General features: G+C 45.3%; 8 protein-coding genes across 18 annotated transcripts in view; all 8 read left to right on the top strand.

Moving 5' to 3' along the window:
* The first annotated feature begins 4,712 nt into the window (after positions 1-4,712).
* On the top strand, positions 4,713-8,140 carry LOC119442772 (centromere/kinetochore protein zw10 homolog). Its single transcript, XM_037707790.2, has one exon. It carries the CDS (start codon positions 4,867-4,869, stop codon positions 7,030-7,032), a length of 2,166 nt encoding a protein of 721 aa, XP_037563718.1. The 5' UTR covers positions 4,713-4,866; the 3' UTR covers positions 7,033-8,140.
* Positions 8,141-19,871: 11,731 nt separating this feature from the next.
* LOC119442770 (RCC1 and BTB domain-containing protein 1-like) lies at positions 19,872-56,297 on the top strand. 3 transcript variants are annotated; one of them, XM_049662386.1, is made up of 14 exons: positions 19,872-20,009; positions 20,094-20,187; positions 22,999-23,263; positions 24,839-25,077; positions 26,042-26,132; positions 32,773-32,840; positions 36,380-36,487; positions 41,451-41,593; positions 42,447-42,637; positions 42,812-42,867; positions 43,499-43,569; positions 47,882-47,935; positions 52,391-52,619; positions 55,962-56,297. In XM_049662386.1, the coding sequence occupies exons 3-14, from the start codon at positions 23,017-23,019 to the stop codon at positions 56,100-56,102; spliced, it is 1,638 nt and encodes a 545-aa protein (XP_049518343.1). In that variant the 5' UTR covers positions 19,872-20,009; positions 20,094-20,187; positions 22,999-23,016; the 3' UTR covers positions 56,103-56,297. The 3 variants fall into 3 exon arrangements, with proteins under 3 accessions (XP_049518343.1, XP_049518341.1, XP_049518342.1); XM_049662384.1 differs by having other exon boundaries at positions 19,873-20,009; positions 20,094-20,183; positions 22,989-23,263; XM_049662385.1 differs by having other exon boundaries at positions 19,896-20,187.
* A 2,860-nt stretch (positions 56,298-59,157) lies between these two features.
* On the top strand, positions 59,158-98,176 carry LOC119442767 (transcription initiation factor TFIID subunit 6). Its single transcript, XM_037707783.2, has 12 exons — positions 59,158-59,431; positions 59,806-59,892; positions 65,607-65,760; positions 68,268-68,324; positions 69,826-69,989; positions 70,875-70,940; positions 72,356-72,433; positions 75,304-75,405; positions 79,611-79,735; positions 85,483-85,741; positions 89,784-89,954; positions 96,247-98,176. The coding sequence occupies exons 1-12, from the start codon at positions 59,282-59,284 to the stop codon at positions 96,739-96,741; spliced, it is 1,908 nt and encodes a 635-aa protein (XP_037563711.1). The 5' UTR covers positions 59,158-59,281; the 3' UTR covers positions 96,742-98,176.
* Positions 98,177-99,655: 1,479 nt separating this feature from the next.
* LOC119442769 (protein boule-like) lies at positions 99,656-143,460 on the top strand. Of its 4 annotated transcripts, none has more exons than XM_049662381.1 (12): positions 99,656-99,897; positions 102,924-103,034; positions 107,660-107,751; positions 114,796-114,850; positions 119,591-119,650; positions 119,742-119,760; positions 123,140-123,270; positions 124,196-124,303; positions 124,582-124,620; positions 127,575-127,718; positions 135,738-135,935; positions 139,968-143,460. In XM_049662381.1, exons 1-12 carry the CDS (start codon positions 99,895-99,897, stop codon positions 140,142-140,144), a joined length of 1,137 nt encoding a protein of 378 aa, XP_049518338.1. In that variant the 5' UTR covers positions 99,656-99,894; the 3' UTR covers positions 140,145-143,460. The 4 variants fall into 4 exon arrangements, with proteins under 4 accessions (XP_049518338.1, XP_037563715.1, XP_049518339.1 ...); XM_037707787.2 differs by having other exon boundaries at positions 99,657-99,897; positions 127,575-127,836; XM_049662380.1 differs by lacking the exon at positions 99,656-99,897 and adding an exon at positions 100,609-100,715 and having other exon boundaries at positions 127,575-127,836.
* A 16,213-nt stretch (positions 143,461-159,673) lies between these two features.
* Positions 159,674-180,706, top strand: LOC119442765 (26S proteasome non-ATPase regulatory subunit 11). 5 transcript variants are annotated; one of them, XM_037707779.2, is made up of 10 exons: positions 159,674-159,819; positions 161,734-161,835; positions 162,208-162,332; positions 164,006-164,077; positions 165,305-165,362; positions 167,718-168,007; positions 168,870-169,043; positions 173,205-173,366; positions 178,721-178,772; positions 180,352-180,706. In XM_037707779.2, exons 1-10 carry the CDS (start codon positions 159,735-159,737, stop codon positions 180,492-180,494), a joined length of 1,263 nt encoding a protein of 420 aa, XP_037563707.1. In that variant the 5' UTR covers positions 159,674-159,734; the 3' UTR covers positions 180,495-180,706. The 5 variants fall into 5 exon arrangements, with proteins under 5 accessions (XP_037563707.1, XP_037563706.1, XP_037563708.1 ...); XM_037707778.2 differs by having other exon boundaries at positions 159,679-159,819; positions 161,731-161,835; XM_037707780.2 differs by lacking the exon at positions 159,674-159,819 and adding an exon at positions 160,008-160,184 and having other exon boundaries at positions 161,731-161,835.
* Positions 180,707-182,674: 1,968 nt separating this feature from the next.
* On the top strand, positions 182,675-192,910 carry LOC119442763 (uncharacterized). The gene is given in 8 exon segments (XM_037707777.2): positions 182,675-182,861; positions 183,158-184,342; positions 184,344-184,788; positions 185,581-185,649; positions 189,644-189,763; positions 191,470-191,524; positions 191,612-191,643; positions 192,812-192,910. Coding segments are annotated over 7 exon segments (1,905 nt in total). The 5' UTR covers positions 182,675-182,861; positions 183,158-183,197; the 3' UTR covers positions 192,851-192,910.
* A 346-nt stretch (positions 192,911-193,256) lies between these two features.
* Positions 193,257-221,871, top strand: LOC119442762 (2-hydroxyacyl-CoA lyase 1). Of its 2 annotated transcripts, XM_037707772.2 has the most exons (18): positions 193,257-193,387; positions 196,464-196,568; positions 199,141-199,181; positions 200,189-200,269; positions 205,073-205,145; positions 206,405-206,482; positions 208,232-208,439; positions 208,858-208,993; positions 209,312-209,417; positions 211,143-211,226; positions 211,777-211,785; positions 212,937-213,038; positions 213,895-213,948; positions 216,566-216,666; positions 217,336-217,494; positions 217,782-217,892; positions 218,480-218,666; positions 219,795-221,871. In XM_037707772.2, the coding sequence occupies exons 1-18, from the start codon at positions 193,331-193,333 to the stop codon at positions 219,825-219,827; spliced, it is 1,725 nt and encodes a 574-aa protein (XP_037563700.1). In that variant the 5' UTR covers positions 193,257-193,330; the 3' UTR covers positions 219,828-221,871. The 2 variants fall into 2 exon arrangements, with proteins under 2 accessions (XP_037563700.1, XP_049518334.1); XM_049662377.1 differs by lacking the exon at positions 211,777-211,785 and having other exon boundaries at positions 219,795-221,870.
* An 11,525-nt stretch (positions 221,872-233,396) lies between these two features.
* Positions 233,397-258,483, top strand: part of LOC119442760 (uncharacterized) — a 275,001-nt gene continuing 249,914 nt past the window's right edge. Inside the window, exon 1 of the mRNA XM_037707766.2 lies at positions 233,397-233,884. Coding sequence (XP_037563694.2) covers positions 233,837-233,884 — 48 coding nt within the window. The 5' untranslated portion in view covers positions 233,397-233,836. The remainder of the gene's footprint in view (positions 233,885-258,483) is intronic.

Here is a 258,483-nt window from a genome sequence, read left to right as displayed (position 1 = left end):
GCCACCGAGCATTCGCCTGTAAAAGCTCCATGCAGCTGCGGTAGGGTCTGCGACGCGACAAGGTGAGCGGGGCCGCTCATTTGGGAGAAAGCGACGGTGGCGCCACCTGGATTTTCAATAAAAGATGCCTCAGCGCCATGGATACGGTGGCTAGATGGGTAGGTGTGCCGACCGCCGCTTCTGGAGCGTAGTTCACCGCTTCTCCGCATCATGACGCAAAATTGGCGCTGCGGACAGTAGAAAGGTTCAGCGGCGCGCGTCGTCTGCTACAGGGGGCTGGCGGACTGGCGGTGAGCAAAAAAAATAAAGCCCGTATTGGAATAGTTGTATGTCATCTGTTCGTGTCAGTTTCAAAGGTGAAGAGCTCCGCATCTCTCGTACTGTTTGTAAGTTCCTAAGCGATGTGGAATGTTCCAGGTAGGAAAGATGACCGGCGAGATTAGCGGCGGCGTTGCTCCACCAAAGAAGACCACCAAGGAGACCTACTGCTTCGTTCCAAACTGCAAGTCGGGCTCTAAATTTGTGAGAAAGACAGCGGAATTGTTCCGCTGTCTGACAGCGGAAATGTTCGCCCCGGGCTGCTCAGTAGCTTGCTCAGTATCGGCGAAGTTTATGAGCAAGCCGTACACCGAAAAGCGTACGTCGATGAGCTCCTCGACATTGGAAATTTGCAAGCTGCACATGAGGTGCTCAGCGCCTGCGACATCGAGCAGCGCTGCGCTGCTACAGGGAAAAGAAAAGTGACTCGATGCTTATATTCTATATAGCAGGCTATGTAGCAAGAAAGTTCCTGCAAAGAACCAAGTGCTGCGATTGCTCAGGGACATTACTGAATTCAACAGAATGAGTAGGTCAGGCCTGTTGCTCCCTTCTGAAGCACTAAAAAACTGGTAGCATCGCTCGAAAACGCCTTCAAGCTGTGCTTCAGTTTAAATATGAGTTACGAAGGAACAGTATCGCCGACTTTGCATCCTTTCTGCAGCTGAATCCTCCGAATATGATCGGCTGTGAGCGGCACAAGAAAGAGCTAACAAAAGATGTTGTGAAATTCTATTCAATTATACTCCTTTACTTTCTTGTCAAGGACAAGAACATGGGGCGTGAAAGCAACAGGGAGAAGAGGAATCACCTGAAGCGGAGGCGTGTGCTGTGAATAAATTAATGTTATGATGTGGTGGACCAACGTTGAGACGTTGCTGGCGCGCTAGGCTATTTATGTTGGTGCATCTGCTGACTAAAGTTATGAGAGCGTTTCTTGTATTTTAAATATATTCTTGAATGTAGCCCAAGACGTATTGCTTTATTTTATTGGAACCAAACAGTGAACCATGTGCACTTACCAACACAATTCGTCTCGTAACAACTTAAATACCGTAACTGAGGCAGCAATAAACATAATAGCTAGATTTCTCGAAATTGAAACATAAGAAATTACTAAATTTCACGTAAACACGTTTCCATATACCGTATAAAACCACTGCAGTATTGTGTTATGCATGGAAAAAAATGCATCTACGTATTTAATGCAATGGGCTGGAGCGCCGCATTTGTACCAATAAATGTGACCAATCGCCAAGCTAGAAAATTTACTTCAGCATTTCGTTTTTTCTGACTAGACGACAACAACAAGTTCCTCATTCTGGCTTGGCCTACACTGCTCAGAACGGTATTATAACGCGCACTTCAAAGATACAATCAGAGGCAAGCGATACTATCAGACACGCAGCTCGTCTACACAGCGCAGCCACCGTTGCGCGCCGCTGAACCTTTCTACTGTCCGCAGCGCCAATTTTGCGTCATGATGCGGAGAAGTGGTGAACTACGCTCGGTCGGCACACCTACCCATCTAGCCACCGTACCATGGAGAAAGGAAACCTCCATGCTCAGCGCAGAGCCCTCGTTCGCTTGCACAAGGCTCATCCTTCGCTTGCACAAGGCTCATCAGAAAGTGCGAAAAATCGCTGTTAAATTATTCGAAAAGTATTCGAAAAAAAATCGCATTTACAAATAGTGATTATTCGATTCATCATTAGTCGGAAGTCTCGAATATTCGCACACCCCTACTAGAATGTACTAGAATTCTAGCACGAGGTCGCGGGATCGAATCGTCGGAGAGCGCGGCACGTGTTGCAGTGATTCATGATGCCGAGTGGTGGCGCGCGCGTCGACACTAAGATGCCTCCGCTGCTGCCGGAGCTAGCGAGTGCGCTCGGTTTGCATGGTTCTGTTCGGTTCTTTTAGCTCCACGGCTCATTTCTGTTTGCATTCACGCTGTGCAGTTGTACCGTTGCCATGCCGTAAGAAGCCATGGCAAGTCGCACAACAGGCTATGTTTCTGCTAGAAAAGCAGAAAAAAAAAAAAAAAAAAAACATCCCTTTTCTCGGTGCCTGATGACGATGAGGCACTTAAAGCGTGGCAGCGGCTCGGGCCCCATGTATATAAGGCCTTAAACAGGACTTGGAAGATATGCGAGCTGCACTTCGAACCCCAGTTGAATCATCTACAGGGTGTCCCAACTATCATGCAACACGATTTAAAAATATTGTGATGTCCCGTGGCTGAACAGAACCAAGGCAATGTTGTTTGCCGTCGCTTGTAGATACTCCGATTATTTTTTGCATTCCGCTTAATTACATAATTAGTCTTAATTAATCAACTTCTCGAATATTACAATTAGATGAAAAGGGTCAATGTGAAAATTGTAGAACAACTTAATAAACTATCGATACAACTTTGATTTGCTCAATACGTGCTACATAAAAGTGTTTTTCCGAGCGTGAAAGAAGCCAGCGAATATACGCAAAGTGCCTCGAGCGGCCAGTCGCGCGGCAATTTTGCGTGTGTTCGCGGGCTTCTTTCACGCTTGAAAAAACACTTTTATGTAGCACGTATTGAGCTACAGAAAGCTGTATCGGTCGTTTTTCAAGTTGCTCTACAATTTTCACATTGACACCTTTCATCTAATTTTAATATTTGAGAAGTTGAATAATTAATGAAGACTAATTATGTAATTAGGGGAAATGCAAAAATAATCTGAGTATCTACAAGTGACGGCAAACAACATTGCCTTGGTTCGAATCTGTACAGCTACTATATTGTAAGTATATTCTAGGCACTATACAGCTACGGCGCATTTGCATATTTTTAAATCTTGTTGCATCATAGTTGGAACACCCTGTATAATGGATCATATAATAAAGTACATTGTATATCGTCATTTTGAATATTCTTCATGTCCCCGCCGTTCTAGTTCATTAGCGACTAAAATAAGTTTGTTTACTTAACTCCTATGTGGAATGGTTTCTAAAGCATCATATATTGGTATTAACCAATTTGACGAGCAGGATGCAGTGCGTCGCAATAATATGACCTAAGGAGCTCTTCACGGCGAGCCCAGAAATCGGTGCAGCTTTTTTTACCCACACCACTAGCATAATCTTCTTCGCATTAGCTGAAATCATTCTTTTTTTCACTCCCGACGATTCGGGAAAGCACGTAGAACGCGTGCGACCGAGACGAGCGAAAAATATTTGTGCCGGCCGTGACGTGCCCGAATCTAATGCATTTTAAGACTTTACCGCTCATCAGAGGATAGCTGCTATTCATTTATTGTCTCCTCTATGAACAAGGCACGATATGCATTAGCTTCACGCTAGTTATGTCAAATATGCGACCGCTAATTGCGAACAGAAACGCCCGCTTCGAAACCCGCGGCACCAACCGCCGTGCTTCCGCGCCCGGGGAGCGATCTGGATGGATAGATGGATGAGGCTGAACCCTTTAAACCGGGCGGTGGCATACGCTACCTAGCCCTGACTATTAACCTATTTTGTACTTTGTGGTGGGGGAAATTTCACCCCTGCCTTGATTTTATCCACCGATCAGATAACCTCTGTTTGGTTATTTCTACCCGCTTAAAGTCTATTTTCCTTCACTGTCCCTAAACCCCAATGCTTTGAACTGCTGTCGACTGCAGTTCGTTGTCGACTGCAGCGCCGCCGCTGCTGTCATGATTGCTTGCAACACTCAAGGAGGTTATAAAAAAACTTTTTATAGTTTTTTTATAACCTCCTGAGGTTATAAAAAAGTTTTTTTTATAACCTCCTTGGCAACACTCCGCCACCGCCGTTGCTCTCACCTCCCCTTTCTAGACACCGTACCCGTGTGCTTGCGTTGTAGTGCACGGTAAAGAACCCCAGGTGGTCAAATTAATCCGGAGCCCTCCACTACGGCGTGCCTCATAATCAGAACTGGTTTTGGCACGTAAAACACCAGAAGGAAAGGAGGTACTCCTACTTTGGAGTGTGGGCTTCAGAATCCGGATATCACCTTTCGATCGCGATCGAGCCACATCGGGATTGCATTTTTTGGTCGTGTTTGGCTCATTTACGCAGCCTGCTGTGTAGCGAGCTAATCGTGGCCGAGAACTCATGGAGGAAGAAAAAAAAAAAAAATCTTCATGGAGAATTTCGATCAGGATCGGGCTCTCGAAAGCGGCCGGGCACCGCGATTTTGGCGCTCTCTTTCTCTCTCTTGGAGATAGTGATTCTCACTATGAGTAAATTTAAATAAATGGCAGGGGTTGAATAATGTCACAATCAATTTTTAATCACGACCTAAACGTAAGAACTGTGCTGTTGAATAGGGAGAGGAGGGGAAGGGGGGGGGGGGTAAGTACGTGGAAAAAAGAACTCTCTATTCTCTATGTATGGATGTACGAGTAGACCCGTCGAACCAGTCGTGTCCCTTATACTGCTGTCTAGCCGCGTGAAGGCATATGGTAGCGAATGGTCACGACGCGGTAAACGCGTCAAACCTACCGCGACGACTTCCTTGAGTTTCGATTGTCGGTGTTTTTTGCTATCATGTCGCTCGTTGCGGAAGTCCTGCAGCCTAAGGAACCCTTAGAAAAGGGTAACCTTAAAGCTACAGTGTCCCGACTGTCTCGCAAGATCGACGACTTGAAGACAGACATGCAAAAAGAGCTGGTTTCCAAGTATGACATGTTCTTGCCGTACTACCGAGACGCCGAGCATTTGATGCGATGCTTGAAGGCGGCTGTCGAAGATGTGGAAGAGGTATTTAAAAATATCGAGGACCACGTTAAGCCGCGTCTTGTGCAGTCTACGACCGAGTTCGAGGTCCTGTCTCGCGAATTGGCTACCATCGAGCAGCAGTCGTCGCAGATACGTCGCTATGCGCGCCTTCACGAACTGCTGGAAGAGGCGGAGGCGCAGTTCGTGTCGGAAGATCTGCTGGCCTGTTCACAGCTACTGGAGGAAGTCGGTAGCGTCGTGAGCGAGCTCGAAGGCGGCCCTGAGGTGCAGCTCGTCGACGCGCTGCACACGGAGCACATTATTCGTAGTGAACGGCTCATCTACAAGCTGTCAGAGGTTTGGAAGCGTTACATAATCTGGAAAGTGGGCCGGACGCCTCATGTGACTGAGCTTACGGTTGCCACAGTCCAGAAGGAAGAGGCGGAGGCGTTCGCCAGGCTTGTGGAAGCTGTTCAGAGGCAGGGACAGCTCCGCGAGAAAATGTCCCGATTCGGCCGCTCGCTACTGGCTGACATCGTCACACCGATGGTCAAGTACGAGTCCATCATCGTGACACCCTTGGATTCCTCGACGTTCCGCGTCGAGTTTAACGAATCGAAAGCGCCGCTCGTGAAAGACGTACTCGCGAATTTGTCGACGCTCTTTACTTTCCTCACAAACCGTTTGCGAGCGCACGACGTTATCGGTGTAGACTTGATTAAGGTCATGGGCAGTGTCATTGGTACCGAGTTTTCCGACACGGTTGCCAAGTGCTGCCTCGAACCTGCCGTACCCAGCGACGGCAGCCGTCTGCACAGCTATCCGGCCAGTGCCCTGCTTGATTTTCACAACCAGTTAGTTGCGACGAACTTCCTCTCATCTGAGAAGACTGGATTTTCCAACCTTGTCTCCAACCTAGAGGCCCTGTGCATTAGCAAGCAGAGCCAGAGCATCCTTCTGCAAGCAAGAGCTATTATGAAACAAGAGATGCATGACACTGTCGTGGTTGGAGAGCCACCATTAAGCGGGAAGCAGATGTCATCACTAGAACATTGCTTACATGGGAGCCCATTCAAGTTCCCGAGGTGCCAAGTGAGCAAATTCGTGGAAGAGCTGGTCGCCTTGCTGAAGACAATGGTAGATGGAGCCAAGGACAGTTCTGATAGCGGCTGCACTGAGCAAGCCTGGCAGGTGGGTGCCGTACGCCACATTTGTGAGCTTTACTGTTGTGTCGCTCCTGTACACCACCAGCATGCAATCGAGACCATCCCAGTGCAGACAGCTATACATCACAACAACTGCCTCTACTTGGCCCATGAACTACTCTGCTTAGGTGTGTGGTTTCATGGACGTACGACACTTGTGGACGTTGCGTCGAGGATCCGTTGGATTGGAAGGGTTGCCCTTTGCCAGCAGGTTGACAGTCAACGAAAGCACCTCTTGGATTTCTTGAGTGAGGTGTCAATATCAGAAAATAGCCAGGGCCTTGATGCAGCACTGCGGCGTTGCTTGTTCCACATTGAGCAGCTCAAGAGAGTCTGGCTAGATGTCTTGCCAGTCACAAGCTACTTGGAAACTGTCGGTAGCCTCCTCAACTCGGTGCTTGAGCATGTTGTCAAAAGTGTAGTTGGCATGGAGGACATTGCATCCACACTTTCAGAAGAACTAGCTCAAGTGTTTGAGAAGGTTGTTGACCAAGCTGTTAACATATTTGACATTCCTGCCTGTTCGTCGGATGCAAGAATTCTTGCCTCTGACTATGTGGCCAAGTGGAGGAAATTCTGCGAGCTCAAAAACCTCCTTCGCTTTAATTTGAGAGAAGTCATGGACCGATGGGCTGATGGTAGGGGCCCCCTGGCAGCATGCTTTATGCCTGATGAATTGAAGCGGCTGATCAGGGCACTTTTCCAAAACACAGACAGACGAGCTGCTGCACTGGCACAGATTCGATCAAGCAGCATTTACATGGAGTCTCAGCCTGTCCCACCTAATTAATACTTCGTCCTTTCTTAGTACTTTCACAAATGTTTTTTTTTTTAAGTGCCATATTGTGCCTGCCTGTGGAAAGCGTTGAAAGGATGTGATACATGGATCAAATTCTGCTGTCAATCATTATTTGCATAAATTTTCTTATGGTGCTGAACAATGGGAGTGTTTATGTCTTTTGTGTTCGTGTAACAATCATGGAAGTCTTTTTGTCCACGCAAACTTGGCACCAGAGCAAAATTTGTTGGTTCACAAAAATGTACTTTTATGTGGTTGTAACTTTCACTACGTTTTTAACAAGGTTTCTTGAACATGAGCATGATTCAGCTCATCACACACTTATATATACACTCAGATGTTGCACCTATGCAGCCCCCTACTCAGGCCCTATGGATATCCAGCAAGCAGTGTGTTATCGTCGCTTTTGCAATACCAGGTAATAGAGTGATATTTCTCATATTGCGCATTCAAAAATTGTGCAGTTTATCACCAGTTATTTCTTATAGTCAAAGTGTCATGTGTTAAATGCGTTGCGACAATATATTGGACACTTATCATTGAGTTCTGTTTACCTTATTGTACGTTCCTTTGCCCATTGCACTCTTGTCTAAGAACTAAAGAAACGATTAAGCATTCAATTTAATTTCAAAGCCAGTTTTTTATGAATATTCATATCTGATTAGTAATCCTTTCCATGCCTAGGACAAGTCTCGATCCTCCAGGTGTTTCCTTTCACCTATTGAGTGCCATCATTTTTGTGTGAATGCTGCGAAATTAGATGTTACCACCTTTCCAAAAAAAAAAAAAAACTAACTTTTTAAGGGTGCAGTTGGTGGAAGCGCAGCGCAAGTTTGGCTAGCCTAGGATTGAAAACTAGTCACACAGAGTTAGGAGCAGCGACGGCGTGTGCCTTTGTTAATGGCGGAATCGTGGTATTTTTGTACATTTCTATGCCTCAAGTAAACAATTAGACATGGAAAATTGTAGCAAGTCGTTGTCAGAGCTTCAACTTATCATTAACTATTACAAGGAAGATTTAACCTCGTATTCAGAAATACACCCTAACTTGGAGCCACAACTCTACTTGGTCAATTCCAGCACAAGATAACACCTGGCGTGATCGTGCCTAGGTTGCTCATTGCGTTTCCTTTGGTGCGTTCCCATCAAGCATTATCGTTTCACGCCACGCCGATAAGGAATTGCATGGAGGTTAAAAAAAACCACACTTTTGTTACAAGAAATATTGTGCTTCATATAGATTGTTTCTGTCACCATGCCAGTAACTCAAAAATGTGAAAGAATGATGGACAGTAAGACACAACAGTAAATAACAAATCAACTACTGATACTGTATTGCAATAATGAAAGCTGCTCACAATGTACCAATCACAAAAAAGTTTGGGAAATTTTGGTGGTTTTCTGATCTGAAAGTTGACATGGTAAAGATTAGGTTAACTCTTCGAGCACTCTCATTTAGAATTCTAAACTCATCCCACATAATGCGAGTTGAACTAAATGCAGAGCAAAGCAGTATTCATTATTTTGGTAATTCAGGTTGTATTAAAAAATGCAGAAGAACATAGATAACCACTGAAGACAGTCCTAGTTGTTCTGCTTATTATATAGCAGCTTTGTAATTAGCATTTTTATAACTGCAGTTTAGGGTGAACAAAGGTATCCAGGTAAAAAATTGAACTCTGTATGCACATATGAGAGTGTATCAATGATCCTTTGGCCAGTAAACATAAGCAATTAAAAAAGAGATTGAAAGGTGGGCAAGATTTTTCAGTATAAACAAGCAAAGGCTTTCTCAGCAATATCAAAATACTGTTTGTAAACTAAAATATTGCTTCCAGTCCATGCATCCAGAATAGTGGCAGTTCTCTGCAGGACATCGAGCAGACAATATTTGTTGACATTCCTGTTAAAGATTAGCGACTCTTATGAGGTATTCTTGTTTATATATTGTGTAGTAATCAGCTTTCTCAAGAGCATTTGCAGTTTCTAGATAACTGGAAGGGTCAGAGCTACAGCCTGTGAAGTATGCGTATTTAAAAATACAACCTAAGGAACTGCATAGTGACAGTAGTTGCTGTGATCTGCGAACTGCAGCTTCAGTGGTGCAAGAAATTTCTACTGGGACCCTGCAAGTCATATATGTAGTACTTTGAACATGTTACAAAGCATGACTACATTGTACATTTGAAATGTGCATTTCATTGCTAAAATTTTACATTGCAGTTGGTCACTGCAGTGTCTTCTTTAGGAAGTTTGAACAACAAGAAAATACGGGTACAAAAAAAAAAAATTCATATCAATGCTCGCAGTAAATTGTAAGACTCTTTTTCGTTTAAGCACTGCTTTTAGCATGGCTTATTTAATTACCTTTTTGCAGAGAATGATGAGGACTCTGATTAGAGATGTACAGACAAGCTGCATGTTTATAAACAAGCCAGATATGCAAAATGAGCAGACAGCCATGTTGACATAAAAGATTTTTCAGTGTACTAGTAGACAATGATGGAGGCAGAGAAACATGCACGGGTGTTGTGTGTGTTCGAGAAGTACTGTTGTATTGCCTGAAGAGGAGGATCATGCCATCAGAAGTGCAAGCACTTTTTGGTGCTGTACTGTAATCCTGGAGACATGCTAGAAGAATATACAAGGTACTACTGTCAAAATACTGGAGAGAGGTCTGTATTTGTCAGGACTGGTTGCATGTCATTGTGCTGGAGGTTGTTAACCCTGGCCAGAACAAAAGGAAATTAAGGTAATACCAGCGACTGTCTCCACAGTAAAGAGTTTTTTATGGCAACGGGCCCGTGTGCAGCTGACCTCTGGAAGGAGAAATGGACTTGCCATACTGGCAACATCAATCTGTCCAGTCATATACAGCAGACTTTGGATAAAAGGCCGTTATTCAGCTGGCAAAACAGCACGTGGGTGTTGCTCTGTCACCATTCTTGTCTACTGTGCTGCAGCCAGTTAAATGTAAACATTGAACCAACTTATCCAGATTCAGCTACTTCTGCTACGTTGCTCCAGTTGGCTTTTCAGTACCTTGAACAGTCTTCTTTGCCAAGTAACTTCTGAAAACTTGCATGATCATATCTATTTATCTTACGTTCCAAGTAAATTCAAGCCAGTAGAATTTGTTGTAAGTTATTGTTGTTTGCACATAATTTTTACGGCTGCATTGCATCTTCATGATATTGCACTCTAAAGCGTGTGTATGGCTTGTAGGATGCACTTAGTTGCACTGCCATGTCTGCTCTCACCATATTTGCTGTTCCCTCAGTAACGCAAACTAGAATTTTTAGTGCCGTCATCTATTTCTCCGTTAGCGCAGCTGCTGTTATATGTGCAAGCTGTTTTTCCTAGCCTAAGCATACAGATTTTACTTTCTGCTTCTGCCATTGCCGTGAACTATCTTGAAGCAATGGAGACAGCCATGTTTCTCATGCCTTGAGTAAGTACTCAAAACGTTTTCCATGTGAAACAGCCTTGTGCATTAAACGTAACAAATGTTTTGCAAATCGATGCTCACTGCATGGGGTATGGCATCAATTAGGTACTTTCTTTTTTTGTTATGGTTTAGTCAGTGTATGTTGCACGCAGTAGTGCTTTGTCAGTAACAGTAGGCTAGAAAGGGTGAGACAATACTTTTTTTATTGCGATAGCAATTATATGGATACTCCAAGCGCATTTCTACCATCACCGTTATCGTCACCGTGAGGTTTCACATAAAGTCCAACAGCGATAAAATCGTCGCCATGCGCCGTATGCTGTAGATGAGAGTGAGCACGATGTCTTCCGTCGTGCGAAAGGCCGTGGGGGGATGAGAGGGAGGGAGGAGAGGCGACGTTTAGCCGCGGCACCAAATGCGTATCTTGCGACCGGGTGCAAGGGGAACTGGCGATCTCCCAAGCGAAAGGAGGAAAGTGGGAAGGCAGTGCAGGCGGGAGGAGGTGCCGCTTCTGCTCTGCCAGCAACTGCGTACTTAGCGCAGCTGAGGGCTGTCGCGCGCACCATATTTTGAAAGCGATCTCCACACGGCTCTTACCTTTGTATGCGCTGTGCTTTAGCCCATCAGTTTCCGTTGAAGCGATAGACCGCACGAACCTTCAGTCGCTGCTGCTGCCGTGCTTGCTCACGCCAGCGTTTTTGACAGTGGTTGTCTGCAGTCATCGAGTGTGATCTATTCATATTTGCTTGTGCGCACTGACACCATGCTTGTTAATTCAGTAAGTGAATGTGTCCAAGTTTATGCAGCCGATAAAACTACTATCCTTACTCCGTATAGCTCTCTACTAGTAAATTTGCTATCGCAATTGATGGTTCGCCGTTCAGGCAAAACTGCGACATAAAAAAAAAAATGCATGCATGTGAAAAAAAAAGACAGCAGACTTGTGCGGCTTTGCAGAACCGTAACCCAATTTCCAGCAGAGCTGTTTCTTTCAAGCAGTTCAATAAGGGTTTCCCATTGGCTGTAGTTAAATCACATGCTTTCAAATGTTGCAAGTATATGACTGGTTCGTTTGAAACCTTGCCTGCATATAACTCGATTGTTAAGAAATTTTTACAAAAGGAGCAATTCATCCACACAAATTTTGCTTTGCCAGAACAATAATCAGTTCACCCAGGGGAACAGGAAAAAGCAACTACATATGTATCGTATAACGCATAAAATTGTGAATTATTTTCAAAGCACAATTAACCTGCACACCGCGAACTTTCGGTATAGATCACCCACAGAGGGGTGCCCCCATCATCTTGGCCATTTTCGGCCTTCTGGGAATCGGGGATATTTTGTAAGCATTTCATGTAATAACTCTTAATAGGCTGAAAATGAAGGTTACCTGCTGCAGTGGCTATGGTGTTGCACTGCTAAGCCCAAGGGTGCCATATCAAATCCCAGCCACGGCAGCCACTTTTCGATGGGGGTAAAATGCAGGAACACCCGTGTGTTGTGCACTGAGTGCAATTTTAAAGAACTCCAGGTGGCCAAAATTAATCCGGAGCTCCCCACTACGGCGTGCCTTATAATCATATCGTGGTTTTGGCACGCAAGAGCCCGGAATCTTAATTTTTAAATTTAAGATGAGGGTTTAGCAAGTCTTATTCACACTTCAAAATTTGCATGCCTATCACCCCAAACACTTCCCATATGTCCTCAAACTATAAACTTTGCAAGTGATCTAGGTTTTTCAGAAAACATTGATAATTAACAGGGACATAACGTTTTTGATGTGTACGTAATATATGTATGTAGAGTAGACATAAAAAGGCCATAATCGTCAACCAAATCATGTTTATATGCCAAAACTGTCCTGGCCAAATCAGTGTAGCAGCACAGCCACTTGATCTCGGGCAACTGTAGGTGAACAAAGGTGAATTGTGGGCTACTGATGAGAGGACTTTCGAATGGTGTACATGACTGCAGTGTGCTGCAGAAAAGTGCTGCCACTGTAGTGTCTGTAGTGCTTCCAACCAATGCTTGCAGTAGAGTGCACTACAAGTAACAATTACATGTTCGGTTTCCGTGTTTGGATCATATCTCAGTAAAAGAAAAATAATTTTTATACCTTTTTTATATACTATTTTATTGTGCGATCATGCAAGAGAAACAAATACTAAGACTATCGGGAGAGGTCAATGGAGACGCATCAGCTGGCCACTCGCCTGTGTCAACATCACATTTTTTCTTATACTCATGCTATCGACCATCACACAGCAGAGTTTCTCTCTAGCACCTCTTTTCTTTGAAGGATTTTTTCAAATGTTCGAGGGCTCATGGGTAAACCCTGGCCAAGCATCAACTACTTTCAGCCAGGTACGGATTGTCTGTTTGCTGGGCATGCAGAATATCCTTGAGACATAATTGTACAACGCACTGGGCGAATGGTAATACAGTGTCACTTGCGAATTTACTAAGCTTTTCACTGCAGTGCCTTCGACCTGGTGCTCGGCTGACGTTGGTACTCCAATTTTAATTACCTGCTTCAATAGCTCACCAAACGATTCTAATACCAGCTCCCCTTCAGGAGAGAGTAGCTGCTTTTCCTTCATCTCACTGATAAGTTCTTTAAGGGTCGCTACTTTCTCTCTCTTCTTAAGCTTATATTTTGTGCGTTTCAGCTTCCGTCTTGTCTCAGATAGTATCTTGCTTGTGTCCAGAAGCTGTGTCCTTGGATACTGCAAGGTGGAGTACATGTGATCACTCCTAAGGTGCCGAGGAGATGCTGCTGCCTGTAATGAAAGGTTTCACCAGTATAGGTATTGGTGCAACAACTGGGACGTGACACAACTAACATTATGTTTTCACTACAGCTTATACTACAAGCTAAATTGGTGCTGAACAGCTAAATACTGCACACAGCAGAGAACATGTTGTAATGAGGGTATTGCATAAAGCTGCAGTATTTTCAACAGTAGCTTCTCCTCTGTGGAATTTGCGCTGAGTAAGAACTTGATAGTTCTTACTGATAGTTTGAGAACTGATAGTTCTCAAAAATATATAGTTATAGCATAAAAGATTTAAAAAATAATAAAAATTAGCACCGTCAGCGCTAGTACCATTGTTTCTTGCCTCTTACCTGCACGTGCCTCCGCGGCGTCTTGGCTTGCGAAGTCTGCATGAGGGAGCTGCTGTGGCTAGGTGTGGGCATTGTCTAAGCGAGAAGAAAAGGCCATTCAAATGGGGAACTGTGGAAATGAATGCAGTTCTTATGTCGGCTTCTTGCACTGTTCTTGCCTAAAAGTTTTCAAATATAGTGCCCAGAATGCACCAGCGCTTTGACTGCTTTTGCTTTTTACCTGCAGGTGCTGTTGTGAGACCCTTCGTATGGCTGCGTGCAGCATCGTAACACTTGGTGGAGGCATTTGAAGTGGTAACGAGAAATATTAAGAATTACCCTTGTCTGCGAAGATGCTTTCAATTTCTTAAGTGCAGTGGTAGCTATCAATATTGGTGCAAGGCTAGCTCCCACATCTGTACGGCAAGTGCCATAGCTTTAAACTGAATTGTTTTGCACGAGGTATCTGATATGTATACATTAGATGTGATCCATTTTTGGATTGACCCCAGTGTGGAGAGAGCATAGTTTTTTTTTGCGTGGATTGTTTTTTTGTTTGCTTCTGAATTGATCAAGCAGCAGTTCCATCATGCAAAGTGACTCGTGACATTTATCAGCTTTCGTATTGCAGAAAAAGAACATATTTCCCGACCCATTGTGCGCTCTCCAATTACTCGCAAAATTTCTCAGAGTAGTCTACCTATACTGACTTGCTTGACCTCCACTATAGTGTGTTGCATTTTGAAATACCATTCTTTCCTTAAACAAAATCATTTGACACTTTTCATAATTTCCGTACTGTGCACTTCTGATACTGCGCATTCACCGTTTTAGCTTGTTGTTTCTGACTAGATATGTATTCTTCAATTTAGAGCTTAAATTTTACCTTTGTAGCATACAGAAGGGCTTGTTATTGCATATCAACTGCATACAGGGAAACATATTTCATTGAACATTTGCAAAGATCCAACCGAACGTTGATAAATGCAGCTTGCACAGCGATTAGACTGAATGAGCCACAAAAAAAATTCATCCCTATAGGTAAATTAAAGCACACTTTAGTATGATGTACAATATATGTTACACTAATATGGTGGGTTGTCTTTCTTCTACAGCAAAATAATCAGTGTGCGAGTGAGTGAGTGAGTGAGTGAACTTTATTGGGTCCACAATAGACGCGAGTAATCTCGACGTCACCTGGCTAGGCCCACTCGGGGACCATCAGGTCAAACCTGATGGCCCTCTCGCGGGCCCTCTGGACTGCCAGGATTTGAGAGGTCTGATCCTGGGCCTTAATAAGCATCATCATTTCCTCTTGGGTGAAAGGGGGACCGGCAAATGCGCAGCCCCACAGGACATGCTCGAAGTCCGCATAACCACCACAGTGTCAGTGTGCGAGAAAAAAAATTTCATACCCCTTGGGGGCACTGATGTAAAGCTGCCCACATGATCGACTTATTTTACCTGCGAGTCTACCCAACAAATATTTGTGTCCAAGCTGCTTAGTGGTACTTGAGATTATGCCAGTATTGCATATGAGCATGTTTAAAAAAATTCAATTTTGAAATTGTTCATAGGGCTATGATGTGCATATCTGCAGTTTATGGACATCCCATTCAAGAAAAAGTTCCTCAAACCAGTTAGAAATTTCTAATTGGAACAGATTGGATATTTTCAATTGTGTTGACTCGCTGAACTGGACTCGCTGGGACCAACATTAAAAATGCAGGAAAAAAAAAAAAAAAAGCCTAGATAGGCCCTAACCTTGATACGACAGGGATATACTTGAAACGCCTTTCGAGAAACATACTCCTGCATGAACACACTACGGCAATTATCTTCATTGGCACACCCAACACTCACCAAGAGATGGATGTCAAGTGCTATATATGTGAGCAAAATTAGGTTGACCAAGTGGTGCCAATGGTTCATGAAAAATTGGTAAAATTTGAAGACAGATTTTTAACTTGACAGAAAGCTAAATGCTTAATTATTTCCATTGATCACACCAAAATACCAAGATCTTTTACTTTAAAACTAACAATATAATTGTGATATTATTATTATAACCATTCTGTTGTTTTGCGAGATTACTCAGTGACTTCCAATTGGGTCCAATTGGGACCAACTGGCATACCATGCTCCAGTGATGTCCAATTGGAACCAACTGAACTTCTCATGAAGCCCAATTGGAACTTGGGCCTCCGATGATGTCCAATTGGAACCAGTTGGGTTCCATCGAGGAATCCAACTGGACTCAATGGTTTTTCTTGACTGGAATATAGAGAAGACCAACGCTCTTAAATTAAGAAGTGTTGGAGAAGACTCAGCATCAAGTGCAAGTGAACGGTGCCACAGGCCCAGAGTCGATCATGCAAATGGATTCGCTGCACACCTTTGTGCCCAGAGAAGATATGTCACATGGAATGGCATGCAAGGATCGAAGCGTTGGAAAATATCGCACAGTTAATAAAACGCCTGCAATATTAATATGTGGGTTCGTGCACTCTATTTCGTCCGTATTAGGTACTCACCTGTTGATTGCTTCCTGGCACAGAAATACTCAATACAGCATCAGGCTTCAATGATGGTCCAAAGTTCAATTAATAGATTCTGTGACTTGCCCGTAGATTGTACAATTCCGGTAGGGGAAACCTGCAAATAATGACACCACTCAGCTTGTCCATTGTCTTCTTTCTTTATAGCTTTGCAGACAAGGCAATAGGTTAAAAAAAAAAAAATGCTCTACTGTGATGCTTCTCAAACGATTACGATGAATCACGAATTCAGCTGTCTACCCGCGTGATGTTCTGAACAAGTCAGATACGTTTACTTACGTTACGGAGGCTAGATGTACAGTCAACCACAAAAGTTTGCGGACCACGCGAGCGCGTGCCAGACTGCCTATCCGCGCCACCTAGCGGTACGCCACCTAGCGGCGACAGGGGCGCTCTCCCGGATATGAGCCCTCTTGGTACTCGCCTGCCTGTTAATTTTTTATTCCCGTGCATGACATTGTTAGTTCGTTGTGTTGACGCAGAGCGCTGTCTGCGATAAGACCGCCACATATCTGACTTGATAGCAGTATCGGAGCAATCACTGCAACCTTTGTCGACTGGTGTGCCAGTGGGTAGATAAGTTTCACGAAGCGCTGCGATGATTTTTTTACGCGACGTTTACTGGCGCACTTTGGTTGGCAGCATCTTGGTCCAATGAGTGTTGCTGCTTCTGCGTCTTGAGAGAAAGGGTAGGGAGGTGTTTCACTGTCATCAAAAATAAAGAAAAAGCGGATGCATAGAAAATTTTCTTTCACACATAGGCGCATCTTCGCATCAGTCGCTGAAAACGTAGTAGACTTGCTTCAGGCCACGTGGTGATTGCCTATTTGGAAAGATGCCGCTGCGTGTTCCACTTGACGAAAGAAGGCACATTGTGCGTTTATTTATAGAGGGAATACCTCAGCGCGAAATCTGCCGCCGAACCAACAGGAGCCGGACTGCCGTGAATAGGATTATTCAAGCTTTCCGCGACGATGACAGATTCACAGATATGGAGCGCAGTGGGCGTCCAAGGGCCACGACTGAGGAAGAGGACCGCCTGATTACGGCCGCCATCGTGGCTGATCCTTTTCAAAGTGCAGAGGATATCCGAGAAGCGCTCTCGCTCACTGTATCGTCTGAGACTGTAAGAAGGCTGAGTGAGCTTGGCCTGCAGTCTTTCGTAGCAGCACAGAAGCCCTGCCTCTCAGACAGCCAGCTACAAGAACGACTCATGTTCGCTACAGCAATGAAAGATTGGACAACAGAGAAATGGGGCGATGTCATCTTTAGCGACGAGTCAACTTTTTCCACGCGCTGGGACCAACGGAAGCGGGTTTGGCGTCCACTAAACTGCAGGTGTGTTTACAGTGTATTGGCAGTTAATTCACGAAGCTAATTCTGCATCACAACATGTTTCACGTAAAATGAGCTTTTGGACATTACGAGATTTTTCTGTAGTGGTATTATGTTGAAAACATTAACGATTGTTTCAAAGTACTACTTACTCTGAAGCTAATTAAAAGCTGCCAGTGGGTCTTTCAGTACTATCTAATGATGTTTGCACGTTTTCTATTGCAACTCTATAACAGCTATGCATTATAAAGTTCATACGCAAGAGGAATCACAACATTTTTAGACGCGCCGCTGGAACCCAATTGTATGCTATTTCTTGCAGATATCTGCCTAATTACACACAGAGTGTTCTATCCAGTGGACGGTGTTCCGTGAGCGTGTGGGGAGCAATCAGCAAAGATGGCCTTGGTCCCCTTGTGCGTCTGGAAGGGCCCTTCACTGCGTCACGGTACTGCGACGTCATCACTAGACACCTCGTTCCGTATGCGCTGGACGGTCCCTTCAGCGACGGCTGCTATTTTTTTCAACACGACCGCAGCCCGATCCATAAAGCACGTATCGTCCAGTCATTGCTAGAAGAACATGCTGTTTGCCAGCTTGAGTGGCCTCCATGTGGCGCCGACTTGAATCCCATAGAAAATGTCTGGGGCATGTTGAAGAAACGGCTGTCCACACGAGCCAACCGCAGCCGCACGGCCGATACGCTGTGGCAAGCGATCGCACAAGAATGGGAAAGCCTGCGCGGTCGACCGGAGATTACTGAATCTTTGTACGAGTCGATGCCCACACGCATCAATAAGGTGCTAGAAAACGGCGGACATTTCACTTCCTACTAGATCATTGAGAGACCTATGTTTCATGACACTTCTGTAAATGTCTTGTGAATAAATTCATCCCCTTCAGACACGAATTATGATGCACTGTCTGCAAATGCGTCAAATGCGCATGGCATCATTTCAAGACGCTCACTATTACATTCCAAGAAAGAAGACGAAGCAATGTGCTGTTTTGTGCGAGTTTCAGTAAAAAAAAAATTAATTAGCGTATAACTCATTATCTAATTATTCTGAAATCCGTCAGCTTCAATGCTTGCATAAAAAGAATAAACTATTAGGCCCGAAACGCATGCGCACTTGCTTTTTCGGTTGTATTCGTGTCGACCGGAGAAAAAAAATACTCTTGACGTTGGTCTTGGAACGCGGCACGTCGAACGGTTGTCTAACATGGTAGTGTCTCCAGCAAAGTGATCATCTGCAGCAATACGCAGGACAATGAAGTTAACTGACCGCTAGTTGTCCCATCAGGAAGCGGACACGAATGTGCACACTGAGTTTTAGGTCATTTGAAGAAACACGTGGCGTGGGACGTGCCTTCGAAGTTCGAGTCCCCAAACGAGGACGCCGTGTCGCAAAGGGTTATAAAAAGAGTCATCGCACCCGATTATTTCTTATTTTTCTAAATGTAACCACTATAGCAGCGCGGTGGTTCGGGCTTTGCGCAGCAAAACCTGGGCGCAGGCGATCAAATCCCGGCCGCTACTGTCACTTAAGCGATGGGGGAGGAACGGAAAAATTCTGCCTACTGACTAAGCATCTGTGTCCCATGGCTGCCTCACCGCTCACTCACGCACTCACGAAAAAAAAAAAAAAAAAAAAAAAAAAAAAAAAAAAAAAAAAAAAAAAAACCACAGCATGGCTACGCGAAAATAGAACTGATAACAGCCGAAGAATACGCTGTCTGATTACTTGTACTGATATTCTGCTCTCAAAATATAAGCAAGTAGCCCTGGCTAACAAAGAGCGCGTCACGTTGAAAGAGATAGGTAGAAAATATTTGCGCACAGTGCGAAAATAGACAGGCCATAGATTTAAGGAGGGATGCGTCTTCAACGTAGCGCTGCTGTCGATCGCTGGTGACGTAGCGGAAGTGTCGCGAAGAGGCTCTTGGCCACGCGCTCGCGTGGTCCGCAATCTTTTGTGGTTGACTGTACGTACTTACGTGTAGTTCTGAACAAGTCAGACACGTTAGTACAGTACCTAGAATTCTAGACACTGTAACGTTAGGCACGAAGGTGCCATGAAGGTGCCATCAGCCGATGGCACGCATCCGAGAACACAAACAAAAAATATCCAAAACCGAAACTCGCGCCATGCGTTATTGAATGAATGTGTACATCGTGAATTGCATAAATCACCTTCATAAAGTCATCAGGTATTCGTTGCGCTGGCCACATTGACAAGCTACAACCACGACCTCATTGGCCTCAACCACGACCACATTGACAAGTTACAGGAGGCATTGGTTATATTACAGTGTACTAGAATACTATAGTTATATTAGCTATGTTGCCTACCATGGTTCTCCGCGTTCTCCGAAGGGTCCGAAGCTACCGAAGGGCGTCGCTACCCTCGCTACTGTATCTGCCGCGCGCTGCCGCATACGCGCAGCAGTCGCGCATCTGGTGTGTCAAAATCACTCTTGTTTAATGAAAAGCGCATAAGAGTAAACTTTCATTTGGGTAATTATGATTCACAATCGTAGTTCGTCCTAACGGATACTTTTCTTCACTGTTTTTAGGCTAGTAATACTCGCGTGCGCACAGGTAGTGGCGTATTGCTGAAGGCGCAGTGCGCGTTTCTTGTGGAGACAGGGCCTTGGCGACAAGAGCGGTAATCACGTCGGCTGTTGACAGGTGGGTGTGTGGTTGTATTACGCATAGTTATAAGTAAAAATTTCAGCGTGAACACGACGCTCTGTCATCTTGAACACCTCTGCATGTCGTTGCAAATTGAAGGAGCGCTTGCGTTGTCTACACCGTAGCGTTTCACGGCACCACGATTAAACTATTATGTTTTGCTTCTTGAAAGTGAAACGTGCTTTTTTATACATTGCTTTGTCTTTGACTGCTCCTTATCAGCTCCTTTCTTACTCCAACATAGTGTCGCAACGTGTTTTTAGTATCATGCGTCAGCTGTCAACGTCTCGTTCCCGCCTATGCTCACGTTGCACCTTTACTGGTAAGTAACAAAGACAGCGAAAAAACTAGGTGTTACTTAAGAGGATGACCTCGCCTTATCTTTCAGCTTGCGCGTGAGTAGTTTTACACGCTGACTGACTTAATGCAATGATTAATCATTCCTCTCTACTTATGCGCTCTTCGCTCCAAAGTGAACTGTTGAGAACGCGAGCTGGCTGTAGTCTCGTTTGGAAGTTTCATACAAAAGCTAGAGACACCGTAGCCAATTTACCATAGTCGCATTAAGTGCAACAACATTACTCATAAGTCATGCGTAGACGTAGTAGCCGACATGACGGCACCCTCCCGCGCACTTGTGGCTGGCCTTATTTGTTGGTTCCCTGAGAGGCCCTGTGTCGAAACACGAGGTACAGTACCTCGTACGCCAGCATCTGCAGAAATAATTTTCCCCCTTGATGCTTTTTAAGAATACTGATCTGGTTTCTACTCAGCTTCGTTTTTCTGTTTTTGAGGTGCGAGTTAATGTCCTGTCCTTCACCTACAAGGTTCTTTTTGACTTCTGTTTAAAACGCGCATTTTATTATGCCATCAGTATTGACTGTGTACTGAAGTGGAGCTTTGTTTTGATAGGGGCATTGAGTATACAGCATAAACATTTTGTCTGCGTCAGGCAAGAAAGTTATGAGTTCTGTTTGAGTTCTTTGTGCCTTAACACTTCACACCAAACTGATTGAATAAACTGGAGCGCTGTAATCGGCCAGAGGGACTGCACCAATGCCATATCAGGCTTTTATTCTCCCTTGGCTATTTCTTTCTTCATGTTCACCATCTTCCATCTGTTTAGTATACACTTAACTGCACCTCATAGTTTTTTGTTGTTGTTTGTCTGGATTCCATAAATTCTGTAATCACGTTTCGAGCGAGACAGAGAGCTATGAAAAGCTTGAAGCTTATGGCATATTTGACTCAAGTAGCACCACAGATTAATGTAAAACACCATTCAAGTGACCCACTGTTGTAGTTCAGTGGCTATAGTGTTGCGCTGCTGAACACGAGATTGCGGCTTCGGTCCCAGCTGCAGCAGCCACATTTCATTTGGGCCGAAAAAGCTAGAAAAAAAGAAAATGCTTGCGTGCTTAGATATAGGTGCACGTTAAAGAACCCCAGGTGGTTGAAATTCATTAATGAGAGAGACTCCAATAAAGGATACACAAATGGAATAAAGTAATCTAGCACTTAAAAGTCAATAGCGCCTTTGTCGGGCATAAAGCAGAAGCAATGCGCTCAACCTAGGCCCGAGAAAATCGTACATTTAGAGGAGTATGTTGTGGTAGAGGTTTCAAGAAATATTTAACAATTTAACACGTTCACTGCAGCTTTACTTCTTGAGGTCTCGATTTCTGATGTGTTTACCTACTGGTGCGTTATGCATCATATCTGTCCGATAGCGTTGTGGCTCCACAGCAAAGGTGTTGCTTGCGCACTGCAAGAGAGCCCTGTGCAACTGCACTGGGGGAATAACAGCCATAAACCATGTCGCAGTGGATATTATTAAGTACTAAGGGTGTTCCTGATGTTGTGAAATGCTTGCAAGTACTATTATGTGAGTCAAGTCCTTGTGTATACTGCATGTGGGGCACATTGGAGTACTACAGTGCTGAATTAGGCTTTATTACACATATTGGAGCCAACCTGGGCCCATGATAATGCTTAGTACTGGCGTAGCACTACTTGACACTCGGCACTCAGAATCACCAACTGAAGATGCCATTAGCTTTTGTTCCTGTTCGTTAACGACATAGCAGCTATCACCTGTGCACTTATTCTGTGCAACCAGCTGTGCTGTCACACAGAACCAACTAGATTCTGAAAGTAGAAATGACTTTCCTTGATAAATTTCCGAGACCAAATATTTTCAGTGACTGCAAGATACTGTATACTCACAAAGGGCAACATTGTCTTAGTATTATGGACCAAACCAAAATTCTTACATTTTGTTGCACTTTTTAAGCAATAAAACAGAGGAAGAAATAAAAAATTTAAACATAATGTACTTAATTCTTTCATTGATGCATTAAGATTGTTTGTCAGCACATTACCTTAATGTGATGAGCCACAATTTAAATGCAGCATGTAGCACATTATTGTGCAGTGATGAGAGAATTTTATTTGTAGTATTTCATGCACAAGCTTACTTGATTCAATGAAGTGCTTCTTGGTGGTGAGTGGTTGAGAAAACGCACCACCCATTGCGTTGTGCGTCTCCTCATCATTAGTTTCCAACCATTTATATAAATTGAGCGTAAGTTAATTATTCCCTTTTATGAGAGTCCCATTTGGTGTAATAATGTGATGCACTTTCCTTGTGCATTCTCTTTCTGTATGAATGCAATACACTAGGATGGTGATGCTAGGTGCTACAAAAAATGGCACAGCATGTTACTGTTTCATTTATGTAGACACAACTGTGGTCCTTCTACTTTATGGTTTCAAAACAACCCTAATTCATCTGCATTGCAGAGAAGAGCAGGAGGAGGAAGTAGTGGGCATGGCAGAGCGACTGGCTTCCCTGCCTGTCTTAGACCTGGGAACCACAACGGGTCTGGACAAATGGCTTATCTTCAGCAACCTTGACAAGACATTTGTGTCGAAGCTGCGTCTGGCATGTGTATTTGGCAGCTCGGGCAACGAGGCCTTGATGGTTACCCAGGATGATGATGTCTATGCACTCGGCTCTAACTCAAGTGGCTGCCTAGGACTTGGCGACACACATGGGAGCCTTGAGCCCCGAAAAGGTGCGTGTCATCGTCAGTGTTAATTGAAGTGTTTGCTTTCAGATGGTGCATTGCTGTGCTTGTCGTATAGCACTTTGTGTCGACAGTTGACATCAGGGGCGAGAATCATTTTTGCTGAACGGTGATATTCTGACCTTATTGCTGGCTTCTGGGTTAATATGGATTTTTTTCTCTTTTGCCACAGTATGTGGTTTTGAAAAGTGAAGTGCTTTCGATGTGCTAACCGCATAGGTTGGCAAACTCATTCATGATAGCTCAGACTCACTCAGGCCAAGAGCCATACATATCTGAGTCACGGTGAGTCCCAGTGAGTCTGAGTGGGTGTCGGCCTGAGCTTGAGTCCAGGTGAGTCCAAGTGATTGCTGCGTACCGGTCATTGAGAAAACACAAAAATGGGGTATTGAAAATTGTCCCTAGGAAGATGGCATAGGGGCTAAGGGGGAGGAGGACATTGCAAAAAGGGAGTCTGCTAGCCAAAGTCAAAATGCTCTGCAGGAAAGACTGGTGGGCTGCAGTACAGGTAGTTCCAATTGACCGCCATGGTGTTATTATATTGTTACTGCACCTTTTAGTGCAAACTATTTGTTCATTACAAAATGGGATATTGTGTGAAAAATCTTAAACAGTCGCCAAAAGTGTTTTGATCAATGATCGGTTTGACAACCAAAATGTCTTTGCCAATGCAAACCTGCCATTTTAGCTCTGTGGTTACATTGTTCTATAGATGAGTTGGAAAACCTGCAAGGTAGCTTTTCTACACTGCAGAAATTCATGCAGAAAGTTGGCGTAACTCCCCCTTGCTGCAAAAGTTGTGCAATGTAGTGTCTGGTGGCGTGTGCTTGATTTGTGGCATATACCGAGGCTGGATCCCTTTGTAGTCTGACCATTGACGCTTTATTACCCTTTAGATTTAATTATTTCCTGTAGGGCAACCTAAATTAGAGATTAAACTGGTCAGAGCATATTGTTGGGCAAGTTAGTTCATTATGGCAGCAAACGGCGGCAGAAAACATGAGGGACAAGTAGACCAAGGTGATAGCAAGGCGCACTAACAACTGACAGTTGTTAGTGCGCCTTGTGATTGTACTGGTCCTCTTGCTAGCCCCTCGTGTTCTCTGGTGCTGTTCACTGCTGCTAAATTTGAGATAAAGCTTGTTCGCGAGTATTTCACATATCGTCTTCACAGGCAAGAGAGATGCGTCAATAACATTAGCTTGGGTCCGTCACACGGCTTAGTGAAATGGACGCACGTGTGCCAATTGTATACAAGTACTGTTCATTGTAATGCTGAAAAGTGCAAAGAAAACAAGAATGGGACTGCAGTTAACAGCATGTAAAGTAAAAAGGACAGGTATTCTATGCACATTTGCTGTTCGGATTGCGTAGCGCTTACCGGTGAACATACCTGCCGTGACTCGGTGATTATGGCATTCTGCTGTTGAACATGAGGTCACAGGCTCAGTTCCCAGCCGTAGCAGCTGCATTCCCAGTTGGTCAAAAGTAATGCATTGTTCCCTCTCGTAACCCTTGTGTTGCCTTCGAAGGTTAAACCTCATGACTCACTTCATTGTGCAGTGGATGCCCTGTGTCGGCGGGGTCTACATGCGATAGCCTATGGCAGCGGCCCACACGTCCTGGCTGTGACGGAAAGTGGAGAGCTGCTCAGCTGGGGTCACAACGGCTACTGTCAGCTGGGCAACAACTGCAACACACAGGGTCTTGTGCCTTCCTCCATCTCAGCGGGTCTGTCTCATCGTGTGGCCCAGGTGGCCTGCGGTTCACACCACTCGCTCGCCCTCACCACCAATGGCGATGTGAGTGATAAACGCATGATGACTTGTGTGAAGTTAGCCTGTTCTCAACCTAAGTTGACAAACTGTTAGCCTGAATGTGTATTTATTTATTGAAGGTACTCATAAAAGCTAGTGCTTGCAATTTTGTGTAATGTGCTTATATATTTTAACATTTACTTTATGGGTTCAAATCTGGCCCTGATGAACCTGGGTGCTGCTGTAGGGCCACATTTGTTCTTTGAGGTTTTCCTCTGGCATTTATTTTGTTGTTCGTGGCTCTCGATTGCTTTTAGTGAGTTCGTGACTAATTGTTTGTGACATCTAGATGGATCCAACTGGTAGGAATCGTGTATTATATAACATCATAAATATGTAAAAACAAAAAAAATGAAATTTCAGAAAGCTGAATAGGAGACACGCAACACTTTACGTGTTTGACCTTCTCTATGCCTGGTGCATGTAAGGGTGCAACATTTTTCTTGCTGTTGCTGACAGGACGTCAGGGTGATAGCATAGGCTTTGTTTTTCTCAATATCTCTTCAAGTGCAAACCATAAATTTTTCACCATATCATTGTGGGAGCACATGCTTCTGTTTATTCTTACTCTATAGTCGGGTACAACTTTAGAAGGCAGCGGCATGTGCCCCCTCAAAGACGGATGCATACTAGCCTCCACCAATGGGCGCGCACTTAAGACTTGCGTCATGAGCCGGATGGCCGGTGTCCCCGCCGACGGAGAACATAGCAGCCCGCGCTTCAAGCCGGGGCGAGTCGCGTCAGCGGGACTATTTCTTTAGTCGCGGAGGAAATCGGCTGCTGTGCTTCGGTCATCTGGGCGGGGCCCCCCCTCTCCTGTCTTCTTAAGTTGTACCCGACTATAGTTGAATTTAATTTTGTTTTCAGTGAATATCTACTTTATGTAATCGTAACGTAGCAATGAATATGAGGCTGCTGCAGTGCTGTCACTTAGTCCTTACATTGGCAGGTGTATGCATGGGGCCAGAACAACTGCGGCCAGGTGGGTTCAGGCGCAACCACCAACCAGCCTACGCCCCGCAAAGTGAGCTCGGGGATTGGTGAGTGGACCGTACATGTTTGGCTGCACTGGTGCTTGCTTGCATAAATCTTGCCCTAATATAAACATTAATGCGCGAGCAAACTTTAAAGGGACCCTAAAGAGAAAAATAACTTAAACTGTATTAGTAAATTACGCTCCTACAATACCAAAAAGTCACTCTTACTGTGAGAGAAAGCTTAGTATCCCAAGTATCCCAGAAAAGGTGCAAAAATGAAGGACGTAGCAATCTAGCCCTAAAGTTTCTGCCCTGGCCTCGTTACTTTATCTTGTGAGGTCTCTGGCAAATGCTCTTGGGACAAATGAATGACAACAAAGTAGTAGGAAACAAACTAAAAGGTTCTTATTGCACATTCTATAAAATAATCCAGCCAGCCAAATTGTCGCAAATAGAACAAGCTGATGGGTGCTAACGCATAGGAGAAGTCTATTGACAATATGTTCACCTCATGCCGGACACCAACACCTAAGTCATTCGTAGGTGAAGTCTTGTGCATACAAGCGAATGAGGTTAGTGTGCATCTCTTCTACTCTAGCTGCGGTGGCTGAGCCGGTCTGCTCGCATCTCGCATCTTCAAACCCCACGCAGATTGCGTGGGGTTTGAAGGATAGCGGACCTGAGATATCTGATGGCTTCATGTGTGCTGTGTTCTCGAGCTCCTAGTTAGCGGTGAAACGAGAGGAAGCACTAAGGGGAATTCGCTCGCCGCTGCTGCCGCTCTTAATCATGCCAGCGTTTTGACAGCGAGTGTCCACGGTCATTAAGTGAGATGTAGTCGTGTTTGCCTGTGCACGCATGACAATGTGCTTGTTAATTTAGTTAGTAAGTGATTGTTCACAGCAGTTTAGGCGGTTTATAAAATGACTAACCTTACTTTTTACAGCTGTCTAATAATTTGCTATCACAATCAATGCTTTGCCTTTTGGGTGAGACTGACTTTTTTAAATAACCACCCACAGTGAAGACGCAGAAGCTTCTGTCGGATTGTATAATTTTCCAATCCAATGTCTAGGCTGCTTTAACGATGTCTGACAACTATAGATGCTCGTGAGTGCGTGTTATTTTTATAATTCTATTCAAATAATATCAATTGCAATTTGGTTTTTCCCATCGTTTGTTGCTTTTATCCATCAGCATTCTGACATCAAATGTATAAATTATGAGCAATCCTTGCCGTGTTGGGGGGGGGGGTTCATTCACACGCAGCACGCAGTGAATTTCAAACTGAGCTTCGACCAATGTTTGACTAGCAGGCTTGCACCGCTTGTGCAAATGCCCTTATTCATTACTGTACAATATTGTGCAACACTGCACATTACTGTACAGCACTGTACAGGTACTGTATAAACCACGTGGAGGCTCCAGCGCCAGTTGAATGTGCACTAGGCCGGCTTACTTGTATGAAACACAATAATCAAGTACGAGGAAGCTTCTGCATGCTCCCTGACCTGACAGCCATTGCCTTGCGAGCCTGAACGCAGTAAAAAAAAACAAACCATGTGCCTGCTGCAATCAGTAATAACGAATTCTCCTTTGCACGAAGGGATTTGCCTGTTTCCACATCTGCAAAGCAACTGCTTCGGTTTCCCACATAGCATGGTCATCACTGTGGCTAGTATTGACGCCAACAAATCTGCATAATTTTTTTTTGCATCTTCTGACTTACTGAAGGGGGGAACTAATAGCCAGGTGCATATTATGTATATTTCAGATTTCCTTTACTACAGTGTAGACCGCTTATAACGTAAGTCGCCGGAGTCGCGAATATTCGCACTATAAGCCCGCACTATAACCAAAGCAACAATTTTCAAGTCCCGCACATATGCAAAACATGTGCACCGAGCCGCCACTTGTATGCGACAGTCGAGGAATGCGACTAGAACGTTTGCATTCAATTTACAGTCGAATCTCGTTAATTCGAACCAACTCACGCGGCGGAGAGTAAAAGCTTAGGAGAGACCCCTTAATGTCGTGCGTGAAAAAAAAAAAAAAAAAACGTGGCGGAAATTTCATTTTTTCTCAAATGGCAAGGTCGCCGATTCTGCGTTGCGCCAGAACATGCGTGTACATGCCAACGTCTCAGCCACACTACCGTAGCCACGCGTAGAAAATGTCAGGGAACCCTTCTTTCTCCTTCATGCTTCCTCTACTTTCTAGTCACGTGTTGACCTTGCACGCTGCGACTACGGCGCAGAGGGAAGCAGCGGCGCTGTCCCAGGCCGGCCAACGAAACTGCTTACGCCGGCAAACGCCCGCTTCCCGATAACGGCAGAAAATGAAACTTCGGAGGGCTGGCGCCGGGCCGGCTGGAGCGGCGGCGCCTGCACGGCGGCGGGCGCGCACGGTGACAGTCGAAAGTGAGGGAGTTACGAGGAAGGGCGAGGGGAGCCACCGAAGCGGCGGAGTAGCCGAGGCGAAATCCGCTTTCCTGCCGCCCTCCTCCCTCACATTCCACGGTCTCCGCGTGCGCCCTTCGCTGTGCTGGCGCCGCCCGCTCTCTGAAGTTTCGTTTACTGCCGTTATTGTGAAGCGAGCATTGACAGTTTCGTGGCCCTCGCTCGCTATGCGCGCCTTTGATATTTCACGACTCGCACTCAAGATTCTGGTTTCAGCCTCACTGGCTGTTCGTTTGCACCACGTGCCCTTCTCCTCCACTTCGTCTCTCTTTCTTCTTCGAGCACTCCTTCGGGCGCCCGTTTGAGGGGAGTGTTCGCTGTCTCCGCTGACTTCCACTTCCGTACTCCCAGGCAGCCACACTGTAACTGGTATTTCGTTTCCCGCAACTGCACTATAAGCGATACGTGTATACATGGAGTGCTATGGGAAAATTAACGGGAGTCTGAAAAGACCGCACTATATCCGGTCCTGTACTACAAGCGGTTACGTTATAATTGGTCTATACTGTATAACCAAAGCAAGGATTTTCAAGCCCTGCACATATGCAATATAGACAAAGAATGCAGACACGCTTTGTACTATCGCACGTACATTGCGATTATCGCGATATAGCCGGTGCTCTTCGAGCTCGACAGCTTTGCACCGAGTCAAAACGAAGCAACTGTTTGCCGCAACCGCTGCGGAAAAAAATTTGACCGCTATCGACACGATTATGAACGGCGACTTTGCGATACTGAAGGCACGCACTCGACGCACGCACCGAGTCTGGACGAATTAACTACCATTTGCTGCAACAACTGCAGTCGAAACCGCAGTCGCTATTTATGCAATCATCGATGGCGACTACGCAGTTTTTTAGGCACGCGGCCGATGCGCGTACCGAGTAAAAACGAAACTACTGTTCGCCGCAACCGCTGCGGAGAAAACCGCGGCCGCTATCGACGCGATCGTGGATGACGACTACGCAGTTACGAAAGCCCGCGACCAATGAGGTGTTATGCACGGCGGTAAACGCAAGAATACAGGCTTTAAAGACACAAATAGGCTCGAAGCGTTCCGGCGTTGCTGTCATTCACGTACGATTTCAACTGATGGCTGTGGCGATGCGGACTCCGCTGCTTCGTTTCGGTTGGACGCTAGCGCTGTTCTTGCTCTTTTGCGGCGCTCCTCACTCACCGAGCTCCGAAAGTAGTCCTAATTAACCGATGTGCGACCAAATAAGTCCGAATTAACGAGAGTTCGATTGCACTGAATAATGCATACGCCGGCCGGGATCACGCACCTTGTTGAGAACCGTGCTCGCTCCCGCCCTTGTCAGCAAGATTTTCCCGTGGAAGCCGCATTATAACCGATATTTAGTCTCACTTGGCTGCACTCTAAGCGGTATAGCGTTTACATGGAGTGCTACGGGAAAATTACCGGGAGTCTGAAAAGACCGTACTATATCCGGTCCTGCACTATAAACGGTTGCGTTATAAGTGGTCTATACTGTATGTGGTTGTACTAAAAAAACAAATTATTACTTTCATTCATCTTCCTTGAGGTGCTTCTTCAAAGTTTCACACAAGAATTCTCAAAAACAGTGAGAAATTATTACTGTTTTACATCCATGGAAAACACCATAGATGAGGCTATAATTTTATCTATCACAGTTTACGTTGTGATTACTATGTCATTAAATGAAACATTAAAATGTAAAAGCACCAAGAATGAGCAGATTTCTAGTGGTGAGGAATGAGTTAAACCAATATTTTCTAAAGTAGTTTCATTAAGGCCTTCTCTTTCAAGGAAAGCCCTATAATATGTACAGTAGAACCTCGATGGTACGATCCTGTTTCGTACGATTTTCCGGTGCCAGCATTCAGGATCGAGAACACAAAAATTGAATCAATACATTTAAGCTTCTCTTTTACCAGTTGATACGACCATGGAAAACCTTTCAGCACCTACATTCCTTACATCGCCAAACTATGATCGTATGATACGATTTCCGGACGCTAGGTCCCCTGTAAACAAGGAAAGGCATGATGCGCACACAATTGAGAACAGTAGCCACCCGCCGCAGCAGCTTCCCTACAGTACTCGCCCGCCCATGTGTACTCACCGGCCCACACCGGTGCGTACTCGGTTTTCTATTCCAGTACTAGCAAATCTCCTCACGGGTTGTCACATGGCGCACTCACAGCTATTGCCACCAACCCGACCACAATAACAAACGTCACCTGTGTCGCAGCACGCATGGCATATAATGGCACTGGAAGGGTACTTCACGCTTTTAACCCTTCTTTGCATGAAGAAAAATTAGACATGCAAACTGTGGTTACCTTTACTTTTCTGTCGATGTGTGTCCAGAAAAAGTCAAGATTTTTTTTTTTTTCTGTGCTGTGAAATGTTTATTTCACAAGATACGAATGTCCGCTATAGTGTACAAGATGCATACCGGATCCAGTGAGCGTACGTACTGACAGTTTTTTTTTTTGTTCCAACAGGCAGAGTTCCTGCCACCACATTAACAAACATAAGCTTCACAACAAAAGTTAAGATGTGACGCACGTTACTCTGCGCTCTGGAATACGAAAGAACAGTCACATTTGCTGGTAATGCACAAGTGTACCTTGCAGTGGCATTGCCAGCAATTAAAGCGAAGCTGAATAAGACTGTGAAGTTTCATTAAATTTGATAAAGGCAGTCTTAATGAAGGTCAGAATACCCACTCCCCCCTTAAAAGTGGAAATTTGGGGTGGGGGAGCAGAGGGGTGCATGTGCCCAGTGTGGCCCCCGCCCCCCTGGCTTGCGCCTGTAATACCTTGCATATTGCGCAATTATATGCCGCTTTCCACTTGCCAACCGACATTTTATGTATTTGTGCTGTACATTATTTCTCATGGGAAAATTATTGATAATGCAATGACGGCAACTAAACTTGCTTGGGTAGGTGGCCTTTCATTTTGCTGCGGCAGGAGCTGCGGGTAACTCATTCAATTGTTCCTTCCTAATAGCTTGCGGATAACAATGCAGAAAGTGTTGCTGCATGAAAATATAAGGCAAATAACAAAAACAATCTAATTTAAAATGAAAGGAGCCAGTACTACAATGCGCAGAAAATGCTCCCGCACACGTTTTGTTGTTCCTGTCATGTGCACTACAGTGTAAATTTTAAAAATTGACACAGTACAGTTGAACCTCGATTTACCGAAGTCACCGGGACCCGCGAATTAGTTCATTAAACCGGGACCTTCGTAAAATCGGGTTTTGTAAAATCGAGTTTCAACTGTACTTGCACGTCTTGCCTCTGAAGGCTTCTTCTATCCCGTGTAGGCAAATATGTGTACCAAACCGCAATGCCACTAGAGTTATAAGTAAGAATGTAAGCACGTGTGTGACTTACCCACGGGAACAATAGGACGCTATTTTTGAAGCAGAGTTGGGTTAGAACGGTGGCTGGTGGTGCCTTCTAAAGCAACTATAGAATACTTCTGTTCTCCACTGAAGTTGAAACTATGCATAAGAGCTTCTCGGAAGCATTCAACTTGCTCCAAAAATCGCCGAAATTTGTCCACTGTATCGGACAGCATGCAAAAAGGGTTAATAGGCGATAACCCAAATGCGACTGTTCCCTGCTGCGGGCAGCACAAAGTGAGTGTCATGTCGTGCTCTGGCGGAATCGCATTCCTATTCTAACGTCACTCACCAGCTCGATTTCATTTTCGTTTTCCATCACAGTCTTAAAACACTACACAATAGGAAAACGACACCACCAGCTCAGACTGCTCGGGCACCACCAGCTCGACACCTGTTGGCGTCTCATTCTCCAATGATTGGTCCAATATTTCCCACCATAATGCCCCGCTCAAACATGCTGCTAACCCTGGCCGAATTGGGTGATCGCAAACAAAAACTTGCAGAAGCCGCAAAAATGACAATTGTGCCTATGGTCGCTCAAGCCTTGTGCTTGTGCTGCAACAATTCGTGGCACAGTTCGCTTATGTAGATGTTAACTACAGTCGAGTATGTCAAATTATTTAGTGACATTGGATTGTACGTTTTCTCAGTTAGTGTGTTCTTTTTTCTCCAGTTTTTCTCCCTTTCCCCCCCCCCCCCCCCACGGTATATCAATGAGGTTCTTCTGTACTTTGAGCTAGTAAATATAGTTTACAATTATTCTATCATTTCTGCCACTGTCACTGTCACTTTCATTGTCACTTCCATTGTTTCAAGTAATGGCTCCGCACACTTTTTATAGGTGGGAGACGTTGCATCGGTGTAGCCTGTGGCCAAACTTCTTCCATGGCCGTCATGGAGAATGGTGAGGTAAGTAAGGTTGAATTGTTATGAAGGCTGGTTTCTCAGTACTATTTCTTTGGTGACACAAGTGTCTGTGTAGTTGTATTCTTTCGTATTAGTCTAGTCATGTTAGAACTGTTATGTTATGGGAAACCAGCTGTGGTAGAATTGTTGCCACATACTAGTGTTTTGCTGGTGACCAGAACGTAGCATGTTGGTTTATAATTCAGGATGCCTTTGCTTGTTTTTCTGGTTAAAAATTTTTTTTTAGGACTATACAGGTTTTTTATAACAAGGTTATGAGTGTGGCAAACAAGGTGTTTTTGCAAAGGAGTTTTTAGGCGAGGTGGAATTTGCCGCGAATAACGCAAGTTTCAGAAAACTAATTTAAACATTTAAGTGTTTTTTTTTTTTTTATTGGACCCTTGGGGCCAATTGTTCCTATGGCAAATTTGAAGGCAGTCTTATTTGAATATGCCCATTTCTTTTTGATCTTAACAAGTGCCCCTAATTTTAGATGTTCGTAATGAAATTTCAACGCTCAGTCTAGGTATGTACCGTCAACCAAAAAAGTTCACGGACCATGGGATCTCGGAAAACGTCCAATTTCCGAGCATCCTGCAATAGTCAGTAAAACCGAGCATCACAATGTTGTTCACATATACTGGTAGAAGCTGTAAGTGTGAATACTAGGCTGCGTCGTAAGGATGCTCGAAAATTTGATGTTTTCCGAGATCTCCTGGTCCGTAAACTTTTTTGGGTTGACTGTACAGTTAAACCTGGTTACTACGTAGTTGGCAGGGAGTGTGGATCAGGTACGCACTAAGTGATGTACTAATTAACCGACAATGGCAGATGAATGGCTATAGATTTACCAGCCCCCAAGAAACAATGTTAATTCTCACTCAAACACACACGCAGACAAGTTTTATTTGCGAGCAGGCAGCAAAATCTAGATTCACTTGCCGCCATGGCAGCCTTGCAGCAAAAATGGCATCCTCAAACAGGCCAGTTTCTCGATCAGGCCCTACTTCTCTGCGAACGCCCTCATGACGCCAACGCAATAGCTGCGTCGGATACGAAAGGGCCGTTATTTACGTTGTCATTCATAACGACGTGGAAGTGCTGGAAGCTATGGGAGAAGGAAACGTGTCATGGCTACCACGTTTTGACGTTCGGTGGCGACTGCAGTCCGGGAAAGGTCTGCACTGCAATTTCGCTCGCTATGGTCTGTGCGCACAACATTTTGCCCATTCCATGCTTGTACGCGCTTAAAGATGAAGTAAATACTGCGCACTAATCGTTTGGCATGCATTAAGCGACTACGGCTTAAGCAGTCAGCCAATACACTAGGTTCAATGGCAACAGGGCAGGGGATTCTTTGCGACTGTATTTAAACTGGAATTACTTATTAAGGGGGTACATATTAATGAGGCTTTATTGTAATACTGAAATGGAGGGCACTGGGAGTGCAGAAAAGGCCACCTATTGTGTATCATAGACTGAAATGCCCTGTGACGAAAAGCGCACCTAGGTATGACACTGAACATCATGGCCAGTTGCAGCAGATACTGACACAGCATATTCTGCCTGGCAAGCATCTGCCTGTGTCGTGTCGTATCAGTATTTGCGGCAACTTGTCATTCAAACTTCGTCATGCACTTAGTCACTTAGCACTTCCGTCTGATGTAATATTAGGGTGGCGCATTCTGTGCTTCTGGTGCACTCAGTTTCGATCTTGCCTGGATGGAGTATTGAAATTTGATTATGAATATCCCAAATTAGGTGCAGTCTATAAGATAAAATATATATAGTGTGAGCGCATTTTGTGCATATCGTCGTCGTCATCTGTACATACGACTCATCATCTTGTGTGAGCGCTATTTGTGCATATTGTCGTCGTCATTTGTACATACGACTCATCATCATCTTTTGTCTCGTGCGGTGCTTCGTCTCTGACTCTGGCGGCTGCTCGGAAATAAAGGCATCGCATCGGCTGACGTCTCACAATATATATATATATATATATATATATATATATGCATAAAAATGTGACTCTTCAAACTTGCCATGTAAACTGCCCTAAAGGTTACAATAAAAAAAAGCTCATGAACAAATTCGCAGTTTTAAAGGAATAAGTGCAGTTTCAAAAAAAAAGTCTGGCTCCCTGAGTTTTGTATAGCTCGCTCCACTGCATAACTTTGTGCATTTTATGTCTACTATGACAGCAGGGATTCAATTTATTGCACTTTTGCTCTAATTTTATGTTTGATCACGCACACTTCACGACTTAAACTATGTGAAATTTGTTAGAAAAATATTCATATTTTCTCGTTAATCAAATCTCGTTAATTCGAACACGTTTAATTCATACTTCCGGTTTATTCGAACTGACGCTGTGGTCCTGTCAAAGTTATGTGTATTCCTATGGGCGAAAACGCCCGGTAATTCGAAGGCGAAAGCATTTGCGATGGTTAATACGAACATAGGGCACACCGACAATGCCCTCAGCAGCGCGCCAAATAATGCGGCGGCGCCTCCGACCGGCATTTCTCCGACACCTGCCATAGAGCAAAAGCTTAGAAGAAAACCCTCAACGCTGCGCGGCAAAAAAAGAAAACGGGAAAAAAAAAATGTGGCGGAAATTTCACTCTCAAATGGCAAGGTCGCCGTTTATCCGTCGCGCCGGAACACGCGTGTACAGTGCCGACGTCTCAGCCAACGCTACAGCTGCAGGCGCAGAGGGAAGAAGTGGCGAAGGCCCCCTCCGGCCAACTTCCCGATAACTGCAGAACATGAAACTTCAGGGAGCGGACTAAGCTAGCGCCAGGCCGGCGGGAGCGGCGGCGCCGGCACGGCGGCGGGCGCGCACGGAGACAGTCGAAGGTGGGGGAGCTTTGAGGGAGTTGAGAGGGAGGGCAAAGGGAGCCACCGAAGCGACGGCGTTGCCAAGGCCAAATCCGCTTCTCTGCCGCCCTCCTCCTTCACCTTCGACGGTCACCGCGCGCGCACGTCGCCGTGCCGGCGCCGCCCGCTCCCTGAAGTTTCGTTTTCTGCCGTTATTGAGAAGCGAGCGTTGGCCTGGCAGTTGGCAGTTTCGTGGCCCTCGCTCGCTACGTGCTTGCACGCCGCATTTCACGACTCGCACCGTTCGTACATCGTGCTATGGTGCACGAATACTACAAAAATAAGTCCTTCATTTAATTAGAACTTCTTTTAATTCGAGCAAATTTTCGGGCCCCTTCGAGTTCGAATTATCGAGATTCGACTGTATTTATGAATATTAACTATTTGTTCGAAGACCGAATCGAATAGAGCATTATTGTATTCTTTATTTGGTATTTTCTAATGTTTGCACACCCCTACTTGTCACCCCTGAGCATAGTCCTGTCAAAACAAGCTGAAGTAAGCAGCATGGTTTGTCAGACCACTGTATTGAGAATGTTATATGTTATTCATTGGGAGTAACAAGCCCTAAATTACTTAAACAAGCAGAACTTGTGACCCAGTTCAGTTTACATGTGATGTTCATCAAAAAACAACTTGTTTTTCTGTGATGCTTTCAGGTGTTTGGCTGGGGCTACAATGGCAATGGACAGCTTGGCCTTGGTAACAACGTCAACCAAACCAGTCCCTGTCGCGTCACTAACTTGCAGGGTGTTGTGATTCTAAAGGTGTGTACGCTCATATCTGCAACAAGCATTTACAGTAAGCATTCCTTGAGGCAAACATGAAAGGACTTTTGTCTAAAGTCCATTTTTCGGGAGATACATGTTTAGCTAAGCACTGACAGTGTTTCACTCGGAGATTTGTATCCTTACTGGCTACACACAACTATCTACCTTATGTGCATACTGGAAATACACACAACTATCTACCTTATGTGCATACTGGAAATGGCCGCCAAATATTTACATTTTATAGGCGTTGTGCAACATTTTCATTGTAACTGACATGCATCTGAGTGCAAATTGATAAACCAACATGCTGCTAATTGTTTTTTGTGGTTAGTGTAGTAGTGCAAAAACAAAAAGTAATATTATATTGGCGACTTCACCACTCTTTCCAACACTTCACTTCTCCATTTCCCTGTTACAAACAGCAGTGTAAAGCACACATATAAATGAAGTATGGTGTCTTGCAGTGCAGACACCATACTTGCCAGTTCGCAACGTATGAAGCGGGTTCCGGTCCCACAGTTGCGATGCAACAGCGGGGTTACCAATGCATTGGGTTCTATGGGAGCTATGCTGGGACTGGCCGAAAACCACGTAACAGCGGGGTTCTACTGTATTGGGTATTGTGTGCAAACACATGCATACATTGCAATATAGCTAGAATGAATGTGTAGTGTGACAAGGAAAAGTGGCCTTTTCATTCTATTGCAAGAATGGTGTTTTCTTGTGTTTATTTTTGCCAATAATTAGTTGTTTTTTGCAGTGAAGCTGTGAAGGGCTCAGTCTCCGGTGGTTGTGTCCGCGTGTGGAAAAAAAACTCATTGGCCGTATGTGCGAGTGAAAGCGCATGAGGGACGCACGCTTTCACGGGGAGTGAACGCACGGCTGAGAGCAAACGCGACTTCTTCCGTCTCACGAAAGGCCGTGGGTGAACGGGAGGGAGGGGTGCAGCACCAGCAACGCGCAGAACCGTTGTCGACGGCGGCGGTGTTTTGCCCGCGTTTGCACCGAACGCGCGCGGCATTGGTGACATATTTATGAAGAACGTACCAACCTTTGCTGTACACCCTATGGCGGTGTACTGTAGTGACCATAAGGCCATGGTCCCTGTGGTCACTAAATAAATAAAAACCATCGGATCATATATATTATTCTTTAATAGTTTGACCAACTTCGGGCTGTCCAGAGAGCCCACGACCTGGCCACCGACTTCCACCTCCCGGTCCCGTCGTGGACGCGACCCGCAGACGAGCCCCCTTAGGGGGACTTGCTCATCTCAGGACCAAATAAAGTTCAGTTCATTTCAGTTCTTTAATAGTTCAAGTAACCATTTACACCTTCACATCTTAATACAGTAAAATCTTGGTGATACGAATCTCGCGGGGTTGCGTTAAATATTTGTATCAGCCAAATTCATATCATCAAAACATACACAATATCAAGAAAAATGAATTTATTTTTACCAGAAAAGATTTCTAATAGTGGAACCCCATTGATACCTTCCTCGCTGCTGCGTCGCGTTTTCGCGGTCCCGACCTAAATTCCATTCACTTCCATGTACAGTCGAATCTCGGTAATTCAAACTCAAAGGGGCCCAAAAATTTGTTAGAATTAAAAGGACTTATTTTTGAAATATTCGTGCACCATAGCACGACGTACGAACAGTGCGATTCAAGCACATATCAAGCGAGGGCCACAAAACTGCCCACGTCGGCCAACACTCACTTTCCGATAACGGCAGAAAATGAAACTTCAGCGGGCGGCACAGGCACAGCGAGAGAGAGATTGTGGTTGTGAAGAGGAAGAGGCGACACTGGCGACGGGTGCGCATGGGGACCATCGCATTGTTGAGCATACACTTTTCAACATTGTTGAGTGACTCGGAAAAGCTGAGCCCACAGCCTTCTATGGACACGCAGTGGCGGCGAACAGCGCTCAGTGCATGAAGTGCATTGGAACACGTGGGCGGGTCGGAACTGGTTGGGTCCTCGCAGTTACTGCCGCCGGCAAGATCCCTAGCCATATCAGCAACGATGTCTTCGTCAGCGAGCTCTCCGGTGGTCGCAACATGGTCGTCGTCGGTGACGAAGTCTGTCTCTGCAGTCCCATCCCAAACGACACCCGGGAACTCGGACAGCTGGCTAAACAAATCGTCAAGTTCCTCAATTGGTTCATCGCAATTTTCGAATGAGCTTGTGCCAGCCTCGCTGAAAACACCGAGTCCACAATGACGGAAGCAATTCTGAATTGTTTGTTTTTTGACGTCATTCCACGACGCATTCAGCATCGTTAATGCGCCCAGGAAGTCCATTTTCAACTCCCGGCCAGTACGATGGTTCAGCAAAAGCCGTTGCACAAGGCGCTTTCTATAGCCTGCCTTCAGTGCACGAATGACACCTTGGTCTAAAGGCTGTAGCACCAAGGTTGTGTTCGGCGGCAGGAAACGAAGCTCGATATTGCTGATGCTTACCTTACAATGATGCGCAGAGCAATTATCAACAAGTAAGCAGATTTTTCCGCCTTTGCTTACCAGGTCATCGTCCCAGGACTTCAGCCAGCTGCCCAAAAAATTCGCTTATCATCCAAGCTTTTCCGATAGACCTGTAGATCACCGGAGCAGAAAGTGCGTTCTTTAGGCACCGCGGCGATTTGCTTTTTCCGATTACGAGTGGTCGAAGCTTGGTCGATCCATCGACGTTGGTGGCGAGCAACACCGATATTCGGGCTTCGTTAACTTTCCCGCTGTGGGACTTGTCATCGCGACACGCCAGCGTTTTGTTCGGAAGCATTTGTCAGAACAAAGCAGTCTCATCGGCATTAAATGTATCACGGGGATGGTACCTTGTTGTGATGTCGCTCCAATTCTCTTCAATCCACTTCTGCACGCTGCTGACTTCCACCGTGCGGCTTTTACCAGTGACAGCCCATCTCTTTCGGAGCAGACGAGCACTGCGTTCCGAGGACGCGACTACGCGCACAATCTTGCAACTTAACGAATGACAGAACACTGAAGCATTCGAGCAGATCACATGCAGGCGCACGTGGCCGTGAGTAAGAGAGAGAGTAGTCGAACTACTTTTTCTAGGGGTTGGCTGTCCGAGGGAGCAAAAGCAGCGCCGCACGTGCACAGTTAAGCTAAGCCAGTTTGACTGGGGAAGATGGGGAGGGGTAATGGCGGCTCGCCCGGTCGCCGGTCCCGTATACGGCGCTCGCCGCACGGGAAAGCCAACTTCTTGAGTAGTTTTGCGCTGCTTGAAGTGCGATATATCGCTATTTTTGTTCGATGTAACCATACTTTTTGCTATATATTCTCATTGTAACATTGCGGTGTTCAAAAATATTCAATATACGGGGTAATTCTATGTAAACGGGCTTGATATAGTCGGGTTCGACTGTACCACTGAGACTTAAGAAGTTTGCACATGGCTCACGTATTTCAGTGAGAGCATACTGGTGAGGTTAACTATTTGACCGCCCTGATTACTCGTGATTTTAATGCAGTAAGAGCTCGTTAACTCAGATTTAATGGGACCGAATGGAATGGCTGAATTAACCGAATGTCGAGTTATAGACGATAACGAAAAAAATAACAATAAACAAATGCTTGCTAATACAGCATGCATTTACTTAATGAATGAACAAATCCTGTTTCTGTTTAGCACAAAAGCAGTACGGAAGCTGCAAATCTTGTCATCTCAAGACGGATTAGCGCTTGCAGCGACGAACGCAAATGCAGCGCACTTGCAGCGGCGAACGCTTCCTTTGCAGCGCTGCCACACTGCAAGACCCACGTCTTCATCCAAGTATTGGTTTTGTCGTTTGTGCTCATGCTGTGTTTGTAGCCGGTGCACATTGCAACGTCCACAGCCGCGGTAGAAACGAGCTCGACGCCTGTTTAATACCACGTGCACATTCCGATAATTTTTTTACCAGTGAGCTGTTCGGCAACAGATCGTCCGTCCATCGCGATGTAGCCGGCATGTTTGATGCCAGCATGTGGGCCACGGTAGAATCACTCTTCATCCTTGACAGCTTCCGCCATGTCTGTGGTACTGCGCGCGCATTGTACTGCGTCAAAATGAAACCACGGTCACTGTTAAAGTGGTTATGGATTATGGTCACTATTAACGTGGCTAACGTGTGCACCCAATCAAAATGAAAGTGCTGTTTGCCGCAACCTTTGTGGACGAAAGCGTGGTCACTATCGGCACGAACATGGTGGATGGCAACTAGCGGCTACGCAGTTCTAAAGGCACGCAGATAATGTGGAGTCGTGTGTAGCGCTAAATGCCAAAATAAAGGCTATAAAGGCACAAATAGGCACGAAGTGTTCCAGCATTCTTGTCGTTCCTGTACGGTTTCCACTGATGACTATGGCAATGTGGACTCTGCTACTTCGTTTCAGTTGGACGCTAGTGCCGCTTTTATCTGTGCCATACATTTATGGTGCTCCACGCTCGCCGTACTCCGAGAATTTTTTAAAACCGGTGTGAGGCTAAATACATCCGAATTAACGAGAGTGAGAGTTTCATGACGACAAATAATGCATATTCCTGCTAGGACCAGAGGATGAGTCCAAATTATCAGATTTTCCGAATCTAATGTGGGTCGAATTATTGAGCGTTTACTGTACTAGCGGTGTAGAACATGTGTCACATTATTTACTAATGAGTATTCAATTTGAATTCAACATCAAATGCTCCTGAATCCTCTGCGGTGGCTTCATGGATGTGGCTCTGCGCTGCTGAGCACACCATTACTTTCTTGCCTCGTGGCCACTGTGGCCACATTTCAGCCATTAATTTGCACTTTAAAGAACACCACTTACTTAAAATTTATCTGTTTTTGGTGAATGGTGAAAAGTGGTTCTATAGTATTGGTTCTCTTGAAAAATGTTTTTTTTGTGACTTGCACAATTTGGGTTGTTTATTTTAGTACAGATAGGCTTGGTTTCATACAGGTTGTTTGTGGTTATGCCCACACCATGGCCCTCTCTGACGAAGGTGTGCTCTACACTTGGGGTGCCAACTCCTATGGTCAGCTAGGCTCGGGCAACAAGGCAAACCAAGTCAGCCCTTTCAAGATGCCCACCGACATTGGAAGGTTGGCTCAATTTTTTCTCCTTTCTTTTTTCCTTTGGGCCTGTTAGAAGTGTTTATGCTTGTACACTCTATTTCACTTCCCTACTGGAATTAATAAATTCCTATGCCATATGAGTACATTTTGTGTTGCTGTTCAAGTCCATGGCATGATGTTTATACCCACAACCATTTTCGGAGTGTGCATGATTGGACATGAATTGCATGCAGTGGCATCAGTGCAGTGAAGTTTTTGGCACCAGCCTGCATGTCTTATTATCAGTGACAGGCTCTAGACAAGCCAGAAAGCACCATGCAGCTCAAGCATATCGAAACATGCTTTCCAATCAAGTTCTCAAGTACTAGTATCACCAAGATCATTTAAACTTTCAAGCCTTATGCAATGGCATGCCACGACCGTGCTCCAGGAATTTTATTATTCTTGGTTTTTATCACAACAGGAAATAATCACAGCCACTTTCACTCACTGGCTGAACAATAGCTATATGTGCCAGTTTTGTGTAGAAATCGGATTACTTGGGCAAGGTGTGGCTATTGTAGTGGCGCTTCTTGTTGCTGCTGTTCCCATCGGACCGCTCTGAACTATTATTCACTGCATGAAAGCTTTGTCTGCAGTGGACCTGTAGAATAACTAAACCTGCTCTGTCAGATGACACGATGTGCTAGTAACGTTGCTAGTAATTTCTTGTTGCTAATGTTTCCAGTGGCATACTTTGTGCAGCCTTTCTTGAATCACTCTGTGCTCTGTAGTATGTCTTCTCATGTGTGCTTGCCATATTTAAAGGTTATTCCTTGTTTTGTGCTAGGCCTGCACATTCTTTCCCATCTGACCCAGTTTACTTTCTGCCCTTTTGCAGGATTGTGGAGATAGCAGCGTCACATTACAACCATATCTCGGCTATAATGACTCAGACGTCACGTGTGTACATGTGGGGCCAGTGCCGGGGCCAGTCTGTAACCGTGCCAACTGAGACACCCTTTCACTCTATTCATGACGTATTTGCCTGCTTCGCCTGCCCCACAGTCACTTGGAAACCAATGGTCTTGGGTACGTATGTTAACTGTATTTCCATGTGCCTCCATGTGAAATTGTGGTCCGTTTGAGCACTCTTAGTGAGCTATTATTGTTGAGACATTTTCGCATGGCTCTGTTCACTTTGTGTGTGCATGGTTTCTTGTCTTTTGTCTTATTGCATCATCTTTTTTCTCTCCCTCATTTAAGACATTTGCAACCCGAACACGGTTGCCAACAGTCTCAAGATGGCCTTCAATGACCCGGTAAGTTTGCTGCAATAAGAATGCAGATCTCTGATGAAGCATCCCTTGTCATCTCCTACCCTTCTACAATGCAAGTAGTACCATTCGACTAGTTCTGTAATACTCGTAGCCCGATTGCCTAAGCAGTAAGTAGTCAGCCTACAGCTATGCTATGCTGGATGAGAATCCAGGGGCGTAGCCATGTGCCCCCCCCCCCCCCCCCCTTTGAAATTTTTTTGTACCTGGCATAAAACGATCCACAACACCCACCTGAACCTTGCCTTTTGGACATAATCTGCAGCAGCATAACGTTAGGCTTTTAACATTATCCTTGTCTAGAACTGCATGCATGAATTTGTGCACCAGTGGCAGTAAGTGGGAGTATCTGTATTTTAGCTGACTTTGTCTGTTAAATAGCGAATTCTGTACATTAGCATGTGCATTAATTATTTGTCATGCGGGTCTGCCCTTGTATAGTCTTGAAAAGCATAAAGTAGTGATTGGACATATTAAGATGGGCATTAGCTGCTGCAGAATTCTTCCTTTACAAAATCTAGTAGTTTGCATTTGCGTCATTTTTAGCAGCCTACTGATATGGTTAAAAATATAGCGCTAATTGTATTGTTCATACTTTTTCATTTTTGTTGTTCAGAGCACCAGTGACCTTAAAATCTGTGTGGAAGGACGTGTGATTCACGTTCACAAGGCTATACTCAAGATCAGGTGAGTTGTGCAGGTGAAACTAAATATGCATTTATTGTAGCTTTTTTCGTTGTGCACACATTAGGATTGTGTGAATAGTGGATTTTGAGTTCGAAGCAAATAGTGATTTTGGCTGAATATTTTCGAATCGAATATCGAATAGTTGCCGTTCAAAAATCTTGGCCGCAAAGTGGCATGCAATGTAATTATTAGATACGTGCATTAAGTGAGCTAACTTGTGAGAATGAGGCCACAATTAATTCAAGTATGACTTTTTGTTGGAATACATTTGACAATGTTAATGTCATTCACTCATCACTTTCTTTCGGAATATTATACATAATTTCAATGTTTTGAAACTGTGTTTATGAGTTTTCCCGCAAATAAAGGTTTCTGAGCAATTATGAAGGTTATGAGAAATTTTTAAAGGTCCGAAACTGGTTTTTTTAACTTAGTGTCTGGACGGGGTGGGGTTGGTGAGAAAAGAGTGCTTGATAACGCTTACGTTAAAGTATACTAGAACTGTTAAGTGGCGCGACTGCGCTTCGCCACCTGACGCGTTTCGTGGTGACCGTAGTGGCAGCGCTGCAGTCGCTCACTACTTAAAGCTCCTCTATATAAAAAGTAGTGGCGCCGCTCATGTCGACCCTGCCGAGCAGATGATGGCTTACGCGCTACCAGAGGAAATCCGCGGAAAACTTCGATCGTGCCCTGTGGAGCAGTTTTTGAGGCGCGATTTTGCTTCGTCAGTCAGTAACTGGTCTTAATAATGCTGTTTTGGAAGTAGCAACGCGACGATGCGACACAGCGCAAATACCAAGTGTGCAGCAAGCGTTTGCGCTCGCCGGATAGTAAACAAAAAAACCTTTTGCCCTCGTCTTGTCGGTTGCGGCAACTGAAGGCACAGCAGCATGCCATCACAATGAAGTTCTTGTCCCTAACACGTTTGATCCATTTGTGTGTGCAGCACTTAACGTCGCACAGGCCTGAGAATGGCGGTTGGAGCGCGCTGGAAAAAATATATATATACAGAAGCACAAGGCGTGCTTTCACGTGACACGGATTGGCCAATGTGGGAGCGGAGGAGGCTGGGGCGACAGGAGGCAGCGAGGAGGAAACGCCGGGGTGAGCGCGGTCGCGGCAAGATCTAAGAAAGGCGCTACTTTTTATATAGAGGGGCTTTATCACTACAGAAGGTGCACCGCGCCGCGCTCGAGAACTGCTAGACGCTTCAGCGGCACCTGGCGCTCTTTTTGATGCAGCTTACTTTGTGTCTTTGTCATTCATGTCTAGTATGTGCTTTCGTAACCCTTGATAGATGAAACGTCAAAGCATTGAATGCTTGCTTCATAAACACCCTTCAGAGAGATTGCAAATCATTTCTTTGCTTGAAGACAAGTCGATTGCTGGTAGGTATAAAAATTATGGAAATAAGTATTGACTGATCGGTACAGTGGAGCTTCATAATCTTGGCGTCATTACCCGTTTCATTTGAAGTTAGCTGTATGTCAAATAGCTGCCGTGCTGTGAACACTATCTTGTTGAAAGAATGTTGCTGAAGGGTGTGGTCCTTGTACAGGCAATGCACTGTTTAAAATTGTTTTTGGCATTACCAGGGGGCTAAAAAATCTTACAATTTATAGGTTAGTGTACAAGCACTGCACTGCGTACAGAGAACGATCTTGTTTATGTATAAAGCAATTTAGTATAGAAAGCTTTCTCATAAGCAAGCTTCCACTTGCTTGCGCAGGAATTTTACTAACAGAATGCAATGGAAAGACAGCGCGCTAGCTTGGTCCAGCCAACTCCTCCCTCTTGTTTTTTTGACTCCTGTCTGGAGGAACGCGTTTGCTGAGATAAGGAGGAACGTAGCGTAATATCGTAGGGACTGCCTCTGGATCGAGTGTAGGCTTTCCTCGCGGGATTCGTACTTCTTTGCCATTTGCAATGTGCATGTAGTCTGTTATTATGTAATGCGGCTCGAAATGAAGATCGCAAAATCCAGTCTGCAGTGAGCGGGTTGTCGGCCCTGTGCAAATTTCTCTCCCATTGTCGCCTTCTTTCTAGATCGACAGGCGCCTTAAACAGGGAATGTGTTTGTGCATTTTTGGCCCGTGCATATCCAGTCCTGCACCCTAGCACGTAGCCGCAGTTGAGACACTGCTTCGAGCTCATGGATGCTTTAAACGTGCTGAGAACACTGCAACTACATGCTTCCGTCAGCCTCTACACGCGCGCGCCAAATGCAAACGCTCTCAGTATTGAGCGACGATAGCGCCGCCGCTATGATCGCCTGTTGGCGCGACACGTGGAATGCTGCACGGCCGCTTCGTTCGTTCCACTGCCCCTTCTAGTGCACTGTACCGGCGCATCTGGAGCTCGTTGCTCGGTTTCTTTTGGATGTTGGTAAACAAAGTTGATGAAATGACTAAAATTAACATACAGTCAACGTCCGACTTTTCGGACTCCCTAGGAGCCGCAAAAACGTCCAAAAAATCGGGCAGTCCAAAAACATGAGTGCATGCCTTTTACTGCTCCCAAGGGTTCAAATCGCCACAGGCACATCCTAAATAGCTCCAAAGGCCTGCCAGTACACTGATTAGGCGTATTAGTGCTTCTACTGAGATAGGAGATGGAGGATGCACGCATGTGTAATTAAGGAATACATACCGTGTCCAGTGACAATTGCCCCTTCCCACTCTTGGTATGCTTCACCGCGTTACACTGATGTACTGAGGCGAAGCTGACTTTCAGGAACTGTCATTACGCAATGCGCTGTGCTTCTCGAGCTTCAAAGCCATTGGTGAGGATCACGAAGGTGGAGTCGGCGCCATTTCAGTTCACCAACAGCTGCGAACTGTTTCAATGAAAAACACGGCACCGAACAGCAAGAAACTTGGTAGTGAACGTCAAAGTAACTAGGCCTAGCGATGTCGGGGTGGTGGCTACGGCTGCCAGCGGATCTGATTATTAGACAGTAAATGAACTCGCGACCCTTTGCCAACACTTCGAAAAGCATGAATACCACAACTGCTGTCAAAGCGAATATTGAATAGCGTAATATTCGAAACTACTAGTATTCGCACCACACTAGCACACATATAGTCACATCGCAAAGGGAAGTACCAGTGCCACTAAACCCTGTGCTTGATGAATACGAGGGAACAGCAACATGTGCCAAATCGGGAAAAAAATTTTTTGCAGCTAATGTTTCGCACAGTCCAGCAAGCCATACAAAATGGCACTGAGGGATTCTTTAAAGAGAACGCGCTAAGTGAACAGAAGTTCTTAATGCACCATCTGTGGACATGGGCAGCCACAGCAATTCTACAGTGTACAGGGCCGGTATTTTGTAGTGATGCCTTTCCGATGCTAATGACTTTTCGTGCTTGGTCAATGGTCACAGCGACGGTCCGCTCACGTTATCAACGGGATCAGCCGGCCGTGAGCGGTGGATAAGACTAGTATAGAATAAAGCATAATGCATCGCTATAAAATACCGGTTGTGGGGTCTCACACATGCTCTTGGACAAGGGAACGACAACACAGTAGTGTAAACAATCAAAAGAGCATTTATTGCGCCTTTCGTACACCAATGCACACTAGCCGAATTACAACCAATAGAACATTCACATGGGCACGTGACAAATCAAGGAAGTCCGACTCACCGTGACCGGATAGCAAGCGAATATGTTCGCCCCATGCTATGACACCAACGCCTAGTCCACGTCTACGGTCACGCGAACGGTGGTGCGTTCGATCGATCCGTGTTCGTCCATACCGGTGCCTTGCTCCTAGCCACGCGAGACGGTCTTGTGAAGCGTGGATCGGCGCACGCGAGGGACGTCCGCATCGCTCACCGATCCCCACCCCAAGAGGAACCGCGTTCTCCCTTTTGCGCCCGCCTAACCCCCCGCCGTCAGGTTGCGTTAGCAGCGCAACACTAGTGCCATCTCTCGCAACACGCTGCAACCACTACGACTGCCTCCGGCGCTTAGCCACGCGGAGAAGCCGGACTACAGGAGATGCGAGCTATGCGGAGAAAACATCAAGGGATGCGCGAGAGTCGCGCATTCCCACACGGTCCAGATGTTTGTCTGCACACAGGAAAGTGGCACGGCTTCCACATGCTTCGCCCTCTGTGGGGATGTGCCATCAATTTTTCTCTGTTCTTCTCTATCATTTTCTTGGTCTTGAGGCTTGAAGTTATCTAATGGAAGCATTGTTGCTTTGCATAAGGTTTGTAACCATGAAATGATGCCAGTTTTTATTAGAAGTCAAAAACTACTGCAGTGTTACTCAGCCCCTTTTTTTTTTTTTTTTTTTCCTGCAGGTGCGAGCACTTTCAGTCTATGTTCCAAGCACCTTGGGATGAAGATGAAAAGGAGTAAGTATGGAAAACACTGTCATGATATCCATTTCAGCCTTTCTTACTTTGCATTGAAGCTTTTAAGCATTTTGAATGGAGTGGCACTTGTGTCAAGAGGGAAACTGCCATACAGCGATCTTACCCTTCATGAAACTTTCATGGAATTTAAAGCATGTTGCTGTTACTCGATTACCCACCATGAAGCTCAGTGGCTTTAGCGTTCTGCTGCTGAACATGAGGTGTGGTTTTGATTCCCAGCCACGGCTGCCTCATTTAGATGGGGTGAAATGCAAATAGGATCATGTACTTGAATTTAGGTAAAGGTTAAAGAAACCCAGGAGGTCAAAATTAATCACATCCCATTTTTTGTTCACATGTTATCCTTTTCTTTCGCATACCATTCTTCTGCATTTAGTAAAATATGTTACTGCTATCTTAGAAGTGTAACTTGCTAATATAGCCTGACTAAACTTATTTCTTAGCAAGTTACCACCAGCTTTCTGTATCTGGTATGTTTCCAGTCTCTTATCATGGGCCAATCCTGGAGATAGCACAGCCTGAGTATTACATCCCTACACGCCACGGAAATAGCTTAAATTTCAAGCCAAACGCCATTCGCCCTTCTCTTCGCGGGCGCAGTGCACTCTACACACATGGCAGGGCTGTGACGTTACTTATAGTGACACGTGACTTCGAGAATTATTCAAGGCAACATCAGTTATTTGTTTAATCTGTTGCTTGAATAGACGAATTAATGTTTAGAGAAATAACAGAACATACAACCGACTGTCTGAATGTTCCGTTTTCCTTCGTACTGTATCAAGAGAGATGTACTTCCGTTTCGTCTGCTTGTTCCCACGTCGTGTAGCTGCGCACGCCGAGAATGAAACTGTCATTTTTTACCGTGTTTCAGCGCCGCAATCGTGCTCTTTCATCCTCACACCTACCTCATTGCTCATGATGGTGGCACTGATAAGGTGTTCTTGTGCAGATGATAAGGTGTTCTTGTGCAGCACGTAAAATCGTCCGCTGCTCGAATCAAGACAAACGCAACAGCTCGCTCGCGAGACCGTCACCGGAAGTGCGCCACTCTGCAAAAACGTGCAAGAAAAAAAGGCGGCGCCTGTGACGTATTCATCATGTGATCCTCCTGTTCCGATATGGGAGAATGCAGGGAAGGAATTTCGCTTGTGGAGGCTAGACTGGGCAAGTGGAGAGAGTGTCTTTGTGGGCGGTGATGCTTGCCTCCTGAAATCATCGGTTCACGCCACGTCAGATATTTCTGTCTGTGCTAATAATGAACTAATTCGAAAAATTGTTGCGGTAGAACGCTCCTTAGAGGGCACATAACTTCCAGCGTAAAACCAAAATTTTCTTTGTGGCCTGGTGAGAGGTCGTTTAAGATGGTAAATGTCGTACCGTATTTACTCGATTCTAACGTACCCTTGATTGTAATGCTCACCCGTTTCCGTGACCAAAAGAGAGGAAAAAAACCTTTACAGTACCGCGCACATTATGCTTTCATACAGAAATACAACTATCGCTCTAGATTTGCTCCCAATACACTAAAGTTGCGATGAACAAAATAGTCCCCAGCTTCGCCCGAAAGGCGAACATCGATTGTGACAGCAAATTAGCAGACAGCTATACAAAGTAAGGATAGTAGTTTTATCGGGCATATAAACTTGTAAACGTTCGCTGTTTAACTAAATTGGTAGACTAATGCCTAAGCACTCATACTACAGCACATGCTTGAAGCTACGGGAGCTAGGCTCAAAGTGCGTAGCAGGCGGCCATATTGAAATGCCGATGGCAATATGGTAGCGCAAATTTAGGGTCGTACTCGATTGTGACGCGCAGGCAATTCTTGGACCCGTTTTATCAGAAAAAAAGTGCGCATTAGATTCGAGTAAATACGAAATTATTTAGTTATTTATACGTCATAATAACAGTGGTGCTACCGCTGCGCCAATTGCACCGAACTGTGCCGAGAGGCTAACTCTGCTACATCCTGCTGCATTTCAACAAAATATGAGAAATCTGCGCCCACTCTGCGCCTAAAGGGTTGCTCGGGCTTTCAAAAACGGAACTATGTCCTCAAGCGCTGTTTTACCGCACCATATAAAGTGCCATTGCGTGGACTAGCGGCTGCATTAGTTTGGTGGTGAACCGAGTCAAGGGATTGTATTGCTGTTTCTTCTGTAGGTTGCTGTCTATATTCAATACCTTCCACCCCGACGTATGCGGGTTGCCTAGGCAACGGGACAACCTCGCTCTTCAGGCAGCAGCGAGCGATCGTGCTGGCGCCGAAACAGACCCCACACTTGAATGTATGACCAATGTAAAACACTGACTGGAGTTTCGGACGCTGTATGGTGTCTCGGTCGATTTTTCCAACATAACCTTATGCGCATATTGATGCGGACGCGGTGGCCGTGAACAATTTTTCGCAATCAATTTGTTGCTCCCACTTTTCTTGGCATGGCAATTTCACGGCGTAAGAATGGCATACGGCCAAGATTTTGGTCAACTCGGCTACTTTCGCTGCTGGATACTGAGGAAGCGCCGCTGGTTAAGCCTTGCTGTATCGTACGCGTTCGTGACAAAAATTCCCTGCCAGCTGACGCAGTGTGGGCATGGTCGTTGTGGCGAGATGGCCTCCAATATGTTCAGACCAATAAACTGCTTCGGTGATAGGGCGTGAGGTCACGGGCTAGACTGGTGGCTGGAAGCAGATTTGCAGTCCACTGATAACATGCCGGCAACTACCGCGAACGCTTTCGCCAAGTTTGTTTCTGGACGGAATGGCGAAAGCGCACGTGTAGGCAGAATGCTCCAAACTGAATTCGCTGATCACAGCCTAATCCGACGTTACATGTGCGCAGTCAAAGGTCCCGTGCGTATATCTGCACATTGTGGCGGTGTGCAATGCACATCGAGCTGCGCGACGAGCGAAAGCGAACCGCTACAGCAGGGATGACCATCGCAGCATTTCAAGTACAGTCAACGACCGATTTTGCGCACGCCATTGCGGCACCGCCACATTCCCCATATAGTCAATGCATAAGAACGTCTAAAACTTCAGATGCAAAAACCCTTCGCCATCTGATTTTCCGGACTTTTTGCCATGACCGCGGGTCCGAAACGACTTTATCGAAGCCACCACTGCCGCCATTTTTATTATCTCGCCGCCTCGAACAGGGGCTCTTGCACGCAGATCTGCTGGCAGCCGCAGCCACCACCGCGGCAACACTAGGCCAACCTGCTTCTACGTTCGCTACCAAGGCTGTTCCTTTTCAGTGCCGTGTTTTTCATTAAAAGAATTCGCCGCTGTCAGCAATGGCACTGACTCCACCTTTGTAATTCTCCCCAGTGGCTTCCAAGCTCGGAAAGCGTAATGCATTGTATACTGTAGTGCCGTGTCCTGAAAGCCAGCTTCGTCTCACTACAGCAGTGTCAATGCGGTGAAGCATACCAAAAGTTAGGGCAATTGTCACGGGACACAGTATGTATTCCTTAATTATACACGCGTGCATCTGCCGTCTCCTACCGCAGTACGAGCACAACGACACGCCTTCAGAGCTATTTCCGATGCACCTGTGGCGATTTGAGCCCCTGAGGGCAGTAGAAGGCATACATTCATTTTTTTCGGACTGCACGATTTTGTGGATGTTTTCGCAGCCCCTTAGGGAGTCAGAAAAATTGGACTTTGACTGTAGATGATTATCAATAAATCGCAGCACAGGAAGAACTACGTAAGCTTTTCATACCGCTGGCAGTAACTTTTTACAAAAGAGTGCTCCATCTTAGAGAATACATTTATAGGAGCAAAATCACGCTGAAGGTTGCCAAACGTTTCCTAATTCTGCATGTAGCCCGGCCAAGTGCTTCTGTGCTTTTCAAGCACATCTCAGGACAACCATGGCTTTGTCGCAGTCCACACTAAGGACTACGATAAAGGGGGGGGGGGGGGGTAATTTTTAGTGTTTGGATTAAATTTATGAACGAGTGCCACTTACTGCTTTCACATGCATTGCCAACTGTAAAAGCCCCATATAATAGTTTGCAATCGCTTTCATAAACCTGCTCCGAAAGTCCATTTTACTGCTCCGAAACGCATTTTTGGCTGCTTCAAAAGCTGCTCCAAAAGAGGATGGGCCAGTAGCATCACTGTGATAAGGGCCAATTTCAAAGATAGTGCAGTAAAAGCAAAAATTTAGTACGCGAGGAGTGACGCGATGACTCGAACGAAAGTGTGGTTCACAATGACTCTGCCCATATCTCACCCCCAACTTGTTCAGGAAGACCTTGTCTTTCATCGACTTCAACTGGGGGTTGAATTACCTTCCAGCCTTTGTAAATACCTTGTATTACCTTGTAAATATTTTTTTGCTATTGATTTTGGGACAAGTGCATCCAAGTTAACTTTTGTTTTCTGTGACCTCAGTGCCCGCTTGGTGTTTATGTATGCAGTACAGTGGATGTGACTACGTTCCCCTATGCGGTGTACAAAGCCTTCCTTCAGTACCTGTACACTGATGAGGTGGACCTGCCTCCAGAGGATGCCATAGGCCTTTTGGATCTTGCCAACTCGTACTGTGAGGCACAGCTCAAGCGACACTGTGAACGAATCATCATGCATGGTGTGCTCGTTGAGAATGTTGCCATGCTGTACGCAGCCGCTATAAAGTTTGAAGCCAAGGTGGGTGTTCGTGTTTAGAATGACAGGCTTTTCTTAGTGTTGCCTAATGTGACGTGCCATAGTGCATCTGTTAGTGATATCGAGAGCATTACTTGATTTTCAGCTGCTGCTGCAATGAAGGCATAATTCGAAACACTTGTGTACCAAGCGTTTTGGTAAAATTGGCACCAAATGACTCGAAAGCCCTTCACTGTAAGAAACTGGATGGTGTGCAGATTCAAAAGACCATTCAAAAATCTTTACTTAACCTAGTGATTGCATTTCAAACTGAAACCATGGTTCCGACATTTGCACCAGAGATGGTTTGGACGGCACCTTATAAGATGCCATGTGGACCCAATTGTAATTGATTTCTTGTCTGAATATGTGGCTTATAGTTGTGGCTTTGTTATAGGCTTATGACTTTTTGTGTGCTCCATTCCATGTTTTAAAGGGGCACTAAAGGAAAATATCAAGTTGAGCTAGATTGGAAGATTGGGCTTCAGTAATAATTAATTCATCATTCGTAATCAAAACAGAGCTTTTCAAAGTGAGGAAATGACGAAAATGGGAAACTGGCAACTCCTGTTTGTGATGCCTCTCATATGTGATGTCGGCTATTTGATTCATAGAGAATGGCTGCTATGTCCAGCCACTGCAAGCTGCATCACTTTCTCTGTTAACAACCGCTGAGGCGGCAACTACCGTCACCCACTCTGGCTCCCGAGACTCGAGTGACTGTGTCCTGAATCAAGCAGAGGGGCAGAGCGACTCGCACAAGCAGAACACCAGCAGCTGGATAAATAGCTTCTAAATGACATAACAGTGGCATAGAGGGAGGTCATGTGGAGATAATGTGAACTCCACAGTTCTGGCGCGGGCGGTTTAAATTGAGGAACAGCAGCGTGACGTTTGGCAGCAATTTCCTGCAGAACAAAGTGATACATTGGCACACAGAAAACTGATAGACTTCTGAGCGAACGCTCTATTGATTTATCTTAATGCTTTCCTTTAGTGTAAGCAAGTTAGCTGTTGTAAAGGACATTTCATATTGTGGCTGTCACTGTGCATGTTTGTGAACGGCCTGCAGATTTTGCCTGAACCACTTTTATTGAAGCCGAGAGATGCATTTGAAGTTAAAATAGATTATTTCAGAAATACCTTGCTGCAAAAGTACTTCAATGCATTCAGCAGAAGCAGAGTTATTGGCAATCAAAGATCAAGTATGATCTCATTCGCGGTGCTCCCGTTGCTGCTTCAATGTCTTGCACTGATAAGGCTACGGCGGAAGGGGGCGTAACCACAACACCTCGCCTACTGAATGTCACCATGGTATGCAGTCCAAATTTGATTTTGGATGTTCACTATATACCACTACTTCAGATTTTGGTGCCTACGATGTGCCAAACAAGGTTGTCCTCAGCGAGCCGCAGTGCGCTCAGCCAGCGAACTGGACGGGGCACCCCGCGGCGGCCGCATTATCTACCCTACATAGCAGACTGCAGCTGCATGCAACTGTAGTGCGTTTGCGCAGCATTTACTTCGTGCACGACAAGGCTTGAGTGTACACTCGCGCTCATAAGCTCCAGTCTGGCCGTGTTACATGGTGCAGACCAGCTTTGTCCTGCACCACCAGTAGCCACATGCAACTTGCGCATTTTGAAGCGCTATCAATATCAATGCGAAGCAGTCTGCGAAGGCGTCTAACCAGCCAGGAGTGAGCGCACGCTGGCAAGCCTCACGTGTGGTCTGACCTTAAGTTTTGCATGGTTCGAGGCTAGTTGACTGTTCAAAACTAGTGGAAATTAGTGGGACCAAATGACTACGACACTGATAGGCAGGGTAGCAAAAGTTTCATTCCTATGCGGGCGGTCGAGCATGAGCAGACGATGGGTGACTTCTTCCACAAGTACGTGATTCCTATCAAAATTTTAAACCAGATTTTCGATTGCTTCAGCCTGTTTATTAAACTACATAACAGTAGGAAGAAGCGCACTGATCTAAACACCCTTCTTGATTTATGTCAGCTATTGGCCAATAGCAGCCGCGTATGGAAATCTGCTATAGTAAGAACCCCACTGGTACGTTTTTCATGGGACCGTAACTTTGTGAGGAAAACAATGTTTTATGCATTGAAGCACAAAGTTAACTGGAACGCCCTTGCATTTCGTATATATAGGGTATGGCTATAGGGTCTAACACAGATTTAGAGCTGTACTCGATTCTAACGCGCACGCAATTTTTGGACCTGTTTTATCGGAAAAAAAGTGCGCGTTAGATTCAAGTAAATATGGTATTTGTGGCTTGAGGGGAGCGTTTGCCGCCTAGGTTGACTGCCGAACTTCCAGGCAGCCGCATTGTCACCGGTATTTCATGTCCCGCAACTGCACTATAAGCGATACGGGTACACATAGAGTGCTATGGGAAAATTAACGGGTGTCTGAAAAGACCGTATATATCCAGTCCTGCACTATAAGCGGTTACGTTATAAGTGGTCTATACTGTATTATTCGCACCCTGTTTCAAGTAAATCATTTGTTGAAGTTAGCACATCTGTTGTACTATACCTTCCTTCTGTCCTTTTTTTGTTTGCTCCACTTGCAGTATGCGATAAGCTAATATGTACGGGCTGATCATTTTGAAGTTTTCCGGAATTTTCAAAAATTGCCTGTTGCAGATAACGTAATTCGAGCCCTTGAGCTGGATTATTCAGAGAGCGGACATTACTTGCAAATCTAGATACACATTCAACTAATTAACACAAATTCATGGATTAACTTCTCAATAACCTTACGGTACATATTGCAATTTACAAATGGTACTGAAAATAATATTATTGACAGATTGCTTGCACATACCCACTGCCGCGATGGATTACTGTACTGAGTTAGTAACAGCTATCTGCTGTTGTGAGAAAAATAGAAAAAAGCGAATTTTGCACAGTGAGGTATCGCTCTATCAAAGGACACAAACATGCCGACTTGAAATATTCACTCACTGCCATCTGGTTGGAAGGCCCTGTGTATATTACAAGGATTAACCTTCTGCTTGCTTATTCGATGCTTATTCGTTCGAAAGCATTTCATACTGGCAAATAATAATTCACACAGAAAGTGAAAAAAAAGTGCGTTTTTATTTTTTTTTATTTTAGATGTAAAAAATGAGAAAGTAGGCTTCATTAGAGCCAGCTATCAATTTCTGCATTTAGTACTTAGCACATTATCGGGAAGGGTAGGCCAGAAGGCAAACAGTGAAGATTCACAGCTTCCCATTTTGTTACCCCCTTCTATAGTTGTCGTACCTCTCTAAAAACTGTTGAACTTTTTGATATGAGTTGCAATGTTGTGCTATAATGTCTTCCAGGATCTGGAAGAGTTCTGCTTCCGGTTTGCCATGAACCATCTCACTGCAGTGGTGCAGACGGATGCATTCCACAAGCTCGAAGAGTCTGCGGTGAAGAGCTTCATCACAAAGGCTGCTGTATATGGAGCGTTCAAGTACTGACAAAGAAAGTGTTGAAAATATAAATGTACGTGGCAGTGTCCAAATACCACCAATGCTGTGCATGCCAAAGCGCAGCAGCACTCTTAAGGCAATATGCGCGGGTGTTTTGGGGTATTATGTGTCTGTGATATTTTTTTAGCCTTGATGTGTTTTATCAAACCAGTCTTTTTAAAAAAATAAATGCATTTTCACTCTATCTGCATCTTTGTCTGACATTGATGTTTGGGCGTTGCTGTGGAGCATTTTGAGAATGCAAAATTTTCTTGATGTACGTTGTTGGCACAACCTAACACGCATGAGTCTTTCCTTAAATTTTGTAAATTAATACGCTTCTTTTATTGCCTTGTATTGTCATATGGTGAAGAGACGGAAAGTGAGAAGAGTAAAGAAGGGACATCAACTGAATGAACATTCGGTTTGCTACCCTACACAGGCAGAAAGGTAAGATTGGACAGGTAAATGAAAAGAGGGTGAATACTTATGTGCAACTTTCGCAGCTGTACGTCCAGCGTGCCCGACGTTGAGATGATCGCAGTTCTACCAGAACGTGCATGCTTGGAGAAGAGCAAAGTTATTTGCACTCCAGTTCTCCTCATATGCTGCTTGCTGTGTATGCAGGGAAGTAGTAAGATATTGTATTAACTCGGGTTAACTTGTGAATGAACCCGTAAATTCAATAATTGCATTTACGGGTTGCTGCACTGCAAGTGCAGCAGCCCGTGGCTTCATTGTTTTGAAAGCATGGATGGGATTTTCAAAGCGTAACATCAGCACGCATGCATACACACCACGGTGTAAGATATCTACTCTTTAGGTGAGGACACTCGCGAGACGCGATCGACCAGGTAACGTAGCAAAGGCATGCGCCGAACGTCCCGGTGACGGCAGCGGATACCTATCGGCGGTATGACGCAACTTCAACACAGAAAACTTTTTATTGGTTTAATCTACCGTTGGTATAGCAACCGGCGCTTCGCGGGAAATTCGAAATGATTGAGTGACGCGCGAAAGTAGGTCACCGGGAAGAGGGGAGAACGTGGGGGAGAGGGCATTGCGCGCGTTCCTTGGCCGCGCAAGCTCTCGCCTGCGTTCTAACTGAAGTTGCTCCGTTACGCCGATAGGTACCCGCTGCCGTCAGCGGCCCGATAGACGCGCTTGCTTGCTAAAGTTGGTTCTTTATTCTATGCCTTGCTACTTTATCTGGTCGATCGCGTCTAGCAAGCAAGCCGAGAAGTGTCCCCACCTAAAGAGTATATATCTCGCACCGTGACACTGACACACCGGTAAGTGCAAAAAATTCGTAGCTCAGTGTTGGTTGAGGGTTGCAAGAAACTTCCAAGATTTGTCAAAGCATATAAGTATGTGAAGAAAAAGATGAAATAGAGTTTGCACTCGTGTAAGCTAAAGAGTGATGGAATGAAATATGTTAGGCAGAACGTTAGGAGACGGAAAGAGAGTGGTGTGGATATCTGGTGGTGGATCATTAGAGAAGTTGGGGTGCGAAGGGAAGCGTAGTTGAGGACGATAGAAAATTAGGTGGAGTATTGAAAGTGGGAAATTTGAAGGCGCAAGTTGGAATAAGCTAGCGCAGGACGGGTAATTGGAGATCGCTGGGAGAGGCTTTTCTCCTGCAGTGGGCATAAAAATAAGCTGATGATGATGTAAAGCGAAGTAGTCAGAATTGTTTCACCTTCTGCGATCGAACAAGAATAGTGACTGGAGACACGCCTTTATTGCAATCCCTTGATCGGGAAACGGCTGAAGGCTCTGAGAAGCAGCCTACCAACTCCGAACAAAACCAGTGAAAGGTCAGAATAGTCGCCTTTAAGATGATTTTTTTTTTTTTTTTTTGTCTTCGAAGAATATGAGAAAGAAGAATAGGCAGGGATCACAAAAAAGCTAGGAATATAGAAAAGATACTTTCGGGGCGCTTATTATCGGAATGATATGCAACAGGCCTTTCCAACGAAACATTTTGTGATGGATCCAGGCTCGCTGTAAAGTCGCGTGCGGCTATCTTTCTGTCCCTAGCGATCTTTGACAACTTTCTTTTTCGACCATATAGTGCAAAAATCAATGTTTTCTCGAAAAATCCCACACTTACTACCTTGAAACGGCACTGACAGGCAAGTTACCGACACATCATTCCGTGCCTGAAAATGCAGCAGTTGCCCATTCCGCAGAGACTGACCATCCATCGTTGGTTCACGAAATAACCGTGTGGCGCCGTCACCATCTGTGCATCCGCATATTTCTAAGCACATAGTTCACATAGATTACGACCAACGCTTACGCGCTTTTGCCGGGGATAGTCATAAAATTTGTCTCCTTGATATGTGGTAATATCCTACGCCACCTCTGAAGGACCGACGGAGAAAGAGAAGCCAATTTAGAAACCTACTCATGAGGACGTAGTGGGATGTAGCATAGAAAAGAGGGCAATATTAATAAAACGGGGCTCCTAGTTGCGCTATGGCTTACTCGCACAAGCGAAATCAACCAGAAAATAGCTGTCCAACTTCAAAAAACAGTGCTGTTATGTTCATGTTTAAATGTCCGGCGAAGTTTCGCCGTTTTCAGACAAGCGGAACACAGTAGTGCACGAACTGAAATGGACAGAGAAGTGGTTCTGTATGAGGAAGGGCAAGGTTGACATTGTGTTGCCCTTAAGAGAGCGCGGCTCAGCGTCAGAAATGCACAGAAAATGCCCCCCAAAACAGCTAGCCGTACCGGCAAAGTTCATTCTTTATTCTACGGTACCGGCTTAAACCAGCATCTCCACCACCCCATCACAGCCTACCATAATAAACACAAGACAGAAGGCGCTGGCATAGAGTTTCATACAATTATTTTAGTAGAAAACTGTCTTGTATGTTGCAATCGCTAATCTTTCATCTTTTAAACTTTATCATTTAGAGATTAGTATTTAACAATTTAAATTTGCGTTAAGCTCTCTTTTCTTAGGTAATTGCTGAAAATTATATTATACAACAGTCAGCGCCACAAGAAGCAAGCCGGCGCTTTCATTATTATGTGAGAAAGAGCACGCTTGCGCTTCGTGGAGGCTCCAACTAAAATGGCGCTGGTTGATCGTGGCGTTGTTCGGAAGGCTGCAGGATGATCGTTTCTCCGTGTTTGGACACCGTATCGGCACCTAAATTACTAAGCCGCTCTTCATCATGGCCTCAAAAGAGTCGAAAACAGTCAGCAACCTTTCGCCGGAGTCCATGAAGGTCATTGCTGAATCAATCGGAATTTCGAATTTACCCGATGAAGCGGCCAAAGAGCTTGCCGACGAGATCACATACCGTCTCAAAGTTATAGCTCAGGTATGTCATCAATCCCGCGCTTCCAGGCCATGTGGCTAAACTGCCCACATTCTCGGCGAACTGTGCCTGTTGTTTTTACGACCTGTGCTCAATTTAACCTGCCGAAAAACGCTTGTTCAACCCGTGCCTTGACAGCGCTGCGACCCCGCTGAGCGCCCTGCACGCGCGTTCGCGCGCCAAGCGGCCGCGATTTGAAATCTAACGCCAGGGCATGCGCACTGAAAGAGCACGTAAATGAAACATTCCTTCGCCGCACTGTCATCTGCATCCGCGTATCATGTAGCGCGTGCGATCGTTTTTCTGCCGCTGTGGGCTTCGCAACTGTTGCTCGGGGCATTTTTTTTTTCGCACTTTATCGTGTTTATTTTTTCCAGGATGCCAGCAAATTTATGGGACACGCGAAACGAAGAAAACTGTCCACCTTCGATTTCGACAACGCGCTCAAAATGAAAAACGTCGAGGTAAGCGGCAAATTTTGATGCTGTGTGCGCGCGATGGCGCGCTCGCCGGCCTGTTTAACCGCTGTCGTAAGCTGCCCATGTCGCATGCAATGCACGCGTCGCGGGAGGTTTCGGCTGCCGCGGCTCCCGCTGCGGTTGCGGCTTCTCAAGATCAGCACAATTTCTTTTTTTCTTTCGTTTTTTGTAAACAAAACCCTCTTACTGGTGCAAGCGTCACTTTTCTCGTGCGGTGGTCGGATTTCGCCGACCACCGCACGGTTTCACTTTGACTTGGGCAGCTTGTGATCTGTGCATCGCGAGACTATTATTATTATTATTATTATTATTATTATTATTATTATTATTATTAGTAGTAGTAGTAGTAGTAGTAGTAGTAGTAGTAGTAGTAGTAGTAGTGCCAACCTGTACCGAGCATTTGACTAAAAAAACAATTTGTGGTCTAAACTGATCATGCAATAACCACCCTCACATCTTTACCATTCTTTATTATTATTATTATTATTATTATTATTATTATTATTATTATTATTATTATTATTATTATTATTATATTTTAATGAGGTGTGGAGATATTGTGCTCCACTTTTGAAGAGAGTGACCTTTATGTTGTTTCTGCTGTTATTCTATAACGATGCCACTGGCTCGTTCCATATTCCAGCTTGTTTAAACAAATAACACATGTATTAAAACATTCTAGAGATGAACTGCCATTCTTAAAAGCGTTTAAGACTGTTTAGATTGGTGGCTGAAGGGGTGCTTCCTAAATTGCATATGCTTTTTGAGAGAATCTTGTAGCAACGTTTGGATGCATAGGTATAGGTTGGTAAATCTGACACTGAAAGTGTGTCTTAATTTAATGTACTATATATATATATATATATATATATATATATATATATATATATATATATATATATATATATCGTGATATCAGACTTGAGCAGCTTCTGCTTGGATCTGTTTATTAGTTCATAGATAAACGAAGATTACATTTAATTTTAAAAGAACGAAAGGCTCAAGCTAGTGAGTCTTACGACTTTTTGTCATCAAAAATGACCAAAACATGAGAAACTGCTTTGAAATCTGTCATACTAACGTATTGGTGCAGTGTTTGTGGGCCGTCAAGTTCAAATAGAGAGAGACTTTGCTCTTCATATTCTCAGCTAATGACCAGCCTTTTTCTACCAGCTAAACGCAAATGAAGTCTTGTAAAAATACTTCGGCAGTATGAACTAACACAGTGTTGCTCTTCAGTGCCTTTTCAAAGGAGTACTGACACTCAGTTTCGAAGTTGTAGATCCTTTACCACATGCTTCCTGCATGTAAAAAGATCATACTTAACTAGTGTGAAAGTTGGGAAACACATATAAAGTATATTAATTTGTCTCGAAATGCTGGGTCTGGCGTCACAGACATTATGATAATGTCAAGACACAGAAAATTTGCTGACTTTGTGTAGCAATATAGCTAGGTACACTGTTACAAAAAAAAATTAAGATAAGCCAGTAGGGCTATGTTCGTCGCTTCTGGCTCCGTTCACAAGCGCCAGTTGCAGCAATGACAACATAGAACCAGCCTTTGTGTCGGGATTTCAATTCATCCACTTTCTGATGACAAAACCAAAACTGGTGTGTAGAAAGAATTAAACGTAAAGGATGGCTCTTGCCAGTATTTCTTCTAAGGCTTAGAGTATACAGATCTTCATTTTACGCAAGAAGACAATGTTAAAAATGTCAAGTCAGTGCTCCTTGTGAGTCATAGAGTGGATATGTGCATCATGAGTATTTCTCGCAAAGAGAAAGAGCGCAATAACGTTAGCAGTGAAACAACCTGTCTTTCTGCTTCTCGCGGGCGAGTCAAGTATCCCAAGAGAGAAGGGAGTTAATGAGATAAGTTCGAGTGATTGAGTAATGGTCTAAGTGCGTTGACATAAGCAGCCTACCATACAGGCTCTCTCTACGTTGCCTCAGTGGTTATGGCAATGCCTAGCACGAAGTTTCGTGTCTGACTCTTGGCTGCTACAGCTCCATTTTTAAGGGCCTACTGCAAAAGTATATGTCGCATTGAGATTTCAGCATGCATTAAGATGCCCCATGTGATGAGAATTATTCTGGAGCTCCTCACCGTGCCATTACCAACAGTTCAGGTGCATTTTTAGACATTAAACTCAATAATTTATTGTTTTCTGCTGGACATGTTCTAAGAAAACCTGGGAGGCTGTTGTCATTGAGGAAGTTAAAGAGGCCTCCGAAGGCTAGTGCATGTCATTCTTTTGCTTGCTGGGTCGTCCATGTAGTGTAGGTGGGCAGCAAGGGTGCGATGCAGTGCGTGAAAAGCAGGGCAAGCTGCTGTTTTTTTTTTTTTTTTTTTTTTCCTGTAGTGGGAAGGGTTGTGCAGGTGTAGTTTTTTTTTTTTTTTTTTTTGCATACGGCTATCAACAGCCAGATTTTAAGGATCCCTTTTTCTGTGGCATATTTGAAAGCATGTCATTGAAAGCACATAAGTTTGCATTCATTACTTTAAAAAGCATGTGAAAAACAAAACTTATCTTTTTCTTTTTGAGTTTGCTAACTCTCTTGATGTCACTGTGCATGGATGCCAGCAACACTGATAAACGAAAGTGCGGCAAAAAGCGCTTTTCAAGAACAGGAACTGGAAACAAACACCATTGGCATGGATGGAAAATAACTTTTGTTTGACTCTGTAAATATGACCTTAGCAAATGTCTGCAGTATGTAACAAGTTGCTGCAATAGCTTATACTGGATGTGTCTCAGCTAACAGGAAGCAAGTTTTGAAGAAAGGTAAAGCCTTTTGTGCTTATGAAACCAACTGTATGTTGTTAGTAACCACCTGGAAAATGCCTCCAGCATGTTTATGTTATTAATAGAGTAATTAGGGCTGAATAATTAAACTTCTCAATGATTAAATTTATGGCCACGATGTCAATACAAGGTTTGTAGAGCACATTTGAAAACATCAGTTGTCACCGTTTTTGTAGGTCTTTTGTGTTTCCCATGCTTAAAAGAAAACTCATGGTACCCGCAAGGCGCCACACCTCTGTTCATCGCCACTTGCGCGCCACAGTGGCTTTCTTTTAAAGGCCGAAAAAAAAGCTACACAAAAGCTAGTGCCTCGGAAACAACTGAAAGAGGTGTTTTCAGATGTGCTCGACAGACCTTGTATTAACATTGTGGACGTAAAGGCTGAAGGTATTAATTAAAATGTAGGTAATTAATAACTGCTAAAATAACATGGAAAATATTGATGGGCTCTCCAGGAGGTTATTGACAACATGCATTTGGTTCAATTCACACAGAAGGCACTACTTTTACAGCGAAGTTATCTATGGTTCACGGGATTTCTTCGTGGCATAACGTCGATAGAAAACTATCGTCATCTATGGCTCATACCCCCAAATGCAATGGTTCATACCTGCCAAATGCAATGGTTCATACCTGCCAAATGCAATGGTTCATACCCCCATAAGGCAGAGGCTACAAGCACTCAGCAAAGTGAAGCGAACAATGCATACATTCTTTGGAATCACGCATACAACATACAGAACAGCATAAGTTTCAATAAAGAACAAGCTCAAAACAAACATCTGAACCACATAACTGATGATAAGGCACTCCTGTGCCTGCATGCAATGCGAAGCACGTAGTGCTCTACGCGTACGTTTCCTGGTAAAGATTACTGTTGCGCAAGCTGCCGGGCCGGGGCGATGGCAGCTTGCCACTTGGGGATTTACATCCCTATCCTTTCGTATATAATATAACCAGCCTATCAACTGATATAAATGTTGTTGCAGCACCGCTATGGGCGGCAGCGTGCTGTCAAAATTACAATTACTTCCATTGCTCTAAAATAGCATCACTACCTTTACTCTAAAGCCATAAAGCATTGCATACCCCCCTCAGCAGTTGTAGTGGTGGCTTTCAACAGCTTTGCTGGACATCCACTTTCGCAGGGCTGGGGTGGCGAGTCAATAAAAAAAAAAAAAGTAAAGCTTATTCCATGTTATGTGGGACAACCGGTATGCTAATCAGCAGACATGTTTTTCTTCCACCTAAATTTTCAAGCATTTTCGTGCATAGCAGTGCTGTTTAGTGATGAGAATGAGCAAGCCTGTCCAGCGAACTGTAAGGGGAGCATGTTGCCTTTCTTGGAGCATCTGTCAGTGTACGGCAGGGCACTTGCCATATGCCAACAGGTGTTTTGAAATAACCGACAAAGGCAAACGTGTTAAACAAGGCAAGCAAGATAAATTTAAGGGCAAAAGGAGAGGTAGCGTGTAAGGAACGTGTAAACAGAAGTGCCGGGACAGGAATATAATGGGCACATAGCCACACATGTGACAATACAATGAGCTTAGGAAGGGCAATTTTTCAACAAAAGCCTTTGTACTTCACTACAGAAAAAACATTTTTCAACAAAAGCCTTTGTACTTCACTACAGAAAAAACATTTTTCAGAAATACTTTACCTTTTCCATGATGTGGCGTCTGGTGTGTGTCATTAAAGCAGTGAGGATTTTGCCAGAAAGCTTAGTTTGTTCACTGTTCACCAAAAGTGATACCTCAAAAAAAAAAAAAAAAAAAAAAAAAAAAAACTTGCGCAGTTCAAAGACACTGGAAACACTAATGGGACGCATAAGCAGCCTACGTACATGTTCCCTCACTGTCCTGTGTTTTCACACTGCATTATTTCTGTTTCCAATGATGCTGTCACAACTTTCCTGATATCTACAAATGTGATTGATCCAGAATATAGCGACTGGGCATTTTTATTAATAAGGCGTATGCATGTTGTGAGGCCATGTGGCACATAAAGACATTTAGCATTGATGTTTCACAGTAAGGTGCTCCATAGCATCAGTTTTCGTGGCTTTCTGTGCCGATATGAATATGCAATTTGCTGATGGATGACATCTTGTTTCCGTCGATGTGAAGCATGATGTTTTCTTCTACACGATTATAATTTTATAGCACGTTCTTAACCAATAGCTGCTGTTCTTTGACATTTTGACTGAGAGACGTAGCAAAATAAGGTGCCTTATATAAAAAGGAACGAGTGGTAAAAAAAGTCTGCTAACTGCCTTGAGGACAATCAGATACCTATCTGCATATCATAGCAGAATCGTGCAACATCCTCGCTTCATGTAAGAGATCACTGTTCATAGCTTATTTGGGTATGCCTTGGCAGCTACCTCCGTCTTTGTCCTTATGTTATGGCGCTACCTTATTCAGCTACAGATTTTACGAATTTGTGTTGTCTGTTTATAATTGTATACAGAACTAAAGTAGTACTGTGATCAGAGCATTGTCTCAGTAAGCGAAGCAAATGATTGATGAAAGCAACTGCAGGGAGATCCTTTGCGGTTATGACAATGTGGCTGTGTTGCCGTAGTCTGCATTAGCACAATTGGGCTGTTTATTTTGTCGCAATTTGCTAAATCACCCTGCAGCGCAGTTGTAGCATTACGTTGCAGCTTCGCTGTGTCTACTTGCAGAGAAAATGAACAAAAACATAATTGAGCAGTTTACACTACGTGGAGACAAAATTTGTGTTGAAAGGTTCATTTTGAATAACAACCACAATGTGTGAATGCATGCTCGGGCTTGGGAAAGTAAGCCTTTGTTTTCTTTTTTTTACACTTTGATGTAGCTCCTCTGTCTTTGACTAATGTATTATCATTACATGTCTATTTCAGCCACTCTATGGGTTCCATTGTCCAGACTATGTGCCTTTTCGATATGCCAGCGGTGGTGGGCGGGAGCTCTTCTTTGTTGAAGAAAAGGAGCTGGAGCTAAACGAAGTCATCAATTCCCAGTTGCCTAAACTCCCGCTGGATGTTTCCATAAAAGGTGGGCAAATAACATCTCTTTCACAATAGTACTGCAAGAAAGGAGGAAGGGGGGGGGGGGGGCAAGTTGGCCAACAAAGAGGTGTTATCAGAGACAACGTAGCATAATTAAGTGCTTTTGACTGTAGAGGGAATATTACATATAGTACTTTGTCACAGTTTAAGTAAGATAAAGAAAGGTAAATTTGAAAAGGACTTGCTAGATGGTAAACATGCTTCACCACATTGAGAGTGCCCCCAAACCCACTGTGTCTTTGCCATTTTGCCAATAGTCCTTGCTGCTTTCAAGGCAGCCTTGAAGGGAATACCAACAAGGATTTCGTTGTGGACTTTGCCAGCAGATTACAAGGGTTCTTACTTGTATTGTAAATACTTTCATCCTCACCTCGCTGCTTTGTCAATGCAAGGGCTAAGCCAATTTATGATGGTTGAAAAAAGAAACACATGCTTCGAATGATAGTGGCCCTTCTGTCCACTAAGGAGTATGCTCTGTTTCATAGTTAGCAGGCAGTTCTGCAAAGCTAGGTATTTAGTGCATTCATAGAAGTGTATCACTTTGCATGTTTCTTAGTGAACTCGCTTTTGTTATGCTACATCTTTTACTGAATAACTTCTTGATATATTAGAAATCTGATGTACGATTTTATGTTACATCAAATTATGTATTGTTTGTATGCCTTGAGCTTAACAGTATGTTATGCACTATGTTTTGATCGCAAGTGCAAGCAGTGTGCTGGGGAAACTGTGCATTGAGTGTGGTTGCACAATGGTGTCACTCTGTTTGTCTTTTCATGGCTAATAGTTTCATATCTGCTATGTCTCCTACATGCACTTGCTTCATATATTGTCACTGAAAAAAGTAAACAATGTATGCTGGTCAAAAAATTATGTGGCACATTCCTATTTCTTGCTGTCATGTGACATGCGCTACTTCTTAGCGATGCAGGTAGCATGAAAGTTACCCGCCGTGGTTGCTCAGTAGCTATGGTGTTGGGCTGCTGAGCACGAGGTCGCGGGATCGAATCCCGGCCACGGCGGCCGCATTTCGATGGGGGCGAAATGCGAAAACACCCGTGTACTTAGATTTAGGTGCACGTTAAAGAACCCCAGGTGGTCCAAATTTCCGGAGTCCTCCTCTACGGCGTGCCTCATAATCAGAACTGGTTTTGGCACGTAAAACCCCATAATTTAATTTTTTTTTTGTAGTATGAAAGTTGTTCTAGCCTCTGCCGTTTTGCCTGCTATGTGTGAAACAGAATACTATACCACTAGCAGTATCCTTAGTGGCAGTGATTGCTTAGGCTGATGTTTTCTTTACTATTGTGAGCACTTACATATCCATTGAGTGCGTTATATGTGTGTTATTTATATAATTATGTATAATACACATTGTTTGCCCAAGTAGAGGGTAGGATTGCTATATTATATCTCAGTTGGTAGGTTCGTGCACATGACATAAAAGCAGTGGTTTGGCTCTCCACTGGAAAGCTGTGTTGTTCCCATGATTTCTCACTTCACCTCTAATCTAAACAGAAAACATAAAAGTTAGTTGTACCTTGCATCCTTCAGTATTCAACAACAACAGATAGGGCCTGCAAACTACTTGTAGGTGTGTTGCAGTTGCTCCTGATGTAGCTAGAAATTTTCCCCGGTTATGTGGCGTCAGCATAAACATTAGTGCTAATCACTGAATCATCATACAGTGTAGACCGCTTATAACGTAAGTCGCCGGAGTCGCGAATATCCGCACTATAAGCGGTACCGCACTATAACCAAAGCAACAATTTTCAAGGCCCGCACATATGCAAAACATGTGCACCGAGCCGCTACGCATATGCGACAGTCGAGGAATGCGGCTAGAACGTTTGCGTTCGATTTACAGTCGAATCTCGGTAATTCAAACCAAATCACGCGGCGGCGCCTCCGACCGGCATTGCTCCGGCACCGCCATAGAGTAAAAGCTGGGAGTACTTCCGTACTCCCAGGCAGCCGCACTTTAACCGGTATTTCGTTTCCCGCAACTGCACTATAAGCGATACGTGTATACATGGAGTGCTATGGGAAAATTAACGGGAGTCTGAAAAGACCGCACTATATCCGGTCCTGCGCTATAAGTGGTTATGTTATAAGTGGTCTATACTGTACTTGCTTGTATGTCTCAAAATGTAGGAGCTTGTTTTTCCCTTACATGGATCTGTACTAAAACTAAGCCCTCTATGTATGAAGTCTTAAAACATTGCTTAACATGAACGACTATTATCCCATTGCCTGATTAAACCACAGTTTTGTTAGAGAACAGAGCCTGACATCTTCATTTGTTAGGAGCATGAAATGGCTAAGGTTGCAAAAGTGATTTTGCTGCATGCATAAGCATGGGGGAAAGGTCTCAACCAGATTCTAAGTGATTTGGAGTAAAAGTGAAAACATGTAACCTGTGCCGTTGTTATTAGCTTTGCTCAATTTCTTTGTGCTTCATTGTGTGGTAATCAACATCTTCTCCCGTTACAGCTCATTGGCTGAGCATAGAAGGAATCCAACCTACAGTACCCGAGAACCCTCCACCTGGTACGATGATTTTTCTTTTTTTGGTACAATAGCAATTATATGGACACTCCAGGCGTATTTTGGCCATTGCCGTCACCGTGATGCTGCGTATAAAGTCCACATGCGATGAGGTTGTGGCTGCACACTGTATGCCGTAGGTGCGAGGGTGAGCCAAGAAGTGTGGCTACTTGATGCGGAGGCGTCTTCTCGCATGCACAGGAAGAGGGATGGGGCGGGTGCATGCCATCTAGTCGTGCGCGCAAGGGGGGAAGTAGGAAGGTGAGCGTATGCTAGGAGGTGGAAGGGGGCACATTAGTGTGCATCTCTTCTAGTCCGGTTGTAACTGCGAATGCGGTGGCTTTACGCGGCCGCCCACACCCTATCTTGGTGGTAATTTGCAGTGGGTATAAAGGCTAGGTGCACAAAGGATTATGGCTTCTTGTGCGCTGTCTTGTTATGCACCTAGTTCAAGTTTAAGCAAGAGGCAGCACAAAGAACAATTCATTCGACATTGCTGTCGCTCATCATCACGCCAGCGTTGTGACAGTGAGTGTTCGCGGCCATCGAGTGAGATGTGTTCATGTTTGCCCATGCACGCGTGACGCCATACTTGTTAGCTTAATTAGTAAGCGAGTGTTTACTGCAATTTATATGTCCGATAAAACTACAAGCCTTGCTTTGTGTAGGTGTCTATTACTTTGCTATCACTATCAGTGTCGGTGTTGCTACAATGCAGTTTCACCTTTTGGGCGGAACGAGATGGTTCATGTTTGCCCATGCACGCGTGACGCCATACTTGTTAGCTTAATTAGTAAGCGAGTGTTTACTGCAATTTATATGTCCGATAAAACTACAAGCCTTGCTTTGTGTAGGTGTCTATTACTTTGCTATCACTATCAGTGTCGGTGTTGCTACAATGCAGTTTCACCTTTTGGGCGGAACTGAGACTTTTTCTTTTTTCTTTCTCTCTTCATTGCCATATGCAATTAGCAAAATTCTGATCGCTATGCTTTAGTTTCTTTTGCCTGTTACCAGTTCTGTAAAACCATGAGATTTCGCGAGATCAATCTAACATTTACATGTATTTATCTTTCAACTGCATGAAGCTGTAAAAGGACACAGTATCAGGAAATGATAGAATGCCTCCTTTTATAAGGTTGAACATTAGGTGGGGTGTGGTCTGCTGAATGGTATAAAATATGCAGTTCAATGTCTGCTATATTTGGGCTGGTTAAAGCTGACATCAAGGGAGCATTCAAAAAGTAAACTTGAAGAATTTAAGCATAGCCATTAGGCAGTTGATTCAGTAGTATAGACCACAGCATAAATTGGCAAACTTGTTGCTTGTGCTTTTGTAAGGAAGAATACGAACGCCATAGCGGGTCACGCTCTCCAGCCATTTCTAGTGGGTCGATCCCTACTGCGCTTTCCTCGAGAAACGCCGCTCGTGCTTAGAGCTCGGACCTTCAAACAATGGATGGCCAAATGGCTGGTGTCTAATAAACGCCTTTGCACTATGCAGTTTCCAAGGACCTGCAACGTGTGGAGAGCATTGACCCTGTCACCAAGCTGAGTAAAGTAGTGGTACCTGGCTCCAAGGTACCCGGCCTTCCCAGCAAGCAAGAACGCACCAAGCATGTTGAGACAGTCAGGGTCAAGCAGCTCGCCACGCATGAGCTGTCCGTGGTAAGTGGCTGCTCATATGTTAAGGTTCTGACTCAATCTTTCTCCCCCCAGTAGTGAGAACAGCGACACATTAGCCGCATGACACATGGTAGAGGGGTTTTTCGGCCTACTGACTGGCATGCACCTATAGTAGGAGTGGTTTCTGAAAGACGTTACTGATCTTGCGTGCAAGTTATGAGAGCCGAGATATCACAGCAGCAAGCATACCAGTAGTAACATTATTATACTAATAAGCTTATCTGCCAGCAGACTGTGCAGATTGACTGGCAAATAATGTGTGTATCTGGCAAAAGTTTATCAGACGAAACACTCCCAGTTTGCAACTGACACCTAGTGTAGCACTCAAAGGTAATGTGTGAGACTGTAGGCTTCCCACTGCATCTTTGGGCTGCTTGTAATACACTTATTTCACTTGTGAACTATCTAACTTTTTAGTAGCTTACGGCACAGTACTATATATATCCCCGTAACAATATCAAATAAAGAATTCTCAAAAAATTATTTTAAAAAACGTAAGGGTGTGGGGCAGAGTTTTGCAGACTTGTACTGGTATTAAATTATACTCCCTAATGAATTGTGCATGAAAAGAAAAAGCGTCCTACCATCCGAAATAGTATATTTGGTAGCTGCCTGAATTGGGGTACATTATTTCTTATTGTCTTCTAAGATGGCTAGCACATACTTTCTTTAAGCTCTCTAGTAAGGCTCCTATAGCACTCTGACTTTTTCAGCTGTTTTCATGTTCTTGCTTTTAAACCTGTCTGGCATCTTTAGGCTGACATGGTTATTGCCAGATACATATAGCCTCTTTGCAAGAGACTATGTTGCTGCATAACTTGAGAGGAACTGATTTGTGTTCATACTTTTTTTTTTTTTTTCCTCTAGGAACAGCAACTTTACTATAAAGAAATTACAGAAGCCTGTGTTGGATCTGATGACTCGCGGAGAGCGGTGAGTGTCAGACAGGTGCAGACACTTTTTTTTGTGCTTGTATCCAAGTCTCTTGCATGTTACATATGCTTAATTGCAAAGCTTTATGCTTTTGGAAGTACCGATTTGTTGAAATAATCCACCTTTTGATCATCAGCAGAGATTGTGTTCACCAACATAGTGCTGTTTGTTTATGAAGCATTTTACACTTTTGTAGCCTTTGCAAGCAATTTACACTGATGTAGACGTTAAGCTGGAAAAATAACTTGACTTTGTGTAATGTGAAGAGCTGTTTGCAGTCAGTCTAGACTGGTCAAAGAAGTGGGGTGCAATATTTTTGATGCAATGAAAGGATAGAATGAAGCAGATGTGCATTTACGAAAAGCTCACACAAGCAGCATCACAGGCGTCACTTGTTGGCACGGCTTTTCACACTCTACACAGCTCATATTTTTTCACATTCTTTAAGCATGTTGGTCTTCCTCAATGTGCTCTGTAATTGTAGTTTCTACTGAAGTCATCTATGTGCACGCACAGCGCAATGCCACACTCATCATCTAGTGGCTCCTCACTTTGCCATGACCTCTGTTATGACCTGGAGCCCACTTATGGCTTGTATCAGGCAATGTTAGTTCTCTTCAGCAATTGTCTGTTATTGTGCTTTGACGTCAGTGATAGTCTTGAGTAAGTGCTGAAATTTCTTACTTAAATATGAGTTTAAGTTTCTCCAGTGTAGCCCATACACTAGTAAGAAAATAATAGTGCATATGCTTTGAAAAACACCTGCTTGGGCCATTCATGGCAACCTTATGAGCCCTTATTTTTGCTGATGGTTCACTGGACTATCGGCCTTAGACAATAGAATCGTCTTTGGGATTTACTTGCAGTGCCCGAAATATAGGCTTGCATTGTCAAAAATTATGAGCCGCTCATCACAGATGAAAGATGGGACATATGCTGAATAGACAAACATGTGTGATTTTTGGTATTGTACGGTAGATGGTGCCATGCAGCGAGTGTGGTGCAAATTTTCACATTTGTAGCTATTCCTAGCTTTCACAGGTTTATAGGACAAGACAAGCTGTAAGGTTCTAGAATATGAGTTGCGTGACAATGCCCACGCTTTACAGGCTTCTCTATAATCGGCTATGGCATTCCTTTGCTAGCACAAAGTCGCAGGATCGAAACCCAGCTGTAGTGGCTGGGTTCCAATGGGTGTAGGAAGGAAAAAAACTCCTGCATTGAGGTTGGGGTGCACGTTAAAGGAATACAGTAGTGACAAAAATACCTTGTGTGGTACTGATTTTTGTGTAGCATATTTTTCTGTACCCTCTGCACTATTTTTGTAGTGGCTTGCTGAAGGTTTATGACAATGACTTGGCCAAGTGTTGCATCACAGAAACTTGCCAACACTTCTGCATCATTTTGTTTTGCAGGAAGCGCTGCAGAGCTTGGCTTCAGATCCAGGTCTCCACCAGATGCTCCCACGGTTATGCACTTTCATCTCGGAAGGGGTAAGCTGAATTTCCATTCTATGCACACAGAAGGCAATTGGTCATTCGTGCTCATTGAGACTCAGTAGCTTATTTAGTAGATTACTGCTACAAATTAGCAGATATGTTTATCACGCTGAATGCAGAAGTTTGACGTGCTAGAAAATTACGTAAAGCTGAAAGAGAGCCTTTACGAGGGCAGTATAAGTCAAAGGCTGGTTGTCGGATCACTGGAAGAAAAAAAAAAAAACATGTTATATTACATTTCAAGGTAAAAGAGAATGCAGTCTGCCGTGTCCTGCAGGCTTTTATTACAGAAGAAGGCACTCATGTCTGTGAGAGGACTGTGAAACTGTGATTTCATTCAACTGCATTATTGGTGCAATAGTTCGAGCTTGAGGGAAGTTGACAAAACAGATTTTATCTTTTATTAGTGATTTTATTTAAGTCCTCTGCCAAACAGCTGCTATAGGGGTTCAAAGGAAGCAGTGTTCTGGTTTGGCCTAATTTAGCACTTCCCTTCAGTTACCATCGAAAAATGCTGACAGTATAATTTTCAATGGAGCAGGAAAGGTAAATGTACCACATGAGTACTTGCTTCCGTACGTGTCTTCTCATGTGATCTCTGCTGTTATCACTGTTAGCAAGACAGGCAGCAACTAGCTTGCCTTTACACCTGTAGTAGTTAAGAAAATATTTCGATTGCATTGATGCTAAAAAAGCCTGGTGTCACTCTTTTCTTGTTTTACATAGTTTCTTGGGAAGCCACGTTTGGCATCTATATGTAATCCATATCTACCAACTTTTATTATTTTAGCTTAAAGTGCGCAATATTTAGAGCTTGTTCGTCATTGTCGTAATAACACCAATAACACCATCTGTTTAGGGTAAACTGTGATCTTAAAAGATTATAAATGCAGTTGCAACTGATTTTTGAGAGCTTGGATTTTTCAGACCTGCTCGAATACATTTGAATGTACCCGCAGCACCTACCCTAGAGGAACAATATACAGTTAAACCTGGATATAGCGAAATTGACAAATTCCCGAAAAAGTTCGTTATAAAGAGGATTTCGTTATATGCAGGTTTGGCACGAAAATTCGAAAAAGAAACGCTTACCGTATTTACTCGATTCTAACTCGCCCTCAATTGTAACGCACACCCGTTTTCCGTTTTCGTCGAAGCACTCATCCTGGCAATGTCACACCAGGTCCCGGATGCGTAGACGCATGTTGTTTCGCACAAGCGCGAGGCATCGGAAACGAAGAGCGAGCGTCACGATGGCGTCGTAGCGTCATATAGTGTTACAGTAGAACCCCGCTGTTACGTTCCCGAGGGCTGTGTTTTCCCGGCTGTTTTGTCGTTTTCGGCCGGTCCCCGCACAGCTCCCATAGAACCCAATGCATTGGTAACCCCGCAGTTGCGTCGCAACTGTGGGACCGTTCCCGCATCATACGTTGCGAACTGCCACCCCGCGCTGGCCTGAGCGGCCATTTTGACTTTTCATGTCGCTTGGCTTGGTGGCTTGACGATGGCATTGGCCGCCCAAAGTGCCGGGGGCGACAACTATGACGTATTTTTGGTTTCCGCCAGCAAAAGTATGGCCCTTGAGATCCGTATTTGCTATATGAAGATGGTGTCTATGACGCGTTGTGGCCCTAAAATTGGTTTTGGCTCATAGATATTCCGTATAAAGTCCAAGGGCGATAACGCAGTCGCCGCGCGCCGTATGCTGTATGTGCGAGTGAAATCGCGCGAGGGGAGCCGACGATCGCGTCTAACCTCGCGCGCGCAAGAAAAGCAGGGAGGAAGCGCGCCTTCTTCCGATGCGCTCGAGGCACCGGCGAGGGAGCGAGGGGGGATGGATAGCGGGGCGGCATTGTACTGTACTCTGGCATCAACTGCGTACTGCGCGGCGGCGCGGTCGCGCGGGCCGTATCTTGAAAGCGATCTGCGTTGGGGCAGAGTCTAGCAGTGTAGGTGCGTCGGCGGCTCGTAGCTTTGTGCGTGCTGTGTGTTCTCGGCGCTCAATTTGCGTTGAAGCGATAGACAACAGCACCAAGGTCACTTCGCTCGCTTCTGCCAGCAGAGCTTCCACACGCCGCCAGCGTTTGATAGCGCATTGGCAACATCAACTGGAAAACGAGAGAGTGCCGGCTTGGCGGGCTATGCTAGCTGCAGCAAGTGGCAGGATCAGGTTTGAATGAAAGGAGGGGGAAAGGTCACGCCCGCGGCGGCAAGATCGCCGGGAAGAGGGATGCAGGCCCGCCTTGCACGCGCACGCACGCACGCACACGTGCGCTCGCTTCGCATTCCGGTTGCTGCTCGCACAAGAATGACAAAATTTGGGGCGAAATCTCCAGGTTGTCGGAGGGGAAAATTCGTTATATCGAGGGGGTCTCCCGCTGCCACTTTGTTACGTAGAGGTCTCAAATACATGTGCTTCTATGGAGTAACGGCGGGGAATAGAAAAACTTCGTTATATCCAGGAATTCGTTATATGGAGGTTCGTTATAAGCAGGTTTAACTGTACAACAACACTTGAAGTTTTGGCTGCTGGTACATAAATATTTCATAATATTCATGAATATTTCCACTTGTCTGTGCAGAGATCATTCCATAGCTGCCATAGTATAGCTGAGTGGCCAGTTCACAGTACCTCTACAGAATAAAGTGTGTGACAGTTTTTAATAAACAGTAAACATCTTGAGTAACAAAGTTTTTATAATATTTGTCTATTTATCACCAAATTTTTATAAATTTTTCCTTCAACTGCGATATTTTTAACATTTTAAGATTGGCAGGTCTGTGTAATCTTGAGCATTCATGATTCCAATTTGAAGTTTTTGTATCTTGCCTCTGGGGTTTACTCATAATACTTCTGTTTCCAGGTGAAGGTGAATGTCGTGCAGAACAATCTGGCATTCCTCATTTACCTTATTCGGATGGTCAAGGCATTGCTGGACAACCAGACCTTGTACCTCGAGAAATACGTAAGTACTTGTAATACTTGAAGTGGATTGTCTAGATGTTAGTTTTCAAATATATACCTGCTTTGTAATGCTTTCAGATTTTGATTCTTTCGTGTTGGGATAAATGAGTCAGACGGTGCCTTTGAGCCCATAGTTCAGTCAGTTAAGGGCTTATACACAGTTACAGTCGCCGACCGATTTTCCAGACCTCGCGGGGACTGAAAAATAGTCCGAAAAAGTTGTTCACTCCAAAAAATAAAATTTATTAGGCTTAGAGTGCCATAAAAAAATCTCTAATAATGCCCTGCCTCATACTATGCTTGGGGATGATCAGATTTGCTTGGATTTGTGCAAAACTGATGTTGTCTCCATATACAGGCGACAAGAGTGTCACCACATTGGTAATCTCAGTTAGCGGAGATCGCCACGGAGATCGAAGAAATGAGCGCCGTTACTTCGCGCCACTTCGCTCTCATGAAGGCACTCCTAGGAGGTGGCACCAATCACGCAAATGCGAAGCAGCCGAAACGGATCCCACAATGTGATTATGACGATAGACCTGACAGAAAAAAGAAAGAATAAAGAAAAAGTGCCGTCCTCTGGAGCGTTTTGTCGGCTAAGGTAGAGCAGGCATGGCCTCCGGGACCGGAGGATGGCGCGCGCTCTCTGTTGATGTCAAACCAACTCGCCCAACGTTATGTGTGCTGACCAACTCTATTAATAGCGTGCACCTCCCAATCTTGGAGGCTATAGAGTGGGCCACTGGAAGCCAAGCCAGCGGAAAATACAACATGGTGGCCTCCAAGATCGGGTAGCGTGGCTTGGAACAAGCAATTTAGTCCAGAAAATCGAACTTTGGTGCCTCAATTCAACCGAAAAATCGGTTGCGAAAATGCATTAGCTCTATGGGAACCCTGACTGCATTTTTGGAGTCTGAAAAATCCGTCGGCGACTGTAGTCTCAAGCAACAGGTGCAACAGCGTCTTCCCATCATTCTCCCCTTTCTCCGCTCCTACCTAAGCTGTTATCTTTCTGCAGTGTCCCCACTCCTCAATAGTGCAGATTAAGCTGATTATTCGTGAAATGAATAGTGAAAAAATACATGTAACATTTGTTGCTTCCAATCATATTTGCCATTATCTCGCTGTGAACCAGTTACTAGCAGCACTTGCAACGTTGACTGTTAGTGAAATCCATGGTGAGACCTATCTGTTGTGCGATCAAGAAATAGCGACACAACTCTGCTCCAATCCACCCCGCACAAATTTTAGTTTCCTGTTCATTCCAAAGCTAGCTTTTCCATGCACAGTAATATTGCTGCAGCCATTCTCTAGGCCCAAGTGATATTGAACATTTGTCAATTATAGCCTGGTAATTCAGCAACCAAAGCACATATTGAGGGGAATGTTTTCATATGTGCCAGTGATTTACTGTTTCTGGCTCTCTGCTTCTCTTTGCTGGCCATGTCTCCAGTTTTGCCTTGCCCAAGCACTGTGGTGGTGTGAATCTCATCTCTCTAGGGATAGGGATATTGTTGTGTGTGGTGCTGTGTATTTGTAGTCACAAATATACCATGTGTCTATGTAGGAATAAGTGTCCTTTGGTGCAGCACCTTAGATGCAGCATGAACACTGCTGTTTTTATTTTTGGGGATGGGTCTCAAGTTGGGGGCAGAGCGTGTAGGTACAAGGTCAGGACAACATCACTGGTAATCTCTTTTCAAAGTTTCACGTGTTAAGTTGCTTATACTATATGCTAACACTTGTGGAGGTGGACTTGCCTGAGGCTCACCTAGTGAGTGAGTCAGTAAAGGGCATGACGTTCCTCCACGCGGCATCGCACAAGAGGATGCTGCAGCAGGGTTCGTCAATTCTCTGACATGGTGCAGAACAGGCTCTGGTGTCAGATCCCCGACAACTATGGGTGTAATAAAAGAAAATGCTCCACAGTACGGCAGTCACGGTTTACAGGCAAGGGCACTTGTAAGACTGGTTGAGTACATGCGGCTGCTGTAGTGGGCTAACTGGGTAGTGGTCCCCCAAGCTGAAAAAAATGTGAGAGGAACGGTCTCATATCCAATTCGTAGCAGATATGTGGAGCATCTGTTATGGCAAAGAAACATTTAGAGGTAGAGCCTAGGGGTGAGAGGTTGCCCATAGGGCGATGACAGGGAGGAGGTCAATCAGCCGCTTCCTGGTCATGATTGCTCACACATATGACTCGCCTCCATTAGGGACAAGCATGGTTTGCAAGAGAAAGTAGCTCCGGTGCGTTAGCCTTGTCCACGATGTTCCTGCCGGAGCAGTGGTTCCTGGATGTTGAGCTTGGCACATGGCTGTCATGTTGTGCGAGCTGGGGATGAGGCGTGGGAACGATCCTGAATTTTCACACACCATGGGCTGTCTTTATTCCTGTAGCTGCTGATATTTGCTCACCTAGACCACATGCTTATCATACACTGGCATGGCTGGTATTCTTTTTATTGCAATAGAAATTGTATAGACATTCGAAGCGCATTGGCATCGTCAGCACCGTTACGATGCTGTCACGTTATCAGCAGTGCACGTGCAGCTTAACCATGGAGGATTAAAGTCGCCAGAGATGCGAGAGATGCACAGTGTGTATGGCTGCAAAAACGACATAGCCAAGTGGACGCACCCTCACACTCCTGTCATTCGGCTCTGCAGCTGAGCCAGGGCACCATTCTGACTCCCACTGCTGGCATGAGCGTTGTCTGCACAAGCATTAGTGTTCCCACTGAGCATTTGTGTGCATACCACATCGTGCTGCATACAGTGGTCTGAGTGGAACGGAGAGTACACTTTAACTCTTTCCCTACCACGAGGAAAATAGGTGTTTTTTGTAGACTATGCCAGTTTTTTTTTTTTTCTGAAGGAACTACTGCACTCAATATTTTATGTAATACATAAATAAAAAGCTGAATGAATGCACTTTTCACGCATAAAGGTTTTATTAACGGGATGCATGTCGTAAACAAATATAAATTGCCAAAATCAAGATTGTGGGATAAAATTGAACAAAGTTTGTAAAGACATGCTTGTATCTACTAAGAAAAAAATGTATTGAAAATTATGATGTACAAAATGTGTCGCCGTCTAATAAGCACTATCTCCGAAAAAATCGAAATTTTCCTTGAACAGGTATTCCGCTACAAAAATTTAACTGCAAGCACTACAATTAGGCGTGCTGGACTGCAGCTGCCCGTGTTCTGGGCTGGTTTGCGTCGTAATCGCTCTCAGAGTCAAATTCGACGAAAAAAGCAACATCCTCTGACTTGCTGTTGCTCGAACCATGGATAAAATCAGCTGTAGACGCAGCGGAATCACGAAATCCTCTATCTTTCGAAGCGCGCGTGCCTCTCTCAGAGGCGGCCATTTTTGCTTTCTACTTTGACGATTGTGAAACTTCAGAGCGCGTTCAAAAATTACCGCTTGGCGGCAAAAAAGCAAACTGCTTAGAAAACAAAAATATAGTCTCCTCCTTCACGTCTGATGGCGCAGGGTGTCCGTTAGTGGCGCAGAAGGTCTCGAAAGCGGCGTTTTAAACCATCGATAGCAGGCGGCCATTTTTTATTTCTACTTTGCGATCGCGAAACTTTGGAGTGCATACAAAAATCACCACCTTGCAGGAAAAAAGTGAACTGCTTAGAAAACTAAAATAGAGTTCTCCTTTTTCACGTCCCATAGCGCAGTGTGTACGTGAGCAGTGCGGAAGGTCTTGAAAGCGGCATCTCAAACCATCGATAGCGGGCTTATGATGCCCAATGGGTGCTGTACGAAAAGAGTTAAGCTACAAACACTGACAGTTTTGCTTCTGTTTTAATCTTGTGCACCATTGAAATGTCACACCTACAATGACAGTGGCGGTGCTCCTCATCATGCCAGCATTGGGAAATGCCTAATAGCTGCGAGGGCACTGTTTCTGCTGCGCAGAAGCGGTGGCACCTCATGCTGTGTCGTGCCAACGTGTGGACCCTGTGTATTCTTAGAACGCCGTCTGAGAAGCTTAGTGCAACCCAGAACTTAATGCTTTGTTCTTTGGGCGAAATTACTCAATCTTTTCATCCTTCTTTCTTTCTCTTCTATATGTGTGTATGTGTGTGTGTGCACGTGTGAATGTAAACGTTTGCTCTTTGAAAGAGACAGTGGTGTTCTTTGTGGATGAGATGGGGTACCCAACGGGCACTTGCACATTTCATGTTGTAGCTCCACGAGCTGATACCCTCAGTGGCAACGTGTATTGTGAGTCGGCAACTGTGCACCAGGCCTGATGTGGACAACCATTGGGCACTGCGAGACTTCGCCTCTCGCCTGATGGCCCAAATCTGCAAGTGAGTCTCTTCTACCTTACTGTTGAAGTGTTAAAGAGGTCAGCATAAGAACCATGTAGTTGACCTCTCGTCACTTATTTGTGTCTTTTTCACTATAACAATGTTTAAACTTACTTGGGGCCACAGCTTACAGTTTGAATTATCAGAAGTTGAAGAAGGTACAATTTAAAGATAAAGAAGACAGCTATTTACACACAAAGCACCTTCTCAGATAAAGACATAAGAACACACATGAAGCCGATGAAGACTCCTTGAAAAAAGTCGCAGTTTCGCCCAAAAGGTGAAGCATCCGTTGCGATAGCAAACTCGGCACCGTCGGTGTTCTCGGCGCGAACGCGCAGTAGACTTGGATGCAGCCAGTGCCTCTGGCGGTGGCTGCAAGGTAGATATACCTGGTAGCGAAGCTTCCATAGAAGCCCATACGTTCAAAACATGGCGGTTCATCAGCAGTTCATGGGGCTTAGCGCCATCTGTGTGAGGAGGGAACACTTCCGGCGTAAGAAAAAATAATGTGACGTCATATCCGTTAAAACAGAAGTGAAGTCATTTTGTTCTCAAAGGCGCGAAATTTGTTTTCGGAGACCTGCCGTTACAGCTGTATATTCAAATGCCCCGCCATACGACTTGCTGGGCGTTCCGAGCTTTCAGTGCGGCAAGCGATGCAGGAAAAGGTCAGCCGTACGGGTGTCGAAATCGCATCCCTGCGCAGAACATACTATCTTTGGAGGCCGACGAACGCTTTGGGTGTAGAGTGCTCGTCCTTTCGTCAAATGCCAAGCCCGTCGGCCAGCGCTGTCGCACGAAAACAACTAAATTAAACAATTATCTGGTGGTCACAACTTACTGCTTTGGACTGAACAGGTTAAGAAACAATCAAACTACCCGTGTCACCAAATTTAGACAAACGTCGGCAAGCAAAACAACACAACATGTGAGGGCGGCGTATTGTAACAGGTGAACTTTACGAGCGTGCCTTTCTGCACACTCAAGAGCTGCATTGCATTGCAAGTGATAGCGGCTTCAATGCCCACTGCTATCGGTGGGCGCTCTTACGGTGGGCGCTGAAAAAAGGTATTTATTGATAATGATCAAGTAAAACAGAATTGTCTCTTCTTTTTTCACGCGTATATAAACTTGATTAGGAACTTTATTTTCGTTGAATGAATCTATCTCTGTATCTCTTTATTTATAAAACGCTTTTTTTCTTTTCCAGTGTTTGTTCCCCCCAAACATAGTCGCGCTTCGATCGCTGCTCCCATAACCACCCTTGCTGATGTCTGTGACAATTTGTTCTGAACCGTATTTCGCCCGAAGCTTCGCGACCTATGTGAATCGACCTTGGTGGCTGCACGAAAGACTGACCTTAAGCCGCTGTTCGTTTTCACTCCACAACACATTAAGGCGCAACCACAAGGGAGAAATCTGCTACGGATTTTTGGCGTCGGCGCCAACCGGCGGCATAGAGTAACAATGCACCGCCGGTTCACGCTCGCTCGGCGCCACAAGACTGAGCATGCCAGACTGCAGCGCCGACGGCAGAAGTGGCGGTAGACGGAAGAGGCAAACAAACTATGGCCTCCGAGACAGCACGATGCGCAATGTGAGCGAGCTCGGCGGCCATTTACGAAGCGAGCTTCCGGTGTTGTCATCTGCGAGTGCCGCGTCCTAAGCAGCCAATCGCTCGTGCGTGCTCCAGCCATTGCAAATGGTGCAGCTTTGTACTGTGTATCATTGATAATGATGTAATCTTTCCAGACAGGGACATACATGGAACGCCGAAGTGCACACTTAAGGCCCGTCCACATTACTGGCACAGCAACTCGCCGCACGTCGTTTGCCGTTCGCGGGCCGCCGTCGGACGGCGGTTTCGCTCACGAGCGGTGAGATTTCCTTGCCGTACACAGGACGGGGCCGGGGCCCATTTGTGTGGCAGCCGTACAGTGAAGTGGCCAATCAGTGACTGAGTAATGGTCACTCTGGCACTGACGGCAGCCTCACTGCCGCTGGTCGTTCGGTGCCGCCGATATCGTCGCTAAGCCTTCTCCGGCTTACTAAAGCTGACGGTGCTTCTGAATGAATCACCAACATTCACAAGCCGCAATATTTTCTCACCGTTGTTGTCGCTCTTCGCAATAATTGTACACAAAGAAGAAAATGCGCTGACATTAGCGGCGCCGTTGGCTGCGATGCGGACACAGCCGAGCCGGTCGTCTGCCGTCGGTAGCCGTGCACTGCAGCTGAGCCCTCGTTCTAGTTTAACGTTCTACAGTGCATATCGTTTTTCATACAACGTACAATTTACGTGTCACATTATCTAGCAGAAAGTATTTTGCTAGGAACAGAAGCTGCAGCCAATGTTTACGTCGCCGGTGGCAGAGGCGCACAGATTCGCGGTCGTCGATTGGCCTGGCAGTTGTGCGGCGGGCGGTGTGCTGGCCGAACTGTCGTCTGCTTTGGACACCTTTCGCGTGGCAGACGTTCTATGGTACTGGAGGCTGGTTTGCCGTTACTACCGTTACGGCATGTTTGCCGCTAGCGTGGACGTGCCTTTATAGCGAGCACGTGCCTTTATAGCGAGCACGGCAGCTGCATGGTGATGCTATCCATGCTATGTCACTGGTGCTACGTTTTTCAAAAGTACAGACAACCAGCAAAATGCTGTATATGTTTGCACTAGAGCTACGGAAAATTTTTATTACGGCCTTTAGGCGGCAGGCTAAGCCCCAGTTTGACCTCGGCTGAGCTTGAAGGTCAGATTTACGGAACCAGGCGTTTTCTGGGTTTGTACCAGGAGTAGTAGAGCTATCTCTCTAATAAGTTTTGTCATTCAGCGATTGTGTTTTCTAAATACCATCTCTAATTTACTACCTTGTTAGATTTCCTATGTTTGTAATGCAAACTACAGAGCACAAATGGGAAAGAGACAACAAAAGTGCCTTCCTGTATCCATGCTGTCTCTAATCCTACAAAAATGTCAGGCCAACAAGGCCATATCTCAGCCCTCATGTTCTTAAATCTTTGCCCTTATAAGTGCTTTTAACGCACTTAGCATTCCTAGGACACTTCACACACTTTCCGATGCCTATCTGTCTGTCTATCTACCTGTCTGTATATTTATGTCTCTAACCATTTTCCTGCCAACTTGGGTCACTGGGTAGGCCATGGTCTAATAGGTAGAGCATCGGGCTGCTGTGCTGAGGGAACTGGGTTCAAAACCAACCATCGGACCAATTTGGGCCAGTGGGCATGTGCCACTGGGCATGTGTCACTCTTCAGTGACAAAAAAGAACAAACAAATCCTTTAGAACTTCTCCGGTGCTGGGCGGAATCGAACTTGCATCATATATACAATCTTGTCTGAATATACAGTACAACCTCGTTGATACGTTCCCGCTAATACGTACGTTTTCCCGACGCCAACGTTTGCAATTAAAAACACAAAAGAAATGACGCAATTCAGTTACGATTATTATTTACTGGTTCATAAGATACTGGAAAACACGATTTTTCGGCACCGACGTTCAGTACGTCGCCAAACTGTTATCGAATGATATGTTTTCCGGCTGCTAGATCACATTTAAACAAGAAAATGCGTGGGGTGCGCATGATAGAGAACAGTAGCTGCCCGCTGCGGCAGCTTCACCGCTATACTCTCCCGCCCATCCTATGTAAAAACGCTTGGGCATACTCAGTTTGTAATTCCGGTACCAACAAATTTTCTCCCAGGTCGTCGCATGCCAGCATTCACAGCTATCGTCACCAACCCTATTGCGATAAGCATCTTCACCTATCTATTTTACAGCGCGTGGGGTGTAGTGCCATTGCAAGTGTACTGCACGCTGTTAATGGGCGATAACCCAAACGCGCCGCCGCTCCCTGCTGCAGATTGCAATCGTGTGGTATGTTTTTCGGCCGCTAGATCCTGTGCTAATAAGAAAAAGCAGGAGGCGCGCGCGGTCGAGGACAGCAGCCGCCTGCCGCGGCAGCTTCGCCGCAATACTCGCCCACCCGTCTAGCACAAAAGCGTCGGCGCATACTCAGTTTATAATTGCAGTATCAGCAAATCTTCCAGCTCATCGCACACCGCATTCACAGCTATCGTCACCAACCCTATTGCGATAAGCATATTCACCTACCTATCTTACGGCGTGTGGGGTGTAGTGCCATTGGAAGCGTACTGCACGCTTTGAGTAGGTGACAACCCAAATGCGCCGCCGTTCTTTGCTGCAGGCGGCACGATGTGAGCGTCACTTGTCGCTTCGGCAGCATCAGGCATCGCCCACTAGCTCAATTTCGTTTCGGTTTCCCATCGCCGTCTTTAAAACACTATGCAATAAAAAAACTTTTTTTTGAATGCCCCTCGGGCTGTTCGAGTCCCACCAGCTCGACGCGCGTTGGCGTCTTGCGCCGCAACGATTTGCGCAATGATTTTCATTATGTAGATGTCTGCTATAGTTGAGTCTCCAAATTTTGAGTTCCTTCGGATTGTATGTTTTCCCAGTTAGTACGTTTTTTTCTAGTGTTTTACAGCGTAAGCTGTTATGGGCTCATTCCAATAGCCGTTTCATGTCGCGATGATGCCGCCGCCGCCGCCGGCCGCGTAACTGCTAGCGCCGGATACACGAAAAAAGTACCCGATTCCTGCCGGGATCGAACCTGCGCCCACTGCGTGGGAGCCGGATACTCTACCACTGAGCCACGCAAGCGCTTGCTATCGGGCTGCGGAAAATACCTATATATAAGGCAAGCACGCAGGGGGAGACGACTCGAACCTCCGCCAATATGGTGGCGCCATCTTAGTAAGATAGATGCGTGTAAACGCAGCGTCCGCAGGCACAGACGACGATATACAATTCAGATGCGCGCAATCAACGCGCTGCTGAGCCTCTGCCAGTATGGTGGCGCCATCTAGTTAAGGTGCCTGCAAAAGCGGCGCGCCTGACATGTAAGTTGCAGTTGTAAGGCTTGATCGGGCTCAGCAGACTGCTGTGCAGAGAGCATTACAAGCCGCAGCTCGCCGTCGACGCCGGGTGGACAGTTCAGATCGTTCTCGTCAAATTGAGGCAAACAGACTGCCGCAAAGACCCTGTTGTGCGTGGTGCCCAAATTGAAGCTACTCTTGAGCCGTTCCACCAGCTTATGCTGTGACTGTGCTGCATGTGCCGCGCAGGCCTGTGACTTCTTTTTTTCCAAGACATATGAACGAGGTCTACTGTATATTCACACATGCGCTATCTGCATACTTCATGGCAGCACCTCTAGATGGCGCAGCGTGTCCAGATGGAAGCGTGAGAGAGGAGCCTTGCTGCATACATGCCTCACACACACGACGCAATTTGGCAGTGGCAATACAGGGTATCGCTACATTGCTTCAATGCTAACCGCATTAATGTCGACAATCTCGACATGGGCTCTGCCGGAGTTTTTTGGTACTCCTCTTCCCTCCCTCACTTTATACCCACAGTGGTGGCTTGGTGGCTATGCCGTTCTACTACTGAGCTTATGATCACTGACTCATTTCCCGGCCACAATGGCTGCGTTCCGATATATCACAAGAAGTGTTGTATACGTAGGATTAGGCGCACTTGGTGGTTGAAATTAATCCGGAACTCCCCCACAACGGCGTCCTTCAACCTCACTGTGTAGCTTGTGGACGATAAAACCCACAACTTGATTTTTGACTCTCTCTGTCTTTTTAAGTTTTTTGCCGCAGCGCTTCTGACACACTCGTTTTTTGGTTCCTGCAGGAACTTCAACACAAGCACCAACAACGTCCAAACTCGTGTGACGCGCATGTTCAGCCGTGCTCTGCAGAATGACAAGATGCCGCTTGCATCTCACTATGGGGCTGTCTCGGGGTTGGCTGAACTTGGGCCTGAGGTGGTGCGGTCTTTTGTGCTGCCGCGGGTGCGGGCCTTGGGTGAAAAGCTGCGCCAGGGTCTGGAGGAGCCCGGCGTCTCACCCGTGGACAAGAAGGCAGCTGAGCACATCAAGCAGCTGCTTTTGGTACATCCGAGTGTATACTTTGTTTCACATATTGCACGCAATACATTGCTTGCATTTACGACAAAAAATAGTGCATCACGTGTGGAAGAAAGATTCATGTAAATTGATGTAACATAAGGTCCTGTACCTTTATGTTGCAAATGGTGATACAATTATTGCATGGAAGGCATTGCAGATAAAAAACTATTTCTGCGTTAATTCGGTAACCGTAACTTTAGTTGAAGACACCAGAGGATGTAGCTCTGATTAGGCCTTACGGGCTTGACTGTATGGCCAGTAGTGTGGCTGTGACAAAACTTCGCTGCCGGCCGATGTGATAATGAGCCTGAAATCGTCACGAAAAGCTTGTCGCTGATCCTACTACCCGGGTAGCTCATCAGTGATTGGTCGAGAGGTCACATGTGCTGGTTAGATTGATGGCCATTGAAGCGGCGTTCAGATCCGCGATCGACCTGCCGGAAAATACCACGAGCACGCATGCCATGTTCGTCTTCGTGCTCGCATGTGAGTAGAACAGTCCCACCTGTGCAAACTTGTGTACTTGATGTGATCAGCGTGCCTTCCAGTGGCTGATCTAGAACCTAACGATCTTCACACATGCCTCCATGCTTTTCACACTCGCTGCTTTTGTTGTTCCCTCTGTTTGCATAGCGTTAAAATTGCTTTGATAGGCCCGGTCGACCTGCTGAAACCTGCGCACGTCAAGGCACCGACCACGGCCACAATCTAACGGTGCCGAGTCTTTTACCGAAGGTACCAATATTCGAAAAACCGCTCGCGGATCAGTCCGAGAAATCAAATGAAACACTGTATGGCGTCAAAAATTTCTGTCTTGGTTCTACATTAGTTTGTGGAGTTGGTGGTAGTATCCGGGGAATTTCGAATAATCGACCAGATCTGAAAATTCAGTCGGCAACTTACTTTGATCCTTGTTTTTTTTTTCCTTCCGTGTAACTTTGTCTCCTTATTGTGAAGACTGCAGATCCTCGGATATTAACCTTTCACCATTCCTAAATTTAAACGTATGCAAATATCCCAATTGCATGCTTCGATTCTCAGATACACATGGCTGCTTGTTCTACATGTTTTGCACGTGTGAAGCCTTTGAAAAATATTGTTTTGGTTATATAGTGCGGATATTCGCATCTCCGGCGACTTATGCTATAAGCGGTCTCTGTAGTTTTTCTGCAGAGAGTGTTACACAACAAGAACAACTGCACTACGAAATGCACGGAGTGAGACTTCTGTGACTGCGCTACTTGCGTATCTTCCACAGAGATGCCTGCTAAGTATGAAACAAAGCATGGTTTCACTGCTACTGTTGTGCACAGCCATGACTTTGACAATTATTTTGTGCTTTCTTAAGGTGCACAAATATTTTAAATTTTAAATACTGCCAGTTGAATATGCTTTTGTTTGAAAGGAAAAGGGTATTCAGTTTCAGAATATGATGCTGTCTTCAGTTTCAGTGCTGCATAGCAGCCATGAAAAAGGCCTGTGAATGCAGTCGGCTTCAAATAGCCATTCTAAGCCAGCCAGAAACTATCGAATTTTTACTTTTCACACATTTGAAACTGCTCAAACCTATGCACAATAGCAGTAGGTACATGCATTAAAAGAAATATAAGTCGATGTCCGATTTTTCGGACTCCCTAGGGGCTGCGAGAACGTCTCAAAAATTGGGCAGTCCGAAAAAAACTCGCATGTGTGCCTTTTCCTGCCCCCAAGGGCTCAAATCGCCACAGGCACGTCCAAAATAGCTCTAGAGACATGCCAGTATACTCATGAGGCATATCGGTGCTCGTACTATGATAGGAGAAAGCGGGTGCGTGCGTGAATAATTAAGGGAAGTATACCATGTCCCGTGACAATTGCCCCTTCCCACTCTTGGTATGCTTCACCGCAATAATTCGCGTATGCTTTGCCGCGTAACACAGCTGTATTGAGGCGAAGCTGACTTTGGGGAACCGGCATTAGACAGTTTTAGCAGATTGTTCACGGTCCGCTCCGCTCAGACCGTCGTATCCTAACGATTTACGCACAGCCGCTCAGCGGAATGCTGGCGGGAACACTAATGCGCGTGCGCACTACGTTCGCATCGGCAGCGGAACGAAGAACGCTGCCCACGCTCCACTATCAAGCCGTGGGAGCGGAGCGTTAGGGTGCGTCTAAACTGGTTGCGTTGTCCTTTTACAGCCACGTTGAACAAGCGTGACTGGCGTCTCTGGAAGACGCGCGTGTCAAGCAAGCGAAATCAATGCAGTTCATGCAGCCAGCTGTCTGCGTGAAATGTTAGTGAAACGGAGCATAAGCAACGCTCTGCTAAAACTGTCTATTATGCAACGCGCTGTGCTTTCCGAGCTTCGAAACCATTCGCGAGGATTACAAAGGTGGAGTCGGCACCATTGCTAATAGCAGCGAATTGTTTCAATGAAAACACAGCACCAAACAGCAAGAAACTTGGCAGCGAACTTTGAGGTAAGCCTAGCGTTGCCAAGGTGGTGGCTACGGCTGCCAGCGGATCTGCGTGCGAGAGCGCCAGTTCGAGGCTACGAAATAATCAAAATGGCGGCGATGGTGGCTTTGATTAATTCCGTTTCGGACCTGTGGTCATGGCAAAATATCTGGAAAATTGGACGGCGAAGGCTTTTTGTGTCCGAAATTTCAATTGGCAGTGCTGCGAAGGCGTCCGAATTATTGGGCAGGTCTGAAAAATCGGACGTCTGGAAAATCGGTTGTTGACTGTATTTCTTCCCACCTCTTGCATCTTTCTTTGTTTCCCTATTCGTTTCTTTTTTGCTTTCAGGGACAGAAAGATATTCAATATTTGCAGCCGATATTTTTCTAGTACTTAACTCAATTTTTTTTTAAATGCCGTTCGATTGCCCCTATTCCTTGTAGACCTACATACTATCCTCTAGTTCAATATCAACTGTGCTGAATTATGGCCCAGCTAAACAGTTGCGGCATGAAAAAAAAAAGTTTGGTAAGCTGTTTCACTACTCTTGTAACACGCTTGGCATTTGTTTCATGAAAAAGTACTCATTAAAATTGAAATTTAAGGGCAGTATTTCACATGCTTTAATCTCTGAAACACAGTGGTAGACATCTCATTTTGTGATGCCTTTTAACCTTTTTAATGTAAGAAATTCAAAAGCAGTGCCACCGCTCTTCACTTTACGCTGTCAATTTTAGTGTTTCAAAAGGGCGATAAACAACTCTAGCCTTGTCTTTTGTTTTCTTTTAAGGAGTCTCTGCAAAACTTCCCCACAAAACTCATGCATAACTTTGATGGTATAATTTTGCAATTTTCTGCACCGGAGGTGACTTGGAAAACTTCCCCCATGGCATAATGGTGATTGCAGAAGAGTATAATATGTTACATTCCTGCTCTGTTGCTAGTCTTTCTAATAGCAATGCAGTCACTTTGCATACCCATGTGCCAAACTAGCAAATTACACAAAATGCAATTAAGTAATGTCCAATATACCCAATTTTCAGATGACACTGCTCATTCAAATTGAACTGAAGACTACTATAGATGCTGCAGGCTAGCTCTAGCAACTCATAGAAAAAGCATTTGTAGGAATCTTGTGGCTCGTACACTTATGTTTCACTATGCTCGTAAGCAAAAAGGCTAGTGCACGCAGTGGCGTAGGGTTGGCCATGGCAGCATAGGCAGACACAATGCCACTGGGCTTTTCAATTTCCACTAGAAACAAATGCTTATTTTTGCTGTGTTAAGGCAGAAGCATTTGAAACCGCCTCGTCGTCTCCACGCCTCTCATTGGTGTCTGGCATATAGGTTCATTTCCTTGTGAATCACGCAGCAGTTCAGATTTGTCAGTTCGTGCAAGTAATCCCCTTGCATTTGAAGTGCCCAGAATAAGTAAAAAAAAAAAAAATGTGTGGCTTAAATTTAAACAAATTTAATGTCTTGCTTGTAGTTAGTTGCTTTACATTATTATTGAAATTTTGCCCCCCCCCCCCCCTAAAATGTATTTATTTTCCCCACTTTCCCTTCCCACATTCTGCTGAGAAGAGGGTGCTGGCACCAGTGCTGAAAGCAACGCGGACGCCGCCTGACAATGCGGAGGAGTACCGGGCAGAGTACGGCTACCTGGGGCACCTGCTGCATGCACAGGTGGTTAGGGCTCGCATGCAGCCCACCACCACAACTTCAGTAGCACGCACCACTCTTACAGTTACCCAGGTGTGTGGCCCCATGAGCTATTTGCTTCACGTATCTTTGATACCGACTTTTATTAACCATAGATGCTCTTGCATGTCCACTGTTCGAGCTGTGATGACGATGGTTACCTGTGGCCATGGTTTTGTTAAAGGAGTACTGACACAAACTTTCCGTCTAATTTTTTTCTCTTTTTCTTTATTAAATGGCTGCAGACTCCAAAGTGGTGTTATGAAGCCTCAATTCCTCAAAAGCATATTCCATGACAGACAGACAGACAGACAGACAAAGAACTTTATTAAATAGGTCCTCAGAAGCCCTGCCCTAGGGCAGAGCTGCGAGCCGCTCCCACATGGGGACGGGTAGGCCAAGCCTAACCGCTGCATCGTGGGCTCTCTAGACAGCCCAAGTTTGTCGTGACAGTTCTGAGCTCTGGATGGCAGAGCTCCATTCTTCTTCCGTGATGCGATTGGGCCCCTGTAATGAGCGGCATCGCCAGAGCATGTGTTCTAGATTGCTAACAGCTGCACAGTCGAGGCAAGTAGAGCTAAAAGCCTCTGGAGTGATCGAATGAAAAAGGGCCAGGTTGGGATAGGACTTAGTCTGAAGCATGCGTAAAGTGGACGACAGAGGTCTAGCCAGTTTTCTATGAGGTGGAGGATAAGTCCTCCTACCCAGGTGATAGTGCTTAGTGATTTCGTTGAAAGTAATGAGAGTGTCACGAAACTCGAGAACCCCGGCCTCTGATCTCGCCCCTGCTCCCGCACGGTGGGTTAGTGCGCGCACTTGGGAGTGGGCGATGTCATTGAGATTGGGCAAGGAGTCAAGCTGGGGGCCGAGGTGCGTCGGAAACCACGTGATGGTGTGCGTAGAGATGATCTTGTTCTTGAGAATCTTGTGAGCCTCCTCACCAATGGACCCTGAAGCGAAAGCCCTGACTGCCGATCTCGAATCAGTGAAGATTTGTGTTTTGCTGCTGTCTAGGAGTGCCATAGCAATTGCGACCTGCTCCGCTCTGGATGGAGTTGAGCATTTCAGGGAAGCTGCGTTCACTATCTGTCCGTTGTGATCAACGATGGCAGTGGCGAAGTTATACAACTGTCCATATTGGGCTGCGTCGACAAAGCATGCCGAGTGGGGATCGTCTTTGATACTTTTGAGGAGAGCGAGGGCTCTTGCCATGACAGACCATGAATTATATCATCTTTAAATGCAACAGACTCAAAACAAACTTCACAGTGTAGCACTTATGCAGGCTGTTTATCAGAAAACCTCAACTTGTCATGAAAATTGTAGGTTGTGGTCACGTGATATCACTGAGATGCGGTTCAGGGCAGTAGTTGGCACTGCACCGTGATGGTCTTACTAAAAGATGGGATAATAGGGGGAGGAGGTGAAAGAGTGTGGCATGTCCCAAGAGAAGCAGCAGAAGAGGACCAAGCTTGCCCTGTGTGGAATGCGGGCAAGTGCAGGGTTAAAGAAGAAAGGATGATGGATGCTTTGTGTGCTCGGCTTTCAGAGACGCAGCAATTGTTGTGGTTTATGACCCCTGCAGGAGGCTGGCTGCCACAGGCGTCAGTGGCTTTTGGCACCACGTTACCACAACCTTCGTATTTCGTGATGTGCCAAGAGGCTGTTGTCAATGTACCAGCAATGAAGCTGCGCTAGTTTTGCCCTGCGTTATTATATTATTAATAATTTGTTGCGCTTTGAGTAATCCTGCCACCATGTCATCCTTATGGAGTTGGCAGCGCTCCAATAATGCATAAAAAGCGAGATGCAAGGTTCTTTTGTTTGTGCTCCAGCAGAATGCAATGTTGGGCTAGTTGGTTCATGCTTGAAATGTGGTTACTGGTACAAGGACAACTAAGAGGAACGAAGAAGGGATGGAAAGAACGACAACTTGCAATTGAATGTATTGCACAGAAACACGCCTATTTTATACAAACAGGATTGGCATGCGCAAACCTATCAAGGGCACTACACGTGTAAAAAAAAAAAAAAACTTATCTCTGGAGGGGCCAACAAGACATGCCATCAAGACCAAACATCACCATAGAGAATCTAAAAATTGGTATTCGTTATTGTGCAATGGGACCAAGGGGACACTGGTACAAGCATCACCGTTTTTATGTGATATGCTTTCAGCAATTCACGTGCCAGCGTATCCCGGCTCTTCACCTGGTTTGTTCTTGCTCATTTAACCCTTTGAGGGTCGATCAAATTTTTTTGCCAAATACGACCCCCCAGGGGCTATTTTTTTTTATTGCTGATTTAAATTCTTCTAAAGAACCTATTTCGAAAAAAAAAAATGGTCGTAATTTTTTTAGAGTGACCGTAAAGTGACGAAAAAATCATTTGTGTTGTAAAATACACAATGTTTATTCATGAATAAGAAGGTAAGCGCACTGAAAAATGGTTGTGTGCACGTCCGGAAACTGAAACAAGTCAGAAGCCTTCGTCTTATCACCAACAAGGTGCGATAGAGCGTTGGTGGTCTCCAAAAAAGGAAACGCAAAAACGGCAGCATCGTTTGTGTATATACGCGCCTGCCCGGGAACAGGTGTAATCGCGCCGCGGTGAGCGATAAACGATCGAGTAACAAGCGGTCACACTTTGAGAGATTAGAAACCACATAGCGATCAGTCTAGCGCGTGCAACAAGCGGGAGCCGCGGGAGAAAACCAAAACCTGCCGCCGCGCGCATGCGCGCGAGCGATAGCCAACGCGTTGTTGCCATAAAAAAAAATGGCAAGAAAAAAAAATCTGGAGAGGCATCGGCGCAAGTAAAAAAATTCCACGTGTGCCAGTCGAGTGGCAGCACATGCCAAGCGAAAGAAATGATCGAAAGAGGTGCGCTTTTTAAATGTACAAGCGATGACGTACATGTACGTCATTGACCCTGAAAGGGTTAAAGGAGCCCTCAAACACTTTTTCAGCCACCATTTTTCTGTTGAAGGTTGAGTAAACTGATGGTTGGAGAAGCTGCTAGCATAGGTGAACGCAAAGATATCGAAAAATTTAATGTTTTAATCACGCAAAGCAAATCACTACATTGCTGCCGACCGCATCATCGCCCAGTGGCGCTCGCCAGTACCATCGTTGACGTCACAACTTGCTGCTCCGTGATTTTATAAAACTAAGTTGGCGATAACCACTACATTGCAGCAAAAACATAATAAATTGATTTTATTTTGGTTTGGGCTGTAAAAAAAGCTGCTACGACCACCAAACTAGGTAGGGGTGCTGGCTGTTCTTTCACCTCTGGTATGGTGGCATACCTCTGGCCTCTGCGCACAAAAGCCGCCTTCCCACCTTGCTACCTCGTTTTGTACATTGTTCTCGTGGTGCAGGTTTCTCACCTCGGTGCATCGTTGTTTCCACACCCTTTTTGTTGTTCACGGTGCTGTGCTGAAAAAAGAGACGTTACGCAGGCCCCAGGTTGCTGAACCAACGTCATCAGCACACCGGAGTAACCGGAATTCGTGAACACTGAACATGTAGGCAACCATGGAGTGCTAACTTCCGCCACATAGGCACTTCTAGCTCTTACCATTGCCAAGGAAGGGTTATGTCAGTGGGTGAGAGCAATGAGAACAGAAAACTGTTAAAAATTTGGGTTAAGGGCATGCATTTTATTTCTTGTATTTTTAAATTTCTCGGCTGAATAACTTGAAACTGCGCACCCCTATCGCTGCCATTTTTGTTGCATTTATCTCTCCAACCATCAATCTACACAACCCATGACCGAAAAACGGTGGCTTGAAAAGCGTTTGAGGGCTGATAATTGCAGGGATGATAATTAACTTTTAGACTGTTACACGAATATTTATAAAAATTTACAGGTTTATGTATCCTCTTGTTTTAAGTATATATTATAAATTTTATTATTACAGATCAAATAGAAAAGAAGTTATGACTGTCATACGGACCAGTTAGACATGTCACCTTAGGAAAACTATCATTCAAAAATTAAGAAGACACACTGATAGTTTTTGTTAGATACCTTCCTTCTAGGGTGGGTATAGTGCAGGATAAGGCATTTCGCATGTTTTTTGTTACATTTCTGTAACAGTGTCATCGCTTTGAGGCTAACTACAATTTTTCTTGTTGTCATTATATGTCAGATATGTAATAATGTTTTTGTGGTAGTAAAAGTTTAGAAATATAAAAAGGACCTCATCTTGTTCTCAACATCTTGTTCTCAATTTCAGCCCAACAACTACTTTGAAAGCAGGTTTTGGCGAAGCAGTTTGGAAAGGATAGTTTTCCTAAAGGTTTTGTTCTGCCAAACAGTGCCAGCTGAGAAAAATGAACTCAAAGATTTCCGAGCACGCTATTTTATTTTAAGACCAAAAAGCCGGAGGTTGGACCCATAGGTTGGACCTTCCTCTTCATTTCGAACCTGCTATGCGGCAATTGCTTCAAGTCATCTCCCCCCCCTTTTTTTTTTCATCTTGAGAGCAGTCCAGCGCCCTTGTCTGCGAGCCAGAATTATGCCTTTATTCTTTTATTTTTTACTTTATTGTCAGCTGTACTCTCGATATAAGGTCTCCCATGATTAAAACACACAAAAACAAACTTTCTAACGTGGGCATTCGCTTTGTATTGGTTTCTTGTCTGCTCTGTGGCCGCGTCTTGAATACAGCGTTCATGGGCGTTCTCGACGGTGAGTGCACACCACCGTCACGAGAAGAGAAAGGCTCTTTGCACTTTGCATGGATCTATGACTGACATAAGGGCTTTCGAACTCAAGGTCTCACTTGCACCTGGTGCCACTGACATATGTGCTCTTGCTCATCGATTGTCACTTCAGGTGCACAGTGTCAAACTTGCACTGGCGACGTGCAGAAACTATGTCTTTGATGAATTCTCTGGATTTGGTGTGACGCAGTATTGTGGTGCCTTCTAGCATGCACTTGGCAAATTTCCTTTGTTGCCTACCAAGATTTCAATGCGCAACTGCAGATTTTTTCATTTTTATTTTTGCATGATCAGTCGCATGGCACACAAGCAGCTTCATACAAAACCAGGGCAAACTATAAGAACAGTGGAACCCTGTTGATAAGTTCCTTGCTTCTGCATTTTCCCATCAGCTACGTTGCGTTTTCGCGGTCCATACCTAAATCTCATTGACTTGCATGTATTATGTTCCCCTTGATATGTTGCCAATCTGTAATGTTCCTGCATCTTACTTAATGTTTGAACGTGGTGGTCACCTAAATTTAGCAGTGCATCCGCGCAGCCAGCTTGTACGTTGCAACTAGTGACCAGTGCATTGCAGTAAGCGAAGTACCCAAAGCGAAGCGTGCATCAGTTAAAGCCTACCGGGAACCACGCACACTGGGCCAGATCTACCAAATGCAGCGTTACAGTTATTTTTGAGCTGTTTCTCTTAAGTCAGCGCCGCAATGGAGCCATGTTATGCAGCGAAACGTACGCAAAATATTCCAGTCAAGAGAGCTGAAAGGGGCTACTGTCGCAACACATTGCACATGTCCCTTAATTATACATACACGTGCACAAGCACTGCCCTCGGTCACAGTACGAGCGCTGAGGCGTCTAATAACTGTACTGGCAGCCATGCAGAGCTGTTTCTGACGTAGCTGTGACGATTGGTGGCCTTCCTCACAGTTACGTATTCCTGGCTGTTACATCTTTTTTTTCGCGGTCCCTTGAAAACATATCAACGGGGTTCTACTGTATAACTTGCTATCGCAAGTAAATATCACCCCTTATGATAGATGGCATCTTTTCTATCTAGAATCACCTACAGTGGAGCATAAAAGCATTAGTATTTAACTTGTTATTAACGGAATGCTTGCACAGTGACTAGCCACATTGCTAAATTTTGTACTTGCATTGGAACTTCTTAGTAATTTTTGTATTCGAATATATTGAGCTACTGAGATCTGTTAAGAAATTGCAGCATTCACTGGCAGTTCTCTGCCTACATACACAGCTGTGTGCAGCTCATGATGGCAGAATGTGTCAGCTCGGACATATAGTGTTAGTTTTCATAAACCAAGAAACAGAGAATGTTGAATAATTTTTTGTGGCATGGTTGATCCCTGAGAGAATGCTGGCGGCATAGTTGATGCCTGAAAAAAAATGCTGATAACTGGTTTTAACAAATGCTTACAGTACATCAAGTGAAGGCTGACAACTAAAGTGTCTGCCACATATAAGGGTAGTATAAAATGTTTGTTGAATTCCATGTCATTATCTGTATGGGCTTAACTGCATGCTATTATGACTGTAAAAGGGCATCAGTGTCACTTTATTTTATTTATTATTATTATTTTTTTCTTTTTCAGCCTTCTCGCCTTCTCCAAGCTGCGCCACGTGCATCTTCACTAGTTCCCGCACCTCGGGTTCCCACAGCATCGCTGCCGGGAGCGCCGCAGAAGTACGTAATTGTTACATCCAACCCTCCACGTCTGGCAGCGCCAGCAAGCCCGCTTGCCAATGCTGCCACGGGTGTTGTCAACAACAGCAGCGTCAGCACTAGCACAGTCGCCTCTACGCCAACCCTCGTGAAGATTGTGACGGCAGCACCAACACCCCAAGGCAACACACTCCAGACTAAGGCGGTCACCTCAACGGCCTCGCTGACCAAAGTGGTTGTGGTCACTATGGCTCAGCCAACCAATGTCGCTGTCAAGGGGATATTTTCAACGGCAACATCATCCGCTGCACAGTTGCATCACCCAGTAACTACTGTCGCCACCAGCTCAGACTCTGCAGCCACCGCAGCCATTCAGGTGGCAGAAGTCAAGGATGAACCTGAGGAAATAATGGACCCATCATGAGACAGGGAAAAGGCGTGCTTGGACGATGATGCTCTTTGTACACTAGTGTGCCCTACAGGGACATGTTGTGGCAGTTCTTTTTTTTTTTTTTTTCTCATTCTCGAATCATTGTGTACATACTGAGTGCGAGCGTGATGTCACTGCCACTGACCATGCCCTGTCGGTGATTCAATTTGATTTCTCACCGTCATCCTCCCCTCAATACTGCTTCCTTATTTTTCTAATGACATCGTAATTGACATGTACAGTGAACTCTTCATTTCAAGGAAACATAAGGATGTGTAGTGCTGCACGCTTTTTTTGGCTACACAGGGAAAATGAGGAGGTGCAAAAGGGCAATGTGCATCTTAAGCAACATTACACATGTGTAAAGCTTTGTGAAATGCGTGTAGGAAAAGCTTATTGCTTGTTTTGGATGCTTTCTTTCTTTTTCTCTCTCTGTTGATACATGTTCATTCGGATTTGTAGTTTTGTTTGTGAGGCTGGAATTGTACAGTAATGGGTACTTTTGGTGGGCTAAGAGTGCCTGTTGTAAATCACAGAGTTGAAAAAAAAAAAAAAAAGGCGGTGGTGGTAGGGTTGGCAAGGATAGTAAGAACAAGTAAATTTTTTTTGTTGCAAAATGAATTCTGCTGCCTGTGCAAACTGGATACTTCCTAATATCCGAAAGAATGTTTGGAGATAAGCAGGTTCTCTTTACCTGTTCATCATACTATGTAGATAAAAGAATGAGCTGTAATGGGTCGGCTACTTTTTGTTCACATTGCTTGCTTGACTTTTGTGACTGCTAATTGCTGTCTTGTTGGACAGAGCCTCTTTGTTCGTAACTTTCAGATATGTGATTGTGTTCTGATGACAGGAATTGAGAGCTGTTGGAAATTCCATTTCGAATCATTGCTGCGGCTGGTTTTCATTGCCGGCTGATAGGTACAGTCGCTGCAGCAGTCAGTGTTCATGTCCACAGGACTCAATTGCCAAAGAGCCGACAGCACTCGTCATCAACTCAGTTGCTGCGATGCTTTGAATGTTTTTGTGTTGCAGATGTAGGTGTTCGATTTCTGCCTTACCTGCATTTCATCTTGTGTATATGTGTTTGGGAATTATTTTTGGGGGCTTTTTACATCACACTGCATAAAGCATGGACGCTACCTTTTTCATCAAGACAGCATTGGAGTTTGTCGTAAATGTTTGCATCTTGCCACTGTAAAAAAAAAAGAAAAAGAAAAAAAAATGCTGATGACATCAAACTTTCAACATCACTTGGCGCCATGTTATAAATACGTTTGATAATGATGCCTGTGTGCCATGTCATTGAGTTCATGAGGTATATTCTGACCTATCAATCACGATGCACATGGAGACAGCACGAAGATGCTGTATTCTTTTTCATCGAAACTAATGAAATTTGTGCCAAGTAAATTTCTATTAGTACCTGCACGTTAATTGTCTGTTCTAAATCATCCACTTGCAGCACAGTGACGTTCAAGCAAAAAGAGAAGGGCTGCTGTTCTTGTTTTTTCTTCACACACTGTGTGTGATGTGAGTTATTAGATAAAACTACACTCTTGCATTGAGGGAATGTTCATTAATCATTAAGATGTCCTTCGGCCCATGAAAGGCATTACCCACTTGTGCCTGTCAGAATGGTTGTACGCATACAGGACACCTTATTCTTGGTATTAAACAAGTAAGTATGAGTAACAAATGTAATGAAGGTAAGGCTACATCTTCATTGCAAAACTAAAATAATGGTAAGGAACAATTCTTAACTGACAAGCCACAATAGTTTATGAACTCCTAAAAACATATTCTCAAACAGTGCCGATCAGAAAAGAACTTGATCATTGTGCAGCAGCAATTTGTCATGAGAAGTTCATAGGTGTGGCTCCCATGGGCAGCAAGTTTTCTCTCATTCGTAATTCCATCGTTTTCTATTAAGAATATGCTTACCTACGCCTGTGGTGTTACCGTGCCGAACTTATCTTCGCTCCAGTAACGCCAATATGCCTGTGAATCTTATCACAAATTTACCCTCAATCATAATTAATCTACATTTCAGCTAAAATGCAATTTACCCCTATGCATTCCTCGACTTTGTTGCCTGTTGACTTCATATAGTTATAAGTGAAGCACATCACACAGATGTTAAATTAACAAGTAAAATAGTGTCAATCATATGACCTACATGAAAGTTGCAAATTTGTTTTCACTATCACCAACTGCACCTCACTTCCTATTTGATGCTAGTCTAAGTTCAACTATTCCAAAATTCAAATGGTTTTGGAATGCCACGCAGACGTCAAATTTCTTGATTGTAATTTTACACGTGTATGTGTGTTCAGCTGCGCAACCGCCAAATTCGACGGTTGTTGGTAATGTCAGAACCAGATCGTAGTTCTGGCACGTAAACCCCAGAATTCATAGCATGTCAGAGCCACAGTGGTCGAAACATGCTTATTTACCAGTATTTAAGGGTTATACGATTATACAGCGCGCTTTGCGTAATGACGCGTAGTTAGCGTATGACGTCTCGGTGATGGCGATTTCGGCAGAACTAGTGTTGAAACGCGCAGTGAGCTGGGATTTTTCAAGTAATGCACCTTTCTTCAAGTATTGTTTTAATACATTTAAACCACCCCGTGCCTCTGTATTCCATAATAATAAAAAAAATAGTTTTAGCTGTTTTGCACCACCTACGCTACAGGACGCGTTAAAATAACGGAGATTGTAGTTTCGTTTTCTGTACTAGGCTACGGCTTTGGAAGAGTTTTCGATCGGCCTATGATCGGACTTGTGTTTGAACTTTTGAACTGCTGGAATAATTTTTTTTTTTTTTTTTTTTTTGCCTGAACTGTCAAACCGTCCTCTCGCTTTTTCAAATTGGAGGCTCTTTTTTTTTCTCTCAGTGTTGTTTGCTAGCCGTCATCGCGCGCTTTTCATCCCCGGCGTGATCAACCTCGACAGCGCACCAGCCGAACGTTTTTAACGGCGCTGCGCACACCGGTGTCGCAGGCAGCGCGGGGATAGCGCAGGCGCGCTGCAGATCCTGGAGGTTTTGGCGGGTGCCTGTGTGCTAGCTTCACCGGGGCGGTTGTAGGAGGTGAGGCAGAAGTTTTGAAGAGCGCAACCAAAGATCATAGCAGCAGTAACGCCATGGTGAGTAAATAGTACTTCCGCGCTCGAAGGCTAAATGCAACCGTGGCTCTGTGGCGCCTATTCTTGTCTGGGAAGCACAGTATAAATAGACCGCCGGGGAGAGCCGCTTGTGCTGTCGCTTTGCTGGGGCCTGGGGTGCTCACCTAGGGCAGCCTGTAGTGGCTATGGTGGCTATGGTGTCAGTAGGTACTAGGACACGAAAGTATTGCGCGCGCTGTTGTTGCAGTTGTTACTTCAGTCTTGCGACAACGCGTATGCTGCCAGTCCGAGTTCTGGGATTCCACTGATTGATTTTGGCTGATGCGATGGTACAGCAATTACTTGCTTAATAGATTACAAGTGAAACGTATGGTTTTACACTTGGTTGTCATTTTGCTAACCGCTGCGAACGTACGCATCAATTGTGTAAGCCTAATTTGGGCAGTATTCTCGCGGGCCCCGCGCTCGGCGGGCTTGCTACGCAGTTGTGAGCCCTTTGTTGAGGTGCGAGTTAGTAGTGCCAGGTAGTGTCAGCTAGGGCAGACCAGTAGATGTACTACATGCTTGATTTTGTGTGTGTGTGTGTGCGTGTGCGTGCATATCGGCATTATTCTTAACATCGAGGGTCGCTTCGCGCGAAAATATCAACGGCCTGTCGCTAGTCTCGGTACCCGTACGGTGCTCAACATATTGGGGTTTCGGATTGAGCGCCACAGGTGTCTAAATGATGTAGGGAAAATACGGGGAGGCGTTGTCCCTAGGTCGCGGAAAAGAAGAAGAAAAGTTTGGCCGTCCGATTTTTAGCTTTTGTAGCTGGCGGCTGTTCGGCGTGTTTAATGGTACGACTCGGGTAATTTTCATACGCGCTAAAGAGTTTGAAGGCTTGGTTTCATAAACATGGCTCGGCAGGCAAGCATTGTACTACCTTTTCTCTAGTTAGGCTACAGCTTGCTACTACTTAACCAGTTGTATGGCGAAGTTTTGTGCACGGAAACTTTAGCAGTGCGTGTCAAGTTTCGTTTGATGGTCTCGAAAGTGCATGTTCTTAGCATTTCTTAGAGAACAATCAGCGTTGATCCTTGAAAACGTAGCGTTGAGTTATTATGGGGCAGGTACTTATCGACACCTGCTGCCCTTTGTTCTGAAAGATTGTGCCGCCGGTCCGCCCATTTGTTTGTATGCGGCCTTTGTTTTGCTAAAGATGCATGCAGTGGTAGGTTGACTTGCATGGTAGTGATGCATACGAGCTTATAATTAAAAAGGATCACGTTCTCTTTATAGTATACTCAGATTGGCAACTGGCCTGTTATCGTAAAGCTCGCATCATAATGTGTCCTCGATTGGTGTAAGTTAGTTGCAATTTTACGTCATTATGCCGTGCCTTTATCTACACTCAAGGTTAGCGTTTATTTCTACGTATTGCACTAGTTGCTTGTCTATCTTCCCGCTAAATTGGCATTACTGACAGTGGTTACATTGAGCCAAACACCAGCCTTTCTCATTCTTTCTTTAAAATTTCTTTGTAGTCACGTGCAATAACGCAGGGCCAAAAATGTGAGATGCCAAAAAGTGCTTCCGAAGAGATTCGGAGAAAGTATTGCGAACTCCTAAATTTGTCGGCACTGATTTGATTAGCGGTTTAGCGCGTTAGTATTGCATTCGTTTAAAAAGTATTGTTTAACTGAATTAAGGCTTCATGTTTTTGATAAAGTGATTACCCAAAAACATATCACCTAAAAGTATGGATAGTATATTTACATTCTTTGTTTACTCTTTCATTGATCTGTGTGTACCAAGTCAGGAGTTGGGAAAATGGCAACATTAATGCAGATATGGTTGTAGTATAAGGCTGCAACAAACGAGTAACACATGAAAAATTGAACATGCCATTCAGCCACGTAACAGTAAATCTTGTCTAAAGGCTGGTGAAACACTACTGTATCAGATGGTTTGTTCATCGTATTAAATTTCAGAGTCTCGTATGCAGAAGTCACTTGCATGAATGGTGGAACATATTAGCAGCACTATTCGATGGAGCAAAGAACACAAATAGATGGGATGAGTGCTGGACATCAGCCTGTTTCACTTGCAAAGTGACCAAGTGTGGCAGTGCTCAAGCATTGAATAAAAGCTGCGAGAAAAGGCAGTGTGGACACCCTTTTCATGTGAAATCGCTTGATGTCCATTGCCAATCTCAGCTACTTGTGTTACTTGTCCCATCCATTTATTGCTGCTTTTGGGATGTTCCACCATACCAGTGACGAGCTAGGCCAACTTTTGCTGATAATTCCATGGTTGAGTATGTTATGTGATTACAGTAGTTTGATGCATTTTGACAATGCCGAGCATATGCATTACACTGTGTGTGTGTGTGTCATGCAAGAACCGCATCTTGGCTTGTCAATCTTGTCCACTTGCACTTGTCATCCAGCTTTCTTGGTCCCTTGAGTGCCACGCTATTTTCTATGCAATATCAACTTGCCCAGCATCTCAATCACATTACTAGTTTTTTCGGGCTCTTTTTTGTATTTTCCAACCTGTCACCCTGCTGGATGGGTGGCATCTCGTGTTATGTGTCTGTGACATGCAAGAAACACGTCCGAATGTCAAAAACCGAATGTGCCCCTCTGCACTTGTGTTGTGCATTTTTCTTGGTCCTTTGTGTTGTGGCATTTTTCATTATGGATTACCAACTCTCTTAGCATTCCGTCCTTGTAAAGCATTAGCATTGTTCAATGTAATCAGTGTGTATGCAAAAAGAGGTGTATTACACATTTGACATGCAATTCACTTATGTCTGTTTGACAACTTTGTTGTTGTTTGTGTTATGCAGTTTTTCTTAGTGTCTATTGCTGTAATGCATTAACAAAGGGAAATGATCTTGGAACAATTGCTAAGGGCAAATGAATCGAGTAACCAACTGTGTCACAGTCCACTACCATTGAAAGTATGCAATGACTCATATTTTTTTTTGTTTCCCGGAAACTTTTTTTAGATGTGTGGTTAGCTTGTAGCCTTGTCTAATCTTGTCTTTACATATTCTCTAGTCCACAAACAGCACAGAGGGCTCACATTCCCCATCCCCAGCTGCCCTGAATGCACCACGGTACGGCACCATGGTACCCAAGCGCATATTTGTTGGGGGAATCTCTGCAAATGTGAGTATTCGTCAAACGATGCAGCCCTAATAGGTGAAACAAAAATGGGTGTTAGTGTGATCCATTAATTTCTTTGGAATCGCACTGGCAACAGCCAATTCTATTTTGCTGTTACAACACTTTCTGTATTAGAGACTAGTTTCTGACTGTATTTAGGATAGGTTAGTCCCTTTGCTATTCTTTGCAGCATTTGGCCATTGGAATTCAGTGTCCCATAGAATATTATGCCATGCCGCTTGTTTTCATAACCATAAGCTTGCCCCTAGCCTGTCATTGGGGGGGTCTGCACAGGCTTAACAGCAATGCGGGTAGCACATACTGGTTTCTAGATTAGATCCAAACTACCATTTAAAGGAGTAGAATTGGCCAGGCAACTTATCAGTGCAAAGCAAAGGGGGAGAAAAAATGCAAAAAAGGTTAACAGTACTACTGTGGTGACTGCAGCTGTTCGGATGTGGAGGGGTTCTCACGTCAACATAAATGCAGTGATGTCTTCTTTGGCAACAGAAACAAATTGTACCAGAGCGGTACTGTGCTCATCTCTTAACACTGCAGATGTGTACAGGGAGTAAATTACAGTGACTGCACATTGCAGAAAAGGCAACCGCTGCATGTAAAATTCGTTTTGGATCCCTCTTCATCACAGTAACGAGAAAAGTAGTTGAAAGAGGCGTGGGAACATGTGGTTCAAATCAACCAGAAGTAAACAACACTTGCGTCGCTGCATGACATTCTTCCGGAGGATTTGAACGTAGCCATGGCCGCTCAAAAATAAAGCCGTGGGGGTACCCTGCAATTTGAGGGGAGGGTAATGTTTACCCATTTGCGTTGACATAAAATTCTTGTAAGAAAACATTCTATGATATATGTTAAAGAGTTATAGCTAAGTGGGTTTACGTGCCAGCGGTACGAGCGGAGACTGCAACGGAGCGCCGCATGAAAGGAAGAGCTTTAGCTCAGCGATCTCTTGTTCAGTTGAGCGGAGTGCTTTGCTGTGCTACCTGTCGAACAAGGTCGTAGTTGCTGTCAGTCGAGTGGTCACTTTGCTTCACCACCAGTGGAACAAGGTTGTAGTTACTGTGAAAAGAATATAAGCCAAGCCTGCTTTTATTAGACTACAAGTATTAAGTAAAAACACTTCTTTGGTTTAATTATATGGTATCGGATATGATATCCAATTAAGGCGGGGGGGTCTATGCAGTCCTTTAGACTACAAAGCGTCAGCTCGCGGCTAAGTGCTCACTTCAAGTTCTCAATTGCGGTGATCCATTTCAAATCGCTGCCAAACGGCCTCGTTGCTGCAACCTCTCGCAGGATACAGAGGTCATCTTTGGTAGTGAACCACCTCTGAGACTTTTTTGCCTGCAGGCGAGCCAGCACCGCATTTGAAGACAACGCCAACGACGTGACACTGCTGCTCATGCTAGTGGTGGTTGCCATGTTTGTTTTGTGAAAACGCTGCTCCGCTGTGCGCGCTCCACTGGGAGAGGAGACAAGCGAGCGAGTGGCCCACTCCATAAACACGCTGGCTTCCACAGTGTTTCGCACATGTGTAGTGATGTCTCCGCTCGCCCACAGGGCCCGCTGCCTCATAAACCCGCTCAGTTATAACTTTGTCTTGTGCCCTTTCAGTATTTTTCGTTACGACAAAAATTATTTTGAACCTTTTAATCAGCATCTACTCAGTGATCACAGGTTTACCTGGCTATCCCTGTCCTTGCCACATCTCGCCAGCATTGCATGTAACATAATGCCGCAGTGGTGCGGCATACTTGCTTTTTTTAGAGAGCTTTCGTTGCATACCCTCCCAAGTCTCGCATGCCTATCTGCTGGGTCGCTCAGTATCTCGATGGATATATTTGTGGATATATTTGAAGGTGGGGAGAGGAGACAAGCGAGCGAGTGGCCCACTCCATAAACACGCTGGCTGCCACAGCGTTTCGCACATGTGTAGTGATGTCTCCGCTTGCCCACAGGGCCCGCTGCCTCATAAACCCACTCAGTTATAACTTTCTCTTGTGCCCTTGCAGTATTTTTCGTTACGACAAAAATCATTTCGGGAACCTTTTAATCAGCATCTACTCAGTGATCACAGGTTTACCTGGCTATCCCTGTCCTTGCCACATCTCGCCAGCATTGCATGTAACATAATGCCGCAGTGGTGCGGCATACTTGCTTTTTTTAGAGAGCTTTCGTTGCATACCCTCCCAAGTCTCGCATGCCTGTCTGCTGGGTCGCTCAGTATCTCGATGGATATATTTGTGGATATATTTGAAGGTGTTGTTCGATTGACTGATATCGCACATAGTGTCTGGATGTAGTGCAAATGGAGGTGGCCCAGGGCGCGTACGTAAGTGCGGACATCAGCTTTGACACAGGCATGCCGTAGGCCTGTCGTCATTTCATCGAAACCATTCTGTTGGGATCATTCCTACATTCCATGTCGTCGTGATCGTTCTGCTGTCTTCACTCTGTTGGTTGTCACTGTGTTGTCATTTCGTTGTGATCATAACTCTATTGTCACACAGTCATCATTCTGTCATCATCATCACTACGCCGACATTGTGCCATTGTGGTCATTCCATTGTTATACAGTCATCACGCAGCCAAAATCATGCCTTCGTTGTCGTCGTACATCTGTGGTCATACTGACAAGGTCCCTTCATCTTCATTTCATTGTCGTCACGTCGTCATCATACAGTCATTCGTAGCTCTGTTGTCAACATTCTGTTGTATTTGAATATTCCATTGTTGGCATCTCATTGTCACGCTGATGTCATCATTCCATTGTCATCATGCCATTGTCATTATGGCTACATTGTTGTCTTCATATAGTCGTCGTCATACCGTTGTGTTCATGCTGCTGCCGTCATGCTGTCGTGGTGCTTCCATCGTCATTTCGTCGTCTCGCACTGTACGTCCGCCTGATTTGGTGCTTAAATTTTGGCATAGGTTGTAAGTTGTGTAGTAGTGCATAAACGTAAATTGCATTACATTAAGGTTGTTACCTTTCAAAATAACTTGTCCTTCGGCTAGTTGGTTGAAAACTTGATGAAGCCACTGCAGTGCAAATGAAAGAAGCCACAAGAAACAGACGACCGGACACCGAAGGCACTACTTGGAGCCCATCGTGTCTGGTCTTCTGTTGTTTGTCTTGTTTCATTTGGGCTGTAATGGCTTAATTAGGCTGTTACCTTTGTTGTGGATAAACATCACACAAGATTAGAAGCTGTACAGGATGAATTGTACGCATTGCTGCTAGTGGTATAGCATTTCATGAACCGCTTCACTAAAGCTTCGCTTTACATGGATTCGAACAGGTGTGCCGGATCTGCATACTTTTTCTTCACTTCATCAGCCTTCACTCCTCATAGTATTGTTTGAAGTAGAAGCTGCCAAGCTGCACAAGCTTTATGCTGGATGGGCTAGCGTGTGAGATAGTGCCCTTGGGAATTGAATTAGCCAAGAACGATCTAGTTACCTTCTTTCCCGCATGAACCAAATGTGCTTTTCAGACAAATTTTGTGTTTGCTATCAAATAGGGCTTCCTCTCTGTATTTAGGCCTACATTAGTGGTCATTCTCGCGAATTGTTCTCTTAATTGTATTTCGGCTGGCTCTCCAAAAATTTCTGTAATCTTTACAAATTGGGCCCATTCCTTCAGTTGAACTTGAGTTCGTCACCTTGTGAACTCATTTTGGTGGGATTATTGAATGAATCAAGATGCAGCATATCCAGTAGGCATGCGTAGTAAATGTTCAAAGTGTAAATGGATTGCTGATGTTCCACAGTATCGCACTGACAATGCCAGCGAGCCTGTCAATTTCGCTCTGTTGTGCTGAATGTGAGCAGTTATTTCGTACTGTAAACAGGACTCAGACATTGTTTCGCTCGTCAGTCTGCAGCCATGCCCTTGGATGTGTTATGATGGTGAAAGGGCACCGGAGGGGTACTTGCTTTGAGAAAGTTCGTTCAGGCAAGTTCTTCAAGCAGGTGAAATTGACAACAGCATAGTCTGATGCAAAAATAGCATGTTGCTTGTCGGTCTCTTCTGTTCCAAGTTTACGTGATCGTGTGTTCAATCGTGGCCACGGCGGCCACATTTCGATGGGGGCGGAATGCAGAAGTGCCTGTCATGTGCATTGAGTGCATGTTAAACTCCAGGTTGTCAACATTAATCTGGAGTCCCCGACTGCGGCATCCCTCATAAGCGAATCCGCGGTTTTGGCACACAATACGTCCCAGAATTAATTTTTTTTAAACTTTGCTGTTCCTTATGTGCTGCATCTAAATGTAAATCAAGTAAAGCACGCATTTCCATAACTATCCCACAAAATGTATTTGCTCATGCAAATGCGTGCTGTCTCCTCCTCCCCTCTCTGATTCTTGGTGTTGTGCATGGAGTATTTTTACTAACTTTAATGTTCTCGCGTTGGCAGGTATGCAGTTGGCCATTTTAAGCAGGCAGCTCAGCATAGGCCTGATGCAGTATCTGAATAATGATGAAAACTGCTTAATAGAGGCGAGAGTTTGCTCTGAGTGGGGCTGGGGGGGGGGGGGGGTATATTTGGCTAATGTGTACTTTACATCAGCTGTAACTGCTACTTTTGCTATTTCACTTTCAGACCACAGAATCTGAACTCCATGAGCTCTTCTCACACTACGGAGTGGTGACTAATGCAAAGATCATACTTGACAGAGCTGGTGTGTCCAAAGGGTAAGTGCAAAATCAGCCTGAAGCCGCTGCACGCTTGCATGTGCAACAAGTTGCTGAATTGACTTGATGGCTTGTTTAAGTAGCTGAACATGTTTGATTGAAAGAAAGCTTGCTTCGTGATGAAATGCTGTGCGGGGTCTCACACATGCTCTTGGGACAAAGAAACGACAACACAGTAGTGCAAACAATTAAAAGGGCATTATTGCACCTTCCATGCACTAATGCCTGCTAGCCGAATTACTATGCCGATGGGCGTGCGACAAATCGAGGAAGTCCGACTTACTGCGACCGAATAGCGGGCGAACAGGCTAGACACCAACGCCTATTTGTTTACGTGTATGGTCACGAGAACGGTCCGTGTTCGTCCATTCTGGTGCCGTGCTGCTAAGCCTTCTCAGGACGGTCCCGCGAAGCGGGTCAGTGCACGTGCAAAGCGGCCACACTGCTCGCCGACCCTACGAAAAAGAGGAGCAGCCTTCTCCCTTTTGCATCCAAGTAACCCCGCCACTAGGTGGTGTTATCAGCACAACACCCACGCCATCTCTTGCAATACGCTGCAACCACACCGACCGCCGGCGTCGTGAAGCCATGCGGGGAAAACATCGGGGGACGCGCGAGTCACACATCCCCACATCTGTAAAGGGTACTTCTGTAAGCTGTCTTTATATTATATTGTTACGCGAAGAACGAGTCAGTAAGACGGGCAACTATTTACAGGTTGTATTTACAACAGCGGTTGCAGCGCTGACCGGTTAGGTTCACAGCGCGAGCCCAGCTCGTTCTTCCTCTTCTTTTCTCGAGTGATGGCGCCCGCGTGTAGCAATATCAACCCATTTGTCCTGTTAATCGTTAATAGCATTAATAGTGTTCGTAAGCGTTGCACAACAGTATGTGTGCATTTGTTTTTGTACCAATGTAGTGTCGGGCAACAATGTTAGAAAACAGGGAAAAAACTTTCTTCAAAACTTCCGCTCGGTGCAAGGCTCAGTCTTTCTCCTTTTCCTTTTTATAAGGAACTCCTTTCACTGGCTCAGTCTTTCTCCTTGCCCTTTCTATAAGGAACTCCTTTCACTAGAGTGTTTTAGTTGAGCATCTTTACGGTCCGCTCCGAGCTTCCCCGCTAAGCCACAGCGGAGCAGCGGGCGATTTACACGTTTTAGTTGTGCATTTAACATAGCGGATTCCTTCCGTAGTTGCAGCGCCCTCTGGCCAAATTCAGCGTAGTGAAACAAAATAAAAAAACGTTTTGTCACTTTTGCAAAGTAAGACGAATATATATAACTTAATCGTTCATGAAGTATCTAGACGGCAGCTTGTAATGCGTTACCGGTCCATTTTATCGAGCGAAAAATGAAGCGTCGACTAATGCCACGTGTTAGCCAGCGAGGTTGCATTCCGAATCCAATCCTTTCTGACGCCAATGTGCTGGCGACGTTTTTGTTAGCTGTGCTGTTCACTTTATTTCCTTAAATAACGAGTTGGATGTGTACTACACAAGTTATTTGCGCTCACACGACTAGTGCCTCAATGTAAGGTGCCTCGATGCACGCGTGCGAGAGGGTGCGTGCATCGATGACCCTCGCTAGCGAAATACGACAGCGACGCTCCACGCTCCACTTAGACAGCTTGTAAGCGGACCGTGTTTCTCGCTCTGCTAGTCCGCTTGCGGCTAAGCGGAGGGCGCATGCGCAAGCGGAGCGTAAAAACGCTAAACTAAAACACTCTACTGTGTACGCCACACAGTGAAAGGAACATATTCTACTGCTCTCGAATAAGAGACATGTTTCATTTTCTCGAAACCAGTCAAAAATATGTTATGCATTTGACACTTGTTGCGAGGCATATTCATTATGAGAAGTTTGATGCATTTTTGTAAATTTCACTTATTATAAGCAAGTTTAATCTCGCCATTGGTATGGTGTGTTAATTTATTCAGTTTTTCGTTGTTTCTTAGGCTTGTTGGTGTTTACACTTTTCATTCCCATAAATGACATTTTAATCTCGCTTTCGTGAGCTCACGGGTGGGATTCCTGCGCCAATTGCGCCAAACACAGAAAATTGAACCGAAATTGCGCTACGCTGCGCCAGAACGGTATCGGCAGTGGCTACGAACAGCAAGCCGAGTCGGTTTATGAAAAAGAGTGCAGCCGTTCACATTCTGCACACCTCATGACAGTGCCTCCCGCACATTTTCTCGTAATTTTCGTGCTTAACACACTGGACTTTTTGGTGCTTCCGGCAAGTGGCCGGAGCGCGTGCGGCCATTCCCGGCTGTTGCCACTGCTGTAATAATGGCCAAGGAGGCTGTAGTTAGAATAGGGCTGATTGGGCCAAGCGGCGCAGTGCTCCTTAGCTGAGGCACAGTACAAGAAGTAGGCTGAGGGCACTGCGAGCGAACTAAATATTAGGCAGGCGGCAGCGGGTTCAGCAGGCGGGCGTCTCTGTCCCCAAGGCCGGTATAACGTAAAACAATTCCAATCTGATTTTATGTCCACATGGGAGAGGTCCGAGCAATTTTGACCTATCATGAAGGGCTAATGGCAGACTTGGAAAAAAAGGTCGCAGTTTCGCCCGAAAAGCAAAGCAAAGCATCACTTGCGATAAATTAGTATACAGCTATACTAAGTAAGAATAGCAATTTTATCGGCCGTATAAACTCGCAAACATTCGCTTACTAACTAAATTAACAAGCATGGTGTCACATGTACACAGGTAAACAGAAACACATCTCACTCAGTGACTGCGGAAACTCGCTGTCAAAACGCGGAAGTGAGAAAGCGTGGCGGCAGCAGCGAACGAATTGACCTTCGTGCTGCCTCTCGCTTTAACGTGAACTAAGCAGCGAAAACAGTGCACACAAACCTATAGGCACTTGACGCACTTTGTCCCCATCTCGGATTGCTTTCAAGATAGGACCCGTGCGGCCGCGCCTTATGCAGCAGCCGCCGGAGTAGAACGCCCCCTCCTCTCTCCCTGGTGCTTTCTGCGCAATGGAAGACTGGAAGACTGTGCGCTTTATTTCCTTGTGCACGCGAGATTGAGCATACAGCGCATGGCGACAATGTTATCGTTTTTGGACTTTAACGGAACATCATGATGACTTTGGGCAGTCCTGTCCCTGTGAGCTTTTTTTTTGCAAGGCCTGATTTCTGTGTGGCCTAAACTGGTTCATTCATTCAGAAGCTAAACCTTCATCAGAATTGATTAGAGTTCTTGCCTTGTAAAACAGAAAGGAGGGCTGACTCATGTTAATTTCTACGTTGTTCAGCAGCGGTCGAGCAGACAGTTGTGATATAGAGAATTTCCCCCTCCTTACTGCACATAATTACTCCCTGTCATATTACATACAGTAAAAGGTTAGCTGGAAAAAATGATAAATGAAATGTATACAAGGATGCTAGGTAAAAAACATGTATACAACCTTTGTCCGTAAAGTTCCGAGACTGAGTCCATTAACAAAAAAAAAGCGTTTAACATTGAAATCATTTGTGCAGCATCCGTTTGAAATAGTCTTCCTTACAATCTATACACAGCTTCCAACGTTTCTTCAGGTCTAGGAAACTGTTGGAAAACGCTTCTTTTGGCAGGGCTGTCAGCTCCTTTGTCGTGGCGTCTTGAATGGTGTCCACGCTCCCCATCCATTGACCTTTTAGGGCTCTCTTCACATGAGGAAACGGGAAAAAATCGCATGAGGAGAGGTCAGGCGAGTATGGAGGATGGGGAAGTACAGTAATGCTGTGCTTGGCGAGAAATTTTGTCACGCTGAGAGCGTGTGTGGCCTTGCGTTATCGTGGAGAAGGCTCCATTGTCCAGGTGCCCATAAGTCAGGGTGACACCGTCGCAGTGCATCACGCATGTGTTGGAGCACGCTGATATAAAACTCCTGATTCACCGTCTGCCCTTGTGGGGACAAACTCGTGGTGTATGACACCTCTGGCATCGAAAAAAACTAGCAGCATCGTCTTTGTTTTGGTCTTCTGTCGCCGCATCTTTCTCGACGCCAGAGAGCTTGTGGACCGCTATTCGACACTTTGTCTGTTTGTTTGAGGATCGTATTGAAAACGCCATGTTTCGTCTTAAGCAGTGATGCTGTCGACAAATGCAGCATCCTTCTCTGCCTCGGAGAGCAAATCAGCGCTCACTGATGCCTGCGCGTCCTTGTGGTCCTGTGTGAGGGAGTGCGGCACAAGTCTGGCATTCAGCTTTAGTATCCCCAAGTTCTCACGCAAAATTTGGTGGCATGTTGTCTTACCAATGTCGAGAGCATCCGATAGCATGCGGACTGCAATGGTGCGGTCTTGCGGTACGATCTGCCTGATCCGAGCCACGCTGTTTTCATTCCGTGAGGTTGCAGGGTGCCCCTGCCTTGTGTCGTCTTCCACCGACGTTCTCCCCGAAACTAACCTCTTGTGCCACTCGAACACTCGTGCCCGCCATAATGTCTCGTTGCCGTAAGCGTCGCGAAGGAGCTCATAAGTCTGTGTGGCTCTCTTGCCAAGCTTCACACAGAATTTTATGTTTACACGCTTTTCGAGGTGCACGTCTATCTCTCCACATTCACTTACAATAGAATGCGCAGACAACTAGTGACAACGTATTTTTCTACATGTAGTGCCATCTAGCGGCTGCTACAGCAATTCACATAAATAGCTCAGGTTAGCCCAAAAAGATGGCGCTACACGTATGCACCAACATTTGTTTTGGGGAATCGTTTCTAGAGAAGAAAATAAATCAGTCTCGAAACTTTACGGACAAAGGTTGTAGCATATCAAGCAGGCTAGGTGATTATTTGTCACCACCCCATTTCAAAGGGGATGCCATTAAATCATCATCGTAAGCTTTTCCTCTATAGTGGGGTCAGAGCAATGCTGGTTGGAGGCGCCGCTGTGTGATTTGGTGCGCTGCTGGGAGCATTGTCAGAGCGCAATATGTTAAAATAACCGTCGCAAGTGCTTGTGCGTTCGAATTAGTGCTTGTGCGGGCATTTTTGCTCATTGGAATACACATAACTTTGACGGGACCACAGCATCAGTTCGAATAAACCGTAAGTTCGAATTACGCGTGTTCGAATTAACGAGATTCGACTGTATAGGCACGGCAGTGGTTGCGAGCAAACTGAAGGTACAGTGCACTACATTTCTGCTATTTCTGAAAAATAAACACCCTGCAAATTTGTCAAGTGGACAACTGACGCAGGGCATGAAGGTGCAAAGCTGCATTAAATCGCCATAGGGTCTAGGAAACACTACGGAGACTTCCTTGCCCACCGCGGTAGCTTAGCGGCTGTGGCATTGCTCGAGGTCATGGGTTTGATCCCGACCATGGCAACCGCATTTCGACTGGAGCAAAATAGAAACATGCAAGTGCACTCAGATTAAGGTGCACGTTAAAGAACACCAGGATTTCAGAATTAACTAGGAGTCCGCCACTACGGCATGCCTCATAATCCGATTGTGGTTTGAGCAATTACAGCCCCATAATTCAGTTGAAGTTTAACACTTCTGTCACAATGTGATGTGCCATGTGAGGTTATGACAATGCTCAACCCTCTCGGGGATTATGAACAATGGGGCACAACGATGCTTCAAGCGAGCACCCCTCCGTGTGTTCTGTGTGCTAAGCAGACAACAGAAGGGGTGCACGCAAGGTAACTTTTAAAATCAACTCACCATTCTCGTATTGGACTAAATGCTGAATAAATTAAACATTTGCCATCAAAATTACTGCTAATTATCTATGAAAGCAAACAGCACAGAAAGCTTCGCTTACATAGATTCCCACAATGTGTGGGATTTGCGTAATTTTTCTTTAAAGGACCCCTCACCAGGTCTGGCCATCTTGAAGCTGATAAGCACAGTGCATACAGTACGTGCTAATGATCCTGCCTGCAAGGTGTTCCACCGTTATGCGCCATGAAAAGAGCTGAAATTTCAAACCACACAGCATTCGCCTTTCTTGTGGGTGCCACACTCCCAGCTGGAGAGAGTACGTCAATCACGCAAGTGCGCCTACATACTTGGTAGGGCTGGGACGTCGCTCATAGTGACACGTGACTTCGAGAATTATTCAAGGTGACATGAGTTATTTGTTTAATCTCTTGCTTCAGTAGACGAATTAATGTTAACGGAAATAGTAACAGATACAAACCGAATGTCCACGTTTTTTTGTTTCGCTCGTACCGTAGCAAGAGAGATGTACTTCCGTTTAGTCTGCTTGTTCCCACATCGCGCGCAGAGAACGAAACTGGCATCTTCTTCCATGTTCCAGCGCTGCGATCATGCTCTTTCGTCCTCTTGCGCCTGCCTCAGTGCTGGTGACTGTGGCACTGACTTATACCGCTAATCAGGTGTTCTCGTGCAGAGTGCGAAATTGTCCGTCGCGTGACGCAAGACAAATGCAACAGCTCGTGCGTGTGACCGTCACCACTCAGAAAAAACGCGAGGGAGACTTTAAAAAAAAAAAGGCAGCGGGACCCGTGGTCTATTGATTGTAACCCGTGACGCTTGCCTCCTGAAATCATGGGTTCGCGGCACTTCATATATTTCTATGTCTGCTATTAATGAGCTAATTTGAAAAATCCTTGCAGTAGCACACTCCTTAGAGGGCACACAACAACTTCCAGCGTATAACCAATATTTGCTATGTGGCCTGGTGAGGGCCCTTTTAAACAAAGCTTTGGGACAATAAACTCCCATACCTTGATTTGATGCGATTTATTTCCTTCATGATGCCCTCCTGTTTTTATTCAAGAAAGGCTATGTGACATGGGACTGGAAGTTTTAGTTCATCATACCGTCTCAGGATAGGGCCTCGAGCACGTTTCTGGCACACTGGTGCATGAAGTGAGAACTACAAGAAGCTTGAATGACATTCAATGGCAATGCATGCGCACACTTGCAGTGCTGAGTGAGCTGACACAGCAATGATTGTGCAGATGCCACACAATGTTTCTCTACTGAGGTATTAAGTGGCGTACCTAATCTGTCTTGTCTTAGATGTGAGTGTTCGTTTTTCAAACATGAGTTGCTCATTCTCTCTTCATAGGTATGGATTCGTGACATTTGACACTGAAGAGGATGCCCAGAGGGCACAGGCATCAGTGAGTCACTCTTTACCTTTCTCGCCTTCCTCTTTATTTCGAAATTTTTTCATGACTTGTATTTTTAGTTACACAAAAAACATTTTAAAAGGGTACTAAAGGGTAATGCTGAATCAGTTTATGCCATCAAAATATTCTATCAGGACTCTAATTTATTTGGTGGAAACAAGTAAAGACTAACCAAGAAGGTAGACTAAGTTTCCATATTTTAATTTTGCACACCCGAACCTCAGCGCTAGAATTTCTTGGTGATGTTGCGGATGTCTAAGCAATTCTTGTGCAGGAAAAGTTATGCATTGCTGTATGTCATTACACATTGGTTCTATGGAGAAGGTGATAAAAAGTTCAAATAATTGAGCAAGCCCGAAAGATCGGTAGACGATTGTAATTGCGTCCTCCTGTACTGTGGCCAATCCCTGTTTCAATCTCAAAAGATTGCAGTGGTTTCCATGACATTGCGGGCCAACTAGTATACACAGCAGCTTAAATACAACTGTATCACTGAAGCTAACAACTGTGGACAGAGCTTGGGGAAGTGGGCATCACTGGCAGTAGCAGAAGGTTTATAACACTTAAAAATTGATTGTTTCTACTGCTTACCTAAGTTTCTTTGATTATCTGGGAGACTCGTGAATTTTGACCATTTCTTCCATTTGTACGGTTGACAGGAAAATCTCTCGGAAATTGCAGGTGTGCCCCGTTTCTATCTGCGTCCTGTGCTTTGTCTCGCCACCTTGGCAGAAAAAAAAATTCAACCCAATCCAATCGACTTGGAAGTCCATCAAGCATAGCGTTGTTATAGAAAGTAATGAGGAAACCATACATGTGTTATTTAACTTTATAAGACCGCAGTGCCGCTCTTTACGCTTATGGGGTTGTTGGGTGCCCTAGTAGCCCTTGTCTCATTCACTTGGCAAGCGAATGCCGCATACACAACTAGCAACACTAGAACTCTCCATCATTCTCCTCAGCGTTAGCTGCTTCGGCATTGTGTAGGCCTACTGTCAGTCATGTCTTTAAACAAGGAGTGCGAGTGCCAAAAGTATCTTCAAGCATTTTTAAAGCAGCACACAACTGAAGTGATGCTGGGTATTTTGTCAATACCACACAGCACAATGCAGAGTGGGAACAGCAATTTAGCATCGTGAAAAAGACGAACACAGTTCTGCACGTCCATGTGTGATAAGATGCTGGGAAATGTCCTCCTTGCAAAATGTCAGAATGGAATTTGTTACAATCAGACGTGCAGATAGAATTCTCTGAAGAATTTTTGAAGAAGGCAGGAGCAGCAGCAACAAAATTATTCCATAAGTGATTTGGTTTCTTCGAACTTGGCAGGAATGCTACTGGCTTTATGTCCACCTTTACTTGTAAGGGCTGACCGTTGCTTAATTGTTTGATGAATGTAAGAAGCTGATGACTTAGGGTATCTCCTATGTGTTTTCTAGTGAAGCTAATAATTTGTTCTCTTTTCCCACCTGTGTTCACAAGCTTTCTGTGGATGATTTAAAGTTTTGTAAGTATTGAAACATCAATATAAATACCTGTATGTTTCCAGATGGGAAACAAGGTGTGCTGTTTTTACTAACAATATAAGTTTAATGGATTACTGTAATTTTCGGACTATACTTCGTTAGGACTATAGGCGACTTATACAATAAAGCCTCGTTATAACAAAGTTGAAAAGGGAGCAAAAATTACTTTGTTATATCCATTACTGGATGTACTGCAATATGAACCTTATCAGGATTTCAAGGGGAGTTTCACTTCATTATATATCCATTATTTCGTTATATCCCGTTTTGTTATAACGAGGTTTGACTGTACATGCGTAAAACCATATACGCTGGTGCAACCAATGTGGTTTTTTTTAAGCGAAAGTGCCAAATGGCCCATTCAGCGAGAAAGCTGGCATCTGTAGTCTAACAGTGAAACTTCCGGCACTTAAAGTCCCATTGGCTGCGACGCCTCGACAAATTCCCATCGGCTGCGATGCCCCGTCACGAGTGTGACTTGACCCAAAAGAACGTGAAAGGGTACACCTCCTGCCGCTGTGGTGTGCCAGGTGCTGCGGTAGAGGAGAAAGCATCGCCACGTCACCCTCGCTCTCGCTCTTGGAAGCGGTCGCACAGGTGCCAGAGACAGCATTGCAGGCTGGTGCTGCTTGTTGGCTCGGGCAGTGCATACCGCTATCGCCGGCCAGCCTCGGTGGCCACTGCTGCTTCCTGTCCTCTCGTCGCACAGGACGTCCGTGGCATGTGGCGTTGGCACTGCAGGCTTCTATGGCTTGCTGGCTCGGGCAGCACGTACCGCTGTGGTACATTACTCTCAGCCAGGGTGCCAAAACGAAATGTTTTTTGCTCTGGTTTTAGTTTCGTTCCACTGAAAGAAGTTCCGTTCCGGTTCTGCTTCGTAACAAAATAAAATGATCTGTAATGGTTCATAACGATTTTGGTTCGCATGCAGAAATTTTCTAAGCAAAGTAACGATAAAAACATTATTTTTCTCAATAAGTGCATTATGAATTCTGAGATGATGCTCAGTGCCTTAAGTTGAGGCTGCTGTTCCGATAAAACGAGCTTAAATGAACATAAACAAATGATAAAACTCCGTTAACAAAGCATTGCACCTGTAGAAACGAAATAAGCTCTTCAGCGTGCAAGCTCTGTGTTTTGCTGCAATGCTGATCTGCTTGTGCACCGAACAGCAGGCTTAGATTAGTGGAGTGCACAACCGGCTATCGCTTGTACTACATATCCCTGCCTGAGATAAGTGCTGATGCGGATCCCTGAGATACACCCTAATGCTGACGTTGCCCAACGTCGGTTTTGGAGTGCCGACTTTCTCCTTGAACTGAAAACCAGAAAAAAAAAAGTATCGGTTACATTTTTGTTCTGGTCAAAAATAGTTTTTCCTCTTTTTTTTTTTTTCTTTTTTTTCTTCGTGTTGTTGTGGTACACTGCTCGCAGTGCAAAACTCTGAAGGACCGCTCAGCGCATTCAGTTGGACATTAATGCTTTCGCATTCACACCTCATAAGTGCTTAGTGAAATTTTGTATGCCTTTCTTCTTCTATTGTGTGTGTGTGTGTGTGTGTGTGTGTGTGTGTGTGTGTGTGTGTGTGTGTGTGTGTGTGTGTGTGTGTGTGTAACACACACAAAGGTGCCACTTGTGACTGGGAAAATATGGTACTTTACATTGCACATTTACTTTGACGTCAGTGCGTTGCTATCATGGCCACCAGGTATGATGTTCCAGCACATTGCTGCCAGCAATATTTTTTCTTTCTCTACAAAATTTAAGCTTGTCTGTTATGGTTTCCCTACGCTTAGTTTCTTTTCTGCTTGTTATTATGCAGATACGGACATTGCCACCTCATTGCCACCACCAACCACTCCTCAGTTGTGAACGTGTTGTGCTTTTATTTTGTTGTAATTTGCATGTTTATTTAGCAGCCTAGATAACATTAAAGGGACAATGGTATGTTGAGCCTGTACAGTCAAGGCTACATAAGTGATCTAGACACAAACGTCTGTGCTGTATACTATGCATCATGCTGTCTCAGATCCTGTGGTGTCAGCAGTGAAATTTTATATGCAAGGCATAGTACTTGACAATCTCTTGTGGTGTTTGCATATTTTAAGAAATGTCTATCCACTCTTTAAGGAGTATAAGCATGCATGTGGCAAGCATAGGTGATCATGCCATTAATGGAACCCTGAAACACTTTTTGAACATAGTAAAAAAAACGTTGCCAATCTGTTATAGAGGCTGCTGTGAACATGTTAGCCAAATATTACTGCACTGCATGCAGCAGGGAATTGGCGGTCTCATGTCAGAAACAATGAAAAACTCTTGCTCTCGCTTCCGCAATGCATTCATGCAGCGTCATCGAAAGCAGCTGGCCCACCAACACTATTGGCTGATTTTGTGGTCCCGAGAACATTCTCGGTAATACTTAATTGCTCATTTTTAGTGAAATAAATGAAAAATATGTATGCCTCAGATCTCAAAGACGGAAAAATAATTTCATCGTTGCACTGTGCGTAGCTGCATCATCGGTGCATGGCCTCTTAGATGGCAGCGGCGCGCTGCGTAACGTAGTCCATCGCAGCCACCAAGTAGGGTCGGGACAAGCCTTTTCACTGCTGCAACACTCAACTTTTTGCCGGGGCTTTGCCCTCTTGGAGACGAAAAGAGAGTCGGGTATCGGTGCGATAACTCGACTTAAAGTTAAAGAAATAAAAAGATTCTTGTGGCACGAGATTCAAGAGACAACGTCCTTTAATAGTGGGCCCATGTTATGATTAGTTGAAAAAATGTTTCAGGGCCCCTTTCAGTTATGAGTAATGTCATTGAACTATTCAACTAGCAGCAACTTGGGAGGAGCTTTTTGTATTGTTTTGTGTAAGAAAAATTACCCTGGATGAGCTTGTCTTTAGTTAAGGTTCTCCTTAGCTCTACTCCTCGTGACGTGAACTATCACCTTACCCTGTGCACTGCCAAAGAAAAAAAAAAGAGAGAGAGGGAGGGAAAAAAGACCCCTAGAAGTCTTTATTGAAATCTCACTTACTGTGATACCTTTACAGTAAAGCTTCAGAATGGTTCAAGCTCTAGTCGTATGTGATGCTTGTGAATTTGTACCACTTCCAGTTTATGACTTGGTTCTTTTATGTTGTTCAGAAGTATAACTTTTCGTGTGAAAGGCTGACACAGGTATTGCTTTATTCTTGTGTTCTAGGGAAATAACATTATGCTTAGGGACCGCAGACTGAACATTGCCCCAGCAATAAAAAAGCAGGTATTGTCCTCTCCTTTTTACTTACTTTATCTGGAATCTTGTACTTGGTATCATGCCTCACATTGTTTCTTCTCTTTTCTTTCTCTTCTAGCCATTTTCAAGGGCGTATGGTGAGTTGCTTTTGAGCCGTAGCTTTGCTCAGTACCGCCAGTGGCAGCTTTCAGTTGTTGCAGTGAGCAACATTTATTACTGTACTCTGAGAAGGTAGCAGTAGACAGTAAATGATGCTAGATACAGTAAACTCTTGTTACAACGGTATTACTTTATTCAAATTACCACTTTAACTATTTCCCTGCTGCACCCATTGGTCATCGTATTAAACTAAATACTGAACTAGAACTATATTTTAATTTCTTATGAAGCTTGTTTTTTTTTTTTTACTTTTTTTTCCCGCTTGGTGGCGATATTTAAATGAGCTGCGAAGACGTGCGCGCTCTGAAACATTGCAGATCTTGCGATTGCGCTGTATCTGCGACTGATAATATTGACGGCTTGAGCAGCAGCGAGTCGGAGGATGCTGCCTTTTCATCTGACTTTGATTCTAAGAGCGACAACAACAGAAATCAGCCTGGAACTTGAGGATGCACCGCTAGTTCATGCTGGAGACATACCGAAACTGTAAGAAATATTATGACAGCAAACTGCAGCAGGAAACAAGAGTTTACTGCAAGACTTGCAACGTTCCCCTATGTTTCACATCGAGGAGCTGCTTTGCGGCATGCCACCCTAACTGTAGAGCTTCCAGCTGCATTTTTGTAGCGCAAGTAGTTTTCAAGGAAATTCTGATTTCTTTGCAGATAGTGGCTACTAGATAGCAAAACATTTTGTAGAACTTATAAAGCCTTTCAAGCATTATATATATATATATATATATATATATATATATATATATATATAGATACATAGATAGATATATAACTATCTTTACAAGTTTTGCTCAATTTTATTCTACAATCTTGTTTTTGCAAATTTATATTTCTTTCATGACCTAATTCTCTTTAATAAAAGTTCTACGCCTGAACAGCAGATTCATTCTGCTTTGCTTTCATGTATTACATAAAATTTTGAGTGCAATAGTTCGTTCAGAAAAAAAAAATCTAGTGTAACCTGCAAAAAAAATTCCATTTTCCCCACGCTAGGGAAAGAGTTCATCTAAATGTCACGTGATCCTGACTCATACACATGCATTTTAGACCACAATATTCCATTCTAAAATAGGGCAGCGGGCTATGCTTAGTACAGAAAGCTAACCGGCAGAAGTTCGGAATCTTGAGGGGCCGAGTGGCGGCCTGGTCCTACACGTTCTCCCTGCTCTACCAACAACGACGTGTGGCGCGCACACACACACCAGTCCGAAATCTTCCCTGCTCCTTTTCCTCAAACACGACCCGGAGAAAGTGAGAACTGTCACTCTGACTGCGCTAGAGCTTTAATGGCTTTCGCTAAAGATGCGTGCACGCGCCACGGTAGTCGTGGCTCCAGTATGCAGGTGCTTGCTTGCACTGAAAGATTGATACTTCAGGCTCATTCAGCGTCAGCAGCTTTGGCAAGTGTCTGGCACACTGCTTGTGCGTGCTGTTGTTTCAGCTTGTATTGCCCTTCTGTCGAGAAATCTGCGGGGGTGGTTCAGTAGGATAGTTTATGGTTTCTCATGCAAGCTTAACCGGAAGAGTCTTCTGCAAAAGATGCTTGTTGCTTATGATGCTTTCAAGGGCTACAGCGTAGACCTCCTCGGCACCATTAATTTGCTGTCATTCGTGGAAAGAGCTGTTGCCGACAAAGATCGCCAACTGCTTCGCGCATGCAGGGTTTTCCCGAGCAGGCGTATATCAGGAGGAACCATGGGATGATCTGCATATATGCAACGACCAATACAGAAGCATACCTGCAAAGTCTTCTGGATTATCCAGGAGGCTTTCGGATTTTGTCTATTTCTTGCAGTTATACGGTTCACTGGAAAATCTCCCGGAAATAGCAGTTGTGCCCCAGTTTTATCCACGTCCTGTACTTTGTCTGGCCACATTGACGAAAAAAATTGAACTCAATCTAATTCAGTTGAAAGTCCATCATGCATAGCGTTGCTAAAGAAAGTATTTGGGAAACCCTACATGCATTATTTCGTTGGCATTTATAAGACAGTAGCACCACTCTTTATGCTGACAAGGTTATTGGGTGACCTACTGGTCATAGTCTCATTAAGCTAACGAGCGAATGTTGCATTACACAAGTAGCAACACTGGACTCTCCATCTTTCTCCTCGGCAGCAGCCGCTTTGCCGTTGCATTGGCCTACTGTCAGTCATGGCTTTAAGCAAGGAGCACGAGCTCAAGAAATATCAACTATTTTTAAAGCTGTAGACAACCGAACTGATGCTGGGTATTTTGTCAATACCACGCAGCACAATGCAGAGTGGGAGCAACAATTTAGCATCATAAAAAAAAAGACACACAGTACCGCTCGTCCATGTGTGATAAGATGCTGGGAAACGTCCTCCTTGCAAAATGTCGGAGAAATGGAATTTGTTACAATAAAACATACTCTGAAAGATTTTTGAGGAATGCAAAAGCAGCAACACTGAAATGATTGCAGAAGTGAGTCTTTGATGTTCGTGTAGCCACTTGTAAATCTGTAAATAAGTCCAATCAAGTTGTCTTTGTACAGATGCACTGGCAGTACTTGAAAAAAAATTTTCGTTTGAAGGACTTAGGGGTGCAAATGCATCGTATATGCAGCGTTGGGTCATCTCGATCAAGAACTCGCAACAGTGGAAGAATCTTGGCAGATACTTTAGTGCCTGCGTCTGCTTCGCAACAGAATTGAATGCAGCGGCGGTGACTACACACTTGCACAATGCTTAAAAGAAGCTTGAAGTGGCATTGCTTGTGCCTGGCAGAAACTTGCAGGGCACTGACTATTTTTCTCAGAATATAGTGACCAGGACAGCCGTTGCTGTGACAAGAACGGCTGTTGCTGAGGTGGGAGTCCTGGAGCCTTTTTCTTTACTTCTGCGGTGTTTCCAAAAAGCTGGGATGCTATTGTCACAATTTTAACGATTCATCCACTTATATCCAATTACCACTTATATGAAAGTTTTTTGAAATCTGGTTCACTTCGTTATAATGAGGGTTTACTGTATCAGTAACTGTGTATATTTAATAGCGTTAACGAATTCCTTTAAAAAAAAAGACAATTATTTTGTGTTTCATGGGGGAAAGCTTTTTCTTTTTCTGTTTGTTTCATGGCAGAAAGATAATCTTTTTTTTAATTTTTCGTATTTTTTGCCCTGTTTACACACAATTTTCATCCTATTAGACTAATACTTAGCTTGAAGCACCCATTCTTGCCTTTAGTTTTTTCAGAACAAATGTACAATGTTAGCCCTTGAATTCTTTCATGTTCTTGGATTTTGTCCTTGCATTTCCTGTATGCAGCTTGCTTCAACAGTGCTGGTGCGTTGTTTTACTCTTACTTTTGCTTTTGTGATTGCAGACCCAGCCCAGTCAGTCCAGCCAGGGACGATTCTGTACCAAAACGGGGTTCCTTACATGTACCATAATGGCACTGCATTCTTTCATCCTGATGCTCTCACATATCAGTATTCGCCCACGGCAGCTACTCAGGTTTGTGAACACTCATTTTACCCCATCGGTGACAGTTTGTGGTTCTTTTAAAGAGGCCCTGAACCACTTCCATCGAAGTGGACAAGGACATTTGAAGTGAACATAGGCTATTTTAGAAATACTTTGTCACAAAAAGTACTTCAATGCGTTCAGCAGAAGTGGAGTTATTGGCAATCAAACACGGCCTCCACTGGGCTCCCGTTCCTTCAATGCCTTGCACTGCGAAGGCTACGGTGGAGTGGGGCAGGGCCACAACATTCCTCTGCAGTGCTGCTTTGAAAATGTCACCGTGGCACGCAGTTCAAATTTCATTTTGGTTGTTAGCGTAGATGCCACGACTTCCAATTTTGGTGCCTACAGCGCGCTAAACGTAAGCCAAACGCAGTTGTCCTCAGCGAGCCGCAGTGCGCTTAGCCAGTGGACTCGTGACGGCACCTCAGCGGCGCCGCGACGTGCCACAGAGGGAAAGAGAATGTGCCCGATACCATGTGTCTCTGATGTAGCGCCCGTCTGATAAGGGGATAGAGGTGCCGCGCGTGCTTCGTACTCCCGAGGAACAGGGAGACGATGCGAGACACCGAGAGCAGGAGAGAGCCCGTCGACGTCGTGTCGCCGATCCGACGGCCCGGGAAGCAGAAAGATGGCGTCTGGCCTGCTCTGCAACAACGCCAGCTGTGCGCGCGGTGGGGCCGCACACATATCGCGGCTGAAATAGTTTGTATTAAGCATGAACGCGCCGTTTTTCAGTTAGAAGACCGCCGTGCTGCCCAACACAGCTTCGCAGCTCAGCCACCTTCAGAGTGGAATGGCCGATGAATTTTTGTGAAACAGTGCACTTAATTAGGTAGTTCTCTACTGTAGTCTCCCCCTCCCTTCTTATTACATGGCAGCTAAAACAAGTAATGCTTGCATGCCGGTATTGCAGACTTCTACTGCAGCTGTTGCTGCAACCAACACAGCTGCATCCGGATACCCTGTTGTGTATCAGCCATCTGTCTACTACCCACAGCAGACCTTCCAGTACCCGAATGTGGTAGGTACCATTCTAGAACAGATAATTTGTGTTGGCTATCTGACAGTGCTCTAGAATTATCGCTGCTCTGTGCAAGTACTCGGGATTTCTCTCGGGCACCCAAGTCGTTTCAGGTAGAAGATCCAATGCTGGCTGAAATTTGTTCAGTACCCTTGCTGAGCTGAATTCAAATTTTCTCCTCTGTTTGTGGAAAATTGTTACCTGTTTTTAATGAGGGACTGCATGTTAAGTTGTTTAGACATTGTTGCTGCTGAGCATTGCACTTTGCTTTGTTTCAGTGGAGTGCAGCTAATGGACAATGGAGATGGGGCCCACCTGTAAGTGATTGAAAATTTGTTATTCCTTTTTTGAACATTCCTCTAAAGTGCTGCTTTGAGCATCTGTGTTTTTGGTTGAACTTCTTGTTCTCCATTATTATTATTAATCAAGTACTAGAATACTTTTTTCTTATTACCATGACTTCAGTGTATGTTGCCATGCTGGACACAGAAAACAGTAACAAAGCTGAAGCATTTTACGGTAACATTTTAGCCGAAATAAGTATTTGCTAGGTTATTCAGTGCATGGAAATTTGGGCACACAATTGTAACTTATTAATGTGCTGCAGATCAGACCAAACTTCAGTAAAATTAGTTTCTTGATTGTAAAGCTGAAGCTGTTCTTACTCTTTCATGAAGGTATAACTTGGAAGGGGCTGAATGAGTTACCTATCAAAGGTGATCAAGAAATTTCAGTGGTGTAGTTTCTGAAACCAGCACTTTTATTTGAACATGGTGAGGAACAGTGGTTCCTTCCAATGGCATATGCCACGTTCCCCAAAGTTGGCACAGACGTACTGTGTTCATACAAGTAGGTGCACTCGTTTTTTTTTTTTTTTTTTTTCCAGCAATTTGGCATTCTTTGTTTCAAGCAAAGATAGTAGCTTTCGAAATTGTGTCCTTTTTGGAAGTTTAACTTATTACTGACCTGATGTAAGTCTTTTATTTTGTCTATCCATTAGTTAGGGCCCACACATTTTTCCCAAATAGGAAATGTGCTTCTGTCTGCACAGTATTGCATTAATATTTGCACAATGTGTAAGCTTTCTTTTACATATAATTTAGCCCCTCTTATAGGGGGCATGCTGTAAACATTTAGACACAGTCGAGCCTCGTCATACCAATGAAGTTGCATTTGACACAAAAATGTGCTCATTGTGTTTGTTTCTCATTATATAAACAGATTCATTACATGCTGTTATTGACAAGAAACATTTAAATTTTCTTCTTTATATCGAGGTTCATTTTCAAGAACACTGCTTTTGATGTTCAGCTGTTTAGTAATACGTTTGCAGCCATTCCATGGATGGCACATGCTAGTAATGTCCCATGTTTTAAACTGACTTAACTGCCTGCCTGATTTGCAGGTTCATTGGCTGCCATGACTAGCTTTGTGCCCTTTCTGATAAATTGCTTTCAGGCATCAGGGTTTTATTCCTGTTGTCAATTTAACATGCTTTCATGATAAATGAAAGACACTGGCTTATTGTGCAGCAACTGTTTATACCATCTGTTTGGCAAAAGCATCCTCAAAATGCTGGATCTAAGCATAAGCACTTCATACAGGTCGCTTAATGAATATTCTTTTGCAGCCTGTCACTGGAATTGACATATGCTTTCAGTTAAAGAAAAGGCTGAGGCAACTGCTTCTGTGTGTGAGCCTGCCCCTTAACGGGTATGGCAGACGAGTCATCTGAGTGTGAGGTGTTGGCGGCTTGTAGGGCAGCGGCGGTGGGACACCGCCATCCCCTGGTGTGGCGCCACCATCCTCATCCCTCCTGGAGTCGGATGGTGGGATGCACTTGGGACCACGGCAGCCCTACCTGCTGCGAGACCGAACTTTCTGAGCCGGGGTGGAGGGCGCCCTTCCCCTTTTATCTTTTCTCCTTCCCTTTCCCTTCCTCATATCTGGTGCTGCCTTTTGCATCTCTCTTGCTGCCCCTTTGCCGCTACATTCTTGCCCACTTTCGTTTGCTCCTCGGGACCACCAGGCACGCCCTGCAGGTCTGGACTTCTTTCTTATTTGCTTTCCCTTTTGCTCAGTTCTGCTTTTCTGATTACTTTCACATTTTAAAAGCAGCCATTGGTTGACATCTGGCAAATTAAGTGGTTTAGTTTCTGAATTCAGTGTTGCGCTAAGATTGGTCAGCAGTTGTGGGGCTGCCAGCTGTCCTTGTTGTTTTTTTATGTGAAATAGCAAGCCCAACTTAGTTTTTCTCTTTTCGAGGTTGTGTTCATGCTATGTGCAAAAAGATTTTCATAGGCCTTCATTGCCTAAAATTGGAGATGTTAATGAACTATGTGTTTGCACATTTGCTTGGATAAGTGCTTTCTTTGTTGTGATTGGTTTTGGAGGGCAAGCTATATGGATAAGTGCAATGCATTACATTTAGCATCAAATAGCACTGAAATTTCTGTTAGTTCACAGCTGCATTCACATTCACAGCTGGCAAAAGGTGTGTTGTTCATCTATCACATTCTGGTCAGCGATACGTAAACAATGTTCTCGTAGGCTTTTCATCCAATGACAACAGGAGGAAGTTGCAGTCACTAAGTCCCGCCTCCTTATTAACTGAATAGGCCATTTCATTGCTGTTTGAATGCAAGCAGTGGCAAAAGAAGGGACCTACTTGTCCATTGCTTGCTTGGACTGTGTGATGCACAGTCTCTCATACATTGTGAAACCTATGAAGCAGTGGAAATTTTACGCTGACACTTTATGGCAAGGAAAATAAATACGCCATGTGGCAACCAGTCTGTAAAAAAGAAAGAAAACCTTTAACGTCTTACAAAACATGATGGTGAAACGGTGAAACGAAATTTGCTTGCCAATATTGAATCTAGTTACTATAATATTTACAGTCAAGAAAAGGGATTGGTATCACATGGAACATAAGTGCATGCTTTGCAAAGTACTTCATATCGGATCAGGTTTAAAATAGTTCAGAGAGGAAGCCTCTTGTAATTGCAGGCTTGCTTGAGGAATTGAACATCAGTGTGCTTTGAAGGAACACTAGAATATTAAGAACTGAGACTGATGATGTGTGACATTTCTCTAGTGCAAGGATCAGCTGTGGTGAATGACTAGCAAAAAAATACAAGTATGATCAACATAGGTTTCAAGTGCAATGGGTGGATAGTTTGCCGAGGCAGCTAACAGGGCTAAAATCAATTGCAGCTACAATTGCAGCTGAAGTGGTTGGGCCCTGTTGTGCATATCTTGTACTTTGCAGGCTACAAGCCATCCTGCCACTTCACACCCTGCATATCTCTATCCAACACACTTGCTTAGCCTTGGTGGTGGTGGTGGTGGTAGTCCAGCTTCAGCTGAAGTTCAAGAGTACCAAGACCCAGCCATCGTGGAGACTGGCTCTGAGGTAGGTGCCGCCGTGACACCAAGCACACCGATGCGCAAGCAAGACGACAGCGGTGGCACCCCGACCCCCTCCTCTCTTCTGGCCTCTCCCTCTACAGCAGCGTCGTTGGGCAGCTTCTGTGAGTCGTGTTCGAAGGGCTCTCTCTGTGGTTCCTCGTCTGTCTCGTCTTGATGAAACATGGTGTTGCCTGCTGCTGTTGGCTCAGCTATGTCGTCTGCAAAATCCACATGTGGCTGGTCTTGTCTGGTTGTCTTATACCTACCTCTGTTGCTCCCACTTCTGTCCACATGTGGCTGGCCTTGTCGTGTTGCCCCATACCTACCTGTGTCGCTCCCACTACTGTCTTTGCTAAGTTCTTGGTCATTTTGAAATGAAAACTTTCTTCCACAAGGTTGTTGAAGTCCTTTTGTCGGTACAGGTTCATGATACTCTGGGAAAGTGATTTCTTTGTTGTCCAGCATGGCTTTGGCTCCTTTGTTTTATACATTACTTGTAGGCTCGCTTTTCTGACATTGACAGCTGTGTGTGTTTACATCTGTGGTTGTTGTTTGTGTTGTGGCTATTTGTGTTGACTACGACTTGTGCCCTTGCACTGAACTAACCGTTGTGCAGTGCAGCAGCACAGAGCTTGTCTGGCCTGCTGCTTGACCAGGGCATGTGTAGACATGGTCATGACCTTTATATTTGCATTCTGTCAGGGTATTAGCATTGACTATTCTGGTGCGTGCAGATTTTTATCTTACTGTTAATAATGGTAGGGCATTTAGAGGATTGAACTGCTCGTGATACATGCTCTATGCAAAGATATTGTTTTCATAACTGCACCGACGTTTTCGAAGAGCTTTTGGCTTTCCTTAACTTAAAATCACTCTCTGCCGGAGTTACGGAGTGGGGCCATCCATTCCATTCCCACTCCATTCTGGGTAGTGGAGATCCCCTGTAATTCCACTCTTGAACTCCTCAGAATGGTGAATGTTGGACCATTCCCACTCCTGACGTGGCTTAGCTGATACATTCATTCCTCCAATTACAGTAAAGAAATACTTTCCCCATAATTGTGGACCACTTCGTCTTGTCTGCCTATTTTAGCTAAAGCTTATTTTTGAAGTCTTATTAATATTACAATGTTATGTCACGTTTTCTTGCACTTCATGCGAAATATACCTTATGGTCTGTTATCTCTTCAGTATATTATTGCCTGTAATCTAATATCTACTGTTTAAAAAGAGGCCTTCAGGCAACTTTGGTTTCGGTAAAAATCTGTCTGCTGTGAAAACGACCATGAACCTTGAAAGGAAACTGCGCTGCACGAATACTCGTATGGAAGAGCACATGCCTGTTCCTGGTAGAGCCCACACCTGATCAACGCAGCACCCATACTTAATTGACCTTATTTCACAAACAAATATACAAAATGAGTATTCAAGACAATTGCACGTGTAATAGGACTAGACAAAGAAATACATAGAACATTGTTCCATAAATTTTATTCTCTTGCTTGTCAAATAGCTTCTACAAACATATATTAGCTGTGCGGATTAGAAGTCACAAATATATGGCTTGATTGTAAAATATTTTCAGTTATTATGATCAAAACATATCCCAAACATGTGAATTTGTGGTGAGAGCCTGTCGGTGCGGTACCCTCTTCCGAAGTCCTTCCCTTTTCTATACTTGGGGAAAAAAGTGATGAAACAAAGCAAATCTTTTGGCACTCTCTAGGCTTCTTCAAAACCATGGAGAGAGAGAAATAACTTTATTTAGTATCGAGCAGTTTAGGGAGACAAGTCCCCACCTAAACAGCTGCCTGTCGCCCATGGGTCCTCACGGTGTCCTCCGCCAGCTGGACGGCCCAGAGTTGGTTTTCTGGGCCCGATTTGAGCAGCACAGTTTCCCACTCATCGTCATAGTTATTGTGCAAGCAGATTTACATAATAATTAAGAAAAAATAATTCATAATGATCGATGCCTCCAGAAGTGATAATAGGTTTTCTCCAGTTTAGCGTTATGCCAAACATGACGCTAATTTGTGACATTATAGTGAACCAATTTCACAAATACTAGACTAGCTGCCTGCCCGTGATCACTGAAGTTAGCTTCACCTTAGCTGCACGTGTTAGGCGGTTCACGACCACACTGCACGCTATGATACAACCAAGGCTTGCCTTCTAAATAAACCACTAGTATTTTGAGAAACCTGGCCGTTCTTCCAAAACTACTCTTAAATGAGTAAAGCAAACTACAAAATTATCTTACACCGTCGTGCATGTCATGTGTCCAGCTAGGTTATTCTGTCAATTTGATGATTAACATAAAAGCAAATATTTCTTGCTTCACATCTATTACATCTCTTACCTGCTGTTCATGTACGTTAGGGATACTCTACAGTGTGTGGGAAAACAGGGCGCTTGTTCCAAATTACCATGGACTTGCTCAGGGCGCAATTACTTGCGGCATCATTCTTGTCCTCAATCCTTGTATCGTTGGTCATGTGTTCTCTTGCTAAACTGAATAATTCTTGTCAACTACATGTTGCTCTCTTTAGGAGCACTTCAACCTTGCAGCACAGAAATGCTTTCGTTTCTTCAGAAGCGTAGAATGGGCATGCGAAAACCATGTTTATAATTACCACGGCAGTAGTAGTCACCTATAGGTGGATACTGAAACTACCGGTAAACGAAATACAATACATGTATATTGGTCAACTCTGGTTTAGTGTAAATGGCAAATTTACCGGTTTGGTAGTTTTGTAGTGCTGCTTATTATCAACATTTAGCACTCCAGGACTAGGTGTCCATAGTAGAGATCAGTGGTCTATTTCATTTCAACTCCATTTCGGAATTTCCGGCTTCCATTCCCATTCCGTCTGTTTAAAAGTGTGGATTGATTCCGGAATCGTTCCAACTCCGGAGTTGCCATTCCGCAGCTCTGCTCTCTATCATCGGAAACATGCCCTGAGATTATACTAATGATAGAAAAAGAAACATGGTTTTATGATTAACTGGTTTCGATTTTTAAACTGGCAGAGATTACGATTCAGCACGCTGAGAAAAACATTGTAATGAGAGGTGCATGTAATTGCAAGGTTGTGTGGGGGCACGTAAGCCTTAGACAGTACTATTTGTTTGCTAGTTGTATGGCTTTTCTGTGTTTTTTGGGCTATAATGTGGTGGTGCTTGTGCTCCACTTCGTACACTTCCTCATTGAGCAATTATCCATGTGCATAATCTACACTGTAAGGCTTAATGTCTTTTGGTCCACTTGGCATTAAGCTCATAGATATCTGGTGTACTTCTTTCCCCTTTGTGATGGTAGTGGGTTGTAGTAGCAACAGGGGGATTTAGCCTGTCAATTGTCACTGGAGTAGCGTATATTCCGGCGCATAAGCCACACCTTTGTATGATCACATCCCCGGTATGCAGGTTTTCGAAGAAACGGTTGGTACCTAAGGCGCACCTATACACACTCAATTGGCTCAGTGAGGTTAATTACGCATGGCTCGATAGGTTTAATTACACTCAGTTGTGCAACATCATAAAACATTGTACTTTCCAATTTATTGTCTTGAAGCGCTGCTTACGCGGCGGCGCCGCCAAATGAGCAGGAAACGAAATTTTTGCTGACAGCCATACACCAAGAACACACCTGCATGTGGAAAGAAATGATTTTGTTCTGACATGACGCCTTCAGAGGCATCATTCTTCGACGTGCTGTTAAAGAGTTCAGAGACTTCTGGTGGCTTAACTTCCACAGCCAAGTGTTGTGAGGCGCTTCTCACTGGCTTCTGTGAAAACTAGTGCCAAGGCATGGGATGACTCGGGCTCTAGTTGTGGGGAAAGGACACAATAGTCCTTTCTATGTTATTTCTTGTACGCCGTGATTTGTGATTGAGTAAATTTGGGAGATTGAAGAAAACAGTAACCGAAGTGAAGAAGAGCTGAGAGCAAGTGGCACGGGCGCTTGAGGAAAAAGAAAGGGGAAAAGAAAAACGGGTGCATGGAGAATGTCAAGAGGAGCTCAAGCAGTGAAGCCATGGGGCTCGCCGAACGAGTACGCTGCTCGGGATAGGGAAGAATTCCTGGCGTCATTCCTGCTGTGGCCTTTTAACCAAGATGTGCCTACCTGGGCCAGATGCAGAGGCCTGTTCTGAGACCAAGGATGAGGCCTACTGCGCAGCTCCTGCCAGGGAACAGTTGCTGAGAGCCGTGTATCTTGGTCGACGAGGCACTGTCCACGCGAGTCGTCCCTGGATTGGGGGTCCTCTCGAGTTTCAGCCGGTCATCGCAGTGATGTCCTCAACATAGGCAGGTGCCGCATACTGTAGCGCAGCTGTGTGCCGGGGACGGTCTCAGCTGCAGCAGCCATGCCACCTTTGCCTCGGCTCGCCTTGACGACCCTACCACACAATGACAAGCGAGCTATCACGTCCATCGAAACTGAGGCTATGTTTACGGTCCTTTGAGCACTAGGCGCGCCGAACGTTGGTGTGGTGCGGTTTTTCATATCTCCCTGTCTTTTTCTGGTCCGAGCGTGCGACGTCAGTCTGTCACGTGAAACAATGTCCTTTGACACTGTTTTCTTTTTTTTTCTATGCCCATCGTTTGTGTGAAAAATCATTTTTGTTAAATTTTTTTTCCTCTTATTGCTTCTTTTGCATCCTTTGTCGTCCCAAAATACAGAAACTAGTCACGAACATCCTTAACCATCACACTGGTGTGTGTGCTCAGAATGCCCACTGGTTGGAGCTGGCCTAGCTTTACCGTAGGGAGATTAAACCTTGGCTGATTGTGGTCTTGGTGTCTTTCTTGGGGGCCACGGTTGAGTTCGAGAACCCATTTCCCCACAAATAGCAACCATTCTGGGTTGCCATTTGTGCGGAAGACCAGCCTTGGCGGGGTACAAAACAGCTAGCTAGGATTAGGACATGGTACTTTTCTAGCGGTAAAAGTCGTATTTACTCATGCAAGGTTTCGTGTAAGGCTGAAACTGCCACATTGTAGTGCGGAAATTCCGAAATGCTGTTTCACTAAGCAAAAAAAAAATTTTTGCTGAAACTTTTTCAGCAATGGAGGTGCAATACCAGGCAGAACGCTGAAAGTGTTTGAAAGAACTGAAAGTGGGCTTCACCCCAAGCCACACACGGCTTAGTTTGTAACTTGTATAGACAGCTCTTGTCATAGGTGTATATTGCATTTGCTTTACGTTAGGTGTGTGATACAACTGCAGCCGGAGATCCTCCATCGAGTCAGTCTCCTTTGACCATATTTTCAAAAGAAAGCAGGTCCCGTGCCAGACTTTTCTTCCTCGTCCAATTTTTCTGCTCTAATTCAACAAGTGATGCTTGCTGCCTGTTATTCGGTGTTGGCCAGACATTTATCCAAAAACTCTATACTCAATACCGAAACTCCGACTGTTGCCGAGAGTACAAAGAAATGCCAACACTAGTTCATAATGGGCCAACCAGCTTACAACATGCTGAGTGCACACTAAGCTTTGGAAATGGCCATTGGTATCATTGGGGAGTCACCTGCTTTCAAATTCCACTGTCAAAATGAGGACTTCACTTCCATTCAAAATAGCGCGGGATATTTTGCTTGCTCTCTGCCTAGGGCCAGTTTACTTCCACTTGTTAGCCGAGTTCTTAGGGCCAGTTTCGTTCACTGGAACTGGTGCTTGCAATGTTTCTGGTATTGCTGTACAACAAGCATGCACTGTCACCGTTGCAGCATGAACATTTTGTTTTGCATGGTTCACGACGCAGTCAATGGTAGACAAAGTTGCATGACTTCATGTATTTATTTCTAATGGTTATGTAGCTCGTGACGTATTTCACCACAAATGTGTGTGATCACTAACACAAGCTCTCGCAGTTCAGACATTTTTTTGTACTGGCTGGCACTCTTAAATGCTGGTATTTGAAGCTCCAACAATGATAGCTTATTCTTCAGAGCTATGTAGAGCAGTTTTCAACAAATCATCAGCACTGGCAAATGCCCTGGCACCTAAAGTTGAAATTTATGCTTCTAAACTTCTTAGCACTTCAAATACATAGTTGGGCTTTTTACTAAGCTAGAAATCAGCTTTTATTTAGTGCATATATTTAAATAGAACAGCTTGATCTGAAGATAGGTGCAAGTTTTCAAAGACATAAGGCAGTTTAAGGCAAAGCTAATACAGAAGCTGTGCAAGACAATCAATGTGGGATAAAGTCTGAGCATTCCACAATGCCAGGGTAAAGACAAAGCTTTTCATCACACAAGCACTGAGACAAGTAGACAAAGCTAAGAACTTTTCAAGTTAGCTGTTTGTTGCAGCAAGAGGCTTGCAAAGAGCAAGTATTTTTTTGCTTTGACCATGGCTAGTTTGGTGTTCATGTGGTCAGTCCCCTTGGCAAAACGTCTAGAGATGCTAGAGCTGTCACTAAAGTATTAGAAATGTAATTATGGTGTCGTAAGGGGCTCTTACAATCGAGAGTGAGCCCGATCGGGATCAAATCACTCAATCTGGATTGGCTGCTTTTTGCATGCAGCAGAAGGGAGGTAATCATGGTCGAGAAATTCAATCCTGCTCCTGTATTCTATAATGCTTCGGTTTTCGAAGAATTCGGTTTGGCGGTGGCGTCACACAGGGGCGGTCCGTTGACGTAATGAAAACGAGTGGAAGGACAGAGGCCAATCGGTGCGCAGGTTTTATAGTGGAAGTGAACGTCGCAAACTGAAGGAAAATACAGCAAATTACGAACGCATCTTGGTAAATAAAAAATAGTTTGTTGATTGCATTGATGAGGTTTATATTTTTCATAATGAAACGTGTGTGAGTTGTACTGGCGGTGAGCGACTTGGGGAATTTTGTTTACTTCGGTTGACCCATTTCTGCTGCTAGATGGGACGTCGTGCGCTAACTTGGCGTTCCGCTGCTTCCAGAAGTTTCTCGCACAGGCAGAGCACTTTCTCTTTTGAGAGTGAATTGTCGCCTGAATTCCTCATCTGTCATCTCAAAGGTGCACTTTTCGATGTCGAGGTCGTCGCTGTCTCTCACGGAGTCTCGCTAAAAGCACGAGAACAGGCACCACAGGCCCCGCACACGCCGCCATTTTGCTCCAAGTGCTGTGATCTCGCCCGTGCACACGGCACGCTGCGCTTCCGATCAGACCGAACCAGCGCGCGCGGCTTTGCTTCGTAGCAGACGTCAAATTCGTTTCCGTGTGATTGACATGTGCGTGACATTATCAAAAAATGCGCTCGCGCCCCGAGGCGATGGCGTCACCCAGGCGGCGACCAATCGCTGCACGCAAACTGAATTCTTCGAAAACCGACGCGTTACAGAATACGGCCCCAGATCAGGCTAAATCATGACCAAAAGTGCCCTGTGTGACCGAGTATAACAGTGTAAAGTGAAGATGCATTTGGAACTTTCGTAAGCAGCTGACAAGCTCCTGCCTTCTTTCTGTACAGTATTGTTTTGCATGTCGAGTGTGGTGATGCCAGTGTTGGTAATATTTTTATGAAGTTGGCTGGACCAGAAGACGTCAATTTTTAGTGAAAAGTCACTAAATGATAATGGTGACTTGCTCAGGGCTCTTTTCTTGTGAATTGTTCCTAGATGCCTACCTTATTATTTTTCTACCTGTAGCTTTAATTTATCTCCTGTAATGGCAAGTCAACAACAGCTTTGCCTATAAGAGCAGCTTTAGTGCTCCCAATGGCTCACTAATAAGCTTTTTGGTAGTTTAAATGTAGCAATAAATGGAATGCTCATTGGGCCCCTTGGCATAAAACATGGGGCGAAAGACTGAACTCGGCCGAAGTTGTTTAAGGAATTGTACCGGCGTAATTTACTGGCCATCTTTGTTGCTAATAAGTCGGAAAAAAAATTGCTAAGTCTCCAAAAAGGCCAAGTCGTTAAGGTGACTAAAAGCTTGCTAAACTTGGCGGTTTTCTTGCATAAGTTGGACACTGGTGATCCCCTACGAATGCTTGCACTGATCCACTATCGACCATGTTGATGCCTGCTGCACAGGGACAAAGGGCCCTTCCAGCCCCTCCGTCCAGCATGCAACCAGCTCTGGCAATGAGGGCACTTCCCCCACCCAAAGTTCGCTTCTGGGAGCCAACTCCCCGATACAGACCCCGCGTCGCCCACGTGAGCTGGCGCCTAGGCAGCGGCGCTACACCGCGCCACCTGAAGCCCTCCTCTCCCTCGAGGAGTATACCAAAGGTAAGTTGGCTCCTTGAACTTTGAAGGGACAATAAAGGAAAAATGTGAGGCCGAGTTAGATCAATAGATTATTTGTCACAAGTCTAGCATCATTTTCTGCGTGCCAATATATGACATTGTTTCATAGAAAATTTCCACCCAAGGTCTTGCTGCTGCTTCCAAATTTGAATAGCCCGCGCCAAGGCAGGTGCGTGTATGCAATTTCCATATGACTTCCCTCATCTGCCGCACTCTGTGAATTAGCCAGTGCTGACATCACGTGAGATTATACTGTAAACTTTCGCTAATTCGACTCCTGTTAATTCGACCTTGACCGAAGGCCCCGGCCGCCACCCATGCATTTTTATGGGCCAAATGTTTCGTTACTTCGATGCTGAAATTGACCTTCACCGGATAATTCAACTTGACCAGACCGCGTGCACACGCCTGACCCCTATGGTGACCCCAATAGCAACCTCTTTACTGGCAAAGTATGTCTCCGCACAGCTTAGGGGCTAATGAATGCGTGTAACCCACATCATTTCTCATAGAAAACTGCTATTTTCAGCCCGCCCTAGGAAGATTTGCAACCAATAACGGCAGTTCACAATGTCCGATTACGATACTTACCCGAGTCTAGAGAGCCCCCACGCACACACGCACACACACATGCATGCACGCGCGCGCGTGCACACGCACAAGGCTACTTGTAGATCACCCGCCTCGGCTGCGGGAGTTTGTGGGGTCGATTCCCACCGCCGCTGCCGGGCACCCACTGGTTAAAATGGGCACTAGCGTACCTCGGCCTGGCTTCAGCTTCCTTTGGGGGTGATATGCTTGTAAAGGAACCTGTGCACTGAATTCCCGTCGAAACTCATGAGCACAAAAAAAGTGCTGTTTGGGCCACTCCCATGGCAGCCATTTCCCATGTGGCGCCCCAAATGCACCTATTGAGGTGGGGGGACGCCTTCGGGTTGGAGAAAAACACCCCTTTCCTAGCAGTAAGATCCGATAGTGGCCGAGCACCAGGCCAGGAGCGCGCTTGTACCTATTTTACAGGTGGCTACCCGGGGGCGGCACTTGCCTCCCACAGCCACGGCAGATCAGCTTTTTAAAGAAGGTTAATTATTAAGTCGTAGTCTACCAAAAACTCAACGCTCTCCTAATATCTGCCTGTGCTACGACGAATGCCGACGAATTAACTTGTCGCCACGACGAATGCCACATAGTCTCGCACAACAGTTTCACTATGTTACAATTTTAGATTTCGAAGGACTGAAAAATTCCTTTCTCAATTTTACAAACTTCCCGACTTAACGAAATAATTCAAGCATGGTCATCACTTCAGTAAATTGAGTTTCAACTGTATAAACCCCATTTTAGTGATATTAGGTGTGACGGCGAGAAGTGACACAACGGAGATTGCTGTTGCTCAAGTCGATCGCTTGCCAATAAAACCACATAAGTGCAACGGCTGCAGGTGATGCGATGAAGAAGTAGCGCAATATGCTTGGTCTTCTGTTTTCATTAGTAAATGTCGCTGTAACGGCAGACTTGCACTTTTTATCAACAGATGTGCCGCAATCTCCTTGCGTCCATTGCTCAAATGGCTCAATTTTGGGGATCAAGTGCCTCAACACCGCGCCTTGCACAACTAACCGGGTTCTTGACATATTCCTGGTTCGACATATTAGAGCTGTGCCAACCAAGGAGGCAGCGCAGTTTCAATACACTTGGTCGTGGACTTCAGCACTTTTTAACGGTGACCTCGCACTTTATATTGAAATTTACCTATGAGAGTGGCAACTACGGCAGACAGTTGTAGCACGACCTGATTTGCATTCATTGCTCAAACTGAATTATTTCGGGAATCAAGCGGCTGTACGTCGCAGCCAAAGCACCACATGTTGCACAACCACACAGAATCTTGTCACATCAGCGCTTTATAAACACCAAATCCAAAATGTTTCGGCAGCTTTTCGGGCGTGCATACAACCTGCGGAAACAGCAATAGTGTTTGTTGTATTTTGTCTCAAGTTTCAGTGGCTATGGGCATGGAAACTATGACTGCTCGAAGGAGCTTTGTTTTGCTATGCAAAACAAGATTTTTGCCAGCACCCAAACAAAGCCTGTACCAAAAGGTGAAATGCTGTTCCACCACTGCTACATCATATGCGCTAGAATTTTTTCGCGCCTGCTGATAGTCAGTCGCGCAGCGTTTGAGTGAGGTAGTGTGCAGTGCTCTCGTCGGTTTTTTTATTGCAAGGAAAATGACAGAGCGACTGGAGCAGCGCTACTGCTTCAAATTTTGCCAGAAACTGGGTGACAGCCAAGTGAAAACCATTCGGAAGATTCAGACTGCTTTTGGTGACTATGCCATGAGCAGCACACAGATTAAGGAGTGGTACAACCGGTTTAAAGACTGCCGCACATCGATGGAGAGCGAGCCACGCTCCGGTCAGCCATCAACATGCCGAAGTGATTACTGTGGTGATGCGGGACCGTCGTGCGACTATCAGAGAAATTGTGGAAGAGGTGGGAATCAGCACTTTTTCTGCATTTTCTATTATGACCGAAGATTTGGCCATGAAGGGAGTTGCGGCGCAATTCGTGCCGATGCTGCTCATGGTGGAGCAAAAACAACTTCGTGTTGAAGTCTCACAGGACATGCTGGATTCCACAAACAGTGACCCCGACTTCATGAACACCATAATCACTGGCGATGAGTCTTGAGTGTAAGGGTACGACCCGGAAACCAACTCCCAGTCGTCACAGTGGAAGCATTCCACGTCACCAAGACCAAAGAAGGCCCGCCAAGTCCGCAGCTATGTCAAAGTGATGCTGACTGCTTTCTTTGACTCCTACGGTGTGGCACACCACGAGTACGCACCACAGGGTCAAACAATCACCAAAGAGTACTACAGGGATGTCCTCCGTCACCTACGTGATGCTGTGCGGCGCAAGAGACCGGAGTTGTGGTCAACAGGAAATTGGCGCATCCATCACGACAATGCCTCTGCAGATTCCTTGCATTTGATTCAGACTTTTTGGCGAAAAACCAGACTCCTGTAGTTCAACAGGCTCCTTACTCTCCTGATATGGCCCCCTGCGACCTCTGGCTGTTTCCCAACATCAAGAGGCCATTGAAAGGAGCGCGATTTCAGACAAGAGAGGACATTATGGCTACAACGACAGCTGAGTTAAACTCCATTCCGAAAGAGGCCTTCTTGGAATGCTTCCAACAATGGCAGCACCGCTGGGAGAAGTGTGTGGAGTCCCAAGGAGACTACTTTGAGGGTGATTAGGTTTCCAACGCTCCAGTTATGTCAGTTTTTTTTTCTTCGGCGTCGGATACTTTTCTAACGGACCTCGTACATATTTGGAGCCAGTGGGACAATTTACTGGTACACTTGTGAACATCCAACAGCCGAACGAATTTGGTGAAGCTAGAGCACTCGTAGCGTTTAAACCCTTTCTAATTGGTTTTGTAAAGATTTGGAAAAAACATGCATTTTGCAAGCACTATATGAAGCTCGTTTTCCTCAGCACACTGAACCATAGCGTACTGAGCAAAGACCACTTCATTATAGTGACAAAGCACATGCTTCGTACAGCCAATTTCAGCCACCTACTAATAATAAGGTGCATTTTATAAAGCCATTTCGAACTTGAAAGTCGAGATGTCGCCAGAATGTTCGGTCATAACTTGTTCTTGGGCTGGTTGGTTAATATTTGATAAAGCCATTGCAGCTCAAATAAGACAAGTCACAAAACAAAAGATTGGACATTGTGGGTGCTACCAGTGCCTGTGGCTGCCCTTTGTGTCTGGCCTTATTTGTGCTCAAGTGGCTTCATCTGTTCTGTCGTGCTGGTAATGAAAGTCGCTGGTCACTAAATAGAATTTGCCGCTAAACAGCCAAATAAGGTGCCAAGTCTACCAAAAAAATTGCTAAAATGGCAACACTGTAGTGAACGTGGTGAAATCTATTACCTCACCTGTGATGCAGATGTATTGATGCCAACGGCATACGCTTGTTGCTTGGCTCTGTGCAGGTAGTGAACGGGATCTCCCTGATGGCCAACCCCAGCACAGTGAGCCTAGCAAGCGTCCAGGCTCTGGGGCAACCTGGCGGGACTGCCTCTTCGGTACTCCTCCCACTCCCTGCACCACCCGCTCCCAGTGCCCCTGAAGACCCGCCTTCAGCACCACGCTCCTCTTCTCCCTGCTAATGGGATGTCGAGCTCATCCTCTCTATCTCTTCCACCACCACTTCTTGCCTCGCAGATCTGTTAGATGCCTCATTTGAAACCTGAAGTGTGCCAACTGCCTGCTTTATTTTTTTGCTCTCCAGTTGGCAGTCCTCATAGGTTTCCTCTGCCTTTCTACCTGGCATTTCTGCATATCTGTGAACATCTCCAGACTGTGTCTGCAGGTTTTTTTGCTTGCACAGGCCAGTCAAACTTGTTTCAACCCTTTGGGCATCTCATCTTACCTTGGGCCAGTTCTGCTTAGTGTGCCTTAGTGGGCTTTTCAGAATGTGCAAATGTTGCGCAGATTATTGGGTGACACTCTGCCTGAAATGTTCAGTGCTCAGCAAAGTGCCTTTTCTTCATTCTGCCAAAGTTAAAAACATACATCTCTTGCTCAGCATACTTTTGTACCTGCAAAACAATTGTAATTCTTCTGCCAAGTCTCACTATACGGATTTTTTATTTACCTGTTGCTCAGATCACAATTCTGCCTCTTTAGTTAAATTGCATCAATAGGTAAGCATTACTTGGTATGAAAAATAGCATCACACAACTAGCTAATGAACAAATTCAACTGACGAATATTTTCATTACTTAAAAACACGTTTCACTTGTGGTGTTGAGGATGGTCAGTGTTCAAGGGCTGGCCAGTTAATAAAAATTATGAATCTAGCCACGATCTGGACATACTTCCTCAAATGTGCCTTAAGATGTATTCGTATTCCATATAATTAAAGGGTTACAGTGTAAAAGAAAATGGTCTGGGAAAATTTTGTTAAATTTGGTGCACATTTTCGGGCACCAAAATATACAAAATGCATATTTGAATATTGATTGTAGTCTAAAAAATTCATGCCATTTGGTAATTTCTCTGAAGAATGACTGGCTTAAATCCTGCAACTGCCATGTGGGCGCTGCAGTATTCATTGGAAGATTTGGTATGTGCAGTTATGTTAATTTGTTAAGTAGCACATGGAGATCTGCTGTGCATATTATGACTGACGAGGCACAATTGTGTTGCCTGCCACTGGTCAAATTTTTTAAAATCTGCACACCCTTTAAAAAAAGGGGAGGGCAGGTGATATGTGCCACTGTTAGCACGTACGGTTGACTGACATGCTGTTGAACTGCTCTTTCACAAAGTTTGTGCAGTGATGTTCTGCATTACACTGCAGCCACAATTTTAGGTGTAGTTATTGTAATGCCAAAAGTCTTGTTGAATGCTACTTGTGGAAACTAGTAGCGGTATATAAAGCTGAAACGTTTCAAAAGCCTTTGTTATAGCACTAGCATTGATCAAAGGGTGAATCTGCATCCATATGGAAGCTTACTTTTAAAACAGAAAAAAAAAAATGCTGTCTAGCAAGCTTTTACCTTTCTTGCACCTGCTTCTCCTCAAGTGTCTGGGGTCGCATTGGCTCTAGGTATTTTGGAATGCGTGTTCTTTGCAGTCGTATTTCAGCAGCACCACTCAACTATTTATTTCAACTACAGTTTCACTGTTCAAGATGTGGAACACATATCAGTGTTGAACAAATAAGCTACTGAAATGACGCACACTGTTCTTCTAAATATCACACACCCTCTGTGGCTGTGGCATTTGTCTTGTTTTTGTAAATGTTCTCTCACACTTAGATGAATGTGCTGCACTTAGCTTGCAGCAGCTGGCGAAAAGCTTGGCATTTGCACATATGCATTACAGCTCGCCAGCAAGATCTGTAGTTTAAGATGTATGTCCACATTCAGCAGGTTTGCAAAATTTTCATGCGCACTGGTGCTAGCGACATGGTTCGTTTCCTCGACATGGTGGCAAAGACATCTTACTGAGCATCTGACCATTCTGAGCTTCGAATGAAATTCGCAGCTTATTATTCTCGGATCATCAACAACGCACAAATTACGAGCATTTAAGCTTTCTTTCTGCAAGTAACCTACTTTTGCACAACCATAGAACATGAAGCATCACTCAATACAATGCTATTCATAGCTGTTGTAGAAAATCTGTTTTAAACATGTGCCGCACAATGTTCCACTGCTTTCTTTCTTTTTCTTTCTTTCTTCACATGAAGTGCAGCTTGGGAGCTTGTCAGAATTAGTCCAGGCAATATACTTAAAAGAACACAATGTTTAACCTAAAAGTGTGAAGGTCTCTTCTCTTCTTTTGCAAGTTTTAAGACTTGCTTTGAAGGGATTTCAAAGTCAAAGTGGCATACAGGGAACTTATTTACCCATATTTCATGTGTGTATCCAAACTGTTGTTTTTTACTCTGTCCGTGATCGGTTTCCTTCTTTAGAGGCTCACACAGTACATCTGTGCCTGTGATTATGGCGTGCAGCATCACTCACTGACTCAGTTGCTGTTTGCGTCTACTCTTTCTGTTACTGTGGTGCCAGAAAGTTAGCATAAACTGTACAGTTGCAAGTATCGTTCACGGCAGATTGTGATACTGTTTGCCTCATGTGCAGGTATGTTTGTGTAGCTTTTTTTTTTATGCAGTACAAAAGAATATATTTTAAAAAAGACTGTGATTGACAGCTAGTCCATTCGCGTGTCATATAGCTATTAAAAAATTATTGTGGTAGTCTACTGATGACTGCGTCAAGTAGCCTTGGAAGTGAGCAAGCGGATGCAAGGGGCAGAACCCACAGAGTACATCAAGAACAATGCAACTTGTCCACAGTGCAATTATTTCTAGAAGGATCACCTTCGCTCTATGTGCAATTGTCACTGTACGCACACATGGAGTGCTGTACACATAGTTGGTTTGTATTTTTTGCGAGGATAGGCTTGTGTGTTGTGCAGAGAAGCAGCGGCCACACAGTCAAATGCCTCTCTCGTGTTAAGAAAAGCCAAAGAAAGGTGGTGCGCGAATGTGTGCAATGTTTGTATGACTTTTTTTTTTTCCTTGCCGTCCCACGTGTGTTGTCTTTTGTTTCAACCATGTATGTGTGCCAAGTGTCCATAGAATATTATTCCATCAGTTTGTGCTGGTCATGAAAAGTATGCGAAAGAAAAGACTGGTCATGATCTCAGGTTTTTGCCGGAAGTGGAAGTGCTGTTTCTCGGCTGATTTTCTTGCACATGTACTCAAGTGCAAATGTTTTGCAAGTTTTTTTCCCTGAATTTCATGCAGTTTTTTTCTTCTGTGAGGCAGAACAAGCGACTTCTCATGTATGAAAGATGTTCCAGCATTGTATTGTGCTGATTACGTTTTCCTCATGCCAAATATTTTTATTCGTACAGAAAAAGGAATAGAGCATTTTTTTATCTAGCATTTTTATACAGGTGCTTTTTCAGAACGGAAACTTTGTTTTTTTAGCATCAAGTGGCTGGTGTGAAGAAAAAAAATATCTTGGCCTCTCCCTGCCTCTAATATACAGTGGCGCCGTTTTGGCGCTCCCAGAATTACTGTTTACTATGTGGAGCGTGTATTTGCTGGTATAGTAACAATAAAAAAATGAATGAGCATAATCAGTGTTCATTTGTTGTTTTTAAATTGAGAAATGCAAATTGACGACGCCGGGTCTGACAATGCACAGCAGTGCACTGTCTATAAAATTTGCACTAGAGCCCAGCATGTGACATTGTCTCGGCACCTTCTATGAGGAGCGAGCCTTTGTTGAAGCAGTTTTTAACATAGGAGCTGTTTAAGCTCTTGGTTGTTGCGCCGCGTAGTACGAACAAAACCTAAAGTCCCTATATAAGAAAAGTACCGCCATCCTTTGATAAACGCCGCTTCTCTCTCTCCTGTATCTCCGATTGGACGATGATAGCGCGCGCTTTTCACTTCATGTTTTCTTTTTTTCCGCCTCAGAGCCATGTTGAAAGTCCTCTGTGCAGCCGCAGTCGGCGTCAGCGGCGCGCGCCCGGCCTGAAAGCTTCAACGTGGACTTTCTAGGTGCGCCACCGTCGACTTGGCTTTCGCAAGCAAAAAGTAAAGAAAAAAGCAAGCGCTTTAGGAGAGGACGCGGCGGAGGAAAGAGTAGATGGCGGTACTTTTCTTATATAGGGACTTTAACAAAACCTACTGCATAGAGAAAGGAATTCAACAAGAGGGGACACTCCCATAGGGCCCAGCGGCCGAATTGACTGCAGCGTGCCAAGCGGTCGGTGTCAATCACATCACTTCCGGTTTCGGTTTTGGGCGCGCGTATTTTGAACGCAAGCTAGCACGCCGGCTGCGCCCCCCCAACCTCCCTCCCTTTTTTTTTTTTTTTTTTTTTTTCTCTCTTCGTACAGAACCGGCTTATTATTTAGTAAAAATGATTGCGAACGATGGAGGCGATGGTGCAGGCTAAATTTGCGGAGGCGAACATGCGCCAAATGCAGTCTCCGGGCTGACGGCAAATCGACTGCGCAGAGTTTCTGGCGATATGTCAGGTCCCTGGACAGACAGAACCAGTTCTCTGTGCAGATAACAGGTAACAGGCCAGCCCGTCGCAGACCTCAATGAAGGCGTGACTGAACATCTTGAGAGGCTCTACAGGTCAAACACAACGGAACCTCCATGTACAGCAGTGCACTCAGGACAGTACGTGAACCACGACGAGGATAGCGGGGGACCAAGGTGGGATTGATCGGAAAATATCGCGCATCCGCACCCAAACATCGTTTGGTCAGGACGGCATCTCGGCTCGCCTCGTGGAAAGCCTTGGTCCCAACTCAAGGGAACAGCTGGCCGATTTATTCTCGCGAATCCTCACTGGAATGGCAATACGTAGTGACTGGCGCCAGGGCAAAATGTCCCTCATTCTGAAATGCGGAGGGAAAGCAGATAAGCTCCAAGACTACCGACCCACAGCGGTAACAAGCGTCCTCTATATAGTCTTTGTACAGGCTTTGAAGAGATGGATTGAAGGCTGGGAGGAATCTGAGCGTCGTCTCACGGATTTACAGAACGGTTTCAGACGAGGACGGCGTTTGGAGGACAGCATCTTTGTCATCGCCCAGTGTGCTGAAATAGCAAGAAAGGAAGACCGGTCCTTGATCTGCTGCTGTGCGCTGGACGTGGAAAAGGCCTACGATAGTGTGCCTCACTCTGATCTCTTTGAGCGCCTAGCTGTTTTGGGCCTCCCTGCGAAACTGCTATGCACAATACAACGGTTATACTCCAACAACGTGGTGGCCGCCAAATTCGGCAGAATAGAAACTGGGAGGATCAGGGTGAACGGAGGACTACGTCAAGGTTTCCCCCTTTCACCGCTCATGTACTTACTGTACGTGTCGGGCGTTGAGAGAGCCCTCCTGCAATCTGGCCTTGGATTTCGTCTGCGGTACGCAAGTGGGATTGACGACAACCGCCGGATCCCAGGCCTGGCATGCGCAGACGACCTCCTGCTGATGGCAGAGATTCCTCGCGACATGCAGAGCCTACTGGTCATATGTGCAAATGAAATGAAGAAGCTTGGCCTTCGATTCAACGCTCAGAAAACCACAGTGGTCCAGTTGGCTGCAAAGTCAATGGCAGAAGGCATATGGTGCTACGATTGGTGGAAGAGGTCCTACAAATAGCCTCATGAGTCAAGTACCTTGGAGTTAACTGTGCGGCGGCGAGGACTTGTACAGGCTTCACGAAGAGAAGGTGGGACAGATTGCTCTTAGAGACCAGTGCATATTGCGACGCAGGTGCCTATGGGAATGTAACCGCTTCGTAATGATCTCAGAGACTTGTGAAAACTGGTTCATGTTCCTGCTCTGACATTTGGAAACGCGATGGTGTGCCTCTCGGCGAAAGGTCGGAATGTGCATGAGAGGCGACAGCGAGAAGTCGGCCGAATTGCGGTCGGATGCCATGGTACTGTTGCTAACTAGGCCGTGCAAGGCGAGTTAGGTTGGTCTAGCTTTGCTGCACGGGAGGCCTCAAGCAAGCTGGCTTTCTACAACCGCCTGTTGCATATGCATCGCGACAGGTGGGCGAGGAGAGTCTTCGACTACTTGTCGGCAACCTGTCTTCGCACACAGTGAACTCGGCGGATGCACCATTTGAAGCAAAAGAATGGCCTCATACGAGACCCCATACTGGCGGAATCGATCGGAGCCTACGCCAAGACAGTGCAACAAAGAGTCCGGGACGTGGAGGAGGTGGCGTGGCAACTGGCATTGGCCCAAAAAGAGACTGTTTTTCTACCGCCAACACAAGAGTTCCGAATTTTTTTCGTGCTGCTATGCACCGCCGACCAAAACAACCACTGGCGCCGGGAATCATTCTGGATTTTGTCTACAATGTCTTTTCATGCTCGAAAAGACATTTCGAACGAACATTGCGAACTCGGGCTGGATTTCGCGCCAACGCCCATGCACCTGCAGTCCCATAACGCAAGGAGCCCCATCCGAGCACAAAGTTCAAGGGCATTTCGATAGCGAGCGGGCGCGTCGCGGAATCTACGGAGCGCATGGATTACAATTGCGAAACATTAAGGGTATAAAGTTCTCATGAACTCTTGACGCGAAAGGTGCACTGACATTTCCAAAGGCGTGCTTTAGATTTTCAAAATTCTGGAACTTTATGGGTTTAATATGTTCTCATAAACTTGGGCCAACATGCGTGCCCTCGTGTTCAAGCCGTTCCAGAAATGGAAGCACGCGCTCGTAATCTTCCACACACACGAAAATACTAAATATCACCCTGACTCTCAGCTAGCAGCTGAAATTTCACCCCTGCCTTGATTTTATCCACCAATCAGATAACCGCTGTTGGTTATTTCTACCCGCTTAAAGTCCAGTTTGTCTTCACTGTCCCTAAACCCCAATGCTTTGAAAAAATCAGCCCCGTTGCTTTGCACTGTAGGGTTAAGCCCTTTACAGAAAAGTATGAGGTGTTCAGCCGTTTCCTCTTCTCCACACGCACAGCACAACGTGTCTATACCTTGGTACTTGACTCGGTACATCTTAGTCCGCAATACTCCCGTCCTGGCTTCAAACAACAAAGAGCTTCCCCTAGAATTATCGTAGATATTTTCTTTGGCAATTTCTTGCTTGAAAGTTCGGTATGTTCCCAGTGCTGATTTCGTCTGCATCCCTGTTTTCCACAGACCCCTCTCTGTTTCCTTAACCTTTTTCTTAACCGCTGTTTCCTGGTTTGCACCCCTCCTGCAGTCCAAATATTTGATTGACAGTTTTCTGGTCAGCTTCCTCCATTTTGTATCAACATTCCTCATGTACAAATAACTGAAAACTCTCCTTGCCCACCGCTTTTCTGCCATTTCTCTCAATCGCTCCTCAAGTTCTCTGGTGCCTCGATGCCAGCGCCGCCGTTCGGGGTGGTGCCATCCTTTGACCGCCCCCGCGCCGCCACTTACTTTTCTCGCTGCGACGCCATCTTGAATCACAGCGAGCGGTTGCGATTGCTTGGTGCCGGTGCTTAGTTCGAGACACAGTGCGCGGGGATGTTTCGCTGACGCTTCTACTTGCTGGACAGTGTTCAGCCGCATGAATGACTAGCTTGTTAAGTGCATCGAGTCGACATGACGAGCTGTTGTGTTCCCAAGTGCACCGGATCGACGCGTAAAGGGCTTCGTTGTTTACGCTTCCCCGGGACCCAGAGCGAAGGAAGAGATGGGAAGCCCAAGTAAAGCGGTATCACTGGAAGGCAACGGATAGCTCCTACATTTGCGAGGTAAGTGTCAAGAAAGTTTAGACTATCGCACCGTGTTTTTCATTTAAATAAGAAAGTATTCTCTGATCCTCGCTCACGAACTAAGCACTGCACCGATACTGTCTGAGTAGCCTATGGTTTGCGAGCGCGCGTCGCATAGGCTTTTGCCGTTTTTATCGGCGCAGTCTATGCGAGTAGTAAGTACCCTTACTTTAAGGACTGACGAAAATGCTTCGCCGCGAAATAGTCTTACATTAGCTACAAAACGTCATGTAAACCACCTATTTTACTTTTTCACGGGAAGCACACATCGTGTGTCTCTTGTTTCTCTTTTTTTCCTCAGTTTCTTTTTTCGCTACTGGTTATTTGGTACTAAAGAACGCAATGCTTCTTCTGGGGAGAGCGGCTGTTGTGTACGTGGCAAGCGAAGCATTGTGATTTTCTCTGATTTCTCAGCAGATATCTTGCGGATCTCAGATTGTTACGTTATATAGCTGATTTTTTGGACGAATATATTTGTAGCATGGTGCTCGTAAGCCGATGGTCATTCGTGCTCATTCCCGATCGTAGTGGGTACTGTGACGGTCTTTAAATACCTGTGCACGGTATGCCCAGGTGTAGTAGAGTTAAGGGGCATCATGGGACCAAAATGTTTCGGCGCTTTCTGGCATGGTGCCTGTTGTAGCCTGTGAATTTCTTCGAAACGTGTGAAGTGAGGTAATACAGCATTACTTCTGCGAAAATTTATTTTTAAGCACTGTAATGGGTTCTCTGTATTTACAAGGCAACTTTTCATATCAATAATCACTTTTGTTGTTTTACTTGTACTTAGAAACACTTTGAAGAGGACCAGTACGAGGGAAATCAACAGGATGGGCGCCGTCTGTCAACAGCCCTACATCATCATGGACTATATTTTCGAAGTGAAAAACAAGTGAAAAAAGCGCCACACAGTACATATAATTTTTCATGTACATATCTCTTTCATGATTGACTGTACTAGACATTACTAAGTAAATGTATTTTGTGCATCGTTTGGTTTCTTGTGTGTACTACGCAAGATTGACCCAGACAAGTTACGTTACATTTTTCTCTACAGCACTAACTAAACCTTATGTTCACACCGCAGTTATTTTTACATCAGCCTAATCCTGTCAGCACACAGTTTTGTGGGCAAAAAAATCAATATTGCGCGTAGATATTGTCAAATAATTGCAACGAACGCGAAGAGCACGCGCAACGCAAGGGAAACGAACCGCCGTGCGCGAGTGGCTGGCTACGGTAAAGGAGGCGTGACGTGTAAGCCAAAATACAACAGCAAAACAGAAAAACTTCCACACACAGGGGGTAAACCTTATATACCAAGCATCGAAGCGCAAAAAAAAAATTGGGTGTATTTCAAACATACACGGCATATTAAATGTGATTGAATTAGGCAACTATAGGGGCATGTTCCCGGCGCCATACATTTACGTCTTGGACCTTCGACGAGTTAACGGCTATTGGTTATAAAGATGTGCAGATGCGATACCGATAAAAAAAATCCTCATCAAAGCAAAGCACTTGGAAGTGCGCCGCGAGTAACACTATTTATGAACGCAAGCGTAGCTGAGTCTGAGCTCGTGTGATTCAATATGGCGGCGCCAGCGGGGTTGTCTCCACACTGAACGGCTGAAAAGCGGGGTTATACATGTATTTCAAGCTATGCAAGCTTTCCGATTATGAATTCAGTCAGGTTTAGTGTGTTTTGCTCTGTGTTCTTTATTCGGCAAATATTTTGAAGCAGCGGCTTGTCAGTTTCTGAGTCAGTGAAGTTCCTCGGTGCAGCCACGTGACTGATTATTTTCTGCCTAATCGCTTGCGGGTGTGCTCAGTTCTGATAGATATGTTCTTGCTGCACGCAAGGCTTGGAACTTAGCTGTTTTGTACATTGTAATACCTTGTAGCAAATATATATTACCACTAGTAACTCGCTTACTCTTGTGAACCGTCACGAAACATTCAGCTTCGACCATTCGTGCGCCATCGGTGTAGTCCGTCATTTATTGTGTGTATATAGTGCGCATATATTCAAGTGAACGCCCATTCACTTATGATTGATACGTCGGCGATAGAGCGGGCCTAAGTTTTCCTGCCATTTGGGATAGATGTGTATAAATAACGTGCGCGAAGCTTACTATGACAGGAAGCGCAGCTACTCCCTTTGTCATTGTTTAACGAGTGGTACTCACCCTTGCCGATGTTCTGTTGATGGAGCCCTTTCTTTGAAGGCTAGCGATATACAATGCTGGCGGATAAGCAAATTCCTGTATACTCGAGGAAAGCCGTACATCTCGAAGTGCCGGTAACACGTTCGGACAGTCGCAGCAGCGGTCCGCCAACTTGGTCACACAGATTCATTCCATTCCTTAACATGCCAGTCACTATTTTTGCAGCCAACTACTGCACACGTCTTCAATCCACATGATTCAATCTAGCATGATTACAGCACAGTGCGTTAGCGAAAACTCAGTTGCATTTCCGACAGCTGATCGCACAGAAGCAAGGTAAAAGCGGTAATGGTTTCGTATTCGTGCGCGGTCGCTGAGGAGAGGTATGGCGCGCCGCCGTGAGCGCCATCTCGTTTCTCTAAAACAAACTGCTCCCAACTATCCCAACGGCGGGCCATTTGCATATGATAACATGAAACAAGTTACATGTTGACGATTTAAGAGAGGATTCACGGATTATATAACAAGGCTGTGGTAGCAGTTAAACTTTCACATAACAAATGAGTAAACGGCTGGGCCTGCAGTAATAGCTATCTATTCATTTCAGTCTACAAAAAAAAAAAATTGTGTATAAATGGAAAATTTCTGAAAAGAAGGATAGGCCGGGCAAACGCACACGACGCAGATGCAAGATTCAGTGCTTCTAGCGCTATGACTGGATGTCTCCGCATCAGATAATCTCCAGACCCCGCTCCTTTCTCTCTTCTCAGTGACCTAGCTCGAAAAAACTCCGGAAAACTCCGGAGGGGGCTCGAGCCCCCTCCGGAGTTTTCCCGCCCCCCGCAGTGTCATTACCGAAGTTCTGTTACCCACATAATTTGAGGATTCTTTTGCATTGCGTCTACCTTTCCACATTTGTTGTGGCTAAACGCTTACAGCATCATTGTTGGCGCGGACGTGCACGGCTTTTAATTTATACTGTCACTTTATTTCGGCACATCCTGACAATAGGAGGACAAGCGCATTAGAAGCCCCAGTGGCGGCTACCTCATTCGTGTTTGCTCACTTCAACATTTTTTTTTTATATTTCGCTGAACACCATGCACAAGCAGAATATATTTAAATCTATACACAGGACAAAGTTTATGATATTTTTTTAAAGAGGATGAGGTAGCCAACTAAATGGATAGCCTATGCCAACAGAATTAATAGGTTGATGTATGTTCACCTCACTTCAAATTACTTTGCGTGCTTTTTTGACCCTGAAAAAAAAAAAAAAAAAAAAAAAAAAAACCTGCAGACTTCAGTGACCCCTTCGGCAGAGTCTTCTATCAACGGCGTTTGAAACGCACGTGAGTGATATGTGTCTCAATATTGATTCTCTTTCCAGTAGGCAATGCTAACGACTGGCGAGAAAAAAAAAAAGCTATTTAACTACACGGCGCCTTTCCTCAATTGGAGTAAAGCCGAAAAGAGGAAGCTCGACACGCTCATTAGGTCCGGTATCAAAAGACTACTCGGCATCCCACAATGTGCTAGCACGGAGAAACTATTGGAGCTTGGTGTTCACAATACTATCGACGAATTAATCGAGGCACATCGAACTGCACAGATCACCAGGCTTTCGTTAACTAAGCCGGGTAACAAAATCCTAAACGAAGCAGGCATATCATCCATACAACCGCCGCTCGACAGATACCCCCTGTCCAAAGAAGCCAAGGAAGCTATAACGGTCGATCCCGTACCGAGAAACATTCATCCGATATATAACGAGGGCCGAAGAATCGCACGGGCTAAAGCCATCCTTCAAAGAGTTAATCCGTACGGGGCAGATGCACTCTTCGTTGACGCGGCCAAATACGGCAGCGAAAATAAGTTTGCAATCTCGGTCGTAGACGCGCGCGGAACGCTGATTAGCGCTGCATCCGTTTGCACTAAGCACGCAAACGAGGCGGAGGAAACCGCGATAGCCTTGGCGCTTAACGCTGCCAAAGGCCCAACGACTGTTTTCTCCGACTCACGCACTGCCGTCAGGGCCTTCTCGTCAGCCCTAGTGTCTAAGCACACGGCTAGCCTAGTCAAAAAATCTCTTGAAAACACTGCGGATAACGAGACAGGAGGTCACCACATCGTCTGGTTCCCGGCCCACGTTAAAGGCGTAGTTAATCAAGCGGGATGCAACCCCAACGAGCAGGCCCACTGCCTAGCGCGTGAATTCACGAACCGCGCCCGGGCTAGCGGTCCAGCTCTCTCACAGGATTGCTCCCCTAAAGACCCTCTTATCACCTTTAACGAGATCACATCCCACTACAGACTGAGCAGAAGGAAATTCCCTTCCCCTCACCCAAAATTAAACAGGGCTCAGTGTGTCACGTTCAGGCTCTTACAGACCAGATCGTACCTCACCCCCAGAGCGCTCAATCGGATAGATTCTAACTTCCCGCAATCGTGCTCCAAATGTGGGCACGACTTCTGCTCTTTCGATCATATGCTCTGGCTGTGCCCGTCCAACGCGGGCTCTGATCTTCACGACAAGTCCAAGTGGGACGCCCTACTGCAAAGCGCGGACTTTACGCATCAACGACAGGCCGTCCAGAGGGCCCGCGACGTCGCCGAGAGTCACCAGCTCCCGGTTCCGTCATGGGCGGAGCCACCAACTTGATTGGGGTGCCTTCGGCTCCCCCAATCTTTTTCCTCAGGACCTTTTAATAAAGTTCTTGTCAACTGTCAACTGTCTTCTAATTATTTACAACATTTACGCATTAGGGATGGAAACATCGCCTCTTGCATGCAGAGGCCATAAATACGGCTGTTTCAGCAAATCCAGTCCAGTCAGCAAACACTTTCGAAATTGTTTTAAAGGTTGCGTGTAGCAGATAGCACAATTCAAGTTCATGAGCTGGTCTACTCGAAGAGGCGGACATTACTTGCACAAAAAATTGAAATGCATAGTCGACTAATCAACAAAAAATTCACCAATTAGTTTTTAACATATTAACTTATGGCCCATGTTGCAATTTACAAATTCTAGCCGTGGAGTTCGTAGGGCGGATGCACTAGGAACTAATTCTCAGGATGGCACCAGTTTCGAGATGTTAATTCCCGAACGTTGCGAAGACATACATTGACGTTCCAGTTGTTTTTGTGCTAAACGGCCGTGGTTGCTTAGTATGGTGTTGGACTGCTAAGCATGAGACCGCGGGATCAAATCACGGCCATGGCGGCTGCATTTCGATGGGGGCGAAATGCTAGAACACCCATATACTTAGATTTAGGTGCACCTTAAAAAACGTACCCCAGGTGGTCTAAATTATTCCAGAGTCACGCACTACGGCGTGCCTCATAATCAAATCGTGGTTTTGGCACGTAAAACCCCATAATTTATATATCTATTCATACTTTTGTGCGATCGATGCATGAAACGACGTTTTGTTAAGAAAGTGACTGGCACGCCAATTCATTTCTCCGCAATGTTAGAGAATTAATATCTCGACACTGGTGTCAGCCTGAGAATTAATTCCAAGTGGATCCGAACTCTACGGCTAGAATTAGTAAATTGCAACATGGGCCATAAGGTGATTAGCTAAAAACTTAATTGGTTAATTTTGTTAATTAGTTGACTATGCATTTCAATTTTTTGCGTAGGTTATGTCCGCCTCTTCGAGTAGACGAGCTCATGAACTAGAATTGTGCTATCTGCCACAGGCAACCTTTAAATATTTTTGAATGTGTTCGCTGAAACACCTTGTATATAGAATTCACCCAGTAGCCGAAATGATGCGAAGCCGGATACACTCGAAATAAGAATAAATAGAAGCCCAGAAGTCGTGCGCCGCAGCGCTTATACTCGGACTCAAAGTACTAAAGAAAAAAGAGTGCAATTTGGCCGGGAAGACGTACGAAGCAGTATTATATAGTGATAGCGAAGTAGAAGACAATTACACGAAGGAAGATTCTTACCGTGTAAATCCGTGTAAGGATCGCACCCGTGTAACGGCCGCACCCCCAACTTGACAGCCAGTATTAAAAAAGAAGAAAGACATCCAACCGAGAAGCAATCGCCTTCCGTGCGCTGAATCTGATCGGGCTCAACAGCGAATTGTCGCGCGCAGCGTACTTTCGCGCGTCGCTACTGGATGTCGACAGGAGGCGATCGCGGATGTTTACGGCGGATTTCATACTCGTAGTTGGAAATATGAGGTCGAATGGCCCGGTCCCTTGAAAGGCCCGTCAAATTCGCTACAGAAAAGTGCGGCCCTTACACGAGTCTATACATTAGTTACAGTGCCCTAATAAATTGTAGTAAACATTCGCCTAAAATTAAAATAGCAAGCATATTGTGATGTAAGGACCATGTAAACATGTAAATACCTCACTGGATGATCTCGAGCACTCTCTTTCACAAAGCAAGCATTATGAAGAACGCCGGCAGCAGAGGCGAACGGTTTGGTTCGTACAGCTGCGCGATTCACCACAACTCCGAAAATTAGATTCATCATCATTATCTGCCTATTTTTATGTCCAATACAGACGGCCTCTGTCAGTGACCTGCAATGAACTCTGTCGCTTAACTCTGCAGCACTAGGGGCGCGGAAAGACACCCCGGCAAGGAAGACAGCGCGCATGAAGTTAGCAGCCATCCTTGCTCGCTCTTTATCATTGCACCCACCAATTATTACCAACAATTAGATATGACACGCTGGCCGCATAAGCGTCAGCCGCGCACAGTCATTCACAGCTACGACAGGGCCATAGGAGAAGACGTGGGCTCTCCTTCTTATTCGCGTTTGATTACGTGACCTAAAGCTAACCCGAATATTGAGCGCGTGGGAAGATAATGCCAATCAAGCCGCCATCCCTTTCGGCTCACTGCTACGTGCTTTTGGATTTAATACGGAACATCACGGCGACGACAACAGCGAAAATTTGCCCGGAGTGTCGATATAATTGCTTTCGCCATGAAGCAAGAAATAGAAAATTGTTAGCAAAGGGTATATATATATACGGACTTGGAGGACTGGTTTACGTCGTATGAACGGGTGAGAGCGCATAACGAGTGCGACGACGTCGCGAAGTTGACCAACGTCATATTTTATCTTACTGGCGTTGCCCAACTCTGGTTCCATAACCACGAAGCCGACATCCCGACAACTTTCAAGACGTCTTTCACTCAAGTGTTTGGTCGACCTGCTGTCCGCAAACTACGCGCTGAACAGCGCTTGCGAGCCCGTGCACAGCAGACTGGTGAAAATTTCACTACCTACATTGAAGAAGTCATCGACCTTTGTAAACGTGTCAACGCCGCCATGCCCGAAGCTGATAAAGCCGTGGCGTTATCCAACCATCCCACAGTGCCCTGGGCATCTCCTGTCGTTCTCGTTCGCAAGAAGGACGGGTCTATTCGCTTTTGCGTTGACTACCGTCGATTAAATAAGGTCACGCGCATCGACGACGCCTTTGACAGTCTTCAGGGCGCGGAATTCTTTTCGTCCCTAGACTTGCTTTCTGCATGCATGACTACTGGCAGGTACCAATGGCTGAAGCCGATCGCCAGAAAACGGCATTTATTACACCTGACGGCCTATACGAGTTTAACGTGATGCCCTTTGGACTTTGCAACGCGCCTGCCACGTTTGAACGACTCATGGACAATACGCTGCGTGGCCTCAAGTGGTCGATATGTGTCTTCGTTACCTCGACGATGTCGTGATTTTCTCGCCTGACTTTCCGACCCACCTACTTCGCCTTCGACATGTTTTGACGTGTCTCACCAACGCTGGCCTGCAACTGAACCTCAAGAAGTGCCGCTTCGCCGCGCGGGAGCTGACCATCTTAGGCCACACCGTGTCCAAGCACGGCGTTTTACCGGACCCTGCGAAACTTCGTGCAGTCGCTCAATTCCCGAAGCTTACTAACGTCAAAGAACTACGCAGTTTTGTGGGCCTGTGCTCATATTTCCGGCGCTTTGTGCGCAATTTCGCATCGATCATGTCGCCCTTGACCCAGCTCCTACGCGGTGGTGCGGACCTCTCCTCCTGGTCCCCTGCATGCGACGCCGCGTTTGCTACCCTGCGTCGTCTTCTTACCTCTCCCCCTATTCTTCGCCATTTCGACCCGACAGCTGCAACTGAGGTACATACAGACGCCAGCGGGGTCGGTCTTGGCGCCGTCCTCGCGCAACGCAAGCCCGGCTACTCCGAATACGTGGTCGCCTATGCGAGTCGTACGCTGACAAAAGCAGAGGCCAATTACAGCGTAACTGAAAAAGAGTGCTTGGCTCTAGTATGGGCGCTTGGCAAGTTCCGCCCATACTTATACGGCCGCCCATTTGATCTAGTGATGGATCACCAGGCGCTTTGTTGATTCGCCACGTTAAAAGATCCATCTGGGCGCTTAGCACGCTGGGCACTCCGAATCCAGGAGTACGATATTCGCGTAGTCTACCGCTGCAGACTCAAGCACACTCAGACGCCCTGTCCCGTTCACCTCTACCTCCAGACTCGGCCTGCGGAACCACTTGCGCTCACCCCCTGTCATCTCTTGATCTTGACTCGATTGGCACCGAACGACGCCGTGACCCGTGGATCGCTTCTCTCTTCGCCTATCTGTCTGGATCATCGACCACCCCTGTATCTCGATCCCTCCGACGCCAAGCTGTTCATTTCGCCATTCGTGATCAGCTGCTCCACCGACGCAACTACGCTCCCGAAGGCCGTAGATGGCTACTAGTCATTCCCCGCAGCTTAAGATCTGTGCCTCTTTTCATGCCGATCCTCAATGTGGCCATGCCGGAGTATTTAAGACTTACGAACGTATAAGCCATCGCTACTGGCGGGTAATGTACACTTTTGTACGAAAGTTTGTTCAGTTCAACGCAGCTGTGCCAGTCTTCTGCACAGACTAAGGCTGGGGGTAGCGTTTACGCGCGGATACGTGCACCTCATGCGACGCACCGAGTCTCCAGACTGTGAGTTGTGCCATGTAAATGAAACTATAGGCCATGTGCTTTGTGACTGCCCTAAGTACGTGGAAGAGCGTCAAAGGTTGAAGAATGACCTTACGCGTCTCGACAGCCCACCATTGTCGGAGGAAGTTATTTTAGGCCCTTGGCCAGACGCTCAATCGAGGTTGAAGGCCATCCAGGCGCTACTGAACTTTTTAAAAAGTACGGGCCTTGACTGTAGGCTTTGAGCATGCCAAATTGCTTGCCATATGTGGTAAATCCTCCTCTCGTCATCGTCACCTATCATGCGCCTCTTTCTTCCCTCTTTATTTGTCTCTTCCCGTTCCCACAACGCCGAGCAGCTGGCTAGAGGAATTTACCTCAGGCCGACCTCTCTGCATTTGGCATCATTAAACTTCTCTCTCTCTCTCTCTCTGTTCAGTGCTGTCCTGACAGTCAACGTCGCAAATTACCACCTTTAGGTGCGTCTGGCGCCTTGCAGCCGCTTCCGTGCCCTGCCAAACCCTTCGATCGCGTAGGCATTGACCTCTACGGCCCGCTTCCCATGACACCGGATGGCAATCGGTGGATCATAGTTGCTGTGGACCATTTGACACGCTACGCCGAAACTGCTGCTCTACCGAATGCTACAGCGCGGGATATAGCCTCGTTCGTCCTGAATCGCTTCATCCTTCGACATGTCGCACCTCGGAACTTCTCAATGATAGAGGTCGCGCCTTCCTCTCCGAGGTCGTCGAAGCTCTGCTTTATGAATGCCACATTATTCATCGAACGAGCACGGCTTACCATCCGCAAACTAACGGGCTCACGGAACGGTTTAACCGCACTCTCGGTGATATGATCGCGATGTACGTGGCATCTGATCATGGAAACTGGGACCGCGTATACTTCCTTTTGTAACATTCGCATACAACACCGCGATACAAGCTACTACGGGATTTTCAACTTTCTTCCTCCTATATGGACGGGAGCCATTGCATATACCATCGACAGTCTCCTTCCATACCGTCCTGACGCTTCCGAGTGCCCACCTGTGTACGAAGTTGCCCGACAAGCCGAAGAGTGCCGCCAGCTCGCGCGCACCTTTACGTCACAAGAACAGCGCCAGAAGGAAGGCCGCGCCGACTCACTGCCCATCCCACGTTTGCCCCAGGGTCTCTTGTATGGCTGGCTGTTCCTTGCAAAACTCCAGACCTTTCCTCAAAACTCGTTCCAAAGTACGAAGGGCCTTACCGCGTCTTGGAGCGAACGTCCCCGGTGAATTTTTTCATCGAGCCACTTTCTCCATCTGACGACATGCGCCGGCGTGGACGTGACCTCGTCCACGTGGCGCGTCTCAAGCCCTACCATGACCCTCTGGCAACAACATCTTAGGTCGCCAGGATGGCTCTTTTTCTGCGGGGGCGATTGTGAAGAAGATGCGCCTCCGTCCAGCGGCACCGCCAACGCTCGGCCCGCTTTTCTCGCGCTGTTGGTCGCTGCGCGCTATGCCGTGCTGCTGCGCATATAACTGCAGCAAGAAGCGTGATGATGGTTATGCAGTTTTTACGATACCGCGAGGAAAGCGTGATGGCTTGCGCAAGAAGCAGTGGCTGCACAACATTGGCCGAAAGAACTTTGTTCCGACAAGGACCAGTATTGTTTGCGAGGTAAGGCGCCTTTTTTATTGCTGATATCAAAACATGCCCTAATGCAGCATTATTTCAATTCTTCCGGCCTGCTCATTAGCGTTTTTGTTGCGGCAATTTGTACGTTGCATAAAAATGGGGTTCTCCTCAGAGTGCTGAATATTCTGCTGAAACTCCATCACATGGCACGCCGTCAACTGTTATTCAATTGGAAATGCAGCATTATAGATTCTGCTTTCCACTCTCGATCGCACTTTTCGTGATTGTTAGGATCCGTTGCCTGTTTTACTGAAAATCGGAATAGCAGCTTGTAGAGGAGCTATTTACAGCTTCGATGTGTGTGTCAGTCACTTAAATACAATGAATGCAGGGCCTGAAAAAAATTAGTGGGAAGTATACCCGTGGTATTGCAGGTGATGAGCGCCAGCTAGTCCACATTTTAAGGCAGGACCCTTAGTTGGATATGTTTCAAGGTGAGCGTTTGAGGTACAGAAAGTGACGTGACCGAATGAAGGCCAGAAGCGAGCCAAATCATGTCCAGCCGTGTATAATAGAATAATAATGATTAGCAAAGTAAATTCATGACTGATTAATGATTGAATTAAGGTGGTTTAAGGTCGATTAAGGTTGAATAAGCAGGGCTAGGGTCGGCACATATATAAACATACGAGTATAAACATAAGTAGAAACTCTCTGGCGTACAGAAAGAATGTCAGCAATCCGTGAAAAATGCTCGCGGAGCCCTGTAAAACACGGGAGCCCTGTAAAACGCGGACGAGTCGCGATTGTGAACGCGATACCAAAGCCCGCTTGCGGTAGTGAAATACTTCGAAAAAAAAACGAATTTCGCGCTGGATATTGCGTTGAAGGAACTTGTGGACGGATGATGTTCGTTGGTGTAGGCGGCAGGTGGGTGTGGGGCGCATGCAGTGACCATAGTGACCAGATAGTGACACTGCAAGGAATTACTTTAGTGCAATAACTAAAAAAACACTGTTGAAAAAAATGTCCTAAGTTGAGTTTTTTTCACGTTTCCTGCTAATTTTTATAAAGAAAATACGTTGTTTTGAACATTTATTATACACCGGCGGTTTCCGGCGCTGCAAGCGCGCATGGTATGAGTTCGCGAGTTTTAACGGACACAGCGAACTTTCGCGAGAGTTTATGTAAAGATGGCTGCCGCAGCAGTTGTTGAGAGGTCTAGAGTGACGGTGAATTTAGACAAAAATAAGGACCCGCCTCCTTTCTTACCGACAGGTAGGTGGAAAAAAATTCTTTAATTTCAGTTAGCTTTTGTTTTCGTGTTATCTACTTAGTTTTAAATCGCAGTAACTATATTCAACCGACGTAAATCGCCGTGGTTGTAGGCCTAACCCGTCTGTTCGTATGGGGCACCCTGCTCGGCGGTTCCTGTAGCCGATCGCCGCTTACGGGGTCTTAACGTCCTCCACCGCCGATTCGATGGGCTACAAAGTCAACTGAAGATGTATTGCATTGAAACTTGGGCAAATTAACGTTTGACAAGGCTGACTGCACGCGGCGTCAGCACATTCGAACACACGCGGGTAGCATGAGTTGCTGTTTTCAGTGCTGGTCAAACGCACCGCCGGCGAACCTGTCCAGTGAGTGGCCCTTAGCCTGCGTTTTTTTGCAACGCGTTATTTCGGTCTACGTATATTTCTTGAAGTTGGGAAAAGCTAAAAAAAAAACTACTTTTCAAAATAGTCTAGTCGTGCAGAGCTTCGTTCGGTCGCTGGAGCCTATAACCTAGCTCCGCATTGTGAATAGTGACAAAGCAGCTGAACTGCCGTGATCTCAACTGTCCGCTGGTGTTTTGATCACGCAGCCTGCGTTAAAGCTGTGTGAAATACTGAGACTGGCAGAGTATTCCGTGCACGTGTTACGAATGACCGCGCCGTTTGTATTTCTATTTTTCTTATATAGCTGGAGCTGAGCTTGCAGTGTGTCTTTAGTTTCGCGTCGATTCGTTCATGCGTGTGCATAGCCGGCCGCAACGAGCAAAATTAAAAGAATTTACCTTCGGTGTCCGATAGCCTTTTGAGTTTACTATATTAAACGTGAGCTCTGTGCGAACTCTACAGCGATCCGAAACCTAGGTTCGCCGGTCGCTGACACCTCGGCGTCATGATTGTGCCTGTCACGGTGACGTCAACGCCGACAGCTACGACCCCCGCGCCAAATGTTTATTTCTGGGGTTTACCGGTTGCGCAATCATTCACCCGAACCGTGTTTGTTGTCGGTATTGTCGCCTGAGGTTTGTATGGGAGCAGACGTAATTCGTCTTTGTTGTTGCGGGCCCCTCCTCCACAATGGTTGTCTGCCGCGAGCTTATGGACCACGGTAACTTACATACTGCAAGTATATGCATTGATATCACATGGTGCAGGTGTATGTATTTTAGTACCTTTGCTGGCAGCGCTTAGGCCAAAATTGTCAGCACAGGCGGGTTGGTTATTTGTCGCTGTGTGGCTTAGCGAATGGCCTTCCGCTGCTGGGCACGAGGTCAAGGTTTCGGTTGTCGGTTCTATGCGGTCGCCGGAGGAATGCAAACAAGCAAAAAAAAAAAAAAAAAGTTTGCTGATGTTTCGGCGTACGGTAAAGAACCGCGGGCGATGGAAATTATCGGGAGCGCTCTATAACAAAGCTTGTACTACCCAGGAGCATTTCTGTGATGTAGCAATCGGCTTTGGTTCGTTATAAGACAAGGGCGAAATGCAATTCGAACCGTGAAATAATGAAGCTTAGGTTTAGGATTAAGCACACACTACACCGAGATGAGTGTGAGCAAGACAATCTAGGCAGCTTGATTTTTTTAATTTCTTGCTTGCTCTGTTATTTTTACCTTGTCATTGTGGCATTCTGCAATTCTTTGTTTGGCGTGCCGGGCCGGTATTTTGTAGCGATGCGTTATGATTTATTCTATACTAGTCTTATCATCCACCGCTCACGGCCGGCTGATCCCGTTGATAACGTGAGCGGACCGTCGCTCTGACCACTGACCAAGCGCGCAAAGCGCGAAAAGGCATTAGCATCGGAAAGGCATCGCTACAACATACCGGCCCTGATCCCCCACTCTTCTTCCTACCATTTTCTTCGTGTATGACCGGAGCAGCCTATGCCTGATGCAGTGCCTGTTGTTGATTTAAGTAGCACCCACTGAGGGGTCGACTGAGGATGAAGAAGATTCACAAGACAGAGTGCAGAGTATCCTGGACCTTGGCCAGAAGCTCAGCAAGGAGGGCAAAGCTAAAGGTAACCAATGCTGGTCTTTGAATTAATTGCTAAATGTGACCAATGGATTATGCCTTGTTGGATGCTGTAAACTAATGATAAAGATGCCTTGGCATCAACGGACTTGCGTCATGTGAGGGTAAGCTAAGTGAGTGTGTCAATCCAGCACTGAAATAAATGTGTACTATGACATTTGCATGTGCATATGTATCCCTTTAAGCAATAATACATAATTCACATGCTTAAGTTTTGCTATTGAAATGAAGAAAGTTGCTCGAGTTTGAAGAACTACTTTGCTTTGATAGTCCCGTTTGTTTTCTGGCTGGCAGAGTGTGTTTCCAATGGAGGGGACTCACGTTCACACTTTTTCTTTCTTTCCCATTTTCTTCTCAGAGCTCGGTAACCTGATCAAGACGACACGCCCTTTCCTTAACTTGATCAGTAAAGCGAAAGCGGCCAAGTTGGTTCGCGCCCTTGTCGACATGTTTCTTGACATGGAGGCTGGCACGGGTCTTGAGGTGAGACTTCTGGCATTTGATTGCCCTTGCACACGACGACTTTCAGTGTGCCTAGAAAAGGAATCTGATAAGTTTAGCCACTAATGAGAGGAAGACGTTTCTCTTGCAGGTATAATTCTGATTGGGCTGAGATGCATTGCTGGGGTGCAAGCCATTAGTGTGTAACCTTTTCAGGCACTGCGTGAATAATTGTAGAATAGTGCTTCAAAATAGTTTTCCTGAGCTCGTTGCACATAGCACAAATGGTTTCCAGCAGAATGTACTGACACGGACAGAAAGCGATGATGACACACGCTAGACTAGCAACTGAATGAAATTGTTTTCCCACACTTATTATTGCACAAGCCAGCCAATGCTCTTTTTTTTTTGTCGTGCCGGTTATTCGTCTCTTAGGGTGAAATATCATCTTTGCACAAGTAGCTTTTTTATTTTTCTGTTAGTAGTTTCGATGGTGTACTGATGCATGATTGCCTGCTTATGTCAATGGTAATGGCTTCTAAAATTTCGCGCGTCAGCTTTTCTTTACTTTTTTCTAAAACCTTGATGTCGTAAAATTGTATGGTGCAATGATGCTGGCTATGATGAAAAGCGAGATGCCCAACGGAGATTCCTTCTAAAGATGCTGCATGCTCTCTTGTCCTGTCATTGAGACACCTGCCTGTTTGTCCTATATGTGTACGGCCACATGATAAAGGTATATCATATATCACCCCTTTCTTGCAGGTTGTACTTCTTCTGGTGTGGTTGATTGTACATTGCTTACTTTTCTGGCCATTGTTGACTCGCACACACATTGAATATGCCTTTTTGGTGCTGAACGTGCAACCGTGACGCCTTCCTTTCCGGCTATCTGCTTTAGCTTATGGGTTAGGTCATGTACATAAGGCACAACAGCGACCTTCTTCCTTTTCTGTTGAATCTTTTCTTCTTGAGCCTTGCTGTTCAGGAGTTTTGTCTTCTTTAGCAACCCTTCAGCAACCGCTGTTGCAATTGTACTTATAAAGGTGATGCCTCAAAGTAAATATCGTTGTGTTACAAGTATATTGAGATTAGGGCTGAGCGATTGATCAGTTAACCTTGCAATTCATATAGTAATATTTTAATTGTAATTAATTTTTCTCAATGCAATTAATTGGTTGATGTTATGTGAACAAAATCAGGCGAACGTCTCCACCAATTTTCCCGTTTCGCTTGCTTTAACAGTAGCAAGAGAGTGTTGCGACTAAGTTGGTGTACGTGCCATGAGCACTGCACTTCAAGCCAGTGGGAAAGCAGTGATCGTGCCTGTGTGAGTTAGCATGTACTTGATGTATGTATGTACGCTCAAGCAAAGTGTCACTGATGTGATATTAAAAGCAACTGTGCATTCAGTAGTTTGTCTTGATTTTTATTCAACTCCTATTAACAAAAATTAACAAAAACCACGAGTATCTTGTTTAGCTCGTGTATGTCTGCAGATTCAATTAACCAGCTAAAAAGTTCTGATAAATTGGGCTAACATTTTAATTGGTGCCTAAATTGGCTGAATGAGCTTTTAGTGTGAAGTCAGCTTTCTCATTTAAATGCTCACTAAGGTTCAATTTGAGTACTGTGAATTGTAGCTGAAATGTCTTTGACCGTGTAGAGGGAAAGGGGCTGATGCATTTGGTGACACTGAATTGCCCTTTGTTCAGGTGGAACTGTGCAAGGAGTGCATAGACTGGGCTCAGCACGAGAAGAGGACTTTCTTGCGGCAGTCCCTAGAGGTGCGTGTGCATTCTTTTCCTTTTTCTGGTTTTTTAAAGGTGTGGGTATTGCAGACAAGTTTAGTGTGTAGATCATACACTGACCATTTTCCACAAGGTATCACACTGTAGAGGTTTGTATGTGTATATTATGCAAGCATGAATGTTGCCGGTTATAAGGTACAAGAATTGTCACTGCTGCATTTGCATTTAATCCGGAGCCCTCCGCTACGGCGTGCCTCATAATCAGAACTGGTTTTGGCACGTAAAACCCCAGAAAGAAGATGCTGCATTTGCACTTGCACTGAACAGTTCGTAACTGTGAAAAGCTTTTATTTAATATATATATATAATTGTTAACTACAAAATAGAAATATATATATATATATATATATATATATATATATATATTTCTCTATTTTGTAGTTAACAATTATATTTTATACCAAAGGCTGTCGATATCTGCTATTAGGTGAAAGTTAGGTGCAGTTGTTTATGGACTGCCAGAAAAAAAAATTAATTTGTTCATTGCACTCCTCACTGCAGTTAGAAATGGACCAGGCAAGTCATTTTTTCATTTACAGCTGAATGACAGCTTTGGTCATGTGTAACTCCACTAGACGGAGGCGTAAGCACCAGGTGCCTAATTTAAAACTGCATTGCATGCTGCTGTAGCATTTATTGTTTCTTTCTTTGAGAAACTCATAACATGAATGAGGCAGCACACATTGTTAATAAGAAACCCAACTTCACTGTAGCAGGAGTCGGTATGGCCTTCCGTTAGTGTCCTTACAGCAGGCACTTCCAATATTGGTCTAGCAGGCATTGGTATTGCGTGATGCCGAGAGGTTAGCACAGTAGCGTGTCACTATATATTTGCCATTTGCCAAATGCATGAAAGGCTGCTTTTATGGCCTGAATTGCATATAGTATTTGTGTGTGTGTGTGTGTTTATTGGCAGGCTACTGCCAATCTTGTCTTTGCCAGATTTCGTGTTTACCTTTTTAATCTCAATGCAATTTGCTTGCCATGCTCGACTTGTGTTTCCGTTCGGCTGTGCTGCACCGAATTGTCACTAAAGTGCGAGTGCGTAGGGGAAGCATGCTAATTAATGAATTATTGCGACTACTATAGCTAGTAGCAATAAAACAAAACTCCATGGAGGTATTTGGCCTTGGAGAGTGGTTTAGCACTGCAGGTTGTGCAAGTACCCTTTTGTAGCTGATGTGTGTTGGCACCTTCTTGCAGGCACGGCTTATAGCCCTCTACTATGACACCGGACGCTACACTGAAGCTCTTCAGTTAGGTAAGCTGATTGTCATCTTAGTTTGCTTATGTTCCTTAACATGAAACTCGTGGATTGCGGGAACTTTCATGCTCTTGCTCCTATGGTCATTCTGGGTAAAGGCACTAATATGTCACCTTACCAGAAATAGTTCACAACCCTATCCAGAATGCCTTTATGACTACATTTGCAAGTGCACATTGAATGTAATCAGTATAGGACACCACTGCTCCTCAGCTTGGGTGGACACTGTGCTTCCCTGTTAATGGTTGTGATTAACTTCAGAGGCATCCCTTCATTACAATGCCATGCAGGTGTGCATCTGTAAGGGTGTGTGAGAGATTGCTATTTACCCTTAAACACCCAGTGTAGTTTAGAAATCACAGCACCATTTTCGTTTGTGAACAATTTAAAAATAAACATACTGTTTCCCTTACTATGCTGCTTTGCTAAGAATGATCTTGTCAGAATGGACCACATTGTAGTTTTTTCTCAGCTGCATGATGTCTTTTATCTATTAATCGGCAAAATTGGAGAAGTGCTGAACAGAGCAAGTACTGCAGTGTGCGGAGCTTAGTTATTTTTGTCATGCGTAGTATATTTGCTTCTCAAAACTATTTTTTTTTTCTGTAAGCTTCTGAAAAGAATGCCGTTAAGGGATGAATGCATCACATTGCATATGCAATGCATCTTTGTAGCGTCGCACGAAAATGAATACAGGGCTGCAGTTTTGTAGCGATGTCTTTTCCTGATGCTAATACCTTTCTGCATTTTTCGAATTCACGAGTGCCCAATCAACGCTCCACCCAGGCATAATATTTTTTACTGGTTACAAAGCTTTTACAGGCAGTTGCAGGCATAAATAGAGAATAAAATGTTAATATTTTATAAGGAGAATTTGTAAATAAGGATATTTAATGAATGATTTTATTAGAAATTGTAAAGTGGGACAAAGCAGAAACTGACAAAGACAATGCATATTCCTATGCCAAATTAGATGAGCTATGAATAAAAATATGGCAACCCACATTTGGGAACCAGAGGTGTGCCCTATCTCACGATAGTTCAGAAACTTCGAACAGAAATGTCACCCAATAAATTATGTAACAAGATTATAATGCAAGAAATCAACTGTCATCACAAGAGAGGTCGTCATTATGTTGAGTGTTTCAAGCACTATTGAAACAAGTGCTATGTGCTTTATTTTTGTATCCCTGCATGAATCGTAAAATAGCACGCATTCATCTGTATCAATTATATAAGCGCCGTGCATGTCAGGGAAAGCAGCACCAAAGGCCTTCCTGATTACCTGCTGAAATCATGTCATACGCTTGAATAGTAAAAATACCTCCCAAACAAAAAAAAAAAGATATTGCCACTAAAATGCCAATTTTGCCATCAGAAGGCTAAAGTGGGCCTGTGTAAAGCTTCATTTGACCATCAAAGCAAGCTTTTTTTGTTTCCAAACTATAACATACTTTGGAGGACCTGCATTCGGTTTTGCTCCCATAAAGTAAGGCATCGTAGTGTTTGAAATAATAAAGCAATATTCATGAAACTTTCACCATGTAGTTAGTGTGAAAAGATCATTGGGTACGAAAAATCAACAAAATTTGGCTCGTCTATATTTTCTTGCGCCTTAAAGGGAAATTCAAGCACTTTAAAAAATTAAGTGAGCTTTCAGAAAATTTTTATAGTTTTTCACACTCTGAATATGAAAATTATAGTTTAATAAGCGATACTTCACCTCAAATAGCTGTAATTTAGCAAAAACAACGAGCAGCATCTGCGGGAGACGCTGCGGGTCAGGTAACCGGTTCTGAAGACGAAGACAATCGTGATATCATCACGGGTATCGCCAAGGCGCGTGGGTTGAATTGTACTGTGACAGCCTTCTGAACCACTGTAGGTCTTCCAATTCTAAAACCTCTTCAGCATCTCCTTAATGGGTTAAGCCAGCTGCAGCATAATTTCTTTTATGTGGGCTGTTTTTAATTTTGGAAGTTCTGGACATCATTTTGTATAATTCTGACATGACTTTTTTTTTTTTTTTTGCTGAATGTATTGTGATTAGCCATCTCAGTCTGATCTCATACCAGCATTCAGACAGTCAGTCGGTCGGTGCTTGTGTGTTGTGTGTGTGTGAGGTGCGCATTGGAATAAATGTGAATGCCATAAGGCTGTCAATGAAAGAACATTTATAAGAAGCTGCCTTTCTGCAGTGGTAAAGTGCAAAGGTAGCAAAACTAATTGACCGTAGTTCAACGAAAGTCATTTGGCCGAGAGCGTCATTGTGGCATCCCAACTGTTGCTGGAAGAGACATACTTGCTTACAAAGCCAATCACATTGATGTGCAATAAATGTGCTGAACGCAGGGAGCAGCCTGTTAAAGGAGCTGAAGAAGCTGGATGACAAGAACCTGCTGGTGGAAGTGCAACTGCTTGAGAGTAAGGTGTACCATGCCCTGAGCAACCTGCCCAAGGCACGTGCTGCCCTGACCAGTGCTCGCACAACAGCCAATGCCATCTACTGTCCCCCCAAGTTGCAAGCAGCCCTTGACTTGCAGAGTGGAGTGCTGCATGCTGCTGACGAACGTGATTTCAAGACGGCTTTCTCCTACTTCTATGAGGCATTTGAGTGCTACGACTCGGTCGACTCTCCAAAGGCAAGTTAGCAAACACATGAGTGTGCATGTCTTGACGTTTAGAACGTCCTGTTGTGGTGGCTCACTGCTATGGTGTTGTGCTGCTAAGAACGAGGTTGGGTGTTTGATTCCCAGCTGCTGCGGTCGAATTCTGATGAGGGCAGGACTTAAAAACGCTCGTGTACCGTGCTTCCTGTGCATGTATCTCAGCCGGTCAAAAAACCGCATTTACCCGAATTTAATGCACACCTTTTTTCAGAGAAAATGGGTCCCTAAATTGCCTGCACGTTACAATAGGATACTGTTTCGTGCAGCACTACGACCTTGAGCCGTATTTTCGGCCAAAAGCTTTTCGAGATACCATCATCTTGGCGAGATATCGTGCAGCTCAGCACCGAATGCATTGCTGTAATCGACCCCAGCATTTCTGGCGCTTTGCCAAGCTCGCTATCTGCGCAGTGCCAGAAATGCTGTTAGTCGCCTACTTCAACAAGTCCGATGCAGTCTTGCGAAAGTGTCCTTAAAGGTGATCACTCAAGGATACCAGCCCTGTGTGCTTGGTATCTGTGGCCAGTGAAGAGCAAATGGCAATGACATCGCACCGCATTCACCATGAAAGCTTATTAAAAAAAAAAAACATTCCGTCTGTGGAGGCAAATTCCATAACAAAGATATCAGCTGGACTTTTCGATAGTAGTGGAGTGCACATGACATGAACAGCCTAGCCTTTGCTATGTCATCTGTGATGTGTTGTGGAGTGCTCCTATAATTAGTCAACAGTTCATTTGGTCTTTCATGTTTTTGCAATAGTATACGCTGACTTGTGTGCAAGGATTCTTGCATTCATTCAACATGGTGAGGCCCTTTTCTCTTAATTGTGCAGGCCCTTATAGCACTGAAGTACATGCTGTTGTCCAAGATCATGCTGAACTTGCCAGAAGACGTGCAGTCCATTGTCATGGGCAAGCTGGCCCTGCGGTATGCGGGGCCCCAGGTGGAAGCTATGAAAAGCGTTGCCAAGGCCAGCCATCGCCGCTCACTCGCCGAGTTCCAGGAGGTATGTGAACACTCTTTCCTGAGGTGAATCAACACAACACTGCATGTTGCTGTTAAATTGAAGTTAGGAACATTGCATGTGTGAAAGAAACATGATACAGTATAGGCCACTTATAACGTAACCGCTTATAGTGCAGGACCGGATATAGTGCGGTCTTTTCAGACTCCCGTTAATTTTCCCATAGCACACCATGTATGCACGTATCGCTTATAGTGCAGTTGCGGGAAATGAAATACCGGTTACAGTGCGGCTGCCTGGGAGTACGGAAGTCAGCGGAGACGGCGAACGCTCCCCTCAAACGGGCGCCCCAAGGAGTGCTCGAGGAAGAGAGACGAAGTGGAGGAGAAGGGCACGTGGTGCGAACGAACAGCCAGTGAGGCTGAAACCAGAATCTTGAGTGGGAGTCGTGAAATATCACGACTCAAACGAGGGCCGCGAGCGAGCGAGGGCTGCGAAACTGCCAACGCCATCAAACGCTCGCTTCATGATAACGGCAGTAAACGAAACTTCAGGGAGCGGGCGCCGCCGGCACAGCACGGCGAAGGGCACGCGGAGACCGTGGAATGTGAGGGAGGAGGGCGGCAGGGAAGCGGATTTCGCCATGGCAACTCCGCCGCTTCGGTGGCTCACCCTCCCTCGTAGCTCCCTCACTTTCGACTGTCACCGTGCACGCCCGCCGCTGGGCAGGGCACTGCAGGCGCTGCCGCTCCAGCCGGCCCGGCGCCCGCTCCCCGAAGTTTCGTTTTCTGCCGTTATCGGGAAGCAGGCGTTTTCCGGCGTGGGGCAGTTTCGTTGGCCTGCCTGTTACAGCGCCGCTGCTTCCCTTTGCGCCGTAGCTGCAGCGTGCAAGGTCAACACGTGACTGGAAAGTAGAGGAAGCATAAAGGAGAAAGAAGGGTTCACTGCCATTTTTTACACGTGGCTACGGTAGCATGGCTGACGTCGGTACAGTCGGCACGTACACGCATGTTCCGGTGCAACGCAGAATCGGTGACCTTGCCATTTGAGAGAGGGTGAAATTTTCACCATTTTTTCTTTTTTTTTTTTTTTTTGTTCGCACGCGACATTGAGAGGTCTCTCCTAAGCTTTTACTCTATGGCGGTGCCGGAGCAATGCCGGTCGGAGGCGCCGCCGCATGAATTATTTCGAATTAACTAGATTCGACTGTAATTTGAATGCAAACGTTCTAGCCGCATTCCTCGACTGTCGCATACGCGTGGCGGCTATGTGCACATTTTATTGCGATAGCAATTATATGGACACTTCAACCGGATTTCTGCCGTCGCCGTGAGGTTCCGTATAGATAAAATCTTTGCCGCGCCGTATGCCCCAGCGGAAGCGTGCGGGGACGCGCGCTATCACGGAGAGCGAACGCACTCAATCTCCCACGCGCAAGCAAGGAAGCTGAAAGCCAGCACCGGAGGGAGCAGGGGGGGGGGGGGGGGGGGGCACTTCTCTGCCAACAACCGCGCTCGTCGCTCGTCCGCACAGTCTCTTATCTCTCCCACGCGCACGCAAGGAAGCGGGAAGCCAGCGCCGGAGGGAGCGGGAGGGGGGGGGGGGGGGCGCACTTCTACACTGCCAACAACCGCGCTCGTCGTTCGTTCGACTGCACCGTCTCTTATCTCCACACGGCTCTGACCTTTATGCGCCGTGCATTCGCCGCTCAGTTTCCGTTGAAGCGATAGACTGCACGTACCTTCGCCGCTGCGGCGTATCCGCTTGCTGCCAGAGTTTTGACGGCCGTTGTCTGCAGTCATTCAGTGTGTTCTATTCATGTTTGTTTGTGCGCGCTCACACCACGCTTGTTCATTCAGTTAGTAATAGTCGGGCCACATTTTCCAACGCACGCTACACATGCAATGCTGCTCGGATCGGCAGTGCAGCGCTACAGGTGTGTCCCTTCGCACGCGCTGCCCACGGGAAGTGCTTCTCATCAACACCACCGTTTCACACGCGCCTTCTCGGGGTCATCGAGTCTCTCTTCATGTCGGTCTACTTACGCCGCAGCACACCTGCTTACTTAATCAGCTCATGTTTACTACAATTCATATTGCTACCAAGGCCGCTCACCTTACTTCGTATGACATTGCTGTGTTGCTATCGCATTCATTGCTTCGCCCTTAGGGCGAAACTGTGACATTTTTTTGCATATGTGCGGGCCTTGAAAATCGTTGCTTTGGTTATAGTGCGGTACCGCTTATAGTGCAGGATATTTGCGACTCCGGCGACTTACGTTATAAGCGGTCTACACTGTAGCATCAATTTTTGTGTGGTCAACAAAAGTAAGATCAACCAGCCACAAATGTGTTCTCACTGCACTTCACACCATTGCTGATCGAGTCATCTTCTCTTTCGGAAGTTAGATTTAAATAGAGCTCCAGATGATGGTGGACTAATGCGTTAGTGACATATGTAATGTGGCCTATAACATGCAATCAAACGCCTCTACATCGAAATGACCTGTATAACGAAGTATTGAATACCGTATTTACTCAATTGTAACTTAAGTTGTTTTGTTGCTTGAATTCAGCCCTCACGTTCAATTTGAATAATGCCAAAATTGACCATTTTATAAGAAATATTTTAAATCTCGCAATTTTAGCGGAAACCTGTACCTTTACATTTCAATACAATCTATAGAGAAGTCGACCGAAGTCAAAACTTGTTTTTTATTTGAATCAACACATTTTCGCTGTGCTTGTGACTGGTGTTTCGGTTATGATGCTGGCAGTACTCTGCAACCTTTCCTGCTTCAAATCTGTTCATTTGCGCCATTATGGTGATGAAACGTGTTCGCTATAACGTCTGCTTTAGGTGCAATTTTGATGGCCAAGAAGCTGGCCCTCTTTAAATGCAAAGTCGGTCGGAAGGGCTCTGTGATCCTTGTAGTGGCCTGGTACTGTGCAAGTTTTTTTTCCTTTTTTTATTCTTTTTCCCTTAACATGCTTAGCCTGCTCTATTGTGAGCGGTACAGTGTGCGACCCTTACAATGAAGTGACCTGTGTAACGAAGGATTTTGGACTTTCGAAGCACTTCATTATAAAGGTGCTCAACTGTACATTCAAAATAGGAAATTACTTTAATGTCCCTTTATCACCCTTACAGCAATAAGCTTGATTTCTACAATCAGCTGCACCCTTAAAGGAATGAACATCAAGCCTGCATAAGTACAGTCTACACCTGTTGCAATGGATTTACATACAACATACTTTCGGATACAACAGGCCATTCTTCTCATTTAGTTTGGTCTGCCTATGTTAGCCCCACTGGGCAGAGTTTTCATGTCGACCACGTAAGTGGCCTATCGCTGCCCACAGCTATCGGCTCAGTGCCACACACAATTGTGCCAAGCTAGTGCCGAGGGAACTCCTAGGCCTAACCAGCTTCAAAGCAATGTCGAAGCATACGGTGCTTCAAAAACAACTGCTGACGATCACAAAACGCTTCGTTTAAGATAATGCTTTATTCCTTATCGCATCGATTCGCACAAAAAAGATCGGCTGCCATTCGTGGCGTCCAAAAGCGAGCCGCGCGATGTGGTCAAGCTGTCTTACATGCAGTGCAGCAGTGCCCAGACGCGGGCTCAGAGTTAAACTTGCCTGGTGCCGCAGCTCTGTTTCGTGCTACAGATTTGACAGTGATCGTCACTTGTTGCGAAAGATAAAATTAAGGCATGAGTTTATTCTATTGGCTACTGTTTTGTGTGAAAAATAAACTACCCAATATTTCAGCCGTCGGCAGCGGAACGCTTGGGGCGGGCGGTTGGCACGGCAGCACTGGCCAGCCGTTAATCATGCACATTAATTATGCGGGTGCATGTATGCTCTAGTTCTGGGACAGTGCCATTTGTCGGCAACCATCGTCTCGAAAACGGCTGACAGAAAGAGGCCGTGCTACATGGCTGTACGATTGTCACATAAACTCGTTTATCTATAGTTTTTTTATTTTACCTTCGATTTTTTTTTTATAGATATGCGATCGTCTACGGCCTTTACGGCGGTATATACGAAGTTCTGCCATATCACAACATACCGCGACCGTAATATTTATATATAATGGCCACTGGATCACAGTCCGTTGTAGCAGCTTGGATAGACTGTACAGTATTATGGATTGGAAATATTTATCGTCTGACTCTTCTTTTGCATTAATGTGCAGGCACTGAAGAAGTTTGAGCACGAACTGGTGGATGACCCCATCATACAGGCGCACCTAGACACTCTCTACGATACTATGCTGGAGCAGAACCTGTGCCGAATTGTGGAACCGTACTCACGTGTTCAGGTATCCCACATTGCCAGCACCATCAAGCTGCCCATGGTAAGTGCACACACCTTTCACAACGAGCAGCTGTCTTGGCTGCCCTTAGTAGTGCTGATCCTGTGCCCTGTCTTCCCAAGGCACTCGAAACAGTGATAAACCAGCCATGATGCGAATGAACTTACTGGCGGCTGTTTACTGTCTGTTTGTGTTGCTTCTGAAAGTTGTGCATGTCTGGCTAGATTTTTATGTGTTGGGGGTAGTGTTTAGTTTGCCACTGAATTGTTATTACAGTTGAACCCCGCAATAACGAAATCGGCGGGGAGACCGAAAAATTTCGCTATTGTGAGAATTTCGTTATCATGAAATAACACCGTACAAATAGGGAAATGGTCGAAATTCAGTTAGCTTGCCTTGTAGTAAATGCATAGATCTTCCTTCGCAACGCAACTAGTACCGTATTTGCATGTAAAAAAACACGACTGCGAATATAATGCGAGCGGGGTACTTTCAGTCTCTACAAGAAAGAAGAAAATGTATATTACGATTATAATGCGAAGTGATGCAATCTGACTGCCGTGCATGCTAGCATTACCATTACTCGGGTCTTCTCGTTCACGTACCTCCTTGGTACCGCATTTATCAAAACATAGCCAGCCGGAATGTCCAAAAAGATTGGAGTCTTGTCCACATTTCCTATTTGGCCTATGGGGTAGTTGCGATCCCTATGCATCTTGATAATATAGCATTGAAACTCCAGTGGTTTTCCTCATACTTGGCTAGAAGCTTTTGGCAGATCGAAGTCCTTCAGCAAAGCGAGAATCTGTCGTGACGCATAAACTTCTGCACCCAGGAGCGACTGGCCTTAAAAGTGTCGCGAGGCACGCCGGCCGGTGCCGTCCTCACGTGCAAGCTCTCTTGCTTAGAGCTGTACGAGTTCACCATGCACAGGCAGAAACTGGCCATGACATTCGCAGACGAATTCTGTCTGCCAGGTCCTTCTAAATTTTCGGGTAACGGCCATCTGTAGTTAGCGTAGACGGATCTTTTTCACTTCTCCGTGCAGCGTTGAGAGGTCTCTCCTAAGCTTTTGCTTTATGGCTATGTCGGAGCAATGCCGGTCAGAGGGCCGCCATGTGATTTGGCATGCTGCTGAGAGCATTGTCGGTGCGCGGTTAGGTTCGAATTAACCGTCGAAAGTGCTTTTGCGTTCGAATTATCGAGAGTTTTTGCCCATTGGAATGCACATAACTTTGATGGGACCACAGCGTCAGTTCGAATTAACCGTGTTCTAATTAACGAGATTCGACTGTAGTTTTATCGGCCATATAAACTTGTAAACATTCACTGTTTAACTAAATTGGTAGACTAATTCCTATGTGCACGTATTACAGCACATGATCGAAGCTACGGGAGCTAGGCTCGAAGTGCGTAGGAGGCGGCCATATTGAAATGCCGATGTCGATATGATAGCGCAAATTTAGGGTCGTACTCGATTATGACGCGCAGGCAATTTTTGGACCCGTTTTATCGGAAAAAAAGTGCGCGTTAAATTCAGAGTAAATACGGTAAGTGCTGCTTGAAAGATGCAATCATGGTACTTCCTCCAGCTAGAATGGTTGATTGCTCAGTCTGAGATGCCGGTTGCATTTGAATTTCCTCTCCCCGTGGCTTAATTGTGCCGTGGTCCTCGGTGTCGTCGGTTTCGTGCGCACGCTGATTACGATGGCCTCATTGGTCAACTCTTTGTGTACGACCACATCTTCATCGCGAATAGAGTCGTCGACACTGACACTGTCGAGAACCTTGCTCTTGAGGGAACAAAGCGTGCCCCTCGCAACGGTCAGTGACTCTGGCAGTGCTCACAGAAGTGAAATTAGTGCCCATGGGGCGCCGCAGTCCTTGTAAACAAAGGTGGCGGTGCCCATGCAAGCGCAATGTGATGGTACTTTATGCAATTTAAGTGTGAAGCAAAGGCATTTGAGTGCATTTTTGGAGTCTGCTGACCTTGTGCGAGTAGATAATGTGGGGAGACATCCCATCAATTTTTGTTGTTGCAGGATAGCAGTTTAGCAACATTTCGTTGTTAAGAAATGTGAGACGCATTGAATCCTATGGGCGTTCGCTGGAGATAGGGAAATATTTTGTTGTCGCGAGAATTTCGTTGTTGCGGGTTTCGACTTTACTTCCTTTCAATCTTTTCAGGCAATGCCACTGAAGCTTCACAAGTACAGTCGAGTCCCGCTACACGACATTCACGGGACACTCGAAAAATTTCGTTGTGGTGGAACTTTGTTGACGCGAAATTAGTATGTATATATGGATGCCAAATGGCAAAGCCGCGCACAAAACCGAAACCATTGTCTGAGAAATCTTCGCGGTGGCGTACGGGCAAAGGTTGAGACGTACCGAAGGCGGTCAATAAAGTGTCAACTTCACGAGAGAATGCAGTTCGCGCCGCTGTTACAGCATCTTTCGTACATTGCGGCCGACGCCCAACCCAACGCGTGTGCCCGGCTGCAAAACACTCATTTTGCAGCACATCTACCGTTGCAATGAATTGGTTTGAATTATTACAATTTCACTGCATATTTATGACAGTCGGCAAGCTTGCGCTTACAGGAAGTTTTATTTCCAGAAATCGGTCAGCCTGGATTTCTTCGCTTCACGGCAAGCAAAGGCGTTACACGAGTCTCACAGTCCATTAAAAGAGCCATCGCGTCATTGTTGTGGGCTCTGATAACCTCTCTGGTGAGGTCAAAAGGATCCATTACTTTCAAAGCAGTCGCCGTAGTCAGTGTGCCTAGCGGATTGTCGTTTTTCCCAGACAAGACGTTCACATCATGTTAACAGCGGCCGGGCGGGTGCCATATCTTGAAAGCGATCTGTGATGTGCACAAAGTGCGCTACCATGCGGGCCTCATCTTCAAAGCAATCTGCGATGTGGGCAAAGTGCAACTAGTGCCGGTAGAGTCGTGTGCACTGTGCTTTCGATGTTTAGTTCGCATTGAAACGAGAGACGGCATGGAGGTCTATTCGCTCGCTGCTATTGCCGCACCTCCTCACTCCAGTGTGTTGGCAGTGCGTTTCCGCGGTCATCGAGCGAGATGTGTTAATGTTTACTTGTGCGCACATGACACCGTGCTTGGTAATTTAGTTAGTAAGCAAATATTTACAAGTTTATATGGCCGATAAAACTACTATCCTTAGTTCAGTTAGCTGTCTACTAATCTGCTATCGCAAACGATGCTTGGCCTTTCGGGCGAAACTGTGAAAATTTTTCCTTCCGCTTTCTGCCTCTTAAATCATGTGCCTCCTCCTCCTCCTCGAGAGAGAGAGAGCGAAATATATGTTTACGCTTGTTCGTTGGCGTGGCCATTTCGACCGGACACACCACAGAGAAAACGGTAGCGATTGTGGTGATCCCGTGCAGTCTCGTGCAGGCGTGGGATGACCACGCCGCGTAGCTATGGATTGCAGTGGCTCAAATCGCTACTTTGACTTTGATTTCGTTTGCGAAAACCTCGTTCAAGCGGACATACGATCGTCACAGCTTTGGAAGGGCCTTCTAATTTGACAATAATCGACCGATTTTCCGGACGGCCATTTTTTCGGACATGTCTCATAATTTGGACGCCTTCGCGGCACCTACGCCATAGAGTCAATGTATAAGATCGTCTGAAATTTCGGACACAGAAAGCCTTCACTGGTCTCGATTTTCCGGACTTTTGCCATGACTGCAGGCCCAAAACGGCATTGACCGAATCCACCACTGACGCCATTTTGATTATCTTGCCGCCTCGAACCGGCGCTCTCGCACGCACATCCACTGACAGCCGTAGCCACCACCGCAGCAGCGCTAGGCCTAGCTACTTTGACGTTCGCTACCAAGCTTCTTGCTGTTTGGTGCGGTATTTTTCATTTAAACAATTAGCCGCTGTTAGCAAAGGAGCTGACTCCACCTTTGTAATTCTCGCCAGTTGCTTTGAGGCTCGGAAACACGACGCGTTGCATGATGCCGGTTCCCGAAAGTCGGCTTCGCCGCCACAATACATTTGACTGTAGTGCGATCATAGAAGTCTCATTGTCATGTTTCGCAGTGTACTAGTTGTTTCTTTGTCTGTACATAATGCTTTCTGCCAAAACCCGCGATCATAAAATCCTGCAACAAAGAAATTATCGCGACAACAAAATATTTTTGTATTCCCCTGGCGAATGCCCATGGGATTCAATGCATTTCATCTCTTGCCAACAAAATGTCGCTGAACTGCAATCCCACATCAGCTAAATTTTCCAGAATGTCACCCAGCGTATTACCTACTCGCGCAAGGCTTGCAGACTCCAAAGAGTGCTCATATAACTTTGCTTTGCACTTAAATTGTGTAAAGTACCACCACATGACGCTTGGCTTGCATGGGCGTTGCCATTTTGTTTGGCGATTGCCCGTTTCAAGTGACATGGCTGCATGTCTCTACCGACATTGACGGCACTTTTGCATATATAGCGTAGTGCATAATCTGCGGGAAAGTCATTGGAAATTCCTCTAACTCCGCCTTGTATTTCGTGTTTGAAAGTGTTGCCAAGCTCAACCGCCTGGCAACTGAGCTGTGCTTGAGGCTTAACCACTTGCTCAAGCACAAGGTCGCGGGATCTGATCCCGGCCGCGGCGGCTGCATTTCGATGGCGAAATGCAAAGGTGCCCTTGTACTGTGCATTGGGGGCACGTTAAGAACCCCAGGTGGCCAAAATTAATGTGGAGTCCCCCACTACGGCGTGCCTCATAATCAAATTGTGGTTTTGGCACTTAAGACCCTGCAAAAAAAATTATACTAAATAATAATAATAACAAAGAAGAAGAGGAGGCTTAACCTCTTGGATGTTACAAGGCAAATCGACATGCACGCGCGTGCATACACACAGGTGCTCGCAGGTTTGTGAGTAAGTGAGATGCAGACAAAAGAGGGCAGTAATTGCGCAGTGTCCAAATTGCTCTTTCTGCTGCCACAGTGCGTACCAATGGAGTTACAACGTGTGTGTGTCTAGCCCCTCAAGCAGTTTGCCGTGGTTCTATCAAAGTGTCTCTCTTCTAGCGTAATGGGGCGCACAGTTTGCATTTTGGCATGTGGTCCTGCATACGCATGCATTGCTGAGCCAGGTTGCTGGTTGTACAATCCTAGAACATTGACTTAAGAGCTGTGAGTGTGTACACACTTAAGAGTCTGTTTTGTCATGGCCACATAGGATATTCGAGTCATGTGGCACATGTTCCTTGTGTATGCTGTAGCTTGCTTTGCACATGTAGACATTAACTATGTGGCTCAGGTGTAAATGAAAGCCTGCGGTGTGAGTTCTTGCTGAGCATTGTGTGCTTCATCAGAGCATGATGACAACTTGGTACTTCCTTTGTTCAACAGGAAAAAGTGGAGAAGAAACTGTCCCAGATGATCCTGGACAAGAAATTCAGCGGTAAGGTCACTTGTGGCACACTGACAGTGGGAAACAAATTTAATGTCGCATGTCGGGTTTTATAATTTCTCTCATTTGGGTCTTCTTGAGTCTTTGGCTAAGGTAAATCTGTAGTCTGGCTAGCTGGGCTAATGTTATCCTCAGTCTGATTGCATAAGTTGAGGCCACCATAAGATGTGCCAGGACCTGTTGGTTGTGGGCCATCCCACTTCCTCGACATTTGCAGGTCCCACTAGCTGCTCTTGCATGTCAGCTCTTCTTCAGTCAGCACGTAATTAGATGAACCCCTTAACCTTGCCAGGCCCAGGGTGTATGTGTGGGGTCGTCGATCACTGCAATGACTGTGACCTTTCCAGTGTCCAGTGATATATCCCGGCTTCGTCCGGTGCCACTAGACCAGGATTCACCATTGCCTCTGCTTGTACCCAAACATTCAACTAAATATCTGTTCTGATCAGCTTAATAAATTATATTGGTTCTATTTGGGCCTGAGATATTAACTTATTTTTTGGATATGGCAGAGTACTGGAAGTCTGCTTCATATCCACCGCAGGTCGGCTCAGTATATTTATCTCAAACATCTAATAGCTAATTGTTTGGTTGGTGATTACCTTTGCATCAGTAGTCGCTATGCATTTCTGTGTATGCTTCTTTCTATATGAGGGAATAATTGCTGCATTTGTGGTTGCTCCACATATGGTATTGGTGAAGCAGTGTTGGTTTTAACCAAGAAAGGAACAGGCTTAATTGGCATGCAACAGGATTGGCTGCTGCGTAAAATTATGCTAATTTGTGCAGGTATGTAACAATTTTGAAATATTCTGAAATAGCAAAATGGTGGATTCTACAAACGGCAGAGATTTGCTGCACCAGAGCACAATGTAATATCAACATATAAATTTTGTTCACAGGATGATGAGTTTCCCAGACCAGTCCCACGTGACGCTTGTAGAAACGTGGTAGAGGCTTGCTTCTTAACAAAAATGTGATAGCATTGCATTAAATAACATGTGCAGCCTGGAAACTATGTTAGACTTTCCTGTACAAAAAGGATCTTGGTGTGCTTGGAAATTACTATAACATGATAGTCACATAGTCATGTCATTGGTGCCATAATTTGGATGCGAGATTCAAGAAAGCAAGGTTGGCCCTTATTTCTGCCGTTAATGAAAGCTATCTTTTTTCACTGTACAAATGCATAGAATTTTAAAGGAGTGTCTGCCAGCTATTTTCTTTAACCAAGGATGCATATCAGTCAAGTGCACCATCTGCTAGTTTCTATCAGTGAAATTTTCAGATAGTGAGATTTGAAAGTGTAACAGCCTGCATGTTTTTATCTCTTAAATACAGCCCTGTCTTCATCTTTTGGTTGCTTTTGTCAATGCTCTTTAGGTTTCGCCAGAAGTGCTGAAGCCATATTGTGGGAGAGCAAGTGTGGCCATTTTAGCTGCCAGCGAAAATTCATTAGTTTTACATCTGGGATAACCTGTGTATGGTACAGGATTTGAAACCTAAGTTATGTGTGTGTTTTTATCCCTGTTCTCGCATCATATTCACTCATTCTATTTCTCTCCTTCAGGCATCCTTGATCAAGGATCAGGTGTGCTGATCATCTTTGAGAACACCACTGTGGACAAGACCTACGAGGCAGCGCTGGAGACCATCCAGAGTATGGGTCGTGTAGTGGACTCCTTGTATCAGAAAGCCAAGAAACTCTCCTAGGAGTTGGTGTTTCTTTCTTGCCCTCCCCTGCTCCCGCCCCTTCCTTTTTTTTATAGCCGCGCCTTGTCCCATGTCACCACCCTGCCCTCTGTATATAACACCTCGCCCAGTTGACCTTCGTCCTACCCGGCTCCTTTTTGGAAGGATATAAATCCATTCACATGGAAGAAGAGAGAAGATAAAAAGATAATAAAGCAGTCTTTGGAAAGGACTATCGCTTGTTGCATTTTCTTATCGGGCTGTGATTCCCGGGTGTTTTTATTTTAGGCTGTGCCAGGAATTGTAACATTGAAGTGATGTGTACGAGTGCTTTCCTTGTATAGGTGTAGGCATTTATGGCATTTAGTGTTGCCACCTGGCCAGCTTTCCACTGGCAAAACCAGTTTTTTATTTACGGTTCCAGCTGCTAGTCCAATCCCCACACTGTCACGTCATTCCGGTTTTCTGGTTCTCTCTAAATGGGTACATTATTAACTTGCATCGACCCACGATGGGAGTGCACAGTTTGTGGAAAACATGAATGATGGACCGAAACGCCGAACCGGTTGCATCAAGGGTGCATTTCATCCAGATGACTGCACCTAAAACATGTTTACGACGAACTTGACATTCAACCGGACTGGTACCCCATTCCGGTGAGTACCTATCCTTACCACCCATCTAAATGAGAACCAACTTTTCCGCCTAAAGTTTGAACGCTGACTCTTGTGTGTGACTGTCATTGTGCCCTCCATTCTGCGACGACAACTGGTAAATGTTTTAGCTGGTTGCATGTTACTCTAATACCATGAAAGAAAAATAAGACGTGGTTGCTCAGTGACTATGGTGGCCTAGCGGTAGAGCATCTGCCTCGTATGCGGGAGGTATCGACTTCAAATCCCGGTGCTGCCAGGAACCCACCGTTTTTTTCTGATGGGTAGAAATGTTCCCTGGCCTGGTGCTCGGCTCTCGTAGACGTTTACATCTCGAAAAAGAGCCCAATAGAGATTTCAGGAGTTGTCTCTGGGAGCCTCTTGTCCAACCACAGGCGGCCTTGTTGATTATCTGCCGCAGCTGTGAGAGGCAAGTGCTGCCGCCGAGTACCTACCGGTAAAATAGGTACAAGCCTGCTCCCGGCATGGTGCTAGGCCATTATGGGACCTCAACGCTTGGGAAGATGTGTTCGTCCTCAACCCGAAGGCGTCCCCACCGCAATAGGTGCATGGGGCGCCACATGCGAAATGGCCGCCATGGGAGCGGCCCAAACATGACGGCTGCTAAGCACGAGGTCGCGGGATTAAATCCTGGCCATGGCGGCTGCATTTTGATGGGGATGAAATGCGAAAACACAGCTGTACTTGGATTTAGATGCACGTTAAACCCCAGGTAATCCAAATTATTCCGGAACCCCCCACTACAGCGTGCCTTATAATCAGATCGTGGTTTTGGCGTGTGAAACACCATAATTTAATTTTTATTAAGCTCCATCACGAGCACCCTGTTGGGAATTTGCGCATAGCAGACAGCTAAATTATTGCAAAATGAATTCATTCCTGATTTCCTGAACTCCAATATCATGTAATATGTTGTCATCGAGACTTAATGTATTGCTGTACTGTTCAAAAGGTTGTTAATACGGCTTACAAGTAAATTATTTGGAAGTTTGCCAAATTTTGTTACAACCTTTCAGTAAATTTTTATCATGCAGTGTCTGTCCTTGGCGTATGGCTGCATTGTTCTTGTTGGTATTTTTGCATACAGTACCCAAAATTGGTTCCGCCTGGATTTCTTTTTCTCACAGCATAGGTGCCAACCATACCGGCAGTTTTGTTTGATGATACATATCGGAATAAGGAGTGCTCTAGGGAAGTGCGGAGGCTGTGTTGGATAATGCCGTTTGAAAAACCCTCCAAAATAGGTCGTGTTCAAATCGCAATTTCTTAACAAATCTTGACGGTCGTTTTTTCTTTGTTCTACTGCCAGCGCTGAAAATTAAAGCCCCTATATTAGGGGCTTTACTGAAACTACGTGTGGTCGCCACATTTTGGAGATCGCCTGCTGTTATTTTGTGAACTTCAAGTACGCATAAATCGTTCTGATATGGTTGGTTCTTTGTGTTTTTTTAAATATTACAAGAAGTTTGAACGTTGATTAGTTTATAGTCGTGCTTACACACAAAATACAAAACTGTGCAAGTCAAGACATGTTACACTATCATCATCAGCACTTTCGTTGGTATGCGTTATTTGTCTAGGACCGTAAGCTCCCTTAGGCCAATGGGAGCTGACGTTTTGGTCACGAGGAGTGACGTATGGCCGGCTTTCGTTATTTGAAGAAACTGGCGGAAAACACGGAGTAGAAAAGAAGAGATTCAGTCTGAAAGATAACGTAAGTAATTTTGCTTTGTGGTTTCGTTTCCTTTCATTAGCATTGGTTATGATAGCTGACTGCAAGCTACTGCTCACTACAGATGTGCTAAGGATCGCCGCAAACCGAATCGGTGTCGGTTGCTTTCAAACCTCTGAACGTCTTGAGCAGCTCGCTCCAAAGTGGAACATATCTCAAAATAAACTCATTACCTGCCTGTGGTCATGCGCATTGTGCAACACCGTATGTTGTATTCGCAATAGCACGTCTAATGATTTAATAATGATTTAATCTTGTTTGTTTCATCTTTTCCCCAGCGTCTCCGGGGTCAACTACCCGGACCCTTTCGGCTGCACAATGTCGGAACTGGATGTTACCCATTACAGCTTTTACGTCGACGAAGACGACGAGAGCATTCTGATTAATGAGGAAAAGCTGAAGTCGTCTGGACTTCCCTACGTCCGGCGTTACCGTACAAAAAGCTGTAACAGCAGTCCGGCCAGCAGCGCGGCCCCTGAAATGAGTCGCTACAACGGGTCTGCGGACAATTCGCTGTTCGCGGCTGACGGGTCAGCACGCGACGGTGGGTCTTCGGCCGACGATTGTATCGATGGCCTGAATAAACTGAAGCTTTCCAACATCGATCAAGACAAGGAAAACAGAGAACCTTCTCAACCGAAAGAGGTTGTACACCTTTTCTCCGAGAAATGTCAGCGAACTTTGAGCCATAACGAACGTATGGAAGCCTGCGCCGAGCCCGAAGGTGACATTCTGGCGCAGTATTTGGAGCCGCAGCACTGTGAGCCAGTGACTCGTCAAGGAACTTTGGAACAGCCAAGCAAGCAGAACGCTTGCGAAGCGCAGCTAGGTGATGAGGATGGTAGTGTAGTGATGAGTGCTCCTCTCGCCATGTCCACACCGCGTCCCTCGAAAGTTTCGGGGCTAAACCAGCCGACCTGGCACGCGAGGGCCAACGCAGAGACAGCAGAAGTCGGCACTCTGCCAAGTCCCTCAACAGGAAATGAACAAAACTTTTGCCGTGAATTCTGTCCCCAACCCTGTGACCAGATGTGTACGAATGTGGTTGACCCTGTGAAACAGCGCCTGTCGTTTGGCTCCAGTGAAAGTACACAGGAAGCCAAGGCAGAACATGCATTTGATAATCAACTGTATTGTAGTGGTGTCAAACCATTGCCTTCCTCTAGTCACATTGAAACTAATCAAGAGCTTGTCGCACATGTGCCCACTGAGATCCTGGTGTGCGATAAGAGTTTCATTGTCTCACAAAAACCCGCCAAAGAGAAGCTTCAGACAGCAGCATCAGTTGCATCGTCTTACAGTGGGAAAAATGAGCTGCAAAGCCCGGCAATGACCACCTCATCTTCCACAGAACACACATTGAAGACTTCAGATGATGCTCTTGCAGAACAATGCAAACAGGACTGCCCTACTCGTGTAGTCGCAAGTCTTGCCACAGAATCCGAGTGCTTGCCCATAGTTCTAAAGTGGTGTGGAGATGGCCTGTCAGACATCTTTCTGCTTGGGTAATGTTCCTACTGCAAGCACTGTCTGCATTACACCAGTGAAGCCCTTTACCTCGCACAAGTCACCACAAAAGGGAGCTGCCAGTGCCCCTGCTAAGCCCTCTTTAAATCGCCGAGAGAGTAATCTGGCAGGATCTGTTCGAGGCCGCTGTCGCACTCCATCGAACATACCATTGCGGAGCTGGAATTCACCCATTGTTTCTACGAAGCCCAGGAATACTGTGTTCAAGGTACCCACACCTGTATCTGGAAAAACTCCAGGTAAAGCTCCAGTGAAGACTCCAGTCAAGGCTTCAGTAAACAGTCCAGTAAAGGTTGAGCAAGGTCAGGCCCGCCCTGGCACCCCACGGAGTGTTGGGAAGGGCGCACGGTCACCCTGGTCCGTCATCAGCCCTGTTGCTCGGGTAAGAGATAACTAACCTAACACAATATTGTACAATACTGTGGAAATTAAATCGTCACAAAAAGAGACAACAAACAAACTAACCAATTGTAGCTCACAGTCTTCCTGTTTTATGCGACCAAGATTCAGCACTATAAACAGCCAAATCCAATGGACCAGTAGGTCATGGATGGCTTGCACTAATGTAATTTTTGTTACCATTTTGGAGCCATTTTGGAGGACCAGTGGCATGCTCAAAAGCTGCACTTTTACCTATTGAAACTTATTTGCAGGAGCGCTAAACAACGAGACAAAAAAAGGCAACACAAAGGTGCAAGTGCGCCTTTTGCTGTCTTTCCTTGTGTCGTCATTTAGCGCTCCTCCAAATAAGTTTCAAAATGTACCAACAAGCTCAATTTTCAACCCTTCTACAGTTTAACCTAATCTGCTGACCTCTAGCTTATTTTCATTAGTGCTGTTGAATCTGAATCAGCGTCCCATGCTGATGTCTGTGATGTCACATGCGAGCGATGTATAGTAAACACTGTCGCTTCTGGCTGTGCTATTGCACTACCTAGCAGCAATTTTATTCAGGGTTTATGGTACAGAACACTGCTCCCTGGTGCTCTAAAGTTGTCTGCCTCACAGTTGGCGGTCTATAGTAGTTTCTTCATTAAGTACACACACACAGTGTAGACGAAAGCAGATATTGATGCAGCAAGGCGGTCAGCCCTTGCTCAGAATATGATAGACTTAAAATGTGATGTTACCGTTTGTCAACATACCTGAGTTTCTGTTGTCTTTCTTGCTCCAGTACATACACGAGAACCCAGCACCACCGCTGATCCAGATTGTGAGACCCCGAAAATCTCCGTCAGCAAAAGTAAGATGAGCAGCATTTCTTGCCCAGTTTCCTTGTTGCCACCTTTGCTGCCTTGTGCCTTACATTATGTTCAATCTTTTTTTGTGTGTGTGATATCTTGAAAAACTATTGGTATAGGGATTGTAAACCATGTGGGTGTGAGGCAGGGTCTTGCTGACTAGCTCGTAGATATTGCAAGCAGCTTAAGAGCTGTAAGCCAAATGTCCCTGTAAAAATGGGCTTGCAAGTGCATGAAGCTTGAGTATCAAGTGCTATTACACGACCTCTTTATCACGCGGTCTTGAATACTTTTGGCAGAACAGGTGCATCCACGATCATCAGGATGTGGTGTTGAAACTGCCACTAGACGGCTGCTTCTTGGCAATGCACTATCTCCGGTTTACACACACCACATTGCTTCAGCGGTTCTCTGCGATTGCCACTTACACACATGTGAAATTGAAGTATACGACAGCTACAAAAATTGTGCAAGTCAGCAAGTTGTCGGTTACACTGTAATGCAACAAAATGAAGTCACATTTAATCTGTTTGTAGCAGAAATTCAACATGAGGTGCTGTGTTTTACTGATGCCATACATCGCCTGTATCTTTTTTATTAGGGGTGATTACTAGATATTGAATCAAATATAGAATCAAATCAAGAAAAAAAAAGTTGTATATCAAATTGAATATTAAATATTATAAAACTTAACACAAAATTTTATGCTTACAAATTTTGTGCAAGAAATGCGGCATTGCATAAGCTCAGGAGGTTGCTCACATTACATAACAAGAATCTTGCTAGCTATTAGTAACTTAAATACCTAGGAATAAAGATGTATAGTAGTATGCTGTACTCTTAATAAAGGGAACACCAAAATAATATGCCAGCTCTGATAACAACTCAGTTCGTATACAAAGGCCTGGAAAATATGTTTTATAGATAGAATATCTGTCGAATAGAATCAAGTGCTTTTTTACCTCTGTGGATAAAGAGATAGCGAAGTTGTCCTAAATACCAATGAGGTTTTCAGTTTATTAGTGGGCCATACTGTGCTTAATGGCAATCTTCTATTGCTTACATGCTTCCCTACTTTCCATACTAGCGGCAGAGTCCTTCAGCAGAGTCTGCGTAGCTTTAATCGTTTCGATCGGTTTGGCTGACCTAGTCAAACCTTGTACCACTAGAGATCGTGTGCCATGGAATGTTGCGCTTGTCAAGGCACCAACCACGGCCGGGCCATTCACCAAATATTCGAAGAGCCGAATATTCGACCGATCAAATAGTAGATATTCGATTCGCGCGTCAAATTATTTGAACGCTTGCTACTCGATACGAAATCAAATATTTCTGTATTCGCACACCCTATTATTTATAGTTCTAAGAATTTCCTGTGACATGTAGTGCCGTTGTGCCACTTCATGCAAATAGCTTGAGCAGGTGGGCATAAAGTGCATACAAAATTATGATGTTTTTATGAAGTTAGCTAATAAAGTTTTACTAATTACCTTTTCATTTCTTTAATTCAATGCACATGCTGGAATAACAGAAATGAAATGAGTAATTATAGAGGAACATTTACTTAACAGATATTCCGACACAAGCGCTAGTTTCAAAATATCTGCCCCCACAATCGGCAAAAAAATGTACTGGCACTCCAGTTAACATCATGCTGATGTGTGCATGACAAGGTTTTATTGGAAACTATTAACTGGAAATAAAATGCATTTCATAGAACATTTTGGACATGGATATTTCAAAGCTTGCTAGCCTTTGAATTTCTGAAAAGCAGATATATAACTATGCTACTGTTTGGCTTCAAATCTGAAATAAAGAATATGGCCATAATAAAAAGTTAATTAGCTATAGTCTGGTAGTTAGCAACCAGAACATTGTGACTTGCTGTGCAAGTAATGCTCTTACCTTCATGTAAGCACTTGAAAAGGCCGAATGGCACTGTTACACAAGATATGTTAAATTTAAATACAGTAGATTCATGTTAAGGTCAACTCGAAGGGACCGTGGGAATCTGCTCTTAAACAGAAGTGATCCATAGAGCCAAAAATCTGCTATTCCGGGAGTGGCTGAGTATTCACGACACAGAATAATTAATGAAACAGCAATAGGAAAGGCACACCTAATTATTGGATTTGCATGACATAAAGTACTGATTCATGCTCTCTTTCTGACAGAGTACTGACAGAAAATGTTTGTCTTGTTTTTATTGCTTTGTTGGATAGCCATTGACGCAGTAATCACGCTGTGGAACCTCAATTCCCCAAGACCACAACAAATAATTAGTTACATTACCTTTTAATTTGACTATTTCAAAACAGACACCAACAGCGGCGTGGCTTCGGTTGTGAAAAAGAAGACTCATCACGTCAGCAAAAGCTGTTCTGGTGGTCTCGTGGTACCAGATACTACCTGGCGTGTATGCCCACACTATGGCCCTGCTGTGGAAAGCTGAGTGTATTCAGCGCTCGATGGGACAAGGGAGAGCTTGTCACCATGTGTTTTCAAGAACGCCGCACAATTATAAGGGCCGATTTGACGGTTTTTGGCGATGCAGTCATTGTATGGCCTTCAAACACCACGCCAGGCTGACTGCGAGGCTTTTAAGTTTTTGATATCACATGACCACCACCTCAGCTTTTGGTGACGTGTTGAGTGTCCAGTTTCACATCCAAAGCTGTGCTGCACTCGACACGCGTTTTTAACGGACTGTTTAAAAGGTGTTGCAATTAAATATTTGTGGCGCTCTCGAGAAATGTAGGCTTCGTACCATAATTATGGGGTTGACAGCTACCTAAGAATGCAAAAAAAGCGGAACACAGCATTTTCAAGCCAGTACTTCTAAGGTAATTGTGGCTTCTCAGCTCTTGGCAAATGTGTACACTATCACAAAAGCTTCACTTTCGCCCAGCTTGTTCAGAAACTCTTCAGTGTCCTCATGTTGTTAAATAAAGCACCAAATTATTCAGGAAACATCAGCTGCATCCTGTGAGGCTGGTTCTTGTGGCTGCTGGGCAATGTCCTCACAATCAGCTTGTTGAGGCACGTCGAGAACCTCCTCAATTATTGATTCTATGGGGTCAGCTGTGCAGGTTACCACACCATCACATTCATTGGCATAGATGTTTCTGTCCACAGACACATCCTTTCCTTATTGTCTAGCTAGAAGAGTCACCTCCTCCAAGTCTGCCAATCTGGACCTCTTACGAGCAGATCGTAGCAGGGATTAGTGGCGGCTGCCAAAGTTCGGCTCAACTGAATTTGTGGTTTGTTCTAAGAGGATTTTTTCTGCATTGGGTCCATGGGAAACCAAATAAACCCTCATGCATTGTTCCTCTAATTAAAAATTTGGCTTAACTGCTTTCAAGTGGTAGTCACTGTAGTTCCAAATAAAAACAAAATGCAAGGCATCGTTGCCTTTGTTTCATTGTTCACACAAAGAAGAGAAAAGTACTCGGGCGATGCTCTGCCCATGCTGCTTGCTGGGAGAAAAGTGGGATGGAAATCATATGTCACTTGGCTGTGAACTCGTTTTGCGAATAGGCACCATTAGTGAAAGCATCACAGTTGCTAGCAGTGGGGCTTGACATCAGAGTGCCAAGCTTGCTCCAACTGACCCTCTTGATGTAGACTAGTGGCAGGGGTATTCGATTGTTACAAGAAGCACAGGGGTAAGCAATAAAGGCTGTGGCCCTGCAGAACAAAGCATTGCCCGTGCAGCACAGCGGTGCACACACATTTGGCTTCACGAAAAGTGACATCACAGCCCATCTATTTTCTTTTCTCAGTGGGTGTCGGTCACTCCTATAGTATTTATGCCTGTGTTTTGCATTTTAATCTTCTGCATTTTAATTTAGTATTATTTTTTTCTTCTATTACTGGAACTATGCACCTTGTCCAAATACAGAACTTCTGCACTTTGGATTTTTCGTGTTGCCTTTACATATTAAAGTCAGTTTTAGCACTCCTAAGCTCACATGTGTATCCTTGCCGTTTCAGTCCCTGACAGCAGCCACCTCACCTGTTCACGTGTCCACTTCATCAGCATCTCCACGTTTGTGTACTGGCTCGCTGCCAGACAAACGCTACCAAACATCAAACATGGGAATCCTTCAGAGGGTGCGTCATTGTTTGTGCTCAGTTTTCTACATGGGAGGAAAATATGCCAAATACACAAGTTCATTTCCTTACTCAAGATGCACATGCTCAAGGAAGGATAAACTCTTTGGCTGTTTTGATGGGCTGAGTAGTGTGAACTTGCATGAAGGAGATTAGGATGTACATTAGGTTGCACATGTATAATTTCAAACAGCCCAAAGTTTGCATAATGTATAGCTGCAGGAGAAAGTTGATGCTGTGCAGTTCTAAGAGCTATTTGTCAAGGCTATTGATATAATCATTCATGAATTACTTAGGGACTGTACTTGCATTTTAGTAGTGGAGCAGGTAGGCTTATCTTAGAGCCTCATTCAGTCTGTATTTACAAATTGAACTAATCCCAATTTTAGTTTCATTCTGTTACAATAGCGAGAGCTATCGCACACGTCTTCAGGTTAGAAAATCGGTTTCTAAACCATTAGGAGCAGTCGCCATCTGCCTGACTGTTCGAAGAGCTGTGCTTCAGCAGTGAGCAAAAACACATCTTATGACAGGGAATTATATGTAATTCATTGCAACCTGAGAAATTCTTCGCAATGATGTGTTTGAAGTCTGTAGCAGCGCTTGCATCTGACTCTAATATGATAAACAGAACTTGTGTAAATCCCCTGCTACAGTTCGTAAATTAGCATATCAGACATTTGTTGACCCACAATTAAAATTTGCATCATCAGTATGGTCACCACATCAAAATTATTTAGTTTGTATGCTTGAATAAATTCAAAATAGAGCAGCGCGCTTCATCACAAGTAACTACAACAGAACTTGCAGCGTAACTAAGATTAAAGCAGATATTTTGCTCCAGCCACTTGAAACCCGTCGTACGATAAGTCTTCTTTGCCTTTTCCATAGATACGTTGGTGGTAATCGACCTCATGTGTTGCCCCTTGAAGTACCAGCACGCACGTCACGTCGCCTTAACAATAGCCATAGTTTCATGCGCATATTTGGCAATACACTGTCATTTAACGCATCAGCACTGCCACGTGTCATAACCGTATGGAACAGTCTTCCTGATAACATTGCGTGCTTAACAAATCGTGACGCCTTTCGCGAGGAATTGCAACGCTTCTTGTAGAAACATTGTATAAGGTTGTTAGTGACCTGCTTTCCTTCCCTGTTTTTCTTACTTGTATTTTTGTATTTTTTGAGTGTTTGAGTCTATTACTGTGTTTATGCTGTCTAAAGCTTAGCCTAAAAAAACATTTTTGAATTTTGTTTCATTTATCTTGTGACTGCCTGTACTAATATTTATATTGATTACTCCAGTTGAAACGCCTACTTTGTGTCCCCCCTTACTCAATGCCCTTAAATGGGCCTGTAAGATATTTGAAGTAAAAAAAAAAAGAATGCTATGTGAGACTACGCCACATGCAAAATTGATATTGTTAACGCATGCAACCTGAAATTTAAGCGTGTACAATTTGTCCTTGTTGGGTGAGTGTTGCAGTGCAGCTCGCAATTCCAGTCCCTCTTGCATCAACAGAAGGACCCTGATTACAGTAATAAACCCAAGCCTCGCGCGTGCTTCATTACCTCATTAATATCTCAATATGAAAACTGTTTGGTAATAAACATCAGAAACGCTTCAGCGCTGTCATTAAAATATTGTGGTGGAAATTTGTGCCATACACCTCCTCAGAGCAGGTTTGCTGTGGTGTTTGCAGGCGGGTCTTGATCCCATGGTAAAGCCTTCCAAGCCTGTAGTCATCAAGCACACAGGTAATGTACTATGCGATCTCATGCACTTGCCCTTAATTGTTACACATGCAGTGACAATTAAGCCGACATACTTACTATTGATTCCAGTTTCCTCGGAGGCTCATGACCACAGCGTCCCTGTAAGTACCACATATTCGTTCCCTTTCCCCCCTTGTTTTAAAGGAACACTAAAGAGCATATTGCTTGAAGACAGCAATTTAATTTATTTAGTAGAAAAGGGTTGATTACTATAACAGAGCAAACAGGCAAAATTCCTCCCCCCCCCCCCTCCCCCCCCCCTAAATTTACTCCTGAACCACATCGCCGGTACATCACTCTGACGTCACAGATCTCAAGTGTTTTGGCACATTGGGACAGTTGTGTATAAAAAGGTCTCAAGGCCCGCTAGGTTGAGCCTTTCTTTGTTGTTTTAAAATGTATTGTTTACCGATATACGTATGAATACTTCCCATGGACATTGTTCAAATGTATATATTGCCAAGACTTGTTAGTGCCAGAACCCTAATGTCGCGCTTTTTTAAGGTGTGCTGACATATTTTCGAATCTTTATTTTTTTATTTGAATGAAGGTCTGAGACCTCTAAACTGTAGAAAAAATTATTCGCAATCCTCAGGGCGCCCTAAATAATTTAATATATTGCTTTTGTACAGCCAGTTTCGGTTTCGTCACTAGACGCACAAGATGGTCACGTGGGAGAAAGACATTGCGAAGTTGACACTCGCCCGGGCTCTCTCGGTCGTCTGCTGTGCTGCAACATCGGCCCTCCTAATGTGTAGCAGCGTAGAATGCGATCGAGCAAGCCTCAGCAATCGAGTGTCAAAGCTATGGTGGTACAGTCGAGCCCGGAGATATCGAATGTAAAGGGGATCACAAAAAAGTTCGATATATAAAATAAAAATTTTCTACAAAAGTTTTCAAGGGGATTTTACTGCTGTTCGTTATACCTGAATAATTCGTTATATGTGGGTTCGATATAACCGGGTTCGACATTTCCTGCTCCCACGTGACCACCACCTGTATAATGACGTTACGACACAATAAAAACGAAACCGAAACTAGCTGTAGAAAAACACTATCAATATATTTAGAGCGCCCTGAGACCTGCCAATATTTTTACTGGGGTTTAGAGGTATAGGAACTTCATTAACGAAAAAAAGAAATGAACAGTTGAAAATATCTCGGTAGGCGGAAGCTCAAGATATAAATGAACCTTCCATTTTAGTGTACCTTCAATAAAACTTTTTTTGCGGCGGATATTATAGTGCGTTAATTTGTACATATTTGCAGGAAATGGAGGCATCTGTAATCCAAGTCATCCGCCACTGACCGTCGCCGGTGTTCAGCTGCTGTCATGTCCAAATCAATGCAACTCGCACAAGTGTCATGTGACGCAGGCCGCTACGTAATGGCAAACTTTTCGCAAGGCGCCGAAATGTTTCCGCGGCATGTGCGCTGTTGAAGTAATGTAATGGATGAGAGAGAAAGAAAGAAAAAAAAAAAGTGAGCCTTGTCTTCGTCACCCGCGTGCAGTGAGCGGCCTCTTCGCATGCTGCGATAAAAAACAAACAGTACTCGACACATTGGCCTCGGGCGCTTCTCTCAAGGCTGCTGGCCACATTGACTGCGCGCCAACGGCGGCGAGTGTCGTCCGCTTGTCACGCGAGTGGTCTGTAACATAGTTAGTGTATGGTTTAGCGCGTTTAATTCATGTCATCATAAAGTTAGTGTCGAGTCGGTGAGACGCTTTTGTTGTGCCAGTTGTCAGCGTACAAGACAAGTACAAGACGCGGTAAAAGTAACTGCACCATGGCTGCCAAGACGATCGACGGTGCTCGAGTGGTCGTCGAAGCCCTTCGGAAGCAGGTGACCTCTCAAGCAGTTTTCCTCGTATGCTGCGTTGCGTGTTTACCTACTCGTCTGGTCGCTGTTCGTTAACTACGCTTCGAAATTCGCAACATAAAGCGCAGCTCTTCAGCTTAAAGGCGTTGCATGTTTGCCTCTATTCTGACAGTTGCGAATTTAGCTGAGCGCCGGTTGGACCGAGGTTACTGACCGCTCCACAACGTTTATTACATCTTCGCCCATCTTGACCGTGCACTCGCTGCTTTCAACTTTTTTTTTTTTCTTGACTAGAGGTATTAATTTTCATGTTTCCTGCACAGATGCACATATGTTTTATCCTTATGCACAAATAAAAACTTGTTTCCTCAACATGCGAACAAAGTCTCGTTTTTATGTGATTACGTCGCCTACCATCGCTCGTCACTTCGTAGTCTTCGCGGTACGGCGCGTAAGAACTTCTTCGCAGCGAACAGCCTTCATTACCTCACCATCTTATGTCTGTCAAAAAATTGATCGCCGCTGTCTTATCTAGCCTTAAACGGAAAACCTTACAGGACCCGCTGGGGCAGCGAAAAAGTTAATTTTTGCGACATCTGTGCTGCAATAGATTTTGCTCCTGTGTGTACGTGTCATTCCTGCTGAATCGTTTACTTCTATCACGGCCTATAGGTTAACACAAAATACCTTGTGCGCTCTTCTGGGATATATAATTAAAAATATCACATATATCTGGCGTTGCGTATGATAAGCTTTCAGTGAGGTATGTGTTATATAATGCTATATTTAATTACTAAATGATTTAGGGAACAACAACTAAGAAACACTGGATCTGGTGGCAACACTCAACTGCTATATTTTGCAGACATGTGTCTGGCGTTTTGTACCATATTAAATACGTAGAAAGTATGAATCAAGTTTATGTGTGTCATGTTAACATAGCTTACCTGTATGTAGCAGCTGTCATATAGAGCTAGCTAGCAGGACGTGCAAGTGGATTTTGAAGCTCACTGGAGAAGACCTCCTATTTTGGCGACACCTTGAATGTGCAACTTATCGCATTGGAGAAATCTGTGATATTTGCTAGTTTCTGTGGCACAAGTGGTGCAGTGGTATAATGCATAGTGTCCCTTTTCAAGCATCATGAGCATACTGTAACATGAAAAATGTTTGAAATGGTTATTGTACAGCTATGGCCACACATGATGAAAAGCATTCGAAAGGCCATTTCTATATGGATCTTGCCTAGCTGTGAAGTGAATGTGAGGCAGCTTACTAGATTAATCACAAACATTGGACAACCAAACATGCAAAGCAAATGTACTGAAGTAGTTAGTTTCTTTAATTTTGAAGAAGTAGCATGTTGATGTTGGAGCTTGGGTGAGTCGGTAAAACGTCTTGCCAATGGATAGCGCAAATGCCATAATAGACAAAAGAGGCACACACACACACACGGAGTGCTTGCAACTTAAGTATGTAGTAGCAGAACTGCATAAATGTTAAGCTTTTAACGTCCAATTAGGTAAGTACTTAGCGATTTGGACTCTAGGTAGAATTTGCACATTTTTTGCCTCTAACCTTACTCGGCAGTCATTCAAGAGAAATCGCAGAAGATAGAAAACACTATTAAATCAACTCCATGTGCGGAGGGACAAATGCAGGTGTTTGAAATAGGTCAGTTCACTGTTCATGAGTGCTGCTGGCACTTTTGTTTCCTTGTGCATAGCCAGGAATTATTTAGAACAGGGAGAAGGCATGCACCATGTCGTGGACTGTTGTTGGAGGAGCTCAACAAGGTAAGGAACTTGTTCATATATGCAATGTCAGTGAGCATTGTATGGCCTCTGAAGAGGGGAAGAGGCCATGGGAAGGGGCTTTACTTTGGTCGGCCTGCCTTGACTATAAATGCCTTTGCTATTTCACTTTGGTATTGAACAGCTTGAGCCAGTGCAGCTGTGTCTGGATGCAAATAAGACTGCTTTGTTTTAGCTATGCAGAGAATGTTGCTGTGTGCCAAACCCACATGTATTGGCCTGTCTCAACAGCCACAGCTTGCATATCTTTGAATGGCTACTACTTTTTTTTCAAACGTTAACAGCTTTGAAAAACTAAGCAAATGTCTACGATTCTTTCTCATTCCTTACAGCTTTACATGAGCCTTTTTTTCATGAAATAATGTGCCAAAACATTTATTTGTTACTTAGGTTAGGTTACTAACCTAATTTCTTGCTGATTGCTGCATTATTGTTTCGACATTCAGCTGTAAAAGCTCATTCTTATGAAAGATGCTGTAGTAGCCACAAACCTTATTCTTGCTGCTCCACCGCAGCATTTCAGAGCTTGGTACTGCACATGAAGGATGATTTTGGAAGAATTAATGTGCAGATTCATTACCACATTAATTGAGGTTTGGGGACCATAATCTTCATCCTTGGGTCGGGCACTGGAGACATGGTTTAACCGCATACCATGTCTTCCTTGCTGTACTTGACACATCAAGAACTGCTAATCTGCACTGCAGGAGAACATAAGGAAGCTTGATCTGAGGAGAATGCACTCATTGTTTTATCTTCTCTCTCTTTTTTTTTTCCCATTAACAACAGTATACCTTTTACTTAGCCTTAGCGGTAAGCCACTTCTGTTGCTGCTTGATTAGGAGGCGACGTTCATAGTGTAAACCACTTGCTATGGATGTGGGATGGCCTTGTACCTCATTTTGGCTACCACACATTCTGCCATTGCCTTTACAGTGTGCCTTGTTTTTACACCCTTTGACAAAAATATTAAGGGTGTGCTTCATGTGACCAAAGCTACAACTCCGGGCCTTGAAGTGTGATCCTCAATGCATATTCTATGCTCTGAAAGATTAAGAAGACTTTCGTCTTCACCCTCTGGAGATTTCAAGCACCAGAAGTTACACAGAAGCCCAGCTATACAAGCTGGCAAGAGCTCTTCTAGTTTATGTCGCAGCCTGTGTACGTTTTGATGAAAGCTTTACATTCAGAACACTAGACAGCAAGTGGTAATTGGGACCTAGAGATTTTCCTATGAAATGATACACATTGTGCTTTCTGTGTTTTTTTGCAATGTGGCATACCAGGGCGTGGAACACATCTTTGGCGTGGTGGGCGTGCCCGTGTTCGAAGTTGCCCTGGCGGCTCAGCAGGCAGGCATCAAGTTTGTTGGCATGCACAACGAGCAAGCGGTCAGTGTCCTATCTTGCTCCAACTTTCTGAGCTGCTATCTTGGAGGCCGATGACTTGTGTGAGAAAGGGAGGGACAAGTGCACCATTGTTCCTTATCACTGGCCCTACTGGTATTGAGTGGATGGGAGTTTGGATAGAGTCACAGTGCACCGAGAGGCAGCATGGAACCAAATTTGCTTCATGAAGAACTTCAGCTGTATGGTCACTCTGGGGTAGAATGGAAGAACTTCCGGAGAAGGCAGTTTGCATGAAAATATATTTACATTATTCAGCATGTCATTACAAATTAATGTGTAGTGCAATGCAATACAGCAGTAACTTTAGCTATGGGAGTTTAAAGGGGCCCTGTACCACTTTTTGTCGAAGTGGAGAAAGACATTTTAAGTGAAAATAGGCTATTTCAGAAATGCTTTGCCACAAAAAGTACTTCAATGTGTAATCAAATACAGCCTTCACTGTGCTCCCATTCCTTCTTCAATGCCTTGCACTGCAAAGGCTGCGGCAGAGTCCGGCGGGTACCCAACAAAATGTCACCTTCGAAATGTCGCCTTCGAAATGTCACCATGGCGCGCAGTTCAAATATCATTTGGGATGTTAACGTAGACGCCACAACGTTCGATTTTGGTGCTTACGACGCTCTAAATGTAAGCCAAACGCCTCAGTGAGCCACTGTGCCCTTAGCCAGTGGACTCGTGGCGGAACTTCGCGGCAGCTGCGGTGTAGCCAACCGCAGCGACCAAGAGCAACCGTGTATAAGAATATGCTTTATTAAGAAGTAAAGCACCCAGAAAAAAGTGAGGATCATGGCGTCTGTTGAAACAAGAGCATTTTAGAGAAAGGTGACTTCGTGCTCCGCTTGCGAGCTCCATGCACCGCGTACGACAGCAAAACTTGGCTGAGATATTCACAGCAGCGTATGCTACCCGCAGACTATGTTATTTCACCAAGCCTGAGGGGTGGTTCAGGGCCCCTTTAAGATGCAGTTCGATCACTCTGTCTCATCATATTATATTCATTCTGGCTTAAGGGGTGGTGTAGAACTTAATGTACTGGCTTATTGAGTGCTTATGTGGCTTAATGATTGTAGTATTCTGCAGCAAAGCATGAAATTGCTGGTTCCATTCTTGGTTTCAGAATTGAAATGGGTGCAAAATGCTTGCTGAGAGTTTTGAGAGACCTAAGACCAAGTGTCAAAATTAATACCTGAGTTGCCTCCTTTGACATACTACTTCAACTGTAGCCCAACTGTAACGTCTTTCTTTCTTTTATTATTTTAGACATGGAAGGTACAATACAATGAATAGCACTTCGACATCACATGGCTGAGGAGATGGGAAAAAAATCCGCTGTTATGCGGCTTAACACTGCTCCCATCTCCGAAAATATACATCAGGCAGTGACAGAAAACTTGCAAAGTAATAATAATACAAAGCTGCAATTGTGGTAGAAAAAATTAACACAATACACAAGTTGCTGGTACTTCAATAATCCAAATGCGTAAACAAGTCGAGATCCACCCTGTCAGAAAAAAACACTGATCAAGAAGATGCTTTAGTGGAATATTTTCTTAATTTCCCTATATGAGATACATTTTATTAATAATTCAGTGAAATTAAACCTGTTTAGTGCTTTTGGCAATACGTAAGTTAGTGCGCTAGACTTCTATTGCACTAGACCTATAAATTAATCATGGGCAGATAAATAATCATTTCATTGGCAAATAAATAATCATCATTATCATGACCTTCGCACCAGTAATGCGGCTAAAGTCTCAAAATATTCAGAGATATTCCCACTCATATGTAGCATGTTAATGCTCAATATCGGCACAGCATACTGACATTTCAAAAGTTAACTCTGTAATAAGAAGAAAGTTTGACAACACTGAATGTTTGTGAGAGAATTCTTGGCACCGACGTCCAGGCCACATCTACTCAGGTTCTGCTGTGCCACCTTAAAAAATACGAAGTGTCAGGCGCCGCACAATACAATTATGCCTAAGGAAGTCGCTTTGAGCACATGCCATAATTGCTGCTTTTGCGCACAGACACACTGTTAGGATGTACCCATTCAAGTAAATGATCATATTGCACCACATATTGCATGCATATAAATTTCACTTAGTTTAAATAATAACCAAGTTTGTACATAGCTATTATAAATTTTTCTATGTCATGCTAGTGGTATTTCTTTGCACTGCGCAAGAAAAGCTTGTGACATATTTGTGCTCAGAAAATCAAGTGTTTGCCAACTGCAGAGCTGCAGCATTTGGCGTGCTTTGTCATTAGCATATTAGCAGGCTTAACATACTGATATGCTTGTCTGTTCTGGTATGTTTGTCTTGATGAACTGGAGTTATCTGAAAGTGCACATTTGCCAGTGAACGGCATATTGTTGGACATTAGGTGCATAAGCCTTTTCCTTACATTGGTCTAAGTGTTACATTGGTTCTTTGGTTTAGTTGGTGGCAATGTTAATGGCTAATGTTAATTGACTTGCATAAATGAGCTTGGCCAATGTGCCGTTGCTTTATGAACATTCTTTTTCTTGCATTTACTCCACCATCTGCAGGCATGCTATGCAGCTGGTGCCATGGGATATCTTACCCGAAGGTAAGCTGTTTTTAGGAGCACTCACTGTGCTCCTAAAATGCATAATTGTCGTAATTGTCAAAAAGAATATCGTCATGCAATAAGCACAAACAGGAGGCACTTTTTCTGGTTCTTTCATTTTTTGACAGTTTCATGAAAAATAACCGAAAGTGGACTTTGAGTTGTGATCAAAATAGAAAGATTGTGACTTGGAGGTTTATCTCAAGTTCTTGCGTACTTGTTTTAAGTGTAGTAGCTGTGTTAGTCTTCTTTGTGAGCAAAGCTAAATTTGTTCTCATCTGATAGACGACAACATCTTTTGAGGGAAGGATGCCACAAGTGGGTGCACATAGTTTGAAAAAGTTTGTGCAAATGCCATAAAACCTCAATTACAAAACATTTCATGTAGATGCAGTGGCATGGGCACAAAAAAAGATATTCAGCTTTAACCTACACCACTAATATTTTGTGGCGTTGTTGAATTCAAGGTAACCCTGCAGCCTTGCAGTTGTCATCTGCATTCATCACTTAAACTTTCTTCTTTGATTTGGCTGTGTTGATGGAAAGTGAAATTATTTCATTTATCTTGAAAGGCGGACAAGAACAGAGCCAGAAAAACCACATGACTAACATGAGTGCACTGTACAATGCAAAGTCCTTGTTCTTTGTGGCAGAAATATGAGTGAGAGGTTGTTGTCCAAGAGTACAGTATGTGTAAAAGAAAGTAACAGCACCACAATGTATTTAGGATCACATATATATACCCTGAAATCTGGACAGAAATAGTGAAGAGAGGGAAAGAAATAAAAGCTGTGATAACAAGTACTGTAACTGCCAGCTAAGCAGAAGAGCTCTCTTTGGGTCAATATTGTTATTGTTTTTCGTTGTCCTGTTTCTATGCTATTCTCCAAGTTGATATATGTCCTTAGTTTATATCTTGTCGCGATTCCATTGAGCCAATTTCTTGTAGTCAAATATAGCGGCGTGTCAGCTTGGCATTCACAGTAGAGGTATACTTGCCGTTGCAGACCTGGAGTATGCCTCGTTGTCTCAGGTCCAGGGCTTGTTCATGCCCTCGGTGGCCTAGCAAATGCTCAAATCAACGGATGGTGAGTACACCTGTTTATAGCTTTATGGTTTGCGACACAATAGGAGTTTCTCAAGTTAAATCTCATGCAGTAATGAAAAAAAGTTTTACGGCATTATTAAATAAATCAAGACAGAAGCTACAGAAATCCCGGCCATCGCTCCTACACTTTCAGTGTAACTGGTTACAGCCTTTGGTGCAGTAATAGTGCAGTAATGCACCTCTACCCCCTCCTTTATTTCTCTTTTCGCAGTGTACTTGGCTTTTAACTGTTGTATTGATAAATCTTGATTACTATTTTTTTGTGTACAGTCGAACCCACTTATAACGATCCTAGTTATAACAATCTATTGGCTATAACGACCACATTTCAGTGCAGTTACGATTTTTTGACCCTGCCTGTTGAAGCTGCTTCCATAAAAATGAACGTTTTTTAAATCGCCATACTGTTATAACGAACACTTCTAGCCTGACACGGTAGAAAGAGGCAGCACGTGAAGTATCAAACCACAGAAGCGCGACCAAAACTGAGCGCGCTGGCGCGCCCCACTCCAGTCCAACTACGACGATGATGCAGCCTTCAAGATGAGCTAGTGACCGCCCTAAGTGGATTTTGGAAGCCGCGAAGAAGGTCACTTGCTTTCAAGGTACTGTACGCATCCTACCTGCATGGTAGGATGCATACAGCACATGGATGGTACAGCATAAACATAAGGTACCTAGATAAAACGAGTTTTTATCTAGGGACCTTACATAAACAGCATAGTGCGGGGTGTGCACTGGCCTGTGTGCCAGTGTGATATTGGATGCTACGACGGTGGCATTCTTGCTTTTGCACAATTGACTGTGTGGCAACACGTGCATTATGCCTATTTCAATGATTTGGAGCAACCGTCTGTCCTTTTGCCATGGGAACAGCGGCCGCTCAAGCGTTCCTGTCATTACTCACGCGGCCTGAGTCAGCGAAAACGCTGCACCACACACTGCCACCATGCGATGTTGCAAAGGATTGGTGGTTACTACGCTGTTATTAGGAGATGACGGTTTGGCGGTGCTTCGTTTACATGTTGCCAATTGCTGATAACTGTTTGCAGTGACACTGTACCGTTCAAACCTCACATTTTTTTTCTCTCGAAGCGACACAGAAAACATAATTTTATGGCTCTTGTGTGGCTAACATGCAGTCGTAATGCCGAGACCATGGTGTCCGAGACCTTTGCAGAATGGCGGTATGCCACACTAGTTTCCAAGTTTATGCTTCCAGCCAACTAGAACGCTTTGTTCACTTGTAGAGAATACAGTCATGTCCGGCTGGTATTAAAATATATCACATGCTCTCGAATAAAAAATCGCGGCTGCACTTGCAGCTTTGAAATGGCAGTGTGGTATGAACTGGGCGGCGTTTTGAAAAAGCTATGCGACGCCGCATTTTGTTCTTTAGATGGACAATTCTAACAGCAATTTGCAGCTAGGTGCGGGAACATATCGGGAACAAAAATGACCCTGAAACTCTGGTTTTAGGACCAAAGTGCTGCCGAATTTTAACTTCTGACGCTAACTTTGGTGGGGTTAATTTTTTAGCATATTTAAGGGCGAGTCTATATATTATTACGGGGAGATTTACAGAAAAGGGGGTTTATTCACACTATGTACAAGAAGACTAAATGTTGGCCAACAACAACAAAGATGGCGAACCACAGTTTCACCTCTTCCTCGTCTCTTCGGCTCTATGCTTCAGCATCTTCTTTGTCTGCCGGACAACTGGCTCATAACACTACCCTCCGGCGGCGAAAGCACCGACTCGGTGCAGGTGAACGAAGGATACATGAAAAAAAAAAAAAAAAAAAAAAAAAAACTAGCACACAAGGTATTAAGGGGTGTCCGGGGCACGATAGGGCTTGAGACGGACAACGTGTACAATGTCCTTGCGGAGAGGAGCAGAGGATGACGAAGGCAGCAGTGGAGCGATTTCATAAGTGACATCAGTCACTTGGCGGCACACGCGATATGGACCGGTGTACTGGAAAAGCAGTTTTTCGGATAAGCCAACGCGTCGTGCTGGGGACCACAGGAGAACGAGCGATCCAGGGACAAAGTGGGTGGTCCTGTGGTGGCTGTTGTAGCGAGACTGCTGGTGGATTTGGGACTCAGAAAATCGAGTGCGAGCAACTTGACGTGCATGGTCGGCACGTGCAATGGTCTCTTGAGCATATTCAGTGGGTGGGCACCCAGAAGAAGGCACCAGGGTGTCCATAGGCAATGTAGGGTTGCGACCGTATAAGAGGAAGAACGGCGAATAGCCAGCGGTCTCATGCCTGGAAGTGTTGTACGCGAATGTCACAAACGGTAGTGCAACGTCCCAGTCGTGGTGGTCGGCAGACACATACATGGCCAACATGTCAGTAAGGGTGCGGTTCAGGCGTTCTGTCAAGCCATTCGTCTGTGGATGGTAGGCTGTAGTCAGTTTATGTTGCGTCGCGCAGGATCTTAGAATGTCATCGATCACCCTGGACAGGAACTGTCTCCCACGGTCAGTGAGCAGTTGCCGAGGAGCTCCGTGCTGGAGTATGACGTTATGCAGCAAGAAGTCTGCAACGTCGGTGGCACAGCTAGTGGGAAGTGCACGCGTAATGGCAAACCGCGTCGCATAATCTGTGGCAACGGCGATCCACTTGTTCCCAGAGGTGGATAGGGGAAACGGACCAAGTAAATCGAGACCGACGCGGTGAAAAGGCTCGTAAGGAATGTCCAGAGGCTGAAGATGTCCTGCAGGCGGCAGAGTCAACTTTTTTCGGCGCTGACAAAGGTCGCATGAGCCCACGTAACGGCGCACTGAGCGGGACATCCCAGGCCAATAGAAACGGCGGCGGCGCGCGGTCGTATGTGCGTGACACGCCAAGATGTCCCGCCGTTGGTGCGTCGTGGAGCTGCTCCAGGACAGTGGAACGGAGGTGAGCCGGGATGACTAACAACAGGTCAGGACCGTCAGGGAGTAAACTGCGACGATATAACGTGTCGTTTTGGAGTACAAAGAGGCGGAGGGAAGGATCAGGAGCGTGGGAGTGCAATTTGTCGATGATCTTGCGTAGAGACTCGTCAAGGCGTTGTTCGGCAGCGATGTTGAAGAGTTGAGAGATGGAAAGAACACACGGGCTGGAGTCGCTCAGGGCAGCGTCTGGAGGATCTACTGGGTATCTGGAGAGGCAGTCGGCATCCTGGTGCAAGCGGCCAGACTTGTAAACGACGGTATACGAGTATTCTTGAAGTCGCAGTGCCCATCGACCAAGGCGACCAGTGGGATCTTTGAGAGAGGACAGCCAGCATAGAGCATGGTGGTCAGTAATAACGGTGAAGGGTCGGCCGTAGAGGTAAGGGCGAAACTTGGCGATGGCCCAAACTAGAGCGAGACACTCTCGCTCTGTGATAGAATAGTTTTGCTCAGCCGAGGAAAGAAGGCGACTGGCATAAGCAATAACGCAGTCCTGACCATGCTGACGTTGGGCTAGAACTGCGCCGATTCCATGGCCACTGGCGTCGGTACGGACTTCTGTGGGCGCAGATTCGTCGAAGTGAGCCAACACTGGTGGTGATGTCAGTATTCCTATCAGCTGTGAGAAGGCGGACGCTTGTGCAGGCCCCCAAGAAAAGGTCGCGTCTTTCTTAAGCAGGCAGGTGAGGGGCCGTGCTAGTGCTGCAAAATCTTTCACAAACCGCCGAAAATAAGAACACAGGCCGAAAAAGGAACGGACGTCCTGAGTAGAGCGAGGTGTCGGAAAGTTGGCAACGGCGCTAACTTTGGTGCTAACGGCGCTAACAAATTACTGATATAACGACCATGTTTCGCGGTTCATTATAAATGGGTTCGACTGTACATCTTTCTTATACTTTGTAGTTGGTTTGCTATTTAGGCCCTGGGGGTTTCTGGCAATGCTTATAGAAAAAGTTACCTTTAGTTTATTGTATGTAGGTTTGTTATCATTCAGACTTGATTACCTGCATATATAAAATCCGTCGACAATTGCGATACTCCCTAATGCGAAATTGGAGTGCAGCTTTATGCGTGTTTTCATTTTGCAATATATTGGCTGGTGCGGACAAGCTGTCTCGTGCAGCACGTTGCAAACGGAGCGAAGTGTGGCGTAACTTCCTTACTAATCTGGATATCACAAGAGGCAGCGCGTGGGTAATGCGTGGGCGCAATTCACAGCAGGCGCTGCAGACAGACCTCTCAGATGACGAACGCTACTTTGGCGCCATCTCATAGCCATTGTTGCCGCACTACACTTTTATTCTCATGCTTTCGCGATATTTTCCTCCTCCGCTTTCAGCCTCATGGTTCTGTTGCACCCTCCTTCTCCGCTTTCCTCCGCGCGTCTTTCATCCTCTGCAGCGCTCGCTTGCTCGGTTACGCCGACGCTCGCCGCAGGAATGGGCACCTAAGAGCTGCGCTCTAAAATATTTTTATAGTAGTACTACACATAACCACTGCAGTAGCGCACCCAGGATCTCTGCCAGGGGGGGGGTTGACAGTTTGCCAATACCATCTAAACAGCACTAATTTCGATTTCTTCACGGGAAATTGTCAAAAAATGCGCTTTTTGCGAGTGTGCAGACGATTGCGCGTCTTACATCTTAGATGCAGTACTCAAATGCATAAGGAAAGAAAAGGGGTTAAACAAAAGGTGGGGTTAAGTCGGCCTCAGGGGGGGGTTACAACCCCCGAATCCCCCCCCCCCCGTCGGTGCGCCACTGAACCACTGCATGCCAGTTTCGCATTATTGAGTACCAACATTTACAAGTTTCTGCTATCTTGGACTTGTACCAGGCCCTTACTTCTGGTTGGGGGCTCCTGCGAACAAAACTTTGAAGGACTTGGAGCCTTCCAGGAGTTCCCACAGGTCAGTCAAACATTTGCATTCTTTATTTTCTTCTTCATCTTTCCTTGTCGCTGTCAGAACTAGCTAATAAAGGGAAATTCTAAAGAGCCAGAGGCCATAGGCACGGGCTGCAGTACTCCTTCTCCCCTGGGCATCTTCTGGGCCACCTCATGTTCACCCCATACCAGCTAGCTACGAAGCCACCATACCTCCTGAACAACCACTCTAGATTACTTGCTTAAACATAGAAGAAAGCAAATTTTGCTTAACTATTCCGTGTTCCTAAGTTCATAAGGTATATGGCACCATTCTTAGTTACTATTACTTGTTTTACACTCATTCATGCACTCTTTGGGGATAGAAAATGTTATGAGGCAAACTAACATCCCTGCTCAGGGGGCCAGGATGCTGGCCATGGCCCCCTATCATGTCCCTGGGTGCACAGATATGCAAGGAGTTGACATAATATGCCAGAAGTTCCAAACTCCCACATTGCTTCAGGTCGTCTAAGTGGTACACATCTGACAAAACCAGACTTTGGCATGCCTGATGGAGAGGGTCGTGCCTGGACATGCTTGTAGGCAAAATAAGTGGTAAGGGGCATAAGAGACCAGGAGGGCAAAGCAGGCTTCTTACAACAGCTCCATAGGCATTGTCTTTGAGGGCTCTGTAGTACTGTGGTTTTAGAGGCATCTGTACTGGTTTCTGTAGCTGCTTTTGCTGCTGGTTCAACTCTAGCTACTCTACCGTACTACAGCGCATCGGCTGGATATTCGTCCATTTTAGGAACTAAAACTCCACACCAATCTGATACTTTTAGATTGCAGTTGTGTAAATGGAGGGCAACCATAGCTATGAGCCCTGGTGCCTAACCTTTAGGCAATTTGTGTTGGCTGGACCTTGTTGCTGCAACTGAGTTTTTTCACGCGCAGTCTAACAAGCTTATTTGTTGGAAATTTTTTCTGCAGTTGTGTCCAAAAATTTGCATCAGGATGAAGTTTTATTCTCTGGCTTGGTCTCTGATTGTGTAATGCTCTTGCTGCACATAATGTAGCTCGTTTAATACCCTCACGCTGTGGTTGTGGCATTCTGTTATAGCATATTGCAAAAATGCTTGTAGGCCAAGGTGTTAGTAGTAAATGTTAGATATAATAACCGCTTAATGAAAATTAATTCTATTCAGATTCATAGCTCAACTGTAAAATTCCCAGGTAGACTTAGATCAGTCGGTAATACTGTGCATTCACTACTGCCCCAACTTGTCTCATTTCTTTTGGTAGGTCGACGCCTGTCGCAGTTACACAAAGTATACCTGCCGTCCCAGCTCTGTACAGCTCATTCCCATGCACATTGAAAAGGTGTGTGTCCTGTTTCTTTTCATATAATTGTACTGCATTTGGGGCACTTGATTTGTTTGCCGAGTTTTGTACTTTGCTGAAATGCATTTGTGTTACTTAAACATCAAGGATTTCCTTTTTTTGATACAGATGGACCACTGAATGGCATGTGAACTAATATACAAACTGAAAGGTTGCACCCCAATTTTTAAATGCACTATCCTGTTTTCAATATGATGTTGTCTAACATAAATGCTCAAGAGCAAGGTTTGTCCACAATAAGTTTTATGTTCCATGCAAAGGTTCAATCAGATAGACAGTTTTAGCTGAACACTTACTGTCCATTCTGCTCAGACTTGTGTTTCTTAATACCGTATAGCTATAGACTTGTGTAAAGGCTGCACTTTTCTTTGACAATTTTGATGAGGTGCGGCCCTTACACGGGACTGAACCAGTTGGTCAAAATGGTGCCGGCGCAGCGGGCGACTTATGCAGACTCCGGATCCCCGGATGTACCTTTGCATCAGAGGTCTATGCACTGCTCTCACCATATAGTAGCAGCACGCGGAAGTACACAGCGCGCGAAAATTCGCCGATGTTCGCGCGTGGCATCGGAGCACCGAATGCAATTGCCTCTCCATTGGAAATTTTTTTTCTCCAAATTTTGGCCGCCCAAGTTGGGGGTGCAGCCCTTATATGGGTGCGGCCTTTACACGAGTCTATACGGTTATCTTCACAGAAATTATCAGCAGGAACCTTAATGTGTCTACACACAACACTCGGCCGTGAGCAGAAAGTAGAATGCTGCCTTCGTTCCACTGTCGGACCAATTCAATGGGACATGACGGTGTGTGTGTTCTTGGCTTCTTCGTCATTTTGCAGCCAAACCGACTGCACTTTGCTTATGTTTTTGGGACGCATGGTTGTCAAAAATGTTGCAGTTTGACCCGAAAGGCGAAGCATCAATTGCGATAGCAAATTAGTAGAGAGCTATACGGAGTAAGAATGGTAGTTTTAGCAGCTGTATAAACTTGGACATGTAGCAGCACCAGCAACGCGCAGAACTGTTGTCGACGCCGTTGGCGTTTTGCCTGCATTCGCACCGAATGTGTGTGCGGCGTTGGTGGCTGTTGCCGGTGCCTTCTGGGGGCGGCTCAGGAGGTTTTCGACGAGATCCGAACGGGACACGCGTCGAGCAGCGTCGGAAGTCTTTACCATCTTCTCGCCTCGCAACGTTTTTATATAAATACACATTTGGTGCCACAGCTAAACGTTGGCTCCCCTTCCTCCCTCCGGTCCCCCCACAGCCTTTCGTGCGTTTGCACGAAGTCTCGTTTGCTCTCCGCCGTGCGTTCACTCCCCGTGAAAGCGCGTGTCCCTCGCGTGCTTTCACTCGCACATACAGCATACGGCGCGCGGCGACGATTTCATCGCCGTTGGACTCCATACGGAACCTCACGGCGACGGCAGAAATCCGCTTGGAGTGTCCATATAATTGCTATCGCAATAAAATGCAAAAAAACACAGCTCTCTGCAGAGCCTGAGCATGTGAAATGTGAGCGGAGCAGACCGTAAGTGATGCTCAACCGAAACTGCTGAGTGTGTTTGTTCTGTTTAAATTTGATACCATGCTTATTTAGTAGTTGGTGCTCTCTGTGCACCTCACTTCTTGCTTGTACCATGTTCACATTTTTTTCCCTTGTCGATATCTGCTTGGCTGAAAGGCTATTTTGCTGGCGTTATTAAAGCTTTCTTTCTAACGAATTGCAGGCTGTTCGAGCAAGCCTTTATGGTCGCCCAGGTGCCACTTACATAGACCTTCCCGGAAATATGATCATGGCAGAGGTTCCCGAGGAAAGTGTGCTGGAGGTCACAAAGTGCCCCGACCCTCCACGGACTCTCGCTGATCCACCAAATGTGGCACAGGCATTGTCACTGCTTAGAAATGCCAAGAAACCACTCATCATTATTGGAAAAGGTCATTAACAGCACCATGCCACTGTCTACAACACTCTTTTGAGTGCATAGTAATGACAACTTTCAGCTTGGGCTTGTAATAACCCTTGTATTGTGCATAATACACTGCATCCTGAACTTAAAAACGACCTTATAACATCTTGCGCTGGCTTTTTGGCCACTGAGAGATTGGTTGGCATAGTTCAAGCTTTGTTGCCAAGGTGCTAATTGGTTACACGAGAAGTGTCTCATGTAGGGTCTCACAGTAGTAGACAGTAATGCACATTTAACGATAAATGTATGATTTAATGCATACTGCAGAGATGTTTTTTCCTTCTTGCTCAAAGGCCACTGTACCTGTAGAGGATCGAAATATGAGTGTTGAGGTTTGGTGGGTCAGACATGAACAAGGCTGAATGTTCATTTGGCTGCTTCCATAGGGGCTGCATATGCTCGTGCTGAGAAGAGTGTACGTGAACTTGTGGAATGCACGGGCCTGCCATACCTGCCTACGCCAATGGGAAAGGGTGTTTTGCCAGACAACCACCCACAATGCATATCACCAGCAAGATCCAAGTGAGCTACTCTCCATGTTTCTAATTTACTGTTGTGCTATTGAAACACACCTCGTACAAAGGTGCTGCTCCTGCAGCAGCATGCAGTAACATGTGAACATCCTCTGCAAGTTCAAGCTTATCAGCTCCAAGAAGCCATGCTCTGGCTAATGTGTACAGATTGTTCTTTCCGCTAAGACCAGATACATAGTATTGAGCTTTGTTGAGAATTAGAGATATTGCACCGATGGCTTCTGTGGAATTGCACAAATACCTGAGGCAGCGTGCAGGACTGGGAGTGTGGTGAATGTGTTGTGAAACATATTATGTGCTTACACAGGGCGCTGCAAGAAGCTGATGTCATTTTGTTGCTGGGAGCACGACTCAACTGGATGTTGCATTTTGGACAGCCTCCACGTTTCAGCCCAGGTGTCAAAATAATCCAGGTAAGATCATCATTTTATTTCTATGTATCTAGCCACTGCAGACGCATAGCAATTTTTTTTTTCTCAGGTTTTGTGGTGCCGTACTTGCATCCATTGAGGGAAGAGGTCCACAACTTTGTGCAATGTCTCATCAACAATGAAAAGGCTTTCTTATCACCCACTGTGTTGTTATTGTTGTCCAAAACAACACTCTTTGAATGAAGATTCAGTTTTCTTGTATGTATTCCCTTGAACAATATGAAAGGGAATGCCAATATTGCTTTCAAGAGGCCATACTGGCTTAGCACACATCCCCCGCATGAAATTGTTCAATGAGACTAAATGTTCAACAGAAAAGCCGCTTGTTACATAATAACTTGTCAGATTGGAATCCACAGATCACTAGTAAAATTGCTTTTTAAAAATTATAACAATGTTACTTCTCATATCGCTCTCGACTGTACGCCTGTCTCTCTATTTGCCCTTTTGTCATGTGCTACAAGTAACTGTTCATGAACCAACTGGCCCGACAGTGTGTTCTTGTGAGTTTACATTGGTGACAGCATACTTTATGCATTGCACTTTAATGTCTTCTTGTTCTTTTCTTTCCGGGGTTTTACGTGCCAAAACCAGTTCTGATTATGAGGCATGCCATAGTGGAGGACTTGGGATTAATTTTGACCACCTGGGGTTCTTCACCGTGCACTACAACGCAAGCACACGGGCGTTTTTATATTTCGCCTCCTATCGAAATGCGGCCGCTGCAGCCGGAATTTGATCCCACGACCTTGTGCTCAGCAGCGCAATGCCTTAGCTGACTGAGCCACTGCGGCAGGTGCACATTAACGTTAAGGATGCACGGGTGCACGTTAACGTCACCGTAATTTGTACCAATATAGCCAAGTAACAAGGAAGCATATTGTGCAGCGTGAACAGTATGACTATATCTTAAATTTCAGCTTGCTTCTGGTTGCAGTTTTCAACACTACCGTAAAAACCTGAATATAGGTCGAACTTTTTTTCAAAAAACCATTGCGAAAAGTCGACCCTCGTCTTATATACCGGACATTGGCGGAAAAACTACTGAAGACTTGCAACAATGGGCAGAGGAAGTAAACAGCCACCTTTGCCATCACATTCAGGCTGCTTTTTTGCATTTTGCTTCAAAATGAGCGGAAGCCGACGGCAATTCACTGTCGCCTTCAAGAAAAAGGCGATTGAGTACGCGGAAGCCCACGGCAACCCGCCAGGTTGCCGTGGGCTTCGTATCGTGCGACCATCGACCCACGTGTTTGTCAGCACCTTATCATCACAGCACGGAGCAGCATTTAAATAAATACTGTCACCATTGTGCAACCGGCTGAGTCGCATTTGTTTAATTAAAGGTAAGGGTGTCTTTCGGTACTTTTGCCATCGAAAAAGATTTTTTTCATTTTTAGAATTGGTTAGTTGGGGGGTCGACCTATAGTCCGTTTTTTACGGTAGGTGGTGGCACTTCTAAATGTTGATTGCATTGTGTGTAGTTTCTCTTTTTATTGCGGGCTGCTCGAACGCTTTCATTGGAGACATAGCTGCCTGTGCACCACACTTCCGGGAAGTTTCTGGGAAATTTGTTACAACTCTTTATCATTTTCTGTTATGCGAAAAGAACGAAAAACCAGCACTTAACTTTTATTTGAAGCCAATGAATGAATTGCTGCTTTCCAAGCAGCTTTTTCTGACTGGTGTTCTGTTGCTATCTCGCAGGTTGAACTTTTCCAGGAGGAGCTGCACAACAGCATTCCAGCAGCTGTTGCATTGTCAGGCGACGTGGGAGCAGTGGCAGAACAGGTTTTTTAAAATCTATATTTCACTGCCTTTACAGTAAGTGTCTAGTGCACAGAGGCAACAGCTTCATTCACAGCTACTAATTAGCAGCTTTGCACTCTTATACCTTGTTTAACCTGACTTATGACCCTGTACTATCTCATGCTATTAGCTGGATGGCCATAAGTGGAAGCGTGCAGTACTTTCACACATTTGTGGCGTTGCCTATGAGGGTAGGATTAACATGTCTGTGTTTTCATCTTCTTTTCTCCATTGTCATGTGAATTTTAGCCATGAAGTGATCTGACGTATTCGTCGTATGTAACATGTCAGATTCAGCTATGATCATGCCTGTGATGCAAGTCCAACAACACGGCGCTTGAAGCACTTCATCATTTAACAGATATTCAGCCTCACATGGCTCTTCGTTGATATCTTGTACATGGTTGATACCTTGCACATCTTGCACAGACCTTGCTTAGAGGCTTTTCAAATGCTTATCGCTCAACTATCAATTGAACTAACTCGGTAAAGGGTAAAGACTTCAATGCTTTCATCTGTTGCTCTCTCTCAGATATCCAGGGTGAGTGTCTGCTGACTGAAGAGGCCAGCTGCCCCGCTGCATTTCACTGGTGTGGTTGGTTCCGAGCTTTGGTCTGTGCCTTCCTATCTTAACATGCATCTAGGGCAATCGGCATGCTTTCATCTGAGTGCACTGCCACAGTAATAAAAGGATGAACAGATCGGATAGGGACGAAAAGAGATGAACGGCATGAGCATTCATGCCGTCCATTTCTTCCCATCCCAGTCTGTTCCGTTGTCACTTTTTTCATTGTGACACTTTAGCAACTCATCCAGATGACCATCTTTCTGTGCCAAACAGCATGGCAGACTTCCTGGTATGTCTGGGCTGCCATGTGTTGGGTGCTTTTCTTTTAGTTTATCTCAACTTTTCATTACTCTTAGCTTTAATAGTCAAGCTTACTCTATAGAATGTGGCATGAAAACTGGCAAGCTAGTAACTGTATGATATGAGCTGCAAAAACTGTATGAAGATTGAGGTTTCACTTGCATACTCGCTGTCTTCATCTCTTCTGCTTTGGCTGCACTGCACTAGACTTTCCAGGTAATCTTCCCAAGTCATTGGTCTGCATTGCATGACTCTTCTTGCCTTCTTTCTAAACAATGCACTCTTGACATCACCTGCAGGTATACTTAAAGTTACTTAAGCTGCAGAACAGTGCGCTCTAGTAAAGTGGCATTTCATATTGATGCCATTTTTAACTATGAATACTTACATTTCATCTAAGTAAAATTAAGGTAGCAGGATTTAACATGAACAAAAATGTTCATCAAGCTTGAGAAGCTAAAGCATGAAAACCATATGGAAGAGTTACACTAGGACCAGCAGTGGTTGTTTTAATGCTGTCCTTTATCTCTTCATGAAACATCATTTAAGGTCAGGGGGCCATATATAGGCTAAGTTCTAGACTCTAGAGCATAAAAATGTTCAGGGATTTCATGAGAGGTTAACATCCACAGTGCTCCGTAGCACTAATTAATGAACGATGATGACTGATATTAGTGGTCTGATCTAACAGCACTGCTTGGGTACCCTGATTCAGTGTAACACTGATGTCTCCACTTGGCTGTCATGGGGAAGTGGCCCCGGAGCCATTTTCATGCCAACAAGTAGTGAAAGCATTGAGTTTGAAAATGTTCTTGTCTGCCCAGTTGACCGCTGAGCATGCCAAGGACCCATGGCAGTACCCTGCTGATACAGCCTGGTGGCAGGCACTGCGTGGCAAAGTTGCTGCCAATGCGAAAACTGTTCAGGTGAGATAAAGATGCAGTGACTTGTTATTCGTTGGCTTTAAATGAAAACAATTGTCTCTAGATTATAAAACACCACCATTAGTTTTGTCCGCTTGTCGTTAGCTTAGTCTCTTATTCGAAAGGAGCGGGTCACTGACCACAGTCCAAACAAAATGCCATTTTCGAGATCCTCACAGATCTCAAAACGTCATTTTGTTTTGACTATTGTCGGGGACCTGCTTGTTTCCTAACAATAACTTTACCTGGCCAGACAGTATCCTGTCATACTCTCGGCTCTATATTACATCCAATCAACAAACCAACTTATCTGTCTGCACACCGTCTCTCTCTCTTTTTTATGACAGGCTTTTCATTTTTCCTGTTTGTTCTCCAGCAACTTTCATTGTGTTGGGTCTGTTTTTTGATGTCATATGTCCTTTCCTTTTCACTGTTTAAATGACATAAAATTCCCTGGTTTTCTATAAGCCTGGCCTCCTAATGAAAGAGCTGAATGTTATATTGGCTTTCATCATTCCTTCCATGTGATGGAGCTTTCACTGATTGGACAATAAGAACTTCTATTTCGCACCTTTTTTTTAAGCAGTCAACTGCTAAAGGGAACAGCTAAGTAGCACTGAACAACATACAACTTGTAGACTTCTCCAACTTTTTCTCTAATGAGTGGCTGATGCAATGATGCATTGATAAAATATTATTGCTCTTTCATATGAAATGTGAACTCTATACAGTGCTGGAGTACAATAATGGTGTTCCCATTAAGTGTAGACCATACTATACATTCCATAAGCTGTCATTAACCAAGAACACGAGTGCTTAATATGAACTTTAATTTGTAGCTACTTCTTGTACCTTCCAGGGTCTGTCATCATCGAAGGACATCCCCATGAATTTTCACACAGCATACAAGCAGGTAGGAAGTTGCAAGACACCTTGGCGATGCTCTGATGTTTGCTTGGTGTCCATTACAGCACGTAGCTCTACACATGCATAACCTATGTACAATTGGTTGTTTTTGTGATAGTTGTGTCTGGATTTCGATGCATCAGTACAGATTTTTGAATCATTACAACAAAGTTCTTTAGTGCAGCGCATCATCATTGTTTTAGAAAAATTTTACTAATATACAGTAGACTTACGTTAATTCGACTCAGGCTAATTTGATTTTTTTGTTAATCGATCCCAACCGAAGGTCCCGGCTAGTGCCTATGCATTTCTAAGGGCTCAGACTTCTGTTATTTCGATCCTAAAATTGGCCTTTGTGGGATAATTCAAGCTTGACCAGTCAACACACACTTGCCTGACCCCTTTAGAGACCTTAACAGCGACCCCTTTAGTGGCAGCGTCTGTCTCAGCGGAACTTTGGGAAGAGTGAATGCGTTGAACACACGTCATTTCCCGTCGAAAACGGCTATTTTCGGCCTGCCCTAGGAAGATTTTGAAGCAATAGCCGCAGCTCACAATGTCCGATTACATTATTTACTAAATTCTAAAACCCACTCCCTCTTTCCCCAAGAAAATTGGACTGGAAATTGCTTACGCGGTGCAATAGTACACAATACCAAAACAGTCTTCATGGCAGTTGTATGCTTCACAGCATAACATGGATATATTGCGGCGAAGCTGACTTTAAGAAACCGGCCGCTGTTGTGCAACACATATGAGATACTTGCCCATTTTTCTTGCTAAAAAATCGGGTGCAAGTTAGATTTCTACTTTGTTTAAGAGATTTAATGTCATTTCTACGTTAGTTTTCTGCTTTGGACGCATAGGAAATGTGTGTGCGTTTTTTTTTAGGGCGCACGCTAGAAACAGGAAAATACTGCCAAATGAATCAGAGCTGTGTTATGCCGTTTTTTTCTGCATCTTGTTCAATTCGAGTTGCCTGATAATTGAATCAATTTCGTCAGTCCCATCAGAGTCAAATTAACAGAAGTCGACTGTACTAACTTCTTGAAGGGGCCATAACACCAAATTTTCTAGCTTGATCATACATTGCATGTTAAGCCATATGCATCATGCAGCAAGCTCGCAAGATTTGAGGGCATTCGTTGGAGTAGAAAATTTGTTGTACATATTTCAATTTCTTATGTCGATTTTGAACCTTAAAAGCAATCTGGCGACACTGAGTAGTAATAAAATAAATTGGCAATCCCAGGAACAGCTCGCTCGGGTAACAGAAGCCCTTTCGTGTACTGCAAGCACCGAAGTGGTTGCAGGGGCTGGAAATATATCATGGGTGCCATGCATCATTTTGTTATTGCATTTGCGTCTCAGTGGTTTGCTGCTGCTTTTATTGCGATAGCAATTATATGGACACTCCAGGTGCATTTCTGCCATCGTTGTCGCGGTGAGGTTCTGTATGAAGTCCAAGGGCGATAAAATCGCCGCCGCACGCAGTATGCTGTATGTGTGAGTGAAAGCATGCGAGGGTGAGCCGGTGATCGCGGCTCAATCTCGGCCACGCCGAAGGGAGGAAAGTGGTCATGAATTGCACCGCTTTCTGTCGCGTGCAAAGCACCCCAACGTTTCAAGGCATCGGGGGGAGTGGAGGGAGAGGGGGGTAGCGTTTTACTCCGGCTGCAACTTCGCATGTGGTGGCTGCGCGTGGTCGCGCGGCCGTATCTTGAGAGCGATCTGCGTTGGGGGCACAGTCGGTGGCTCGTTGCTTTGTGCGTGCTGTGTGTTCTTGGCGCTCAGTTTGCGTGGAAGCGATAGACTGCACGAAGGTCACTTCGCTCGCTGCTGCTGCCGCATTTCCTCACACCAGCGTTCTGACGGCGAGTGTCTGTGGTCATTGAGTGTGATGTGTTCATGTTTGCTGTGCGCGCTGACACCATGCTTGTTAATTTAGTTAGCAAGCGAACGTTTACAAGTTGATACGGTTGATAAATGTACTATCCTTACTCCATATGGCTCTCTGCTAATTTGCTATCGCAGTTGAGGCTTCGCCTTTCGGGTGAAACTGCAACTTTTTTATTGCGCAAGTGAAGTAATTGTGGCCATGATTCAACGGCAGTGTTCTTGCTGCGCTGTTCGGTGCCACAGCGTGCAGAGCAAGACGTCCGATATGGTCTCGATCTGTTTTATAGCAGATGACACAGTGGTGGCCCCTCATTTCCTGATGTCACACAGCCATGCCAAAATGGCTGTCACTGTCGGTGGGAGGGGTTGAGAGGCAGCGATCTTAAATTTAAATTTCGAGTTAAAATCTGCGCTGAGGCCCAATTTTCTCTTTTTATGTACATGTATAACCATATCTGGCCCTCTACTCTCAGTTACAATGATAAACTTTAAAGGTGGCTGCCTGCTGTTCATGTGAAGATATATAACGGTGCACATGTAACACTGCCTGCGCACTTTCAGTGAGTTAGCAGCTTTGGAAGAGAACTGCGGTGCCTTCTGTATATTTCAATTGATACCTACTCTCTGCTCTTAGTTGGTGCTTTCCTGGTCAAGGAGCCCAGATATTGCACTTAACAATAATGCTTGTTGGCACTTCTTGTTGCTGCCTTTTGTCTCCTTTGCAGATAGCTGATCTCATGCCAGATGATGCAGTCATTGTGAATGAAGGAGCGAACACGATGGACATTGGACGGACAATGCTGCCTAACTACCTGCCACGGCATCGGTGAGTGCCTGATGTTTTTGATTCAGTGTTGTTGGAGAGAAATTCCCCAGGAGTACAATACAGCAGTCCTGTTTTGCTTTAAACTCGTCACCAGATCTTCAAATGTGCCTTTCGTGCTCATGGTTGCAATCTTTTTCTCCTCAACTTCATCATCATCCATGTCATCATGCATTAACCCTTTGACAGCTGGGGTTCTTTTTCCTACAGCTCCTCAGCCCCTGCCAAGCTTCTTTCGTGTGTTGTTTCAGCTAAGGTTTGATGCCACAGAAAGCTGGTCTTTCGTAATCGCTTTTTCTCATTTCAGAATTCATGAACAGTTCACAAATTCCTTTCATTGTACAGAAATGCAGGCATGAAAAATGCAAAGCATGGAAGCAAGAAGAATGAGGACAACACAAACACCAAATATCAACTAAAAGGTCGCACAGTGGCCGTCATTGTGTGAGAGCGTGGGTTCCCTGCTGCTGCTTAAAGTGGAATAATTTTTGACTCGCATGTTCATGGCAGCATTGTCTACAAATTGGTAACATTTTCTTACTGTGTTCAAAAAGCATTGCAGTGCTCATACATGAAAATGTGTAAATATTTGCAGCTAGTTTAGAGAGTTTACCTATTTTAATATGTCTCTTGTCATCTTGTCCTCCCCAACACTCTGTTTCTCATGTGCAGGCTGGATGCTGGCACATTCGGAACCATGGGTGTAGGTGTGGGCTTTGCTGTCGCAGCAGCCCTGTGGTGCCAGACTCAGTCACCCTCGAAGCGGGTTGTCTGCATTGAGGGTGACAGTGCCTTCGGTTTCTCAGCTATGGAGATGGAGACAGCCGCTAGGCAAGTCAGACCAGCTGTTATGCCCTTTGGATGAATTTTTTTACTATTGCTACTGTTGTTGTCATTGCGTGACTGTGGACACAGCACATGGTCATGTTCAGAGAGAGAGAGAGAGAAAGTGGACAAGCCATAAATGAAGCACAACACTAAGAAAAGTTCTCCAAAACCTTCAGCTTATCCAAGAATTTGACTCAACATAGTGTGCCTTAGAGGGAGTCCACTGCATTGCATAACATTGGTTGTGGTGTGGTGTGGTTCAATTTGCTCTCCTTCTTGTCTTTCTACAGGTACAAGCTTCCAATAATAGCCATTATTATGAACAACTCTGGGATCTACAATGGCTTTGATGGAGAAACCTGGGATTCGTTCCTGCAGTCGGGAATGCACCCTTGCATCTCGTGAGTGCTGTGGAGTCTTGTGGTTAGCTGCACATTAAGAACAGGCTAGCTTAGTCTGCACTGAAGCACCTTGTGTTTCGTCTGTTCTTAAAATAACCCCTAAAAATTCACCGTTTGCTTACAAAAGCAACCTTGTTAAGGTAACACATGCAAGTGGCATAATGTAAGTGGCACACATGCAAGTGGCATGCAAGTGTCATTGTGAAGTTATCAACATCGTAATAAAGAATGTGTAGGGACAGGAATGTGTAGGGACAGTAAAACTTGAGAACCTTGTCTGCATTTAGTTCTAATTGCCTACGATTCTGATCTTAGTGCAAGAATGATTTTATTACTATACTATCTGTTAACATTTGCTGTATGGTGTACTGGCTGTCGGAATGGGTTAACTTGAAACTCATTTTACTGACTGAGCAGGATTATCCACGTCTCTACGAGGCAGCTGTAGATAAAATATGGTGTTGTGTAGTGACAGTGACATCTAGCCCCAATGTAACCCTTCATTTATGTAATCTGTGATCCATTCATGCTGCTCAATTAAGGCACCACACCTAAGGTATGTTCCTAATCTGTGCATGTCTTTGCAGGCTCCCAGCTAACTCTCTTCAGCCAGGTGTCCGCTACGACCAGATGGCTGCCATGTTTGGTAGCAAGGGCTTCAACGTAACTACGCCTGAGGAGCTTCGAGCTGCCTTTACGGAGGCCCTGGCCACCACTGACCGACCAACCATTATCAATGTTGTCATTGATGGCATGGCTCAGAGAAAGCCTCAGGTTAGCTGCTGATATATTCTCTCCAATTGTCCTATAGACAGTTTTATTGAGGGTGCCGCCATTTTGCGATCACAGTGTCATCTATCGTCGGGCACCCTACTTGTGTTTGGGAACACGCTGGAGGGTGCGTAGCGAATGTGTTGTTGACAATGTGTGCCAAGTTTTTTAAATTTTCCTGAGAGGTATCTACAAGATTTTGCGATTGGAAAACTTCTTAGTGTTTCGTTACTAAGCTTTGAGCTTCGATATATATGCCACAATATCAAGTGGCGACGGGCCTAGAGGTGCTGTCACAACTCTGCTGCCTGCGATCAAAATAGTAGGCAAGTCAAATCTGAACATTGTCGACACGTAACATACATGCCACTAGTTATTATTGTATGTCTAGCCTTGAACTCTACTAGGGTATTACTCAGGTGACCACGATCACAGATGTCTCTGTTAACCCCAAGCCTAAATCTAGGTAACTAGTGAAGCTCCGAAGTAACATGTTTTGCTAGCTTTCATATTCCTAAAATTTTCGCGGTACAATTTTCTAACCATTGTTTACCTGGTATCCGGCCATCAAGCTTTACAAAGTAAAGAACTGTGAAATAACTCGACCAGAAGGGCCACAAATATGTCGCACAACAAATGTGACACACATCCATGGAAAAGCCAGTATTCTTCATCGCACAATCCATCGCAGACCACCACCTCGTGATTCACGTTCGCAAGTAAAAAAGGCCACCGTCGCCACATTTTCATCACGCAGTTTACCACACGCCGACGTTCTCAGACATTACGGCTAATCTGGCTGGCAAGAGAATTGTGGAAGCTCACGTAAAAATAAAGAATAAATAAAAGAAATAAAAACACGCGTCCACGTGGCACCAAACCTACACCAACTATTGCGCGACTGCACCACGCAGAAAGCCGGCAGGAGAGGTCTATAACAGACCACTAAATCGCTTTGTGTTGTTGCATTGCTTCACACATTACAACTTTTTTATCTAATCTTCGGTGTTCATGACTGCACTGGACAAAGCTGGTGCCAAAGCTTGTTCGTTCATTTTTTAGTGTATTCTCTTATTTGGTTCACTGATGAATTAAGGTTAACTTTCACTTTGCTTTCTTCTTTTTTTCCAGGAATTTGAGTGGCACACCAAATCCAAGATGTGATGTGTACTTGACCGTTAGAGCTGGTACTGTGCAATATATTTTACAATTTTTGCTTTCACCTGCTCCACAACATAGCTGCTTGCACTGAAGTCTAGTAACTGTTTGCTTTACATACTCACAGGGTAGGTTTACAAATTATAGAGATATGTAATATCTCATTTTCTGGATGTAACAGTGCTGGTCACTGGTACTATGTTTCAGTGCTTTTAATGTAAGGGAGATGTAGTATTTTTATATGAAATAAAAAAAATTTATGCATTTGATAGAAATATTTTGACTTACTTGATTTGATGAAAACATACGGGCAACTTTTGTTGTGGTTGTCACATATCGTAGCCCTGCTTATTCTTCCGAGTTCTCTACCCTACTGCAATTAATTTTTAAGCAAGTTGTAATGGCTGAAGAGTTTTGGACAGGAGCTTTACCGAGGCACACATTGCATAAGAGGAATCTTAGTGATGATCTTGCTTAGGCCACTAGAGTACTGTTATCAACAGCATTGCAATTGTCATGACTCATCAGCTACAGGGAAAATAAACCGCAGTGAACAACTATTCAGTGAACAAGTTCTTGGTTTTCAGTAACACAAGTTCCCTGAGCCTGTCAGAACACACACATTGTGGCTACCACTAGCTGTGCCTTGCACTACAAGCAGCTTCTGCTACTGCAGCAACTTGGGAATCTGGTGGGAAGCAGTATAAGTAGTTTGAAGGCACAGACACCTTCTGCCAGTCATATGGGGTCAGTAGTAGTGCACTAACACTCTTGATGCAACTGAACAGAAAAGAATCATTAAGCTTCCTGTATTATTGTTTAGATTTATGGAATCACACAGGAGCAAAGACAGATAAGGCGAGAGCTGCTACCAACTGTCATTAAATGTTGTCAGTAGATGGTATGCAACAAAGCAAGTACATGTGCAGACTTGCAAAGCCTACTGGTACAAGAGACCTGGATATCACAAGTTGCAGCAAGGTCATTTTTCAGAACATCCTGGAGAATGCTGAACTTGTGAGGCATGCTGGGCCATTTAATAATTGTGTCTGAGATTGCAAGCACTGCAGTGACTATGTACAGTACGAAGTTCATCCGTTTTCTGACTTACAAAGAGGGGAACAACATCTCCTTTTCACACACTCCTCAGTGAACGTGCGGCAGGTTTTTGTCGGAGAGTGCACTCTACCTCGATATAATGCTGTCCGGACGAATTGTCGGATGGCCATAATAATTAGCCTATTTTATGTATCGCTGGCATAAGACGGGTAATTGGAATAGTCAGATACAATGGAGTAAACATAATGTTTAGTTGGCCATGCTTCTTGTCAGTGAGTACTCTACTGCTGTAACAAAATAATAAATTCATAGCTTGGCATAGCATCAGTAAAAAATGGGCACTCTCTCCAACAATGACGCCCTACTTAATGACAGGCCAAGGTAATGCCAGTTGCACTTTTGTTAACTTCGGATCCATTTCTTCATGGGCTGATTGATTGATTGATCATCACAGTGTAACGGTTGAATAAATAGATGAAATCGTCTTTTCCTTAGTGGTGCAGGTTGTCTTCAAGAAAAAATTAAAATTTGGTGCATTGGGCTGTCTCGTGACGTGTGGTCTACTGCTGGCGACACCCTTACCACTCCATATGGGTTGCACATTCTATCGCCGGAGCCCTCTGGACTGAAATGTGCAGTTGTGACAAGCCGCTCTGCAGCAGGTGCCTGTGATGACCACTTGTCCGTCTGGTTCGCATTAGAAGAAACCAGCATTGCACCAAATTTTGGCCTCAAATCACCATGGTGGCAGTGGAAGGAAGTTGTACTGTGGAGGGAAGGTTTACAGAGCAGAGACAGCGGGAACTCGTCTCCGCTAGCTGTTGCGAGTTCTTGTGAAACTCAACAATCTTTTTGGACTGAAGATGGACTTAGTATGCTAGGTAAGGGTTAATGTCACCAAGAGAATTCGACTGAATCACTTCAAGACATTGTAGCTCCGCCTAAAAATTATTGCAAAAAAAAGTGTTCGCTAAAAAGTGCAACAGCCAGTATGTGTGTATACATATTATGCTGCTTAATGGTTAATATCCTTTTGAACAGAAAATAGTCATATGACTCCAAATAGGGAGTTGTAATACACAAAATTTGCAGTTGCGTACATACTAGTTTCTTTGAAGACAACACGGAATGTAACATGCCTTGCATTCGCGTGTGTTCGTTACAGAAACGAGAGTCGTCGCAGAAGTGATACTCGGGTTGCTGAATTCGGAGCCGTACACTGGCGTTTTGGTGGAAAGGGCATGCGTTTATTAGAGGGACACTAAAGCAAAACACTCAATCAGTTCAGACGGATAAAGCGTCCTTTGAAACCCCTGTTGTCTTTAATTTCAAAATAATGGGTTGATTATTCGAAGAGAAAGTGAAGGTCAGAGTTTCAGTGTTTGAATTTCACGTCGAATCTCCAATGCCGGTACGTCATTGTGACGTAACAGATTTCAGTGTATTTTATTTGTATTTAGGCCGTGTTGGCTCAGCAAAGGTTCCCGAAACTCGCCATGTTAAATCTTTGGCTTGCTTAGAACACAATAAGGTCTGTGTCTACCGCTAAGGAGTTAACTGGGCCCTAGGAGACGCTATCAAAATCCATGACGTCACAGCGAGCTGGTGCGGAAAGTTCAAGGTGGCTTTGCCACCCGTCTTGTTGTTGAGCTTTTTCTGGCTTACCAAGTGTCTTATCGTGGTAAGAGGAGTGTTTTTGATATTGTTGAAGAGTAGTTCACTGATACAGAAGAAATGATTTTTCTCTTTAGTGACCCTGCAATGCTTAGACCGCTTGTAAGGAAGGGCGGATGAGTGGTGCAAGCTCAAGAGGGCTATGCGGGTCGCACACAGTGACCCGCATAGCCCTCTTGCATCAGCAATGTCAACAGCATGCGAGATAAATGTGGGTTATAGCATTACATGGCACCTGCTTGAGATCCCGGACCCACTGATTTAAACCGTGTCATTCACCACACTGCAAAGTGTTGTTTAGGAGCCCACTCTACACAAGTCCGACACAAGACGCGGCTATAAGTTCGAAGTGAGGTGGGTAAAGCTGACGGTGGAGAACCCTCAATTTCAACGCATCTTTTTGGCCTAACCTAGCCAAAAGAGTTGTCGTTGATGTAGAACAAAAAAAAATGGAGGGCGCTTAAGATTCGCCCTGACTGCTTCTCACGCTTCTCAGCAACTGCAGCTTATGCAAGCGTAATGTGTACTGGGAAACGCTGGCGGCAAACGCTATGTACAAAGGCGAGCTTTCTGGTGGAAACGCGGCTTCTTGCATGGGCCGATCCCGGAGGTAGTGCACAGCCGCGCCAAGAAAATTGCATCATTTTCAGGTTTCTGTTATTGTTTTGCACTTTTCATATTTCAGTCTGAGAAGATTTAACGAAGGCATGCGCTGTCGGTGTTTTGTTTCGTTACATTTGTTTGTGGGATGCCATTCTCAAAATTCCGAGGCATAACTTTGTGAAGAATGTAAGACAAGGTATGAGCAACTGGTAGAATTGATGTGGCAATGTAACCCGCATATACTGCATGTCTTAAAGCAAGGCGTGGCATATAGATATACCTAAATATATGCCGTAATTTTCGCTCACGGACAACTCCGCCGACGGTGGATGCCGAAACCAAATTTTCTGCGACACGGGGCCCTTAACGAAAATGCAAAGCACTGACCAAGGTGAAATGGTTGAGTGTGCCGTGAAATGGTCGAGTGTGCCTCGTGTGCGGGATAGGTACTCGGATCGAATCTCAGTGCCGACGGGAACCTACCTGTTTTTCTAATGGGTATGCGTACCCCGGCTCGGCGCTGTGTTGTTTGTAGGAGTTCTCATCTGATGGGCTCCCTATAGAGATATGCGAAAATATCTCTGGGCGCCCCCTTGTCCCACCACAGCAATGGTGAAATGGTCCAGCATTCGCCACGGCTGTGGGAGGTAGACGAGTGCTACCACCGGGTACCTATACTGGTAAAATAGGTACAAGTCACAAGACCTTGATTTCTTTCTCGTGTTTATCCAATGTTGTGCGCATGCGTGGATTGCGCAAGAAAAACGTGGAGACATTTGCTCCTCGAAACCTGCCTTTCCTAGATACTAGAGTACAACAGAAAAGCCAGCGCTTTAGCGGCCGCAGACCAATTAATAATGACACGTTGCTACTGCGAATTCGTTTAGTGTTAAATATTCTGAAGTTCTTGTTCATGGCTGGGCGGCGCATACGCAGAGCGTGCCCATGCAACACCGCCCAGATTTGTCGCGTTGGCCCATGTGATACGCACTAGAGCACTGCACGGGCCTGATTTTTCGGCCTGAGCCCGGCCCGGGCCCGCTTTACGAGGCCCGAGCCCAGCCCGGGCCCGTAATACAAAGCGCGAGCCCGGCCCGGGCTCGGACGTACATGACCGAGACCAGCCCGGGCCCGGCCCGGGCCCGTGGTTCCAAGCCCGGGCCCGACCCGGGCCCGTGTTACTGAGCCCGGGCCCGGCCCGGGCCCGGGCGTTCATTACTAAGCTTAGCTAGGGCACGCGTGTGCATGACCAGGCCCGGCCTGTAAGAAAAAAATTCTTTTTTTACTTACAGATTGTACCGTATCAGCCTCACCTTCTCGAGGTTTAATCAGCTGCAGTATATAAGCAATAAAAGGCTGAAATCTTTGTTTCTAACACGGGAACATCAGTAATCCGGCCCATTGCCTGTGCTACTATTTTTCTGGTGGTGCGCATGCACTTACCTTGATTTGTACGATATGGTTCGATAATGTCATTTAGCATGCAAATATAAAGGGCGTTTCATTTTAGCTGAACCAAATTTTTAAAGATTGCCTGTGGCAGAAGCATAGTTATAATCTTTGATCTAAACTACTCGATGAGGCGGCCATTACTTCCACGAGAAATCAAAATGCCTAATTGAAGAATTACCATAATTACGCTAATTAGCATTTTAATTAATTATTTTATGGCATATCGTTCAATCTACGAATTGTAGCCGCCGAGTTCGCAAGGCGTATCCACTTGGAACGAATTCTCAGGACTAAACCAGTTTCGAGATAATTTTCAAAGTGACCGACAAAATCAATCAAATCAAATCAATTTATTGTCCAGTTTACATGCTGGATGGTCATTTTGGACTAAAAGCTACATATGTAGCTTGACGTGACCCATAAGACCAGGCAAGACAATAGTACAGCAAACAGTGTGCACACATGCACAATAATTCACATATATTTCCAGCTATCGCTGGAATTCCTCATAGGCGAAATATCTATGAACGGAAAGACAAAGAATATTTGCGTCAAGGCGAGTTAACAGAATTGGAACAAGTTTTACCAGAATGCATTTTAAACAACACTACAATGACAATACTAGCTATACAAAACAACGCAACACCAGGTATACAACATAGCATGAGACTGAATTTTACAAGATCAACATTTGCTAAGAAAACGAAACAGGATTTACATTATCTACTCAGAACCATACACAAAGGCAGAATAATAATCACACCAGATACATTACAAGCGACCAAAGTGTCAGGTGAGTTCTTTCTTACTCAAATTACCGCCATTTTTGTATCTGTTCAAAGTGAATGGTAGGTAATGTATTAACCACTTATGCTTATTGAGTGTTCTGAAGTATGGAATTGACCATATCTCAGGATTTCTTGTGTTCGCATTAATGCGACGACGCTCTAAGGAGGCTAATTGTTTTATGTAGTTCCAAGCTAATTCTGAGATGGATGGCCTAATGGATGGTCAAAATGCCTAATTGAATATTTAACATAATTACGCAAATTAACTTTTTAATTAGTTATTTTACGGCACACCTTTCAATCTACGAATTATAGCCGCTGAGTTCGCAAGGCGTATCCACTCGAAACAAGTTATCAGGACTGAACCAGTTTCGAGATATTAATTTTCAAAGTGTCCGACGAAATGCATGGGCCTTCCAGTTAACGTTTTGAGGAAAACGATGTTTTATGCATTGAAGCAGAAAAGTAACTGGCCTTAGCGCTATAGTACCGACACTGGTAATAGTGCGATTGCAAAAGCGGTAACATGGAAATGGTTTGTGGAGTGGTTCTTTGTATAATTTATTTTTCCTTACGCGGAAACAATGTTCGTTTTTGCGGAAAAGAAAAAAAATTAGCGTAGCTTGCACTGGCGGCGCAATGCTAAAGAGACAGCGGAGATGATAGGCACCTAGCTAGTCCTGGCTTTTGTTGGGCTAGGCTAAGCACTGCCAACTCATCCCCAGCATTTCCCGGAATTTATTTATTATTGATTGATTATCGATTAGCTATTGATTGGCTATCGATTGTCTATTGCAAGATATTGGCCACGTATTTGGAATAGGCTAAGCCCTACCAAGTTATCCGAACTTATTAATTATTGATCTATTATCGATTAGCTATTGATTGGCTGTCGATTGGCTATCGTAAGGTATTGGCCACGTATTTGGGCTAGTCTAAGCACTACCAAGTCATCCCTACATTTTCGGGAATTTATTGATTATTGGTCGATTATCGACTAGCTATTGACTGGCTATCAATTGTCTATCGATAGGCAATTAGTCCCCACCATTCTTAGCTAGACTTATCCAGGCTCAGCTTTGCTAGTTCACAGGTGTATGTGCCATTGCGCTTGGACCCTTTCTGCACTGCTGCCAGGATCGGCCCACATTTTTGGATTCAGCGGAGACATTAGGCCCGGCTGAAACAGCTCCGCTGTTAAAATTGAGAACTTCATCTGTTTTACTATTTTCTTTGATAAGATATAGTCATGCGATAGATATACAGTCAAGAGAGCGGTGTGGATCTGAGAACAAACGGGGATAACCGATATTCTAGTTGACATTAAGCGGAAAAAATGGAGCTGGGCCGGCCATGTAATGCGTTGGATGGACAACCGATGGACCATTAGAGCTATAGAATGGATACCAAGAGAAGGGAAGCGCAGTCCTGGACGGCAGAAAACTAGGTGGGGTGATGAAGTTAGGAAATTCGCAGGTGCAAGTTGGAATCAGCTAGCGCAAGACAGGGTTAATTGGAGATCGCAGGGAGAGGCCTTCGTCCTGCAGTGGACATAAATATAGGCTGCTGATGATGATGACAGTCATCTTGCACGTGTCACTTCAGCTTGGCACAGAATGCACTGAACCATGCAATGCATAACGGTCGCGTCTGCTCGAAGGCTATACTTAGGCCCTTCAATGAGCGGGCCCGAGTCTGGCCCGGGCCCATGGCTTGAAGCCCGAGTCCGGCCCGGGCCCGTGGCTTTAAGCCCGGGCCCGGCCCGAGCCCGCCAACAAATGCTTCGGACGGCCCGGCCCGCGGGCCGGGCCGGGCCCGTGCAATGCTCTAATACGCACTGCGAAGCTGCAAACCTTATATGTTACGTTCGCACCAGTTTCGACGTCTGGCTTATGCGGCCAACTAAGCAAAGCGCACCATCCTTAGTATTTACGCAAAGGCCCAATTTGAGACTCAAGTGGGAATTCAGGTTCCCCAGCAAAAAAATTGAGTGGTGATTTAGCGGTAAATGCGAGAGAAATGCGTAAGCATTATGTCACACCTCTTTGAAGTCACAAATCCATGATTTAAACCGCGTTCACCATATTGCAAAGTGTTGTTCAGGAGCTCACTCAACGCATGTCCTGCCCCTTCGAGGAGCAAAGTTAAACTGACGATAGTCCGGAGCAGATCACCATCAGTTACACACACACACACACACACACTCTCTCTATTGCACTTTGACTTTGACACTCATAATGCTAATGCATTAAATGTCCCCACAGAGGTGACATTCCCCAGCAAAATGTCCCCACATTTCTCTTTACGGGCTTTTTGTGGGTCGGGCAAACGCGAGAAAGCAGCTCTAGTGTACAAATCCAGGCCCGGTGCTTTCTTCTTCCTTATCTTTTGATACGAAAGCGTCAAATGGCTCATTGAGCGAAAAAGCCGGCGTCTGTAGCAGCGAAACGGCACCTAAATTCTCACTGGCTCCGACGCCACGCGCGAGCGCGACCACGCTCTCGGAATCCTGTGTTATCCCGGTTATCCGCGCAAGCTCTCGCCTGCGTTCTAACTGCGCTTCGTTAAGGCCAAATCAAAACGCGCGAAGAGTCTGAACGTGCTCGCTTGCCCGCGAGGAACTCATTACTCGAGGGACCGCTCAGCAGGCGTTCAGTGGGACATTAATGCTTTCGCATTCACAACTCATAAAAAGTGCTTAGATGTCCTCGGATTTTTTTTTCTTTCTTTTTAACGTGGCTGATACCTTTGCATGGGGTGCTCGGAAGGATGACACCCTCATGATAGGAGATTGCTGGAGTGGAACCGGCGACAATCCTTTCAAGCAGGCCGACATAACGCCAATAACAGCAGTCGTAGAATTAGTAACATGGACGCTCGTTTCTGAACAGGTAATTGGAAAGAAGGAAAACTGCCGCAGAACCCATCTCACGGTGACTTTCGTCGCTAATGCATTAGCATTGAATCAATATATAGGGTGTCCCAGCTATCACGCAGCACGATTAAAAAAAAAAAAAAAGGGAACGGCGTTACGCGAAGCAAGCCTAGTGCGTATTGTTTCCAGTCTGTGGAGTAGCCGCCAGTAATTTTTTCGTTACTTAGATTTAATTAGGTAATTGTAATGAATTATCGAACTGAATGAATTATCGAAATACGTCTCATCTCGTCCTCTGTCATTGTATAACTCCTAATGTCAGAGCACAGCTCATGGAAAAGAAAGTGAAGATCCAGATTGGCAATAAAAGGTAAGGCGAAGGAGAACCGGCCACGGAACGTGCCATCGACCAAGAAAGTTTGCGGACCGCAGGATCTCAGAAAGCGCTAAATATCCGAGCAGCCAGTAAAACGGCACATCACAATGTTGTTCGCATATACCAGTAGAGGCTGGAAATGGGAATACCAGGCTGCGTTTTGAGGCTGCGGAGATATTCAGCTTTTTGTCAAATCCCGTGGTCCGTAAACTTTTTTGGTCGATCGTACATAACAGCTGTGACTCACGCGCTCACTCGTGCATGCGACTTTATAGCATTTGCGCCGTGTTTGTACAATTTTGCTTTTCAAAAATTAATGTTAAGGGGTTTAACGTCACGAAGTAACTCGCAAGCTACGAGAGACGTGGGTTCGGGGTTAATTTGACAACCAGCACTGTACGCCCTTAAAAAGAAAGTTTGCACCCTTTGGAAATTATCTTTTTCCACAACGATAATCGTCATCTGCCTGCATGCCTGCGTTTCCTTTCTTGAAAACTCTGCGCTCGTTACTTTCCTGTCGAGAATGCCATGCCCCGCTGATGACGCGCATGTCGTTCGTGACCTGGAAGTGCCCGGCGCGCAGCGGTAAAGAAAGGAGATGCGGGAAAGATAGATGACGATTATTGTTGTGGGACAAGATATTAAGCCCCAAAGGGTGCAAACTTTTCAAGAGTGTAATTTGTAACTCGTTTTACACCCTGAAGGATGGAATTTCGTGCGAAATAGCCTTGATACACCCTTATTTATTGCTGTTTTCAAATAAGCTGTCAACGAAAACACCTATGCTACCCCCTTAAGGCATTCAAGTGTGTATGAAGGGAATATTTCGTAGGTTACGCCCTATAAAGGTGTAAGAGTGTTTTATTTTGGCAATGGCAGTAATACTGATGCCGGCGTTATACAGAATCATTTCTGCCAATATCCGTCTTGAAATAATGCTAAATGAAAAGTTCACAGGGTCTCTTATGTTATCCGTAAGACGACTTGAAGGCGAAAGCCCGATTTCCGATGCATTAAAGACGGACATATGACGTACTTTGTTTCACTATCTCTTTTTTTTTTTCACCATTCTCTTATTCCTCTTAATTCGCTTACTCATCCTCTTAATTCGCCTACTAATCCTCTTAATACACTTAGCCATCCCCCTTAATTCGCTTAGTGGTCGTCGCTTAGTCATCCCTTGTAATGCAAAGGTCGTGGGTTCGAGTGCCTTAATTAACTCTATCCTAATTAACTGTGCCTGAATTTACTTGGCCTTCATTAACACCAAACGCCGAGGGTTAGACTCCCACCGAAGGTCGAGGGTTCGTAGCCTTTTTTCACCTTTCGTGTCGCCATGGCCCCAACTTCGATGCTGCCGATGCAAATACATGTAAAACGCACAAACAGTTTTCTGAGATAATCACTTGGCCGATTGTAATGTTTGCTACATTTGAGAGAAAAATTTAAAATCTAGTGAATGTTGGAAGCGGAATTTCGGTTTAGGGTCTGAATTTTTTAATGGAATTTTCAGAAAGTGCTAAGTCTGAAAAAAATAGAGGCATGAAGTTTACAAATTCGTAGCTCGTGCACCTAGAACAGATATCATAGTTCTGTAAAATGCATCCATTAGAGCATCCAGAGCGAACAAATTTAATGTCTCAATTTATATCTTACATGAAACTGTTACATTATTTACGAGAGCTTTGCAAAAGTTCCACTCGCAAATTAGTGGTCTATTTGAGAGTCATGTATAGTATATCAATTTTATCCGCTTTAGATGTACTATTATGTACAATTGGACAGAATTGTGATATAGTTTTTCATTGTTGTGTTACAGAGTTGTAAACTTGATAGTTCCGTTCTTTGTCAATTTTTATTAAAATATTGACGACCTAAATCAAACATTCGCGACCAGAAGTCGCTAGATTTTGTATTTTTCTTTTAAATGCAACAAGCTTCATCAGATTTGGTGCAGTGCATGCATGGTTGCCGAGAAAAACGATTTCTCCTTTCCCATGTATTTAGATAGGAGACCACGACCTAAAGCTTCCTCTTAACCATGTGTTTATGCAAAACAAGCAGGCTATCACCGTTCCGATCAGTGCGCTCCGTTGTTACCGGTACAAAAACGGCCTTCGAGTTCTACGACGTATGGCGACGTGTGCTGTAACTTGTGCCGCGTATCGTCTACATTCATGTGCCATCTATATAGTGTGCTCTATCTTCGTTGTTACCGTATTATAAGATGGTGATCTTCGAAAAATAATTTTCATGGTCGCGCCAAGATGCAAACTCAGACGCATTGTGACCTGAAAGTACCAGGAGCGTAGCGTTAAATAGAGGAGTTTTAGGAACGCAAGATAGATGATTATTGCTTGGGGACAAGACATGCCCAAAGTGTGCAAACTTTTCTTAGAGTGTAATGTAATTCAAATTACACCCATAAGGGTGTTCTTAATGTGACACTACACTATAAGAAAAGACTGCATCCTTAGTTTGTCCCCAAACAAGAACCGTCACCTATCTTGCGTGCCTTAGTTTCCTTTATTTAACGCATGCGCGCCTGGTACATCTGCAGGTCACGACCGACATGCGGGCATCAGCAGGACATAGCGTCCTTGACAGAGAAGTAGCGACCGCAGAGTTTTCAAAAAAGTAAACGCAAGCAATGTATAACTTTTTAGGGAGTAACTCCTCTCGAAATGGGTGTTTTTTGACGGAGGAACACCCTTATCGAGGGTGCACTTGTCAGCGTCAAATTTTCATGTGTGCAATTACAAAATTACGCCCTTCAAGTACAATAAAATGCAAAATACCTCATAATCGGCGGACTTCTCTACCTTACGATCTATCAGATGACTGAATATTTCCTAGACAAACGTAATCAACAACACGTTACGACCAAATTTGCGCGAACTCAGAACGATTACCATTTACAACCAATCAGAAGGGCAGCGATCTGAACGGTGAGTGACTGTCTTTTTGCATAAATACTCGCTCATTTGTGGACATTTGCGAAATATATCGCGCGCGTTTCCGTGTTCTAGTAACGTAAAATTGCTAATTAACCATTACTCAAGACGGAGATTGACACAAATAATTATGTAAGTCCTTCATCAGTGTTATTGTTAAGCGTACGATAGACGCCAGGGCTCATGCGCGCCTCGCACACGCAGCAAGATTGTATGAATAGATTGTACGTCGAGTGCTTGTAAGATAATTAACGGTCGATGTGTTCTCGAATATGTATATGTATCAGCGGTGCACGGGACCGCACTGATTTACGCTGCCTTGCAGCCCTGGCTATATCCAAGAAACCGAGCGAGCTTTTGCATGTTTGGTGCGCTTCTCCCTTCTCTAACAGCCTGGACATCGGGTTCCATCATCCAATGGACGCAACGAATCACGGGACAGTGCGCAACGGGTCCATATACATTCTCAACGGGGAATTTATGATTTAGCTGTTCACTGCCTGCAGACTGTCGTCGTCACCGTTCGAGCGTGGACTCTCACAGCACTAACGCCTGCCTCGAGCTTCGACCATTCATGCTACTCAGGTCTATAGATATAGGGAACCAGGAACCTTTCTGGCGTTTAGAAATGAAAGGTAATTTCTGTCGCCATCTCTGACAATTGAGAATGAAATAGTCGTTCGTTAAGTTTTCTAAACTCCTCGCCCTTAGCCGCGACAGGCGTTCAATGCAGCGGAGCCCCTGCATGGTATATATGCCTGAACGGCACATTGTAACACCCTGTAATAGTACTTGGGTATTATATGTTTTCCGTCCTATTTCTATGTCGTCCGCTAGACACCTATAAGACACCACGATGAATATATGTCGTATATTTAGCAAAATCACCATGTACTAATAAGTTACGGGCTCTGGGATATATATTTATAGGTGATCTTCGAAACAACCCGTCCTCAATCTACTCAAACATGCATTCAGGATCATATAATTTTAAGTGAGTTTTATGCTTTACTGCTTAACGGAAACTCGATGTTTAAAAAAAATCTGGGTTTTTACGCGCCAGAACCATGATCTGGGGAGGGGGGGGGGGGGGCTATTCCGTAAGAGTCCACTTAGTGGACTGTCCACTCCAGCTGTCGCCATTGGTTCCAGCACCACGAGCGCAAGGTGCCAGCCAGTCTCCTTCGCGCTCGTGGTGCTGGAACCAATGGCGACAGCCGAAGTGGACAGTCCACTAGGTGGACTCTTGCAGAACCCCCCAGATCGTGGTTTTGGCACGTAAAATCCCTGAATTTTTTTTAGTATCGCAAGTCGACCTTTATGACAAAGCTCTGTTCCCTGCCTCTGGCTGTCCTAGGAGCCTTGCTGGAGTGCTTTTATATGCAATTCTAATTGTGGTTTGAGCTTGGAAAGTATGCTATAGCCAAAGGCTTTCGTTCGACCATACCATGCATTACTCGCTATAGCGAATTGTGCTGCCGCTTGGAATGTCACCCGGGTCGTCGGTATTACAACAAGGTACGCAGCGTTCTTTCACGTTCCGGTCATTGCGCGCTGCGGAGAGATAGGCCGCCTGTATATACGTATATACGTGTGTGCTCCGAGCTCTGCAAATACCGCGCGGGCACCTCCGGCTCTCCTCGTATAAGGATTGTTATCTTGGCCGGGACGAGACAAGGAAAGCACACAATCGTGGCAGTCGCGGCAGTCGCGGCAAGCAGCTAGCGGCTTGGCTAGATTACAGGCTCGAAATGACCGCTTGTAGTAGTACAGTCGTCGTTCGCCGCCTCTGCTAGCTGCTGCGTCGTTCTGTGTATGCGCCGCGCCGAGCGCATACGTATTTCGTTGCGGGCGCGGACAACGCCTACAGCGGCAGGACCGGCTGCGTCGAGACGTTCAAGAGGTCCTCGGAGGAAAGCAACAGCCTTTGACGTTTGCGACTCTCGATTGTTTTTCTCTCGGTGGTAGCAGCCTGCCACCGGTGGCGCAGGTCGTCGGATGCGCGCGATTATAAGCGAATGTCATCAGTGAGCTGTTGCGGTCTATGAAGCGCACCGTGGAATATGTGGTGTCCTTGATGACCCTTCGTGAGTAAGCGATGTGGAAAGATGCGACCGACGTATGAATAGTTGCTGGTTGGTGCGCGAACGTCGCCGTTCGGGTGGTTCGACTCCGTTGCCGTGTGAAGTGTGTAGCTGGGAACGACCTGATAGGTGCGCGCCGTTGAATGCAAGATGGCTCTGCGTTGGAAGACGGCCAGAAGGACGTTGTCCATGCCCGAGGTGAGATCGCACGTTTGAATGACCGCGCTGGCACCGGGAGGAATCGTGGTTGGCTATAGTTGACGTACGGAATCAAAAAGAACGCAGCAATGCATATTTCTCGTGCGGATATAGGTATCCAGAGGACAGTTTCACGCCTGCATTTCACCGTCACCACGACTTGACACTATAGCATGGTGCAGGCATACATTACAGCGAACGCTGGATATAGATCACTCAGAGAATTCAGATTGAGGAGCTTGAGAATAGCCGCTATATTTCTCCGGAAAAGTTTGTAAATTTGTTTTGTTTATTTAATGAGGTACTTCCAGCCACCGCGAATGGCACTTGTGTTGGGAGAAACAAACCCCAGGTGGTCAAAATTAACCCGGAGCGCTCCACTACGGCGTGCCTCATAATCAGAACTGGTTTTGGCACGTAAAACCCCAAAAAGAAGTAGGGAGAAAACAATCTTGAAAATTTTTATTTCGTATTGTATATACGTACAATATGTAACGCGACACAAAGCCGCAACGCTTTTAACACGCATGATATAATATGGACAAAGGTGCGCAGGATAATGACATAACGATTATCGGCTCTTGCACGTTGGCACTAAAGAAAGCAATATCAGCACTTGTTTTTCAAATAAACGTAATCTCAGAGTGAACTATAAAGGATGCGTATTTCATTCAGGGATGCAGTTTCACTCACGTATTGTTTCTCCAGCATATCATCAAAGCTCGTATCTCTGTCTTTCGTGTATCGCTGTAAAAAAGAGAAGAAAAATAATAATTGAAAATCGTTTATCCGGCACACCTAATCTCGCTTCTGTTTTTTTTTTTCTCCTTTTTTTTAATGGTCAGTTTGCGGGAAACGCAATTCGGATTCTTTACGTATCTGCGTTTATTTGAGGCTTATATACGTAGCTAAGTTCCTGGAGCTTGGTGTTTCGGAGAGAAAGGTATCCTACAGCATGCAAGGTGTTGGAAAAGCAGCGGATGTGAAAATGCGTATTTGATGTTATACTGTTACGACTTGTGAAAGTATGTGTCAGAGGGTCCTGTTACGTTAAGCTGCGCGTAAACGGATTAAGTCCGGGACATGTGGTCCTGTGAGCTGACCGAAGCGACTGAATAAACTCGGTTAATCGTATTTATCGCTGTTGCCCGTATGTTCACCGTATGTTGAACACGAAGTAATCAAAATCGGGAACGTAACTGATCATGTTTCACTAGGATTCACACCGACGTTAACAACGTTTAATAGCGCCCAACAAATGAATCTATTTGTATTTCGCATTTGCTGCGACAGCCGGACAAAACAGTATCGCGCATCCCCTGGCTATTTTAGCTCAAGTACTGGGTATGAGAGATCGAATGCCTGCAGCGTAGTGCAGAAGGACGCGGGGCTTCCGTGGTCATCGCTTTTTCCTCTGTTACCAAATGCAGAGGAGATGTAAAAATCTCGGAACTCCTGCGTAGTAAATTGGAGGACAATAATTCATTCGCGGATCTGAGCGCTGTTCGACGGCAGTAATGAAGTCTGACGCATGCTTCTGTCATTATTGGCACGGTTGGCGCTCAGCGCTTTATATTTCGTCTGCCAGATCTATTTATAATTCACATGGCGTGCCCAGTACCTTCGCTGCGTAAATGTCAATGAGGAAGTTCAGTGCTCCTGAATAGAATCGTCTGCTGCGCTTCGCAAAATACGAAACGAAATTCGTCTGCTCGCTTCTGGTCTAGCCGTTGAAGAAAGTAGTGCATGATGTGATCTCTAATTTTGAGATCGAGTGCTCTGTATAGCCCAAAACGCTGGAAGTGCCGTTCGTACAGCAATAACCGGTCGATTGGCGCACTTGAAACCAGGCTCCAGGCTTCGCGATGCACGGCCGCTGCGCGTGGCGTGGAGCGCGTCCGAGCGGCCGTGTTGTGTGAAAGGGGCGTGTTCTGGTCACGTGATGATGAACCGGCTGCGCGCGCCGCCGCGCCGGTTTCGTAGCCGCATGGCCGTGTTTGTGTAGGCGAGCAAGACGAGGCAAGTTAGCGCTGCTTCGAAGTGTCGCTGTTTGTGCGTGTTTTTCCGATTGTTGCATCCGGAGGATAATTCAGCTCCGTCGCCTGCGTGCATTTGTCGCCGCTTGACGCCGCTAGCACTTCCCGCAGAGCGGCCGCCGCAGCAGCAGCGAGGCACGAGAAACAGGCGAGTTGGTATTTCTCCGCCCTCCTTTTAGGTAGCGCATGGCTGTGCTTCAACATACATCGTGATTTTTTTAGGGGGGACGGCGGTCCGTCAGGCCGCGCCGTGCAAGCGGTGTGTACATGCACTGCCGAAGCGGCGTTCGTCGCTTCCGTGGGGATGCCAAGGCGAGCAGATGCGGCGTCGCGAGTGTCACGGCCGCGAACGCAGGACAAGGTTAAGGTCAGCGGAGCACATGTTTTCCAAGCGACGAAGCGCACGGCAAGCGGCGGAGTTCGACCACCAACCACACCGTGCCGAAGCGCTGCCGTCGCCGAGTGCAGAGCGAGCTTTTGTTTTTAGGCCATATCGGCGACGTGCTTATTTTCGCCTCGGGGTGTGCTAAATTTCGAGCGTTGTTGGTGCTGCAACTCACGCGGCACGTCTAGCCGCGCTGTCAGGAAGAGCTTGGCAGCCGCGGCAACAACCCGGCGCTCTCTCTCAAGCACGCGTGAGTGTGTTGTTGTTCTGGCTTCCGGGGCGCGAAGAGAGGTGGGAGAATATCGCCGCGCACTCTGGCGCACCCATTCTTCTCGCCCCGTGCGGCCCGAAAATATTGATCCGGACTCGGCAGAATCTGTCAGCCCGATGCTAGGAGCCGAGATCGCGCTGCGCATTGTTTTTGCTGCGGGGGACGCGGAACAGCCTGCCGATCGAGCTCGTCGGCGTCGTGTCCAACGCGCGTGCGGGCGAGCGAGTGTTGTCCACGCGCTACCGGCCTGTTTTTGTCACGCCAGATGCATGCCTGTAAGCTGTGCGTGGTCGCGGAAGCGTGACCGTCCTACCTCCTCTCGCGGTTTGTTTACCTGGCTCATTGAGTCCATGCGTGTGGGACGACCTTTCTCCCGCAACGATGATGCGTCTCGTGAAAGCGGGCTTTCCTTGTCCACTTGTCCTTTGGCTGGCGTCCAAGGAGCTATCGCATCGCTTCCGCTCACGAAGGGAACCAGCCTGTGGTCGAAGATGCGCTCTCCTTCTCCGCCACCTCTCGCTCATCGTCACCGTAGCGCGTGCGCGCCGGCGTTTCTAAACGCGTGCTACCGACGTTTGGGATCTTTACGTACGCGTGCTCTGGCGTCGAGACAGCACAACGCGCCGAATGTGTCCACCCTCCGCCGTTTTGCATACTCTTCGCACTCTCGATCGGTACACACCTTGGCAGAATGCTGCCGTCGACACATGACTGTTCGTATCGCCGGTGACGTGATTTTCTGCAATGCCGCCGCATTGTGGCGTGGAAGCTTTGTCTCTCAACCATGGTAATGCAGGCTCTGGGCGCGCTCAACACCTGCGGCCGTTTCGCGAGGCTGATAATTATTAAATGCGCCGCCAGCGCTCCCTTTTCGTCATAGAGTTCTTGCAGTGCGGCGTGCATTCCACGGTTTCGAAACTGGGTTGATTGAGAACAGAACGGTGTCAGCCCCTGAGGCGGCAATTATTTTGCTTTGACAAGGGTGCCTGATAGAACCGGCGTTGCTATCCAGGCACCCTAGCGTTGGCCTGTCCACAGCGCCGTCTCCATACCATGTCATACGAAGCGCGAATGCGTTCCGAGTCAGTCTGGCACTTGCGCAAAGAAACTTTTGTGTTCACGTTTGTGTAATTGTGGTCCGTATAGCTGTGCTGAACGCCGTGGTGAAATGGTTGGGATTAAATCTTACTACGGGAGGTCTCTCAAGGCCTTGGCAAGCTTACCTCAAAGGCAAAACAGCAAGGGGAAAAAAAAAAAAGAAAAAGAAAAGAGAATAAATACACAGAACCAAGCTTTGAAGAACAGCTGTATCACGCATGGTTGTCGTCTTTGTTTATTTAGATCCTTTATTTATAATACGGGAAGTTACGCTTAGTAAATTCAAGATTTTCTGATACTGACGTTACTTTGTCCTCCCGTAAACAAGCGCGCAACTTCGCTGAGCCACTTCTGAACATTGTGGTATCGACTGATTCATCGCGCGAGTAGTTTTACATTTGTGTGCCATTATGTCGCCTAATGATCGGCCTCCCTAGGGACTGCATTTTCCATCCCTTGGCAACCCGCCACCTTGACATCTTGTAACGTTGACTGAGGAAATGTGAAAATTTGCATCATTGAGTTGGCTGAAGCGAGACAGAAATAACTTGAAAATCTCTAAGTGAGGCCACCGCATTGCAGCTCAAACAGGTACCTGAGCACGAGGTCGCAGGATCGAATCCCGGCCACGGCGGCTGCATTTCGATGGGTGCGAAATACAGAAAACACCCGTGTACTTAGATTTAGGTGCACGTTAAAGAACCCCAGGTGGTCCAAATTTATCCGCAGTCCCACGCTACACGTCGTGCCTCATAATAAAATCGTGGTTCTGGCACATAAAACCCCAAAATAAAAAAAGCTCAAATCTACTATATATGCTAAATGTCGTCTAACCGAATAACCGGTCACTAATTTAACATGCTTGCGAAACTGTTTTCACTTTTCTTATCTGTGGGTCCGCGTAGCTCATAGGAGAACTCAGTCGTATACTGCGCTGTGCTTGAGTGAAGTTTAACGATCGTGTAACACGCCTTTTCACTTCCTGTACCCATTGATCACTCATTATCTCCTGACAGACAGACGTCAGTCGTAGAAGAGAGATTGCTGTTACACCGTGTGACCGAGTTGATTGTTAACCGTTGGCCTGGTCAATGACCGACGTGTCTTTGACTAAGCGCGTACCCGACTATAGACAAACGTTCCTCGAACTCTTGACTGTAGACTGACATCTGAATGACGGTTTTGAGGTCACCGCAGCGTTGTTGGAGCGATGTACACTGCTTACTAACAGCATGGAAGCAGAGCTGTGGAGAAAGTGTGCGTATGATTAGGGTTAAGAAGGCTATGACTGTCAACGTCAACCACACATGTGGTAAACACGATGAACGTTGTTGACGTTGGCCGCATTTCCGACACCATCTCAACGGCAACCGAAAGACCAACGACGTTGTAACGTATTTGCAACAGTGTGGCGAAGTTGCAACAACACCGAATTATTTCGTGGTCTTGCGGAGAGTGGCAGCGAGCTCACGGACACGGAGGCTGAGTTGCGCGATTCTGATTCCACCTCGGACTTTTTTTTCTTTTTTTTTGAGACTGTGTCACTCGTGATCACGCGCGCTCAGCTGTAACATCGCCGTCGTCTGCACCATCTACTTGATCCAGAGCTTCGATTCTGGATGCCTCTCAGCATCTATAGAGAAGTCACGGAAACCTTCGATAGACAGACTGAATACTTGCCGTGGTGTTTGTGCTCAATGCTATCTCCGTCTACGATTGATTATGGCGCTTTGTGTATATGACCCCCTTGTACTCGCGAAAGAAACATTAAATGACTGACTCTTATCGACAATACCGACAGCCGGCCATTTCCCGGAAGAGTTATTTTGGGTTCGTTGTAAACACACCCTGTTCGTCAATCGATTAAGAACGAGTGTTGTGGATTTCCGGGGAAAAAATTATAAATAAGAGAGCGAGCGCGATGTGCCGCTCCTGAAAAGTGTTTCCAGTTTTCTTTTTAAGCTTGTTGTCATTGGTCATGCGCCTAAGCTGTATTGTAATAGAAATCATTGTAATTATTTCCCTTTACGGTTGCTCCCTCGCCTCCTCACCCCAAGGCATGAGTGGCTAGAAAGTGCGAGAACTATATACGAATGGAATAAGTGACACACAGGTACTCCTGCGAGAGCATTTGTCAGCACTTTCTATTTGCTCTTAGAGAACTATTGCACGTCAAATAAAATAAATAAATAGCGCTGATTTGTTAAGGTAAACATTATTTCATTGGCCGTGGCCCATGGCTCAAAACTAAACAAGCGTCAAAGGCGCTTGCACTTCTGTGTCGATGTTTGAAAGTTATCCTTATATATATAGACAGCTGCCACATTGACTGCGCAATGTGTACAGGGACGTCTGCTTCGCAGTGCGTCAGCAGTATGCGCGCCCTGTGGCGGACGCTCTTGTCACCTCGTTGTCGCCGCGACCAACGTTTATCTATAAACGTTGGCCACGGCAGTGCTGGAGGTAGGCCAAGAGCCACTCGAAGGGAATGTGCCGATGTGCTGTGGACTTTAGGAAATTTCTATCGCGGAGTTCGAGACGTGTACGAAGCGATGAGGAAGGAGCATGCACGAACTTGGAGGCACCCCCCGTCTTGGCTTCTGTGTGGAGCCGCTCGCCACCGCTTGAATGTGCTCTTGCTGCGAGTGGCATGGGGCGCGGACACGTTGCCGGTTTCTCGTGGACCAGTTTCGCGTGACCGCCGGGAAAGCCTCGTTTTAATTGTTCTAATCGCCCAGTCTGGAGGCGAGGCGCTTGCTTCGCGCACTTTTCGGAAATACTTTTCGCTGGTTGTCCGCGGTTCGATAGACTCGTAAAACTAGAATCACCACAGAGAGAAGGTGAGCGGATACTGACCGGCAACGCGGTCCCGCGTTTGCCCACCGTTGGAAAATCCAGCGTAGTGTGTCGGTGTATCTTGAAGTGCGGAAGGTGTCACATTGTTCGAATGTAGGAGGGATGTGAGGGAAAAAGTGCTGCGGCATATATCGTATAAATGACACGAGGCTACCTGCGATGTGGCTGGCGTCTGGGGAACAAACAGATGAATGTGGGATCAAGCCGCGTGCTGGCCATTTCATTGCCTGTTGATGTGCTAGTGATCTGATTAAAGGTTAACATTCGCCCGATTTCGCGGCACTACAACCGCGTCCCTGTATTCGCCGAACCTAGCCGCCGCCGACGAAATTGACAACTCGAGCTGGGCCAGGAAAAGACGGGACGCTGCTGATTCCGCTCATTGAAAACGCGCTGTAGTTCGTGTAATTAAGGTGACCGAGCCGTTCCTGCAATCTCAGCGCTTGCATTCGGCACATGGCACAATATGGCGTTCAGCTCTGTGTTAGTGGCCCAACTAAGCGGTTTTTCAAACAATGGTGCAATCAGAGCGAGCTCCGTATACGCTCCACGAGCGCAAATTCCTCTCGCCAGCTCAAAATGACCGCGCAAACAAGTGGCGCACTATAGTCCAAAGGCGACCGAGTGTTGCTCGTCGCAAAAAAATTGTAGTCGCGATAAGAACGTTTCGACACTTTTTTAACGCGATAGCGTTAAGGGCCCCTTTCCGTTGTCGCAGAAAATTCAGCGTCGGCGGCGTTGTCAGTGAGCGAAATTTTCTGTATATATTTAGGTATATGTATATGCCACGCCTTGCTATACGACATGCGGTATATACGGGTTATATTGCCCCACCATTCTATCACTAAAGTTGCTCATACCTTGTCTTACATTCTTGACAAATTTATTCCTGGGACCATTAGAGTTACAGAATGGATACTAAGAGAAGGGAAGCGCAGTCGAGGACGGCAGAAAACTAGGTGGGGTGAAGTTAGGAAATATGCAGGCGCAAGTTGGAATCAGCTATAGCGCAAGACAGGGGTAATTGGAGATCTCAGGGAGAGGCCTTCGACTAAAGTTGCTCATACCTTGTCTTACATTCTTGACAAATTTATTCCTGGGAATTTTGAGAATGACAGCCCACAAACAAATGTCATGAAACACCGACAGGGCATGCCTTTGACGTTAAAACATCTTCTCAGCCGGAAATATTAAAAAAAGTTGTCGCAGTTTCGCCTGAAAGGCGAAGCATCAATTGCGATAGCAAATTTGTAGAGAGCTATACGGAGTAATGATAGTAGCTTTATCAGCTGTATAAACTTGGACATGCAGCAGCACCGTCAACACGCAGAACTGTTGTCGACGCCGTCGGCGTTTTGCCCGCGTTCGCACAAAATGCGTGCGGCGTTGGTGACTATTGACGGAGCCTCTGATATAAATAGGCACTTGGTGCCGCAGCTAAACGTCCGCTCCCTTCCCTCCCCCCCCCCCCCCCCCCCCCCTACGGCCTTTCGTGCGTCAGAAGAAGGCGCGTTTGATCTACATATATGGTGATTGTAAAGGAGGAAAGAGACGCCTACTTCTGCAGCCCTTAAGGGAGCACGGCACAGAACGCGCGTTTGTTATCCGCCGTGCGTTCACTCCCCGTGAAAGCGCGCGTCCCTCGCGCCCTTTCACTCGCACATACAGCGTTCGGCGGCGCGCGGCGATGGCGCTGAGCCGTGCTCCCTCAAGGGCTGCAGAAGATAGCGCCAACCTTTCCCTTTCCCTCAAGAACCACTTATCGCGCGGCGACGATTTCATCTCCATTGACGTCATACGGAACCTCACGGCGACGGCGACGGCGACGCCGACGGCAGAAATCTGCTTTGGAGTGTCCATATAATTGCTATCGCAATAAAAGCGTGACACAATAACAGAAACCTGAAAATGATTTTTTTTGCGTGCGGCCGGCTGTGCACTACCTTCGGCATTCGACCCACGCAAGAGGCCACGTTCCTACCAGAAAGCTCGCCTTCGTGAATAGCGTTCGCCGCCTGCCTTTACCGGTAAACATTACAGTTACGCACGCTGCAGTTTCCAGGAAGCGTGAGCAGCAGTCAGGGATCTTTGAATGCTGTCGCGTTCCACCCTTAAATGCGAAGCTTAAGCGTCCTCTAAGTTTTTGCCCTTGTGAATATGCACTGCTTGCTGTGCACGGTTTGCCGCTGCCTCGGTAATTTCTGCGGGTTAAATCTTCGGCTCCGTATATATCTAGCAACCGATGAACCCCGGGAAGAGTTTGATCGAACCGCGGCCTTGAAGGCAGAGCCGAATGGAGCACACATATGTAATGCAACGCCCCCGATCACTTTTATCTCCGAGCTCCTCTCTCCCCCCGGTTTGCGGTGGGGCGGATTCCCCGTGTTGTTGCGGACGGTTGCGACGCCGTGTCGGGCAGGTGGTGTGCGCGCTGCTGCCGGTGCGGGGAAACCGCGCGCGGCGTTTCCCGGATGCGCGTCTCCTGTGTGAAGTTGAACCGAGGCAGATGGAGCGCGGAACGGGGGATGCCGCCTGCTCTCTCGCGGGCCCCTCTGCAAGCACGCGGCAGCTGCTCAGCGTGTCCTTGGGCCACCGAACGCGTGTACGTGATGCCTCGTGCGTCGCGTCGTCGCTCCAGTATGTGCAGGCGCGACGGTGTCGCATAGGCGTCGTAACGTGCCGGACCCGCAGACCACGAGGCTGGCTCGTGCCATGAGCGGTGCGCACGCATTTTGCATACGAGGCGACCACGTGGGGTGTGTTTCCGACGTTGGTTGGTTGGTTGGTTGGTTTGCCTCTGTGTGTCTCGGTACCCTCTACGGGGGGATCGGCCGAGTTAAAAATATAATTTGTCGAGTGTAAGAAGAAGAAGAAGAAAAAAAGGAACACTTATGAGAAATTTCGATTAGATAAACAGAAAAGTAAAATAAATCAACGTTTTAAAAAGTTAGCGAGGGAATAGTCTTGAATCAGATATAAATTTCTCAACTGCGCAGACATCTCTATGACACTGTCCTGTAGGGGAGGTTTCTAAAGACATGCATTATTAGGAATTGAAATGTTGAATCCAGTACAGCAACACGGTCCTTCTAAAATATTTTACCTTAATTATGAGAAACGACGACATAATGAGTTGTTTTTGGCGTTCTGTCGTCTTCTTCGCTATCGTGCTAAACCGGCCAAGCCCACGAAGGGCCGGCTTTTAAGTTCGTAAGCAATTCTACGTCGACTCACTCAGGAAAACCGTCGCTGACGCGTGACGCTCAGAAGCTGAGTGTCTTGCCCGCCGGGCTAAATAAACACCCACGCTTGCAGAAGGCGAACACAGTCGAGCCCGGATATATCGAACCCGCATATATCGAATTATTGTGTATATCGAACAGCTGTAAAATCCCCTTGAAAAATCCAATGCAGATGTATATAGGTCTGGTGCACGCGTATATGGAACGGCCGTTCACCAGCACATTCGTTATATCGAACGCGGCGCCACGTCGGACACCTCAAAGTGCTGCACTTCTTTGTGCACTTTGAGGTCTTCTGGCACCTGGAAGTGGAGAAAGACAATCGTGCGCCGGGGAAAGTTCAGAGGAGTGCACCGAGCGCGTGGGAAAGCACCACCATGCACCTAGAAGAAAGTCTAGGTCGCGTTGAGCGAAGCGGGAAAGGAGAAACGAGGCGATGCGTCACGACGAGAGAGAAGTGGTTCTTTGTGAAGGGAAAGGTTGGCGCTATCTTCTGCAGCCCTTTAAAGCCCCTGAAAAAAAAAAAAAAAAAAAAAAACTTTCCAAGGGGCTTTACAGCCCTTGATGGAGCACGGCTCACGGTGACCCATACGCTTGCGCGTCACCCGAGTTCATGAAGTGAAAACGTCACTAACTTTTGCGCTTCTTGCTTCTTGTGCGCATCGTGTGTGCAGTCAGTTGAGCCCCGTCGAGCTGTTCGGCTAGCCCAGGTGCTTCCTCGAACCTCAACATTCCTTCTTTCCGATTTCCGTGGCGTCGTCGTGTGGGTTGAGTTGATATGGAAGGCACGGGGCTTTCGCACCTCGACAGCCTTGTCAAGATCTAGACGAGCATCCTCAACTTCATTTCGGAGAAGCAAACCAGGATCAGCAATTTTTTTTTTGCACGTAAATAAAGTGTGCTTTTCTTCTAGTGTTTTTTTTTTTTCTTTTTTATACGAGTTGCATGCAGTAACTTAGCGACCCTCGAACGCACCAATCTCGGTAAGCCGCCGTTTGCCTCAGGGCCTATTATTTTATATGTCGAATTACCTATATATATATATATATATATATATATATATATATATATATATATATCGAACTTTTTTGTAATCCCCTTCAGATTTGATATATTCGGGTCCGACTGTATATCTGCACCATATGAATGTGTTGTATCGTGCTGTCTGTGTTGTCGCGCAACATAAGACAGATAAGCAGTCAATGAGTTGATAAGGAGTGATATGGCTTTGGTCGCGGTTGATAACGCGGATGAATAGGGTGTCAAAGAGCGATAAGGGGCTTATGATGGTCGGAGCAATTCTGATTGTGTTGATAAGGACCCATAATGGTTGATAAAGGTCAGATCATGTACGATAAGGTTGAGAAGGACAGATAAGGGTTATAAGGGTTGGATCGAGTCCAATCTGGTCGATAACGACCGATAAGGGTTAATGGTTTATACTGATCGGATCAAGAGCCAAAACAGATTACAAGGCCAATAAAACATACATTTAATGAACCGCCTACTGCTTCATCAATCGCGGTAAACAATATTTAACATATACGTCGCAAGGAATGCGTGGATATGAGCAAGTGGCATAATGCTTACGCATACTTAAACAACTCCACTGAGGTATCTGCATAATTTTTTGTTCCAGATTTTTTCCTACACTTCTAACGTACTACCACTGAATGATAGGGTGTAACTTACAATAATTTAAACACCATCTACTCAGCAACTGTAGCACTCTTATCTGTATCACAATAAATCGAATGTTTTGTTTTTGCTGTCGTAACAGCGGCCGATCATGCCTATGTCCCTCACAGTGAGTTGGTGCCATTGTTGATGGAAATAAACATAAATATGTGTTGCGCATCACACGTCCGAGCGTGACTATGTATAGTCACGCTGGGACAGAGTAATCAGGGCTGAAAGGGCTTGGAGCGTCATTCTGCCCATGGTCACAGCACGTGTGTGTGTGTGTGTGTGTGTGTGTGTGTGTGTGTGTGTGTGTGTGTGTGTGTGTGTGTGTGTGTGTGTGTGTGTGTGTGTGTGTGTGTGTGTGTGTGTGTACGGGGACGCGGCGCCGAAAATACGCCCGGAGGACTTTCTCTATGTTGTGACGCTCGATCAACGTGCTGACAAGTTTGTCATTTCACTGCGTCGTCTTACCTCGAAGTGGTCGATACGCTCTCAAGATGACCACGCCTGTTGAATAGTCGCTTTTCGGTCAGAAACAGACGTCATTCACCAGGGAGGTAGAGAAGGATTAATGAAAGGCAAGAAGCTTAAACAGGACTGAGTCCGGTTGGCTACCCTGCACTGGGGGAAGCCAATAAACCAGTTTGCTTGAGGGGCCTTGTTGGTTGGTTGTATAGCTACAGAGGTATGGGAAGGCACTAAAGAGCTGGCTACCGAGGATCACTCGATCGCAAGAGCGCGGCGAACTTATCTGGTACCGCGCCGTCACAGCGCAGTTGACACGTCGCCTGAAGAAAGACGAAAGAGGCGCTCGTTTGTCAAAGGGGGCAACGCCAACGGTATATATAGGGTCTACGAGTGCAAATAATAGTGCCGTCGCAGCCGCTTTTGTTGTATACGCTACAGACTGTCTTTGGGGCTTGCCCTTGCATAGATCATCGATCAGACAAGGTCGCCGACACGCCCGAGGCGATTTGGCAGTACGCGACACGAGGGCTCTTGTTTTCGTGAAGGAACCTATAGTCTATGCGGACACTGAGTTGTAGATTGATCATTGCATAATGGCAGCGAATACAAGTCGATGCTTAGTGTAGTGAAAAAGTGGAACGTACTTGGCTGTGCGTACTTCTTTGCTTAAGAAAAACAGGCTCGAGAAAGAGTGAATCTGTGTTCGGTGGTGCGCGCGAAGATTTTCTTTTTCTTTTGTCACTCGCTTCTTGCTTTCTTTTTTTCTTCATTTTACCGACCGTTGAAATCGCAGCAGCCGTACGTACGCAACCGAAGTGTGCTGTGTCCTTGAGCTCTCCAACGTGTTATAGGCTTGAGCAAGTTAGTAACGCGCGTTACGGAAGAAACCGAGAGCAGAAGAAGGAAGACTGTTTGCAACGACAGGGGAGGTGGATTCGATAGCGTTGAGAAGGTCGCAGTGACATAATTCAAGCATACAACCACGGTTGATTAGAGTAATTAACAATTGATTAGCCGTGTTAGCGTGAAAGAAAATGAAACATTGAAGCGACTTTCGCTACAGATATAGTGAAAGAACGAATAAAACAGGTGTCTGTTTTCATCCCCGGTCGCTGCGTGCGCGGAACGGAGCGCCTGAGTATCCGAAGCACTGATCGGGATATAACCGGTTTGCGTGTGTATGTGTGTGTTGCCGCAGCGTTGACCGCCCACGGACTGCTCCTGTGCTCGCCATAAACGGACATTTACCGCGTTTTCTCGAGCATAATCACCACGAGAGCCTGAGCGGCTCTTTTATTCTCAATACGGAAGATTCTAGAATGAACCAAATGTGCGCACGGACGTATAAACATAGCTGCTCGAACGGACGTCAAGACTAAGTGTTTCATAAACATTCACTTTGGCCACCGTTTCAGTCACGTACTTAGGAATGGATGGTTTCACTAGCAAGCGGGAGCTGTGGCGATACTTCAACCCTTCAAAGCTGCCGCAGCAAAGTTACTAGCTGTGATAGAAACAGTAAAGTATAGAAGAATACATATAACTATGAGCACAAGACAATCAATATATTTGTACAGCCAGCCTATGTATAGTGCTCCTTGTGATACTGCTGTCGGTGTATCTGTAAACGCGAACAACTCGAAACACAATAGGATGCTGTTCTTTCGTTTGTCTTCGCTGGTGTGCGCGACATTGACGTGATTTGTCATCCGCATACGTGCCCACCTGTAATCCTTATAATTCGTAAAATTCCGCGGGTGGCGGGCGGGGAAAGTGGAGGGGGTAGGGGGGGGGGGGGCAAGGGAAATATAACACTCATATTTTGAAGCTTCCCTGAGCACACGTCTTTTCACGGATACATACGCAGTTTTGTAACGAGGATTTAACTTTACGCTCAGCACACTGTTTCTAGATCACAGTGACTTTTTTTCCGCGACCTAGCTGTTGCCAATTTCATCTGCTTCAAAAACTTGAAGCGCTTATGCTTCTCGCATCCTTTCGCCATCAGAAGATTTGAAACTGAAGGTACAGACACCGACGCGCGACCATTTTCGCAAGCAAATTTAATTTTTAGTGAAGCTTAACTCAACCTTCGTAAAATTGCAAAATGGTAAATTTGTAAGCTTTACGAAACATTCGGGAGGGTTGGCAGGTCTGCATCGGTCGCATATATATAGTTTTTTGGGCTAAATGATGCTCGGCGGCTATAGTTACACAACTGTGCAGCACCGCACTTTCATATAGTGCGCATTTCAATTTACGACTATCGTATAAGGAACGCAAGTATGAAAGGGGAGCCTCGCTGGCGAACGAATAACGGCAGAGGAATTTGTTACGCGATACGATAGCGACAGGAACTGCGACTCAAGCGGCTCCCGATCGACGTGCGCACGTCGTCAAGTCACGTCATGGTTGAGGGACTGTGTCAATTAATATTATAATTGGCAAGCTGTGATTTGCGTAGCCGACCGTTTCTTTTTTAACGTTTTAGCGGAATGGCGTTGATATTTAAGAAAGGCAGCTCAAGTGGCGGCCGAACGACCCCGAGTCAAGTTATGGGCTTTATTCGAGTTTCTCTGAAAGGTGGGGAAAATTAAACTTTGTTTTCGGAGTGCGTAATGTAGTGTGCTTATTTGATTCGATGGGAAGCACACACTATCTCTCTCTCTCTCTCTCTCTCACACACACACACACACACACACACACACACACACACACACACACACACACACACACACACACACACACACACACACAGACACAGACACAGACACAGACACACACACACACACACACACACACACACACACACACACACACACACACAGACACACACACACAGACACACACACACAGACACACACACACAGAGACACAGAGACACAGAGACACAGAGACACAGACACACACACAGAGACACAGAGACACAGACACACAGAGAGAGAGAGAGAGAGAGAGAGAGGCTCGCTCGCACGAAAGCCTACACGGCGACAAGAACAACAGTTGGATGGCAAATTGCAACAACGACGATGACGCTCCAGCGGGACGATGACTGCACGACGACTGACAAGTTGCAGGCAGAGCCGAGTGTCGAATTCCCTGTGGGGACTACTATAGTTACCTTTTCTTTTTTCTCGACGTCCGTCCAGCAAGCACGATGACGATACCTCCAATGCTACGAAAATCAGCCGAAATATCATAGTAGCTATCGGTGATAGTGGGTGAGCACGGTTAAACTTGATAAAATACGATATATGCGTGCTCGGCTTCACGTCCGCATCGCGAACGTGCTGCAATGCTGGGGAAAGGGAGGGTCGCGGGGCTTAGCTCACTTCTAGGAAAGTCTTCTGTGCCGGGTATCATCAGTCGATATGAAAAGGTCCAGATGCCGGGAGAAATGGAGGCAAGCCCCACCGGAGGGTGGTGGTCGTCGTCGTGGCGGGGGACATAATTGATGTGTCAGACGCAAGACGCCGGCCGTGGATATAGGCGGACGCGCGGAGTTACGTTGGTCTGAACGACGCTGGTTGCCCTTCGCTCGATCGGTGCACGAAATCACTGGACCGGGGGCGACGTTCTCGGAGGTCAATCGCAAGCGGTGAACCTGGCGATTGAGTCCCACTTAGGAAACCCTTATACATTGTATTGCACATTTCTTTCAGTACTTTTTAAAATTTTGCTCGGGAGCGATTACGTAATATATTTATCCCGAATGTAAAGTCGGGTACATGTAGAACTGTATGGTAGTGGTTTAATCATATTCTTACCGTCAGACTGCGAGAAAATTGACGCTAATTTGCTCTATACTGTGGTGTGGTCACAGATGGCAAAACGCAAGCCTGAAGTGCGTTTACAATACCGCGAGATGACATGAAAATCGAGGATGCAGCGTCAACATGCCAGCGCACCACGCGATGTTACATCTTTATCTCTGGGTTTGGGCAGACAAAAGCGGGTTTTAGCATAACAAAAGTGAGGAAGTGGTTTCTTTGTCTGCGTACATAAAGGGGCAGATATCGGCACGCAACCGTGATACATAAATAAAAGTGCGTCTTTCACGTTCGTAATATACCAGTTGCTAACAAAACCGACTAGAATAGCGATCATGTCCCTGAGCGGTTTTCGGGTCTTGGACGTGACCATGCACAATGGGGACTGGTCGCACAGGCGCGTTTGACGTTGACATATCCGGCGTCCGGCTCAGCGGCTGAGCTAGCTGGCTCCGACGGCAGTGCCGCTGCGGTACAGTGCTGTTGGGCTACACCGCGGCAGTACGGTATAGTTGTTAACTCAAAGGTCGATGAAATTTACTCGAAGGAAAGGCAGCGATTGCCGTCCTGAAGTAAGACTTAATTAGCGTGCTACTCTGCTCAGAGGGAAATTGAATGAGTCGCGTGTACGAGGAGTGATGATGATGAGGGTTTTGTTTGCTGCGAGACGCCTGATGATATGTGCATATCACTTGTGGGTGCAAATTGACCTTCCGAATAAATCATACATTCTGTGGGTACGCTCGACTCTCTCGCGATCCCCGACTTTCGTCTTTCCTGCACTATTGTCGAATCTCGTGAGGTTCGGCTTCTCCGCATGATGCACCCGCGTTGGTGGGAGTCGGTATCTGTAGCTACGCCGATACGGCATGAGATGGCGCGAGTTCCTCAACGTGTTCCATCGAGGATCGATTCTTTGTACGCATTTAGGCTAGCTGACTTATCGTAATTTGAATAGAAGGTTCAATAAAAGCCTCTTTTTTTTTCCCGCACTACCGTGTTGTCGTTTCCATTGTTACCAAGATAACTTTTGTGGCCACACAATTCTTAAACTACGCAAAGTGTATTTCATGTTCATGTTGACATGGTCGAGGATGATGACCACTTGCGCATGCGCAGTACCGTGGCCCCTAGTTATTGCATACGCAATGCCGCTTGCGTTCCCTAATCTAAAGCTCTCTATTCACTGGCGTCGGGCGGAGGGCGATCGGGGGCGGAAAGTGATGGAGGAGTTCATCCTCTTTTCTGATTGGCTGACGCGGCCCGTAGCATTCGCTGATCTGTGCCGAGTTCGTTAGACAGAGTATAGACGCTTTCCGCATTGAGATGCCACGCTTCCTGAAATCTGACATCTCACCGCGTTACGTTACGCGTTGCGCCACAACTTCACGGTGTCATCATGTGCGGCATTACGTTTTAAACATCGCGCTACAACTCACCCTTGCGTTAAATACGCATTACGTGGGGGCGCATTCGTGCGTTTGCACCATGCAAGGCATTACTGGCCTGTGCACCCAGGGTTGAGAAAAGCAGGGAGAATGGATGGGGCGCTCGGTTGTTCTGGCTGCGCGCCGGCGCTCCACTCTTGCGCCAACGAGCGACGGTCACGCGACGACGGTGTGCCTCGATGACCTCGGCGTGCTTGGAAGGGCACTGGCCCCGTGAGCGATGCGTGTAGCGGTTCCCTTGGCGCGCGCACCACCTTGGCCCGTCTGGCGCGGACGCACGTTTGTTCGCCAGTCCTTGGTTTGCGGAAGGCGGCCGGTCTTGTCCGCACGCCCTTAATTTTGGCAGCGGCCTGTACCTCGAACCAACGCGTGGTCTGGCCGCTGTATTTGCGCTGAGCTTCGAGCTCGCTTAAGCGCCTGAGTGAGTGAGTGAGGATGCGTACAAAAAGCGACGTGACTTGCAGGGCGACGCCGGTGTTGCTCTGCCTTTGTGCCGCTTGTATGCTATGCGTATGCAGTAGGTTTTGAAATTAAAAAAAAAAAAAAAAAGGTCCGCCTCCTCCAGCAGCGTCAACGATAGGCGTACATACAGCTGCCTCATTACATAAACCTAAGTCGCGATCCTTTCATCGATGCTGCACGTGGCGTTTTTTTAATCGCCGTAGGTTAACGGATCAAGCGTATTTAGTTACGTATCGGTATGCGTGCTTTTGGCTAATCAAATGCGTTCAGTTTCGGAATGGATAAAGTGCTTAGCCGCACACGTAAGGGTTCAAGCGAGTATGGACGCGTTTAAATTAATATATAGTGTTTACTATTTCCTTCAAATGAGGAGGAAAGAAAGATTTGCTAACCGCAAAGGGGAATATCCAATTCCCTAAAGCGCCTCATGCTTTACAGATTAGTTTTCTCCACCAATTGGTTCGGGTTTCCCTTTAAAAAAAAAAAAAAAAAAAAAAAAATGCGTCGCAACTTCTAACAACACGTATATATGTCAATGTTTCGGTAAGTGTGGCGTCGAGTGCGCACTTCACCGAGTATACCCCCCAAACCTAGGAATGCGAACTTTGTCCCATCCGATTTTGACTGCAGTAAATATGGTTCGAAATACCGTAAAAAGTAATGGTGTGAAATGTAGTGCCGGGTGTTGAAGTCTTTTTTTTTTTTTTGCCGATTGTGGACAATAGTTCAGATTCTTTCAGGACCCAAGCTTTGACGAAGCACTACAAAAGGACACGCACGTTGCGCTGACTAGCAAGCGCACATTCCTTTTCATTGTGCTTCGTCGAAGGGCTGCTCCTAAAGGAATGCTGAACTACGCTACGCCGACCTCCCACAAACTCGCAGGACCTTTCAATGAAGTTCTTTGACTGACTGGTGCTACACCGACTGGCCCAAACTTCTACGTTAAGTGGACTATAAGTACGTACGTTATTCTGAAGGAGAAAACGCGGTCAGACATTGGACATGCCCGCTCGTTTAGCCAGCGCACGTTCACAGATGGCGCCTTTGCAGTGGACCAACCAATACCTCCAACAACCAACATATACCTGCATGCTAGGTGACTATTTGTGACCGCCCCGTTTCAAAGAGGGTGCCAATAATTAATCATCATCCACATAGGCACTTGATGCGCACTCCTAAAGTGTTATCAGTGAGGTCGATTGTTAAAAATAACCCATGGCCGCAAATAACGCGAGCACTGATTCCTGGGCTGAGGACGCCGGCCAACTATAGGGCGAAGACTCTCGCCTGCTCATTTCTTTATTGAAGTTTAGACCTCCTCCTCCTAACTGAAGCACTTCTATCTTAATGAGAGGGGGGAAAAAAAAAAAAAAACGGCTGATTAATTTCTGAGAACTTTTACGGTTCGTATTCGTAACATGCCACATTTTTATGGCTGCTTTAGGATAATCGCATTGGCGCCAGTGATTTAACGGTTCTTAATTCCCGCCCAGTTTAGGGCAAACCTGATTTCTAAATAATCCAAATGCAGTCGACCGCGCATTTTTCGGACCCGCTCTATTATTCAGGCCTACCCATTACATCATCACCTTTTCACAGAACCAACGTAACGATTCCCGCGGTCAGCCCACTCTTATTAACACGCTTGAAATTATTCAGAATAGAGCCGCTCGTTTCGTTCTTTCGAAATTATTCACGTCATGCCAGCGTCACGTCGATGAAGACCAGTTTAAATCTGCCAGATCCTTCCAGTGCGTCGTAAGTGTTCCCGTCTTTGCCTCTTCCGTAAAGTTTACCATTATAACGCTGCTTTGAAAGAAGCTATTTTTGCTCCACCCACCTACACTTCGTCCTTGTTAGACCACAAGTGTAAAGTAGAAGTTCCTCCCTCCCTTAGGTATATGTTTAGCGATTCTTTCATCATCCCTATAGGACAAGCGCCGACTGGAACCACCTTCCTGCCACCATCGCTCTTATCCCGGACTGTGACAAATTCAAATCTGGTGTTTACAATGCCTCATCACGAACGATTTGCATATCTATTTTCTTTCTCTCCCGCTCCTCTCTGAACGTCATCTCGCCTTGAGAGTATTTGAAATAAATAAATAAATAAATAAATAAATAAATAAATAAATAAATAAAAGCTGAAATTTCGGCCATTGTTACGTGAATACGTCAGGAAAATCTCTGAATTTTTTTTCCTGTTTTTCTGTGGTGCAGATGATTCTTTCTATGGCTGTGTAGATCGCAGTGTCCTTTCACAACGATCGTACAGAACGAAATCTGGGAATTCTTTAAAAATAAACTGGGTCGACATGTTAATCGGTAATGCAAGTGTTTATAGTATACTTTTCACAAAAGTTTAGTACCTTATTAGCTTTGACGCGCAATATTATGCAAACTTTAAGGCCGGCGGTCCCGCCGATAGAACGCATTAGGCAGACGTTCATTCATAACATAATTGCGTTCAGTGCCTTTACGCATACCGTGTATTTCATTTGTAATCGGTAGCTACTAACCACCTACTGACTACATACTACCTATACTACACTACTACTGCATACTAACTGGGAAATTTCTCTAAAAGTGGATCTTACGGTATACATATCCCACCGTGTAGGCCTCTGGGCCCGTTCCGCCTGCATGGTTTTCCAGATGTTTCGTCGCATTCGCGAGTTGGGAGCAGGCGTTTGGGAGCATGTTGACAGGCACATTTATAGAAAATGCGGGCGCAGGGGAAGGTAAACAAACACTGCGTATACGACCGGCACTCGGTCGCCTCGGACGGTGTTTATCTTCGTGCGTGTTTTGTAAGTACACCGCGGGCTTTCCGAACGTGTTTTCTAGCTGTCGACGAACTAAGCCCGTCGCTCCCTCCTCCCTTAAAGGAGCTTGAGGCAAATAAACGCGAGACAGTTATGCTCGAATAAACGAGGCGACGATATGAACGCGCGAATCTCGCAATTAAAGTTAGGAAGGTTGCGGGCATACAGTATATGATGGTTTTGGCTGACGCATGGTGTATAGTGGTTATTGGAAATACAAGAGGCCTTGTTCCCGCAGATGACTCATATTGAATGAAGAATAAGAAACAAGACGCGATAGCGGCACAGAGATTTCTACAAACGTTATTAGCGCGAAGTGTATATGGCGGTTCGGTCAGCATAAGTAATGGCTGATGGTACATAGATTTGCCTAAAGTTCGGCTTTCTGACTTAGAAACGATTTTGTGGCTTTCAAAATTGATAATGTTCAACAAAATATTGGGTTATAAATGCAACAAATCGCACTGATAATTCGTGTGCGAATAGATTTATTGTTTTCGTGCGTTTAGAATTTTGCGATTGCTTGGAAATCTGGGGGGAAAAAATGTGCCGTTATGAATAACAGCGCACAGTAGCGCACCCAGGATCTCCTCCAGGGGGGGGGGGGGGGGGGGGGGGTTGACAGTTTGCCAATACCATCTAAACAGTACTAATTTCGATTTCTTCACGGGAAATTGTCAAAAAATGCGCTTTTTGCGAGTGTGCAGACGATTGCGCGTCTTACATCTTAGTTGCAGTACTCAAATGCGTAAGGAAAGAAAAGGGGTTAAACAAAGGGGGGGGGGGGTTACAACCCCCCCCCCCCCCCCCTCCGGCGGTGCGCCACTGACAGCGCAAGAAGGTCTGAAGACGCAAACACAGAGCGATTGAAGCATAGCCTCTGAGATTGTGCGTGCGCCGCCAGATCTCGGAGGATATGTATATAGCGATCGGTGTCCATCGGTAGCTTTCTTCGTATCACGTGATTTGAATAACTACAAAGAAATGAACTTTGTTAAGGCTTGTTGGTGGGCTATAGTGGGTTCTCATACATAGTAAACGAATAACAGTGCGAATTGACGAGGACGAAACCAGAAGTCGACTTGCGCATGCACACATGCGCATGCGGTTGTCGCTTTATCCAACAAGGAAGCGTCTCGTACAGATGCGCCATTTTAGATGTTCGTCTGTATACATAGAACGACATGTTGCGTAAGTAAGACGAGATAGTCACGGAAGTTAGATCGGAAGGATTTTGTTGCTCGTAGAAAAAGAAAAAAAAAGTACAGGTAAAAAGGAACAATACCGATACTGCTTTTCGGCAGTTTCAGGTATTCTATACCTTGAACGGAGTCTGGAATTCGAGTGGGCTTTCCACTCGATAACTTCATTTCTCGATGCCGGCTGGTAAGCTTCGTGTTGGTATCTGTGCAACATCAAAACCCGTTGAATTTGCGGATCGGTGCCGGCTGTCGCGTATTTTTCGCCCTCGATGCTATCTTGTGCTTCGGTGCCAAGAGTCTGTCAGTTATGATTAATGAGTCCTTACGTTCCAAAGCATAGAAGCGATGCTTCGGACTAAAGGGATTTAGGCTGCTCCGGGTCGATCGACAAAAAAATGACCTCAACCGAGTTATGTGTATAGGTAATTGAACCACGACGGCGAATGCTCCGAAGGACATTACAGATAAATATAATGACCACGGACAGCGGGAGAAATCGTAAGAGGAATGGTGTAACTATACGGAACACAATACTCAAGCGCTGCGGACTCTGTCGTTGGAGAAGCGGCAGTCGGATGCGAGGAGGAATGGTTGGCAAGGTCATACGGAATCTAGACTCACGTCGAGGAACACAAGGAAGTGCTCGAATACAAACGAGTCCTGACAACGCGGTACAAAAATAAGTAAGACGTACAGCTTGCGGCGTGGAATGATGAGCATAATCCGCTTTCGTGGCTCTGTGGCGAAGGTGTCGCGCTGTTGAGCACGGGTACTGGGTGCGATCCCGGTCGCGGCGGTCGCGTTGCGATGGAGGCGGAATAAAAAGAACGAAAAAAATAAAAAAAATGACAGCAGATCCACGAGGTGAATGATGATGAGTGGGCGAAGCTCCGGAGGGAATCATCGGATCTCCCGCTTAAGGGGACGCTAGCACAAACGCGTTAGAAACGTGCAGTACTCTCTAGTAAGGGGGAGCGGCCACAGCGTCTTACGCAGCCATTTACACATGCCGGAACGTGCACCGCGTTTGCCGACGCCATCACATGACTGCTGAGAGAGTATACCCCCCGTATTCATAAACGCTCCTCGACTTGAACTTGACTTGCCACCGCTTTGGGCAGCGCGTTCGAAACGCGTTGAAGGTAAGGTGGAGAGGCCACAGCGTCTTACACCAGCTTCTTACACGGGCCGTAACGCGCTAGCACAAACGCGTTAGAAACGCGCTAGAAACGCGACCTTTCGTTAATGTTGGGTATTTATAGCCATCGTGGTGCGTTTGTCCATGTCCGCTTCGTGGCGTAGTGGGCTAACGCCGCGCGCTCGGAAGCGAGGGGTCCCTGGTTCGATTCCGCGCTACGGACACAACTTCGGAATTTTTTTATCATTTTTCTCAGACTGGTTACACACTACTACTACTACGACGGGGACGGAATGGGTGCCGCTATAAGGAGCTTCGCCCCTAAAACACGCTTGTGTGTTGTACCGTGCATTGTGCGCACGTTAAAGAACCCGAGATGGTCAAAATTAATTCGGAGCCATACACTACGGCGTGCCTCATACAGTTTGAGGACGTTATACTCCATAATTTAATTAATGTAACTATGAGCTTAATCCTTTTACAGCGAAAGCTGTATATATGGCTAGGCGAAACGAAAAACCGTTCGTCCTATGTTTCGCTAAACGCCTCTATTGGCTGCGCCGCCAGTTACGTCGTTCTTTATTTAAAAGCGCGTTGTGATCTCAGACGCTACCTCAATACGAACTACCTCAATATACGAATAAAGTTGTAGAGGGGGAATTCGGGGGGTGCCACAAAAATGTTTTGATGTGAGGTGCACCGTCATTGAGCTAGGCTTCACATTGGAATTCTTTATATAAACCATTTTATTCATTTGGATAAAAATGGGTTGGTAGCATTACAGGAGAAAAAAAAAAAATGGGAGGCCAAACTTCTCCTTCGGGAATTTCGCGCCGAGACCTCTGCGCCGATATACGTCAGCGTGACGTCACGAATTTCAGCGTAACGTTTCGTTTTCCCTCACGGGTTTTGACGTCATGCATTTGGCGTCGTATCGTGCTGTCTAGTTAATTGTTCGAGAAGGAATACACTGCATTCTAAGTGGACCAATGATCCAGCCTAGGAAGTTTTGAGAACTTTTTTCTTACGCTGAAACGATCCAAATGCGAGAAAATACTCTGAAAGTCCACGAGACCTCACATCGACCTAGCGGCGCGGCGACATTAGCGCGGAACTCGAATAGAGGAATGGATTGCTTCCGTTTTCTACGCGACCAATCAACATTATTCCGCCGAATGAAAGAAAACAGCGTTTTAAAAAAGTTGCTGCACCAGTCAAAACTGATTTAGTGTTGTTCTTTATGTTCCTTTGAAATTGTGCATTGCTCCAATACAAACAACCATAGAGCAAGAAGAAAAAGAAAGAAACAAACAAACAAAACAGCGCGGTCGCTTGCCAGGCAGAGACATTTTAGGTGCGTTGCCTCTGCGGCTCGGTTTGCTTACGGTAAACAAAGACGCACTTCGGCTGGGACAGAAAAAAAAAAAAAAAATAAAGGCCGTCCATCTCTGCTTCTGTCTCTCGCAGTAGTTCCTCGACGTTTTCGCATGGACAGTAATCTTTTGCGATGCCTCTGAACGGTGTAGGCGCGTCATATGTGCAGTCTTTGTGCACATGTTCGTCCTAATTTGACTTTTGAGTTTGTTTCTATAATAACCTTTGGTGCGTAAACAAGTGATTCGTGCCCTCCGGCTACGTGTCTGGAACCTTGCAGGTATAGCGGGGGATCCTTGCTTTTAATCGGATATCGCAAGCTGTACAATCGCATCGTG

The sequence above is a fragment of the Dermacentor silvarum genome, chromosome 2 (genome assembly GCF_013339745.2).
Source record: "Dermacentor silvarum isolate Dsil-2018 chromosome 2, BIME_Dsil_1.4, whole genome shotgun sequence".
Taxonomy (NCBI): domain Eukaryota; kingdom Metazoa; phylum Arthropoda; class Arachnida; order Ixodida; family Ixodidae; genus Dermacentor; species Dermacentor silvarum.
The sequence above is the reverse complement of the archived record's forward strand: the minus strand, read 5'-3'. Positions and strand labels throughout refer to the sequence as shown.

Excerpts from the sequence above, each read along its gene's own strand:
- LOC119442772 (XM_037707790.2), top strand. The coding sequence starts at position 4,867 with ATGTCGCTCGTTGCGGAAGTCCTGCAGCCTAAGGAACCCTTAGAAAAG.
- LOC119442770 (XM_049662386.1), top strand. The coding sequence starts at position 23,017 with ATGGCAGAGCGACTGGCTTCCCTGCCTGTCTTAGACCTGGGAACCACA. Across the intron at positions 26,133-32,772 it reads CAAAGTGAGCTCGGGGATTG|GTGGGAGACGTTGCATCGGT; the intron begins GTGAGTGGACCG and ends CACTTTTTATAG. Across the intron at positions 42,868-43,498 it reads AGATGGCCTTCAATGACCCG|AGCACCAGTGACCTTAAAAT; the intron begins GTAAGTTTGCTG and ends TTTGTTGTTCAG.
- LOC119442767 (XM_037707783.2), top strand. The coding sequence starts at position 59,282 with ATGGCCTCAAAAGAGTCGAAAACAGTCAGCAACCTTTCGCCGGAGTCC. Across the intron at positions 70,941-72,355 it reads CTGATGACTCGCGGAGAGCG|GAAGCGCTGCAGAGCTTGGC; the intron begins GTGAGTGTCAGA and ends TTTGTTTTGCAG. Across the intron at positions 85,742-89,783 it reads ACATCAAGCAGCTGCTTTTG|AGGGTGCTGGCACCAGTGCT; the intron begins GTACATCCGAGT and ends TCTGCTGAGAAG.
- LOC119442769 (XM_037707787.2), top strand. Across the intron at positions 103,035-107,659 it reads TTGGGGGAATCTCTGCAAAT|ACCACAGAATCTGAACTCCA; the intron begins GTGAGTATTCGT and ends TTTCACTTTCAG. Across the intron at positions 123,271-124,195 it reads CGCCCACGGCAGCTACTCAG|ACTTCTACTGCAGCTGTTGC; the intron begins GTTTGTGAACAC and ends CCGGTATTGCAG.
- LOC119442765 (XM_037707778.2), top strand. The coding sequence starts at position 159,735 with ATGGCTGCCGCAGCAGTTGTTGAGAGGTCTAGAGTGACGGTGAATTTA. Across the intron at positions 162,333-164,005 it reads AGGCTGGCACGGGTCTTGAG|GTGGAACTGTGCAAGGAGTG; the intron begins GTGAGACTTCTG and ends CCCTTTGTTCAG. Across the intron at positions 164,078-165,304 it reads TCTTGCGGCAGTCCCTAGAG|GCACGGCTTATAGCCCTCTA; the intron begins GTGCGTGTGCAT and ends ACCTTCTTGCAG.
- LOC119442762 (XM_037707772.2), top strand. The coding sequence starts at position 193,331 with ATGGCTGCCAAGACGATCGACGGTGCTCGAGTGGTCGTCGAAGCCCTT. Across the intron at positions 216,667-217,335 it reads AACTACCTGCCACGGCATCG|GCTGGATGCTGGCACATTCG; the intron begins GTGAGTGCCTGA and ends TCTCATGTGCAG. Across the intron at positions 217,495-217,781 it reads GAGATGGAGACAGCCGCTAG|GTACAAGCTTCCAATAATAG; the intron begins GCAAGTCAGACC and ends GTCTTTCTACAG.